General features: G+C 46.6%; 1 protein-coding gene and 1 pseudogene across 5 annotated transcripts; one reads left to right on the top strand and one right to left on the bottom strand.

The window, feature by feature from the left end:
• Positions 1-83,240: 83,240 nt before the first annotated feature.
• ZFYVE27 (zinc finger FYVE-type containing 27) lies at positions 83,241-228,185 on the top strand. 5 transcript variants are annotated; one of them, XM_063962315.1, is made up of 13 exons: positions 83,247-83,389; positions 92,364-92,555; positions 95,610-95,680; positions 99,511-99,697; positions 115,462-115,557; positions 130,776-130,888; positions 170,495-170,634; positions 172,284-172,328; positions 182,578-182,649; positions 198,046-198,190; positions 222,815-222,861; positions 223,071-223,152; positions 223,691-228,185. In XM_063962315.1, the coding sequence occupies exons 2-13, from the start codon at positions 92,365-92,367 to the stop codon at positions 223,753-223,755; spliced, it is 1,254 nt and encodes a 417-aa protein (XP_063818385.1). In that variant the 5' UTR covers positions 83,247-83,389; position 92,364; the 3' UTR covers positions 223,756-228,185. The 5 variants fall into 5 exon arrangements, with proteins under 5 accessions (XP_063818388.1, XP_063818385.1, XP_063818386.1 ...); XM_063962316.1 differs by having other exon boundaries at positions 92,309-92,555; XM_063962317.1 differs by lacking the exon at positions 172,284-172,328 and having other exon boundaries at positions 83,249-83,389.
• A 54,041-nt stretch (positions 228,186-282,226) lies between these two features.
• Positions 282,227-282,345, bottom strand: LOC134894849 (5S ribosomal RNA; annotated as a pseudogene).
• Between the last annotated feature and the right edge of the window lie 6,013 nt (positions 282,346-288,358).

The raw sequence follows: 288,358 nt of genomic DNA, 5'->3' as shown, positions 1-288,358 counted from the left end.
CTTACATACACAAAATGCCCACAGTAATAGTACAGCTTATAGACAGAATGCCCACAGTAGTAGTGCCACTTACACATAATGGCCACAATAGTAGTGCTCCTTACACATAATGACCACAGTAGTGCTGCTTATATACATAATGCCCAAAGTAGTGCCCCTTATACACATTTCTGCCTCTGTTACTCCACCAACTCACTGCCTGTGTCCCTCCAGCAGCTCCATGCCCTGTATCCCTACAGCAGCTTCCCCACCTCTCTTGTCCCTTCAGCCAACTCTAATCTTGTCTTCTAGAAGCACAGAACCTGCTCCTCTTCATGGCTCTTCTTCACTTCAGCATCGGTGACAGCATGACATCACATACGCTGTGCCTGAAAAGAAAGCCACTGGGACCTGAGGAGGAGATGAATGCTGTCCAACAGACACAGTGTCTGGAGGTGTGGGCTGTAGATGGAGGAGGACCATGTAGCCATCAGGACCTGAGGAAGAGGCAGGTGGATGCAGCTCATCAGTAACACTAGCGCCGCCTGCATCATCTATTGATGTAGATGATGGGGTGGGCTTTTCTGTTGGAATTACTGTGCAGGGCAATGGAGGAGGTGGAACTAGTTCCCCCTACCATTACAGGTGGTGGAACTCAGTTCTACCTCATTCCCCCCCACTTTTACCCCTGGAAAAGGGGACCGACCTGCACCAGGGACAAGGTGAGTGTATAGAGTGAGTGTAAGTGTGCGGGGGAGGACTTTTTCATTGGCTGTGTGTGTACTATCTTTATTTTAATATTTATTTTACAGTGGGATAATATAGTAGGTCCCAGTGAACCCTTAATGCCTGGTCTTGCTGAGATTTGTGGTTCTCCAAGTGCCAGCAAGTGGGGCAAGCTTTGCTGGGACCTGTAGTCCTACTGTAAATGACATTACTTTAAATCTAACTTTCACTGAATGTTATCATCTTCGCACCCACTGTCCATGGGTGTGGGCGATAGCCCCGGGCTTCAGCCTAGGCCTGGGGTACACTGAAAAGGGGGTACCTCTTTATTTTAGGGGTTCCCACTTACCCAAGAATCCCCGGCCTGGGCTGATAAGTTGGGGTGATTAATGCTTTCCTGAGCTGACTCCGTCACCCAGTGTGTCCCCTGGCTGTGGTATTTTACCCCCCTCCCACCCCTGCTACTGGAGCCCGGTGCTGGATCTAAAAATACTGGTGCACCTACGCATTTCTCCACCCATATTTTTTTAACCAGGGCCAGCTCACAGAGCCTGGGGCTGGTTATGCTTGTTGGGGTGGACACAACGCATTTTTTTCTGATTTTAAACTCTATCTTTACTTTTACACACAGAGAGCAGTGCACAAGTCTCACTGATCTGTGCCAGGGAGACACTGCTCACAGGCAGGCCTATACAATTTGGGCACAAACAAGACTGAACACTCACCCTTTAAGACACGTCTGAATACGATTGCATACAATCTGTCAAACAAGATTCTTAGTAAATTTGAGTGTTTGATCTTGGAAAACTGCCATGTATCTCAACGATGCCAATAGTACTTAAGCTAGGACCAAACATGATTCTTAGTAAATTTACCCCCTGGAAGTGGGAAACACTCACACCCCTTTTCCACCAAAATCCTTTGTCCTGCCCAGGTTCTCGAATACGGTTCCAGCCTGTGTCAGAGCTGGCACAGACCTCTTTTACACTGCACCTTGGACCCAGGTTATTCTTGGGGGTTATGGATCAATGGTTCGACCTGAATAAGGTTGACAGTCAATAGGTCAACCACAATTGGTCTACACCGACATGGTCGACATGGGAAAAATGTCGACACAGGTCGATGCATGAAAAGGTCAACATAAGATTTTTTTAAATGTTTTTGGTGTCTTTTTTTGCATAAACATGACCAGGAACCCCAGTTATTGCACCGCGTCCCCTTGCATGGCTTGTTTTGCTTGTTTATGGTTACTATTCCCATTCGTGGTCCACGTGGATGGTAAAGTATAAAAAAGTTAAAAAGAAAAATAAACTGAAAAAAAGGTCAACCTTTTCATGTGTCATCCTGTCCAGTGTTGACCTTTTGACCAATAGCAGTCGACCTATGACTGTCAACTTAAGTACTGTCGACCTACCATCCAGATACTATTCCTGGGTTGGCCCCATTCACACTGAACCTGTATCTGCCCTACAACACTTGTGTAGGTCATTGGAAATGGATGGTGTTAGGCTCACAAAGATGAGGTCATAAAGAGTGGGTGTTGACTACTGACTGCATTGCATCAATCATGGTTATGGTGGAGTAACCACTGTGTAGCCCACAGTTCCTGAGTATTTGGGATTACTGATATTTGGCACAGCAAATGATAGCATGACTCAGCTTGTGACACTGAGTTATTTCAGCAGGAGGAGGGTGCAATTTCATCTGAGAGAGCTAACACTCAGTGCCAATATTTGGGCAGGAGGATATCTTTGATATCGTCCACCATTTCATCAATGGAACACTTCCGGTTATCGCATGCAACATTTAATGATCTGCTGGAACTACTCACCCCAGCACTTATTAAACAGACCACAAACTACCACAAATCCACGGAGGTTAGTAGGAAACTGGCGATTGGGTTGTGGTGGTATGCTACCCCAGGAGAATACCACACAATCTCCTGCTTGTTCAGAGTTGGGATAGTCACAGTGTGCAAAATAGTGTACCACGTTACACAGGCAATGCTGGAAACCCTCTAACATCGGTTCATCTCCTTGCCTCAAGGTAAGTGCCTAGATGACATTATCACAGGTTTCCTGAGGCGTGGGTATCCGCAGTCCCTATCACTGCCCCCAGAGGTAACTACTACAACCGCAGAGGCTTGCATTCCATCATCCTGCAGGCAGTAGTGCATCACAAATTAAAGATGTGCCGTTCAGTTCTCCAGAAATTGATTTTTATCAATATTTAACCAAACCAAAAATGGAATCCGTACGGTGGAGGTGGTCAAGTCCGCTGTGCACCATCCGCAACAGTGCTGGCCAGAAAGCAGCTGCACAGGGCTGGCGCAATGCAGTATGTGGAATAAGAATTGCAGGGGAGCACTAAAGGCCTGCATGTGTATCCAACCAACAGAGTCACCTCCAGTGAAGTCAGAGAGTGCTGCCATTCTGAGAAAGATCTGGACACCCCGACATGTCGGCCACCACCTAGAGGAGCTTGGCTGCCACAACCAGCACCATGTGGCCACACCTCTCTAATTTCAACCCCCTCCCCCCAAAGCTCTCTTAAAATCACCTTCCGGTCTCCAATTGATCACCTGTGTCTTGAACACTGCACACTCCTGCACGGTATGTTTGACCAGAGCTCCAGGAGCTGCACATCTAGTCTCTTTGCCTGCTAGCATAACTCACTGGTCTACGGACCACCGTTGCTTTGTCCACATGATGGTGGATTCTGACACCACTTCTACACATTGCGTTGGGATCTCTAAGACAGAACACAGTAATTGCTATTGTCTCCTTATTTATTGTGGACATGTCAAACAAATCTTATTGACTTTTTTTACTGGGTGACTAAAGTAATAGATAAGGGGGAAGGGGAGTGTAGATATGCCTTATCTAGACGTTAGTAAGACTTTTGACACAGTCCCACATCGCAGACTGTTAAATAAACTTGAAAGCATTAATTGGATACTAAGCAACCAACCAGATTCCAGGTATTATCTTCTAGAAGGTGCTAGATAAATGAGAAGTAGAATCTGAATGGTTGCTATAGGCAACATCCCATCTTAAATAGAACTCCCATTTTAGTAAATGTACCCTTAAGATGGTTGAATGGATAAGATCTTGGTTGCATGATAGGAAATAGAGAGTTGTAGTAGATGCAGCATTCGCAGGAGAGAAAGGTTATTAGTGGGGTACCCCAGTGATCTGTGCTTGGACCAGTGCGATGACATTGCAAATGGTATTGAAGGGAAAGTATGGCAGTCCTTCGGTATCATGCCTGATGAAACTGAGTCGTAGAAAATCAAATATAAAGGCTTTGCTACTGTAGTTCTAAATTAAGCTCCAATTAAGAACCCTTGGGTGAAGCCCATCTGGGCCAGGAGATTTATCTTAATTTTACTTAGCCTCTCCCGGACTACTTCCTCATTTAACCAAGTACTTAGCATTGGGATGGGGGTTAGGTTTAGGCACTTAACCGGGTAGGTTATGGTTAGGCGCTAATGTGGAGGTTAGGATTAGGCTGCGGTAAGGAAGTGGGGGTTAGGAGAGTAGGGGAGTGAGTTACAATGCTTAACTCCCCCCTGTCGGGATCTTCAGCATCAGGATGCCGGCGCCGTATTCTGACCGTCGGCATCACGTCCGCCAGGATCTCATACCCAACCCAAATGTAAGCATGCATTTCACAAGATTTTAGTGTTGGTGGTGATTGCTACACTGTGATCTGTATACCTTGCAAGTCTGTCCAGAGTGACACATAATAGATATCATTACATTTGGGAGAAGAGGTAAATGCTGGCTGCTCCCAGGAGAGACCGACCTGCTGGAACAGCTCTCAGAGAAATGGGAAATATATTCTACAAACGGTTTGATATTTTAAAGGGGAAAACAGTAAAGGATTTCTTTTCAACAAAAATAATAAAACAACAACAAAATATTAGCATCATCTTTTCAAGAAGTTCCCGAAAGGTTTATTTTGAATTATTTAGGATATATGCATTTATAATGAATGAAAAAGAGTGACTGTATCATCGTGCTAATAAAAAATGCAGAGCCTTGATACAAGTCTGTATTTGTCATCTGCTGCAATTACATGATTAAATGATCCCCTGCATGAGTGTGATATCCTGATGAACAATGCTGTAGTAAAACCTTGAGGCAGCACATTTAGAGATTAGGGGGGTAATTCCAAGTTGATCGCAGCAGGAAATTTTTTAGCAGTTGGCCAAAACCATGTGCAGTGCAGGGGGGGCAGATTTAACATGTGCAGAGAGAGTTAGATTTGGGTGTGGTGTGTTCAATCTGCAATCTAATACCCCTTTTCCACCTACGAGCACGGGTCGCAGCCGGGAGCCTGACACGGGAGCTGCCCCCTGCTGCGACCCGTGCTCGGCCCCTTTCCCATCAGCAGTCACAACCCGGCATATGCCGGGTTGGTGACGCTTCTAGTGACGCGGCAGGGGCGGCGCAGGGAGATCACATGATCTCCCAGCGCCGCCCTTCCATACAGTGTAAACGGGAGCCGTGTCGCATCGACACGGCTCCCGTTTACACTACAACCCTACCCGAATCATTCCCGTGTCCTACCCAGGTAGATAGCCTGGTAGCATTCACGGGTCACTTGATCCGGGTTTACCCTTTTCCACTTGCAAAAAACACAGGTAAATGCGCGCCCCCGTGCATTTACCCGTGTTTTTTGAGCTAGTGGAAAAGGGGTATAAATTGCAGTGTAAAAATAAAGCAGCCAGTATTTACCCTGCACAGAAACAAAATAACCCACCCAAATATAACTCTCTCTGCACATGTTACATCTGCCCGCCTGCACTGCACATGGTTTTGCCCAATTGCTAACAAATTTGCTGCTGCGATCAACTCTGAATTACCCCCAATGTTTTCAACCATCGATATTATCGACCAACGATATTATTGATGGTCGATTTTTACTACACACTGGATGATATCGATGGTCAATTTGGATGAGAGTACATAAATCTATATAGTCCAAATTGACTGGCATGTATCTAAGATGATCGATCAATGATGAACGATTGCGGGCACGCGCATCGTTCATTGTTAAGGTATCCACACTAGAGATGAGCGCCTGAAATTTTTCGGGTTTTGTGTTTTGGTTTTGGGTTCGGTTCCGCGGCCGTGTTTTGGGTTCGAACGCGTTTTGGCAAAACCTCACCGAATTTTTTTTGTCGGATTCGGGTGTGTTTTGGATTCGGGTGTTTTTTTCAAAAAACACTAAAAAACAGCTTAAATCATAGAATTTGGGGGTCATTTTGATCCCAAAGTATTATTAACCTCAAAAACCATAATTTACACTCATTTTCAGTCTATTCTGAATACCTCACACCTCACAATATTATTTTTAGTCCTAAAATTTGCACCGAGGTCGCTGTGTGAGTAAGATAAGCGACCCTAGTGGCTGACACAAACACCGGGCCCATCTAGGAGTGGCACTGCAGTGTCACGCAGGATGTCCCTTCCAAAAAACCCTCCCCAAACAGCACATGACGCAAAGAAAAAAAGAGGCGCAATGAGGTAGCTGTGTGAGTAAGATTAGCGACCCTAGTGGCCGACACAAACACCGGGCCCATCTAGGAGTGGCACTGCAGTGTCACGCAGGATGGCCCTTCCAAAAAACCCTCCCCAAACAGCACATGACGCAAAGAAAAAAAGAGGCGCAATGAGGTAGCTGTGTGAGTAAGATTAGCGACCCTAGTGGCCGACACAAACACCGGGCCCATCTAGGAGTGGCACTGCAGTGTCACGCAGGATGTCCCTTCCAAAAAACCCTCCCCAAACAGCACATGACGCAAAGAAAAAAAGAGGCGCAATGAGGTAGCTGTGTGAGTAAGATTAGCGACCCTAGTGGCCGACACAAACACCGGGCCCATCTAGGAGTGGCACTGCAGTGTCACGCAGGATGTCCCTTCCAAAAAACCCTCCCCAAACAGCACATGACGCAAAGAAAAAAAGAGGCGCAATGAGGTAGCTGACTGTGTGAGTAAGATTAGCGACCCTAGTGGCCGACACAAACACCGGGCCCATTTAGGAGTGGCACTGCAGTGTCACGCAGGATGTTCCTTCCAAAAAACCCTCCCCAATCAGCACATGATGCAAAGAAAAAGAAAAGAAAAAAGAGGTGCAAGATGGAATTGTCCTTGGGCCCTCCCACCCACCCTTATGTTGTATAAACAAAACAGGACATGCACACTTTAACCAACCCATCATTTCAGTGACAGGGTCTGCCACACGACTGTGACTGATATGACGGATTGGTTTGGACCCCCCCAAAAAAGAAGCAATTAATCTCTCCTTGCACAAACTGGCTCTACAGAGGCAAGATGTCCACCTCATCATCACCCTCCGATATATCACCGTGTACATCCCCCTCCTCACAGATTATCAATTCGTCCCCACTGGAATCCACCATCTCAGCTCCCTGTGTACTTTGTGGAGGCAATTGCTGCTGGTCAATGTCTCCGCGGAGGAATTGATTATAATTCATTTTAATGAACATCATCTTCTCCACATTTTCTGGATGTAACCTCGTACGCCGATTGCTGACAAGGTGAGCGGCGGCACTAAACACTCTTTCGGAGTACACACTTGTGGGAGGGCAACTTAGGTAGAATAAAGCCAGTTTGTGCAAGGGCCTCCAAATTGCCTCTTTTTCCTGCCAGTATAAGTACGGACTGTGTGACGTGCCTACTTGGATGCGGTCACTCATATAATCCTCCACCATTCTATCAATGTTGAGAGAATCATATGCAGTGACAGTAGACGACATGTCCGTAATCGTTGTCAGGTCCTTCAGTCCGGACCAGATGTCAGCATCAGCAGTCGCTCCAGACTGCCCTGCATCACCGCCAGCGGGTGGGCTCGGAATTCTGAGCCTTTTCCTCGCACCCCCAGTTGCGGGAGAATGTGAAGGAGGAGATGTTGACAGGTCGCGTTCCGCTTGACTTGACAATTTTGTCACCAGCAGGTCTTTCAACCCCAGCAGACTTGTGTTGATAAAGAGATGTCGTAGTAGTATGTATGTATAAAGAAGAAAAAAAAACCACGGTTAGGTGGTATATACAATTATGGACGGGCTGCCGAGTGCCGACACAGAGGTAGCCACAGCCGTGAACTACCGCACTGTACTGTGTCTGCTGCTAATATATAGACTGGTTGATAAAGAGATAGTATACTCGTAACTAGTATGTATGTATAAAGAAAGAAAGAAAAACCACGGTTAGGTGGTATATACAATTATGGACGGGCTGCCGAGTGCTGACACAGAGGTAGCCACAGCCGTGAACTACCGCACTGTACTGTGTCTGCTGCTAATATAGACTGGTTGATAAAGAGATAGTATACTCGTAACTAGTATGTATGTATAAAGAAAGAAAAAAAAACCACGGTTAGGTGGTATATACTAGAGATGAGCGGGTTCGGTTTCTCTGAAACCGAACCCGCACGAACTTCATGTTTTTTTCACGGGTCCGAGCAGACTCGGATCCTCCCGCCTTGCTCGGTTAACCCGAGCGCGCCCGAACGTCATCATGACGCTGTCGGATTCTCGCGAGACTCGGATTCTATATAAGGAGCCGCGCGTCGCCGCCATTTTCACACGTGCATTGAGATTGATAGGGAGAGGACGTGGCTGGCGTCCTCTCCATTAGAAATTAGATTAGAAGAGAGAGAGAGATTGTGCAGAGTCAGACAGAGTTTACCACAGTGACCAGTGCAGTTGTTGTTAGTTAACTTTTATTTATTTTAATATAATATATCCGTTCTCTGCTATATCCGTTCTCTGCCTGAAAAAAAACGATACACAGCAGCAGCCAGTCACACAGTGTGACTCAGTCTGTGTGCACTCAGCTCAGCCCAGTGTGCTGCACATCAATGTATAAAAGGCAAAGCTTATAATAATTGTGGGGGAGACTGGGGAGCACTGCAGGTTGTTATAGCAGGAGCCCCCAGGAGTACATAATATTATATTAATTTAAAATTAAACAGTGCACACTTTTGCTGCAGGAGTGCCACTGCCAGTGTGACTAGTGGTGACCAGTGCCTGACCACCAGTATAGTAGTATATTGTTGTATGTATTGTATACTATCTCTTTATCAACCAGTCTATATTAGCAGCAGACACAGTACAGTGCGGTAGTTCACGGCTGTGGCTACCTCTGTGTCGGCAGTCGGAACTCGGCAGGCAGTCCGTCCATCCATAATTGTATTACAATATATACCACCTAACCGTGGTATTTTTTTTTCTTTCTTTATACCGTCGTCATAGTGTCATACTAGTTGTTACGAGTATACTACTATCTCTTTATCAACCAGTGTACAGTGCGGTAGTTCACGGCTGTGGCTACCTCTGTGTCGGCAGTCGGCAGGCAGTCCGTCCATCCATAATTGTATTATTATTATAATATATACCACCTAACCGTGGTTTTTTTTTCATTCTTTATACCGTCATAGTGTCATACTAGTTGTTACGAGTATACTACTATCTCTTTATCAACCAGTGTACAGTGCGGTAGTTCACGGCTGTGGCTACCTCTGTGTCGGCAGTCGGCAGGCAGTCCGTCCATCCATAATTGTATTATTATTATAATATATACCACCTAACCGTGGTTTTTTTTTCATTCTTTATACCGTCGTCATAGTGTCATACTAGTTGTTACGAGTATACTACTATCTCTTTATCAACCAGTGTACAGTGCGGTAGTTCACGGCTGTGGCTACCTCTGTGTCGGCAGTCGGCAGGCAGTCCGTCCATCCATAATTGTATTATTATTATAATATATACCACCTAACCGTGGTTTTTTTTTCATTCTTTATACCGTCGTCATAGTGTCATACTAGTTGTTACGAGTATACTACTATCTCTTTATCAACCAGTGTACAGTGCGGTAGTTCACGGCTGTGGCTACCTCTGTGTCGGCAGTCGGCAGGCAGTCCGTCCATCCATAATTGTATTATTATTATAATATATACCACCTAACCGTGGTATTTTTTTTTCTTTCTTTATACCGTCGTCATAGTGTCATACTAGTTGTTACGAGTATACTACTATCTCTTTATCAACCAGTGTACAGTGCGGTAGTTCACGGCTGTGGCTACCTCTGTGTCGGCAGTCGGCAGGCAGTCCGTCCATCCATAATTGTATTATTATTATAATATATACCACCTAACCGTGGTTTTTTTTTCATTCTTTATACCGTCGTCATAGTGTCATACTAGTTGTTACGAGTATACTACTATCTCTTTATCAACCAGTGTACAGTGCGGTAGTTCACGGCTGTGGCTACCTCTGTGTCGGCAGTCGGCAGGCAGTCCGTCCATCCATAATTGTATTATTATTATAATATATACCACCTAACCGTGGTTTTTTTTTCATTCTTTATACCGTCGTCATAGTGTCATACTAGTTGTTACGAGTATACTACTATCTCTTTATCAACCAGTGTACAGTGCGGTAGTTCACGGCTGTGGCTACCTCTGTGTCGGCAGTCGGCAGGCAGTCCGTCCATCCATAATTGTATTATTATTATAATATATACCACCTAACCGTGGTTTTTTTTTCATTCTTTATACCGTCGTCATAGTGTCATACTAGTTGTTACGAGTATACTACTATCTCTTTATCAACCAGTGTACAGTGCGGTAGTTCACGGCTGTGGCTACCTCTGTGTCGGCAGTCGGCAGGCAGTCCGTCCATCCATAATTGTATTATTATTATAATATATACCACCTAACTGTGGTATTTTTTTTTCTTTCTTTATACCGTCGTCATAGTGTCATACTAGTTGTTACGAGTATACTACTATCTCTTTATCAACCAGTGTACAGTGCGGTAGTTCACGGCTGTGGCTACCTCTGTGTCGGCAGTCGGCAGGCAGTCCGTCCATCCATAATTGTATTATTATTATAATATATACCACCTAACCGTGGTTTTTTTTTCATTCTTTATACCGTCGTCATAGTGTCATACTAGTTGTTACGAGTATACTACTATCTCTTTATCAACCAGTGTACAGTGCGGTAGTTCACGGCTGTGGCTACCTCTGTGTCGGCAGTCGGCAGGCAGTCCGTCCATCCATAATTGTATTATTATTATAATATATACCACCTAACCGTGGTTTTTTTATACCACCTAACCGTGGCAGTCCGTCCATAATTGTATACTAGTATCCAATCCATCCATCTCCATTGTTTACCTGAGGTGCCTTTTAGTTCTGCCTATAAAATATGGAGAACAAAAAAGTTGAGGTTCCAAAATTAGGGAAAGATCAAGATCCACTTCCACCTCGTGCTGAAGCTGCTGCCACTAGTCATGGCCGAGACGATGAAATGCCAGCAACGTCGTCTGCCAAGGCCGATGCCCAATGTCATAGTACAGAGCATGTCAAATCCAAAACACCAAATATCAGAAAAAAAAGGACTCCAAAACCTAAAATAAAATTGTCGGAGGAGAAGCGTAAACTTGCCAATATGCCATTTACCACACGGAGTGGCAAGGAACGGCTGAGGCCCTGGCCTATGTTCATGGCTAGTGGTTCAGCTTCACATGAGGATGGAAGCACTCAGCCTCTCGCTAGAAAACTGAAAAGACTCAAGCTGGCAAAAGCACCGCAAAGAACTGTGCGTTCTTTGAAATCCCAAATCCACAAGGAGAGTCCAATTGTGTCGTTTGCGATGCCTGACCTTCCCAACACTGGACGTGAAGAGCATGCGCCTTCCACTATTTGCATGCCCCCTGCAAGTGCTGGAAGGAGCACCTGCAGTCCAGTTCCTGATAGTCAGATTGAAGATGTCAGTGTTGAAGTACACCAGGATGAGGAGGATATGGGTGTTGCTGGCGCTGGGGAGGAAATTGACCAGGAGGATTCTGATGGTGAGGTGGTTTGTTTAAGTCAGGCACCCGGGGAGACACCTGTTGTCCGTGGGAGGAATATGGCCGTTGACATGCCAGGTGAAAATACCAAAAAAATCAGCTCTTCGGTGTGGAGGTATTTCACCAGAAATGCGGACAACAGGTGTCAAGCCGTGTGTTCCCTTTGTCAAGCTGTAATAAGTAGGGGTAAGGACGTTAACCACCTCGGAACATCCTCCCTTATACGTCACCTGCAGCGCATTCATAATAAGTCAGTGACAAGTTCAAAAACTTTGGGTGACAGCGGAAGCAGTCCACTGACCAGTAAATCCCTTCCTCTTGTAACCAAGCTCACGCAAACCACCCCACCAACTCCCTCAGTGTCAATTTCCTCCTTCCCCAGGAATGCCAATAGTCCTGCAGGCCATGTCACTGGCAAGTCTGACGAGTCCTCTCCTGCCTGGGATTCCTCCGATGCATCCTTGCGTGTAACGCCTACTGCTGCTGGCGCTGCTGTTGTTGCCGCTGGGAGTCGATGGTCATCCCAGAGGGGAAGTCGTAAGCCCACTTGTACTACTTCCAGTAAGCAATTGACTGTTCAACAGTCCTTTGCGAGGAAGATGAAATATCACAGCAGTCATCCTACTGCAAAGCGGATAACTGAGTCCTTGACAACTATGTTGGTGTTAGACGTGCGTCCGGTATCCGCCGTTAGTTCACAGGGAACTAGACAATTTATTGAGGCAGTGTGCCCCCGTTACCAAATACCATCTAGGTTCCACTTCTCTAGGCAGGCGATACCGAGAATGTACACGGACGTCAGAAAAAGACTCACCAGTGTCCTAAAAAATGCAGTTGTACCCAATGTCCACTTAACCACGAACATGTGGACAAGTGGAGCAGGGCAGGGTCAGGACTATATGACTGTGACAGCCCACTGGGTAGATGTATGGACTCCCGCCGCAAGAACAGCAGCGGCGGCACCAGTAGCAGCATCTCGCAAACGCCAACTCTTTCCTAGGCAGGCTACGCTTTGTATCACCGCTTTCCAGAATACGCACACAGCTGAAAACCTCTTACGGCAACTGAGGAAGATCATCGCGGAATGGCTTACCCCAATTGGACTCTCCTGTGGATTTGTGGCATCGGACAACGCCAGCAATATTGTGTGTGCATTAAATATGGGCAAATTCCAGCACGTCCCATGTTTTGCACATACCTTGAATTTGGTGGTGCAGAATTTTTTAAAAAACGACAGGGGCGTGCAAGAGATGCTGTCGGTGGCCAGAAAAATTGCGGGACACTTTCGGCGTACAGGCACCACGTACAGAAGACTGGAGCACCACCAAAAACTACTGAACCTGCCCTGCCATCATCTGAAGCAAGAAGTGGTAACGAGGTGGAATTCAACCCTCTATATGCTTCAGAGGTTGGAGGAGCAGCAAAAGGCCATTCAAGCCTATACAATTGAGCACGATATAGGAGATGGAATGCACCTGTCTCAAGTGCAGTGGAGAATGATTTCAACGTTGTGCAAGGTTCATGCCCTTTGAACTTGCCACACGTGAAGTCAGTTCAGACACTGCCAGCCTGAGTCAGGTCATTCCCCTCATCAGGCTTTTGCAGAAGAAGCTGGAGGCATTGAAGAAGGAGCTAACACGGAGCGATTCCGCTAGGCATGTGGGACTTGTGGATGCAGCCCTTAATTCGCTTAACAAGGATTCACGGGTGGTCAATCTGTTGAAATCAGAGCACTACATTTTGGCCACCGTGCTCGATCCTAGATTTAAAGCCTACCTTGGATCTCTCTTTCCGGCAGACACAGGTCTGCTGGGGTTGAAAGACCTGCTGGTGACAAAATTGTCAAGTCAAGCGGAACGCGACCTGTCAACATCTCCTCCTTCACATTCTCCCGCAACTGGGGGTGCGAGGAAAAGGCTCAGAATTCCGAGCCCACCCGCTGGCGGTGATGCAGGGCAGTCTGGAGCGACTGCTGATGCTGACATCTGGTCCGGACTGAAGGACCTGACAACGATTACGGACATGTCGTCTACTGTCACTGCATATGATTCTCTCAACATTGATAGAATGGTGGAGGATTATATGAGTGACCGCATCCAAGTAGGCACGTCACACAGTCCGTACTTATACTGGCAGGAAAAAGAGGCAATTTGGAGGCCCTTGCACAAACTGGCTTTATTCTACCTAAGTTGCCCTCCCACAAGTGTGTACTCCGAAAGAGTGTTTAGTGCCGCCGCTCACCTTGTCAGCAATCGGCGTACGAGGTTACATCCAGAAAATGTGGAGAAGATGATGTTCATTAAAATGAATTATAATCAATTCCTCCGCGGAGACATTGACCAGCAGCAATTGCCTCCACAAAGTACACAGGGAGCTGAGATGGTGGATTCCAGTGGGGACGAATTGATAATCTGTGAGGAGGGGGATGTACACGGTGATATATCGGAGGGTGAAGATGAGGTGGACATCTTGCCTCTGTAGAGCCAGTTTGTGCAAGGAGAGATTAATTGCTTCTTTTTTGGGGGGGGGGTCCAAACCAACCCGTCATATCAGTCACAGTCGTGTGGCAGACCCTGTCACTGAAATGATGGGTTGGTTAAAGTGTGCATGTCCTGTTTTGTTTATACAACATAAGGGTGGGTGGGAGGGCCCAAGGATAATTCCATCTTGCACCTCTTTTTTCTTTTCTTTTTCTTTGCATCATGTGCTGATTGGGGAGGGTTTTTTGGAAGGGACATCCTGCGTGACACTGCAGTGCCACTCCTAGATGGGCCCGGTGTTTGTGTCGGCCACTAGGGTCGCTAATCTTACTCACACAGCTACCTCATTGCGCCTCTTTTTTTCTTTGCGTCATGTGCTGTTTGGGGAGGGTTTTTTGGAAGGGACATCCTGCGTGACACTGCAGTGCCACTCCTAGATGTGCCCGGTGTTTGTGTCGGCCACTAGGGTCGCTAATCTTACTCACACAGTCAGCTACCTCATTGCGCCTCTTTTTTTCTTTGCGTCATGTGCTGTTTGGGGAGGGTTTTTTGGAAGGGCCATCCTGCGTGACACTGCAGTGCCACTCCTAGATGGGCCCGGTGTTTGTGTCGGCCACTAGGGTCGCTAATCTTACTCACACAGCTACCTCATTGCGCCTCTTTTTTTCTTTGCGTCATGTGCTGTTTGGGGAGGGTTTTTTGGAAGGGACATCCTGCGTGACACTGCAGTGCCACTCCTAGATGGGCCCGGTGTTTGTGTCGGCCACTAGGGTCGCTTATCTTTCTCACACAGCTACCTCATTGCGCCTCTTTTTTTCTTTGCGTCATGTGCTGTTTGGGGAGGGTTTTTTGGAAGGGACATCCTGCGTGACACTGCAGTGCCACTCCTAGATGGGCCCGGTGTTTGTGTCGGCCACTAGGGTCGCTTATCTTTCTCACACAGTCAGCTACCTCATTGCGCCTCTTTTTTTCTTTGCGTCATGTGCTGTTTGGGGAGGGTTTTTTGGAAGGGACATCCTGCGTGACACTGCAGTGCCACTCCTAGATGGGCCCGGTGTTTGTGTCGGCCACTAGGGTCGCTTATCTTTCTCACACAGTCAGCTACCTCATTGCGCCTCTTTTTTTCTTTGCGTCATGTGCTGTTTGGGGAGGGTTTTTTGGAAGGGACATCCTGCGTGACACTGCAGTGCCACTCCTAGATGGGCCCGGTGTTTGTGTCGGCCACTAGGGTCGCTTATCTTTCTCACACAGTCAGCTACCTCATTGCGCCTCTTTTTTTCTTTGCGTCATGTGCTGTTTGGGGAGGGTTTTTTGGAAGGGACATCCTGCGTGACACTGCAGTGCCACTCCTAGATGGGCCCGGTGTTTGTGTCGGCCACTAGGGTCGCTAATCTTACTCACACAGCTACCTCATTGCGCCTCTTTTTTTCTTTGCGTCATGTGCTGTTTGGGGAGGGTTTTTTGGAAGGGACATCCTGCGTGACACTGCAGTGCCACTCCTAGATGGGCCCGGTGTTTGTGTCGGCCACTAGGGTCGCTTATCTTACTCACACAGCGACCTCGGTGCAAATTTTAGGACTAAAAATAATATTGTGAGGTGTGATGTGTTCAGAATAGGCTGAAAATGAGTGTAAATTATGTTTTTTGAGGTTAATAATACTTTGGGATCAAAATTACCCCCAAATTCTATGATTTAAGCTGTTTTTTAGGGTTTTTTGAAAAAAACACCCGAATCCAAAACACACCCGAATCCGACAAAAAAAATTCGGTGAGGTTTTGCCAAAACGCGGTCGAACCCAAAACACGGCCGCGGAACCGAACCCAAAACCAAAACACAAAACCCGAAAAATTTCCGGCGCTCATCTCTAGTATATACAATTATGGACGGGCTGCCGAGTGCCGACACAGAGGTAGCCACAGCCGTGAGCTACCGCACTGTACTGTGTCTGCTGCTAATATAGACTGGTTGATAAAGAGATAGTATACTCGTAACTAGTATGTATGTATAAAGAAAGAAAAAAAAAACACGGTTAGGTGGTATATACAATTATGGACGGGCTGCCGAGTGCCGACACAGAGGTAGCCACAGCCGTGAACTACCGCACTGTACTGTGTCTGCTGCTAATATAGACTGGTTGATAAAGAGATAGTATACTCGTAACTAGTATGACTATAAAGAAAGAAAAAAAAACCACGGTTAGGTGGTATATACAATTATGGACGGGCTGCCGAGTGCCGACACAGAGGTAGCCACAGCCGTGAACTACCGCACTGTACTGTGTCTGCTGCTAATATATAGACTGGTTGATAAAGAGATAGTATACTCGTAACTAGTATGTATGTATAAAGAAAGAAAGAAAAACCACGGTTAGGTGGTATATACAATTATGGACGGGCTGCCGAGTGCCGACACAGAGGTAGCCACAGCCGTGAACTACCGCACTGTACTGTGTCTGCTGCTAATATAGACTGGTTGATAAAGAGATAGTATACTCGTAACTAGTATGTATGTATAAAGAAAGAAAAAAAAACCACGGTTAGGTGGTATATACAATTATGGACGGGCTGCCGAGTGCCGACACAGAGGTAGCCACAGCCGTGAACTACCGCACTGTACTGTGTCTGCTGCTAATATATAGACTGGTTGATAAAGAGATAGTATACTCGTAACTAGTATGTATGTATAAAGAAAGAAAAAAAAACCACGGTTAGGTGGTATATACAATTATGGACGGGCTGCCGAGTGCCGACACAGAGGTAGCCACAGCCGTGAACTACCGCACTGTACTGTGTCTGCTGCTAATATATAGACTGGTTGATAAAGAGATAGTATACTCGTAACTAGTATGTATGTATAAAGGAAGAAAAAAAAACCACGGTTAGGTGGTATATACAATTATGGACGGGCTGCCGAGTGCCGACACAGAGGTAGCCACAGCCGTGAACTACCGCACTGTACTGTGTCTGCTGCTAATATATAGACTGGTTGATAAAGAGATAGTATACTCGTAACTAGTATGTATGTATAAAGAAAGAAAAAAAAACCACGGTTAGGTGGTATATACAATTATGGACGGGCTGCCTAGTGCCGACACAGAGGTAGCCACAGCCGTGAACTACCGCACTGTACTGTGTCTGCTGCTAATATATAGACTGGTTGATAAAGAGATAGTATACTCGTAACTAGTATGTATGTATAAAGAAAGAAAAAAAAACCACGGTTAGGTGGTATATACAATTATGGACGGGCTGCCGAGTGCCGACACAGAGGTAGCCACAGCCGTGAACTACCGCACTGTACTGTGTCTGCTGCTAATATATAGACTGGTTGATAAAGAGATAGTATACTCGTAACTAGTATGTATGTATAAAGAAAGAAAAAAAAACCACGGTTAGGTGGTATATACAATTATGGACGGGCTGCCGAGTGCCGACACAGAGGTAGCCACAGCCGTGAACTACCGCACTGTACTGTGTCTGCTGCTAATATAGACTGGTTGATAAAGAGATAGTATACTCGTAACTAGTATGTATGTATAAAGAAAGAAAAAAAAACCACGGTTAGGTGGTATATACAATTATGGACGGGCTGCCGAGTGCCGACACAGAGGTAGCCACAGCCGTGAACTACCGCACTGTACTGTGTCTGCTGCTAATATAGACTGGTTGATAAAGAGATAGTATACTCGTAACTAGTATGACTATAAAGAAAGAAAAAAAAACCACGGTTAGGTGGTATATACAATTATGGACGGGCTGCCGAGTGCCGACACAGAGGTAGCCACAGCCGTGAACTACCGCACTGTACTGTGTCTGCTGCTAATATAGACTGGTTGATAAAGAGATAGTATACTACTAATATTATATATACTGGTGGTCAGGTCACTGGTCACTAGTCACACTGGCAGTGGCACTCCTGCAGCAAAAGTGTGCACTGTTTAATTTTAATATAATATTATGTACTCCTGGCTCCTGCTATAACCTATAACTGGCACTGCAGTGCTCCCCAGTCTCCCCCACAATTATAAGCTGTGTGAGCTGAGCACAGTCAGATATATATATACATTGATGCAGCACACTGGGCTGAGCAGTGCACACAGATATGGTATGTGACTGAGTCACTGTGTGTATCGTTTTTTTCAGGCAGAGAACGGATATATTAAATAAAACAAACAACTGCACTGTCTGGTGGTCACTGTGGTCGTCAGTCACTAAACTCTGCACTCTCTTCTACAGTATCACAGCCTCAGGTCAATCTCTCTCTCTCTCTCTCAACCCTAATCTAAATGGAGAGGACGCCAGCCACGTCCTCTCCCTATCAATCTCAATGCACGTGTGAAAATGGCGGCGACGCGCGGCTCCTTATATAGAATCCGAGTCTCGCGAGAATCCGACAGCGTCATGATGACGTTCGGGCGCGCTCGGGTTAACCGAGCAAGGCGGGAGGATCCGAGTCTGCTCGGACCCGTGAAAAAAACATGAAGTTCGTGCGGGTTCGGATTCAGAGAAACCGAACCCGCTCATCTCTAATCCACACTGAAAGATATGAACGATTTACCATTCATTTATGAACGATATTGTTCATATCTTCCAAGATATCGCCAGTGTGTAGGCCCCTTGAGTTTAGCCATGCCTCCCAACATGATAAGAAAGGCTTTTCAGCACAGGTGATGGCAATCATAGATTAAGAGGGAAGTCCAGGAACAGAGCATTTTGTTCCTCCTGGAGAGGGTCATGTTCGTAGGCATGGTTTAGCACATCTTTAAGATCTTTTAGTATCCTTGGATGTATCCCATCTGGCCCCATTGATGTATCCACTTTCAGTTCTGTTAGGACCCTATACTCTGTAAATGTACTTTATTAGATAGATAGATAGATAGATAGATAGATAGATAGATAGATAGATAGATAGATAGATAGATAGATAGATAGATAGATAGATAGATAGATAGATGTGATGTTAGTGTATTAGAATGCTTAATATTTGTAGACACTCCCTTACTAATAGGTGTAAGCCTAAATCTTCAGTGATGGTCCCTGGGACCAGGGGGATGCTGGGAAGTGGGTGGTCCAGTGTGCAGTGTGCCTAGAGTTGGTGATGAAATAAAACAGCACAGCAGTGAACTCACATGTCTCTGTGTCCTGATGACTGGATTTACAAACATATGAACAAAACATGGTGTCAGAAGAAGTTTAACTTGGAAGCTAGTGCTCTCAGAGTGTGAAAGAATCTTGCAGAAGTCTGTAAGGCTGTGATGATTAAATCACCCATGACTTTATTCCGACGAACTTAACATTTATAACTAGCTAGCTTATCACTAAGAAATAAACACACGGACACCAACTGCTAGATTTAAAAGGTCAAACAGATATTTATTGTTTGGTGACCTGTCGTTTAAACTAAGAATATTGGAGGATGGCAAGAAAAAGGCGCTACCAACTCACCAGCACCAGTCAACTATAATAAACCATAAAATAGGAGGGGCCTCACAACCGCCTCCTTAACATACCCTGCACTGCGCAGGCTCACCCCCCTTACTTTAGCAGAGCCGTGGACGAACCCGCAAGGGAACATCCGTAGTCCACCCGCAAGGGGAGGGCATACTCGCTGTTCATTCAAAAGGGGGTGCCCCACAGTGACCACTTATGTAACTATTTGACCGCTGGCTGGTAGCGACTTTCCGCCCATCTGGCTATCAAAGCCTGCTGAGAAATGAAATTAGAGGCCCGAAAAGCGAGCCTCAAGCAACCTTATAGGGAGGGTGGGAGGGCATCCAAGAAAAACTGGCAAGAGGAAGATGGCTGCCAAAACCCTGAACTATATACCCCTGTGCATACTCCTCCTACCTATCCCTAATAGGCACCCATCTGTCACCTGACCACCACTGTCAATCACTAAGGCTAGCCCTGCCTATCCTCAACACATGTCAGAAAAATTCAGGGAGTTTATGTGGTTTCGAGCCTATGCGGATCTCTGCCTGCTTAAATCACCCATGACTTTATTCCGACGAACTTAACATTTATAACTAGCTAGCTTATCACTAAGAAATAAACACACGGACACCAACTGCTAGATTTAAAAGGTCAAACAGATATTTATTGTTTGGTGACCTGTCGTTTAAACTAAGAATATTGGAGGATGGCAAGAAAAAGGCGCTACCAACTCACCAGCACCAGTCAACTATAATAAACCATAAAATAGGAGGGGCCTCACAACCGCCTCCTTAACATAACCTGCACTGCGCAGGCTCACCCCCCTTACTTTAGCAGAGCCGTGGACGAACCCGCAAGGGAACATCCGTAGTCCACCCGCAAGGGGAGGGCATACTCGCTGTTCATTCAAAAGGGGGTGCCCCACAGTGACCACTTATGTAACTATTTGACCGCTGGCTTGTAGCGACTTTCCGCCACAACAAGGATTTTAACAGAAAACCGCAGACCGCCATCCACCAACAACAGGAGAAGAGATTCAACCGGACAGTACTCTAAAAATACTGTCCAAGAACACACCAATACCCGCAGGGGAAAGGTGAATACCATCTTCCCTATAAAACTGCACATTGTGCAGCACCAAAAACGGATGCCTAACCACTAAACCTCCTATCGCCTGCACGTATACTGACACTGCGGAATTAACTTTCTTCCTAGCTTTTTCTATAGCGGAGAAACGAATGGCAGCCCGCCAATGGAAACGGGGCACTATGTCGGACCACACCACTATCACCCGTGGCCAAGATGCCCGTAACGCTACTAGGTCCGCTTTGATACTCAAGATGAGATCAATGCCTTTGACCCTCCCCATATCATTCCCCCCGAGGTGAATGACAACCCAGCCGGGCCGCCCCCACCTCCGCTCATGGCGAAACAGCAAGCGAAGTAAACCCATCCAACGTAAACCTCTAACTCCTAACCATCTAACTACCTTGTCCCCAAATAATTCGCCCGTTCGTCCTGCCATTGGATGCCTCTCCGCCCAAAAATTAAAAGAATGGCCAATGAGCCAAATCTGATCCGAGATGTCCAAAGTAGCTGCAAAAAGAAAATTCCTTACCGTCAGACATTATAAAGATCAAAAACAAATTAACTTAAACATGCAAGTAAGAACCCGAGTGAAGGAGAAAACTCAAAAAACCTCCCGTGAACCGTGTGTGAATGCCAATTGTAATTCGGTCCCCTCGGAGGAAAATTTAAAAATTCACTTCACACCCTCCATTTCTGAACGCTTGCCGTTCAAAAACCGACGAGTAAAACACGTTTCCAGGTTCGCGCAACAGGCGCAATAACAACAATACTTAACAGATCCTTATACTAGGCGCAAGCCTAGCCAAATGAATACCGGTTGCCCAAACCCAAACGGTATCCCGCCCGCAGGGGCAAGACCCACTCACCAGGGAGGGCCTTAGTCAACGATTCTCCACAGGAAGGGCGGCACCAATAGACCCCCAACCTCCGCATCGGGTACCAGCTCCCTAAACTTGTCGAACTCAAAACGCGACAGTGCGTCAGCAATTCTGTTGTCAACCCCTGGGACATGCGCAGCCGTGAAATGAATGTTATGCCTCAAGCACTTGAGCACAAGATAACGCAACAAGCGCAGAGCCTCAGGAGAGGACGAGCGCTGATTATTAACGGCGTGCACGACGCCCAGATTGTCGCAGCGAAATACAATACTCCGATCCGACAAGCTGGGTGTCCACAACTCAACTGCCACTATCAAGGGGAATAACTCCAGCAGGAGCAAGTTCTTTGTAAACCCTCGAGTCACCCATGCTGCGGGCCAAGGCGCGGCGCACCACTGTGTTCTGAAAAAAGCCCCAAAGCCCGAACCACCAGCGGCGTCGGTGAAAAGTTGTAACGCAGCGTTGGAACAGCGTTTCGCTGGCCACAACACCTCCCGGTTAAAAGAAACCAAGAAAGTGGACCAGGTTCTCAAGTCCTCCCTGACCTCGCGCGAAATGTAAACCGTATGATGAGGTTTCCGTACCCCCGCCATGGATCTCTCAAGTTTACGGCAGAAAACCCGGCCCATGGGTATGATCCTGCACGCAAAATTAAATGACCCGAGCAACGACTGAACCCGTTGTAGTCTGACCCTGCGCGAGAGGAGGCACTGCTCTATGAGACCCAACAACTTGAGTACCTTATCGGCCGGAAGCCGATTTCAATGCCCAAATAACTGAGGCACGCCGTGGGCCCCTCGGTCTTATCCGAGGCCACAGGAACGCCCAGGCGGCCGAATAAACTCTGAGCTAAACCCAGTACATCCCCGCACACCGACCCCACCCTTGGACCCACAAAGAGAAAATCGTCTAGGTAGTGGGCGACCCCCGGGTGGCCGGAGGCCGACACTACGCACCAATGCAAACATGAGCTGAATTTCTCAAAATAGGCACAAGAAATGGAACACCCCATGGGCAAGCACCTATCTACATAATACCCACCCCCTAACCTGAAACCAAGGAAACGCAGGAAGTCGGGGTGGATGGGCAGGAGGCGGAAAGCGGACTCAATGTCCAGCTTGGCCATGAGGGTGCCGGGACCCGCCCTTTGGACTAACCGCAGTGCCTCATCGAACGATTGATATCGCACCCTGCAAGCTTCCTCCGGGATGGAGTCGTTGACCGAGCCGCCACGGGGGTGTGACAAATGCTGGATGAGGCGGAATTTACCCTGAGCTTTCTTGGGGACCACCCCTAACGGTGAAATGCACAGCCGGGGCAGTGGGGGGGACGGGAAAGGGCCGCACATGCGCCCCAAATCAATTTCCGCCCGAACCTTACGGACGACCACGGAGGGGAAATCCCGTGCGGATTTTAAATTGCGCCTGGAGACCACGAGGACGGAATCCGGGATGGGAAGCCTGAAACCGCTACGAAAACCTTCCAACAAAAATAACCCCGAAGTGACGTCGGGGTAACTGCCCAACCATTTAGCCAATTCGGGGACGTTGATGGGGGAAAACGCCTTACTTTCCACTTCCGGGCACCTCGGCAGCATCAGAGGGCCTGGACCCGGAAGGGGACTGGCAATCTTTGGCCGGGTGCCCCCCGCCGCACGCCTTGCAGGAGTGGCGAAAACGGCAGTTGGCCCCCCGGGAACACTTGCCCTCGTTGAAGGCAAAGCATTTCCCTTTATTCCCCGTGGGCGGGCTCGGCCGGACATTTAAACCTGGCTTACCGCCCTGGGCTTCATAAAGGGTGCTTATTCTGATGAGTGACCTCTAACCAAACTTCCACGTCCTTGAAACCCAAGGGTAGTGTCGGGTTACCGTCTTGGTTACGACGGAATTTCTCATCGTAATCCCTCCACGCGTAACCCTTGGATGTCAAGTACATTTCATGCACCAGGTACAAATACTTGACCGTGTTGTGATATTCCTTAGGCCTCGTCTCGGCGTAGCATGCAGTGAACACTAAAAACCCCCAGAGCCACTGGTGAAAATTGCGAAATGCATTCTCGCCAATGCCACCAACCTTCTTGGCCTTATCGAAAGCCTTCCGCATGTCATCCGTAAGGGTGAACATGTCGACGTATTTACCTTTCTTAATCTTCTCCCTCATCCGTTTACGTAAACCCCTGGTGACCGCAGTGTTAGCGCAGTGCACCATTTCCGTAAAGCGCGGAGGGTTCGGCGTGGCTGCCGCAGCTGCGCCCTTAGCCTTCCTCTCTTTCTTGTGCAAGCGATGCGCAATGAGCCTAGCTAACTTACGCGGGCGCCTGGGGGACCCGGAAGACCTAGTATCAGAAGAGGAGCTGGAAGAAGAGCTATCAGAAGAAGGATTAAATGTCTCACCCGTTCCATGAGGACCGCCCGCGTCAACTGCTGCGATGGCGGGGCCGGATGGAACCTCTTCAGGGACCCGAGATCCCCCCATCTCCACATGTTCAGCCTGCATCGCCGCTCCTGTCTGTGCCTCGCTGGATGTTGCTGTCGTCGTGGCCCCCGACAATCCGGCCGGGGGAGAGACCCCCCTCGCCGTACCTGCACCTGTTGGGGAAACAGAAGGGGGGGGAGGGGAGGCACAAAAGCAGCCACCTCCGGGGGGGGAACCGGAGGTAGCGGGGGAGGGGGAGCCGCAAGTGGGGGCCGCGAACCGAGTGCGGGCAAGCCCGATGTCGCGACGCCCGCCATTTCAAACGCTGCGCCAGACGCTGGAGGCACTGTGCCCGGGGAAGTAAAACCAGCGTGCCAAGTGGACGGAGCCTGTGAAAACGGCGACGCCCAGTAAGGAGTCTGGCCGGGGGCCCCTGGGGTAAAACCACTGGAGTAAGAACCCCCCCATTGCGCAAAACCCGGACCACTTGGCGTGGGCCAGGAGGTCACCGATCCCTGCGCGTGTGTAAACGCCGCCGGCAAATAAGTGGACGAAAAGGGGGCAGGAACCCCGCGGAATGCGGATGCCGCCCCGGAAGTCATGACCGGGAGCTGCAATGACCCCGACCAGGCCACTGACACCGAAGCCGCCGGAAGGAAACCCGCGGGCGAAGCCGTATACGTGCCGCCCCGGTACGCGAATGGAGCGGCCAAGGAACTTGGTCCCGGCCCCATCTGGTGCACCAGGAGCTGGCCAGCAGACAGCGTCGGCTCGCTGGGCCACAGGCCACTCACAGGCGGCAGCAGTATCTGGGACACCGGGAGCGCACCGGGGTAAATCCCAGCTGTCTGCCCGCTGACGCCCGACACCCCGCTGCCCACCCCGATATTGGCACCTATGGAAACGGTGGGGGGAAACAGAGCCTGCGCATGCTCAAACGCAGGCCCCGCACCCCCCGTTGTCCCTGGACCAGAAGGCACTACATCCTGCACCAGCCAGGCACCCGCAGGGGAGCTGGCCGGTGAAAGACCCCTCATTCCCCTCCTCACCGCTGATTCACGGCACCCACCCGCCGGGTCACGTTACCCCCCAATCGCGGCCGTGTGGAGAGGCGTACTAACGCCTGTGGAGGCCGGAGCCCCGGCGCGCGCGGCTCTGCCGCTGCGCCGGGCTCCGGGAACGGCTGACGCTGGGGAAGCACCGCCGCCCGTGGAGAGCAGGACCCTGTCTCCGGCGGGCGGCGAAGCGGAGGGGGGGACCGCGCACACCCGCGGCCGGCGATAGCCCGCTGCCGCGAGCGGTCGGGAGGCCTCAGCCAGGCGGCGGGGGGGGGGGGGGGCGCTGATCTTCTGGGACGGGGCATGCTGCAGCAGAACAGTGTGGATAACACCTAAAGCGCACACTGACTGTAATATAAAGGGAGGGAGCAGTAGTATATGCAGTATTGAAAAGAGGGGAAATAACTGACCAAATGCTGACAGTATGCCTTACCCTCATCCAAGAAAAACTGGCAAGAGGAAGATGGCTGCCAAAACCCTGAACTATATACCCCTGTGCATACTCCTCCTACCTATCCCTAATAGGCACCCATCTGTCACCTGACCACCACTGTCAATCACTAAGGCTAGCCCTGCCTATCCTCAACACATGTCAGAAAAATTCAGGGAGTTTATGTGGCTTCGAGCCTATGCGGATCTCTGCCTGCTCAGTGTCTGCAAAGCCTGCCGTGTGCTTCTCTCTTCAAACAGTGAGTAACCATGGATAAACTGGCTCCTCCAACAGGCATGCTGATGTCTGGTAATTTGTCTGAAATCTGGAAAAGATTTAAGCAAAGGTTTAATATATATCTTGCTGCATGTGGAGCTGATACAGAGGCTGACAAAACTAAGGCATCCATTTTCCTTTACGTGATAGGAGAGGATGTGCTGGACAGTTATAATAGTTTTCAGTTGGCTGAGGGGCAGAATATGGTGCTATCTTCTATAATGCAAAAGTTTGAAGATTACTTTGTGCCAAGGAAAAATGTGACATATGAAAGATATAAGTTTTTCACATGTGATCAGAAGTTTGTAGATGGATTTGATCAGTATGTTACAGAGCTGCAATCACTCAGTAAAACCTGTGAGTTTGGTGATTTAAAGGATTCACTGATTAGAGATCGTATTGTCTGTGGAATACCTGATAATGGACTCAGAGAGAGACTGCTGAGAGAGCAAGACCTAACACTAGAAAAGGCAGTGACTATGTGTAGATTTGCAGAAATAACTAGATTTCAAGCCAAAAAGTTACACAAGGACGCTGATGCTGCTGTATATGTATTGCAGAACACAGAGCAAAGCAAACCTCCATTCTCAAGAATGAAGCAGTCTAAGCCACGGTCTAATAAGGAAACGTGTAGTAGACGTGGAAATGCTCAAAATCCTAAAATGTGCCCTGCTTATGGTAAAACCTGCATGAAATGTGGTAGACTTAATCACTTTGCCAAATGCTGTAAAATTAAAAGTAAAACAACCAAAGTGCATGCTGTTAAACAAACAGCTGAATTCTTTGTGGATTGCATAGAACTTTGCAGTGCAGATAAAAAAGAATGGATTGTCCCTTTAACTGTAAATGAGATTGTCATTCCCTTTAAGCTTGATACTGGCGCGCAGGTGAATTTAATATTGTTTCAAGACTATAAGACTTTTAGAGTAAAACCTAAAATTCATCCAGCCAAAGTGGAAGTTACAGGGTACACTGGGGAGGAAATTCCTGTGAAAGGTACATGCTTAGTGACACTGAAATATAAGGGACAACAGTTTAAAACATCTTTACTGATTGTGGATAAAAATGTGCAACCGATTCTAGGATTAAGTTCCTGTGAGAAACTAAGCTTGCTAAAGAAAGTTTTTATGGTGACATCACAAGTAGAAGATGACTGCAAATCAATGTTTACAGAATAAAGAGACTTGTTTGAAGGTCTAGGTTGTTTGCCTGGAGAGCATAAAATAAATATAGACACGCAAGTTTCTTCAGTGATACACCCCTATAGAAAAGTGCCGTTTGCGCTGAGAGAAAAACTGAAACAAGAGTTAAATCACATGGAAGCCTTGGGTGTGATACAGAAAGTTGATGAGCCTACTGAATGGGTAAGCTCCTTAGTAATTGTTGAAAAGAAAAATGGACAACTCAGAATATGTCTAGACCCCAGAGATTTAAACAAAGCTATTAAACGAGAACATTTCAAACTACCAACCAGAGATGAAATCATGTCGCAATTTGCGGGTGCAAAATGGTTCAGTAAATTGGATGCATCTTCAGGATTCTGGCAAATGAAGCTAGATGAGGCCAGCTCAAAGCTTTGTACATTTAATACACCAGAAGGTCGATACAGATTTCTTCGACTACCATATGGAATATTGTCTGCTCCAGAAGTATATCACAAAAAGATACACATGATTTTTGAACATATTCCAGGTGTTGAAACAATGATGGATGACATTATTGTCTGGGGATCTACAAAGGAAGAACATGATTCTAGATTGGGGCAAGTAATGGAACTTGTAAAGAAAGTGAATCTAAAGCTAAACAAGGACAAATGTGAATTTGGCATGAATACACTTACCTTTATGGGCGACGTGGTCTTGGATCAAGGTGTAAAACCAGACCCAAGCAAAATATCAGCCATAGTGAACATGGAACGTCCTAACAACAAAGACGACGTCAGAAGATTCCTAGGAAAGATTACTTACTTAGGAAAGTTTATTTCTCAACTCTCTGAATGAACAGCCTCTCTTAGATGGTTGTTGGACAAAGATAACGAGTGGATGTGGTCACATGAACAAGAAGAAATTTGGCAAAACTTGAAACAGATCATTACAGAGCAACCAGTGGTAAAATTCTTTGATCCTGCGAAAAGAATAAGAATTTCAGCAGATGCTTCGCAATTTGGCCTAGGCTCAGTGCTGTTACAAGAACATGAGGATACATGGCAACCAGTAATCTATGCATCAAGAGCACTGACAAGTGCTGAAACAAGGTATGCTCAGATAGAAAAAGAAATTCTAGCGATCACATATGCATGTGTTAGGGTCTCCTGCCCTGTGCTGCCACGTCGTCATGGCAACCGGGAGACAAGTGCTAGTGGAGTAACCTGAGCGCAGCTGATACTCCGGTTCGGGTCTTTTGCTGTGCAGTGGTTATAGGCTCTGTGCACGGCAGGGGATCCGGTGCTGGTTTTTGTGCTCACAGTCTGTGAGGTCTGAGTGGGGCGTGGACAGCACCTGCTTTATAAGGCCTCTTTTCAGGGTACGCAGATGCTGCTGAATCTTTGTTGTTTAGTCAGTTCATGAACGTTAGCCAGTACTGTGTAGCTTTGTATTTGTTTGTTGCTTACTGCAAATAGGCCTGGGAATTTGGTATTACACTCTGCCAATCCAGAGCTAGCAGTAAGACTGGAGTCAGTCGTTTAGCTTGCTGGGGTTCTGTTTCTACTCTGTGAACTTAGCAAGTTTGCGGCTGTATTCTAAGACTTGCCTGTCTAATCCTGTCTCACTGTGCTAGGTGTCAGGGGTCAGTTTAGTGGCAGTAAGCTAAAACCTGTGCACTGCAAGTGAGAATTAGGATTGTGGAGATTCTCCTTGTGTCTATCATTCCATCTCTGACCAAGGAGTTTACTGCCACACCCGTTGGTAACCCTTTAGGGTTTTGCTGTTGCCCTTAGCAACAGCATTTCGGGTACTCTATGTATTAAAACACAACATCTTGCTTTTTCCATCTTAGCAGTTCTAATACAAGGGAGATACCCAGTTCCTTAGCCTCTGGGCTTCTCTGTTCACTTTGTGTGTATTTTGTTACCCTATCACCTTCTGTGTACGTTATGTCATATCCCCCAGTTTGTCTGTGAGTCCATCTGTTTTGCATAACAGTTCAAACACCAGTACATTCCTGCAGACACTGGAGTGCATAACAGTTCTGACACCAGTACTTTCCTGCTGGCACTGGTGTGCATAACATATTCAGCAGCCTAATACTCCTGTTGAAATTTTGTGGGAATATGGAGCATACCCCTCAAAATACGTTGCAACAGGTGGTCGATCAGGTGCAGGTCCTGACTCGACAATTTAATGATTTGTCCATTAAAATGCACACCTCCCAGGCTGCTGGCGGAGCTCCCGCAGCAGCAGCACCTGCAGGGGTTAAGGAGCCGAAAGTAAATCTCCCGGATCGTTTTTCTGGAGATCGCTCGCAGTTCTTTTGTTTCAAGGAGAGCTGCAAGCTATACTTCCGGCTTAGGCCTCAGTCTTCTGGGTCGGAGATTCAGCGGGTGGGCATAGTGATTTCCTTGCTACAAGGAGATCCACAGATCTGGGCATATGGGTTGCAGCCTGACTGTCCGTCGCTTAAAAGTGTTGATGCTTTTTTTACGGCACTGGGCATGTTGTATGATGACCCTGACAAGACGGCCTCAGCCGAGGCTCAGATTTCGATCCTTAAGCAAGGGCGAAGGCCAGTTGAGGTTTACTGTACGGAGTTTCGGAGGTTGGCCCATGATACCCAGTGGAATGACCCAGCCCTGAGACACCAGTACCGAAGAGGTCTTTCTAACCAGATAAAGGACCAACTGGTACAATATCCCTTGCCTGATAGCTTGGATCAGCTCATGCAGTTATCCATCCGGGTGGATAGACGGCTGAGAGAGCGTAGGCTTGAAAGGGAGACTGAGATTTCCTTCCTTCCCAAGGGAACCTCAGACTCTGAGGAATTTTCTGAGGAGCCTATGCAGATTGGGGCTACCCGCCTCTCCTCGCGTGAGAAGACGCGGAGGAGACAGCAGGGGTTGTGTTTGTACTGTGGGAATAAAGGTCATGTGGTAGTATCATGCCCAGAAAAGCCGGAAAACTTCAGGGCCTGAGGGTGATGGGAAATATCCTGTCAGGCCAGAAGTCAGAATTTCCCAAGAAGACTTTTATCATTCCGGTGACCTTGAAGATCCTCGGTCAAACTGTCAAGACTGAGGCCTTTGTGGACAGTGGGGCCGACGGGGTTTTTATGGACCGCCAATTCGCCCTGAAACACTCTGTTCCCTTAGTACCCTTGGCATCGGAAATTGAGATTTGTGGGTTAAACGGGGAACCATTATCCCAAGGTAAAATTACCTCTTGCACTAGCCAGATTTCTTTGTTTATTGGAGCCACACACTCTGAAAAATTGTCCTTTTATGTGACTGTCTGTACTTTTGCCCCATTGGTGTTGGGGTTACCCTGGTTAAGGGCCCACAATCCTCAATTTGACTGGGTCTCTGGGGAGATTCTTAGTTGGGGTACTGATTGTTTCAGGAGTTGCTTGAGCCTTCCAGTCAGGCTCTCGCAGCTAAGTTTGCCAGGATTGCCAGGGTGTTATGCAGATTTTGCGGACGTGTTCTCCAAAAAAGTTGCAGAGGTACTACCTCCCCATCGCCCCTATGACTGTGCCATTGATTTGTTGCCAAATGCTAAGCTTCCCAAGAGCAGGTTGTACTCCCTGTCACGTCCTGAGACTCAGGCTATGGCAGAGTACATTCAGGAGAACTTGGCTAAGGGATTTATCAGACCTTCACAGTCTCCAGTTGGGTCGGGGTTCTTCTTCGTGGGTAAAAAGGACGGTTCGTTGCGACCCTGCATCGACTTCAGGGAATTGAACCGTATCACGATTAAAAACTCATACCCACTGCCTCTCATTTCGGTCTTGTTTGACCAGCTTCGTACTGCCACCATTTTTTCTAAGATTGACCTACGCGGTGCGTACAATCTAATCCGAATAAGAGAGGGGGATGAATGGAAGACTGCCTTTAATACCCACTCAGGGCATTATGAATATTTGGTGATGCCTTTTGGGCTCTGTAATGCCCCGGCAGTCTTCCAGGATTTCATGAATGATGTGCTCAGGGAATATTTGGATAGATTCTTAGTTGTATACTTAGATGACATCCTAATCTTCTCCCATTCCCTGGAGGAACATCGGAAGCATGTACGTTTAGTCCTCCAGAAACTCAGAGACCACCGGCTTGGGGCGAAGCTGGAGAAGTGCGAATTTGAAGTTCAGCAAATCGCATTTCTAGGATATATTATCTCCCCAGAAGGTTTCCAAATGGAGGGTTCCAAGGTACAGGCAGTCCTGGATTGGGTGCAGCCCACTAGTTTGAAGGCGCTTCAGCGTTTCCTGGGCTTTGCGAATTTTTATAGACTATTTATCGCTGGATTTTCGTCTATAGTGGCGCCCTTGGTGGCATTCACTAAGAAAGGGGCGGATGTTGCTCACTGGTCTTGTGAGGCTAAAGCGGCTTTTGCCCGTCTCAAAAGGGCATTTGTTTCGGCCAAGGTGCTGCGACACCCAGATCCAGAGCGTCCTTTTGTGGTGGAGGTGGATGCCTCTGAGATGGGTATTGGGGCAGTGCTTTCTCAGATGGGAGTGTCTGATAATCGCCTTCATCCCTGTGCTTACTTTTCCCGTAAATTTTCGCCTGCCGAGATGAATTATGACGTGGGTAACCGGGAATTGTTGGCTATTAAGGATGCACTCGAGGAGTGGAGACACTGGCTTGAGGGGGCTAAGTTTGTGGTCTCAATTCTCACTGACCATAAGAATCTGGCATATTTAGAGTCAGCGAAGCGTCTCAATGCCAGGCAGGCACGATGGGCTTTGTTTTTTGCTCGCTTTAATTTTTTGATAACATATCGCCCTGGGTCAAAAAACATCAAGGCTGATGCGCTCTCGCGGAGTTTTGCTCCAATCCAGGAGACCACCGAGGAGCCGTTGCCCATTGTTTCCCCATCATGTATTAAAGTGGGCATTACCCAGGACCTCTTATCATTAGTCCTTAGAGCACAGGAGCAGGCTCCTCCAGACCTTCCGGTAGGTCTTTTGTTTGTGCCTCCTAGGTTAAGACAGCGAGTGTTCCTGGAATTCCATGCCAAGAAGTCGGCAGGTCACCCGGGTATTGCCAGAACTCGGGAGTTGCTATCTAGGGCGGTGTGGTGGCCCTCGGTGGCTAAGGATGTGGATCAGTGGGTTCGGGCATGTGACATCTGTGCCCGAAATAAGACTCCTAGAGGGGTTCCTGTTGGCCCATTACATCCACTCTCTATCCCATCTAAGCCATGGACCCACATTTCAATGGATTTTGTGGTGGACTTGCCCAAATCCTCGGGGATGACAGCCATCTGGGTTGTCGTTGACAGGTTTTCGAAGATGGCGCACTTCGTTCCACTGGTTGGGCTGCCATCAGCCAGACGCCTGTCTGAATTATTTATGCTGCATGTTGTGCGTCTCCACGGGTTGCCACTTGATGTGGTCTCTGACCGTGGATCCCAGTTTGTGGCCAAATTCTGGAGGGCATTTTGTTCCGATCTCCAGATTTCTGTCAGCTTGTCGTCAGGCTACCATCCGCAGTCTAATGGGCAGACTGAAAGGGTGAACCAGTCCTTGGAGCAGTTCCTCAGGTGTTATGTCTCCAAGTGTCAGACTGACTGGGTTGCTCATCTGTCCATGGCGGAGTTTGCCTATAACAACGCGGCTCACTCTGCTACAGGGATCTCTCCCTTCCTTTGTGTGTATGGGCATCATCCTAAGGCCAATTCTTTTGACCCCGTGGACTCCACGCCTGGTGGTTCCTCTGTGGTTTCGGTCCATAGAGGTATTTGGCGGAAAGTGAAGAAAGCCCTTGTGTCTGTGTCATTAGTGACCAAAAGGGTTTTTGATAAGCGGAAAAGACCCTGCAGCTTCAAATTAGGAGACTTCGTCTGGTTGTCTACCAAGAATTTGAAGTTGAGACAGCCATCTCATAAGTTAGGGCCCCGGTTCATCGGCCCTTATAAGATCACCAGGGTTATCAATCCGGTGGCATTTCAGTTAGATCTGCCCCGTTCTTTGGGTATCAATAAAACATTTCATTGTTCCCTTTTAAAACGGGCGATTAGTAATCCTTCTACCAGTGGAAGACCTTCCCCTCTTCTGATACGTGGCCAGAGGGAGTTTGTTGTTGAAAGGATTCTTGACTCCAAGGTGGTTCGGGGTCGGCTGTCATTTTTGGTGCACTGGAAGGGGTATGGCCCGGAGGAGCGGTCGTGGGTGCGCAGTTGTGATCTTCATGCCCCCAGACTGATACGCTCTTTCTTCTCGCAGTTCCCCGATAAACCCGGTGGTAGGGGTTCTTTGACCCCTCGTCAGAGGGGGGGTACTGTTAGGGTCTCCTTCCCTGTGCTGCCACGTCGTCATGGCAACCGGGAGACAAGTGCTAGTGGAGTAACCTGAGCGCAGCTGATACTCCGGTTCGGGTCTTTTGCTGTGCAGTGGTTATAGGCTCTGTGCACGGCAGGGGATCCGGTGCTGGTTTTTGTGCTCACAGTCTGTGAGGTCTGAGTGGGGCGTGGACAGCACCTGCTTTATAAGGCCTCTTTTCAGGGTAAGCAGATGCTGCTGAATCTTTGTTGTTTAGTCAGTTCATGAACGTTAGCCAGTACTGTGTAGCTTTGTATTTGTTTGTTGCTTACTGCAAATAGGCCTGGGAATTTGGTATTACACTCTGCCAATCCAGACCTAGCAGTAAGACTGGAGTCAGTCGTTTAGCTTGCTGGGGTTCTGTTTCTACTCTGTGAACTTAGCAAGTTTGCGGCTGTATTCTAAGACTTGCCTGTCTAATCCTGTCTCACTGTGCTAGGTGTCAGGGGTCAGTTTAGTGGCAGTAAGCTAAAACCTGTGCACTGCAAGTGAGAATTAGGATTGTGGAGATTCTCCTTGTGTCTATCATTCCATCTCTGACCAAGGAGTTTACTGCCACACCCGTTGGTAACCCTTTAGGGTTTTGCTGTTGCCCTTAGCAACAGCATTTCGGGTACTCTATGTATTAAAACACAACGTCTTGCTTTTTCCATCTTAGCAGTTCTAATACAAGGGAGATACCCAGTTCCTTAGCCTCTGGGCTTCTCTGTTCACTTTGTGTGTATTTTGTTACCCTATCACCTTCTGTGTATCCCCCAGTTTGTCTGTGAGTCCATCTGTTTTGCATAACAGTTCAAACACCAGTACATTCCTGCAGACACTGGAGTGCATAACAGTTCTGACACCAGTACTTTCCTGCTGGCACTGGTGTGCATAACAGCATGTGAGCGATTTCATCAGTTTGTGCATGGTCAAACATTTACAGTGGAAACTGACCACAAGCCATTGGTAGCTATCATGACTAAATCATTACATGACTGTCCCATGAGAATTCAATGAATTCTTATCAGACTACAGAAATATGATGTACACTTGCTGTACTGTCCCGGCAAATACATGTACATTGCTGATACACTTTCTCATGCTGTGGACAAAAGTGAAGGTTCCAAAAGTCTGATGGATGAAGAGATAGAAGCCTATGTTAATTTGATCGTAGCTTCTCTACCAGTGTCTCTTGCAAGACAAGAACAGATTAGGAAAGAAACTGAGACAGATGACACAATGAAAGTGTTGAAAGATATCATTCTGAAAGGTTGGCCAGCAGAAAACCATGCATGCCCGCTGTCTATCCATGATTATTGGATGTACCGCAGTGACCTTACAGTTGTCGATGCTATTATTTACAAAGGCAATAGGTTTGTAATACCTGCACGACTAAGAAAAACTATGCTGTGCAAGATTCATGAAGGCCACTTAGGAGAAGAAAAATGTAAGCGGAGAGCGCGTGAAGTTATGTATTGGCCAAGAATGAACCAAGACATAGCACAGACTACAGCTACATGTGAATTACGTCTTACGTATAGACCAAAACAACAAGTCGAGCCACTGAGTCCTCACGCAGTGCCAGAGAGACCGTACCAGAAAGTTGGCGCAGATTTGTTTGATTGTAATGGGAAAACGTACATTGTCGTGACTGATTATTACTCTAACTACCCTGAGGTGAAGACACTACATACAACTACTAGTAAAGCCGTAATCAATTGCATGAAGTCAATCTTTGCAAGGCATGGTGTTCCTATGGAAGTGTTCACTGACAATGGTCCTCAGTTTTCCAGTGCTGAAGTTAGACAATTTGCTGATGAGTGGGAATTTGTCCATACTACGTCAAGTCCCCACTATCCACGCTCAAATGGGTTGGTGGAAAGTTCAGTAAAAACTGTAAAGAGTCTCATGAAAAAAGCTCAAGAAGGTAAAGAAGATTTCTACAAAAGTCTTTTAATCTACCGCAGTACACCTTTACAGAATGGACTTTCTCCTGCACAAATGCTGATGGGAAGGAGGATTAGAGCAAATCTCCTGATACATGATGAACTGCTTGATACACATAACTCAGCGTTGGTCAGACTGAGTAAGGAACGTCATCAGGCGAAACAGAAACTGTTCCATGACAGGCGAGCAAAAAGCTTATCTGATATAAAATCGGGTGACCAAGTCCGTCTCAGAGATCACGAGAAAGGTATTTGGGTGCAGAAAGGTATTGTGCAAGCACAAGTAGCACCAAGATCTTATACTATACGTACAGAGCGTGGAATGGAAGTAAGAAGAAATTGGGTGGATTTAAGATCTCAACCTAACCATAATGAAGACAACATGACTGAAGAATACTCTTCATCTGAGATGTATGATGATCCTGATAATGGTGAACAAACCACGATTCTAGAAAGGTCCAACATGGTCGATGAAACACAGAAGTAGTTACGCCACTGATCTCGGGGCGTTATACACAGGTGCAGCAGTATAAACTCCTGGAAATTTGGTGAGTTTTGATCAGAGATGTGTGGAAAAGTTAGCCAGGTGAGGCACTGCCTCACCTGCCATAGACTTTACTCCAGAGTTTTGGCTATAAAAATGATTATAATAATACAAAGAAGATATTTCAAACATATTCTTTGTATGTTTCATATACTTTATACCAGCAGTGGCCAACCCGTGGCTCTCTTGAGCCACATGTGGCTCTTTCTTTATTCAAATGTGGCCCCCGACACTCAAAGTCACGTGACTATAAAAGATTTGGAAACTGCTGCACTGCAGCCAGACATGCAGCAGCACTATGGGAACTGAGGGAGCCACCGTCAAACAGAGGACACATAAGGGGCTGCTACAATGGCACAAGTTGGGGTGCAACTGTAGTGACATACTGTATGAAGGTGTGCTAGAGTGACACAAGAGGGATGCTGGCTGGAGTGACACGAGGGTGCTGGATGGAGTGGCACATGGGGGTGCTGGATGGAGTGACACATGGGGGAGCTAAAGTGTATTATGTGAATCTGGCATTTTCAATATATTTTATGTGGATCCGGCTTTAAAATGTATTTTATGTGGCTCTGGCTTTTTCAATGCATTTTATACCATGGGCATGGCCTAGCAGGCACAAGGCCACACCCCATTTTTGCACACGTGCCTTTGACTCAATGTCGGCTCTTTGAGGTACCTAACAAGATTTTTTGGCTCTTTGTCTCTGACTGGTTGGTCACCCCTGCTTTATACAATCAAAACTCTGGTACAAATGTAAGTATGACAGGAAAGGCTCTGCCTCACCTGCCTCACCCCACCGCACACGTCACTGCCGCACACCCCGCACCCACTTTTTTCAATACATACCCTTTTGGATTTCCGCATTGCAGCAGCAGCACTGCAGAAATCATGGAGAAAATAGCGTGGCGGACATTTTCCCGGTGTTTCGCGCATGCGCAGTTGGAAAATCACTAGGAAAATGGTCACCATGCCATTTTCCCGGAGACCTGCGCATGCAGACTATACTCTGGGACATCGCTAGGGTCCCTTAGTGACTCTAGTGCCCAGAGTCAAGAGCACTGCCAGCTAGAGAGGAGGAGGGTCCAAGAAGGAAACTGCGCACAGGCCTCCTCTCTGAAGACATACCTGGATAGATAGATAGATAGATAGATAGATAGATAGATAGATAGATAGATAGATAGATAGATAGATAGATAGATAGATAGATAGATAGATATGTGGGCGGTTCCAGAGTTTGATGGGCTTGCCTGGAGAGATGAGTTGTTGTGGAGCGCTTGGGGGCTTGGAGACTAGAGCTTAAATAAATAAAATCCGGAACCTTGTTTCTGAGAATCCAAACCCAGTGGAGCACTTTCAATGCTTCATTAAACTAATGAATTTCCATTGTTATACTGTGGTGATATCACCAGACTTTCTGGAGCCCCAAACCCAGGGGGAGCAAGGAGCTCTTGGCCCCCGTCTAACTTTCACTCACCAACCCCTTTTTCTGCTGCTGGGTACACTGGGCTCCACAGGGAATGATATTGGGTGTAGAGTAGGATCTTGATCCGAGGCACCAACAGGCTCAAAGCTTTGACCTTCTTCCCAGAATGCCTAGCGCCGCCTCCTCTAAAACTCCGCCTCCGTGCACAGGAACTCAGTTTTGTAGTTGGTGCCATGCAGTAAGCAGGCATACAACAGGGGGGCTGCTCTAGCAGCCCTGAGAAGAAGCTTTTAATGAAAAATAAAGACTTCAAGGGCTGCAGCAGAGACACTGACTGTGTTAGATGTCAGTCAGACATCTCCTGCTGCAGCTCCATCACCTTCCCCAGCGGCGCTGTATACTCCCGCACCCTAGTTGCCGGGTGCTTACAGCGGAGGCTCCGGTTTCTTCCAGATAGTCACACACACACACTACTGCTGTTCTCCTGGATCGTGTGGCCACACTCAGGGAAGAGGTAAGTGGGTCCCCTCAGCGGGACCCGCTGTAAATCGCGATCCCGCACGGCCATTGGGAGTCAGGCCACGCGCGCTGGCGTGGACACTGTGGCAGTACAGGGACCCCACTAGACCACCAGGGCAAGGGCACAGGTCGGTTTCCTCTCATAAACCGTTTTTATAAGCCCACAGTACCCGGTGGTGAAGTCCAGCAGGGGGATAAGGCTTTGACCTGTAGCACCTCCCCCAGCCCCAGGGCGCCATTTAGAGTAAATGTTCCCGCCTTGGCGCTGCATCTCTCTCTCTCTCTCTCTCCCTCACTCCCTGTCAGTGTCTGGGCGCCATTAGGACAAGCTGAGCTGATCCCGGGACTGTTTGGGCAAATCCTCCTCTGTAAAGCTGTGTATGTCAGCGCTGTGCATTTTACAGGACACCAAAGTATTCTACATGTCTGCTGACAGTGTTAGTTAAGAAAGAGTGCATTTAGTCAGGGTTATATAGTACAAGTACTCTGTGATATACATCCAGTCTTTACTGTGCATTGTTATATCTATTGAGCGTATAGCTATACTTACTGTAGTACTACTTTGTATTGCTAGTCCATTGCAGTTTTATTGCATGTCATAATTTCTGCATTGTGTAATGTGACTATGTGTGTGTGCATATAGCTGCTGTGGGACCTCCATTTCGTGTATCTCACTCAGATTGCTATCCCTATTTTCTATAACCTGAGGGGGGTAAGTGCGTCAGGTTTATCATTTAATATAGGTAGTTCACAGGATATACTCAGTGTGTATTTTTCTCTGTAATTTTTAGTCACCATATACCTCTTGAATTCCCTGTTTGTGCTGTTACACTGCACAGGTGGTTCTTGTCAGGTATTGTGCTGCTGATATTGTACTGGGTTGCCCTGCATTGAGCTTTCGAATATGTCAGCTACAAGGGGCAACAGAGCTGGGACTGATCCCACATTGTGTGGTGGTGACGCTGCAGACGCATTTGAGGAAAATATAGCAGCTGAGGGTTCTGGTTCTGGTGGCTCCTTACCCCCCAGTGGGATCGTAGCAATGGGGGTTCAAAATGACCAGCCTTGGGCTACTTTCTCCACACTATTGAATACGCTGGTAACTAGATTAACGCCCCCTATGGGACCTACTGTGCCGGTACAACTGCTTATGGTCCCCGTGGTTAACCCGGCATGGGCAGATCAACTGTCTGCTCAGTTACAGCAATTGAACCAATCACTGACTACTCAGAAGTCTAACCCTCGCCCACCTAAGACCAAGGGGTACTCTAAGTGGGCCATTACTTCCTCACAATCCACCAACGTCCCAGACACCTCGTCTGATGAGGATGGCATTTATACTGACCCCACAGATTCTGATCCTGACGCTTCTGATGGGGAATCTGCTTCACAGGTGGATGCTCCTGACTTGTTGGAGGCTATCAGGCTCATTCTTCAAATTACTGATGACCCGGAGCCTGATGCTGCCCCTAAGAAATGGGACAGATTTAAATGTCAGAAAGTGGTTAAACAAGTTTTACCTCATTCTGACCATTTAGTTGACATACGTCAGGAGTCCAGGGAAAATCCAGGAAAGAAATTCACGCCTCACAAGAAGATGCTGGCTCGCTATCCCCTCGCTGCGGAGCCAAGTAAAAATTGGGAAACACACCCGCCAGTAGATTCGCAGGTGGCGCGGCTGGTGGTATCCTCAGCTCTGCCAGTAACTACCATCACGTCTCTGAATAGAACCGACGGATAAGCGTGTGGAGGGTTGTTTAAAGGCGATTTACACCCTAGCAGGTGCTGCGCATCGACCCACCATTGCAGCGACATGGGCTGCGGAGGCTATTGTAGCATGGGCTCAGTAGTTGGAAGCTGAGATTTCTTCCAACGCTTCTGATCATGCTAGACAATGCTTATCATATACTGTCACAGCTTCTCATTACATTAAAGAGGCGGCTTCTGATGCCGGTATTCTGGCGGCCAAGGCTTCTACTACGTCCATACTGGCTCACCGGATTCTATGGTTGCGGTCCTGCTCTGTGGATCTGGACTCTAAGAAAACCCTGGAAGTATTCCTTTTTAAGGGAGACATCCTTTTTGGAGAAGATCTCAACAAGATAGTGGCTGACTTAGCTTCTGCTAAAACAGCTTGTCTACCTAGTACTGTTCCTTCTGTACCGAAGGCTAAGAGTACTTCCTTTCATCCTTCAGGGAAAGCAAAGGGTCAGGCGTACCCGAAACAGGCTCGCACTTCCAAACCCAATAAGCCCAAACCCAAACGGGCCTGGGCTACCCGTCAGCTTGCTTCCAAGACTGACAAGCCTGCCGCATGACGGGGCGGGCCTCCCTCTGGGGGATCCCAGGGTGGGGGGCTGACTTCTAGGGTATACCCAGGAATGGTTGAAGACCACCTCCGATGCCTGGGATGGGAAGTCGTCACTCGAGGTTACGCCGTATCCTTAAAAAATCATCCCCCTCATCGATTTTGCCTGACAGACGTCCCTTCGGATCAGGTGAAGGCAAAAACTCTTCATTCGGTGGTACAGTCCCTCCTGGACACAGGAGTGATAGTACAGGTGCCTGTACCTCAGAGAGGCAAGGGGTACTATTCACCACTCGTTCCTAGTCCCGAAACCGAATGGGTCCTCCTGGCCCATTCTCAACCTCAAGTCCTTGAACAAATTTGTGAGTCTCCAAGTTTCGTATGGAAACTCTTTGCTCTATTGTTCTGGCATTGGAACCTGGGGATTATATGGTCTCCCTGGACGTACAGGATGCTTACCTGCATATTCCCATTGCAATGTCGCATCAGCAATTCCTGAGGTTTGCGGTTGGCAACCTCCATTATCAATTTCGGGCATTACCTTTTGGTTTGACCACGGCTCCATGAGTCTTCGCCAAGGTCATGGTGGTAATGACGGAGGTACTCCGTCAAGGGGTCAGGATCCTACCGTACTTGGATGACTTGTTGATCCTGGCAAATTCCTCAGAAGTTCTCCTACGCCATCTGGATCTGACCATCCAGTTTCTGCAAGCCCACGGGTGGCTCATCAACTGGAAGAAATCTTCCCTGGTCCCTGCTCAGAGCATGGTGCACCTGGGGCGTTGTTGGACAATCACAACCAGCAGTTGTTCTTGTCTCAGGAGAAAGTCCTGAAGCTTCAGGACAGGATTCGATGCTTCCTATCTCGTCTGCAAGTGTCGATACATTCGTCAATGAAAGTGCTAGGTCTCATGGTGTCGGCTTTCGACATGGTGGAGTACACTCAATTCCATTCCCACCCTCTGTAGAAGCTGATTCTTGCCAAATGGAACGGCCTGCCTCACCGGATCAGGTCTCAAATTATCTCATTGTCTCCGGAGGTCCATCTGTCACTGAGCTGGTGGCTTCAGGACCAATGATTGAGCAGGGGTCGTCCCTTCTGGATCTCCAACTGGGTCCTTCTGACTACGGATGCCAGTCTGAGAGGTTGGGGCGCGGTGTTGGAGCAACACTCCCTTCAGGGTCGGTGGACCAAGGAGGAGTCTTTCCTCCCGATAAACATTCTGGAATTGCCGGCGGTGTTCAACTCATTGAACTTGGCCCAGCATTTAATACAGAACAGACCTGTTCAAGTACAGTCATACAATTCCACCACGGTGGCTTACATCAATCATCAAGGTGGCACTCGAAGCCGCATGGCAATGAGGGAAGTATCACGGATTCTTCAGTGGGCGGAATGCCATTTGCCAGCCATATCATCAGTATTCATTCTGGGGGTCCTAAACTGGGAAGCGGCCTTTCTCAGTCATCAGGACGTACATGCCGGAGAGTGGAGCCTCCATCCAGAGGTGTTTCAACTCCTCGTGGACAGGTGGGGCCTTCCAGATGTTGGCCTGATGGCGTCTCGACACAATCACAAGGTTCCGGTCTTTGGAGCAAGGACAAGGGATCCTCAAGCAGAGTTCGTGGACAGACTGGCAATTCCATGGAACTTTCAGCTGCCATACGTGTTCCCTCCGGTGTCACTCCTGCCCAGAGTAATAAGGAAGATCAAGCAAGAAGGAGGAATCCTACTGCTGATCGCTCCTGCGTGGCCCAGACGGCATTGGTTCTCAGACCTTCAGGGTCTCTCGATAGAGCGTCCCCTTCTACTTCCACAGCACCCAGATCTTCTTGTTCAGGGCCCCTGTGAATATCAGGATTTAGTCCGGTTGGCTTTGACGGCGTGGCTCTTGAAGCTTCCGTCTTGAGGGCCAAAGGATTTTCTGAGGCGGTCATTCAAACCATGTTGAAGGCCCGGAAACCGGCTTCTGCTCAGATTTACCATAGGGTCTGGAATTCTTACTTTGCTTGGTGTGCATCTAACAATCATGACGCTTACAAGTTTAGTACGGCCAAACTTTTGGCCTTTCTACAACAGGGCCTGGACTTTGGCCTTCATCTGGCCTTCATCAAGGTTCATATTTCTGCCTTGTCAGTTTGGTTCCAGAGAAAAATTTCGACTTTACCTGATGTACATACGTTTACTCAGGGTGTGTTGCGGATTCAACCTCCCTACGTCCCGCCTGTGGCCCCTTGGGACGTGTCGTGGTTTTGGAGGCGTTGCAAGGGTCTCCGTTTGAGCCTCTTGAATCTGCGGACCTTAAGTGGCTTTCTCTTAAGGTATTGTTTCTGCTGGCTATTGCCTCTGCTAGACGGGTGTCGGATTTGGGTGCCTTGTCTTGTAGGTCACCATTTCTGATTTTGCACGGTGATCGGGCGGTTCTTAGAACACGTCTCGGGTATTTACCTAAGGTGGTGTCTTCTTTCCACCTTAATCAGGAGATGGTGGTTCCAGCCTTTGTCTCCCCTGATTTGTCTTCCAAAGAGCGGTCTTAGGATGTGGTACGGGCTCTCCGTATCTACGTGAACAGAACTGCCTCCATCAGGAAGTCGGATTCTCTCTTTGTTCTGTTTGGTTTTCACAAACGTGGATGGCCTGTTCACAAGCAGACCTTGGCCAGATGGATTAGAATGGTGATTGCACATGCTTATGTACAGGCTGGCCTTCCAGCTCCTGCCACCATAAAGGCCCATTCTACTCTGTCGGTTGGATCTTCTTGGGCGGCCCGCCGTGGTGCGACCCTTGAACAATTGTGCAAGGCGGCTACGTGGTCCTCAGTGAACACGTTCATAGGGTTCTATGCCTTCGATACTTCCGCCTCCCAGGATGCTTCCTTTGGACGCCGGGTTCATGGATGTCACGTGTTTTGGACAGCCAGTAAGAAAATCCGAATAAAACCGAACTGACGTTAATTCTTGCGTTAAATCCGTACCACCGCTCATCTCTAGTAAATACTGGCTGCTTTATTTTTACACTGCAATTTAGATTTCAGTTTGTACACACCCAGGGCCGGCGACAGGGGGGATCAAAGGGCACACCTGTATCGGGCCCGAAGGATCAGAGGGGCCCCAAGGATATGATGCTTAGTGCCCAGCAGGGATGTGAGTAGTCTTGCCCAATCAAGGCAGTGAGCTGCAGGCGGTGTGGGCGCAGCCCCAGAGTGACAGGAGCCTCTCACACACAGTGATTCCGCTGGCCAGGATTCTCATGCCCTGCGCCGGCCTCTTCTGGTGGGGTGTGAGGGCCGCATGGTACCTGCTGTGCGGTGTTCGGTTCTGGCTATTGGGCAGTGCAGCGCAGGTGAGTCTCTCCCCAGTGCAAGAGTGGGTTGGTGAGGGGACACAGGGCTTTGGGATGGGGTGGGGGAGCTAGAAATGCAGCATGGAGTCATTGGGGAGAGGCAGACTGTGGTGTGTGTGTGGGGGAGGAAGGAGATATATACATATTTATAAAGTGTGTATATATAGATAGATAGATAGATAGATAGATAGATAGATAAAATTCAGAGGGGGCACTCTCCAGACTTTTCAATATCAAATGTTCATTTATTGATAATGTACTTTACATAGTCAGCATAATGACGGGGTAGTCCTCTAGCGCTTTCGGCCCAGCATGGGCCTTCCTCAGGAGGCACTGCACATCAGTATCAGCTTCAAACAAAATAGAACAGGAATCCAGACATCCAGCAGTAACGCTGGTCATGTCTGAATGGCTCTATATACCCTCAACAATTCAAACTGGCGCCAACAAACTTATGACATCATCACTCTGAGACAGATAAATTACTCTGTTGCTCAACTAACTAACTACCATCGTTCAGTCAACTAATACATCAGTCACAAACCTAAAGCACATGTACCTAGATCCTCTTACATCGAATATGAGACACTGGGTCTAAAGCAGCCCATCTCCAGCAGCCGCCGCGTCCCGGCGCAAGGCACTTCCGGTCCGTGGAACGCATGCGTCACTCGACCGGAAATGAACAAGTGCCGCATGGAACGCAAACAGGAAGAGAGGCGCTGATCATTCTCCACCACAGAGCACATTTCAGAAACACCATCCAGTGTAGCATATCTTCACCAAATGTCCTCAAATACGTTGGCAATCCCCTCCAAGCAATAAAATAATGCTAGGAGAGAAGGTCAACCTCAAAATGGTACCATACAAATAGACTAAAGCGCAGGGCAACGGAGCCAGACAGTGCAATAAAAACATTCCCCCTAACTAATTAAATCCTCGGTGTGCACAGATTGGGAGATGATGCACTGCACCATATAAATCACATATTTCTAGAATAGTGTATTCAACTCTAATTAAGCAGGTTCATCATCTCACCCTATGCACCATGAGGATAACAACAATTAATCTAAAATTCAAACCACACATATATCAAATTATATACATATAAAAAAAGAGAAAAAAGAAACAAAAAAAGCATATCAGGTGCATCGGGCAAAATCTATATCCCATGAATCAAGAGGTAGTATATCAACGTAGAAAGAAATTTAAAGGGTTTGACTCATTCAGACCATTTGGTGCCACTGAGCCCAATCTGTGTATCCATCTTGCTTCTAGTTTTTTTAGAAGGAGTGAACGGTCTCCCCCTCTATTCGGTACAGGAACCCAATCAATTATCCTGCATTTTAGGGATGCCACTTGATGTCCCGCGTTTAAGAAGTGAATTGGTTAAGCATGCAAAGAAAAGGCTGTGTCAAATGCCTAGGCTGTGTGACATGTCGCTCTATGTTGGTCGGTGAGAAATTTCCACACCCTTTAAGTGGACAGCCTATTACAATTCAATACTGATTGCATTGTCGGATGGACCATGCCATCTATATGCTTTTATGCCCATGTGGCCTTCCATATGTGGGGATGACCACCTGCTCGTTTAGGGAACGGATGGCAAACCACTGTAGTTCAATTCATCAAGCACGCCAAACAGGTCGTACAGATAAACCGGTGGCCCAGCACTTCTTAAACGTGGGACATCAAGTGGCATCCCTAAAATGCAGGATAATTGATTGGGTTCCTGTACCGAATAGAGGGGGAGACCGTTCACTCCTTCTAAAAAAACTAGAAGCAAGATGGATACACAGATTGGGCTCAGTGGCACCAAATGGTCTGAATGAGTCAAACCCTTTAAATTTCTTTCTACGTTGATATACTACCTCTTGATTCATGGGATATAGATTTTGCCCGATGCACCTGATATGCTTTTTTTGTTTCTTTTTTCTCTTTTTTTATATGTATATAATTTGATATATGTGTGGTTTGAATTTTAGATTAATTGTTGTTATCCTCATGGTGCATAGGGTGAGATGATGAACCTGCTTAATTAGAGTTGAATACACTATTCTAGAAATATGTGATTTATATGGTGCAGTGCATCATCTCCCAATCTGTGCACACCGAGGATTTAATTAGTTAGGGGGAATGTTTTTATTGCACTGTCTGGCTCCGTTGCCCTGCGCTTTAGTCTATTTGTACGGTACCATTTTGAGGTTGACCTTCTCTCCTAGCATTATTTTATTGCTTGGAGGGGATTGCCAACGTATTTGAGGACATTTGGTGAAGATATGCTACACTGGATGGTGTTTCTGAAATGTGCTCTGTGGTGGAGAATGATCAGCGCCTCTCTTCCTGTTTGCGTTCCATGCGGCGCTTGTTCATTTCCGGTCGAGTGACGCATGCGTTCCACGGACCGGAAGTGCCTCGCGCCGGGACGCGGCGGCTGCTGGAGATGGGCTGCTTCAGACCCAGTGTCTCATATTCGATGTAAGAGGATCTAGGTACATGTGCTTTAGGTTTGTGACTGATGTATTAGTTGACTGAACGATGGTAGTTAGTTAGTTGAGCAACAGAGTAATTTATCTGTCTCAGAGTGATGATGTCATAAGTTCGTTGGCGCCAGTTTGAATTGTTGAGGGTATATAGAGCCATTCAGACATGACCAGCGTTACTGCTGGATGTCTGGATTCCTGTTCTATTTTGTTTGAAGCTGATACTGATGGGCAGTGCCTCCTGAGGAAGGCCCATGCTGGGCCGAAAGCGCTAGAGGACTACCCTGTCATTATGCTGACTATGTAAAGTATATTATCAATAAATGAACATTTGATATTGAAAAGTCTGGAGAGTGCCCCCTCTGAATTTTATCTACAATTTTAAAACCTCGGTATTTGAGTGGACACCCCAGCATTTGTTCATCATGAAGATGTGAGTGCTACCGTCTTGTTTCTATATATATATATATATATATATGTATATATATATAGTCAAAGTCGAAAAAATATTGTAATGCATATGCCTTGTACTAACCCCATGCACATGCCCGCTGCGCGTGCACTCGGTCTGCCGTGCGCGCACATATCCGCAATTTGCGTAACGGAGCTTTTCACGGCCATGCGCCTAAGCGCGTGGTATGCGCATTTACGGTAGAGTTTGTGAGCGCATAGAGGGTTTTTAGAACATTACATATTTAACCCAAATAGTGTACATTTTAGATATAATTCCCCTAGACCGCATCAGCGAGTATTAATAGTTTAAACAGTTCCAGGACTAAGGGATTCGCCTTTGCATGATAGGAAGGGTCAGATAAAGGTTGGAAGGTGATGTCTAGTATCCAGTAGAGATGTGCACTTGAAATTTTTCGGGTTTTGTGTTTTGGTTTTGGGTTCGGTTCCGCGGCCGTGTTTTGGGTTCGACCGCGTTTTGGCAAAACCTCACCGAATTTTTTTTGTCGGATTCGGGTGTGTTTTGGATTCGGGTGTTTTTTTCAAAAAACACTAAAAAACAGCTTAAATCATAGAATTTGGGGGTCATTTTGATCCCAAAGTATTATTAACCTCAAAAACCATAATTTCCACTCATTTTCAGTCTATTCTGAATACCTCACACCTCACAATATTATTTTTAGTCCTAAAATTTGCACCGAGGTCGCTGGATGACTAAGCTAAGCGACCCTAGTGGCCGACACAAACACCGGGCCCATCTAGGAGTGGCACTGCAGTGTCTCGCAGGATGGCCCTTCCAAAAAACACTCCCCAAACAGCACATGACGCAAAGAAAAAAAGAGGCGCAATGAGGTAGCTGTGTGAGTAAGATAAGCGACCCTAGTGGCCGACACAAACACCGGGCCCATCTAGGAGTGGCACTGCAGTGTCACGCAGGATGGCCCTTCCAAAAAACACTCCCCAAACAGCACATGACGCAAAGAAAAAAAGAGGCGCAATGAGGTAGCTGTGTGAGTAAGATAAGCGACCCTAGTGGCCGACACAAACACCTGGCCCATCTAGGAGTGGCACTGCAGTGTCACGCAGGATGGCCCTTCCAAAAAACACTCCCCAAACAGCACATGACGCAAAGAAAAAAAGAGGCGCAATGAGGTAGCTGTGTGAGTAAGATAAGCGACCCTAGTAGCCGACACAAACACCGGGCCCATCTAGGAGTGGCACTGCAGTGTCACGCAGGATGGCCCTTCCAAAAAACACTCCCCAAACAGCACATGACGCAAAGAAAAAAAGAGGAGCAATGAGGTAGCTGTGTGAGTAAGATAAGCGACCCTAGTGGCCGACACAAACACCGGGCCCATCTAGGAGTGGCACTGCAGTGTCACGCAGGATGGTCCTTCCAAAAAACACTCCCCAAACAGCACATGACGCAAAGAAAAAAAGAGGCGCAATGAGGTAGCTGTGTGAGTAAGATAAGCAACCCTAGTGGCCGACACAAACACCTGGCCCATCTAGGAGTGGCACTGCAGTGTCACGCAGGATGGCCCTTCCAAAAAACACTCCCCAAACAGCACATGACGCAAAGAAAAATTAAAGAAAAAAGAGGTGCAAGATGGAATTGTCCTTGGGCCCTCCCACCCACCCTTATGTTGTATAAACAGGACATGCACACTTTAACCAACCCATCATTTCAGTGACAGGGTCTGCCACACGACTGTGACTGAAATGACGGGTTGGTTTGGACCCCCACCAAAAAAGAAGCAATTAATCTCTCCTTGCACAAACTGGCTCTACAGAGGCAAGATGTCCACCTCATCATCATCCTCCGATATATCACCGTGTACATCCCCCTCCTCACAGATTATCAATTCGTCCCCACTGGAATCCACCATCTCAGCTCCTTGTGTACTTTGTGGAGGCAATTGCTGCTGGTCAATGTCTCCACGGAGGAATTGATTATAATTCATTTTAATGAACATCATCTTCTCCACATTTTCTGGAAGTAACCTCGTACGCCGATTGCTGACAAGGTGAGCGGCGGCACTAAACACTCTTTCGGAGTACACACTTGTGGGAGGGCAACTTAGGTAGAATAAAGCCAGTTTGTGCAAGGGCCTCCAAATTGCCTCTTTTTCCTGCCAGTATAAGTACGGACTGTGTGACGTGCCTACTTGGATGCGGTCACTCATATAATCCTCCACCATTCTTTCAATGGGGAGAGAATCATATGCAGTGACAGTAGACAACATGTCCGTAATCGTTGACAGGTCCTTCAGTCCGGACCAGATGTCAGCATCAGCAGTCGCTCCAGACTGCCCTGCATCACCGCCAGCGGGTGGGCTCGGAATTCTGAGCCTTTTCCTCGCACCCCCAGTTGCGGGAGAATGTGAAGGAGGAGATGTTGACAGGTCGCGTTCCGCTTGACTTGACAATTTTCTCACCAGCAGGTCTTTGAACCCCAGCAGACTTGTGTCTGCCGGAAAGAGAGATCCAAGGTAGGTTTTAAATCTAGGATCGAGCATGGTGGCCAAAATGTAGTGCTCTGATTTCAACAGATTGACCACCCGTGAATCCTTGTTAAGCGAATTAAGGGCTCCATCCACAAGTCCCACATGCCTAGCGGAATCGCTCCGTGTTAGCTCCTCCTTCAGTGTCTCCAGCTTCTTCTGCAAAAGCCTGATGAGGGGAATGACCTGACTCAGGCTGGCAGTGTCTGAACTGACTTCACGTGTGGCAAGTTCAAAGGGCAGCAGAACCTTGCACAACGTTGAAATCATTCTCCACTGCGCTTGAGACAGGTGCATTCCACCTCCTATATCGTGCTGAATTGTATAGGCTTGAATGGCCTTTTGCTGCTCCTCCAACCTCTGAAGCATATATAGGGTTGAATTCCACCTCGTTACCACTTCTTGCTTCAGATGATGGCAGGGCAGGTTCAGGCGTTTTTTGGTGTTGCTCCAGTCTTCTGTACGTGGTGCCTGTACGCCGAAAGTGTCCCGCAATTCTTCTGGCCACCGACAGCATCTCTTGCACGCCCCTGTCGTTTTTTTAAAAATTCTGCACCACCAAATTCAAGGTATGTGCAAAGCATGGGACGTGCTGGAATTTGCCCAGATTTAATGCACACACAATATTGCTGGCGTTGTCCGATGCCACAAATCCACAGGAGAGTCCAATTGGGGTAAGCCATTCCGCGATGATCTTCCTCAGTTGCCGTAAGAGGTTTTCAGCTGTGTGCGTATTCTGGAAACCGGTGATACAAAGCGTAGCCTGCCTAGGAAAGAGTTGGCGTTTGCGAGATGCTGCTACTGGTGCCGCCGCTGCTGTTCTTGCGGCGGGAGTCCATACATCTACCCAGTGGGCTGTCACAGTCATATAGTCCTGACCCTGCCCTGCTCCACTTGTCCACATGTCCGTGGTTAAGTGGACATTGGGTACAGCTGCATTTTTTAGGACACTGGTGACTCTTTTTCTGAGGTCTGTGTACATTTTCGGTATCGCCTGCCTAGAGAAATGGAACCTAGATGGTATTTGGTACCGGGGACACAGTACCTCCAACAAGTCTCTAGTTGGCTCTGCAGTAATGATGGATACCGGAACCACGTTTCTCACCACCCAGGATGCCAAGGCCTCAGTTATCCGCTTTGCAGCAGGATGACTGCTGTGATATTTCATCTTCCTCGCAAAGGACTGTTGGACAGTCAATTGCTTGGTGGAAGTAGTAAAAGTGGTCTTACGATTTCCCCTCTGGGATGACCATCGACTCCCAGCAGCAACAACAGCAGCGCCAGCAGCAGTAGGCGTTACACGCAAGGATGCATCGGAGGAATCCCAGGCAGGAGAGGAATCGTCAGAATTGCCAGTGACATGGCCTGCAGGACTATTGGCATTCCTGGGGAAGGAGGAAATTGACACCGAGGGAGTTGGTGGGGTGGTTTGCGTGAGCTTGGTTACAAGAGGAAGGGATTTACTGGTCAGTGGACTGCTTCCGCTGTCGCCCAAAGTTTTTGAACTTGTCACTGACTTATTACGAATGCGCTGCAGGTGACGTATAAGGGAGGATGTTCCGAGGTGGTTAACGTCCTTACCCCTACTTATTACAGCTTGACAAAGGCAACACACGGCTTGACAAATGTTGTCCGCATTTCTGGTGAAATACTTCCACACCGAAGAGCTGATTTTTTTGGTATTTTCACCTCATCCTGGTGTACTTCAACACTGACATCTTCAATCTGACTATCAGGAACTGGACTGCGGGTGCTCCTTCCAGCACTTGCAGGGGGCGTGCAAATGGTGGAAGGCGCATGCTCTTCACGTCCAGTGTTGGGAAGGTCAGGCATCGCAACCGACACAATTGGACTCTCCTTGTGGATTTGGGATTTCGAAGAACGCACAGTTCTTTGCGGTGCTTTTGCCAGCTTGAGTCTTTTCAGTTTTCTAGCGAGAGGCTGAGTGCTTCCATCCTCATGTGAAGCTGAACCACTAGCCATGAACATAGGCCAGGGCCTCAGCCGTTCCTTGCCACTCCGTGTGGTAAATGGCATATTGGCAAGTTTACGCTTCTCCTCTGACAATTTTATTTTAGATTTTGGAGTCCTTTTTTTACTGATATTTGGTGTTTTGGATTTTACATGCTCTGTACTATGACATTGGGCATCGGCCTTGGCAGACGACGTTGCTGGCATTTCATCGTCTCGGCCATGACTAGTGGCAGCAGCTTCAGCACGAGGTGGAAGTGGATCTTGATCTTTTCCTAATTTTGGAACCTCAACATTTTTGTTCTCCATATTTTAATAGGCACAACTAAAAGACACAGAGGTAGCTACAGCCGTGGACTACCGTACTGTGTCTGCTGCTAATATAGACTGGATGATAATGAGATGAAATCAATATATATTATATCACACTAGTACTGCAGCCGGACAGGTAGATATATTTATTATGTAATGACTGATGACGGACCTGCTGGACACTGTCAGCTCAGCAGCACCGCAGACTGCTACAGTAAGCTACTATAGTAGTATGTATAAAGAAGAAAAAAAAAAAAAAACCACGGGTAGGTGGTATACAATTATGGATGGACGAGCGACTGCCGACACAGAGGTAGCTACAGCCGTGGACTACCGTACTGTGTCTGCTGCTAATATAGACTGGATGATAATGAGATGAAATCAATATATATATATAATATCACTAGTACTGCAGCCGGACAGGTAGATATATTTATTATGTAATGACTGATGACGGACCTGCTGGACACTGTCAGCTCAGCAGCACCGCAGACTGCTACAGTAAGCTACTATAGTAGTATGTATAAAGAAGAAAGAAAAAAAAAACCACGGGTAGGTGGTATACAATTATGGATGGACGAGCGACTGCCGACACGGAGGTAGCTACAGCCGTGGACTACCGTACTGTGTCTGCTGCTAATATAGACTGGATGATAATGAGATGAAATCAATATATATTATATCACACTAGTACTGCAGCCGGACAGGTAGATATATTTATTATGTAATGACTGATGACGGACCTGCTGGACACTGTCAGCTCAGCAGCACCGCAGACTGCTACAGTAAGCTACTATAGTAGTATGTATAAAGAAGAAAGAAAAAGAAAAACACGGGTAGGTGGTATACAATTATGGATGGACGAGCGACTGCCGACACAGAGGTAGCTACAGCCGTGGACTACCGTACTGTGTCTGCTGCTAATATAGACTGGATGATAATGAGATGAAATCAATATATATATATATAATATCACACTAGTACTGCAGCCGGACAGGTAGATATATTTATTATGTAATGACTGATGACGGACCTGCTGGACACTGTCAGCTCAGCAGCACCGCAGACTGCTACAGTAAGCTACTATAGTAGTATGTATAAAGAAGAAAGAAAAAAAAAAAAAAACACGGGTAGGTGGTATACAATTATGGATGGACGAGCGACTGCCGACACAGAGGTAGCTACAGCCGTGGACTACCGTACTGTGTCTGCTGCTAATATAGACTGGATGATAATGAGATGAAATCAATATATATATATATAATATCACTAATACTGCAGCCGGACAGGTATATATATTTATTATGTAATGACTGATGACGGACCTGCTGGACACTGTCAGCTCAGCAGCACCGCAGACTGCTACAGTAAGCTACTATAGTAGTATGTATAAAGAAGAAGAAAGAAAAAAAAAAAACGGGTAGGTGGTATACAATATTATATATATATTATATACAATTTTATATATATATATTATATATATTAAACTGGTGGTGATTATTAAACTGGTGGTCAGGTCACTGGTCACACTATCAGCAACTTGCAAGTAGTACTCCTAAGCAGACAATCACAATATATATTATACTGGTGGTCAGTGTGGTCACAATGGCAGTGTGGCACTCTGGCAGCAAAAGTGTGCACTGTACGTTATATGTACTCCTGAGTCCTGCTCTCAGACTCTAACTGCTCCCCACTGTCAGTGTCTCCCCCACAAGTCAGATAATACAGTCACACTATCTATCACTTCAACAAGTAACTAGTCTAGTACTCCTCCTAATGCTCCCCAAAATTACTACTGTGTCTCTCTCTACTGTCTCACTCTCTTCTCTATAAACGGAGAGGACGCCAGCCACGTCCTCTCCCTATGAATCTCAATGCACGTGTGAAAATGGCGGCGACGCGCGGCTCCTTATATAGAATCCGAGTCTCGCGATAGAATCCGAGCCTCGCGAGAATCCGACAGCGGGATGATGACTTTCGGGTTAACCGAGCAAGGCGGGAAGATCCGAGTCGCTCGGCCCCGTGTAAAGAAAAATGAAGTTCGGGCGGGTTCGGATTCCGAGGAACCGAACCCGCTCATCTCTAGTATCCAGCTGTAGGGTATTTTGAGGGTAAGATTCCGGTGTTGGTTAGAGAAAGATCGCTTGTTCCTGCGTATAGTTATGTGCAAAAGTAGAATATGAACATTAACTGTGTTTACTGTATATTATGTATGCGGGGGGAATCCAGAGGAGACCACCCACAAGAGCAGTTGAGAAAGACATAGCCCACCTTTTCAAATCAACCTATGACCTCTCCCATAATGAAAAGGTACATCTCTGTGTCCAATAGACAAAGGGATTACAGTGACCATTGTATTGTTTTGGATGAAGTGAATAAAGAGAGCTTGCAGCAGGCTTGGACACACAAGACTCTGATCGCTTTCTTTCTGACTAGCGGAGGACCGGCCGGGTTGCGCTTGCGAACATTCTCACGTATGTACATTCTCTGTTATCATTATTCTGTTTAGATTTATCTTGTTAGCCTGTAGTGTATGATTTGTACTGTTTACCTTTTGGAACAATCCACAGTGGCCTTAGAACCCTGTGGTTTCAACTACAAATCAGTGTTGTGTCTTCACTTTTCTGCTAGGGTTTAAAGCGTATAACATTACCAAACTGTATAAGGTTTTAAAAGTGTATTGATAAGGTGTAACATCATTGCAGTGCTTTGCTGCATAAGGTTTAAGGTGTAACATCATTGCAGTGCTTTGCTGCATAAGGTTTAAGGTGTAACATCATTGCAGAGCTTTGCTGCATAAGGTTTAAAGTGTAATCATATCATTGCATTGCATAACTGTATAAGGTTTTAAGGTGTATTAATTGGGTGCGAACGCACTGCGTGTGCTTTGTACCCGCAGTGCGGCGTTTGTACTGTCAAAGTCAGAAAAATGTCTCAATGCACGTTGCCATATTTGCACCGCACACTGGTCCGTGCTGCGCATGCGTACGCTCTCCCGTGGAAGCGCATACCCGCAATAGCGTGCACTCGCACGCGCAGTATGCGCATTTACGGTAGAGTTTATGTGATCGTAGCGTGCGACTCATTAGTTACAAATGTTCACAATTAATGTAGTTTATAGATCATGATCCCTTTGATAGTTTCTGTAAGTTTGGTTAAAGTATAATGTCCCAGAGCTGAGGAATCCCTCTTTGCATCGTACGAAGGGTTTAACAGGAATCATACTGCAGTGTTTGGTACCCATCGGAAGAGTATTTAATTAGCAATATTCCGGTGTTGGTTTGGAGCGTATTAATCGCTCGTGCGAATAGTTATGGACATAAGAAGTTTATGTCCATTTCTATGATTTGCACATACTCAGGTATGCGGCGGGAAACCCAGTTTCCCACCCACCTGAGCTGTTGGAAATCGTCACAGCCCACCTGTATGAATCACCCTATGACCTTTTGTTATGATGCAGGGCCGAATTCCTTCGGCCAATGGACAATGGGATTGTAGGACCAGGAGATTGCATTGTGTGTGGAGCATAAATAGGCAGGCCGACCACATCCAGCTCTCACTCTCTCATCAACGGTTATCTGCTGATAATCGGGAGCTGGATATCGAGGCGCTGGCGATCATACCCTTTGTGCGTAAGTTCTCTCCATAATCATTGTCTTTCTGCGAGCCAATCTCTCTCTCTCTCTCTCAATCTCTCTCTCTCTCTCTCTCTATCTCTCTCTCTCCTCTTTTTCTCTTAAATACCTTATAGTATTATAGTATTGTATCGTATTGCATTTAGGTCAGTGTAGTATTGTCTTTTTGTATTTATTGTTTAGTTCTGTGGTTAGGAAGTCTCTGTTATATTGTAGTGTATCATATGTACTGTTATCCCCTTTTACAAGTATATTAGACATAATACAGTTAATAGGCCTTGGAAACCTAAACCAGTATCTGTGTATTTACTATAGTGTTAAGTGTTCACTTGAGCGTCGGTGACGCTCAAACAGCTTTGTAGATAGTCAGGTTACACAAGGTTGCATTTACACCCTGTACTCACATTAAGGTATTCTGTGTGTTTCATCGGTATAAGGTTTAACATAAAGGTATAGTGTTGTGAGCGTCTGCACCGCTGGTGACCTCCTCGTGGTCTCTAGCGTATGCTACGTTACAGCGAATCTTTCCCCTAGACATAACCAATAACGTGTCCTGTGATCACTGGGCCGTGAGCGAACGTGACGCTTGAGCGTCTCGCCTACGGCTGAGCGTTCGTTACGCAAATAGCGTATCATTACGGTATTTCTTAAGTAAACAGCGTACAGTGTTCTTAGCTTCATAAGGGTTGTTTATACGACAAAGGAATTTAGCATTGTCAATTGCGGGCTCGTCCGGTCCTTTTCACATCTGCACTAGGTAGATCAGCAGACATTATCCCCCAGCAAAAGGGTGGGAGGTTATCTCGCAGTTGCTGACGGGATAAGCGTCTGCTTCGCTTAGACAAAGAGTGCTGAAGGAACCCGGTAACCGGAAGTAAGAACAAAACGCTTGTGTCTTTTAAAACTGTTTATTTTTCTTTTGTCTTGCGTACGCATACATTTATCTGCATTTCTTTTTCAAATTTCGTATATCACTATTCCTGTTTGCCAATTTTTTTATAGTTGATAGAAAGTGCTAAAAAGAGATTTGCTGTTATTTAAAAGTAGAGGTAATAGTTAAAGTATAGAACAAACACACGGTTTGTCTGAGATACAAGGCAGTCAGTGTGGATTGCGGTAGATGATCAGGGATCATCTACATTGATAAATAAATATATTGTGTTACGGTGGATCCTTTGCATTGCGTACACGTGTCGCTAACAAAGACTAGCGTACGCAATCCAAAAGGCAGACGCACGCAGCGTTCATTACGCAACGTAGCGTCTGGTTACGCCCACGTAGCCCAAGTCACGAAAAGCGATAATTAGCGCAAAGCGATAATTAGCGCAAAAGCGATAGATAACGCGAAGCGGTAAATAACGCAAATCTGTTTTTAGAAAATCTGAAATTTAGTTTAACAGATCCTGCTCCTAATTGGTAACACTTTTGGCCTGAAGACAATTTCTGCGCAGAAATAGATATAGAAACAAAAGTGTACATGTGTTGAGTGAGTGTGTTTTGTATACAAAAGTTTATATAACTTTAAGGTGGAACCAAAAGGAAAGTCGGGTACTCGTCAAGGAACATACGTGTAAGTGACATATACGGTGGCCAGGGAGGCATCCCTGGTTAAATAATATTTGAGCATTAGAGTATAGCGGACCATAAGGTAACAAGACCAGGAGGTCATAAGGAACAAGACCAGGAGGTCGTAAGGTAAAAGGTCCGCTATAAAAGTCCAGTGGCACAACGCCTGGGGTGTTGGTGCAGAACCCATATAGGCCATAAGCTCTTGCTGAAGGAATCGCGGCCGGAAACATCGATTCCATTGGTCTTTCAGTACATGACAAGTAGTGCTCGTGTACTGAACGATTGGACCGCACGTAATTGTGTGCAGTAGTTAGTAATCTGACCTAAATACCATTAGAGTAAAGTGGTCACAAACGCTATTTGTACATTCTGACGTGATTTGTGTAATTTTTTATTTTTGGAAGGGAAGTTCGCTGGTCACTCAGGAACTATCTAACAACCCCAACTTTACTGGAAAGAGTAAGTGTCCTGCGGGTAACCCTCATATGTTCCAGTAAACTGAAGGTTCCATAGGGGCCCTGTATCGAGTACGCTGGCATCATAACGGTGTTTACAGGTCGTATTGGTCGAGGTGGGCGAGTGAGTGGGGTACTCGGTAAACCGCCACCGCCGGCCTACTGTGGAGTAATTTGGTTGTCTGTAAAGGCTTGCTGAAAACCTTGATACAGAAAATCCAAGGAGGACTAAGCAACACCTACAGACTATGGGGGCCAGTTGCTCAGGTAGGGGGCGATCAACCCTGGTTCAGGTTGATTCTGTGAACCGACCAGTTGGGTCGGCACGATATGTAATGTGTGAAAAATATGGAATTCACACCGAATCTTTATGTGATGAATGGGAGAGAATGACTGTACAAGACAGGGACAAGTTCCCAAGAATAGGTAGCTTCAGTCCAGAGGTGTTACAAAATTTAAGGAGGAGGATATGTCTCGTAAAATCAGCAAAGAGACGAATTCAGCATCATGATTATTTACAGTTATGGCACCAGGAAGGTGAGATACAGAGAGGTTTGGCTCTGGCGGCGGGATCTGGGGCAGTCAGGAAGTTGATTGCCACAGCTCCTCCCCCACCATACATTGCAGGAGAGAAGTTGATTGCGGAGAGAAACGCACAGGGTTGTAAAACACAAACTCTTAGTAACACTGTAAATGTTAATGATGTTAACCAAATAACTCATGCAAGTATTAACCCGTGCAAGATGTACCCTGTTTTGAACCTTCCTCAGGAGTGTGATCAAGAAGACGATTCAGCAACAATTTCAGCTCTCTCTCTTGCAGCCACCATAGCAGAGACCACAGTAGGCACAGCGACACCCACGAGATTAGTGAAAGCCCCTAGCGGAGGGATAGGTGAGGTCGTGTCAACGGGTAAGTACGGCACCATGCACTACACTGAAACAATTGTACCACAACAAGCTGTAGAATCTACACAGGAAGAGGCTGTTAGAATTGCTCCTGTAAGGGTAATAGCAGTTCCCAATGGAAAAACAGATGTGTCTGGCGCCACTCCCATAAGGAACATTGCCATGTACACTCCATTTTCCAGAATGGAATTAAGAACAATAGTGTCCGAATTTCCTGACCCCAGGAAGGATTTAGTTGCTAGCCAAAAATACATCAGGGATTTAGGTAACACGGTAGAACCCAACAACAAGGATTGGCAGATACTGCTAAGAGCTTGTTTACCTTCCAATGTTGATGCAACTCAGTTTTTAGCTGATTGTGCATTGGATAAAGATGTACCGCTTACAGACGTGTACAATAAGGATAATGTAAAAAGGATAAATTTACAGCTAAAAGAGTATTTCCCAGCCGTTGTTAAATGGAATAAAATATTTTCCATTAAGCAAAAGGAGTCCGAAACGGCAATAGAATATTTTCACCGGGCACTATTAGAAATGGCAAAGTACACTGGTATAGAAGACATAAAGACCAACCCAAACCATCGAGAAGTAGCAGTATCTGTACTGATGGATGGTTTGAAAGAAACATTAAAAGCTAGGGTACAGACCACGCAGCCATGTTGGCGAGGTCTGTCAGTGTCCACCTTGAGAGAGGCTGCTATTGATCACGACAGAAATATCACTAGGCACAGGGAGTCGCAAAGTGATAAGTTGATGTCCGTAAGTATACAGGCGCTGACCACAAGGCAGCCTGCGTATGTACCACCGAATCCTGTGGGTAAGGCAAGTGTAATAACATGTTTTTCTTGTAACAAACCAGGACATTTTGCACGAGACTGTAGAGTAAGAAATGTACAAAGATCTTTTCAACCCCCTAGACAACAACACCACACACGACATTGGGAGCAGGGTCCACAGAGGCGGAGTTTTGAGCCACATACAGGGGAAACAAAAAGATATCCCCCAAACAGAGATTGGCATGCCTCTGGTAGTTCCCAGCTAACTCCCTCACAAGTAGTTGCTGCCAGCGGGATTCAGGGAGGTCAGCATACCCAATAGGGGTGTGGCCATACCTGTAATCTGCAACCAGTTAAATTGATTGCCAGTCTTGGAAGCGAACCAGAGATTGCAATCAATGTAGCCGGTAAAACTTTAAACTTTCTTGTAGACACAGGGGCGGCCAAGTCAGTGATCAATTCGACAGTGGGCATGAGAACCACTGGTAGGACAGTTCCAGCCATAGGAGTAACAGGAGTAGTCCAGCACTACCCTGTTAGCAAACCAGCCGAGATTACAATAGGGCCTTTGCATACCAAGCATTCCTTTTTGCTGGCTGCATCGGCACCGACCAATCTCCTGGGAAGAGACTTACTATGTAAAATGGGTTGCGTCATTTATTGTACTCCTGAAGGTGTATTCTTGGACATCCCTGAGAATCACGCTCAGGAAGTACGAGACATGTTAGACTCCCCATCAAAATTAATGTCACATTCCATTATGACAAATAGGAATCCATCCCAAGTAGAAGAGATGACATCTCAGATACCAGAGTCGCTTTGGACAAAAGATGGACAGGACACTGGATTAATGGCAAATGTAGCTCCAGTAGTAGTACAAGTAAAAGATGGTAGGATAGCTCCAAAAATCCCACAGTATCCTCTGAAGCCAGAGGTGGAGTTAGGAGTTTTCCCGGTAATAGAGTGCTTGCTACAACAGGGCATTCTAGTAAGAACGTCCAGCACAGCAAATAGTCCCATCTTCCCTGTTAAAAAGAGTGGGGGGAGGGGTTACAGGCTAGTGCAGGATCTAAGGGGGATTAACAAAATAGTTGAGAGTCAGTTCCCCGTAGTGCCTAATCCAGCTGTCATCCTAATGCAAATTCCTCCCACTGCCAAATTTTTCACTGTTATTGACCTCTGCTCCGCTTTCTTTTCGGTACCTCTGCACCCTGACAGCCAATATTTGTTTGCATTCACATACAGAGGAGTCCAATACACGTGGACTCGGTTACCCCAAGGTTTCATAGATAGTCCAAGTATATTTTCTCAGGCTTTGCATGATTGTTTACAGTCTTTCCAACCGGAAAGTGGATCAGTGTTGATACAGTACGTGGATGATCTACTGCTGTGTTCTGATTCATTGGAGGCATCCCTGAAGGATACGAAACAGCTCCTGTTTCATCTTTCAGACACAGGTCACAAGGTCTCCAAAGACAAGTTGCAATTATGCCAAGCTAAGGTAAAATACTTGGGACACTGTCTAACACAAGGACTGAGACACCTGACCGCTGATAGAATCCAAGCCATTAGAGACATGACACTGCCACAAACCCAGCAACAGATCAGGACGTTTTTAGGAATGTGTGGGTATTGCCGTAATTGGATCCCAGGGTTTTCCATATTGGCGCTACCTTTGCAGGAAATGGTCTCTTCAAACAAACCTGATCGGATTTCGCATACAGACGAATCTGAAACAGCATTTGAGAGACTCAAACAGTGCCTAACGCAGGCACCAGCACTAGGTATGCCAGACTATGGGAAACCCTTTGAACTATACGGAACAGAAAGTGCTGGGTGCGCAGCAGGTGTACTAACACAAAAACACGGTGATGCCAGCAGGCCAATTGCATACTACAGCGCTCAGCTAGACACGGTAGCGCGATCCCTCCCCACATGCTTGCGTAGCGTTGCGGCGATAGCATTGCTAGTGACGAAAAGCGAAGATGTCGTGCTAGGCCACAACCTCACAATCCATACACCACATGCGGTATCGGCCTTATTGAATTCTGCCCAAACCAGACATGTCTCATCAGCAAGGTTTACGAGATGGGAATTGGCATTAATGGCCCCAGTAAACATCACCATAAGGAGATGCAGCGCATTAAACCCTGCAACATTTCTCCCAGGTGTGCCTGGACAGGCACAAAGGGTGGGAGGTGAGAGTGATGGGGAAGGAGGATTTAATGCAAAGGAAGATACACATGATTGTATGGAATATTTGACCCAAAATTTTACCGCAAGGCCTGACATCAGTGACAATCCACTAGAAGATGCAGAACTCACGTTCTACACGGACGGTAGTTGTCACAGACAGTCAGACTCGGGAGACTTGTGTACTGGATACGCAGTCGTAGATGACCAAGACACCATAGAAGCGGAACCGCTAGGCCCACCTCACTCAGCCCAGGTTGCTGAACTGGTCGCCCTAACCAGAGCATGTGAATTGGCTAAGGGTAAGTCTGCCAATATCTACACCGATTCTAGATACGCGTTCGGGGTAGTCCATGATTTCGGAGCGCTATGGCGTCTCAGAAATTTCATGACGGCAGCTGGTACACCGATAGCGCATGCAGCTCACATAAAAAGGCTTCTAACAGCGATACAGGAACCCGACAGAGTGGCTGTTATCAAATGTAAAGCACATACATATAGTCAAGACCCAGTATCCCTCGGTAACAGCCGAGCAGACGAAGCTGCAAAGCTTGCAGCTGCTACCCCCATACGGACAGACACCACACAACTGATGGTATTTAATACCATCAACACACAAAAATTGTGTGAAATGCAGAATTTGTGTTCCACTCAGGAGAAGGCAGTCTGGAAGGCAAAGGGATATGGCCAGGAGTCCTCAGGGCTCTGGACGGATGGACATGGTAAACCAGTGGCCCCCAGGGCATACCTTCCGTGTCTGGCTGAAGCAGCTCACGGGCTGACTCATCTAGGCAAGGAGGGGATGTGCAAGTTGGTAAGAGCATACTGGTGCGCCCCAGGATTCTCCTCTCATGCTAGTAAAAGAGCAATGTCATGCCTTACCTGTCTGAGAAAGAATATTGGAAAAGCAATACCAACAGAACCATCCCATATCCCACCTGCCGGCGGCCCTTTCCAAGTAATACAAATTGACTTCATTCAATTACCCCCATGTAGAAATTTGAAATATGTACTTGTTTGTATAGATGTTTTCTCGAATTGGGTCGAAGCTTTTCCAACAGCTACAAATACCGCTATGTTTACAGCTAAGAAAATTGTGCAGGAATTTGTATGTAGATATGGTATCCCTAGAATCATTGAAAGTGATAGGGGTACCCATTTTACAGGTGATGTCTTTCAAGGAATGTGTAAGTTGATGGGAATTGATAGTAAGCTGCACACTCCGTACCGTCCACAGGCGAGCGCGAAGGTCGAAAGAGTGAACAGCACTATTAAAAATAAATTGAGTAAAGTAATGGCAGAGACAGGATTGACGTGGCCAGAAGCTTTACCCATTGTTTTGTATAGCATCAGAACCACTCCCAGGTCCCCTCTTAATCTGTCCCCTTTTGAAATCTTGTTTGGTCGACAACCGCATGTCATGATTAACCCTCAGGATGATTTGAAATGTAACAATGAAGTAACTGTAAAGTACTTGATTAACATGAGTAAACAGTTGAGGAATCAAAATGATAATCTGAAGTTGGTGATTCCTGATTTACCAGATAGTAATTGTCATGACATTGAACCTGGGGATTATGTAATGATACGAAATTTTCTACGCTCAGGTTGTCTTATTGATAGATGGGAAGGACCATACCAGGTCTTATTGACTAGCACCACAGCATTGAAGGTTGCTGAGAGAGAGACTTGGGTCCATTCATCCCACTGCAAGAAGGTTGCTGATCCAGAGAAGTCCCGTGATAAGGAACAGACGGTAGAGGTTGTATCACTAGAGTGTCTGTTCCAGGAGGACTGAGGCGGCACCTGAGCCTTGAAGACCGAAAGCAGCTGTCGACTCCCCTCTCCCTTTTATTGTTTTCTCCACTTCCCATCCCCTCTCCCTTAAAATTTCTTTTTCCCCCTTCTCATTCTTCTCTATTTCCTCCTCAAAGATGGACTTGCCCCAAGAGACTGTGGTCCGGATTTTGATGTTAACCATGATGTTGACCAGAGCAGTCTGTTCCGGCGAGAGTACCATAGAGGTCGAAAGAGGTTCTGGAATGGGTTCCGATTATGATGATGGAGGTGTAGTTTTCCAAGATCAACCAAGCCAACAAGCAAAGGCGAGTATCAGAAAACGATCCGATAGAAGAAATTGTGATGGATTGTTAGCTGAGGAAAATTGTATCTGTAGGCTATGTGATAATCTGGTTGAAGATGGATGCATAAAGAAATGCCAATCTAGTTTTAATATCCATATAGACCGGCATCCATTGAGTGACTATCACTCCTTAGTGGGTAACGTGTTAAACCAAACAGATTGTTGGGTATGCTCTCAAGTACCTCAGGGTCACAGTAAATCAGGGCTAGTACCATTTCCTTTAACGTTAGGGGAGGTACTTGAGCTAAGTGGTGGGAGACCGGTGGACCGGAGGTTTAACATCTCCAGCCCTCCTAGTTTGAAGCTCCACCAATACCATGTGGATAGGTCCCTCATATGTTTTAACATCTCCAATCCCAGAAAACCGGGAAATTGGGAAGTGTCATGGAGCAACCTTACCATGACCTTTTCACACAGAGCAGATAGAATGCCTACAGATACAGAGCTCGTACGCCACATAGCCAGTAGAGGAAAATCATTCCGGTATCGATATACCTTAGGAAATAGGATTACTAGAGTTGGAGAGGTATCACCAGGATACTGTGCACATATCGTACAAACTGATACGTGCATTAGACAGATGGAAGAATTAGGGTCAGGAGATTTCACCTGGAAGGTTTGTAACATGGTCATGTCCTTCTCCGTCCCCTATGTTCTCCCCGATGATGCATATTTCATATGCGGGAGAAAGGCGTACAAGTGGCTTGCCCCAAACTCTGAAGGATTGTGTTATATTGGAAAAGTATTGCCTGAAGTGATGACTGTTACACATGACAAAATGAAGGACATACACCGTGGTGCCCAAACTCCTTATACTCACACTCACTACGAGCACCTTGTTAAAAGACAACTGTCAGAAAGGTTAGAGCATCCGGCCTCTGATCTTATCCATGAATCCACCGGGATTCAGGTTCTGGTAGCGTTAGATTTCACTCGTACCGCTCGGGGAGTGATGAATTATAGATACATTTCCGCACTCGCCAATTTGTTAGATAATATCACTGAAATGTATGATGACACGTTTAGATACACTGGAAGGGAACTTCAAGCTTACAAAACAGAACTAGTTCAGCATAGGATGATTCTTAATTATCTTACAGCAGTAACAGGCGGATATTGTGTTACATTGGCAACACAGTACGGCATAAAGTGTTGCACGTTTATCACAAATAGCACCGAGGATCCGGTAGAGGTCATAGACCAAAAGATGGACGATATTCTGCAATTAAAGTGGGAATTTCGTCGAAAACACAATCTCACCCTTGCTGCTGTAGGTAATGAGCTGACTGGTTGGGTGTCATGGTTGAACCCGCGAAATTGGTTCTCCGGTTTAGGAGACTGGGCTCAAGGAGTCATAATGGATGTTGGAAAGTTTCTCCTATGTATTTTGGGTGTCGTTATATCTATTGGATTGATATTTAGATGCGGGCAGGCTTTGATGAGGTGCAAGCAAAGTACGAAAGTGATGAGCTTAAGGAGTGAGGAAACTGTAATTAACCTGGATTTGATTTATGACCCAATGCTAGAAACCATGACGTAATGATGTAATGAGTATACGGTCCGTCTTTCACCCATTTCTATGTTTTCCTCCGAGGTACAAAGACCCACGTAGACGAAGGATTTGATGAGCCAAGGGGCCGACAACGGAAAGATGGAAAGAAGAAGAGCAGTCGACCTGATATACAAGATTTTGATGGACAATGCCATGGGTACCCCAGTTTCCCTAGGAACTTTAAAATCACGATAGCCCAACATTTTTTGTAAATCCATGGACGTTGTTTGCTTTACTCACGATTTATGAGCAAAAGCACAAAGAAGAAGACTCCAATCAACCGACACCAATCAAGACCTCAATCGACGAATGTACATTTCCCTGACATAGAATACCATTGCATTTTTCATAAGTGTTCTCTATCTTCATCTCTACAACCCTCAGGTAATGACACACATAGACGATAGGGAATTCAGGCACAGATATCAGCAACCACATACCTCCCCCATTCATGTATCATCAACTAAAATGTGCATCCCCATTTTGTTACAACTACAGCCGAAATGAGCTCGGTAAAGTTTGACAGCCCATCCACAGACCTGTACCACAGGATAAGAAGGAATTCAAATGTATACTTCGCAATACCTCGAAGCTTGATCTACCACACGTACGGCACGATGATACATGACCCTCCAAACATGGACTCATACACACATGCTCCTGCTTTCTCACTAGGTCATACCCTCTTCACACCTTCTCCTCTCTCCTCCCCTACCCAACCATGGAAATCAATTAACCCCTGACTTACATTTTTCTCCTTAAATGTTTTGTGGCAGTTATTATTGACTGCCAAAGGGTGGACTGTCAAAGTCAGAAAAATGTCTCAATGCACGTTGCCATATTTGCACCGCACACTGGTCCGTGCTGCGCATGCGTACGCTCTCCCGTGGAAGCGCATACCCGCAATAGCGTGCACTCGCACGCGCAGTATGCGCATTTACGGTAGAGTTTATGTGATCGTAGCGTGCGACTCATTAGTTACAAATGTTCACAATTAATGTAGTTTATAGATCATGATCCCTTTGATAGTTTCTGTAAGTTTGGTTAAAGTATAATGTCCCAGAGCTGAGGAATCCCTCTTTGCATCGTACGAAGGGTTTAACAGGAATCATACTGCAGTGTTTGGTACCCATCGGAAGAGTATTTAATTAGCAATATTCCGGTGTTGGTTTGGAGCGTATTAATCGCTCGTGCGAATAGTTATGGACATAAGAAGTTTATGTCCATTTCTATGATTTGCACATACTCAGGTATGCGGCGGGAAACCCAGTTTCCCACCCACCTGAGCTGTTGGAAATCGTCACAGCCCACCTGTATGAATCACCCTATGACCTTTTGTTATGATGCAGGGCCGAATTCCTTCGGCCAATGGACAATGGGATTGTAGGACCAGGAGATTGCATTGTGTGTGGAGCATAAATAGGCAGGCCGACCACATCCAGCTCTCACTCTCTCATCAACGGTTATCTGCTGATAATCGGGAGCTGGATATCGAGGCGCTGGCGATCATACCCTTTGTGCGTAAGTTCTCTCCATAATCATTGTCTTTCTGCGAGCCAATCTCTCTCTCTCTCTCTCAATCTCTCTCTCTCTCTCTCTCTATCTCTCTCTCTCCTCTTTTTCTCTTAAATACCTTATAGTATTATAGTATTGTATCGTATTGCATTTAGGTCAGTGTAGTATTGTCTTTTTGTATTTATTGTTTAGTTCTGTGGTTAGGAAGTCTCTGTTATATTGTAGTGTATCATATGTACTGTTATCCCCTTTTACAAGTATATTAGACATAATACAGTTAATAGGCCTTGGAAACCTAAACCAGTATCTGTGTATTTACTATAGTGTTAAGTGTTCACTTGAGCGTCGGTGACGCTCAAACAGCTTTGTAGATAGTCAGGTTACACAAGGTTGCATTTACACCCTGTACTCACATTAAGGTATTCTGTGTGTTTCATCGGTATAAGGTTTAACATAAAGGTATAGTGTTGTGAGCGTCTGCACCGCTGGTGACCTCCTCGTGGTCTCTAGCGTATGCTACGTTACAGCGAATCTTTCCCCTAGACATAACCAATAACGTGTCCTGTGATCACTGGGCCGTGAGCGAACGTGACGCTTGAGCGTCTCGCCTACGGCTGAGCGATCGTTACGCAAATAGCGTATCATTACGGTATTTCTTAAGTAAACAGCGTACAGTGTTCTTAGCTTCATAAGGGTTGTTTATACGACAAAGGAATTTAGCATTGTCAGTACGCTAAGTGCGTACACGGTACGGGACTCTGTGCGCAAATAGCGTACAAAGTACGTAGCGTGAGCTAGCGACCGCAGCAGCTCCATGGTAAAGGTGTGTTTAAAGGTATAGCTTTATGGTTTAAGATAATATCGACATTATTAATTGGGAGCTCGTCCAGTTCTTTCTCATACCCACAGCCTAGCAGCGTATAGCAGACTTTATCTATCAGCAAAGGGGCGGGAAGGTATCCCACACAAACCTTCTCCTGGTTGGTGGATACACTAGTGCTGATAAGATGTTATGTACACCAGTGCCTGCAGGAAAGTACTGGTGTCAGAACTGTTATGCACAACAAATGGACTCACAGACTGGGGAATATGACATAACGTACACAGAAGGTGATAGGGTAACAAAATACACACAAAGTGAACAGAGAAGCCCAGAGGCTAAGGAACTGGGTATCTCCCTTGTATTAGAAATGCTCAGATGGGAAAAGCAAGATGTTGTGTTTTAATACATAGAGAACCCGAAATGCTGTTGCTAAGGGCAACAGCAAAACCCTAAAGGGTTACCAACGGGTGTGGCAGTAAACTCCTTGGTCAGAGATGGAATGATAGACACAAGGAGAGTCTCCACAATCCTAATTCTCACTTGCAGTGCACAGGTTCAGTTTACTGCCACTAAACTGACCCCTGACACCTAGCACAGTGAGACAGGATTAGACAGGCAAGTCTTAGAATACAGGCGCAAACTTGCTAAGTTCACAGAGTAGTAACAGAACCCCAGCAAGCTAAACGACTGACTCCAGTCTTACTGCTAGGTCTGGATTGGCAGAGTGTAATACCAAATTCCCAGGCCTATTTGCAGTAAGCAACAAACAAATACAAAGCTACACAGTACTGGCTAACTTTCAGGAACTGACTAACCAACAAAGATTCAGCAGCATCTGCTTAACCTGGAAAGAGGCCTTATAAAGCAGGTGCTGTCCACGCCCCACTCAGACCTCACAGACTGTGAGCACAAAAACCAGCACCGGATCCCCTGTCGTGCACAGAGCCTATAACCACTGCACAGCAAAAGACCCGAACCGGAGTATCAGCTGCGCTCAGGTTACTCCGCTAGTACTTGTCTCCCGGTTGCCATGACGACGTGGCAGCACAGGGCAGGAGACCCTAACAGTACCCCCCCTCTGACGAGGGGTCAAAGAACCCCTACCACCGGGTTTATCGGGGAACTGCGAGAAGAAAGAGCGTATCAGTCTGGGGGCATGAAGATCACAACTGCGCACCCACGACCGCTCCTCCGGGCCATACCCCTTCCAGTGCACCAAAAATGACAGCCGACCCCGAACCACCTTGGAGTCAAGAATCCTTTCAACAACAAACTCCCTCTGGCCACGTATCAGAAGAGGGGAAGGTCTTCCACTGGAAGAAGGATTACTAATCGCCCGTTTTAAAAGGGAACAATGAAATGTTTTATTGATACCCAAAGAACGGGGCAGATCTAACTGAAATGCCACCGGATTGATAACCCTGGTGATCTTATAAGGGCCGATGAACCGGGGGCCTAACTTATGAGATGGCTGTCTCAACTTCAAATTCTTGGTAGACAACCAGACGAAGTCTCCTAATTTGAAGCTGCAGGGTCTTTTCCGCTTATCAAAAACCCTTTTGGTCACTAATGACACAGACACAAGGGCTTTCTTCACTTTCCGCCAAATACCTCTAAGGACCGAAACCACAGAGGAACCACCAGGCGTGGAGTCCAGGGGGTCAAAAGAATTGGCCTTAGGATGATGCCCATACACACAAAGGAAGGGAGAGATCCCTGTAGCAGAGTGAGCCGCGTTGTTATAGGCAAACTCCGCCATGGACAGATGAGCAACCCAGTCAGTCTGGCACTTGGAGACATAACACCTGAGGAACTGCTCCAAGGACTGGTTCACCCTTTCAGTCTGCCCATTAGACTGCGGATGGTAGCCTGACGACAAGCTGACAGAAATCTGGAGATCGGAACAAAATGCCCTCCAGAATTTGGCCACAAACTGGGATCCGCGGTCAGAGACCACATCAAGTGGCAACCCGTGGAGACGCACAACATGCAGCATAAATAATTCAGACAGGCGTCTGGCCGATGGCAGCCCAACCAGTGGAACGAAGTGCGCCATCTTCGAAAACCTGTCAACGACAACCCAGATGGCTGTCATCCCCGAGGATTTGGGCAAGTCCACCACAAAATCCATTGAAATGTGGGTCCATGGCTTAGATGGGATAGAGAGTGGATGTAATGGGCCAACAGGAACCCCTCTAGGAGTCTTATTTCGGGCACAGATGTCACATGCCCGAACCCACTGATCCACATCCTTAGCCACCGAGGGCCACCACACCGCCCTAGATAGCAACTCCCGAGTTCTGGCAATACCCGGGTGACCTGCCGACTTCTTGGCATGGAATTCCAGGAACACTCGCTGTCTTAACCTAGGAGGCACAAACAAAAGACCTACCGGAAGGTCTGGAGGAGCCTGCTCCTGTACTCTAAGGACTAATGATAAGAGGTCCTGGGTAATGCCCACTTTAATACATGATGGGGAAACAATGGGCAACGGCTCCTCGGTGGTCTCCTGGATTGGAGCAAAACTCCGCGAGAGCGCATCAGCCTTGATGTTTTTTGACCCAGGGCGATATGTTATCAAAAAATTAAAGCGAGCAAAAAACAAAGCCCATCGTGCCTGCCTGGCATTGAGACGCTTCGCTGACTCTAAATATGCCAGATTCTTATGGTCAGTGAGAATTGAGACCACAAACTTTGCCCCCTCAAGCCAGTGTCTCCACTCCTCGAGTGCATCCTTAATAGCCAACAATTCCCGGTTACCCACGTCATAATTCATCTCGGCAGGCGAAAATTTACGGAAAAAGTAAGCACAGGGATGAAGGCGATTATCAGACACTCCCATCTGAGAAAGCACTGCCCCAATACCCATCTCAGAGGCATCCACCTCCACCACAAAAGGACGCTCTGGATCTGGGTGTCGCAGCACCTTGGCCGAGACAAATGCCCTTTTGAGACGGGCAAAAGCCGCTTTAGCCTCACAAGACCAGTGAGCAACATCCGCCCCTTTCTTAGTGAGTGCCACCAAGGGCGCCACTATAGACGAAAATCCAGCGATAAATCGTCTATAAAAATTCGCAATGCCCAGGAAACGCTGAAGCGCCTTCAAACTAGTGGGTTGCACCCAATCCAGGACTGCCTGTACCTTGGAACCCTCCATTTGGAAACCTTCTGGGGAGATAATATATCCTAGAAATGCGATTTGCTGAACTTCAAATTCGCACTTCTCCAGCTTCGCCCCAAGCCGGTGGTCTCTGAGTTTCTGGAGGACTAAGCGTACATGCTTCCGATGTTCCTCCAGGGAATGGGAGAAGATTAGGATGTCATCTAAGTATACAACTAAGAATCTATCCAAATATTCCCTGAGCACATCATTCATGAAATCCTGGAAGACTGCCGGGGCATTACAGAGCCCAAAAGGCATCACCAAATATTCATAATGCCCTGAGTGGGTATTAAAGGCAGTCTTCCATTCATCCCCCTCTCTTATTCGGATTAGATTGTACGCACCGCGTAGGTCAATCTTAGAAAAAATGGTGGCAGTACGCAGCTGGTCAAACAAGACCGAAATGAGAGGCAGTGGGTATGAGTTTTTAATCGTGATACGGTTCAATTCCCTGAAGTCGATGCAGGGTCGCAACGAACCGTCCTTTTTACCCACGAAGAAGAACCCCGACCCAACTGGAGACTGTGAAGGTCTGATAAATCCCTTAGCCAAGTTCTCCTGAATGTACTCTGCCATAGCCTGAGTCTCAGGACGTGACAGGGAGTACAACCTGCTCTTGGGAAGCTTAGCATTTGGCAACAAATCAATGGCACAGTCATAGGGGCGATGGGGAGGTAGTACCTCTGCAACTTTTTTGGAGAACACGTCCGCAAAATCTGCATAACACCCTGGCAATCCTGGCAAACTTAGCTGCGAGAGCCTGACTGGAAGGCTCAAGCAACTCCTGAAACAATCAGTACCCCAACTAAGAATCTCCCCAGAGACCCAGTCAAATTGAGGATTGTGGGCCCTTAACCAGGGTAACCCCAACACCAATGGGGCAAAAGTACAGACAGTCACATAAAAGGACAATTTTTCAGAGTGTGTGGCTCCAATAAACAAAGAAATCTGGCTAGTGCAAGAGGTAATTTTACCTTGGGATAATGGTTCCCCGTTTAACCCACAAATCTCAATTTCCGATGCCAAGGGTACTAAGGGAACAGAGTGTTTCAGGGCGAATTGGCGGTCCATAAAAACCCCGTCGGCCCCACTGTCCACAAAGGCCTCAGTCTTGACAGTTTGACCGAGGATCTTCAAGGTCACCGGAATGATAAAAGTCTTCTTGGGAAATTCTGACTTCTGGCCTGACAGGATATTTCCCATCACCCTCAGGCCCTGAAGTTTTCCGGCTTTTCTGGGCATGATACTACCACATGACCTTTATTCCCACAGTACAAACACAACCCCTGCTGTCTCCTCCGCGTCTTCTCACGCAAGGAGAGGCGGGTAGCCCCAATCTGCATAGGCTCCTCGGAAAATTCCTCAGAGTCTGAGGTTCCCTTGGGAAGGAAGGAAATCTCAGTCTCCCTTTCAAGCCTACGCTCTCTCAGCCGTCTATCCACCCGGATGGATAACTGCATGAGCTGATCCAAGCTATCAGGCAAGGGATATTGTACCAGTTGGTCCTTTATCTGGTTAGAAAGACCTCTTCGGTACTGGTGTCTCAGGGCTGGGTCATTCCACTGGGTATCATGGGCCAACCTCCGAAACTCCGTACAGTAAACCTCAACTGGCCTTCGCCCTTGCTTAAGGATCGAAATCTGAGCCTCGGCTGAGGCCGTCTTGTCAGGGTCATCATACAACATGCCCAGTGCCGTAAAAAAAGCATCAACACTTTTAAGCGACGGACAGTCAGGCTGCAACCCATATGCCCAGACCTGTGGGTCTCCTTGTAGCAAGGAAATCACTATGCCCACCCGCTGAATCTCCGACCCAGAAGACTGAGGCCTAAGCCGGAAGTATAGCTTGCAGCTCTCCTTGAAACAAAAGAACTGCGAGCGATCTCCAGAAAAACGATCCGGGAGATTTACTTTCGGCTCCTTAACCCCTGCAGGTGCTGCTGCTGCGGGAGCTCCGCCAGCAGCCTGGGAGGTGTGCATTTTAATGGACAGATCATTAAATTGTCGAGTCAGGACCTGCACCTGATCGTTAAAAGTTAATAGTAAGATGAATACTTGATGTAAGAAGTACACACAGATAAAAACAAAGTTTTTTTTTTCCTTCTACCTCTAGGATTCAGTTAACTCTACTTGCTGTAAGATAGCCATTGAAATGCAAATTAACCTGTGTAACTGCTTTTTCCTAACAGTGAAAAAAAAAACCCACCTTTACAGGCAACCAATAGCACATAGCATTCATATGCAAATTAGAAGCACTTAATGGGTAAATGAGTCTCAGGAGACAAGTGAATGGTACATATATATATATATAATATTATAATTATGTGTATATTTATATCAGTGTATGTTCTGCAAGATAGCTATCCAATCTGAATCATACCATTTGAATTATTGATTACTAGATTCATTTTGACCTGTACTGAAAAATTTGTTGCTATTTAGTTAAAATATAGAGTTAATATTTAAGGGAGTAAGTGTAAGACGCACACACAGCCTGGCCTTGTTGTAAAGGTTGATACAGAGGAAACTGTGTGTAGTGTTAAGTGAGCGATTATAGTTAAATATCGCTTACATTTATAGAAGTGTGGGATTTGTAGTACTGCGGACGTACGGCCTTTGTACACGTGTCTCGGACAAAACACGGGACTGCGTACGGAACGTAAAGGTCTACGCACGTGGCGTGTTTACGCAACATGCGTAAAGATACGACCGCTAAGTACAAATCACACAATAGCATTGTTTTAGTTTAGGCTACCGTCTCGGTAGCCACGCGATATTAGCACAAATTGATCAGTTTCCAATATTTAGTTTAAATACCTTCTTTACTGTATCACCTCTGGAACTAAGACTGTTTTATCTGAATGAAAGTTAATTTTCTGTACAGAAAAACCAAAGTGTATATGAGTGAACGAGCGTGAGTGTGCAAACAATAAAGGTTTTGTGGACCCAGGGAATTCGGGATTCCGTAGGAGACCACACCAGGTGAGTGAACACTTGGTGGCGTGAGAGTGGCTTGCTCACGTTAACATTGATTAAGGTATAAAGGTGCAAGTAGTAGATACAGCAGACCAAGAGGTCAGCGAAGTCAGAAAACCGCTGACAAAGTCACGCGAAGCTCTGAATACCGCGTCCTAAAAGGTCAGCGAGGTTTTGTGTGGAGAGCGCAGCCCAGGGGGTTGGCGTAGTACCCGTATAGGCCCGTTCAGAAACGCTCCGGCTGAGGTTTCGCAGCCTGAAAAACTATTCCATTGGTCGTACAGCGGATAAGTAACAGTTACCTATACGCTGTGCGATTGTACCGCGCGTTCGTGGGTGCAATACTTAGGTCACCGCGATACCCTTTTATGCGCAACGTGATTTGTGTAACAATTTTTTTTTGTTTTAAGGGAGTTTCGCTGGTCACTCAGGAAATCTCCAACGACCAATATTTACTGGAAAGGGTAAGTCACTCCCACACACTCTCAGTAAATAGAGGTTACACAGGGGCCCTAGGTTGGGTACGACCGGCACTGACGACAGTGTTTAGGTGTATTGGCCAATGTGGGCGTGAGTGGGTGAGAGCGCTCGGAGAACTTTCACCGTTGCCTTATCACTGAGTATTTTGGTTTTTTGTAGGAATTTGCTGAGAAGGCAATACCTGCAAAAGATGGGGGCCAGTTGCTCAAATAAGGGACGATCAACCAGGGTTCAGGTTGATATTCCGCGGCCCAAGGGGTCGGCGAGGTACATAATGTGTGAGAAATATGGATCACACACAGAGGTTTTATGCAATGAATGGGAACATATGACTGCGGAAGATAGGGAACCATTCCCTAAGGTAGGCAGTTTTAGTACAGAGGTGTTGCAGAATTTAAGGATTAGGATATGTCTGTTAAAATCCCGAAAAGAAAGGATCAGACACTCAAACTGTTTACATTTCTGGCAACGAGAGAGTGATATGCAAAGGGATCTAGCTCACGCAGCTGGTTCCAACCCTGGCAGGAAACTGATTGCAACTGCACCACCACCACCACCGTATATTACAGGGGAGAAAGTGGCTACAGACAATGACATACTGATATATGCTAAGAGTAAAATTGATAAATATAGTAATGATAATAAGAATGAACTTAATAAATGTATTAATGCTAACCCGTGCAAGTTGTATCCCATCTTAAACTTCCCTCAGGAATACGAGCAAGAAGATGAACCCAGCACGATATCGGCACTTTCTCCAGCAGCCACCATACAGGACACCCAGGTGGGCACGGCCCAACCGGTAAGAGCAGTAGTAAAGCCCCCTAGCGGAGGGATAAGTAAGGTCGTGTCCACAGGTAAGTACGGTACAGTACATTATGCAGAGACAATTACACCTCACATTGTAGAAGCAACCCAGAACGATGTAATTAAACTAAATCCTGTCAGGGTGATCGCAGTCCCCAATGGGAAGACTGACGCTCAGGGAATCATTCCCGTCAGGAACATTGCTATGCATTGTCCCTGGTCCCGGACAGAATTGAGCACAATTATGTCTGAATTTCCCGATCCCAGAAAAGATCTAGCCGCATGTCAGAGGTTTATTAGAGAACTAGGTAACGCCACCGAACCCACAAACAAAGATTGGCGGACAGTGCTACGGGCATGTTTGCCCTCCAATATTGACCCTGTGAAATTCATTGCTGATTGTAAATTAGACGCAGAGGTACCTCTCACTGATGAGTACACTCAGGAGAATGTACGACAGATCAATCTGCAGTTAGGAGTATATTTCCCTACTGTTGTCAAGTGGAATAAAATCTTTTCCATAAGACAAAAAGAAGGTGAAGCTGCTTCTGAATATTCCCATCGAGCACTGCAGGAAATGGCTAAATACACTGGGGTCGAGGACATTAAGGAAAATGTACATCATAGAGAGGTAGCTGTGTCCGTATTAATGGATGGCTTGAAAGAAACGTTGAGAACAAGGGTACAAACCACTCAACCTAACTGGAGAGGTATCTCGGTGGCTGCATTAAGAGAGTCCGCTATCGAGCACGATCGGAACATCATTAAGCACAGGGAGTCACAGGGGGATAAGCTGATGACCGTAAGTATCAAAGCCCTGACAACGAAGCCACATCAGCCAAAACCCCAGACCCCTGATGGTAAGTCGTATGTAGTAAAATGTTATAACTGTCAAAGGGAAGGACATTACGCACGAAACTGTAATTATAAAAGCAACGTATATAGACCCCCTAGACAAGAATACAAGCAAAGTTATGATACACGTAATTGGGATCAGGGATCACATAGGAAAAATTTTGGGCCACACCTGTAGTCTGCAGCCAGTGAAGTTGATTGCTAGCCTTGGTAGTGAACCTGAGGTCACAGTTGATGTAGTTGGTAGATCATTTCTTGTAGATACAGGGGCGGCCAGGTAAACTCTGTGATTTATCTTTAAAAGTTTCCTCTTCATCTCTGACGTTCACCGACAGATTTACAGCTCAAACGTCACATATCTACTCGGTCTTTTCAGAGGTCTGCCCAACCCCAGTATATCTCACCAGCATCATTGTGCCTGGCCATGCACAGAGGGTGGAGAGTGGAAATACTGGTGAAGGGAGACTGTGCAGAGATACCGATGGACATGTTGGTTTGACAGCCTGATGGTGAACGCAAATCTGACAAAAATTTTTTTTTTTCTTATTACTCTCTCTCTCTTTTTTTCATTTTCCACGGATGGTTTATTTCACACAACAGTTAAACACATTGTAATGCAGGATTTATGTTCCCTACAGAAATGTCGCGGACTCGGAAAGAATAGCGTATCACTGGAGTGTCTGTTCCGGGAAGACTGAGAGGCAGCACTGTTGAGACGGTATCTGAGCACGGAGAACTACAAGACCAGAGGCGGTTGTCGTACCAAATTTCTTTTTCCTTTTTATTATTTTCTCCATCTCCCATTACCCTCCCTCCCCCCCTTCCTTGCTCCTTTTTCTCTCCCCTTAACAAGATGGACTTACCCCAAGAGACTGCATTCCGGGTTTTCCTGTTGACCCTGTTGTTGACCAGAGCAGTCTGTTTCGGTGAGAGTACCAGAGAGGTCGAGAAAGGATCTGGAATGGGTTCTGATGACAAGGACGGATTTGTAGAATTCCAAGAGCAACACATCCACCGAGCAAAGGCGAGTATTAGAAAACGATCTGGTAGTCAAGAAACTAGGAGACACTGTGAAGGGTTATTGGCTGAGGAAAATTGTATCTGTAGAAATTGTGAAAACATAGTTGAGGACGGGTGCATCCAGAGATATCAGTCCAGCCTTAATATCAACATGGACCGTCATCCATTGAGTGATTATCACTCATTAGTGGGTAAGGTTTTAAACCAAACAGAATGCTGGGTGTGCTCACAAGTACCTCAAGGTCAGAGCAAGTCAGGACTAGTACCGTATCCTTTAACAATAGATGAAGTACTTGAATTACGGGGTGGGAGACCGGTGGACAAGAAATTTAATATTTCTAGGCCCCCTAGTTTCAAGCTCCACCAATATCATGTGGATAGATCCTTAGTGTGTTTCAACATTTCCAATTCCCGAAAGCCGGGAAATTGGGAAGTGACATGGAATAACCAAACCATGGCATTTTCACACAGAGCCGACAGAATGCCCGTAGACTCAGAACTTATACGCCAAATAGCCGACGGTAGAAGGTATTTTCGGTACAGGTATACTCTAGGAAGTAGGACCATGCGGGTTGGAGAAGTATCACCAGGGTACTGTGCGCATATCATACAGCCTGATACGTGTACTGAACAGATGAGAGAGTTAGGGATAGGATTTTTCACTTGGAAGGTTTGCAATATGGTAATGTCATATTCTGTCCCATATGTTCTCCCCGATGATGCATATTTCATATGCGGGAGGAAGGCGTATAAGTGGCTTGCCCCAAACTCAGAGGGATCGTGTTACATTGGAAGAGTGTTGCCAGAAGTTATGACCATAACCCATAATAAGATGAAGGACGTTCACCGCAATGCTCAAGCTCCTTACACTCACTATGAACACATCGTTAAGAGACACCTTATAGATAGGACAGAGCACGCAGCCTCTGATTTGATCCACGAATCCACCGGGATTCAATTCCTACTCGCGTTAGATATCACCCGTACCGCCAGAGGAATTATAAATTATAGGTATATTCATGCGCTAGCAAACCTGATAGATAATATCACCGAGATGTATGATGACACCTTCAGGTATACAGGGAGGGAGTTGCAAGCTTACAAAACGGAACTGATCCAGCACAGGATGGTTCTAAATTATATCACAGCGGTGACAGGCGGGTACTGTGTCACCTTGGCAACTCAGTATGGTGTGAAGTGCTGCACGTACATTACAAACAGCACTGATGACCCAACCGAGGTCATAGATCAAAAGATGGATGATATCTTGCAGTTGAAGTGGGAGTTCCGAAGGAGACACAACCTTACCCTTACTGCTGTGAGTAATGAACTGACCGGCTGGGTATCATGGTTGAACCAACGCAATTGGTTCTCAGGTTTAGGAGAATGGGCTCAAAATGTTATCGTGAGTGTAGGAAAGTTTCTCCTTTGTATCCTGGGAGTTGTCATAATGATTGGTTTGATATTTAGATGTGTTCGAATTTTAACGCAGGGCGCAAGCACGGTACCAAAGTGATGAGTTTGAGGAGCGGGGGCATTGTTACAACAACTGATTTAATTTATGACCCATCAATAGAGACAATGTTGTGATAAGACGTGATTCCACGGTCCGTTTCTTTCACCCGTTTCTCCTTTGTTTTCCCTCAAACAAAAATACATCCATTCGGAAAAGACTTTGATTAACAATACATCCATCCAGAAAAGACTTTGATTAACACTTTCAGCAAAGATACACCCATCCGGACAAGACTTCAACCAACACCCAAGAACGATTGCACAAATGTTATGTGAATGTATTTGTGATACGTGTCTTATCTTCATCTCTACAACGTTCAGGTAGTGTCACACATAGTCGATAAGTAATACCCATATATTAGCATTCACATATGTTCCCCCCCTCCATGTATCATCAACTAAATGTGCACCCCATTTGTTGGAACAAGAAGCCGAAAAGAGCTCGGTAGTGTTTGTTGGCCCACTTACAGACCCTTAATACGGGATGAGAAGGATTTAATGTATACTTCGCAATACCTCGAAGCTTATCTAGAACATATACGGCATGATGATACATGCCCCTCAGACATGTATTTCATACACACATGCTTTTGCTATCCCACTAGGTCATACATTTCCCGCCTACTCCTCCTACCATCCAATTATTTTATAGATATTGTATTGTATATATATTTTTCTGTTTAAGGTTTAGATAGTGGCAGTTATTGTTGACTGCCAAAGGGAGGACTGTCAAAGTCAAAAAATATTGTAATGCATATGCCTTGTACTAACCCCATGCACATGCCCGCTGCGCGTGCACTCGGTCTGCCGTGCGTGCACATATCCGCAATTTGCGTAACGGAGCTTTTCACGGCCATGCTCCTCAGCGCGTGGTATGCGCATTTACGGTAGAGTTTGTGAGCGCATAGAGGGTTATTAGAACATTACATATTTAACCCAAATAGTGTACATTTTAGATATAATTCCCCTAGACCGCATCAGCGAGTATTAATAGTTTAAACAGTTCCAGGACTAAGGGATTCGCCTTTGCATGATAGGAAGGGTCAGATAAAGGTTGGAAGGTGATGTCTAGTATCCAGCTGTAGGGTATTTTGAGGGTAACATTCCAGTGTTGGTTAGAGAAAGATCGCTTGTTCCTGCGTATAGTTATGTGCAAAAGTAGAATATGAACATTAACTGTGTTTACTGTATATTATGTATGCGGGGGGAATCCAGAGGAGACCACCCACAAGAGCAGTTGAGAAAGACATAGCCCACCTTTTCAAATCAACCTATGACCTCTCCCGTAATGAAAAGGTACATTTCTGTGTCCAATAGACAAAGGGATTACAGTGACCATTGTATTGTTTTGGATGAAGTGAATAAAGAGAACTTGCAGCAGGCTTGGACACACAAGACTCTGAACGCTTTCTATCTGACTAACGGAGGACCGGCCGGGTTGCGCTTGTGAACATTCTCACGTATGTACATTCTCTGTAGCCATTATTCTGTTTAGATTTATCTTGTTAGCCTGTAGTGTATGATTTGTACTGTTTACCTTTTGGAACAATCCACAGTGGCCTTAGAACCCTGTGGTTTCAACTACAAATCAGTGTTGTGTCTTCACTTTCCTGCTAGGGTTTAAAGCGTATAACATTACCAAACTGTATAAGGTTTTAAAAGTGTATTGATAAGGTGTAACATCATTGCAGTGCTTTGCTGCATAAGGTTTAAGGTGTAACATCATTGCAGAGCTTTGCTGCATAAGGTTTAAAGTGTAATCATATCATTGCATTGCATAACTGTATAAGGTTTTAAGGTGTCTTAATTGGGTGCGAACGCACTGCGTGTGCTTTGTACCCGCAGTGTGGCGTTTGTACGCTAAGTGCGTACACGGTACGGGACTCTGTGCGCAAATAGCGTACGAAGTACGTAGCGTGAGCTAGCGACCGCAGCAGCTCCATGGTAAAGGTGTGTTTAAAGGTATAGCTTTATGGTTTAAGATAATATCGACATTATTAATATATACACTGCTCAAAAAAATAAAGGGAACACTAAAATAACACATCCTAGATCTGAATGAATGAAATATTCTTATTAAATACTTTGTTTACATAGCTGAATGTGCTGACAACAAAATCACACAATAATTATCAATGGAAATCAAATTTATAAACCCATGGAGGTCTGGATTTGGAGTCACACTCAAAATTAAAGTGGAAAAACACACTACAGGCTGATCCAACTTTGATGTAATGTCCTTAAAACAAGTCAAAATGAGTCTCAGTAGTGTGTGTGGCCTCCACGTGCCTGTATGACCTCCCTACAACGCCTGGGCATGCTCCTGATGAGGTGGTGGATGGTCTCCTGAGGGATCTCCTCCCAGACCTGGACTAAAGCATTCGCCAACTCCTGGACAGTCTGTGGTGCAACGTAGCGTTGGTGGATGGAGCGAAACATGATATCCCAGATGTGCTCAATTGGATTCAGGTCTGGGGAACGGGCAGGCCAGTCCATAGCATGAATGCCTTCGTCTTGTAGTAGGAACTGCTGACACACTCCAGCCACATGAGGTCTAGCATTGTCTTGCATAAGGAGGAACCCAGGGCCAACCGCACCAGCATATGGTCTCACAAGGGGTCTGAGGATCTCATCTCGGTACCTAATGGCAGTCAGGCTACCTCTGGCAAGCACATGGAGGGCTGTGCGGCCCCCCAAAGAAATGCCACCCCACACCATTACTGACCCACTGCCAAACCGGTCATGCTGGAGGATGTTGCAGGCAGCAGAACATTCTCCTTGGCGTCACGTCTGTCACATGTGCTCAGTGAGAACCTGCTTTCATCTGTGAAGAGCACAGGGCACCAGTGGCGAATTTGCCAATCTCGGTGTTCTCTGGCAAATGCCAAACGTCCTGCACGGTGTTGGGCTGTAAGCACAACCCCCACCTGTGGACGTCGGGCCCTCATATCACCCTCATGGAGTCTGTTTCTGATCGTTTGAGTAGACACATGCACATTTGTGGCTTGCTGGAGGTCATTTTGCAGGGCTCTGGCAGTGCTCCTCCTGTTCCTCCTTGCACAAAGGCGGAGGTTGTTGCCCTCCTACGGCCTCCTCCACGTCTCCTGATGTACTGGCCTGTCTCCTGGTAGCGCCTCCATGCTCTGGACACTACGCTGACAGACACAGCAAACCTTCTTGCCACAGCTCGCATTGATGTGCCATCCTGGATGAGCTGCACTACGTGAGCCACTTGTGTGGGTTGTAGACTCCGTCTCATGCTACCACTAGAGTGAAAGCACCGCCAGCTTTCAAAAGTGACCAAAACATCAGCCAGAAAGCATAGGAGCAGAGAAGTGGTCTGTGGTCACCACCTGCAGAACAACTCCTTTATTGGGGGTGTCTTGCTAATTGCCTATAATTCCCACCTGTTGTCTATTCCATTTGCACAACAGCATGTGAAATTGATTGTCAATCAGTGTTGCTTCCTAAGTGGACAGTTCGATTTCACAGAAGTATGATTGACTTGGAGTTACATTGTGTTGTTTAAGTGTTCCCTTGATTTTTTTGAGCAGTGTATATACTTTATGGAAACCTGGATGGCACTCATGGAGACTCACAGCTTGTATAAAGAAATAACTCAGAGGCTAAAAGCTCAAGTCAACGTTTCGGAGCGTTGCTCCTTTATCAAGACAAACATAAAGGAATAACGCTCCGAAACGTTGAGCTCATAGCCTCTGAGTTATTTCTTTATACAAGTTGTGAGTCTCCATGAGTGCCATCCCGGTTTCCATACAGCACATCATTATTACATGAGGAGGAGCACCGGAGTAAGTTGTTTCCTACAGGCTTTTTGAGTGCCAATCTCTCTGCACTCGTTACACCTGCGCATCTCCAGTTTTGCTGCGGATTGGTCAGTGTCAGACCGAAAAACTGCACTGCAGACTGGTCCCCGCCCACTTAGTTAACCCTGACAGCGATTAAGAAAGAGGCTGGTACACAGTGCCTCTGGACAATGGGTGCGATTGCAAGGGGGTTGGTGGACACTCTAGTGTTGTTAATGTGTATGGTACTATTTACATGCAGTATATGGTTAAAATGTATATACTGTATGTAAAAAGGGGTTGGGTTCGGAATGTGGTCATTCGGGATGCTGGCGGTCAAAATACCGACCTCAGCATCCCGATGTGGACTACCATTATGGTTCTGTCCATGGACTCAAGAATCCTAGGAACCTGAGTAATAATATATGTGACCATTAGGTAACGTTATTATCACCAATGGTTTTATTACAATTTGAATAACTAGTAATTATATGAGTACATTTTGCGTGCATATATGTATAGTATTACTACTGCACTGGATAGTAGACAACTTTTAAAATAAAAATCTATCTTTATATATGTTTATATTGCATTCATTGTCAAGTTTATTCAGCCATATAACTACTGATTTAAACTGCAGAACCAATCCCCTTCGGGGTTTTTCCCCCTCACAATTATGTTGACATTCTGACTGCGTACAGAAGTAATGTATTGAAATTCTCCCCTAGTATCTATTGCAGGGCAGTTACTAGCGGTGTGCAATCGGTGCCGCCAGGGCTCTGTGGGCAGCACTGTCGCTCAGTGTCGGACTGGCTGACCGGGGAACCGCTTTCGGTCCATCCATGCCGGGAAAATATTTAGAAGTACCTGCAGAGATGGACTGGAAGCGGGTCCCCAGTCAGCCAGTCCGGAGGAGCCGTCGCTGCCCCGCGGCTCTTATTTCTGGTCGGCTTGGTGACTGGAATGGTGCCCTGCAGCCAGGATCTCTGGTCAGCACTGCCCTCCCCTGCACAACGTAATGATGTCATGTGCGCAGTGGGCAGGGCCACACATGGCGCACTTGAGCCCTGATCCTTTGCTTCAAGCACATCCATACCCTTTTATTCACCCTTGCACAGTGAATCTCTGCCCAATTTTACCTTCCTTCCCACATCCCAACCCTTGTATTTCCCCAGTGCCCCTACCGCCTGGCTCCCTGTGCTTTTACGAGCAGGGCCCTCTCGGAGTTCTAATATTTCTTCCCTCCCCCCAATGTTCACTATGTCAGCCAGCTTGTTTAGGTCACTATTATTTATTACATGACAGCACTGTACGCCCACATTTGCTAAGTTTCCATATTATTCCAACTTTTGTAACTATGTGTTTGTACTATCTCTATTTATTATGTGGCAGTTTTATGCTTCCAGTTATTACTATACATATTTGTTTAGACCTAAATTTGGTTTACCCTGTTTCATATCTTTGCTCTGTATGGGGCAGCAGAATTTGTATTGCCTTATAAATAGGCATAACGTACTATCCCTTTAAACCGGGAGACTTATATATTATTACTTATGAATTACACAGGTTCAGTTTCTGTGGCTGGCTTAATTTAAGCTGCATTTCACCTGCTTTTAATCAGCCATACAACTAAAGTGTTGGTTTATGACTGTCTAAAGAACGTTAGCCGTTAAAATGTTTTTGTTTTTCCCCCCAATATTTCAAAATGAATAACATCATTATATTTATTTACCTTACTTTTTTATTATTTAAAAATAATAATAATAATAATAATAATAATAGCAAAATAATAATACAAATAAAATAATAATAATAATAGCAAAATAATAATACAAATAAAATAATAATAATTCTAATAAATAATAATAATAATAATAATAATAATAATAATAATAATACTACTACACTATGACAAGTCTGAGGTATGTGACAGTAAGAATAGCACTGACGTATACTGTAAATGAGACCCATGATCCGTCTGGCGCATTCCAGTTCCTACTTTTGTTCATCTCCCGTCCTGTGTGCTGTATTCCTCTACAGTCAGTGTCAGGACTGGATTCTTGGACCTGGAGTGAGCTGCAGCTCTTACTGCCTCCCGGCTACAGCATACAGCAGTGTCAGAGTTAATGCCATTGGCCCCGCCCACCCGATGAGTCAGAGGTTCTCTGTGCTGCTGTCACGCAGGGGCTCCTGCATCACCCTCCTCTGTGACGTCACAATGACTGTACACAGGAAGAAGCCACAGAATAGGAACTAGGAGAGGGAGGATAATAATGTGCATGTGAGAGGGAAGGTAAGGCAGCATGTGTGCAGGTAGTGTACGTATATGTGCCGGGCTCTGGTGCCTCCTCTGGGCATCAGCTGTGGGAAACAGCACTCATACAATTGTGTGTCTGTAACCCTTCCATCATGTCTTCTGAGCAGGTCCTGGCTGTGTCCTTCCCTGCTGCTGCTACTACATTGTATCTGCTGCTGTGTGTTACATGACTGTGTCAGCTGCTGCTGCTGCTGTTGTGTGTGACACTGTGTCAGCTGCTGCTGTGTTATACATGATTGTGTCAGCTGCTGCTGCTGTGGGTTACATGACTTTGTCAGCTGCTGCTGTGTGTTACACTGTGTCAGCTGCTGCTGTGTTTTACATGATTGTCAGCTGCTGCTGCTGCTGTGTGTTACACTGTGGCAGCTGCTGCTGTGTGTTACACTGTGTCAGCTGCTGCTGTGTGTTACACTGTGTCAGCTGCTGCTGTGTGTTACACTGGCAGCTGCTGCTGTGTGTTACACTGTGGCAGCTGCGATGGATTTTACAAAGCATCCATTCGCACAGTCGATCGCAAGGAGATTGACAGGAAGAAGGCGTTTGTGGGTGTCAACTGACCGTTTTCAGGGAGTGGTTGGAAAAACGCAGGTGTGTCCCAGCGTTTGCAGGGCGGGTGTCTGACGTCAATTCTGGGACCGGACAGGGTGAAGTGATTGCAGCAACTGAGTAAGTTCAGACCTACTCAGAAACTGCACAAAACATTTTTGTACCGCTCGGCTGCACAAGCGATCGCACACTTGCAAAGCGAAAATATTCTCCCCCGTAAGCGGCGACTATCTGTTCTCAGTGCTGCAAAAAATAGCCAGCGTGCGATCAGGTCGGAATGACCCCCTGTGTCAACGGCTGCTGCTGTGTGTTACACTGTGTCAGCTGCTGTAGGTTACACTGTGTCAACTGCTGCTGCTGTGGGTTACACTGTGTCTGCCGCTGCTGTGGGTTACACTGTGTCTGCCGCTGCTGTGGGTTACACTGTGTCTGCCGCTGCTGTGGGTTACACTGTGTCTGCCGCTGCTGTGGGTTACACTGTGTCTGCCGCTGCTGCTGCTGTGGGTTACACTGTGTCTGCCGCTGCTGCTGCTGTGGGTTACACTGTGTCTGCCGCTACTGTGGGTTACACTGTGTCTGCCGCTGCTGCGGGTTACACTGTGTCTGCCGCTGCTGCTGCTGTGGGTTACACTGTGTCTGCTGCTGCTGCTGTGGGTTACACTGTGTCTGCCGCTGCTGTGGGTTACACTGTGTCTGCCGCTGCTGCTGCTGTGGGTTACACTGTGTCTGCCGCTACTGTGGGTTACACTGTGTCTGCCGCTACTGCGGGTTACACTGTGTCTGCCGCTGCTGCTGCTGTGGGTTACACTGTGTCTGCCGCTGCTGCTGTGGGTTACACTGTGTCTGCCGCTGCTGCTGCTGTGGGTTACACTGTGTCTGCTGCTGCTGCTGTGGGTTACACTGTGTCAGCTGCTGTGGGTAACACTGTGTCTGCCGCTGCTGCTGCTGTGGGTTACACTGTGTCTGCCGCTGCTGCGGGTTACACTGTGTCTGCCGCTGCTGCTGCTGTGGGTTACACTGTGTCTGCCGCTGCTGCTGTGGGTTACACTGTGTCTGCTGCTGCTGCTGTGGGTTACACTGTGTCAGCTGCTGTGGGTAACACTGTGTCTGCCGCTGCTGCTGCTGTGGGTTACACTGTGTTAGCCGCTGCTGTGTGTGTTAGGGAGGCAAACACGAGACCACCTGTCAGGATCCCGGCGGACACAATGCCGACGTGGGAATCCCGACAGGCGGTGAAATGCCCCTGCCGGAATACCGGCACCACAGGCTTTTTTCCTCTGTGGGTGTCCACAACACCTATAGAGGGAAAATATAACCTGTCTGTAGCGTGGCGAGCGCAGCGAGCCTGTAAGGGGCTTTCTGGCAGTCGGCATCCTGCATGCCGGTAAATAGTATGTATTCCGTGTGTTGCACTGTGTCAGCCGCTCCGGCGTGTTGGTACACTGTGTCAGCCGCTCCGGCGTGTTGGTACACTGTGTCAGCCGCTCCGGCGTGTTGGTACACTGTGTCAGCCGCTGCTGCGTGTGCTACACTGTGTCAGCCGCTGCTGCGTGTGCTACACTGTGGCTGCTGCTGTGTGTTACACTGTGTCTGCCGCTGGTGCTGCTGTGTGTTACACTGTGGCTGCCGCTGCTGTGTGTTACACTGTGGCTGCCGCTGCTGCTGTGTGTTACACCGTGGCTGCCGCTGCTGCTGTGTGTTTCACCGTGTCTGCCACTGCTGCTGTGTGTTCCACAGTGTCTGCTGCTGCCGTTGCTGTGTGTTACACTGTGTCTGCCGCTGTGTGTTACACTGTGTCTGCCGCTGCTGCTGTGTGTTACACTATGTCTGCTGCCGCTGCTGTGTATTACACTGTGTCTGCCGCTGCTGCTGCTGTGTGTTACACTGTGTTTGCTGTTGTGTTACTTTGTGTCTGCTGCTGTGTTTTATACACTGTCTGCTGCTGTGTGTTACACTGTGTCTGCCACTGCTGCTGTGTTACACTGTGTCTGCTGCTGTGTGTTACACTGTGTCTGCTGCTGCTGTGTGTTACACTGTGTCTGCCGCTGCTGCCGCTGCTGTGTTACACTGTGTCTGCCGCTGCTGCCGCTGCTGTGTTACACTGTGTCTGTTGCTGCTGCTGCTGTGTGTTACACTGTGTCTGTTGCTGCTGCTGCTGTGTGTTACACTGTGTCTGCCGCTGCTGCTGTTGCTGTATTACACTGTCTGTCGCTGCTGCTGCTGTGTGTTACACTGTGTCTGCCGCTGCTGCTGTTGCTGTGTTACACTGTGTCTGCCGCTGCTGCTGTTGCTGTGTTACACTGTGTCTGTCGCTGCTGCTGCTGTGTGTTACACTGTGTCTGTCGCTGCTGCTGCTGTGTGTTACACTGTGTCTGCCGCTGCTGCTGTTGCTGTGTTACACTGTGTCTGTCGCTGCTGCTGCTGTGTGTTACACTGTGTCTGCCGCTGCTGCTGTTGCTGTGTTACACTGTGTCTGCTGCTGTTGCTGTGTTACACTGTGTCTGTTGCTGCTGCTGCTGTGTGTTACACTGTGTCTGTTGCTGCTGTTGCTGTGTTACACTGTGTCTGTTGCTGCTGTTGCTGTGTTACACTGTGTCTGTCGCTGCTGCTGTTGCTGTGTTACACTGTGTCTGTCGCTGCTGCTGTTGCTGTATTACACTGTGTCTGCCGCTGCTGCTGTTGCTGTGTTACACTGTGTCTGCTGCTGTTGCTGTATTACACTGTGTCTGTCGCTGCTGCTGCTGTGTTACACTGTGTCTGTCGCTGCTGCTGTGTGTTACACTGTGTCTGCCGCTGCTGCTGCTGCTGTGTGTTACACTGTGTCTGCCGCTGCTGCTGTTGCTGTGTTACACTGTGTCTGTCGCTGCTGCTGCTGTGTGTTACACTGTGTCTGCCGCTGCTGCTGTTGCTGTGTTACACTGTGTCTGTCGCTGCTGCTGCTGTGTGTTACACTGTGTCTGCCGCTGCTGCTGTTGCTGTGTTACACTGTGTCTGTCGCTGCTGCTGCTGTGTGTTACACTGTGTCTGCTGCTGTTGCTGTGTTACACTGTGTCTGCCGCTGCTGCTGTGTTACACTGTGTCTGTCGCTGCTGCTGTTGCTGTGTTACACTGTGTCTGTCGCTGCTGCTGCTGTGTGTTACACTGTGTCTGCTGCTGTTGCTGTGTTACACTGTGTCTGCCGCTGCTGCTGTGTTACACTGTGTCTGTCGCTGCTGCTGTTGCTGTGTTACACTGTGTCTGCTGCTGTTGCTGTGTTACACTGTGTCTGTCGCTGCTGCTGCTGTGTGTTACACTGTGTCTGCCGCTGCTGCTGTTGCTGTATTACACTGTGTCTGCCGCTGCTGCTGTTGCTGTGTTACACTGTGGCTGCTGCTGTTGCTGTGTTACACTGTGTCTGTTGCTGCTGCTGCTGTGTGTTACACTGTGTCTGCCGCTGCTGCTGTTGCTGTATTACACTGTGTCTGCCGCTGCTGCTGTTGCTGTATTACACTGTGTCTGCCGCTGCTGCTGTTGCTGTGTTACACTGTGTCTGCCGCTGCTGCTGTTGCTGTATTACACTGTCTGCCGCTGCTGCTGTTGCTGTGTTACACTTTGTCTGCTGCTGTTGCTGTGTTACACTGTGTCTGTTGCTGCTGCTGCTGTGTGTTACACTGTGTCTGCCGCTGCTGCTGTTGCTGTATTACACTGTGTCTGCCGCTGCTGCTGTTGCTGTGTTACACTTTGTCTGCTGCTGTTGCTGTGTTACACTGTGTCTGTTGCTGCTGCTGCTGTGTGTTACACTGTGTCTGCCGCTGCTGCTGTTGCTGTATTACACTGTCTGCCGCTGCTGCTGTTGCTGTGTTACACTTTGTCTGCTGCTGTTGCTGTATTACACTGTGTCTGCCGCTGCTGCTGTTGCTGTGTTACACTTTGTCTGCTGCTGTTGCTGTATTACACTGTGGCTGCCGCTGCTGCTGTTGCTGTGTTACACTTTGTCTGCTGCTGTTGCTGTGTTACACTGTGTCTGTCGCTGCTGTTGCTGTGTTACACTGTGTCTGCCGCTGCTGCTGTTGCTGTATTACACTGTGGCTGCCGCTGCTGCTGTTGCTGTGTTACACTTTGTCTGCTGCTGTTGCTGTGTTACACTGTGTCTGTCGCTGCTGTTGCTGTGTTACACTGTGTCTGTCGCTGCTGCTGTTGCTGTATTACACTGTGGCTGCCGCTGCTGCTGTTGCTGTATTACACTGTGGCTGCCGCTGCTGGTTTGTGTTACTCATTGTGTGCCTGCTTCAGGGCAGGTACTGCAGGTTATCTGGCTTGATATAACCTCTGGACAGACAGTGTGGACAGCCTCCGCTGATGCAGAGTTTTGTGTCAGGACTCCCAGTCCCTACTCTTATTACATGACAGCCTCTGTCTCCAAAGGTTCTGAATGTAAACTGTGTTTTCTGATGGTGCAACATGACCTGGATATAATGTTTATGGCAAATGTACTATTTAGTTGTGGATTGAGCACGCAGCCTTTAACTACCAATATATCTATCTTAAGGCCCATACACACGGTGACATTCGGGCTATGCCTGATTCTCACTATGCGACAGGGGCTAGGTCGGCATCGCAAGCACATAATGAGTGTGCTTGTGATACTTACTATGTGCGATTTTGGCTAAGTGTCAATTTTGACTATCTCTTCTATAGAGATAGTCAAAATTGACTTGCCTGCACAGTCTATCTAGTCTTGCGATTCCGACCGCGCATCGGCATTGAATCGGGATCGCAAGGTGACTTTCACCTTGCGATCTGCACTAACTTTTCTTACGATTTTGACTATATAGTCAAAATCGTAAGAAAATATCTCACCGTGTGTAGACACAATAGGTAACACAGTTCACCCAGTGTGAGTGAAATACTCAATGACAACGCTGTCCTTCAATCACCCTGCTCTAGGACATATTGTAATATGCTCAGTATTGCACATGTCTATTTTGTGTGTTTTTGTTGTTGTTGTGTTTAATAATAATAATAAATATTATTATTATTATTATTATTATTATTATTATTATTATTATTATTAAGATAATTATGTTTAGAGTCAGGAATTATGGAATGTGCTGTGTTCTGTAATTATATTCCCCCTGGTATCCATAATGTTTGAATGTATCTGACCTTCACAATTGCAAGAAAGTTATATTAACTGATAACCCAATAGCAACGCTAAATGGCTGTCTAGCTGAGCTCCAGGAGTGGATGAGTGCCAGTTGGCTGCGACTGAACCTGGATAAAACAGAAGTCCTTATGATAGGACCGCAACATCAAAGGACAAGACTGCAGCATAGCCAACTGTGGCTGGCTTGTCTCTCCGGCCACACCAACCAACTGGACTTACACTCGGGGATTCAGAATTACAAACCACTGATCGTGTGCGGAATCTTGGCGTTGTCCTGGATGGTGGCTTGACACTTAAACATCAGATATGAGCCACAATCAAATCCTCATTCTTTCACCTGAGGAACATAGCCAGAATCAAGCACTTAATTCCCTCAGGTGATCTGCCAAAAGTCATACATGCATTTGTATCCTCTCGATTAGACTACTGCACAGGTTCTCAAACTCGGTCCTCAGGACCCCACACGGTGCATGTTTTACAGGTCCTCACAGAATCAAAAGTGAAATAATTAGCTCCACCTGTGGACCTTCTTAAAATGTGTCAGTGAGTAATTAATACACCTGCGCACCTGCTGGGTTACCTGCAAAACATGCACTGTGTGGGGTCCTGAGGACAGAGTTTGAGAACCCCTGGATTACTGTAATGCCCTCTACCTTGGTCTCCCAGCAAAAGAATTGCACCGCTTACAGCTGGTGCAAAACACAGCTGCCAGGCTATTAACCAACCAGCCCCGTTCTAGCCACATAACACCCATCCTCTACTCCCTTCACTGGCTGCCTGTAAGATGGCGAATCATCTTCAAGATTGGCTTACTGAGTTTCAAAGCATTACATGACCAGGGCCCAAGGTACCTAAAGCAGCTACTGACCCTATACTGCCCCACTCGATTACTGCGATCTGTAGATGAAGGACTTTTAGCAGTACCTAGAATCTACCGTAATTCATCTTGGGGTCGAGCTTTTAGTCATGTGGCTCTGACTCTATAGAACTCACTTCCCCGCACAGTGCGAGAGGCCCCAACTATAGAATCCTTCAAAAGTAGGCTCAAGACTTTCCTTTTTACTCAACCATTCCCATAATTGTCCCTTTAGTATCTCCATGCTTCTGTATTTTATGAAAATCTGTTCTGTACTTCATTATTTTCTGTACTATATTATGCTATGTATCTGTTAAGCGCCTTGAGTCCTATTGGGGAAAGAGCGCTATATAAATAAAATGATTAATATTATTATCATTATTATTAATTATTATTAACTGTTGTTAGTTGTTGTTGTGATGTTCGGTGTGAATTTTTTACCGTTAAAAAAACAAACAAAACAAACCAAACACCTCACTACTGTTATTTCTGTCATTTAACTAACAGCTACACGTCAGATAAAAATGTAGGGACAAAACAGCAGTGCTGCCATGTGGTCTAGATAACTAGAACTTCTTGTTTTATAATGCACCTAAATGTACCATACTGAGGGTTTTGCAATGAAAACCAATGTTTGTCCTCTAGTCGGGAATGTTTGGAATCCCGCTGACAAACAATGAGGAGGTGTTTCTGAGTCTTCAGCGTGTGAGTCTGCCCTGCTGTAATTACTACACTGTGACACCGTGCACTTTCCTTATGTTGTGTGTCATTTCTAAACCCTTTCCACAAACGCTTTTTTTCTGTTTCAGACCCAGCACTTTATTTCCCAACCACTAAAGGGAAATGTGCTCTAGAAAGAGGTACTTTCTAATAAATGTCTAATGTGCAGACGTTCCCTTACATAATCACGGAAGTTATTCTTTAAAGTGATTATTTGTGTAACTAAGGGCCCGAATCTGACCCGATCGTAGGTGTTCTAAAAATAGAACATCTATGATCAGTTTCTCTGACATGTGGGGGCATGCCCAGTACAGGGCTACTCCGCCCTGCATGTCAGGCCCTATTCCCCCCCCCCCGCATCGGACGGCGGCGATGCTTTAGAACTCGACAAGTAACTCCCTGCTTGTGCAGCCTAGCTGTGCTGGGAGGCGGCTGCCCGCCACGTTCTGGGTCGCAGCGGCCGCAACCAGCCCCCGCAACGGTCCGCACAAGCCTGCATTGTCCGGACCGCGCCCCACCAACGGCGTTCTAATGCCATTGGCACGCACCCTCCCACACCATGACCACCTCTGCCTGTCAATCAGGCAGAGGCGATCGTAGCAGTGAGATGCTTTCGCATCTCACTGGGTGCGCAGTGCGCCCGCTCCCCAAAGGGCATCAGGCTACGCGCGATTGGGTCTGAATTAGGCCCTAAATCCATTAGATCCGTAATTCCCAAACTCTATAATTAATGCACCCCAACAGTCCAGGTTTTAAGGATAGCCATGGTCAAGCACAGATGGTTAAATCTGGTTGACTGAGGTACTAATTAAGTTACCTCTGCCTATGCATGGTTATTCTTAAAACCTGGAGTGTTACAGTATCTTGAGGGCCTAACTTGGGGGAAGATTTACTAAGCCTTGAAGAGAGAGAAACTACCAACCAATCAGCTCCTGTCATTTTTCAAAAACAGCCTGCAACATGGCTGTTAGATGCTGATTGGCTGGTACTTTATCTCTCTCCACTTTATTACTCCCCAATGCTTAGTACGTATTCCCCTTGGTCCTCAAGACACACAGCCTGTCGTCGCCCCCCCCCCCCCTCCCCCCCAACCTCCAACCTCCAAACAGAAGAACAAATTGGCAAGTCGACCTGCGACTTTCTTCTGTCTGAAAGGGTAAAACTGGGTGGCAATTCCCGGGACTTTGGATTTTTGACCTGGGATGACCCTACAAATTAACGAGTCAGAAACTCAGTCTGAAAGGAATAGAATAGGTGCAGGTGGATTTGATCGCACAGAGAGACAGCTGGGATGTCACAGTCATGTACACATTCCTTCCATGTGCTTCTCACACAAGTCATTATGCCTCTGGTCCATCCCACATACTTGCTGACTGGCTAATAAAAACATAACTCGTTTATCAAGAGCTCTCATCTACTATTGCTGTTCACTTTCGGTATGACCTTTGAACATGTAACTTGACATATAGACTTCCTGGTAATGTATATGCAAGTACCCTACCACCAAAACGGAATTGCGTCCCCTTCCAGCAATGTTTTGGAGACTCATGAGGCGTTTGGCAAAGAAGAGGTCTTATTCTAGAATAAATTTAAAGTAATTCCCTTTTTTTTCCCCCCTCTTCACCAGGATGTTTTTGTGTGTCCCACATTTCCTGCTGCAACTTTTTTGTTCTCCGTTCCAGCATGCAGGACAAAGAGAGAGATGCAGCTTTCAGCGGATGGTCTGAGGGTGGTCCCACCATGGCTGAATCTCACCCAGATTCTCCCACCAGCAAGTCTTTCGACTTGTTCAACTTGGTCGTCTCCTACAAGAGGATAGAAATTTATCTGGAGCCAATCAGAGACTGCTGGGATGGAATTAAATACCTCTTGAGGTAAATACCCTACAGATTATTGACTTGTTGTAGACTTAAGTGTATCATTGAATGCACTATTCCACCATAGAGACTTCTGATAACGTTGACACTGTCAGAAATTAGAGGAGATGCATCAAACCTTCAAGAGAAATAAAGTAGAGAAGCTTCACAAAGCACACAATGAGCTACATGCTTTCATTTATCTAGCACAAAATATGAAGTGACAGTTGGAAGCTACGGACAACTTCACTTTATCGCTCTGCAAGGTTTGATGCATTTTCCCCATTGTCTTTATAATCATAAACAACTTGTTTTGCGTCTTTTTCCCTCGGGGTTTTACATTGTGTCACGCACATTTCACAGTAGTGCTCACTGTATTTTAGTCCCACTTTCTCTGTTTTTATTTCTTTCAAAGTGATTAATGGTATATGCAGTCGTATATTAAATTGCCAGTGATATTGACAGAGACATTCAGCAGCCGATTCAATTAAGTGTGAGGTCCTGTTGTATCCTCGTGCGATGTGTCTTTGTGGGTTGTTAGTGGTAGTGAAGATTGTTTTACGTTATTTTTGTGATGCGATCAAAAAGGTGACCCGATTGGGAACCTCTGCTGTAGATAAAATCTGTATGAATGGTGCGTTTTGATGTCATCTGGAACGTGTGTATATAATAGTGCTCCTATTGCCATTTGTTACGGAAGTTAGAAGTCACTATGAATTTATGTGACTTGCGTATGAGGACTGGCCTTGCACCCTTGTGCCTTTATATGGTTATGGTTCTCCCTCTGTGGTATATAATGCACATGAATTAATTTAATATACGCTAAGGATATACCAGATATTGCAGTGGAACTACAGAGACTTTTTGATATGTTGTAGGGCAGGTGTAGGCAGTGTGGCAGATGCAAGCTGCTGTGGAACTACACATCCCAGCATGCTGTTAGGGTATGCTAAAACTGTGGCAGGACATGTTGGGATATGTAGTTCCAAAGCAGTTGGAGCGTCACTATGCCTGTTGTAGGGGAAAGCAAACTATACTGTATTGCCTGTACTTGTTAGAATAGACCAGTATAATTTGAATAATCTAAAGTTGCTCCCTGACCGCTGCTGAGTGCTGGAATGTCTGTCATTATAGTAGTTGTATTCCATGAAAGTGAATTCCTCATCCTTAGGGGCAGATGTATCAAAGCTTGGGGAGAGATAAAGTACCAACCAATCAGCTTCTAAATGTCATGTTACAGGCTGTATTTGAGAAATGACAGGAGCTGATTGGTTGGTACTTTATCGCTCTCCAAGCTATGATAAATCACCCCCTTAGTCGCTGACTTGAACGAATTGACAGCTGTGGAAGTGCTAATGTGTGCGGCAGACCTATTTTTTAATAGTGTCTTTGCTTATTTATATACAGTATCAAACTTACATTAAAAAAGTTATGAGTTTTTGTTTTTTTGTCATCGTGTATGAGACCACAAAACTCCCTTTGAAAAGATCTGATTGCTCTAGATCACAGTCCAAATGCGGCTGCAAAACTTGTCTGAAGGAGCCGTGAACCTTTAGCCCTTCCTGTACAAAAATAAAAAGTTTTTTTTTTCTTCCCGTTCCACTGTGACAATAAATCGGCCCTTACTCCCTCTCCAGTGAGAACGCCAGCTGGTCCCAACAAGACCATCATTGGCTGCTCTGATGAGTAAGCAAGTGCACTCTAGGACGACCAGGTTCCACTGCCACTTCCTCAACCGCTCTTGGGCCGTAACAGAACACTATATACATTCAGGGGGAAAAGTATAAACTTTCTAAAGAGTGGAGACGTCACCCATATCAACCAATCAGCGTGTGGTTTGCATTTATCAAGAGTACATTCCATACAATGATAGGTAGAAGCTGACTGGTTGGCAACTTTTCCACTTCTCCACTCTTTAGGAGGTTTTACACATGACCTCTCCACCTTAGTCAGAGGTGGTTATTAAATCCTACAGTAGACCATCAGAGGAGTCCTGTAATATATAGGGTGCGTTCCCTGGCACCCCCCCTGCTGGACTACACGTACCGTCAGACAGACTTCTCTGCACTTACAATCTACTTTCCAGCTGAAGGTTGGGAGGGGCTCAAAGAACTTTTTGGGGAGAGTTAAGGTGGGTACTCACTAGAGCGATGGGGATTCGTTCCGACGTCGGAAAGAATCCCGGTCAGCCCTAGATTGTGTGTACACACTGGGGCGATGCTAGTGGAGGTCGGAACAAACATGTTCCGTTCTTCATTAGCATAATACAGGAGGCTAGCGACAACACTTGGTTTTGTGTTCAGCACATAGAACCAAGCGTCCATCGCTAGCGTCCGTGGGTACGAGCAATCCCCCGTACACACTGAGTAATGTAGGTAATATGTCGTTACGAAATGGCATATTGTGCCGACATTGCTGTAGTGTGTACCCAGCTTAACCGGCCAGTTAAGTCATTGTTGAATACAACAAAAATAAATTGTTTCATTTTACAGAAATGTATTGTTATTGCTGTATAATTGTATTATGGAGCTGTAAGGCAGAGACAGTCTCATCTGTCAGCAACCACTATGTAAACGGGGGTCATTAATGGGGGTAATTACCAACAGAAATATTTTATTTATAAAGGATGATGCTTCATAATTTATGTGATCTCAACGACGTGGGTTGTTCAGATGCTTTCCGTCGCGTGGCGTGTCTGCCTGTGATAAGTTTCTACCGGGATAACGTTGCATATTGTATAAAGTTTAATCCAATTTATGGCCAATGTTAGAGATAAGACGGAGATTAAACAGGTTCTGTATTGCTGCAGCCTTTTCATCAAAGAACAATAGCTGTAGTCAGTGATGTGTGCGTACATGCGCACCTGTCTCCCCACGCACAGGGAAGGCTCTCCATCTGTTGTGGGACTACAAGTCCCAGCAAGTCGTGACACATGTTGCCTAACTGATACAGAGAAAGGATCTGCCCTTTTGAAAAAATGTGTATCTGTGTGTATGTTTTGCAGAATATTCATTGGAATACAGTGATCGTAATATTTAATAATAAGGCAATAATTCTGTTTTGTACCCGCAGGTGGGAAACGCCAATCTTTTCACTAGTCACATGTTTCATCGTAAATATTCTGTTGCTCACTTTAAATGAAGGTAAGTAGATCACTAGGATAGGTTGGTATTGATAGTAGTTTGTGGCTGATGGTTTGAATGTTGCGTTGTGGAAGGATTGTTACAGGGAAATGTGCAATTTTTATTTTTCTGGGACAATTTGTGGACGTGGGGGTCCGTCATGTGTAGGTGACGGGGGAAGGGGGTGTTAATATGATTGGCTGACATACTCCCCAGCTCAGAAGTATAAGGACAGGTGCAGGCAGTGGTCAGTATATAACACACTGTTCCTAGCAGAAATTATATTTCAGCACAAAGTTACTTTTTAATCTATTTTTTAAAATTTTTGTTATGTGTTTAAGTTTATTACAGCTTTAAATAATACTGCTGGGTACATATGCTAAAGTGAGTGTACAAATTAAAATAAAGGGCCTTTTGTTACACTTTATAAGGTATTATAGGGTGGAGTTTATTTGCTCACCTCGTGTGTGCAGAGGATATTAACAAAGCACTGGCAATAATTTACCTGGGTTATTAAAGAGACGCGTTGTGTCCGGGGTGACGGGGTTGGGGTGAGTTGTTATGTTAGATGTGGCAGGTGGGTGTAGCCGTAGATGGGTAGCCTGTCACGTGTGGGTGGTGTGCGACAGATGTCTGCTTAATGACAATGATGTATATATGGTAAAATGTAAACCTAGGCTCATATCTGATGTGTGATGATCACCTGTTGTGTGGCGGAGAATAGCCTTTTATGCTATGTACATCTGGTCATTTTTTTTGTTTTTTTTTTTACCTTTTCAGTATTGCTGATATATCTATAATGGGTGCTGGGCGTACTTGGCAACTCTCCCTGAAGAGTCTAGCAATCTCCCTGATTACACTTTACCCCCATTTATGGGGTATATTCAATTATACCCCTTTCACACTGGAAATGCCGGATCCCACCCGGGAATTGGAAACGGGTCCTTCCCGGGTGGGATCCGGCATTGGCGGCTGCTGCAGGCTTCCCCGATCCGGCGATATGCCGGGCGGGTTTCCATAGCAATGGGGGGCGGAGCCGGCGGTGGGGGCGGAGGTGGACGTGGCGCTGGGAGATGCGATCATCTCCGCGCCGCCTCTCCCTTCTGCAGTAAACGGGTCCCGGGTTGCATCGACCCGGGAGCCCGTTTACGCTGCCATTGACCCGGTATTCAACCTGGGCATAACACTGCTTTATTCCCGGGTTGAATTGCTGTGTCAGACGACCCGTGATTTCGGCTATGCCCCTTTCACATTGCACGTCGACCCGGCAATATGCCGGGTCGATTCCGGGTTATTTGTGCGGAGTGAAAGGGGTATTACAGTCAGAATGGATCTGTCAGGACCTATTCAATGAACAGCCAAATCCTACAGGATTTGGCCGTTCCCGACAATCTCAATCCGACTTTAAAAACAGTTGGATTGAGATGAGGGAGCTGAGAGGAGCAGACGGGGGAGAGCAGGAACCCAGCGGCTGCAGCAGCGGATCAGGAGGATGGGGCACCGAGCGGCGGCGGTGCCCCATCCTCCTGATCCGCTGCTGCAGCCGCTGGGTTCCTGCTCTCCCCCGTCTCCTCCTCTCAGCTCCCTCATCTAAATCCAACTTTTTTTAAAGTCGGATTGAGATTGTCGGAAAGGGGGCCAAAAGCTGTCGGATTTGGCCCCGTTTCCAAAAGCAGCACGCGGATCGGCAGCTATTCCGCTGATTCATGTGCTTTCTGACAGCTTCCCGACAAGTCGGATTTCCCGACTTGTCTGAAAAACTGAGCCCGCATTGAATAGGTCGGAACCCCTTCCAACCTATTCCAGTCGGAAACTGCCGTCTTTCTGACAAGACTGCAGTTTCCGACTCTAATTGAATACACCCCTATCTCTGTTCTATACGTGTAAAAAAAGAAAAAGAAAAAAAAGAAACCTGAGATATACACGTACGAATGGGAACATCGTGACGTCTCCCAGCTTTGGTTTTTTAAGGCACTATGGGGAACATTTACTAAGCAGTGATAAGATTGGAGAAGTGAGCCAGTGGAGAAATTTCCCCATCAACCAATCGGCAGCTCTGTATCATTTTATAGTATGCAAATTATAGATGTTACTTCAGTGCTGATTGGTTGCCATGGGCAACTTCTCCACTGGCTCACTTCTCCACTTTCATCACTGCTTAGTAAATGTACCCCTATGATCCCTATGGCTATATGCGTTATCAAATAAGGTTTCTCATTGCAACAACTGCCACATTTATACATGACATAATATCCCTGCATTGGGGTTTGTTTGGATATAGGTCACTTCTATGACCCGCCGCATGGAGAGAGCAGTATACATCCAATTTACCTCCATGGTCCTAGGTATTGCTATCACAATCTCCCAGAAATCCAGTGATGACCTCTGAAAGAAACAAAGCCTATGCAACATATTCCCAAAGAATCTCTAGGCAGATAGTTCCGACCAGAGAGGGCATGTATCTTTGTAAGGTGGGGTGGTAGCGATGCATGGAGAATGGGGGACCATTTTACAGTGGCGAGGGGTCTCTGCGCACAGCTCACCTGGGCGTTCATACACTCTGAGCAGCATGGATAATAACAGCGTTGTCCCACAAGCGAGTGAATCTGCATTTTTTTTTTTTTTAGAATCTTTCCCTGTTTTTTTTTTTTTTTAGGAGGGGGTGGGCATTCAGCATGGGTGGTGTAATGGTAAGCATTACTGCTTCACTGTACTGAGGTCTCGGGTTCGATTCCCGCCACAGCCCATACATCTTTGTAGAGTTTGTATGTTCTCCCCATGCTTGGGTGAGTGACCCCCAGGTGCTCCGGTTTTCTCCCACAATCAAAAATGATACTGGTAGGTTAATGGGCTCTCAAAACAATTAACCCTACTGTGTAAGTGTGTGCATGTGATGAGGAATATAGATGGTAAGCTCCGCACACATTGCACCCCTTACCGCCATTGTAAAGCAGGGGAGCTGGGCTAAGTTGACGCAATTCACAGTAAATCATGTTATGTGCCACCCGGACCACTCATTACACAGTGGGCGGTGCTGGAGGGAGGTGGGCAGCTCTGGGAGACTTGAATATTCTTCCGGGTAACCAAGAGCACCACCCGAGATTCCACAGCCCCCCGGCCATTCCGGGAGAGTAACCAGGTATGAGCTAGGGTCTTAACTACTCTCTGTAAATAACGGATTGGTTTAAATACCCCGCGATCAGTGATAAATATATATATGTGACATTGAAGAACAAGAACCAATCACTGTCCTGATACAGTATGTCATTCCAGATTCATCTAAATCCATGCAGTAAAACTATTGGCACTATAAGCATTCCGATTTCAGTCTTTATTTTACTCCCTCCACCCCATATAAATAATATGTGTGACTGCTGTCAAGTGAGCGACTCAAAAGAAAGATAATGATTTCATATTAACGGGGAGATCCTGAAGAGGGCATGTGAAGTTGCCTATAGCATCCAATCAGCTGCTAGCTATCATTTTATAGAATGTACTTGATGAATGCTAGCTGGATTCTGATTGGTTGTTATAAGCCACTTCTCTACTCGTCCTCTTTAGAAGATCTGATACATCTCCCTGTAACTTGCAGAAACTCAGAGGGGTCTATTCATGAAGCAGTGAAAAGAGTGGAGAAGTGAGCCAGTGGAGAAGTTGCCCGTGGCAACCAATCAGCTGCACCGTACAATTGTATAGTATGCAAATTATAAATGTTACTTTAATGCTGATTGGTTGCCATGGGCAATTTCTCCACTGGCTCACTTCTCCACTGAGTGAGTTTGTCTGCTAGAGAGTGTTGCCCGAGTGTTAGGTGGAAGCTACTTGTCAGTAATTCTCATTTCCTCCCACAGTGGCATGGTTCTCTGTGGGAGCCCTGGCTGTCTCCATACCTGCCCTCTTCGGTTACCTCCAGCAGATGTCGCACACTCCTATCCCTGAGCCGGAGCTAGCCAGGAGGAAATACTACAGCGTGCGGCGAGAGGAGCTGCAGAAAGTGAGACTTACGCGTCAGGAAGCCGTGGCGGAGTTTAAGAGCTTGTAAGTACGTTCTCATAGCTGGCACCTTACCAGTGGCTAATGGTGAACCTCCCACTGGGCATGTTGTACCAAACAGTAAAGGGATACACACTGGAGGACTTTTATGACAACCAACCAATCAGATTGCTCTTTTATAGAAATTAAACACACATTTTCTAACCACATTTTATTAAAGTGCAACAGAACTGACTATAAGGCAACAGCACCGCATCCTAATCTTATTGCATGTTTGTATAACATACCAGAGGATATACAGGGGCAGGTGGAGTGCCTTGAGAATGACCTCTGGATATTACTGTGAACTGTCCACTAGTCACAATATTATGGGGGAGATGTATGAAACTTTGGAGAGAGATAAACTACCAACCAATCCACTGCTAACTGTCATTTTTCAAACACAATCTATAACACGGCAGAAGCTGATTGGATCGTACTTTAACTCCCTCCACTTTATCTTTCTCCAAGGTTTGACACATGTTCCCAAAATTTGGGAGAGTACTGTACCTCGCCTAATGAGATACCATACCCTGCCTAATTGGGTGTGTCTAGTAATCTAACTGGGGTATTACAGTATGTAGAGTACTAGCTTTACTAACTGCTTTTTCTTTCTGTGTTTTTTATTTTTTTTATATTTTATGGATGACAAAGGGTAAGAGATAGGTGGCATTATATTGCTGGAAGTTGACAGCTGCGTTTTTTTAAAATGGGAATTTTGCGTTTTTTGGAGGTCTGACCCATCAAAAGAGTCATTAGAAACTATTATTGCCAACTGACCGGTTTCTCAATGTTTTGGTTTTAAAGGGCACTTGTACTTTAGCCCTGCACACTGGTGTACTTTGAGGGGATTGCAAATGCCTCAAATTTCCCAAAGCCAAGATATGATGAGCAAAAGATTTTAAGAATGTATATTAGTAGCAGTACTGCTTATATTACCACCATAGCATCCCTTATACGCTATATATGTGTGTGTGTGTGTGTGTGTGTGTGTGTGTGTGTGTGTGTGTGTGTGTGTGTGTGTGTGTGTGTGTGTGTGTGTGTGTGTGTGTGTGTGTGTGTGTGTGTGTGTGTGTGGCAAGCCAGCCCTATGCATAGGCCATTAGGCAAATGCCTAGAGGGTGCCATTGCTCTAGGGGTGGTGCCCAGAACAATTTGACCGGAGAAGCTCCATGCTTTGTCACAATGCCAAGTAAAGCACTGACTGTATATCCACTGCTGGGAGAGATCACGCCCGCTGGCGGCTCCTTTGTGTGTGTGTGTCTCCACCACGTCTGCACCAGTGAGGAGACGTATGGAGGAGAGCAGGAGACCATGTGACCTTCTCCCTGCAGAAGGTCCACGTCTGAGCCAGCAGCATGTGATGAGACAGGGGACATTGGGGCAGATGTATTAAACTGGAGAAGGCATAAGGAAGTGATAAACCAGTGATAAATGCAAGGTGATTAACACACCAACCAATCAGCTCCCATATGTAAATTAACAGTTAGGAGCTGATTGGCTGGTGCATTATCACCTTGCACTTAACACTGCTTTATCACTTCCTTATGCCTTCTCCAGATTAATACATCTACCCCATTAATTTGTGGCCTAATCCTGTGAACTGGGTGGTGCATCAACTTGTGGCATAATAATGGCAAAAGATGCGGGATCAGCATTAGACCTTGAGCACTGTACTAACCCTTGGCAGCCAGATTTGATGGCAGGGAACTTGCAGTAGAAATGCTAAATTTCTCCATTAAAAAAACAAACAAACAAAACGCTCCATGATAAATATGTTACACCTGATATTCCTGCATGAGAAGAAGCTGACAGAAATGTACCCAATGTGCAGTGGTGCCGAGAGGGTGGGGGTGGGTACTAATTACATGGGCCTGGCTTGTGGGAGGAGTTCGATGGGGTCCTGACTCATGCCAGGGTCAGCTGCTAAGGAGGCCATTGTTCCCCTGTGAGGCCACCGGTGCCCCCTGTACAGCAGTGGGAAGGAGTGGACGTGAGGGCGATGGGGGGTGTGCACTCAGGAGGAATGTTCTCCTCATAGGTGCCGGCCGCTGTGGGTGTGGCTAAGTGATCTGCAGGGTACACCTACTTGGAGATACCTCCTCTTGAGTGCGCACACCCTCGCCCTCAAGTCCTCTACTCCACGCTGTCCTGTGGGTCCAGCAGCTGCTGAGCAGGACAGATGTCCCCTTATGTGGTCGCCACTTCCCCCCTGTACAGTGCGGTAACCCACATACTATTTTATCTTGCTTATCATGAGGTTCTGTGGCCATGCCAACCCTATGCCCCTTTCTTCCCTTCAGTATACCCGGTCTGCTCTCTACAGCCTACCAATATTTGTGTAGCTCAGGCAATCTATACTTTTCTTCTCCTGTTACAGCATCTGCTGCTGCTTCTGGTAGGAGCTTCTCTAAACTCTGACCTTCCTGGGATCTGCTGTGGCGTTAGAAGGACTTTCCATTATTAGCGTTAGTCATGTGACCTCCGCACAGCTGTCATACGATGATGTAATAGGTGACTTTGCTGCAAGAAGGTCCAGATGGATAAGGCTCTAGAACCAGGCTACATTTAATCAGTATTAAGTATTGCACACTAGTTTTCAGTTTGGTTTGTATTGTGCAGAATACCCTTATTCATATTGCAGAGTTCCTTTTATAGTATATTTAGTTCAGTGTGTCAGTGTTAATTTTGACAAGGATTTTCAATTTAGTTTTAGTTAAAATTGTTGTTGGTTTAAAGTCACATTTTCTCTAACGTCCTAAGTGGATGCTGGGGACTCCGTAAGGACCATGGGGAATAGCGGCTCCGCAGGAGACGGGCACATCTAAAGAAAGCTTTAGGACTATCTGGTGTGCACTGGCTCCTCCCCCTATGACCCTCCTCCAAGCCTCAGTTAGATCTCTGTGCCCGAACGAGAAGGGTGCACACTAGGGGCTCTCCTGAGCTTCTTAGTGAAAGTTTTAGTTTAGGTTTTTTATTTTCAGTGAGACCTGCTGGCAACAGGCTCACTGCATCGAGGGACTAAGGGGAGAAGAAGCGAACTCACCTGCGTGCAGAGTGGATTGGGCTTCTTAGGCTACTGGACATTAGCTCCAGAGGGACGATCACAGGCCCAGCCATGGATGGGTCCCAGAGCCGCGCCGCCGGCCCCCTTACAGAGCCAGAAGACAGAAGAGGTCCGGAAAATCGGCGGCAGAAGACATCCTGTCTTCACCAAGGTAGCGCACAGCACTGCAGCTGTGCGCCATTGCTCCTCAGCACACTTCACACTTCGGTCACTGAGGGTGCAGGGCGCTAGGGGGGGGCGCCCTGAGCAGCAATAAAAACACCTTGGCTGGCGAAAATACATCACATATAGCCCCCAGGGCTATATGGATGAATTTTAACCCCTGCCAGAATCCATAAAAAAGCAGGAGAAAAGTCCGCGGAAAAGGGGCGGAGCCTATCTCCTCAGCACACTGGCGCCATTTTCCCTCACAGCTCAGTTGGAGGGAAGCTCCCCTGGCTCTCCCCTGCAGTCACTACACTACAGAAAGGGTTAAAAAAGAGAGGGGGGCACTAATTAGGCGCAGTATTAACAATACAGCAGCTATAAGGGGAAAAACACTTATATAAGGTTATCCCTGTATATATATATATAGCGCTTTGGTGTGTGCTGGCAAACTCTCCCTCTGTCTCCCCAAAGGGCTAGTGGGGTCCTGTCCTCTATCAGAGCATTCCCTGTGTGTGTGTGCTGTATGTCGGTACGTTTGTGTCGACATGTATGAGGAGAAAAATGATGTGGAGACGGAGCAGATTGCCTGTAATAGTGATGTCACCCCCTAGGGGGTCGACACCTGAGTGGATGAACTGTTGGAAGGAATTACGTGACAGTGTCAGCGCTGTATAAAAGACAGTGGTTGACATGAGACAGCCGGCTACTCAGCTTGTGCCTGTCCAGACGTCTCATAGGCCGTCAGGGGCTCTAAAGCGGCCGTTACCTCAGATGGCAGATATAGACGCCGACACGGATACTGACTCCAGTGTCGACGGTGAAGAGACAAATGTGACTTCCAGTAGGGCCACACGTTACATGATTGAGGCAATGAAAAATGTTTTACACATTTCTGATAATACGAGTACCACCAAAAAGGGGTATTATGTTCGGTGAGGAAAAACTACCTGTAGTTTTCCTGAATCTGAGAAATTAAATGAGGTGTGTGATGATGCGTGGTTTTCCCCCGATAACAACTGATAATTTCTAAAATGTTATTGGCATTATATCCTTTCCCGCCAGAGGTTAGGGTGCGTTGGGAAACACCCCCTAGGGTGGATAAAGCGCTCACACGCTTGTAAGGGCTCTACCCTCTCCTGAGATGGCCGCCCTTAAGGATCCTGCTGATAGAAAGCAGGAGGGTATCCTAAAATGTATTTACACACAAACTGGTGTTATACTGCGACCAGCAATCGCCTCAGCCTGGATGTGCAGTGCTGGGTTGGCGTGGTCGGATTCCCTGACTGAAAATATTGATACCCTAGATAGGGACAGTATATTTTTGCCTATAGAGCATTTAAAAGATGCATTTCTATATATGCGTGATGCACAGCGGAATATTTGCCGACTGGCATCAAGTCTAAGTGCGTTGTCCATTTCTACCAGTAGAGGGTTATGGACACGTCAGTGGTCAGGTGATGCGTATTCCAAACGGCATTTGGAAGTATTGCCTTAATAAGGGGAGGAGTTATTTGGGGTCGGTCTTTCAGACCTGGTGGCCACGGCAACAGCTGGGAAATCCACGTTTGTACCCCAGGTCGCCTCTCAACATGAGAAGACGCCGTATTATCAGGCGCAGTCTTTTCGTGGACAAGCGGGCAAAATGTTCCTCATTTCTGCCCCGTGACAGAGGGAGAGGAAAAAGGCTGCAGAAATCAGCCAGTTCCCAGGAACAGAAACCCTCTCCCGCCTCTGCCAAGCCCTCAGTATGACGCTGGGGCTTTACAAGCAGAATCAGGCACGGTGGGGGGCCCGTCTCAATTAATTTCAGCGCGCAGTGGGCTCACTCGCAAGTAGACCCCTGGATCCTTCAGGTGATATCTCAGGGGTACAAATTAGAATTCGAGACGTCTCCCCCTCGCCGTTTTCCTAAAGTCGGCTTTACCGATGTCTCCTTCTGACAGGGAGACAGTTTTGGAAGCCATTCACAAGCTGTATTCCCAGCAGGTGATAATCAAGGTACCCCTCCTGCAACAGGGAACGGGGTATTATTCCACACTGTTGTGGTACTGAAGCCGGACAGCTCGGTGAGACCGATTCTAAATCTAAAATCTTTGAACACTTACATACAGAGGTTCAAATTCAAGATTGAGTCACTCAGAGCAGTGATTGCGAACCTGGAAGAAGGGGACTACATGATGTCTCGGGACATCAAGGATGCCTACCTTCATGTCAAAATTTACCCTTCTCACCAAGGGTACCTCAGGTTTATGGTACAGAACTGTCACTATCAGTTCAGACGCTGCCGTATGGATGGTCCACGGCACCCCGGGTCTTTACCAAGGTAATGGCCGAAATGATGATATTCCTTCGAAGGAAGGGAATTTTAGTTATCCCTTACTTGGACGATTCCCTGATAAGGGTAAGATCCAGGGAACAGTTGGAGGTCGGTGTAGCACTATCTCAGGTAGTGTTGCGGCAGCACGATTGGATTCTCAATATTCCAAAATCGCAGCTGGTTCCGACGACTTGTCTTCTGTTCCTAGGGATGATCCTGGACACAGTCCAGAAAAAGGTGTTTCTCCCGGAGGGGAAAGACAGGGAGTTATCCGAGCTAGTCAGGAACCTCCTAAAACCGAGCCAAGTCTCAGTGCATCAATGCACAAGGGTTCTGGGTAAAATGGTGGCTTCCTACGAAGCAATCCCATTTGGCAGATTCCACGCAAGAACTTTCCAGTGGGACCTGCTGGACAAATGGTCCGGGTCGCATCTTCAGATGCATCAGCGGATAACCCTGTCACCAAGGACAAGGGTGTCCCTCCTGTGGTGGTTGCAGAGTGCTCATCTTCTAGAGGGCCGCAGATTCGGCATTCAGGACTGGGTCCTGGTGACCACGGATGCCAGCCTGCGAGGCTGGGGAGCAGTCACACAGGGAAGGAATATCCAGGGCTTATGGTCAAGCCTGGAGACATCACTTCACATAAATATCCTGAAGCTAAGGGCCATTTACAATGCTCTAAGCTTAGCAAGACCTCTGCTTCAAGGTCAGCCGGTGTTGATCCAGTCGGACAACATCACGGCAGTCACCCACGTAAACAGACAGGGTGGCACAAGAAGCAGGAGGGCAATGGCAGAAGCTGCAAGGATTCTTCGCTGGGCGGAAAATCATGTGATAGCACTGTCAGCAGTATTCATTCCGGGAGTGGACAACTGGGAAGCAGACTTCCTCAGCACGACCTCCACCCGGGAGAGTGGGGACTTCACCCAGAAGTCTTCCACATGATTATAAACCGTTGGGAAAAACTCGACAGGTATTGTGCCAGGTCAAGGGACCCTCAGGCAATAGCTGTAGACGCTCTGGTAACACCGTGGGTGTACCAGTCAGTGTATGTGTTCCCTCCTCTGCCTCTCATACCCAAGGTACTGAGATTGATAAGATGGAGAGGAGTAAGCACTATATTCGTGGCTCCGGATTGGCCAAGAAGGACTTGGTAACCGGAACTTCAAGAGATGCTCACGGAGGATCCTTGGCCTCTACCTCTAAGAAGGGACCTGCTCCAACAAGGACCCTGTCTGTTCCAAGACTTACCGCGGCTGCGTTTGACGGCATGGCGGTTGAACGCCGGATCCTGAAGGAAAAAAGGCATTCCGGATGAAGTCATCCCTATCCTGATCAAAGCCAGGAAGGATGTAACCGCAAAACATTATCACCGCATTTGGCGAAAATATGTTGCGTGGTGCGAGGCCAGTAAGGCCCGACGGAGGAAATTCAACTGGGTCGATTCCTACATTTCCTGCAAACAGGAGTGTCTATGGGCCTGAAATTGGGGTCCATTAAGGTTCAAATTTCGGCCCTGTCAATTTTCTTCCAAAAAGAACTAGCTTCAGTCCCTGAAGTTCAGACGTTTGTAAAAGGGGTACTGCATATACAGCCTCCTTTTGTGCCTCCAGTGGCACTTTGGGATCTCAATGTAGTTTTTTGGGTTCCAAAAGTCACATTGGTTTGAACCACTTAAATCTGTGGAGTTAAAATATCTCGCATGGAAAGTGGTCATGCTGTTGGCCCTGGCGTGGGCCAGGCGCGTGTCAGAATTGGCGGCTTTATCCTGTAAAAGCCCTTATCTGATTTTCCATTCGGACAGGGCGGAATTGAGGACTCGTCCTCAGTTTCTCCCTAAGGTGGTTTCAGCGTTTCACCTGAACCAACCTATTGTGGTGCCTGCGGCTACTAGGGACTTGGAGGACTCCAAGTTGCTAGACGTTGTCAGGGCCCTGAAAATATATGTTTCCAGGACGGCTGGAGTCAGAAAATCTGACTCGCTGTTTATCCTGTATGCACCCAACAAGCTGGGTGCTCCTGCTTCTAAGCAGACTATTGCTCGTTGGATTTGTAGTACAATTCAGCTTGCACATTCTGTGGCAGGCCTGCCACAGCCAAAAATCTGTAAATGCCCACTCCACAAGGAAGGTGGGCTCATCTTGGGCGGCTGCCCGAGGGGTCTCGGCTTTACAACTTTGCCGAGCAGCTACTTGGTCAGGAGCAAATACGTTTGTAAAATTCTACAAAATTGATACCCTGGCTGAGGAGGACCTGGAGTTCTCTCAATTGGTGCTGCAGAGTCATCCGCACTCTCCCGCCCGTTTGGGAGCTTTGGTATAATCCCCATGGTCCTTACGGAGTCCCCAGCATCCACTTAGGACGTTAGAGAAAATAAGAATTTACTTACCGATAATTCTATTTCTCGTAGTCCGTAGTGGATGCTGGGCGCCCATCCCAAGTGCGGATTGTCTGCAATACTGGTACATAGTTATTGTTACCAAAAAATCGGGTTATTGCTGTAGTGAGCCATCTTTTCTAGAGGCTCCTCTGTTATCATGCTGTTAACTGGGTTCAGATCACAAGTTGTACAGTGTGATTGGTGTGGCTGGCATGAGTCTTACCCGGGATTCAAAATCCTTCCTTATTGTGTACGCTCGTCCGGGCACAGTATCCTAACTGAGGCTTGGAGGAGGGTCATAGGGGGAGGAGCCAGTGCACACCAGATAGTCCTAAAGCTTTCTTTAGATGTGCCCAGTCTCCTGCGGAGCCGCTATTCCCCATGGTCCTTACGGAGTCCCCAGCATCCACTACGGACTACGAGAAATAGAATTATCGGTAAGTAAATTCTTATTTTTTCTTCTTCTTTTCTTTCTCTTACGTCCTAGAGGATACTGGGGTCTACATTAGTACCATGGGGTATAGACGTGTCCACTAGGAGCCATGGGCACTTTAAGACTTTGATAGCGTGGACTGGCTCCTCCCTCTATGCCCCTCCTACCAGACTCAGTTTAGAAAATGTCCCTGGAGGAGTCACGCTTAGGGAAGCTCCTGAAGAGTTTTCTGCATTTATTTCTATGTTTGTTATTTTCAGGCAGGGCTGGTTGGCACCAGACTGTCTGCTTCGTGGGACTTAGGGGGAGGGGAACGGTCCAACTTCCCATAGGGTTAATGGTCCCGTTCCCCGCTGACAGGACACTGCGCTCCTGAGGGAACTATTCGCAAGCCCCACCACGGCAAGCGTACATTCCCGCTGCACGCTACCACCCCTAACAGAACCAGAAGTGAGAAGAGTGGTGAGTAGAAAGCCGGCGTCCAGGTTAGTGGGTCGCCGGCGGTAATGGCGGCATAAGGGTATGGAGATGCAGCACTGACAGGCAGGCTGCGGCTCCAGGTTTCAGAGGCATACTATGTGTGTTCCGCTGTGAGGGGCGAGCTGAAGCCTTAAAATACAGAATACCCACACTGGCAGCAGCTTACAGGGGTTCTAACCCACTGTAAAGCACATTATAAACCTCAACCAGTATTAAAAAAATGGGAAGACCGCGCGCCATTAAGGGGGCGGGGCTTCACTATGAGCGGATCCAGCAGCTCACCAGCGCCATTTTTCCCTCTGCAGCTCTCACTGAACAGATTGCTAGAGAAGCGCAGCTCCTCCACAAGGACTCAAGATTACCTCAGCGGGACCAGGGGTCATAGAAAGGGGGGGAGCAGTATAAGAGCACTGATACCCTATTAAGGGTACTTAGTCTGCGACCCAGCTAGGCTTAAGCTTTAGCAAGAAGGGCGCTGTGTGGCTGGCTCCATTTTACTCTGTGTCTCCCTAGAAGGGCTCTGTTTGGGTTAACTGGGCTTAACCTTTTCTCGTGTGTGTGTGTGTGTACCTCACATTACTATGTCTAAGGAGTGCGTTTCATGCACGGCAGAGTGTTTTTCTTCCCCAGGGGGATCACTATAATGTACTCGGGAAAGTACTCATTCTCAGGCTAGTGGATCCGAACCAGCATGGTTGGATTCTCTAAAAGGGATGATTTCGAATATTTCTAATAAATTATCCCAGAATGAGAAAGAGACGCAGTACTTAAGACAGTCTGTGGATGACCTGATTAATAGAGATTCAGGCACCACACCAGCGCCTCAGACCCCTACCACTTGTCCACAAAAGCGTACACTGGCCCAGATCCTGCAGACTGACACTCGTGACGACATGTCAGATGCAGAGGAGGGTGAGGTGGACTCAGTGGGGGAGGGGATGCAGCTCTGTCACAGGGGGTACAGGCTCTGATAGAAGCTATTAGAGATGGTCTGTAAATTCCTGATAAGGTGACAGGGGAGGATCAGGTGTCTTATTTTAATGTAAAACTGTAGTCCTCTGCTACTTGTCCTGCATCAAAAGAGTTGAATTCTCTGTTTGAGGAAACCTGGGTTAATTCTGATAAAAAAGTTTGGGATCCCTAAGAGATTACTCACATCCTTCCCTTTCCCTCAGGATGATAGAAAAAAAATGGGAAAACCCACCGATTATTGACGCATCGGTATCTAAGTTGTCATGTAAGATAGTCTTACCTGTTCCTGGGGCAGCATCCTTAAAGGACACGGCTGACTGCAAAATTGAGAACATTCTCAAATCCACACACAAGTACATAGCTGCTGGGGTGGCCCAGAGACCCACTAATGCTTGTGCATGGATCACTATTGCAAAATGGTCAGGTAATCTAATTGTCGAGTTAGATTCCTTATCCAAGGGGGTGATAGTTTTACTCCTACAGCATATACAGGATTCTATAAATTTTATGGTAGAGGCCATAAAAGAAATAGGATTGCTCAATGCACACAACACCGCCATGGCAGTGTCAGCACGCAGGGGCCTACGGCTATGCCAGTGGACTGCGGATACGGATTCCAGGAAAGGCGTGGAAAACCTATCATTTACAGGTGAGGCCTTGTTTGGAGCTGAACTGGATTTGTGGATTTCCAAGGCTACGGCGGGTAAGTCTACATACCTTCCTTCCGCAGCTCCCCCAGCTAGGAAAACCTACTCCGCTCCAACGCTGCAGTCCTTTCGGACAGCAAAATTTAAAAATAAAACCAGAGGTTCTTTTACTGCCTTCAAAGGCAATAGAGGTAAACCTAGAAGACTAGCAACTGCAGGTTCACAGGAACAGAACCCCGGTTCTGCTTCCTCTAAGCCTTCAGCATGACGGTGGACCACACTGGCTGGAAGACAGGCAGGTGGGAGCTCGATTAAGATATTTCAGTCACATATGGGCAACGTCATGCCAGGATCCCTGGTTCAAATATCTTATCGCCCAGGGCTACAGACTGGAGTTTCAGGAACTCCCACGTCACAGATTCTTCAAATCAGGCTTACCAGCTTCTCAAGAAGCAAGTACGACGTTACAGGCAGCAATTCAAAAACTGGTACAGACTCTGCTTATTGTTCCAGGGTTAATATTCCAACCTGTTTGTGGTACTGAAACTGGACGGGTCGGTAAGGCCCATTTTAAACCTCAAGTCATTGATCCCCGTACTTACGGGTATTTAAGTTCAAGATGGAGTCTCTGAGAGTGGTGATCTCGGGTCTGGAGGAGGGGGAATTCTTGGTGTCTCTGGATCAAGGATGCGTACCTTCATATTCCGAATTGGCCACGAACAAGGAGTGAACATAATACCGTACCTGGACGATCTGCTGATAAAAGCGTCATCCAGGGAGAGGTTGATGGACAACATTGCCCTATCAACCCAACTACTCCAGGATCACGGGTGGATTCTGAACCTACCAAAATCTTATCTGAAACCAACACGGAGGCTTCTGTTCTTGGGAATGATACTGGATACGGAGGTACAGACGGTATTCCTTCCTTTAGACAAGGCATTGGTAATCCAGTCGATGGTACTCTAAAACCAACCCGGATATCTGTGCATCTATGCATTAGTCTCCTGGGGAAGATGGTAGCCTCTTACAAGGCTCTACAATACGAAAGATTTCACGCAAAGCCCTTCCAGCTGGATCTGTTGGACAAGTGGTCCGGATCACATCTTCACATGCACCAGAGAATCCGTCTGTCGCCAAAAGCCAGGATTTCTCTTCTGTGGTGGCTTCAGACTTCTCACCTGACCGAGGGCCGAAGGTTCGGGATTCAAAATTGGATTATGCTAACCACAGACGCAAGCCTCAGAGGTTAGGGAGCAGTCACCCAAGGGGAACAGTTCCAAGGAAAATGGTCAAGTCAGGAGACCATCCTTCCAATCAACATTTTGGAACTAAGGGCCATATACAACGCCCTTCTACGGGCATCACATCTTTTTCAATATCACGCCATTCAGATTCAGTAAGACAATGTGATGGCGGTAATCTACATAAACCGACAGGGAGGAACGAAGAGCAGAGCAGCAATGTTAGAGGTGTCAAGGATTCTCCTCTGGGCGGAAAGACACGCTGTGGCATTGTCAGCGATCTTCATTCCAGGAGTAGACAACTGGGAAGCAGACTTTCTCAGCAGACACGACCTCCACCCAGTAGAGCGGGGCCTTCACCCGGAGGTGTTCGGGTGCTTGACACGTCGGTGGGGAATGCCACAAATCGACATGATGGCATCTTGTCTCAACAAGAAGCTCAAGCGGTATTGTTCCAGGTCGAGAGACCCACAAGCAGTGGCGGTGGATGCTCTGGTGACTCTTTGGGTCTACCAGATGGTGTACGTGTTTCCTCCACTTCCATTGATCCCAAAAATTCTCAAAAGAATAAAAAGGGAAAAGGTTCAAGCAATTCTCATTGCTCCGGACTGGCCAAGAAAGGCCTGGTACGTGGATCTACCGGAGATGCTCCTAGAGGACCCGTGGTCTCTACCTCTTCGTGAGGATCTTCTCCAACAGGGGCCGTTCATCTATCAAGACTTACCACTGCTACGTTTGACAGCATGGAGGTTGAGCGTCAAATTCTAGCCTGGAGAGGGATCCCGGATAGGGTTATTCCAACCTTGATCCAAACCATAAAGGCGGTAACGTCTAAACATTACCACTGTATTTGAAAAAAATACGCCTCTTGGTGTGAGCACAGGAAATTTCCTGTGGTTGATTTTCAATTGGGACGTTTCCTCCTTTTTCTGCAGTTGGGTGTGGATGTGGGCCTACGTTTTTGGGCTCCTTTTTAAAAGTCCAGATTTCGCCTTATCCATTTTCTTCCACAAACAATTGGCTTCTCTCCCTCTGGTTCAGACATTTTTGAAAGGTGTTCTGCACATCCAACCACCCTTTGTTCCTCCTACCGCACCTTGGGATCTCAGCGTGGTGTTGCAGTTCCTGCAATCGGAATGGTTTGAGCCTTTACAGGAGGTTTACGTAAAGTTTCTTACGTTGACGACCGTCACACTGTTGGCCTTGGCTTCAGCAAGACGTGTGACGGAGCTGGGAGCGTTGTCTCATCAGAGCCCCTATTCGATTTTTCATGAAGATAGAGCTGAACTCAGAACTTATCAGCAATTTCTTCCTAAGGTAGTTTCTGCGTTTCATATCAACCAACCTATTGTGGTTCCGGTGGTTACCGACACCTCTGCTACTTCAGTGTCCTTGGATGTTGTGAGGGCTTTGAAGATCTATGTGAAGCGGACAGCTCGTCACGGAAAATCTGACTCGCTGTTTGTTGTCTATGATACCAATAAAATTGGGTGTCCTGCTTCAAAGCAGACAATTGCACGTTGGATCAGGCTTACTATCCAGCATGCTTATTCTACAGCAGGCTTGCCAGTTCCAAGATCTGTACAGGCCCACTCTACTAGGTCGGTGGGTTCTTCCTGTGCGGCTGCTTGAGGTGTCTCGGCTTTACAGCTCTGCCGAGCAGCTACTTGATCAGGTTCGAACACGTTTGCTAAGTTCTACAAGTTCGATACTTTGGCCTCTGAGGACCTTCAGTTTGGTAAATTTGTTCTGCAGGAAACTCGGCACTCTCCCACCCAGTTTGGGAGCTTTGGTACATCCCCATGGTACTAATGTGGACCCCAGTATGCTCTAGGACGTAGGCGAAAATAGCATTTTAATTACCTACCGGTAAATCCTTTTCTCTTGGTCCATAGAGGATACTGGACGCCCGCCCAGTGCTTCGTACTTCCTGCACAGTTACTTGGTTAAGTATTGTTGGTTCAGCTGTTGCTGTTCCTGGTTTGAAGTTTGGTTAGCTTGGCTTTCCTCTAGTTGTGTGTGCTGGTTCGGAATCTCACCACTATCTTTTCTATCCTTCTCTCAAAGTATGTCCGTCTCCTCGGGCACAGTTTCCTAGACTGAGTCTGGTAGGAGGGGCATAGAGGAAGGAGCCAGCCCACAATATCAAAGTCTTAAAGTGCCAGTGGCTCCTAGTGGACCCATCTATACCCCATGATACTAATGTGGACCCCAGTATCCGCTACGGACTACAAGAAAAGGATTTACCGGTAGGTAATTAAAATCCTATTTTCTTCATTTTAGACCAGTTTTAGGGGGTTATTCAGGTCGCATTGCGGCGCCAATGTACACGGGCAGGCTGTGGCTGCAGGGGGTCATCCACAGTTGCGACCGCAATTATATTGAATAACCCCCTTCGTCAGTGAATCTCCGTTTTCATTTTAATCTTATTTTAGTCCATGTTTTAGTAATAACTTTTGCAAACAGTTTAATGATACCGTAAAGGATTTTGCTGAAGAACAGTTCTTTGAAGTTCCCATAATAAGTTTGCTTACCTTTTAGCTATGTGTTTAGTCTAGGCTCAGTAGGCTGAGAATGTGTTACATACGGAGTCTGACTTACCGCAGTACTCCCATATATCATATGCAAATGAATGCCTTAACCCATATCAAAGGTGATGTATTGCTGAACTGAATAACCTACATTAAATATATGCAGTGTTCTATACTTTGTTAAATATGTCCACAATGCTAGATCCCGCTCAGAGGCCTGAAGAAGCCACTTCTTGACCTGTATCAGGCCCTGTCTACACGATGTAGGTGGAGCTTTAGTTGTCTGTAATGTAATACAGCAGGAATGACCTTTGATATATCTGCAGTCTATCACCGAACAAGGTAGTTAACCTTTTATTGTTCACACTATACCTCCAAATTGACAGTGACCACCACATGTTTAGTTACCCTACAGATGGGCCCTCATGTTATTGCTGCAGTCGTGCTAAACAGCTCCCCTCAACGTGCCAGGTCCCATGTGACTCTTTTAGCACGGGAATTTTTTTTGCCAGGAGACTCTGCTGATTAATGCGATACGTGACACTTGTAGATCTGTGTGCGACTGAGTCTCTGAATTTGTATGCAAAGGGCTATGATGCAGTGGCTGCGGCTCAAGGTCCGTTGTGCTTGATATACGGGCTCAGCCACACACCGATATACAAGTGTCACATATCGCATTACTCAGCACAGTCTCCGGGTGCGTCCTAGCCTGACAGTAGCAGAGTTGCACAGGACCTAGCAGTTCGCTTGCACCAGGTATCTCGCACTGCATGGCGTATTGAGGCTAGAGGACACATCTGTACATGCCCCATACTTACAGTATAATGCACTTATGTGCTAAGTGGTGTTGGGTAATAACAGTCTGACATACAGAGTAATGGGGCCCATATATCGTCGGCAGCCAGTTCTGTGTTTTGCAGATGATTTTATACTGTTCACCGATTGCCGATTCCGACCAAAATAGTATCAGAATCCGGGTGTCAAAGATGTTGGATTTTGCAGACCAATCGGGTCTGTAGATTTCTAGCGTATGGTAACAATCAGCCATTTTTGCAGACCGTTTCAATGGGATGCAGTCATATGACCGGCACTCGGGATCCCGGCGGTCACCATGCCGACGCCGGAATCCCGACCGATCAGAATGCCGCCCGATGGAATGCCGACACACAGGGTCTATTCCCACTCATGGGTGTCCAAGACACCCATAGAACGGGAATAGATCCTGTGGCGAGCGCAACGAGCCACCGAGCCCGCAGGGGCCTCTGTTGCATTTGTTTCCTCCCGCCGGCATTCTGCTGCCGGGATCCTGCAGTCGGTATACTGACCACCGGAATCCCAGGCGCCGGCAATACGTTACCAACCCGTTTCAATGGTTGAACAATCTTTTCTTTACATGTGACTAGTAAAATGACATCTCCTGCTGATAAAAGGGCCCCGTAATAAGAGACGTGTGTTATCATTGCTGGATATCATGTAATGTGTTTATTTACCTAATATACCATTGTTTAGCTGTAACCCTGCTAATCCCTGACTTTTCCCATTGGTTTCACAGTTTAATTCACCTGGAGATGATACTTAATCTGATCTGCGGCACCTGCGAGAAGGTCCATCAGGTCCTGTACTGGCAGGACCCCTCGGCCTCCTTCCAGTAAGTAGCAGATCACTTCACAAAGAGCTGGGGTTTAGCTATTTTCTTTTATCTTTTATAATCGATTTCTTTGTTTTGTTTTTCTTTGTCTTTTTTTTTATAACTTGTAGCCTCTTTCACTACATCACTATACATCAATAATTCAAAGGACAAAGATCATGCTTGCACAATAAAGTTAGACAAAGGGCTGCTCTTGTTTACAGGCTACAGGGGAAAACAATACGAGACTGCTTTGAAAAGACAATGAAATGAGAAATGGGAAAATAGTCTAGAAATGCTGGACCCCTAATTAGAAAGGGGACGACGACGACATGCCATGTTGGAAAGTCCAGGCTGCAACATATTGGGGGCACAAGTCATCTCTATGGCAGGCCTGGGCTCTGGTATATTGGGGCAGATGTATTAACCTGGAAAAGGCATAAGGAAGTGAGAAGCCAGTGATAAACGCACCAGCCAATCAGCTCCAATATGTAAATTAACAGTTAGGAGTTGATTGGCTGGTGCATTATCACCTTTCATTTATCACTTCCTTGTGCCTTTTCCAGGTTAATACATCTGCCCCTTTGTACCTGTCCCCCTTTTGGTACCACAGGCTTGGCATAAGTAACTAGGGGATCTATTTACCCAAGCCTTGGAAAAAGAAAAAGTGGAGTGAGATAAAATACTAGCCAATCAGCTCCTAGCTGCCATGTTACAGGCTGTGTTTGAAAAATGACAGGAGCTGATTGGCTGGGACTTTATCTCCATCTTATCTATCTTAAAGGTTTAGTAAATAGACTTCTAAGTAGATTATGGTAAAGTATGTTTGGTTAGGAAGGCATATACAGTGACTAACTGTGATGTTCGCTGAATAGTATTGTATGCTTAACACTGGGTGGCTAAGGTGAAGGTACAGTATATATAAACCAGTCCTCCCACATTTTGCAGAAGCTCTGTTTATCCAACAGAAAACGTAAAATCTATTCATTAAGTATCCAGTTTAATCTGTTTTGTAACTATTTACATATCAGATGCGTCTATCACCAGCGTTAGCAATTGTGAGTTAAGCAGCCAGAAATGTGAAAGAAACGGATTAGCAACTTGTGCAGATAAAGTTTACGGTGAGAGATTACATAAATCCTATACAGTATACTCCAGATGATGCAAATGATCAGTCAGTCTCATAAAATATGAATGGCTGCCTTATTCTGTTACATGGCAGGAAAGCAAGACTGCAATGATGGTACAAGCCACCGTTTTTATTTAACCTGTAAACTTCATTTGTTGGACTAACGCATGCAGTGCTTAATGTGATCTGTGGCGCACCTAAGGGGGGAACACAGGGAGCGATGTTCAGCTAATTTCTAAGCAATCTGACTAGATTGCTTAGAATATCGCACCGTGTGTAGGGGTGCCAGCGACAGAGATGCGCAATCCCACGCATCGCTATAGCCGGTGCTAGATTGGCCCGCTGGGTGAAATGAGTGGCCCTCCCGTGTCCGTCCTTCCCTTGCTCAGCACATCGCGCTGTGCTGAGTGGGGGGAGAGGTGTGCTGCGCGGTCTGTGCTAGACTGCTCCGTACACATCTCTGGGGAAGTCTCCATGTCAGTACGGCATCCAATGAGCCAAAGTCCTTTTCATGTACCACGGCTAATGGACTTGCCCGAGGCTATCCTATTAGCCCCGATGCCGGAACTTATTGGGGATTTGGTTTCGCCTGCCTCAAACCTAATCCTTGCTAAGTAAGCATTTTTCCCATGATCGTAGCTGCAGAAACACGTAGGGGTATATTCAGTTAGTCGGAAACTGCTGTCTTGTCGGAAAGGCGGCAGTTTCCGACTGGAATAGGTTGGAAGGGGTTCCGACCTATTCAATCCGGGCTCAGTTTTTCTGACAAGTCAGGAAATCTGACTTGTTGGAATGCTGTCGGAAAGCACGTGGATCGGCGGAATAACCACCGATCCGCGTGTTGCTGTCAGAAATGCGGCTGAATCCAACAGGTTTTGGCCCAGTTTCCGACAATGTCAATCCGACTTTGTAAAAAGTCGGATTGACATGTCTCGAACGGCCAAATCCTTCTGGATTTGCCCGCTCTATTGAATAACCCCTGTCGGATCCTTTCCGACAAATGCATGTCGGAAAGGATCTGACATTAATTGAATGTACCCCACAGCTTTTTGCGGATCCCATGTGTTTTTGCCCCCCAAACAAGAGTTATAATTGGATAGCCCAATAATGATCAGTGGGTAAAAATCGCTGAAAAATGACGGCGGATAATAGGATACCCCCTTAGGGTGAGTTATGTTCACCACTTGGTGACTGCAGCACAGCTGTCACTGCAGCCACCAGTTCTACACATTGGAGATTAGCAAGCACAATGTACTGACATAGATGGAACGTGTCCTATTGTTTTAGGGCCCTGCCCATCCTGCCGTTCCCTGACATTATTAATGTTCTTTGTGGTGATCACTGATCCTTATCTGCACTGACGTTTGAGCTCCATTCACCAAGTAACAATGTCATCTCGGCTGAATGTACTAGTGGAGCTTATTTGTGCTCATATTTAAAGAAAAGTTATTTTCAGAATTTTTACATTTGTGTATTCAGTTGAGTATATTCACAAAATTATAGTAAAACGCACCAGTGATACAGCAATCCCGTGTTTCACATGTTTCTAATGAGAAATGCCATCTCGACGAATTTACTAAAAAAAAAAAATTGTAAAGAAGTACTCGAGGGAGCCCTGTGATAATAACACTATCTCAAGATAGTGTTATCAGGGCTTTCCTCTGGTTCCCTTACCCCTTCACAGGCTGTCAGTGAAGGCTGTGCTTGAATCTGACCCCTGTGATCAGCCATGTGACAGACACACAGGATGATCACTGTGTAAAAAAAATAAATAAAAAAAAATAGCCCCGAGCAGTATTCTGCATGCAGGTCTTCTTTCAAAATAAATACTCAGAAATTAATAATCTGCACTAGGAGATGATGCACTTTTTTTCCTATTAATTTTTTAGCCGTGTTGCTTTAAATGCTTCCACTGTGTAAGAGTAGTATGGTAGGACAACCAGACCTACCAAAAAAGAAAAAAAAAAAAAAAACTAACACCACATTAAACGAGGTGATCCATTTTTTTATTTTTTTATTTGACAAAATATGGGAAGATCTGGGCATAAGTTCCCCCTCAGCAAAAGTTTTTTTTTTTTTTTTATGTATTGTTTTGGTTATTTTCTGGTGACCACCAGACAATAACTACTAAAGGGGCACATCGTTTGAAAGAGAGGGTCGGTAGGGGGGAGATCAGGCACATTGTGCACCCCCCTTCCCCCATCTTTGTACAAGGTAATTTTTTGACGGTAACATTGTCGGGTGACCATATCTTTAAAAGAAGATGCCTCTGAATTTATGTACATCTATGTCCACTTACATCTAGCCTCCATGCACATTAAACAGCCCTTTTGTCGCGCCATGCTGTGGCATGACTTGTTAGCGCCAAGCGTCTTTACGTGCGCCTTTTTCCATTAAAATGCGTCTTATTCGCAAAACGATGTGAATAGGCTGCACAAGCAGCTTCTGCTGACTAATATGATATTCAGCATGCCTATGTACTGTGTGTGACCGTAGCTGTATCTGCATATGAAATGGTACATTACAGTCAGTGGTTAAAGTGGGCCGGAACGGGGCGGAACTGCGTTCCGTCACCTCTAATTGCAGGCGGAACCAGTTCCGCCTCCGCCCGGCCACAGCATCATGTCCCTGTTCCATAGTAAAGGTGGCAGCGGCCGCCAGCCAATCATGGCTCGCGGACCGGCTGCAGCACCAATCAGAAGAAGATGAGGCTTTTTTGGCGTGAGCCAATCACGGCTCGCAGACCGCCAGCCAATGAGAAGCTGCCAAGTGGCAGCTTCTCATTAGCTGGCGGTCCAGGAGCCGTGAATGGCGCACAGCCGGCGCCAGGTTCAAAGTGCCGTCTCTCCCCCCCTCCGCCGCTGCCACAGCCGCCAGAGTGTGACTGAGCCGCGGTTTGTAACGCCCGATCCCCCCCCCCCCCCCGCAGCCGCCGGAGTTAACTGTTCCATAGTAAAGGTGGCAGCGGCCGCCAGCCAATCACGGCTCGCGGACCGGCTGCAGCACCAATCAGAAGAAGATGAGGCTTTTTTTTAAATCTGGCGTGAGCCAATCACGGCTCGCAGACCGCCAGCCAATGAGAAGCTGCCAAGTGGCAGCTTCTCATTAGCTGGCGGTCCAGGAGCCGTGAATGACGCACAGCCGGCGCCAGGTTCAAAGTGCCGTCTCTCCCCCCCTCCGCCGCTGCCACAGCCGCCAGAGTGTGACTGAGCCGCGGGTTGTAACGCCCAATCCCACCCCCCCACCCCCCGCAGCCGCCGGAGTTAACTGTTAACTGACGTTGAGCAGCGGCCAGTAATGCCCATGCCCACTCCCCATCTCCCTGCCAGCGCAGCAGCTTAAATTCCACCCTACCCCTAAGCTTAGTGACCCGCGGCCTGTAATGCCCTCCCCACCTCCACCGGAGCACTGTCTGCAAGTGAATGATGGTCCGAGGCCCTATCCTAACCGTGGCACACCCCTGGGCGTCTGGCAGGAGAGTCAACTCGCCCTCCACATGAAGACCTCCAGGTAACTGCTGCCACAATTCACAGCTCTGGGTGCCCAGTCTTTCTGCTGCTGATATTCTCTCTCTCTCTCCATGTTTCTCTCTCTCTCTCTCTGTCACTCTATTTTGCTATGTCTCCCCCTCATCTCCCTCTTTTGCCATGTCTCTCTCTCTCTCTTGCAATGTCTCTCTCTCCATGTCTCTCTCACCCTCTCTTGCCATGTCACTCTTTTTGTCTTTTTTTGCACTTTCAAGACTCTGAGAGAGAGAGAGAGAGAGAGAGTGTGTGTGTGTGTGTGTGCGCGCTGGAAGGGGCTCTACCTGTCGTACTGTGTAAAAGGGGAAGCTGTCTGCCGTACTGTGTAAAAGGGGGCTTCGCCTCCCGTACTGTGTAAAAGGGGGACTCTGCTATTGTGTGTGTAAAGGGCATTAGTATGTGGGGCGGACAATGTGAATAAGATTGTGCTACTGTGAAGCATTATTTTGAATTGGTGTTACTTTTGTGTGGCCACGCCCCTTCTGTGTGAGGCCACACCCCTTTCTGCGGCATTGCGGGTGAGGTGAGTTCCCCCACCTCTCCAGGACCACTTTAAGCCCTGATTACAGTTATTTCCTAGGAACACACTGTAGCGTAGCATTTTGTATGCAGATACAGCCGCAGACGCACACAGAATACAGGCATGCCGCATATTATTTTAATCAGCAGAGTCTGATTGTGCGTCGTATTCTCATAGCAATGCGAATAAGATGCATTTTCGGTAAAAAAGCAGGACCTGTCAGGTCACTCACGCCAGGAATCTCCTGCTGTGTTGTGAGGCAAGATGTACAGTGTGAGGATACATCTGTATGCCAGGTTGATGAGAGATCTTCCCCCATCCCTAGACTCAGAAGCGTCACTTACCTCCTTGACACCTGGTGCGGCGGTGAGACAAAGGGCGCTGCTGAAAGGGGTGGATTTTCACTCAGGGGGCAGGCTTCACTGCCCAGCGCCCTTGTTAGCTGCTCGGGGGTCCGAAAAAGGGCGGGGCTTTGTGGTAAGGGCGGTGCTCCAATGGGGGCGGGGCTTCGTGTCCCAACCGACACCCGTCACTTGTGGGGTTCGTGAGGTGTGCGCTGCCTCCCGGAGAGTGCTCTGCCTGCAGTTCTGGCTCCTGTCACTGAGCAGGAGCCGGCATTTTGGTGTCACCCCTCGGCGGGTGACACCCAGGAGCGGGCCGCACCCCCCCCTTGTGACGCCACTGCCTAGATTCCATTATAGTTTTATAGGGCAGTGCTTATTGCAGGTGATCACATTCACCAGGAAGACCAGACTCCCCTCTTATAGGTTTAAGGAACTTTATGCCCCCCCCTAATGGTCCCTCATAGTAAAATGGGTGCCATAACCAGATATTCACTATCATTGTATAACTTGCACTAGGCCATTGGCTGGATAGTTTCACTTTCTTAGTCATTTCTCTATGGTAATGAGTTTTGCCTTAGAATATTACCTACCATGGTCCATTGGCCACTGCCGGCAATACGTTGACCATTTACACGTTCCTGGAGTTTAAACAATGCAGAAAAAAAAAAGCCCAGGTTCTGCAAGAATGAAAAGACCATTGTCTTGCAGCAGGCCTGGGACGACCTGCAGGATTGTATGGGATGCTGGACCCCAGGTGTGTAATAGTTTATGGAATGCCATTTAAGACATTTTCAGACTTCGTCATTTTTCCTTCTAATAAGAGCAAATATGGGGTGGAATGAAGTTACTAACAACTAGAGAAAATTAAAATAAACCCTGCTGATAAGTAGTATCATACTGAGGTAATACTCTCTCCAGAGGCCAGGACAATTAGTGGCCAACGATTCCCTGGCCGGGAGAGCTGTCCAGTTCTGGCCTTGTAACCTGACCAGGGCCTTATTGCCCCAGCCTCAGAATATTGTTACTCATCTATATTAATCTAAGCCACACTGGACTAGAGGGAGACTTATGAAACCTTGGAGAGAGATAAAGTACCAACCAATCCACTCCTAACTGCCATGTTACAGGCTGTATTTAAAAAAAAAAAAGTCAGGAGCCGGTTGGTTGGTACTTTATCTCTCTCCAGAATTTGATACATCTCTTCCCTGAGTGCGCCCGGACAACAGGTCCTCTCCACAGCACGCCCCAGTCTGTTGGTAGCTTGATCAATCACGGTAGCCAGTAATGGCGACTTTGCCAAATCCCCACTCTGAGCGGTCTGCCCGTCGTAATTTCCAGGCATTGCTAGTAGAATACCGCCAAGATCCGTCATTGTGCTTTCAGGGCTGTGAAGAGTATCATCCACTTAATGTATAATTTAATTTAATACAACATTACTCTGTACCGCTCCTAAAGGGTTAACGGTGCTAGAGGACACTCTAGGAGAAGAGTTGCAGTGAGGGGATGGGACAGCGAGTCATATACCTCAAATGTCAGGCCTGAATCTATATGCAGAGCCGATTACAGGAATCTCTTACCCTCTGTCCCTATCAAAGCGTCTTCCAATACTTCCAGCACAGACGTTTGCTTCTTAATGTGCATTAATCATTTTCCCTCTGAGACGTTAGAGAACACTGAGAACATTAACCTCCATAATCAATAGGCAGCAGAATAACTTGGGCTGCAGACGTGTGGTGGAAAACTATTCTAAATAAACTATATTACTGCTTAAACACAGATTTACCGACGGGTATTTACCCATATTCATAGCTGCAGCTCTGCACCAGAAACAAACCCCACACCATTCATATTTGTAACTAGAACACATTATTATTATATAGTGAGACTGGAGTGATCAGTGTAAAGTGTCTTTCCATCAAGTCTTTATGTAATCGACAGCTGTACACAAAGTAGCTAATCATCTATACAGGTTAAGTATCCCTTATCCAAAATGCTTGGGACCAGAGGTATTTTGGATATCGGATTTTTCCGTATTTTGGAATAATTGCATAACATAATGAGATATCATGGTGATGGGACCCAAGTCTAAGCACAGAATGCATTTATGTTACATATACACCTTATACACAAAGCCTGAAGGTAATTTTAGCCAATATTTTTTATAACTTTGTGCATTAAACAAAGTGTGTCTACATTCACACAATTCATTTATGTTTCATATACACCTTATATACACAGCCTGAAGGGCATTTAATACAATATTATTAATAACTTTGTGTATTAAACAAAGTTTGTGTACATTGAGCCATCAAAAAACAAAGGTTTCACTTTCTCACTCTCACTCAAAAAAGTCCGTATTTCGGAATATTCCGTATTTCGGAATATTTGGATATGGGATACTCAACCTGTATCAGGGCAGGTAACACCTAATTTGATACTTTCTCTTTCAGGAGAGGGATAAATGTGACCGTACGTGTAGAGAGCACCCCCTTGTGGTGTTATGCTGCAGTACGGTGATACATGTGACAGCACTTAATTCCCTCAGATGATCTGCCAAAAGTCACCCATGCATTTGTATCATCTCGATTAGACTACTGTAATGCCCTCTACCTTGGTCTCCCAGCAAAAGAATTGCAGCGCTTACAGCTGTGTCAAAACACAGCGGCCAGGCTATTAACCAACCAGCCCCGTTCTAGCCACATAACACCCATCCTCTACTCCCTTCACTGGCTGCCTGTACGATGGCGAATCATCTTCAAGATTGGCTTACTGAGTTTCAAAGCCCTACATGACCAGGGCCCAAGGTACCTGAAGCAGCTTCTGACCCCATACTGCCCCACTCGATTAATGCGATCTGTGGATGAAGGACTTTTAGCAGTACCTAGAATCTCCTGTAACTCATCTGGGGGTCGAGCTTTTAGTCATGCGGCTCCGACTCTATGGAACTCACTTCCCCGCACAGTGCGAGAGGCCCCAACTATAGAATCCTTCAAAAGTAGACTCAAGACTTTCCTGTTTTCTCTGACGTCCTAGTGGATGCTGGGAACTCCGTAAGGACCATGGGGAATAGACGGCTCCGCAGGAGATTGGGCACATCTAAAGAAAGAATTAGGACTACCTGGTGTGCACTGGCTCCTCCCCCTATGACCCTCCTCCAAGCCTCAGTTAGATTTCTGTGCCCGGCTGAGCTGGATGCACACTAGGGGCTCTCCTGAGCTCCTAGAAAGAAAGTATAATTAGGTTTTTTATTTTACAGTGAGACCTGCTGGCAACAGGCTCACTGCACCGAGGGACTAAGGGGAGAAGAAGCGAACCTACCTAAGTGGTGGTAGCTTGGGCTTCTTAGGCTACTGGACACCATTAGCTCCAGAGGGATCGCACACAGGACCCGACCTCGTTGTCCGTTCCCGGAGCCGCGCCGCCGTCCCCCTTACAGAGCCAGAAGCAAGAAGGTCCGGAAAATCGGTGGCTGAAGACTTCTGTCTTCTCCAAGGTAGCGCACAGCACTGCAGCTGTGCGCCATTGCTCCTCATGCACACCACACACTGCGGTCACTGGTGGGTGCAGGGCGCTGGGGGGGGGGGGCGCCCTTAGCAGCAATAAATAACATCTTGGCTGGCAAACTGACACCATATATAGCCCCAGAGGCTATATAGGTGTATATTAACCCCTGCCAGAAATCTTAAAATTGCGGGAGAAAGCCCGCCGAAAAAGGGGCGGAGCCATCTCCCTCAGCACACTGGCGCCATTTTCCCTCACAGCTCCGCTGGAAGGATCGCTCCCTGGCTCTCCCCTGCAGTCCTGCACTACAGAAAGGGTAAAAAAGAGAGGGGGGGAACAAATTTAAGCGCAGTATAATATATATGCAGCTATAACGGGAAAACACACTTTATAGGTGATATCCCTGTGGTATATAGCGCTCTGGTGTGTGCTGGCATACTCTCCCTCTGTCTCCCCAAAGGGCTTTGTGGGGTTCTGTCCTCTGACAGAGCATTCCCTGTGTGTGTGCTGTGTGTCGGTTCCGCTGTGTCGACATGTATGATGAGGAAAATGATGTGGAGGCAGAGCAAATGCCTGTAAGTGTGTTGTCACCCCCTGAAGGGTCGACACCTGTGTGGATGGACTTATGGAAGGAATTACGTGACAGTGTCAGCTCCTTACATAAAAGGTTTGACGACATAGGACAGCCGGCTACTCAGCTTGTGACTGTTCCAGCGTCTCAAATATCATCAGGGGCTTTAAAACGCCCGCTACCTCAGATGGCAGACACAGATGTCGACACGGATACCGACTCCAGTGTCGACGACGATGAGACTAATGTACCCTCCAATAGGTCCACCCGTTACATGATTGAGGCAATGAAAAATGTATTACACATTTCTGATAGTACCCCAGGTACCACAAAAGAGGGTATTATGTTCGGTGAGAAAAAACTCCCAGTAGTTTTTCCTGCATCTGAGGAATTAAATGAAGTGTGTGCGGAAGCCTGGACTTCCCCCGATAAGAAATTGATAATTTCTAAACGGTTATTGGCAGCGTACCCTTTCCCGCCAGAGGATAGGTCACGTTGGGAAACATCCCCTAGGGTAGATAAAGCGCTTACACGTTTATCAAAACAGGTGGCACTACCGTCTCCGGATACGGCCGCCCTAAAGGATCCTGCCGATAGAAAGCAGGAAGCTACCCTAAAAGCTATATATACACACACGGCCATTATATTGCGACCAGCAATTGCATCAGCATGGATGTGGAGTGCTGCTGCCGCGTGGTCAGATTCCCTGTTGGATAATATTGATACCCTGGATAGGGACAATATTTTGCTGACAGTAGAGCATATAAAAGACGCTGTCTTATACATGCGTGATGCACAGAGGGATATTTGCCGGCTGGCATCAAAAATAAGTGCAATGTCCGTTGCCGCCAGAAGGGGGTTATGGACTCGGCAGTGGTCAGGTGATGCCGATTCAAAAAGACACATGGAAGTTTTGCCTTATAAGGGGGTGGAACTGTTTGGGGATGGTCTTTCAGACCTCGTTTCCACAGCTACGGCTGGGAAATCGTAATTTTTGCCACAAGCTACCCCACAGCAAAAGAAAGCACCGTATTATCAAGTACAGTCCTTTCGGCCCCAAAAACACAAGAGGGCTCGAGGCGCGTCCTTTCTGCCGAGAGGCAAAGGTAGAGGGAAAAAGCTGCAGCATACAGCCAGTTCCCAAGAGAAAAAGTCCTCCCCCGCATCCGGTAAGTCCACAGCATGACGCTGGGGCTTCACAGGCGGATCCGGGTACGGTGGGGGCCCGTCTCAGAAATTTCAGCACACCGTGGGCGCTCTCACAGGTGGATCCCTGGACCCTTCAAGTAGTATCTCAGGGGTACAGGCTGGAATTCGAGACGTCCCCCCCCCCCCCGCCGTTTTCTAAAATCTGCCTTACCAGCAACTCCCTCTGCCAGGGACGCGGTGTTGGTGGCTATCCAAAAACTGTATTCACAGCAAGTGATTGTCAAGGTACCCCTCCTTCAGCAAGGAAAGGGTTACTATTCCACAATGTTTGTGGTACCGAAAGCGGACGGTTCGGTGAGACCCATCTTAAATTTAAAAGCCTTGAACACTTATATCAAAAGGTTCAAGTTCAAGATGGAATCGCTCAGGGCGGTTATTGCGAGCCTGGACGAGGGGGATTACATGGTCTCCCTGGACATCAAGGATGCGTACCTACATGTCCCCATTTACCCTCCTCACCAGGAGTACCTCAGATTTGTGGTACAGGACTGTCACTATCAGTTCCAGACGCTGCCGTTTGGGTTATCCACGGCACCGAGGGTCTTTACCAAGGTAATGGCCGAAATGATGATACTCCTTCGCAAGAAGGGAGTTTTAATTATCCCGTACTTGGACGATCTCCTGATAAAGGCGAGGTCCAAAGAACAGTTGGTAGTGGGGGTAGCACTTTCTCGGGAAGTGCTACAACAGCACGGCTGGATTCTCAATATTCCAAAGTCACAGCTGGTCCCGACGACACATCTTCTGTTCCTGGGAATGATTCTGGACACAGACCAGAAAAAAGTGTTTCTTCCAGTGGAAAAAGCCGAGGAGTTGTCATCTCTAGTCAGAGACCTCCTAAAACCGGGACAGGTGTCGGTACATCAATGCACACGAGTCCTGGGAAAAATGGTAGCTTCGTACGAAGCAATTCCATTCGGAAGGTTCCACGCAAGGACTTTCCAGTGGGACCTGTTGGACAAATGGTCCGGGTCCCATCTCCAGATGCAACAGCGGATAACCCTGTCGGCAAGGACCAGGGTGTCGCTGCTGTGGTGGCTGCAGAGGGCTCATCTACTAGAGGGCCGCAGATTCGGAATACAGGACTGGGTCCTGGTGACCACGGGTGCCAGCCTTCGGGGCTGGGGGGCAGTCACACAGGGAAGAAATTTCCAAGGACTGTGGTCAGATCAGGAGATTTCGCTTCACATAAATATTCTGGAGCTAAGGGCCATCTACAATGCCCTAAGCCAAGCAAGGCCCCTGCTTCAGAACCAGTCGGTACTGATCCAATCAGACAACATCACGGCGGTCGCCCATGTAAACAGACAGGGCGGCACAAGAAGCAGGAGGGCAATGGCAGAAGCCACAAGGATTCTCCGATGGGCGGAAAATCATGTGTTAGCACTGACAGCAGTGTTCATTCCGGGAGTGGACAACTGGGAAGCAGACTTCCTCAGCAGGCACGACCTCCACCCGGGAGAATGGGGACTTCATCCAGAAGTCTTCCAAATGCTGGTAAACCGGTGGGAAAGACCACAGGTGGACATGATGGCGTCCCGCCTCAACAAAAAGCTTAAAAAAATATTGCGCCAGGTCAAGGGACCCTCAGGCGATCGCTGTGGACGCTCTAGTAACACCGTGGGTGTACCAGTCGGTTTATGTGTTTCCTCCTCTGCCTCTCATTCCCAAGGTACTGAGAATAATACGAAGGCGAGGAGTGAAAACTATACTCGTGATTCCGGATTGGCCAAGAAGAGCTTGGTACCCGGAATTTCAAGAGATGCTTTCAGAGGACCCTTGGCCTCTGCCGCTCAGACAGGACCTGCTGCAGCAGGGGCCCTGTCTGTTCCAAGACTTACCGCGGCTGCGTTTGACGGCATGGCGGTTGAACACCGGATCCTGAAGGAAAAGGGTATTCCGGAGGAAGTCATTCCTACCCTGATCAAAGCCAGGAAGGATGTCACCACAAACCATTATCACCGCATTTGGCGAAAATATGTTGCTTGGTGTGAGGCCAGGAAGGCCCCAACGGAGGAATTTCAACTGGGTCGATTCCTGCATTTCATGCAAACAGGGGTGACGTTGGGCCTCAAATTGGGGTCCATTAAGGTCCAGATTTCGGCCCTGTCGATTTTCTTCCAGAAAGAACTGGCTTCCCTGCCTGAAGTTCAGACTTTTGTCAAGGGAGTTCTGCATATTCAGCCTCCTTTTGTGCCCCCAGTGGCACCTTGGGATCTCAATGTGGTTTTGGAGTTCCTGAAATCACATTGGTTTGAACCACTTAAGACTGTGGATTTGAAATATCTCACGTGGAAAGTGGTCATGCTGTTGGCCCTGGCTTCGGCCAGGCGTGTGTCAGAATTGGCGGCTTTGTCCTATAAAAGCCCTTATCTGATTTTTCATATGGATAGGGCAGAATTGAGGACTCGTCCTCAGTTTCTCCCGAAGGTGGTATCAGCGTTTCACTTGAACCAGCCTATTGTGGTGCCTGCGGCTACTGGGAACTTGGAGGATTCCAAGTTACTGGACGTAGTCAGGGCCCTAAAAATTTATGTTTCCAGGACGGCTGGAGTCAGGAAAACTGACTCGCTGTTTATCCTGTATGCACCCAACAAACTGGGTGCTCCTGCTTCTAAGCAGACTATTGCGCGCTGGATTTATAGCACTATTCAGCTGGCGCATTCTGCGGTAGGACTACCGCAGCCTAAATCTGTAAAAGCCCATTCCACAAGGAAGGTGGGCTCATCTTGGGCGGCTGCCCGAGGGGTCTCGGCTTTACAACTTTGCCGAGCTGCTACTTGGTCAGGGGCAAACACGTTTGCAAAATTCTACAAATTTGATACCCTGGCTGAGGAGGACCTGGAGTTCTCTCATTCGGTGTTGCAGAGTCGTCCGCACTCTCCCGCCCGTTTGGGAGCTTTGGTATAATCCCCATGGTCCTTACGGAGTTCCCAGCATCCACTAGGACGTCAGAGAAAATAAGAATTTACTCACCGGTAATTCTATTTCTCGTAGTCCGTAGTGGATGCTGGGCGCCCATCCCAAGTGCGGATTGTCTGCAATACTTGTAAATAGTTATTGTTACACAAATCGGGTTATTATTGCGAGCCATCTGTTCAGAGGCTCCTTTTGTTATCGTACTGTTAACCGGGGTTCCTATCACGAGTTATACAGTGGGATTGGTGTGGCTGGTATGAGTCTTACCCGGGATTCAAAATCCTTCCTTATTGTGTCAGCTCTTCCGGGCACAGTGTCCTAACTGAGGCTTGGAGGAGGGTCATAGGGGGAGGAGCCAGTGCACACCAGATAGTCCTAATTCTTTCTTTAGATGTGCCCAGTCTCCTGCGGAGCCGTCTATTCCCCATGGTCCTTACGGAGTTCCCAGCATCCACTACGGACTACGAGAAATAGAATTACCGGTGAGTAAATTCTTATTTACTCAAGCATTCCCATAAATGTCCCTTTAGTATCTCCATGCTTCTGTATTTTATGAAAAGCTGTTCTGTACTTCATTATTTTCTGTACCATATTATGCTATGTATCTGTTAAGCGTTTTGAGTCCTTTTGGAGAAAGAGCGCTATATAAATAAAATTATTATTATTATTATTTTCTATATAGCGCACCCCCTTGTGGTGCTATGCTGCAGGACGTGGGATACATGTGACAGTACCTGTATAGAGCTCCCCCTTGTGGTGCTATGCTGCACTACGTGGGATACATGTGACAGTGAGCACCCCCTTGTAGTGGTATGCTGCAGGACGGGGATAAATGTGACAGTACCTCTATAGAGCACCCCCTTGTGGTGTTATGCTGTAGGACGGGGATAAATGTGACAATACCTGTATACAGCCATGGCCAAAAGTTTTGAGAATGACACAAGTATTTGTTTTCACAAAGTTTGGTGCTTCCGTGCTTTTAGACTTTTTTGTCAGATGTTACTGTGGTATACTGAAGTAAAATTACAAGAATTTCATAAGTGTCAAAAGCTTTTATTGACCATTACATTAAGTTTATGAAAAGAGTCAATACTTGCAGTGTTGACCCTTCTTTTTCAAGACCTCTGCAATTCGCCCTGGCATGCTGTCAATCAACTTCTGGGCCACATACTGACTGATGGCTGCCTATTCTTGCCTAATCAATACTTGCAGTTTGTCAGAATTTGTGGGTTTTTGTTATTCAGGGGCAGATTTATTAAGCCTGGTGAAGTGATAAAGTGGAAGGTGATAACGCACCAGCCAATCAGCTCCTAGCTTCCATGTTACAGGCTGGGGTTGAAAAATAACAGGTGTATTACATCAGGTTGGTATCTGGCCTGGTTTACTACATCAGTATCTATAGTACTTTCCTGGTGAGAGGGGTATATACAATTCTTCTTTGCTGTGTAAGAATTCTGTTATGAGGTTTTCGGATCTTTCAGTGAAGAATAATCTGTATCCTGTCCCCTTTTCTCTCCATCAGGTTGTACGGGTTACTGCTGGGCTCTATTTGCACCCTCTATCTCATGCCCCTGTGTTGGGTTCTGGCTATTATAAACAGCACCTTGTTCCTGCGAAACGCTGACTTCTACAGAGGTAAGACGTTCTATCATGCTAATGTTACCAGTTTTATGGTCTGTTAAAGGGCAAGAACATAATAAACCATGGATGTGATTTCCAACTATCTATTAGGGGCTCGGTCTCTCCTCTCTCTAATAACCTTATATATTACATTGCAACACTGTATAATGTTCTGTGCTGCTCTGTCAGGCATTACAGGGAACGACGGGAAGAACCGCCCAGTTCACCATTTGTTTTGAGCCTCACAATGCTCCGACTGGATCAGGGCGATAGCTAACATGAGGCACATACACGACCGTTACTATTGGGTTTGTATAATAGGTCTAAATGTCTAGGCAGACAGTGAATTGGTCGACATGCACTAGGTTGACAGATGAAAGGTTAGGTTTATCAGGGCAATTCTTGTCTATTCCATGTTATATGACCACCGTCAGTAGTAACATGTACCCTTGCAGGCACGCTACACTTTGGGCAAGATTACTATTCCCAATAGATGTCCACGTGGATAGTAAATCAAGTGAATGTTGGAAAAACATGTGAACCCCACCCTCAAAAATTTTTTTAAAAAAAATGCGCCAACCATTTGTGTGTCAACCAATGTCATGTTCACCTTTTGTATCTGTCAACCTAAGATATGTTAACCATATGTTGTCTGCCTATTGACTGTGTCTACCTAGACGTTGTAGATCTATCATCCGGAACCCATTACTATGAGCTTGTGCGACGTGTCAAATAAACACATGGAACGTGGGGCGTGCAGGGCTTAGTACAACATGCACAATGGGTAGGGAAGAGAGCTAGCGGGTAACCAGTGGGCAGTAGAGAGCAGTCTCTATGGAAACTAAGTAAGGTTCCCCTTAATGTGCCATGTGTATGACCTGCTGTATGGTATAAACGGGAACGGAGCGGTGTCTAAAGTGTTTGTTGAAGTTCCCCTTCAGTTTCCAAGGGTGGGTGCCCCATAGATACAAAGGGGTAAATTTACTAAGATGTGAGTTCTGTTTAAGATGGGATGTTGGCCATAGCAACCAATCAAATTCCACGTCTTATCTTCGAGAAAGTGCTAGATAAATGAGATGTAGAATCCGATTGGTTGCTATGGACAACATCCCATCTTAAATAGAACTCCCGTCTTAGTAAATTTACCCCAAAGAATCTGATCATTTCACCCATCTGCCTGTAGCCATTATTGACCTTGTAGAAGGAAGTCTTCTCCCCTGATGATAGTACTGTGTGGTGTAGGCCATCCTGCATAAACCAGCACTGACCATGTTCTTGTATGGATGTCTCCTTCACTCTGCATACTAAGCCCCTGGGCCCGTGTAATTACTATACACTCTCCTTCCTTCCCTTCTCAGTGCCCTTGCTTGGCAGTTATCTGTTTGGGATGGACTTCATAGTTTGGTGATTTATGGGGACAGAGAATAATGTTCTCCAGAGCTTAGCAGTAAGCGGGCGTTCACTGGTTCAGCATGTAGCATCATAAATAAAAATCCTTTATCATCTTCTGCCTTTCTAAACCTGTGATGCGATCCACCACCATTCGTGTATGTATTGTAAAATGTAGTGGCCAAACATTAATGCACTGAATACAGTAAGTAGTTATGCAAGAACTAGTGGTTTATATTGATTGAAACTCTTGTGTGTTTGTCATTAACCCATTGGACAGGGCAGTGCCTTGTAGAGAGGAACTCTGGTGAGGCTCAGACTACTACTGTACTACTACTTTTAAAACGCGGAACTTCGTGGTTACAGATTGAATGTTTTTTTACGTACTTGATTATTTCAAGGATTGGCCAGATGACAATAATGATGGTGCAGTTGGGAAGCTTATCATATATAGTATTACAATATGTGATCTTGAGCATGTGTTCTCCTACAGACCTGGGTACTTGTGTGTACAGTTATAAACCATGTTGCTTGTTCTTGCAGAACACAGGTGCATGCCATCATACACGTGGCAGACGCCTGCTGTTTCCCCGCTTGACATAAATGCTATAAAGATGTGAGCACAAGTCTCCTTCATATACTGTACGTGACTGCACTGGTGAAATACTGGAAAAGAGTTGCCTGCCTGGAGTCAAAGGGGGTGATGTTTCAAACCCTCAAAAGACTACAAACGGCGATGTTGCCGAAAGCATACTTACCAACTGTCCCAATTTTGTCAGTACGGTAATTTTTTGGGACTCAGTGCGGGAAGGGCAGGGGTGTGTGTTGTAATGATTGCGGCATTTTCAGCGAAGACACTCCCCCTGGCACGAGGCCATACCCCCTTTTTGGAAGTACATGCCTTTGGTGCTCAACAGAGTTCCAATTTCTATTTGCGAGAAGTTGGGAGGTATACAAAGCAGCCAACCAGATTCTAGCTATCATTCATCTAGTGGTTCTCAACCTCGGTCCTCAAGTACCCCTAACAGTTCATGTTTTCCAGGTCATCTAGCAGTTGCACAGGTGTATTCATTACTCACTGACACATTTTAAAAGACCCACAGGTGGAGCAAATTATTTCACTTGCAATCCTGTGAGGAGACCTGGAAAACATGAACTGTTGGGGTTACTTGAGGACTGCGGTTGAGAACCACTGATCTAGAACATTCTATATAAAATGAGAGCTACAATCTGGTTGCTGTGGGCAACTTTGCCACCTGCCCTATTTTGAAGTTTTGATAAATCTCCCCCTCCAAAATTTCTAGCAACTCTAGCCATGGCCAAAAGTTTTGAGAATGGCACGAGTATTGGTTTTCACAAAGTCTGCTGCCTCAGTTTTTATGATGACAATTTGCACATACTCCAGAATGTCATGAAGAGTGGTCCGATGAATTGCAATTAACTGCAAAGTCCCTCTTTGCCATGACAATGTACTAATCCCAAAAAACTACATTTGCACTGCACAAAAGGACAGCATGCCAGTGATTCTCTCGTTAACACAGGTGAGAGTGTTGACGAGGACAAAGCTGGAGATCACTCTTTCACGATGATTGAGTTAGAATAACAGTCTGGAAGCTTTAAAAGGAGGGTGGTGCTTGAAATCATTGTTCTTCCTCTGTTAACCATGGTTACCTGCAAGGAAACATGTGGACTCATCATTGCTTTGCGCAAAAAGGGCTTCACAGGTAAGGATATTGCAGCTAGTAAGATTGCACCTAAATCAACCATTTATCGGATCATCAAGAACTTCAAGGAGAGAGGTTCAGTAGTTGTGAAGAAGGCTTCAGGGCATCCAAGAACATCCAGCAAGCACTAGGACCACCTTCTAAAGTTGATTCAGCTGTAGGATCGGCACACCACCAGAGTAGAGCTTGCTCAGGAATGGCAGCAGGCAGGTGTGAGTGTATCTGCACACACAGTGAGGCGAAGACTTTTGGAGGATGGCCTGGTGTCAAGAAGGGCAGCAAAGAAGCCACTTCTCTCCAGGAAAAACATCAGGGACAGACTGATATTCTGCAAAAGGTACAGGGCTTGGACTGCTGAGGATTGGGGTAAAGTTATTCATGTGTGGGGTGGCTTCTCAGCCAAGGGAGTGGCTAATTAAACATTTTGCCTAAGAACACAGCCATGAATAAAGAATGGTACCAAAACCTCCTCCAAGAGCAGCTTCTCCCAACCATCCAAGAACAGTTTGGTGACAAACAATGCCTTTTCCAGCATGATTGAGCACCTTGCCATAAGGCAAACGTGATAAGTGGCTCAGGGAACAAAATAACAAAATTTTGGGTTCATAGCCAGGAAACTCCGCAGACCTTAATACAATTGAGAACTTGTGGTCAATCATCAAGAGGCGGGTGGACCAACAAAACCCACAAATTCTGACAAACTGCAAGCATTGAGTAGACAAGAATGGGCGGCCATCAGTCAGTATGTGGTCCAGAAGTTGATTGACAGCATGCCAGAGCGAATTGCAAAGGTCTTCAAAAAGAAGGGTCAACACTGCAAATATAGACTCTCTGCATAAACTTAATGTAATTGTCAATAAACTCCTTTGGCACTTGCTTATAATTATACTTCGGTACACCATAGTAACATCTGACAAAAAGGTCTAAAAACACTGAAGCACCAAACTTTGTGAAACCCAATACTTGTGTCATTTTCAAAACTTTTGGCCATGGCCATTTAATTAATGATAGGTATTTGGCCACTCGCTTTTATGGAGGAAATACTGGTTTAAATTGACGAGAAAGTATAAATTGGCAGTAGTTTAAAGCACACAAGAGGTGAGATGCATTAGGTAAATGCGTGTTGCTGGCATTACTGTGAGCACTAGGGGGCAGTGTGTCTCACAGATTTGGTATTCCATTTAATAGTTCTCAAGCGCAGACTTATAATCATTATAGATTGTATTATGTATTTTGAAAGTAATAAGGAAGATGAATGGTCTGTTTTTTTTATCACTATGTAGATGTATAATTCCTCACTATGTAGATGTATAATTCCTCAATCAATACGAAGCAATCCATTCTGCTAGATTTCATTTGAAATGCAATGTATTCATTAGATCGGTTTTAACTAATTTAATTAGCAATTACAAGTTTCTAATATCTTTTAATTATCTCGTACCCATCAGTTGGCAGCAATATGAATGACAGTCATAGTCCATTACGCTAGGTGACCGGCCAAAGTGTTTCTCTTAACCCTTTGTGAAGTCTATTGAATGTGGATAGAAGATGTATGCAGTCGCCCTCTAGTGCTGGATTATATATAATGTAATAACTTACTCTCCCATAGTTGTCATGTTTGCCACCCTTATTAGTAATCACTCCTGCATATGAAGGGAATCCGGTCTGAAGGTCGACAGGGTTTCTAGGTCGACAGGTCAAAAGGTCGACACGAGTTTAAAAAAAAAAAAAAAAATCTTTTTTTGAACTTTTTCATACTTAACAATCCACGTGGATTACGATTGGAACGGTAATCTGTGCCAAGCGAAGCACCTTGCCCGAAGCATGGCGAGCGAAGCGAGCCATACGAGGGGACACGGTGCACTAATTGGGGTTCCCGGTCACTCTACGAAGAAAACGACACCAAAAAAAAACCTCATATCGACCTTTTGACCTGTCGACCTAGCACATGTCGACCTAAGAACCCTGTCGACCTTCCATCCCTGTCGACTTAGAGACTGCCGATTTGATGATCCACACCCGTATGAAGATATAGCGGATTTGTATGCTACTATAAACGTATTCTCTTATATTAAGATCCATCTGGAGACGACCTAGGTGTGGGGTACGGATGTTGTGCTTTAGATAATGTCTACAATAAGGATATGTCCGCCCAGTGCCATAACAGGGTAGCAGTGTGCCCTGTGCCAGCCCCTCTGCCCAGTGCCATAACAGGGTAGCAGTGTGCCCTGTGCCAGCCCCGCCCCCTAACCTTTGATGTAATGATGTCACAACTAGTGGTCAGGGACCTTGCCGCTACACAGTCTGTGGTGCACTAAGGTGTACAGTAGCTGGATTCATCTGTATGTGGCACTGCTGTCACCCCAGCCCTGGCTATGAGTTGTGTACGGCACACTTGTAGATCTTTATATCACACCACTGGCCAAGATCCAACCAACACCGACTGAAAAGATGATGGAAATACTTGTGATTGGCATCTGTCATTTTATGTTGTGAACTAAAAAGTTGCAGATAATGTTTCACAATGTACTTTCAGCAAGTGGAATTTTTCTTTACATATTCGGCGGGAGGGACACTTTATCCTTTGTCAGATTTCATGCTTGGTTCTCTCCCATCTCAGGGGAGGGAAGTACACCGCTGTGTGTTCATTGGTTGTCGATCAGTCAAACTCTCTCATTTGCTACCTTCTCTTGAGGTGTGTGTGTGTGTGTGTGTGTGTGTGTGTGTGTGTGTGTGTGTGTGTGTGTGTGTGTGTGTGTGTGTGAACGACACTTGTTGTTTCCAGCCACATCAATGTTGCAACATTTTAACTGTCACCAAGAGAGAGAGAGTGATTAATTCAATATGTTAAACCTGTGCAAAGCGTATGATAAACTAGAACTGACAGCCGGCTTTAATTGCCCAAGTACACAACAGATTATTTCTCTGTGCCCCATGAGCTTCCGTTGGGACAAAAGTGCTTATAAAGAGACCGCCGAGCGGAGAGTTACATACAACGAGGCCTGGGATATCGCATCATTTCACATATCTCTGACCGGTAAAATTAAAAAAAGAAAGAAATCTGGAAAAATGCATATTTATGTAGGCCTATCAATATTTTATTTGATTTTCGTTACCATTGACAAGTTTGTGCCACGTTGCAGAATGAAAACTTTCTATGTGAATTCATAAGGGTCACGCAGAGCTGAATGAAATCGGGGCGGACTTGCTTAAGCGAAGTGTCCGCAGAAAAGCCCAATTTGCCACGTTATATGAAACATCCACATGTATTAATGCCGTTACCGTGGAGAAAATCACTTTTTCCTCTCTACGGTATCTGCAAACATGTGTCATGATTTTGCGGTCACCATACAGTATGGCAGCTGAGATCCATCTGCTATTACTTAAAAAACATTTTTTCACATATCCGCAGTTTTACGGTCCAGCTATACTTGACTGCTGGGAATAGCGGTGGCATTACGGCGTCCTGCGCATGGGATCCCTTGATGTTTGTGAGATCTCCCTCATGCCCATTGGCGGGGCCATTTCTAGAGTGGTGCTGAAGGTGCGCCGCCCACAGCACAGAAACCTTGTGGGCAGAACTGGCCGCCAGAGCAATCTATAAGTGCCTGTGCCCTCATTATAAAACACCACAAAATCTTCTTAACCTCTGCACAGCCACCCGCAACCGCCGCCACACCGTCAGGACCAGGAACACTGCCGACACTGAGAGAAGTACTGAAGCAACAGCTCCCTCACAACCTGGCGGCTTCCTCCAATCAAGATGCTAGAGTTTCAGTGATCTGAGGAGTACAGCAATGAGCCGCCATGGCAGGGGATATCCCTCCCCCCCAAGTGGGAGATGTGTAGGAGCAGGGAGTAATATGCAGAGCGGGGGGCACCCTCACCTGATAAGCTTGGAGGTACATGCCGAGGGAGAAAGAGACAGAGAGAAGCACATAACCTGTGTAAGGGGATCTACTACTGTGTGTAAGGGGCTCTACTACCCTGTGGGCACATATCGTGTATAAGGGATACTACCGTGTTGCATATTGTGTATAAGGGGTACTACTGTGTAGTGTAATGTGAATAAGAGGCTCTAGTTTGTGGCATAATGTATATAAGGACACTACTATGCGGTGTAATGTGAGTAAGGGGCACTGTGGCGTAATTTGAATTGAGGGTACTTTTGTGTGGCCACACCCTTCCCCAGGAGACCATGTGGCTTTTCCGAGGGAGAATGCTGTCCCTATTTAAAGTATGGGTGGTGGGGAGGCACCAAAGCTCTTTCTGGTACAGTGAACCAAAATGGGGGGAATTTAATTGTTTAAAAAGTCATTAGGGTGTCTGTTTTTTCCTATCTAATAGACAGGAAAAAAACAGACACCCAATTGACTTTTCAAACAATTGAATACAGCCCAATGTCTAGTTACGGCACTACCTATAAGAGTAGGGAGCTTTCTCTACCCCCACTCAAAAAATGGAGCTGCTGATACATCCCATCACTATTGCTCCTGCTTCACTTGGCCTCGGGGCCATCTCCAGACCTACTAGCACCCTGAGCGAGAAATTTTGACACGCCCCCTACCCCTGTAATGCACGCGCCGAAGGAGCGCGCACTCCTGAGAAAGTGGACGTCGCCTAGCAACTTTATATTATCAAACTCTAAATATATATTTATTTTCACACCCCCTCTACACACACAATTAGCAGCCTTACATATAATGCCCACAGTAGTGTTCCTTACATATAATGTCCCCAGTATAGTGTCAGATACACAAAACATTCCAGTAGAGTGCCAGATATATATATGCCCCCAATAGTGCAGTGCCAGATACACATTATATGCCCCCAGCAGTGCCATGAGAGATACACATTTTATGCCCCCAGCAGTGTTGCCAGATACACATTATATGCCCCCAGCAGTGCTGCCAGATACACATTATATGCCCCCAGCAGTGCTGCCAGATACACATTATATGCCCCCAGCAGTGCCATGCCGGGCACACATTATATGCCCCCAGCAGTGCCATGCCGGGCACACATTATATGCCCCCAGCAGTGCCATGCCGGGTACACATTATATGCCCCCAGCAGTGCCATGAGAGATACACATTATATGCCCCCAGCAGTGCTGCCAGATACACATTATATGCCCCCAGCAGTGCTGCCAGATACACATTATATGCCCCCAGCAGTGCTGCCAGATGCACATTATATGCCCCCAGCAGTGCTGCCAGATGCACATTATATGCCCCCAGCAGTGCTGCCAGATACACATTATATACCCCCAGCAGTGCTGCCAGATACACATTATATGCCCACAGCAGTGCTGCCAGATACACATTATATACCCACAGCAGTGCTGCCACATACAAATGATATGCCCCCAGCAGTGCTGCCAGATACACAACTGCCCCAACAGTGCTGCCAGATACACATTATATACCCCCAGCAGTGCTGCCAGATACACATTATATACCCCCAGCAGTGCTGCCAGATACACATTTTATGCCCCCAGCAGTGCTGCCAGATACACAACTGCCCCCACAGTTCTGCCAGATACACATTATATACCCCCAGCAGTGCTGCCAGATACACATTATATGCCTCAGCAGTGCTGCCAGATACACAACTGCCCCCACAGTGCTGCCAGATACACATTATATACCCCCAGCAGTGCTGCCAGATACACATTATATGCCCCCAGCAGTGCTGCCAGATACACATTATATGCCCCCAGCAGTGCTGCCAGATACACATTATATACCCCCAGCAGTGCTGCCACATACAAATGTTATGCCTCCAGCAGTGCTGCCAAATACACAACTGCCCCCACAGTGCTGCCAGATACACATATACCCCCAGCAGTGCTGCCAGGTACACATTATATGCACCCAGCAGTGCTGCCAGATACACATTATATGCCCCCAGCAGTGCTGCCAGATGCACATTATATACCCCCAGCAGTGCTGACAGATACACATTATATGCCCCCAGCAGTGCTGACAGATACACATTTTTTGCCCCCAGCAGTGCCATGCCAGATACACACTTTACGCCCCCAGCAGTGCTGCCAGATACACAACTGCCCCCACAGTGCTGCCAGATACACATTATATACCCCCAGCAGTGCTGCCAGATACACATTATATGCCTCAGCAGTGCTGCCAGATACACATTTTATGCCCCCACAGTGCTGCCAGATACATAAATGCCTCCAGCAGTGCTGGCAAATACATAAATGCCCACACAGTGCTGCCAGATGCACAAATGCCCCCAGTGCCAGATAACTGTATCCAAGTGCGGCGGGGATGGGCGGTGCACAGTGTGCTGAATGCTGAGGTCTGGGAGCTTCGCTTCCGGCACCTCACCTACATGCAGGCAGCAGAAACAAGAGCTACGGCAGCAGGGACAAGCGTCCCGAGCTGCTGCATTATACCGGTCCCGCTATCAACCCCGGACCGGACTCGCCCACCGCGATCTCTGCGGTGCTGCTCTCTCCGGTGCCGGTCATCTCAAGTAAGGTGCTGGTCCTTGAGCCAATCAGAGCTCGTGGCCCGGCAGCCAATCAGGAGCCGCCACTACCGATCCGCGAGCTCTGATTGGCTGACGTCCGGCACCATATTTGAATTGGCCGGCCGCCCTTAAATAGTCGAACGTGCCTGGTGCCGGCCCTGCTTAGCCTCACAATAAGTGTCACATTAATGCATCTCCCTCTCAACTCATAAACTTGCCTGCGTGCAGAGCTGTATGCGCCTTTCACATAGACTGACTGTCTCTGCACCCTTGATGATGCAAGTCTTCTTTACTGGTGCACGCTTACACCAGCGGTTGTATTTGTGCACAGTACGAAAACACACCATATACGCTCTGCAAACAGGCATGCATTCAGCTCTACCTCAGCATCCAAGTCTCAACCTTTGAGCTATACCTTAAGCTGGGTACACACTTAGCAATGTGCACCCAGCTCGACATCGCCGCCAGCGGGACCCGACAAGTGGCAAGTGCATACACACTGCCTTGTATTACTTAACCATTTTTGATGTCATCAAATCCCACGGTTTTCTGCCACCCTGATATCTATTTCAGTGTCGTCTGCTGATGCAGCTATGTTTATGTACCCTGCACTCTTCCTATATTGGCTTCAACCATAAGTCACTGTTTTCTTACTTTGCTTATTTGTTTATGTACTCTGTAATTGGGTGCTGCGGATCCCTTGTGCCGCCATATAAATAAAGGATAATAATATGATGCTTTTAGAGGGGAGGTGCACTGCTAATGTAGTAGTTACACTTTTGTCAAGTTCTAATTGTCTGACTTTCTCTTTGCAGTACACAATGTAATATAAAAAGTAACCACTAGATGGCAGGGTTGTTATTCAGCTGTCTTTTGGTTAAAGATAACAAAAGATTTTGGTTTCTCAGTCTAGTTGCATTATCCCTTTTTATAATAATTGTCTTACATGAACATCAGAATTTGCTGTGTGCAGGACCTCCGCAGCATTGCAGAGGGGCAGGATGTAAGATTCCAACTTGGGGGTCTGCGTGTGAGTGCAAGACATACAGGGGGACGGGGGGAGCTCAATCCCTTATATCTTACTGTGTCAGCGTGGAAAGTCGCTGATTGCACTTGATGTATACAAAATGAGAAAAGTTTACAGACCAAAGTGGTCAATTTTCTTCTTTCTGCAAATTTGATCCAGACGAATGCTTGTTTAAACCTTTAAACTTTAAATCCCTGGGCTGCAGTGCGTTGACGGTGGTTAATCGGTGGCTGCTCACAAAAAGAAAACAATTGGTAAATACCAGCTTTTGTTTGCAGTTATTGCTTTGACAGTCGTAATCTGCGTGAGCTGTGCGTTGGGTTTGCTCGCCCTTCTCGAATACCAGAAAAAGGGATAGAGATGGCATTTGTGATCCTTCATGTTCAGCCTCCCCGTACACTTGTACTAGTGGGGTTTTGTTTAAACAACAGTTGAACACTGACAAATCTCTTTAGCACTTAGCGTCTCACCCCCCCCCCCCCCTTTTATTCATCCCTCACCCGCCTCCTGTCTCTCCAAGCATAAAGAAGAGACAGATGTTTGCATTTGGAAGCTGGAGCACAAATTGCATCCATTTAAATTCTGGCACCGTGTAGTCCCCGGGCCGGACGCGTTTCTGTCCAGTGCAAAGAGAGGGATGTGTGTTGCAGAGCTGCGGTGAGGTCTGTCCATGCTGCTTGGATCATTTCTGGAATGGCAGCGGAGTGTCAGACTTTGGATGGAGTCTCAGCCCGGAGACTAGAGTGATGTTCATGTGTGCTTGTAATTACGGATGTTTCGCCTGGTTCCATCTGGCCAACGCTTAAACGGTTGATGGGACCTTGAGCAATTTGTACAAATGTCCTTTTAATGCGGACGAGCGCATTAAGGACAGGCTGGAACACGGACAATTATGTTTACCGTGTATATTTATGCATCTTACAAAATTCCCCCATCAGAATCTGGTGATGCTGCAGAGATCTTGTGGCCGTGTTCTATTGCGGCGGAAAAAATTGATCTATAGAAAATGCCTGGACCTATATAATCTATGGTTACACTAATTAAACTGCTAATTAATGGCAACCATTGAGGTATTATTATATTGAGCAGAAGCAGGTTCAAAAAGGCAAACGTTTTATAGATAAGTTATACTCCGCAGTCTACAACTATAATAATGCCCGGTATTGCCTGCTCTGCGTACTATTATAGCATGAAACCTCCTATCTTGGCCTAGGTGTAACTATATACCTACCATAGGCTAGAATTGTAGCAGTATTAAACGTAACTATGGGCATAGGCTGTCTGACCATAATATGAAGGTAGAGAAACACATACTGTACAGTAATGGAACAAATCCCTTTAAAGCAGTGTTTTGCCAATAACCTGGTTGTAAATGAGGATTCATCATCTAAATAAAGACTGTGCAGACTGTGCCCCATTGCCAGACATAGGGGGAGATGTATCAAACTTCAGATATAATACCAACCAATCAGCATCTGTCATTTTTCAAACACTGGGGCAGATTTATTAAGCCTGGAAGTGATAAAGTGGAAGGTGATAACGCACCAGCCAATCAGCTTCTAGCTTCCATGTTACAGGCTGGGTTTAAAAAAAAAAGACAGGAGCTGACTGGCTGGTGCGCTATCACTTTCCACTTTATCACTTCACCAGGCTTAATAAATCTGCCAGTCAGGGTTTTATTCAGTGATTGAAATAGGGGCCTCACCGCTTGCTGATTCCTAATTAGCGCATGCGGAGAACGGGCCTTGCGATGTCGCCCCTAGTTCCTCTCTACCATTGACTGACTGACAGGCAGCAGCACTGAGGGGGTGGGGAAGGAGGGGAGACAGGGGGAGGCGGGGTGGGGGTGTTGCCCCCCGTTCCCTGGGAGGGGAGAGACAAGGACCTGTGCGTCACCACGCAGAATTCCAGGCCTCGTAAGACCCCCCCCCCTTGTTGGTCAGCTGCGCAGTTTATTCAGTTGGCTGCCGGCGTGGACTTTGCGACCGATGGTTGCGATGTTGGATCCCAGCTTGTGGCATCTGTTGCTGGGCTCGCAGCTACACACAGGAGGTGTCTCTTCTACTGAGAGGTTTCCTGTATGTTCCGCCTTCAAATCGGACAGTAATTCAAAGCCGCTTACAAGTTAGGAGCTGATTGGTTGGTACCCATATTTTGTTCATATAATTACCCCCTTAAACTAACAGCCATATACAGTACTGTTCACAGCTATGGTGAGTTGTCAGTCACCTGCTGGCCATATATTGCACAGAGATATACCGTTGGGAGGTTTAACGCAACGCAGGACAAGTCTTCCAATAGTCTCGGCAATTGGGACATTTGTGACTGTCAGGACGCGAGCCAGTCCCTATAAAGCGGGGACACATGGGAGGTATAGTATATAGAAGGATTTCCTGTGCCCTTTATCCAGTCCTGCAGCACTTGCCTTACTCCCAACACCAGCTGTGACAAAGATGTGTTCTAGTTGGCAGTGGCTGCATATGATCCCACCTTGTCACCAGGGCTGTCATTAGGGGTGTGCCGGCGGTGCTGTTGCTGCCCCACATCCTTGCCTTTGGCTGGCAGAGTGCCTGGAATGGTGTCCTGCAGCCCGATCGTCCTTTACACACTCCAAACAGGCACCCTGCAGCCTGTGCAGCCCCTCGGAGCATCCTCAGGACGCTGTGGACAGCGCTACACTTGCTGGTGCTGCTGGACCCACTCCCTCTACTCATGACATCATGATGTTGGGCGCTTAGGGGACAGCCCGCACAGGGTGCACATAGGGTCTGATTCTGAGTCTCGCATAGACACGGATGTATTTGCCACGGCTGTTTCCATAATACTGAGGCGCTCACGTGCAGCATCTTGCGGCGGTGCATTCCCAATTCCCATCTCTGCGTGTCTTTGGGCGTGCCATAGGGCGCATCATTGAAACTTGCACCAGTCCTATGGCAAGCGCAGTTTCTCCGTCTGAACATGGCCTCCCGTGCGAGTGACCTAGCGCCTTTGGACGCAGCGGCATACAGCGACTCGCCCACATCTGCTTAGCCGCCGCCCTATTACCGCCCAGGAACACCCACTGAATTCCACAGGCCGTGCGCCCCAGTGTGTTCTGCGTTTCTAAGTGCTAACAATCTTTACGCAATTGCTGTGTGACTCCGATGCATGCACCAACTGCGCACGGCACCGACACTACATGTGACTCAGAAGCAGGCCCGTACTCGCAGCCCACTTGCCCATGCCACAAACCATTTCCTTTAGGTGCAACAAACGCCTTTGTTGTTGGGCATCATTTACACTGCTGCAATGTCTCAAATACCGCAGAAACAATTCCCCCTGCCCCATGTCCTATATGCAAATAAATAAACCTGCGTAAACACTCTCAGAACCCCGTTCTATGGTATTTACACCTGACCACCCACAGACACACCTTCCCCAGGCCTGCGTGTGTTGGCATTTGCATAACCACACCATGACTGTACTTTGCATACAGTAGAATGTCCCAATACCCATCCAGACAGAGGCATAGTGGCAGAACGGTGGGAAGCCACATTGGCACATAGGCTCTGTTCCGGACATGCATGGAACTTATACCGTGGCAGTAGGCGCAGTGTTCCCTCTGGGTAAGCTGCGTATAGTTTATGAACTTTTCCTACAGTTGTTGAAACCTGTTGCAAAAGTAGCACAAAGGGGGATGTGACTACAGTTTCTATAATGTGCAGTGTTTTATTTTCTAACAGTCCTTTATATATAGCTCACACATACTGTATTATGCAGTGCAGTATAGAGAATATTTAATACATTCACATCAGTTCCTGCCCCCGAGGAGCTTACAATCTATGTCCCCTATTACATGGACACACACACGGGTGTGGATCATCGGATCGACCCTAAGTAGGTCGACAGTCATTAGATCGACCACTATTGGTCGACAGTAAGTAGGTCGGCACGGAAAAGGTCAACATGGAAAAAGGTCGACATGCGGTTTTTGGGGTTTTTTGGTGTCGTTTTCTTCGCAGAGTGACCGGGAACCCCAATTTGTGCACCGCATCCAGTCACCATGCTTCAGGCAAGGTACCTTGCTGCGCTTGGCACAGGATACTATTCCCAATCGTAGTCCATGTGTATCGTAAAGTATGAAAAAGTTCAAAAATACGATTTAAAATAAAAACACCTCATGTTGACCTTTTTATGTGTCGACCTAATTACCGTCGGCCTAACGACTGTCAACTTCAGTGAGGTTGACGGGATACACACACACGTAAAAAAAAATTGTGTCAACAGCCAATTATTCTACGAGAGTGTTTTTGGCGTATGGGAGGAAACTGGAGCACCCATGTAAACACTGGTAGAACATGCAAACTCCACACATATTGCCCATGCTTGGGAATTGAACTCGGGATCTCCGTACTGTGAAACAGTAATGCTAACCACTACACCAGCCGTGCTGCTCAAATTAAGTTTTGCAGTTAGTGGTTCTTTAATAAAGAATGACCTTCTTGTAGCATACAGTACCTGCTATTGACCAATTGGAAGCCGTAGGGAGATGGTTTATAGAAATGTGTGTCTCATGGTGCAAAGCAGCCTGTTCTCTATAGAGACCTGTGGTTGTAACACAAGAAAAGAAACCATTCTGGCAGCTGTCGGGAAGTAATTAGAGGCGCACCTTTATAATGCGTTATCACCGCTCACAATAAAAGTAGGAACCTAACTAAGTAAAGGCAAATTACCCCAGCAGAATGTGGGCTTTGGGATTGGAATATGTCATACTAATTTAATAGGGCCAGATAGGAAGATATTTTGAAGTCTGAGTCATGTTAAAGCTTTGTACGAATTTAGCAGGGAGATAAGGATGCTGAAGAATGTTACCGCATTGTGTTGCCAGGTTCTTAAATGCCTATTGGCAGAGTCTTGTGCTGGATATAGATCAATTGGACAACGCAAAATAAAAAAAAGTACTTTTTAAAAGTGGGGATTTATTTAATCCATTTTGTGGAAAGCAGTTGAGGGGGCTGTAAGTGGGTTGGTGTCCGTGGGATGGTGGGGTGAGCACATTGTGCCTGGCTGCGGAGCTGCGGAAAGTCCGTTTCAGCAATAAAGGGAATGAACATTATCAAATAGGTTAAATGTAGTATGTTTGGGGGGGGTGATGTTTGTTTTAAACGGTGGATTTGATTTATATGAACTACTTTTTGTTTCTGTAATTTAATAAACTAATGCATAGTCTTAAATGTTTTTAGGTTTTAGGACTAGGACACCTTCGGGAGTCTGGGCCAGTGGCGGCTACTAATTTTTTTAAGGTAGGGGGGCTGCTACTACCCAATGGCGGTGAGGAGAGTCCGGTGTCCCAGGTCCCGGCACCTGGCAATGGATCTGATAGGTGTCGGGTCCCGACGCATGTGCACAAGCGGCGGCTTGTGCACATCCGCTTTCTGTGGACTGCATCGGCTGCAGCCCATAGACGCCGGCTAGGGAGTGGCTTACTACAGGAAGCCTGCTTTCCAGTGGCGTATCTATAATGGGTGCAGTGTGTGCGGTACACATGGCCCCCCCGGGTTTCAGGTGGGCACACACCCTGCACCCATTTTTTAAATACCTCCCCGGAGTTCCCCGCCGGCAGTAGCAGCGCCACTTTTTGGGACCGTTCTGTGCGTACGTGGTCTGCAGACCACACTCGTGTGTTGGCCATTACAGGGGAGTGCCCCACTCATGGTAATGTATGCAGAATGTAGCCCTTATGCTACAGCGGCTTATACCATCTTCCTACAGGCCCGCCATCCGGGTGGTACTGAGGACACAGCTGTCCCGGGTCCAGCCTCTCTAACAGAGAGGGGAGGGCCCAGGCCACTCATGCCGCCAAGAAGTTTTTTTTTTCGTGGGGGGGGGCTGCCTATTTTGTCCTTAAACGCTGGGACAATTCTAATTTGGGACACTGAGGATCATTCCAAGTTGATCGATCGCTAGCAGTTTTTAGCAGCCGTGCAAACGCTATGCCGCCGCCCACTGGGAGTGTATTTTAGCTTAGCAGAAGTGTGAACGCATGTGCAGCCGAGCTCTGCAAAAACAGTTTGTGCCGTTTCAGAGTAGCTCTGAACCTACTCAGCGCTTACGATCATTTTAGTTTATTCGTGTCCGGATTTGACGTCATACACCCGCCCAGCCACACCTGCGTTTTTTCAAACACTCCCTGAAAACGGTCAGTTGACACCCAAAAACGCCCCCTTCCTGTCAATCTTGCGGCCGCCAGTGCGAAGGAAAATTTAGCTAGAACTTGTGCACAACCACAAAGAGCTTTGTACCCGTACGTCGCGTGTGCGCATTGCTGGGCATACGCATGCTTATAAATGCCGTTTTTTCACCTGAACGCTGCGCTGCGAAAATTGGCAGCTACCGATCAACTCGGAATGACCCCCATTATGCCTATAGACCAGTGTTTCTTAAACCCTGCCCTCATGGAAACAGTGCATGTTTTCCAGATCATCTAGCTGGAGCACCGGTGTGTTAATGGATCCACATGTTGCGCTTATACCTGAGAAAACCTTGAACATAGGCACTTTGAGAGTTCCATGAGGACAGTGCTTGAAAATCACTGAAGCGGCAATAGCATTGCGTAGCAGTAAACCTCTGGGTGTATAATAGAGCAGCAGAAAGTGTAGATTAGCTCTTCATGAACAAAAGCTCATTCATCCAGTTCTGCAAAATTGTTATCACTTGGATGTGTTTAAATTAGAGATGAGCGGTTTGGTGTTGCTGAAAACCAGAGATGCTCCAACTTGGAGTTTCCGAGGAGAACAGAGTTCCAGGTCTGATCTTTCTATTGAGTTTGCATCTCAAAACAAGGCAAAACTTAATTTTCCCAGAAATCTTGTATCTGGCGGGTTTTGGATTGCATATAAAAATCCCTCCCTCCTGATAAGGTGCATTATGCACTGGAGCGTGGAGGGAGAGGGTGTGGGCTGTAGTTCTTCTTCAATTGATGCCATTATATTTGTGGGTGACAAAGGTAACTGCATGCATCTTTGTCACCATTTATGTTTGTCAGACACTAGTAGCAACTGCTGTCCAGTGCAAAGTGCAATCATGCTGCTGTCACTGTGTGTCAGACACTAGTAGCAACTGCTATCCAGTGCAAAGTGCAGACAGGCTGCTGTCACTGTGGGTCAGACACTAGTAGCAACTGCTATCCAGTGCAAAGTGCAGACAGGCTGCTGTTACTGTGGGTCAGACACTACTAGCAACTGCTATCCAGTGCAAAGTGCAGACAGGCTGCTGTCACTGTGTGTCAGACACTAGTAGCAACTGCTATCCAGTGCAAAGGGCAGACAGGCTGCTGTCACTGTGTGTTTGTCAGACACTAGTAGCAACTGCAGTCTAATGCAAACTGCTGTCATTAGACCTTATTCAGAAGGATTGCAGATTCTGCTTTTTAGCAGAATCTGCAATCCTTTCAGCCGCATGCTGGGGGCTGCCCATCGCAGGACAAGGCCGCCAAACATGCTAACCCACTGCCCACCCACTGCGATCACGCTGTAATTGCGATCGCGCCGCACTTATAGCATGGTCGCAGAAACTGTGGATGCCTCCTGCCGGAGCAGCCTGGCTGCTACAGCAGGAGTCCCGCTGACATTTTTTTGATCGGAGCGGCTGCATGTGACAACATACAGCCCCCCCCCCCCCAAAACGCAGCTGACACTTCCCTGGTGCCGTCCCGAAAATGCTTGGTTGCCGCCCCGCGAATGCCCCTGCCTGTGTTTGCGATACAACCTGAATCAGCCCCATTGTGCGTTTTGTCAGACACTAGTAGCAACTATTATCCAGTGCAAAGTGCAGACAGGCTGCTGTCACTGTGCGTTTGTCAGACACTAGTAGCACCTGCAGTCTCTTGTGTAAGTTTGATAGAAGAACAGTGAGCTTGCACTTGTTTTTTCACAAGGATATCTCTCTATACTGCAGTGTACGAGGTGCGGCTATTAAATAACGAGACTGTAATTGTAAAAATTAAACCATACTGAGTGAGTTAAAAGGGAGTGGGGGAACACTGACCATGGAGTATCCCAAAATGGTTTTGCAGGCGTCACCCGGTAGCATCTAGTTTCCCTTCGTGGAGAGGACCTTTCCCATAAGCCCCTGGGTCCATGTCACAAACTATTTGGAATAGTAACCTGTGGCGAGCGAAGCGGAGCGAGACACCAAGCCCGAAGCGTGGCGAGCGTCCAATGGTGCATAGAAAAAACAAAATAACCTCAAACGAACGGAGAAAACAATTAGGTGCTGTAAGGGCGGAAATGATCTACTGCCCTCTCGTGCTATCACTTTGTCACTTCCTGGTCCTGATCACGAAGGGAACATGGACACAACCGGCATCACCCCTCTCTCACAGACAGTTTGCTGTCACACAGCGTTTGTGTTTTTCCCGTGCATCGTAAAAATGCTTCGTTCAAAAGTAGAGCGACGTGTTAACCTCCAAATTTTGAAGTTGAACAAAACGCCCTTCCGAATCTCTCCGTATGTTAACCGAGGCTCGCCGGGCAGATTATGGGTCAGGGGCATGTGTGTGTATGAGTGCTGCTGCAGCTGGCGGTGAATTTCGTCACAGAAGGGGAGCAAGAAGAAGACTAGCACTAGTTCCACACAACAATTGTGAAACAATCATTTGCAGGAAGGAACCAATTATGACAGCTGCCGTCCTGTTGCAGAACGGATCACTGAAGCCATGTCGGCCATGTTAGCATTAGATCTGCCTCCAATATCCGCCATCGAGCATCTGGTTGTAGACAATTAGTTGAGATCATGTGTCCACGCTGGTTAATTCCTTCTCTTTTCTCTTTTACCAGAACAGCAATTCCTCCCTTGTACCGGGAGGGTAGACAAGGTTATTCTTTGCCTAGAAAATGCCATTGTATTGACTGTATACTTTAACCACAGATATGTGGAGAAGAGGTAATGGTCAAACTAAAGATTACATGACTGTGACAGCTCACTGGGTGGGTGTATCACCTTCAACAGCAGTGTCTAACATACAATGCCAGCTCATTCATAGGTGGGCTGCTCTCTCTGTATCACTGGCCTCACTAAGAAGCATACCAGTGTGAAAAAAACACCTCAAGGATGTGATAGCAAGATGGCTTACCCCGCTAAGACTCTCCTCCGGATTTGTCACTTGCGGTAACGCAACAAACATTGTACAGGCATTATGACTGGGTGAATGTCAATACCTTGTATAACCTGCATCACATTTGAGAAATATACCTCACTGACTGTTAGAGGGCCACTTTGCCAGCATCCCCCCCCCATACACACCGCTGGTACAATGGAGCTACACAACTACTGAACCTGCTGATTCCAGCCACAGGTGCACCTTCATCAGAGGTGCCTGGCCTCAGGGCAGTAGAGGGCCTGGCTGGGCCCAGGTACTTTTCAGGGGTGTGTGGCCTAATCACAGGAGGTGTGGCCTTGCACACTTAGAGAAATAGTACTTTAATAGCCTCCCTGGCGTGTGCTGGGCTGAGGAGAAGAGGTGCAGCTGCTGCAGCCAGGAAAGGAATGGGGGAAGGGGGGGGACTTGAGCTCCCTGCTAGGCACCTCCAGCCTGCCTGTGCCCGAGTAATTAGGACCTTCAATTCCCCCCAGCACCACTGCCTGGCCTCACATAACCAGAGCAGGGCACTCACATGGCTGTCTCTCTGCTGACCCCCGCTGCACCTGTAGTTCTTAGACTATTCCCAGCCATACACCGCTGGTACAGGGGGCCACACGGACGCATTAGCAGCAGATATCTGCTACATTTATACTGTAGCCTGCTGCCTTCAGTAGTGTGAGCCTCTGTGGAGTTCATCCAGCACACAGACCACAATCAGCTCATGTAATTAGCTGGCGAGATACACATTCCAGCTGAACACGGAGCACAAGTCTGAGATTCATTACTACAGATACTGGGATTCATTCAAGTGGAGCTGCCCATGGCACGTATTGCAACCTGCAACGTTGTATCCTGCGCACTTGCTGTACTAAAGCCAGGGCAGGTGCAGTATAACACATTACAGCATTGTATCCTGCACACTTGCTGTACTAAAGCCAGGGCAGGTGCAGTATAACAAATGACAGCATTGTATCCTGCGCACTTGCTGTACTAAAGCCAGGGCAGGTGCAGTATAACACATTACAGCATTGTATCCTGTGCACTTGCTGTACTAAAGCCAGGGCAGGTACAGTATAACACATTACAGCATTGTATCCTGAGCACTTGCTGTACTAAAGCCAGGGCAGGTGCAGTATAACACATTACAGCATTGTATCCTGAGCACTTGCTGTACTAAAGCCAGGGCAGGTACAGTATAACACATTACAGCATTGTATCCTGAGCACTTGCTGTACTAAAGCCAGGGCAGGTGCAGTATAACACATTACAGCATTGTATCCTGAGCACTTGCTGTACTAAAGCCAGGGCAGGTACAGTATAACACATTACAGCATTGTATCCTGCGCACTTGCTGTACTAAAGCCAGGGCAGGTACAGTATAACACATTACAGCATTGTATCCTGCGCACTTGCTGTACTAAAGCCAGGGCAGGTACAGTATAACACATTACAACATTGTATTCTGAGCACTTGCTGTACTAAAGCCAGGGCAGGTACAGTATAACACATTACAGCATTGTATCCAAAGCACTTGCTGTACTAAAGCCAGGGCAGGTACAGTATAACACATTACAGCATTGTATCCTGCGCACTTGCTGTACTAAAGCCAGGGCAGGTACAGTATAACACATTACAACATTGTATTCTGAGCACTTGCTGTACTAAAGCCAGGGCAGGTGCAGTATAACACATTACAGCATTGTATCCTGAGCACTTGCTGTACTAAAGCCAGGGCAGGTACAGTATAACACATTACAGCATTGTATCCTGAGCACTTGCTGTACTAAAGCCAGGGCAGGTGAAGTATAACAAATTACAGCATTGTATCCGGTGCACTTGCTGTACTAAAGCCAGGGCAGGTACAGTATAACACATTACAGCATTGTATCCTGAGCACTTGCTGTACTAAAGCCAGGGCAGGTGCAGTATAACACATTACAATATTGTATCCTGCGCACTTGCTGTACTAAAGCCAGGGCAGGTGCAGTATAACACATTACAGCATTGTATCCTGAGCACTTGCTGTACTAAAGCCAGGGCAGGTGCAGTATAACACATTACAATATTGTATCCTGCGCACTTGCTGTACTAAAGCCAGGGCAGGTGCAGTATAACACATTACAATATTGTATCCTGCGCACTTGCTGTACTAAAGCCAGGGCAGGTGCAGTATAACACATTACAGCATTGTATCCTGAGCACTTGCTGTACTAAAGCCAGGGCAGGTACAGTATAACACATTACAGCATTGTATCCTGAGCACTTGCTGTACTAAAGCCAGGGCAGGTGCAGTATAACAAATTACAGCATTGTATCCTGTGCACTTGCTGTACTAAAGCCAGGGCAGGTACAGTATAACACATTACAATATTGTATCCTGCGCACTTGCTGTACTAAAGCCAGGGCAGGTACAGTATAACACATTACAATATTGTATCCTGCGCACTTGCTGTACTAAAGCCAGGGCAGGTGCAGTATAACACATTACAGCATTGTATCCTGAGCACTTGCTGTACTAAAGCCCGGGCAGGTACAGTATAACACATTACAGCATTGTATCCTGAGCACTTGCTGTACTAAAGCCAGGGCAGGTACAGTATAACACATTACAGCATTGTATCCTGCGCACTTGCTGTACTAAAGCCAGGGCAGGTACAGTATAACACATTACAGCATTGTATCCTGAGCACTTGCTGTACTAAAGCCAGGGCAGGTGCAGTATAACACATTACAACATTGTATCCTGAGCACTTGCTGTACTAAAGCCAGGGCAGGTACAGTATAACACATTACAGCATTGTATCCTGCGCACTTGCTGTACTAAAGCCAGGGCAGGTACAGTATAACACATTACAGCATTGTATCCTGTGCACTTGCTGTACTAAAGCCAGGGCAGGTGCAGTATAACACATTACAGCATTGTATCCTGAGCACTTGCTGTACTAAAGCCAGGGCAGGTACAGTATAACACATTACAGCATTGTATCCTGAGCACTTGCTGTACTAAAGCCAGGGCAGGTGCAGTATAACACATTACAGCATTGTATCCTGAGCACTTGCTGTACTAAAGCCAGGGCAGGTACAGTATAACACATTACAGCATTGTATCCTGCGCACTTGCTGTACTAAAGCCAGGGCAGGTGCAGTATAACACATTACAACATTGTATCCTGAGCACTTGCTGTACTAAAGCCAGGGCAGGTACAGTATAACACATTACAACATTGTATCCTGAGCACTTGCTGTACTAAAGCCAGGGCAGGTACAGTATAACACATTACAGCATTGTATCCTGCGCACTTGCTGTACTAAAGCCAGGGCAGGTACAGTATAACACATTACAGCATTGTATCCTGAGCACTTGCTGTACTAAAGCCAGGGCAGGTGCAGTATAACACATTACAGCATTGTATCCTGAGCACTTGCTGTACTAAAGCCAGGGCAGGTGCAGTATAACACATTACAGCATTGTATCCTGCGCACTTGCTGTACTAAAGCCAGGGCAGGTGCAGTATAACACATTACAGCATTGTATCCTGAGCACTTGCTGTACTAAAGCCAGGGCAGGTGCAGTATAACACATTACAGCATTGTATCCTGAGCACTTGCTGTACTAAAGCCAGGGCAGGTGCCGTATAACACATTACAACATTGTATCCTGAGCACTTGCTGTACTAAAGCCAGGGCAGGTGCCGTATAACACATTACAGCATTGTATCCTGAGCACTTGCTGTACTAAAGCCAGGGCAGGTACAGTATAACACATTACAATATTGTATCCTGAGCACTTGCTGTACTAAAGCCAGGGCAGGTACAGTATAACACATTACAGCATTGTATCCTGAGCACTTGCTGTACTAAAGCCAGGGCAGGTGCAGTATAACACATTACAACATTGTATCCTGAGCACTTGCTGTACTAAAGCCAGGGCAGGTACAGTATAACACATTACAGCATTGTATCCTGAGCACTTGCTGTACTAAAGCCAGGGCAGGTACAGTATAACACATTACAGCATTGTATCCTGAGCACTTGCTGTACTAAAGCCAGGGCAGGTGCAGTATAACACATTACAGCATTGTATCCTGCGCACTTGCTGTACTAAAGCCAGGGCAGGTGCAGTATAACACATTACAGCATTGTATCCTGAGCACTTGCTGTACTAAAGCCAGGGCAGGTACAGTATAACACATTACAATATTGTATCCTGAGCACTTGCTGTACTAAAGCCAGGGCAGGTACAGTATAACACATTACAGCATTGTATCCTGAGCACTTGCTGTACTAAAGCCAGGGCAGGTGCCGTATAACACATTACAACATTGTACCCTGAGCACTTGCTGTACTAAAGCCAGGGCAGGTACAGTATAACACATTACAGCATTGTATCCTGAGCACTTGCTGTACTAAAGCCAGGGCAGGTGCAGTATAACACATTACAGCATTGTATCCTGCGCACTTGCTGTACTAAAGCCAGGGCAGGTGCAGTATAACACATTACAATATTGTATCCTGCGCACTTGCTGTACTGAAGCCAGGGCAGGTGCAGTATAACACATTACAATATTGTATCCTGCGCACTTGCTGTACTAAAGCCAGGGCAGGTACAGTATAACACATTACAACATTGTTTCACTATTGCGCATGCACAGATCTCCGGGAAAATGGTGCAGCGGCCATTTTCCCTGAGATTTCTCTACTGCGCATGTGCAGAACTCTGTAAAAATGGCCGCTGAGACAATTTCATGGTGTTTTAACAGCGCTGCGGATGCCGACGCTGGACTCCAGAGGGGTGAGTATTTTAAAAATGGGTGCAGCGTGTGCTGTAGGGGCCCAATCTGGACTCGGGGGCCCGTGTGCACCGCACACACTGCACCCATTATAGAAACTCCAGTGCCCTTAATGAGGTGTTGATTGGGCAGCCAGGTTTTTCATCAGTGAATTTCAACACGTACTATGGGCCTAATTCAGACCTGATCGCAGCAGCAAATTTGTTAGCTTATGGGCAAAACCACGTGCACTGCAGGGGGGGCAGATATAACATGTGCAGAGAGAGAGTTAGATTTGGGTGGGTTATATTGTTTCTGTGCAGGGTAAATACTGGCTGCTTTATTTTTACACTGCAAATTAGATTTCAGGTTGAACACACCCCACCCAAATCTAACTCTCTCTGCACATGTTACATCTGCCTCCCATATGGGGGGTAATTCAGATCTGATCGTAGATGCGCTAAATTTAGCACAACTACGATCATTTACTCTGACATTTGGGGGGACGCCCAGCACGGAGCTAGTCTGACCCACACCCCCCCCTCGCACAGGTACAAAAGCATTGCATGGCGGCGATGCTTTTGTACCTGGCGAGTATCCCCCCAGCCAGTGCAGCTCCTGCACGCTGGCAGGCAGCTACTCGCTGCATCCCGGGTTGCAGCGGCTGCACGTGACGTCACGCAGCCGCTGCAACCCGCCTCCCCAGTGGTCCGGACACGCCTGCGTTGTCTGTACCGCACCCTGCCAACTGCGTCCTAATGCCGTTGGCACGCCCCCCTCCCGTCCCGCGACCGTCTCTGCTTGTCAGTCATCTCACTGGGCTCTCGGGGTGCGTGGTCGCACTCCACAAAAAATTCAGACTGCGATCGCTGCAGTGATGCAGTCTGAGTTACCCCCAAGGTTTTGCCCATTAGCTAACAATTTGTTGCTGCGATCAGATCTGAATTATGCCCCTTTCACATCACACAAATAACCCGGTATCGACACGGCATATAGTGTGAAAGGTCCTTTGCTGAATTAGCGGGTCGCCTGACCCGGTAATTCAACCCGGTAAAAAAGAAGGGTTATTACCGGGTTGAATACCAGGTCAGATGCAGTGTGAATGGGAGCCGTTCCGATGCGACACAGCTCCCATTCACAGCATAAGCAGAGGCGGCGCAGGAGATGAGCTCATCTCCCGGCGCCGCCTCCACCCCCCGCCCCTGCTGCTGCTGCGCCCCCCGCAGCTATGGCAACCGACCCGGTATATTGCCGGGTCGGAAAGCCAGCAAAGGTGCGCAAATGCCGGATCCCACCCGGTAAGGACACGTTTCTATTACCAGGTGGGATCCGGCATTTGCGATCTGAAACCAGCATTAGGCTCTATGTTTTGTGCACACAATAAACTTGGTGGTTCAGAATTTCTTTAAAAAAGACCAGTGCATGCAGGAGATGCCGGCTGTTACCTGTAAAATGTGCATTTTTGATATTCAGCAACAGCATGTTGATGAGTGCTGAGTTTGCAGTTGGAAGTTTGGTTTATTTTTTGTTCCCCATGTTTCTTATTTACTCTTCCTAATAGTAGTAGTAGTGGTGGTAGTTGTAATACAATGTAATTATCAATTTCTGCTTTGTATTTTCTACAATTGTCAATTTCTAGTGTCCTGAGGCCTGTAATTTTCTGGTTGGATTCAGTGTGTTTGTAAAACTCATATTTGGATGCTTGTGTTTTTAATATTTTTTTTCCATGTTTCCAGTTTCCTTTTCCTTTTAATATACAGTATGCTTTACCTTTTACTAAGTACTTAGTGCTCCACTTCCAATTAGTTGAGTTGACCTATGATTTGCTGTTTAAAGAAGTGTGTTAGTAATACATTTTGTACTAGGCTTTTACTTGTAGCCTACTCATTCTTGGTTAATGAAAACATTCTAAAGGGACTTATAGTTTATTAAACTACCACTGCTGTGTAACCTGTATTTCATAGATGTGTTTCATTATTTTAAACAGTCATGTGTTTGTGCTGCTGCTTTGTTGCTTAGTTTAGACAGCCAGCTGGCTGCAGACCTTTGGCCAACATTGGTGAAAACAATACTGCGAGCTGTGAGGTGGTAAATATTGACTAGAAAAAAATGTTCTTGGTGTTAATAATGCTGTAGGAATAAAACCAGGTCAAAATGACATTATTTTAGCTGTTTTTATAAATTTTTAAAGTAATACAAAACAAAATACATTGGGGGTCATTCCGACCCGATCGCACGGTGCAGTTGTTCGCAGCGGTGCGATCGGGTCAGAACTGCGCATGCTCCGGCCCATGCCAGATGGCCAAAGGTCGTTATTGCCTAGCGATCGCCTCTGGCTGATTAACGGGCAAAGGCGGTCGCTGGGCGGGAGGGGGCTGGACGGCAGCGTTAAGCTGCCGTTTAGGGGGTGCGGTCCGGCCAACGCAGGCGATGCCTTTGCATTTCTGCGGGACGGGGGGGGGGGGGGGGCGGCACTGACCTGTGGGGTGGACTAGCCCTGTGCTGGGCTACCCCCCGCATGTCTGAGTGCCTGATCGTAGCTGTGCTCAATTTAGCGTAGCTACGATCAACTCAGAATGACCCCCATAGTTTCTGAGATTGAAAAAATAGGATGCCGGTAAATCCTTTTCTCGTAGTCCGTAGAGGATGCTGGGGTCCATTTTAGTACCATGGGGTATAGACTGTTCCGCAGGAGCCTTCGGCACTTTAAGACTTCAACAGTGGGAATTGGCTCCTCCCTCTATGCCCCTCCTCCAGGCCTCAGTATAGGAACTGTGCCCGAGGAGACGGACATCCTCGAGAGAGGAATTACTATTAAACTTGTGGCGAGATTCACACCAGCTCACACCATCCATAAACAACATGTCGGCTAACATGGCCTTTAACATAAGTCATGCCAACCAGCATGCATAACGCAACAGCTGTTAACAACTGAACACATGAAACAAAGTGCAAAAAGATAAACGTAATTAGCAGGAAAAATGAGCACTGGGTGGGCGCCCAGCATCCTATACGGACTATGAGAAAAGGATTTACCGGCAGGTAATTAAAATCCTATTTTCTCTTACGTCCTAGAGGATGCTGGGGTCCATTTTAGTACCATGGGGATATACCAAATCTCCCAGTACGGACGGGAAAGTGCTAATGTTCCTGCAGAACTGACTGACAAAATTGAAGGTCGTCAGCAGCCAAGGTGTCAAACTTATAAAATTTATCAAATGTGTTTGCACCCAACCAAGTAGCAGCTCGGCAGATTTGCAAAGCCTAACCCCCCCCGGGCAGCCGCCCAGGACGAACCCACTTTCCTTGTAGAGTGGTCTTTTACCGAAGTCGGTAACAGCAATCCTGCCGTGGAATGAGCATGCTGAATGGTACCTCTGATCCAGCGCGCAATAGTCTGCTTAGAAGCAGGACCCCCAATCTTGTAGGGGGCATAGAGGACAAACAGAGATTCTGTTTTCCTTATCTGAGCCGTTCTTGCAACATAAGTCCTCAGCGCTCTGACGACATCCAAAGACCTTGAGACGGCTGAGGTGTCAGAAGCTACTGGCACCACCATTGGTTGGTTGATATGAAAAGAAGACGTAACCTTCGGAAGAAAGTGCTGACGTGTTCTCAGTTTAACTCCACCTCTTGCAGAGGCTCAAAACAGTCCGATTTAAGGAACTGCAACACCACATTAAGATCCCATGGCGCGCCGCAGGAGGCACAAAGGGAGGTTGGATGCGCAGAACCCCTTTCACAAACGTCTGGACCTCAGGAAGAGAAGTCAATTGTTTCTGAAAGAAAACTAACAAGGCCGAAATCTGAACCTTGATAGATCCTAATCTCAATCTAGCATCCACACCTGCCTCTAGAAATAGGAGAAGTCGTCCTAATTGAAACTCTACCGCAGGAGACTTCTTGGTTACACACCAAGATACATATTTTCTCCAAATACGATGGTAATGTTTGGACGTTACCCCTTTCCTGGCCAGAATAAGTGTGGGAATGACTTCATTGGGAATACCCTTACGGGCTAGGATCTGGCGTTCAACAGCCATGCCGTCAAACGCAACCGCGGTAAGTCCTGATAAACTAACGGCCCCTGCTGAAACAGGTCCTCGCGAAGAGGAAGAGGCTGAGGATCTTCCATTTATAATTCTTGAAGATCTGGATACCAAGCCCTCCTTGGTCAGTCCGGAGCAATGAGTATTGCACAAACTCCTGTTCTTCTGATGATCTTGAGAACTTTTGGAGTAAGTGGAAGTGGAGGGAACAGATACACCGACCGAAACACCCACTGGGTCACCAGTGCATCTATCGCTATTGCTTGTGGGTCTCTTGACCTGGAACATTATTTCTGAAGCTTCTTGTTGCGGCGTGATGCCATCGTATCCACTTGAGGAACACCCCATCAACTTGCCACCTCTGCAAAGACTTCTTGGTGGAGGCCCCATTCTCCTGGATGGAGATAGTGTCTGCTGAGGAAGTCTGCTTCCCAGTTGTCCACTCCCGGAATGAAAATTGCAGACAGAGCTTTTGCAGGTCTTTCTGCCCAGAGGAGCATCTTTGTCACCTCTGCCATTGTTGCTCTGCTTTTTGTTCCGCCTCGACAGTTTATGTAAGCTACTGCCGTTACATTGTATGACTGGATCTGTATGGGACGACCTTGAAGAAGGTGTGCCGTTTTATGATGACTGTTGTACACAGCTCTCAACTCCAGAATGTTTATGTGAAGGCGAGTTTCTTAACTTGACCCTCTTCCTTGGAAGCTTTCGCCTTGCGTGACTGCTCCCCATCCTCGGAGACTTGCATCCGTGGTCACCAGGATCCAGTCCTGAATCCCGAACCTGCATCCCTCCAGGAGGTGAGAAATTTGTAGCCACCACAGGAGCGAAAATTCTGGCTTTTGCTGACAAGATTATCCTTTGATGCATGTGGAGATGCGACCCTGACCACTTGTCCAGTAGGTCCCACTGGAAGACCCTGGCATGGAAACGGCCATATTGTAGCGCCTCGTAAGCTGCTACCATTTTCCCCAACAGGCGAATGCACTGATGAATTGATACTGTTCTCAAACGTTGTTTGACCATGCTCTGGATGTCCTGAGCCTTTTCCATCGATAGAAATACTCTCTGTATCTCGGTGTCCAGTATCATTCCCAAAAATGATAATTTCATTGTCGGTTCGAACTGCGATTTTGGAAAGTTGATGATCCAACCGTGCTGTTGAAGCACCTTCGGGGACAATGCTATGTTCTGGAGTAGCTTGTCCATGGATCTCGCTTTTATGAGGAGATCGTCCAATTATGGAATTATGTTGACTCCTTGTTTGCGAAGGAGAACCATCATCTCCGCCATCATTCATATTCTCGGAGCCGTGAAGAGCCCGAACGGTAATGTCTGGAATTGGTAGTGGCAATCCTGAACCGCAAACCTCAGGTTTGCTTGATGTGGCGGGTAAATGGGAACATGCAAGTAAGCATCCTTGATGTCCACCAACACCAGAAATTCCTTTTCTTCCAAGCTGGAAATCACCGCTCTCAAGGAATCCATCTTGAATTTGAACCTTTTCAAATAAAGACTCGGAGATTTTAGGTTTAAAATCGGTCTGACCGAGCCATCCGGCTTCGGCACCACAAACAGGCTTGAATAAAAACCTTGGTTTCTTTGTTCGGCAGGAACCAAGGCAATTATTTTGTCTTGACCTAATTTGTGTATTTCGTTTAGGACATTTGTGCCGTCCTGAGCAGAAACTGGCAAGGCTGATTTGAAAAAATCGGCATGGGGGAAGGTCCTGAAATTCCAACCTGTAGTCTTGGGATACTATCTGTAATATCCAAGGATCCAGGTCTGAGTAAAGCCAGACCTGGCTGAAATATAAAAGACATGCCCCCACCCGATCGCACTCCTGCAGAGGAGCCCCAGCGTCATGCTGTGGCTTTTGCAGAAGTAGTTGCTGACTTCTGCTCCTGGGAGCCTGACGGTGTTGTAGATTGTCTACCTTTTCCTCTCCCTTTTCCTGTGACAAAAGGGGTACTCTTAGCCTTTTTGTACTTGTTGGGCTGAAAGGACTGCAAAGTATGAGAATGATATACTTTTTTTTTTCTTCTTTTTTTTTAGCCGCTGTAGCTGCCGACGGCAGAAATGCTGACTTGCCAGATGTAGTAGTTGATATTTTGTCATCTAGTTTCCAAAGAGATCCTCACCATTGTGGGGGAGCGCCCCAATATTTCTTTTGGATTCAGCGTCAGCATTTCATTGGCGGATCCAGAACACCCTCCGGCTGAAATCGCCATAGTAGAGGCCCTTGAGCCCAGTAAGCCTATGTCCTTCATAGCCTCAACCAAGTAACCTGCAGAATCTTTGATATGACCTAGAATTTGCATCATATCATCTTTATCGACCGTGTCAATATTAACAATTAAATTATCTGCCCACTTTTCCACTGCGTTACCTACCCACGCAGAAGCAATCGCGGGCCTGAGTAACGTACCCGTAGCAACATAGATGGACTTTAAAGTCGTCTCTAATTTGCGGTCAGCAGGTTCTTTTAATGAAGCTGACCCTGGGCAGGTAAAATGATTTTCTTTGACAACCTAGAGACTGAGGTGTCTATCATTGGGGGTGACTCCCACTTACGCCCATCCTCTTCAGGGAAAGGGTACGCTATCCTTAGACGGAGGAAAAGTCACCACCTGTTTTTTATTTAATTTAAAATAATCTTTTTCCTCAGGTGGATGTGTTGTGTCAGGAAATTCCAACACCTATTTTTTTATAGTGACCATCATACATTGAATGTTCTTAGCCAGTTTGGGATCTACCCCCCTCAAATCTCCAGTGTCGACTTCAGTGTCGGAATCTGTGTCAGTGTCCCTTTGCATAATTTGGGTCAGAGACCATTTCTGGGAACAGGAGGGGTCCCAAGTTGGTGACGTGGAGGAATCAGCAAACAGAGCATCCTCCACAGACTGTCTTGCTTTGTCTGTTGTTCAGACTCAGAGAATTTACATATTACTCTGCAGCTATCAGACCCACACAGGCTCAGAACACTCTTGTGCCTCCAAAATGGTTTCCTCTGGGGAAGAAGAGGGGATTGCCAGTCCACACCACTCGCCCTATATGTATTACATACAATGAATATACATATATACCAAAACAGCGCTTTTTATCCAATGTGAAGCCCACAGACTTCAATAAATTATGTGCTCCCCTCCCCTTCTATAACACCCTGGTACTTGTATCAGCGATGTGTGAGGAGAAGCAGCCTGTAGGATCAGCGCTCCGGCGTCTCTGTGAGGGGAAAATGGCGCCAAATGAGTGTTACAAGCAATTCTGAGGCGAAGCCCCGCCCCCTTTAATGGCGTGGTTCAGCCACAGTATTATTTATACTGGCGGGGGTAGTGTACATCAACCGCTCACATGTATGTACATTTTGCCAGTGAGAGTAAGGATTTATCATGTCCCTCAGAGCGCGCCCCCCCCCCCCCCCCCGCGCCCTGCACCCTGTGCTGAGAGACATGTTGCTGCGCAGCGTCCCGCTCTGCGCTGGTACCTTTATGCCGCCATGATGACCGGAGTGCCCCTGTCTGCAGGTCTCCGGTTAATACTCACCAGCCTTCTGACTTCTGGCTCTGTTAGGGGGTGGCGGGCAGTGCTGTGGGAGTGAGCAGCAGCCAGGCAAGGGCTGTGTTCAGTACCCTTCAGGAGCTAATCGTGTACTGTCAGCGGAAGCAGAGCCATTAAACTAACTGAGAAATTGGTTCCTACTCCCCCCCCCCCCCCCCCCCCTAAGTCCCACGAAGCAGGGAAGCTGCTGCCAGCAGGTTCCCTGTCAAATAAAAAACCTACCAAAGTCTTTTTCAGTCAAACTCAGTAGAGCTTCACTGATGTGCAGCCAGTCTCCCGGGCACATTTTCTAAACTGAGGTCTGGAGGAGGGGCATAGAGGGAGGAGCCAGTTCACACTGTTGAAAAGTCTTAAAGTGCCGAAGGCTCCTGCGGAACAGTCTATACCCCATGGTACTAAAATGGACTCCAGCATCCTCTAGGACGTAAGAGAAAAGACAATTTGTCCATCGAGTTCAACACATTAGTGATCTCCTACACTGTAATATTTTTAAGACTAATTTTAACTGTGGTGAATGCTTAGCCATTATGTCACTTCTTCTTTTTTATTTTATTACTATAGTGCATGATTTACCCACCATAACCCTGTATATCCTTTTCTATTAGGAATTTCTCTAGCCCATTCTTAAAAGTAGTGACCGAGTCCGCCATTATTACTTTCTCAGGCAAGGAATTCCAAATACTTATTGTCCTTACTGTGAAGAAACCTTTCCGTCTCAGTGTGCGAAATCTCCCCTCTAACCTAAGCGAGTGTCCATGTGTTCTTTGTGATGATTTTACCAAAAACAAATCCCCTACTAGCTCTTTGTATTAACCCCTTATATATTTGTAAATGTTAATAATGTCCACTCTTAATCTCCTTTTTTCTAGTGTAAACATGCCTAGCCTAGCCTAGCAAGCCTTTCCTTATAATCTAGCATCTCCATCCCCTTAATCAATTTGGTCGGCCGTCTCTGAACCTTTTCTAGTTCCAGGATATTCTTTTTGTAGTATGGTGCTCATAGTTGTTCACCGTATTCGAGATGTGGCCTCACTAGTGATTTAAATAGTGGGAGTATAACACTCTCAACCCTTGCATCAATTCCCAGCTTTATGCATGCTAATACCAGTTTGCCTTCTTTGCTGCATTCCTACTTTGGGTACTACCGCTAAGTTTGTTATCTATGTGAACATCTAAATCTTTTTCCAGTACTGAATGCCCTAGTTTTTCCCCATTTAGTATGTACTGTAGTAGTGTTTCTGTTCTTGCTACCAAAGTGCATTACCTTATACACTGCTCAAAAAAATAAAGGGAACACTAAAATTTGACATCCTAGATCTGAATTAATGAAATATTCTTATTAAATACTTTGTTCTTTACATAGTTGAATGTGCTGACAACAAAATCACACAAAAATTATAAATGGAAATCAAATTTATTAACCCTTGGAGGTCTGGATTTGGAGTCACCCTCAAAATTAAAGTGGAAAAACACACTACGGGCTGATCCAACTTTGATGTAATGTCCTTAAAACAAGTCAAAATGAGGCTCAGTAGTGTGTGTGGCCTCCACGTGCCTATATGACCTCCCTACAACCCACACAAGTGGCTCAGGTAGTGCAGCTCATCCAGGATGGCACATCAGTGCGAGCTGTTGCAAGAAGGTTTGCTGTGTCTGTCAGCGTAGTGTCCAGAGCATGGAGGCGCTACCAGGAGACAGGCCAGTACATCAGGAGACGTGGAGGAGGCCGTAGGAGGGCAACAACCCAGCAGCAGGACCGCTACCTCCGCCTTTGAGCAAGGAGGAACAGGAGGAGCACTGCCAGAGCCTTGCAAAATGACCTCCAGCAAGCCACAAATGTGCATGTGTCTACTCAAACTATCAGAAACAGACTCCATGAGGGTGGTATGAGGGCCCAACGTCCACAGGTGGGGGTTGTGCTTACAGCCCAACACCGTGCAGGACGTTTGGCATTTGCCAGAGAACACCAAGACTGGCAAATTCGCCACTGGCACCCTGTGCTCTTCACAGATGAAAGCAGGTTCTCACTGAGCACATGTGACAGACTTGACAGAGTCTGGAGATGCCAAGGAGAACGTTCTGCTGCCTGCAACATCCTCCAGCATGACCGGTTTGGCAGTGGGTCAGTAATGGTGTGGGGTGGCATTTCTTTGGGGGGCCGCACAGCCCTCCATATGCTCGCCAGAGGTAGCCTGACTGCAATAAGGTACCGAGATGAAATCATCAGACCCCTTGTGAGACCATATGCTGGTGCGGTTGGCCCTGGGTTCCTCCTAATGCAAGACAATGCTAGACCTCGTGGCTGGAGTGTGTCAGCAATTCCTGCAAGATGAAGGCATTGATGCTATGGACTGGCCCGCCCGTTCCCCAGACCTGAATCCAATTGAGCGCATCTGGGACATCATGTCTCGCTCCATCCACCAACGCCACGTTGCACCACAGACTGTCCAGGAGTTGGCGGATGCTTTAGTCCAGGTCTGGGAGGAGATCTCTCAGGAGACCATCTCAGGAGGCCACACACACTACTGAGCCTCATTTTGACTTGTTTTAAGGACATTACATCAAAGTTGGATCAGCCTGTAGTGTGTTTTTCCACTTTAATTTTGAGGGTGACTCCAAATCCAGACCTCCATGGGTTAATAAATTTGATTTCCATTGATAATTTTTGTGTGATTTTGTTGTCAGCACATTCAACTATGTAAAGAACAAAGTATTTAATAAGAATATTTCATTCATTCAGATCTAGGATGTGTTATTTTAGTGTTCCCTTTATTTTTTTGAGCAGTGTATTTGTCTATATTGAACCTCATTCTCCATTTTGCTGCCCATGTTTCCAGTTTAAATAAGTCGTTCTGAAGCGACTCATTATCCCCCTCTGAATTTATAACCTTGCACAGTTTGGTATCATTTGCAAAAATTTTAACTGTACTCTTTAGACCTACTTCTAGATCATTTATGAAGATGTTGAACAATAGTGGTTCAAGTACAGACCTTTGTGGCACACCACTTAGCACTTCAGTCCAATTTGAAAACATTCCATTTACCACCACACGCTGCTTCCTTTTGTCCAACCAATTACTAACCCAAGTGCATATTTTGCTCCCTAGCCCAAGTTCTCTTAATTTGTATATAAGTCTCATGTGAGGTACTGTATCGAAAGTTTTAGCAAAGTCTAAAGAGATGACATCCACATCTTTACCCTGATCTAGGTTCACACTAACTGTTTCATAGAAGCCTATTAAGTACGTTTGACATGATCTATCCTTCACAAATCTGTTTTGGTTCCTATTAATAACCTTATTGGTTTCAAGGAACTCTTGAATTCTATCCCTTAAAATACCTTCCTGTACTTTCCCCACTATAGATGTAAGACTTACTGGTCTATAATTACCCAGTTCAGATTTACTTCCCTTTTTAAATATCGGCGCTACTGCCGCTATACACCAGTCTTTGGGGACCATGTCTGATGAAATTGAGTCATTGATAATCAGATATAGGGGTCTTGCTAATTCGGAGTGTAGCTCCATGAGAACCCTGGGGTGAATTCCATCGGGACCTGGTGAATTATTTATCTTAATATTTTTTAATCAGTCACAGACTACTTCCTCACTTAAATAAGCATTAAGCAGTGGGATATTATCGTTGCTGAGGTTATGCATCAATCTCGCCATCTGGTCCTCTCTTGTGAATACAGATGGGAAAAACCCATTTAAAACCGGGTCAACATGGGTCGCTGTGCAGTGTGAACGGGCCACTGACAAATTCCTGGATCGCCTGACCGGGTAACTCAACCCGTAAATAAAGAAGGGTTATTCCAGGGTCAGGCACTGTGTGAACGGGTTACCCAGGTCGATGCGACCCGGTACCTGTTCACAGCATACGGAGAGGCGGCGCGGAGATGATCTCATCCAGCGCCGCCTCCTATGCTGGCTCCGTCCCCGCCTCCAATGGCAACTTGACCCGGCATATTGCCATGTTGGGAAGCCAGTCTGAAAGGGTCCAATGCCGGGTCGCAACCGGGAAGGACCCGTTTCAATTCCTGGGTGCGACCTGGAAATTGCAATCTGGATGGTGTATATGTAATGAATACACCAGTGCACCTGCTAGGTGATCTAGAAAACATGAACTGTTGGGGGTCCTTGAGGACCGAGTTTGGGAACCACTGCACTAGACATTTATTTTTTTTATGTAGAAAAGATGGCGATGCTTCAATATAAAACGCTTCAATAGTGCAATGATTCTTCATCGTGTCCTCCATTGTGGTCAACAAGAGTTTACAAGTGAAGAGCATAGTCTTTATCAGAACCTACATGAAATAAAAAAAAAATTAACCTGTTCTCCACAGACATGAGTTCAGGTTGCACAAATGTTATGTCTGAAAAGAAAATGAATAATTAGTAGCCAGTAGAATGCCTTTCCTATGCTCAATCCTATTACTGCTTATGCGCAGTTCCATTAGCCCATCTAATTGTCTAAATACTGGACCTGCTTAGAAAGTGTACCTGGTGCACCTAGTTTTATCCAGCATACTTACACAACTGGCATTAAATACGGACCACTGGTCCCAGAAAGAGTGTAAGGAGCCCATTTATCTTATGCACACTTTTGTTTTTTTTGTTTTTTTGTTTTTTACTTCCACAATAACACCAACCCCCGTTTCAGAAGATTATACTTGCCTTTTTGTCAGTCATCCCATGATGTCTGGATAATGATGGTTCTGAGTGAAAGTAGCAAAGTACAGTAACACTATTGACTTTTTGGCATATGCATCAACAGTGGCAGTGAGTAGAACACCTGCGTACTGTATGGATTTTAAAACACAAACCTTGTTCTCAAAGTATTATCGTTGAACTCTGTGTTACACATTGTCATTGATAACAGGAAGTATTGTGCCTTGAGGTGTACTAGGTTTCTATACAGCGAAATTCACTTGCTTAGTAATTCCTTCATTCACTAATATCTCCTTATTGTCTGACTGACAACTATTCGCTCACACACTGTGGGGTAAATGCAAACCGCTGTTTTCGAGAGATATCCTGCAAATATTTTATAAATAGGGGTCTACTCATAACGAAAACGAAAAATGAATTGATACTTATCAGTATACATTGCATCGGTTAGATCCGATGTATAGCTGTTGTAAGTAGCAATTCATGTATATTCACGTTTCCGGCAAAGCGATACGGTGTCCCGGTCTCCAGCGATACCTTCTGCTCCGGAGGTCCCCCTCTGCGTTCTTGAAGTCAGCCAGCGGGTCCTTCTGCGCCCTCCACCGCCGGCTGACCTCCCGGAAGGCCACAGTGGCTGATGGGAAGTCATGGGGGCGGAGCCAACGCCAGGTTCTGACAGAGATCAGGAAGCATTGAGCTTCCCTGCAGTTAGTTACCATACCGCAGTTCAGGTTACGCCATCCTACGATGGTGAACCTAAACTCCATGGAGAAGGGGAAAGTACTAAAGTTTGGTGATGCGATTCAGGCATGGAGCAGGGGTTCAGCTGGGGAAGTCAGGGGCTTCTCCACAGTAACCTGCTCCATGAATAGCAGGAAGCGGAGAAAAGCCCTGGTTAACGCCAAACGGGGCTTTTCTCTGCTTTGTGAATAGACTCCTTAGGCTCTTTTCATGTACAAAATAAATGGCTACCGGAAAATATCACTATACATCGCTTCATATCGATGTGATCTATAGTAATATTTTGTAGCCATTCAGGATACTTACCTTATCGGTGGCGATCTCTGATAATCAGACCCTTCATGATCCCTGCAAGCATCAAGTAGTGCGAGTCTGGGAACTCATCTTCGCACTGCGCATACACCAGTAGTGCTTTACGATCCAGCATCTATCCACGTCACAGGGCGGGTGCTGGACACAAGGTACTGAGAAAGAGCAGGGAACTTCACTGCTCCTCTCCCCCTACTATGGTTTGTGGTACGCTTCAGCTCATTTACCCATCTACTGATTGTGAAAAGAAATGGAGAAGCAAAAAGGAAAGCATGGCATTTCCATTCCTCTCTGTATCACTTCTTTACAGTATAGTGCATTAGTGTACGGGAAAGTGATTCTACCATCTTGATATTCTCCAGGTAAACTCCTTCCTTGAGTCGGAGGAAGGCATGAAAAGCCGGGTTATCAAGTGTAACAAGGATTTTCAACTCTTTATGAATAGAGCCCTAAGTAATAACAGTCCCGGGACTGTCATAAATAAAGGTGTCACACAGTAGCGGACCTTGCTACAGGCACGCAGGATTTTTGCCTGGGGCTCCGCCTTCCAGAGGGCGCCGCCGCCGTCACAAGATCCGCTACTGGTGGTGCCCCCCCCCCCCCCTGGTGCTATGCGGTGCTGACTGTGCGGTGTGCGATGAAGTCATCGCGGACCGCACTGCATTGCGGGAGCGGTACATACACACTAGAGGTCATGATTGACCTCTAGTGTCTATGCGGTGCTATGGGAGAGACGTCATGACGTCTCTCCCATAGATCAGAGGAGCGGCGCCGGCGGCCAGAGACTGAGGGCAGCAGCGGTCGGGAATCAGGAGTGGGGATTGTAAGTATTATTTTTATTTTATTTTTTGTAAGCGGTGCAACTCTACTGGGGGCAATACTGAGGGCACAAACTAGGGGGCACAACTCTACTGGGGGCAGTGCTACTGGGGGTACAAACTAGGGGGCATAACTGACCGCACCCCTTCATGAAGCCACGCCCCTAGTTTTTCGCCCGAGGCGCCACAAGGGCTAGATCTGGCCCTGGTGCCACATTTGCTATGCAGCAAGAGGGTGCAAAAAGTCACCATCTTCTATGGGAAGGGAGTCCTATTGTTGGCCTGTGGTGCACAATTAGGCATACAGTTGCTTTGTAATTCATGTCCCCTTGCATGAATATAAAGGATCCGCATCTTGCCCACTGTCATTGCACCACACTGTAGTCATCCATATTATCTACATCGGATATCATCCAAGGCCAGTGAACTGTTGCATGTCTCTGAATGATCCCAGAACACGTGAAGTGAGACGTGGTCTGAGCTTTTGGCTGTGGGCTAAGTCACGAAGCCTGCACAATGTGGCCCAGAAGAGCAGCATGACGTCATCATGATATCACAATGCAGCTGAAAAAGTCCCTAAATTTGCCTGGGGCATGTACAGTGCTGACTGGCTGCTAAGAAGAGCAGTGGGTCAGTGCAGTATGTGGCTGGCATTGGGCATGATAGGACTTGCCAAGGGGGGTATTACTGGTAACAGGTGGCTGGCAGGTGGGAGGGTATTTCTGCAATGTGTGGTTTGCAATGAGCAATATTTTTCTGCAGTACTTATCTGGTGATGGTGACAACTTACTGGGTATGAGAATGGTGGTCATTTGTGGGGTAGGTCATTGTTGGGTTCCATGTGCTTTGTTATGCTGTGCTTATATGTGTCTTTTGAAAGATGTGGTTGTTTTGTTTCTTTATCTGTTTTTTGCATATATATCACATTCCGATTTGGTGTTTTAGTTGTTGCGGAATGCAGAGCTGCTCTGCAGCAGCGAAGCCGATGCGAAAGCGTTCCGGTAGCACCAGCGCAAACAGAACAAGAGCAGGAAAATATTCCAGTCGTGGATCGCGCTCCCACTCCCGTCCCCATCAACCCGGACGTGAGTAATTGCACAGATCTCTATTGCAGTAATAAAACATCTGTTACCAGGTTTATGTGACACTAATAAATCTTTTAGTATACAAGTCAGGTTAAATGGTCACATTCAGAAAAGGTTCTATTTAAATTCATGGGTCATCATTATATTTTGTACTCAAAACCGTCGGGCTCTCATTACGAAATGTAATTTGTTGACTAGTGTATGACTTCTTGCAACTTTTGCTAACAACTTCCTCCTTTATTTGTGCTTCTTTCTGTGCTTTTCAGTCATGTCATTATATACCAGAAGTATAATTATTTATCCATTGCCTTCGGCTTACAGCACAAAGCGGTCTTCTGACTACACTTATGGCTGTTGGCACATAAGGAGACGTGAAAGATGAAGCCGTATGCTTAGTAAAACTTGTAAGATGGCATCTACAAACTAAGCAGCGAAAGTCGTCTGAAGGTGGAAAACCCTTTAACCCTCCCATTTAGAGGGGTACATTTACTAAGATGGGAGTTCTATTTAAGATGGGATGTTGTCCATAGCAACCAGTCAGATTCTACTTCTCATTTATCTAGCACCTTCTAGAAGATAATACCTGGAATCTGATTGGTTGCTATAGGCAACATCCCATCTTAAATAGAACTCCCATCTCAGTAAATTTACCCAATTGAGTCCGTTGTTTTTGAGGCATTACACAAAAATAAAACATACTAGGGGTCTATTCATGAAGCAGTGAAAAGAGTGGAGAAGTGAGCCTGTGGAGAAGTTGCTCATGGCAACCAATCAACTGCTCCATACAATCGTATAGTATGCAAATTATAAATGTTATGTCAATGCTGATTGGTTGCCATGGGCAACTTCTCCAGTGGCTCACTTTTCCACATTTTTCACTGCTTCATGAATAGACCACTAGGTCTTAGCGAGCATTCTCCTTTTTCTATGTAATTTGTTATATAATATCTCATCCGTCTGTGTGATCTAAGCCATGTGACAGCACAATGTTTGCATTAAGAAGGCTAAAAAAAACGTGCATTTCATTAGGCCAAAAATAATACGAAAAACTGTAGTTATCAAACCATTAGTTTTAATCTCCTTTTGATCTTTCACAGGCTCCATAATTCATCTTGAGGGCCGTACAAATACCTATAAATATATTATTTTAATTTTTTTGCTTACATCTGATGGTCATTATTATACCATTTCATTTATTTGCTACATTATTTCGCACATTCCTTTAACTATTCCCTGGACAATGCCCATAGTCACTTGACTACCCATATGGTAACTTGGAAATACATCCTGAAATCCCACTGAGTTATATTCCTGTTCCGATGCTGGATGGAATTTCCCTAATCCATCGCAGCCTGGCAGAGCCTGCGAGTTTTGTCCAATCTTGGCCCCAGGCCCGTCCTTCCTCTGTGGGCCCGAGTCATTTGCTTTTGTTTATTTTCATGATGAATGTGTTTTTGGAAAAGTTATTCCCCTTTTGCATAGCTGTAATTCAATTTCTCCCGTCTTCTACTTTGGTTGCTGAACTGTATGAATTCTTACCCTGCTGGTTTCCGAACTCATAACTACTCTCCCCCGACTTTCTTGCTTCCAAAAAAAAAAAATTGTAATGTCTCGCTCTCTGTTTCCTCCTTCGTTTTCTGTCTCTTCAGTTCTCCTCCTGCTTGGACAGCTCCGAATTTACAAGCCATAAACTGGTAGGATTTCATAGAGTAACGTCTCACTTGGTGTTGGAAACGTGTTTAATTTTACTCCCAATAGCCCTGGAAAAAGTCACGCCAATAACGCAGCGAGAAGTTTGCAGATGTCAGGGAAATAGAATGGCCGGGATGAGCGAGGGAGATGCAGTTTTTGTAATTTTTTTTTTTTATTGTACTGTTGGACGCCATATGTTCATAGTTTGAAGTATTAAACATGTTTCTATGTCCGTGCAGTGTAGCAATAGGGGGTCATTCCAAGTTGATCGTAGCTGTGCTAAATTTAGCACAGCTACGATCATCTTACCTGACATGCGGGGGGACGCCCAGCACAGGGCTAGTCCGCCCCAGATGTCAGTGCCGGCCCCCCTGCAGAAGTGCAAAGGCATCGCACAGAGTAGCTCCCGGCCAGCGCAGCTTTAGCGTGCTGGCCGGGAGCTACTCCCCGGCCCGCAACGGCTGCGTGTGACGTCACGCAGCCGCTGCGGGCCGCCCCCCGTTCGGTCCGGCCACGCCTGCGTTGGCTGGACTGCGCCTACGAAACGGCGGCCAAACGCTGCCGTTCCACCCCCTCCCGCCCAGCGATCGCCTCTGCCTGTCAATCCGGAAGAGGCGATCGCAGCCCTGCAACGGCCTACGGCCGTCTGGCATGCGCAGAGACCCGTTCGCTCGGCTGTGAAAAACAGCAGCGAGTGAACAGTTCAGAATGACCCCCATATTTATCTTATTTAGACTAGACTGTCTATATAAAACCTATTTATGTAAAGGGAAATTGACAGTCCAGTATATTCAGGAGTGTATATAATAAGGTCATTTTAAAGTAGTTCTCTGCTTGTAAAAAATAAAATAAAAAAAATCTGTATTATTGCTACATCTTTCATTAATTTGGGGGCTCCCTACCCTGTCCACTGCCATTAACGAAAGTCATCCAGATCCCCCTCTTCCCGATCATTGCCACCACTATACTGTAGGTTTCAAATAAATTGCGCAGACAGAGAGTCCATTCTAGATAAGCATATACACTTACCGATCGGCCGCTCAATATGTTGGTCCTCGTCGTACAGCTGGGCGGGTATTTGGATTTGCCCATCCAGCTGTGACATCAGCCCCTGCAGTAAGTGTACAGATGGACCGCACACACACACAGCCGGATGCTTCAATGTATCTTAAGATATATTGGCCATTGGCTGTGCTGCACATCCGACGTAATAGGTCTTTGAACGACGTCGTCGCTTGAGCCCAGTATGAGCTATTATTTATTTATTTATTTATCATCTATAAGAAGTCGTGTACCCGGCATTGGATTACTAGTGGACACAGGACTTGACGTAAGAGTGTCCGCATACATGTTTGCTGCAGTTACGCCAAACAGCCACTCTTGGCACGCCAGGTTCCATGAGAGTCGGGCGTCTTTTTTTTTTTTCTTTTCTTTTTGTGTGTGAGAATGAGTCTCTGAATCTGCATACAAAGTGCTACCATGCAGCGGTCGTGGCATTTTTCCGTGCCAAATTCCATTGTATATCTGCGAGTATCTGTATATTTAGTACAAGTGTTGCAATTAGGGATGTGCGCCGGGCCATTTTTACTGGATTTGAATTTGGTTCTGACTCGTCGGCTGGATTTTTTTTTTTTTAAATTGACATAAAAAGCCAAAATCACTCAATTTGGGCCTTTTTATGTTCCTAGCACATTATTAACCTCAATTACATTAATTTCCACTCAATTTTGAGCACCTCACAGCTCACAATATATTGTTTCCACCAATATTGGCCAAAGACTGGCTGTCTAAACTGCGGTATACAGTGCGGGTCAGATACAGTGTGGGTTGCATACAGTGCGGGATACAGGACAGGTTGGATACAGTGCAAGTTGGATACATTGCGGGATATATTACTGGTTGGATACAGTGCGGGTTGGAATCAGTGCAGGCTGGATACAGTGCGGGTCAGAATCGGTGCAGGCTGGATACAGTGTGGGTTGGAATCAGTGCAGGTTGGATACAGTGTGGGATACACTGCAGGTCGGATACAGTGCGGAATACACTGCAGGTCAGATATAGTGTGGTCATTTATTTAAAAAAAAAATTAAAAATGGTTTATTACATTTAAAAACATTGTAAATAATTTGCTATGTATGTTGTGGAGGGCAGCACGCCCATCTGTAGAACTTGACCACTTATGTCGATATAAGTAATTTTGGGGTTATACAAAATATCGAATCATTTATACTGGTGCAGAAGATGTGCTTTCCTTTCACTAATTTCCCTTTGTATTGAAAACAGATATAGTGTTGGTTGGATACTGTGTGGGTCGGATACAGTTTGGGTTGGATACAGTGCGCGATACAGTTCGGGTCAGATACAGTGATGGATGAATACAGTGCTGGCTGAATACAGTGCGAGATACAGGACAGGATGGATACAGTGCGGGTCGATTATAGTGCGGGTTGGATACAGTGTGGGATGGATATAGTGCGGGATACAGTGTGGGTCAGATACAATGCAGGATACAGTGCAGGGTGGATACACCAATAGTGCACTTACTGTAATGGGATACCAGCGATGTTCTCAGTGCCGGAGTGTCGGCAGTGAAGGGGTGCTTGCAGAGTTCTCAGAGTGGGGTTGCCAGCTGTGTCAGTACTGCTGGGGTGCTGGCAGTGTCGGCAGTGATGGCGGTATCCTCAGTGCAGAGTTACTGCTGGTGTCGGTACTGCTGGTTGTGTCAGCAGTGCAGGGCTGTCAGGGGTGTCTTCACTGCAGGGGTGCTGGCAATGTCGGCAGTGCTGACAGTGTCCTCAGTGTGGGGTTGCCGGCGGTGTCCGTACAGCTGGGGTGCTGACAGGTGTCGGCAGTGATAGTGGTGTCCTCAGTGTGGGGGTGCCGGCAGTGTCCTCAGTGTGGTGTTGATGGTGGAGTCGGTACTGCTGGTTGTGTTGTCAGTGTGAGGGTGCCAGGGGTGTTCTCACTGCAGGGGTGTCGGCATTAATGGTAGTATCCTCAGTGCTGGGTTGCCCGTGCTGGTGGTGTCAGCAGTACAGGAGTGTCTGCGCTGTTCTCAGTGTTGGTGTGTCAGCAGTGTCTGCATTACTGGAGTGCCGGCGATGTCCTCAGTGCAAGGGTGGTCATCAGCGCGGGAGTGCCGGTGGTGTCCTTAGTGTGGGAGTAGCGGCAGTGTGGGGGTGTCAGCAGTGCGGACGGCAGTGTCTGCAGTGTGGGCCGCCATGTATTTCCATTAAAGTCTATGGGGATATGCTGATTGGCTGAGAGCTGTGACAGACGGCTCTCTCAGCCAATCAGAGTTCAGCATATTAACTTAATGGGACTTTAAAACTGGCGCCTCAGCCGAAACCGTGAGATCCGACCGCAAGATCTCGTGGTTTCTCCTCGGGTCGGGATCCGAGGCAGCTGGGGTAGATCTGAGCCCCGGCTTGACTGCCTCGGATCCTGGAAGTTGGGAGCGGTTCAGAACCGCTCATCTCTAGTTGCAATTAATCAGCACAGTCTCCTGGTGTGTCCTAGACGCATCGTGTTCCCGGTCTGCTCATTCCAGCTAGGCATCTCACGCTGTGTAGTTTATTGAGGCTATATGTATGAGGACACATCTGTAGTCCTAGGAAAAGGGAATAAAGGGTCCCTCGTGCAATGTTATTTATACCGTTAGAAGCAGAATTTTATTTATTTGCGTCGTGATATTACCATTTAGGCGCTGACGCGAAATGGGCGTAACATTTTTTTGGGGGGGCTTATTAAATCCCACCACCCAAGAGTCTCTGCTATTGTTTCATGACAACCCTTGGCCGTATGTTTATTTATTGAGATACTTGCAAAAATTATTCAAATAAGAAAACTACTTTCCCGCTACCCATTTCTATATGATTTCTGTTCTGTTAATGCTGGTTTTCCCTATTACCTAGAAGAGGAAATAAAGATGTGAATATGTATGCCCTACAGCAGTGACATGCGGTGAGGTCTTTGGCTGAAGAGATATATATATATATATATATATATATATATATATATATATTATCCATCGGCCCCCCTCTCTCACCTGAGATGTGTAGGCGGCGCTGCTGCTGGCTGGGAGAGCGGAGGAGGAGGAACGAGAGGGGAGATTGTTGGCCACTGCCGCCGCATGCACTCCTGGTCTGGGCTTCCCGGGGCTGCCATTGCTGTAGTGACCCGGGACAGCTCAAACAGTAACTGCCGGGTCCCGACGCCGTTTCTCTGCGCCGCGTATGTGTGATTGGACCAGCGGATCCAGCACTGGATCCTCTGTCCAATCACATGTGCCTTGCTGGCAGGTGCGTGCTTTCCCTGCCAGCGAGGCACTTGTACAAGTGCCATTTTCTCCTCTTTTTCTAATGGGCTTTTGCAGCCCAGCGCTTGCTCCCGCCCCCCCGCTTTGTCCTAGTTCCCACTGTCTACGGGAGGCACTTGCTATCAGTGCCTCCCAAACTAATTAAATGGACTTAAATGATTAGAATAATATAAGGGATGCGGTCAAGATGCCGCCGGCCGGAATCCCGGCGGTCGAAATACTGACACCCATAGAGGGAGAATATAATAGTGTGCCGAGCGTAGCGAGGCACCGTGCCCGCAGTGTGGCGAGCGAAGCGAGCCCGCAAGGGGCTGCGTTCTGCTCGCCACCCCTGTCGGGATTCCGGCGTCGGTATTTCGACCGCCGGGATTCCGGCCGGCGGCATTTAGTACTGATCCCTAATATAAAGAGGATACATATGACACAGAATATGTGTCTTATGTATCTTCTTTGTATTATTTTTTATCATTAATGATGAGGAGGCATTGCCACCCCTGACTGCACCTCCATGCCCTACAGAGCCCCCTCCCGTTCTCCCATTTTCCTCAGACCTTCTCTTCACATGCTGTCAGAGTCAGACCATCTTACTTACCCTTTATAATGCTCAACTGACACAAGTAAATAAAAGAAGGAAATTCAATGCAGAGAAACATTCTCACTAAATTTTAAAGAGCACGTCTGGAATTGTTACAAATAGCACCAGATTTAGTCAGAAAACATCATGCAGTCACAGTTATGGTACATACACACTGAGCTATTTTCCTGTGCCCAGCGATGGATACTGGGTGGGGGGGGGGGGCGGAAGCACTTTCCACAGTAGGAGACTGTGGAAAATGCTTCACTCGGCTGTTCAAACAGCCCGACGGATGACAGCGATGGTGCGGGAGCGCGCATCAGTGCTTATCGCCCGGCCATACACACTGGGCGAGTTTGAGATCAAAGTAGCTCAAAATGGCAAAAGTGAGCCACTTAGAGCTCAAAATCGTCCAGTGTGTATGGGCCTTTACTGTAATAAAATATCCTCAACATGTTTCAATGGGGTTCCACTCATTTAAACTGCATTTCACCAATATTTAGCTACGCTGAACTAAATGCTGTGATTTGTGATACTCCTTTTTCACCAAAATACCAGGTCTGGATTATTCCTGGGTTGGCCCCGTTTACATTGAACCCGTGCCTGACCTGGAGGACACTCACAGACACACCCATGAGGTGGACCTCTGCATACACTGCCAATCAGCTGCTTTTAAGCATAACCAGGATCATGCCTTTTACACCTTACCATTACCCAGGTCCTTCCTGGTTTCGACCCTTAAAGGAACTGGGCGGCACCGGGCAGGTGTGGTCCGGGAAATTTGAATGCTTTCCCGTGGCCAGGTGGAGATTCGGGAGCCTGTCAGCCATTCCAGGAGAATATACAAGTATGGATCACAGCTGACAGATTTGCCAACAACTAGACAAAATCCGACACCCAAACGGATCCTGATAACACCACATGTGGAGCGTACACACTACACAATTATTGCTTTGTGTCAAATAATCACCTGGACTTCAAATGGCGGAGGCTACATTTTTATATGCAGGATCGGTCCAATCTCCGTACGCATTACAAATTCTGAACTATGCCTTCCATACGAGACCAACTCGGCACGTGCAGCACCCCCTATGTTGGTGACAGATCCGACGGGTTATCAACCAATCACCATGCCCTGGTACAGCATACATTGCTCAGGCCAACGTCCAAATATCTGACAGGTCGTCCTGAGATTGTATAGTGCGTACCCAGCAACTTGCCATTATAAGACTAAAGCAATCAAATTCAAAAATAAAAATCTTTAAAATCCCGTTTTGAAAAGTGCTTTTTTTGTGGTGGATATTTGCAATAGTTTAATACATATTGTAAAATAGAAATTTTTCACGAAAAATGTCATTTTTGCTACATTTTCTTGAATATAGCCTGCGCCTTTTGTTCCTCCTGCCTACAGGCAAGTAAAACAAAATCCCCAATAGTGCTGGCTATCGGGATAATTGTATTACCCCCTGGGATCAATTAGCCGCGTCTCATTAAATCCCCCCTACACTATGGGGGTCATTCCGACCCATTCGCACACAGCAGTTCTTCGCTGCGGTGCGAACAGGTCGGAAATGCGCATGCATGGCGGACGCATTGCGCACACGCAACGACGCCGCCAGCGACAAATGTGATCACAGCGGCGATCGCAAGAAGATGGACAGGCGGGAGGCGTTCCGGGGCAGATACTCACCGTTTTTCAGGCGTGGTGAGTCCAACGTAGGCGTGTCGAGGCGTTTAGTGGGCGGATGTCTGACGTCAGGATCGAGACCTTCATCGCTGGATCCCTCGCACAGGGTAAGTTACTTTTACCCTGGTCTTGTTTTGCAGGAAACTTTTTTAGCATTGCAGGGCTGCACATGCTAAAATACACTCCCCCATAGGCGGAGATTAGTTGATCGCACCAGCAGCAAAAAGTTGCTTGGTGCGATCAGCTCGGAATGAGGGCCCATGTTTGTAATTCAGTCATCTACATGTGTTTGAAATAGGAGGCACTCGATATCCCGGCTGTCGTGACACCGGCGCTTTGCATACCGGCGCTGAGATCCTGACCGTCGGGATGCCGACAACTATTCTCCCTCTTGGGGTGTCCACGACTCCCCTGGAGGGAGAATAAATAGCGTGGCACGCATTGCGCGCCACCGTGCCCGCAACGTGGCGAGCACTTCGAGCCCGCAAGAGGCTCTTTTGCGCTCACACTGCTGCCAGCATTCGGGATCCCGACGCCGGTATGCTGTTGTACACCTGTTGAAATAGCTTACTAATCCAATAATGATAGTAGCCGGTTTTGGGGGTCATTTCCATTATTTCCTATTTTAATTGTTTTCTTTCTTTTCTTTCTTTCTTTCTTTTCTTTTTTTTATGCAACATCAATTTGATTTAGATTTTAAAGCTAATGGCATGATTATAATACAGAGAGATATGGCATGTATGCTGTAATTTGGACTGCAGAGGTTTATGGTAATGCATAGAAAGTTGTTTAACATGTTAAATAGTCATTAGCGGAGATAAGGTTAATTAGCTGAGCTACTTCCACCTCACTCCAATCTCCTTTGCTGTCTCCAGCAAACCTTTTTTTCTACTTGAGTGCTTGTTACGTGCAAGGTTGTCAAAGCCCCTCCCACTTGAGATTTTTATTCATCTGTTATTCTTTTTATATTGGCTTAATCCTTTTTTTTTATTTATTTTTTTAAACTCTATATTTCTCACAACCCTAAAGCAGAAACATGTTCTCCAATGAAGAGAATTGATGGAGTGCAATCTAACCGTGCATAAGCTGTTAAGTGACTATAAATCCATGTTTTCTAGCTATTATAGTTTCTTCTTAAAACGTCCAGAAAAAGCTTTCTTATAGAACTCGCTTTAGTCAATGCAGCCAAGTTTTGTTTTGCTGATGATGTATTTTTGAACAGATTAAATGAAAGTCTAGACTTTATAATGAAATGGAAGTTCTAGCCTTTTATCCATGAATGATGACTTAGTGCCTCACTGTGACTTTATAAAGGAATGGGCTTAAATAGAATATATACCACTTTGTCCTGACTTCAATGAAGATTTAAATGGCAGCAGAATGACTCAGTCTTCCTGTCCAGAGTGTTAAACATTGGGTTTTATTGAACGGTAATGGGACAATCGGAAAATAAATCATTACATTGTTGCCGGTGATCTGGGAGAAAATGCATTATGCAAGCTCTTTTCATACAGTAAAATCCTGCGTGTAATTGTGTGTGTGGGTTACACAATGAACCTGCTATTTGCTGCAGAGTTCTGACTTGCTGTGCCACTGCATTGAATTGGTTTTGTGAAACTCGATTCTAAGTGATCTTAGAGGGCAGAGGCAAACATATGAAATCTCCAAGCAGGAAATACAGTATGTCCCGAGAACTGTGTCGTTGCAATGTATTAGGATGACCCGGTCACCCTTTTTTACTTAAGGGACAGTTTATGGGTGGGTGTGATTACTAAGGAGCTTGCCTGCTGTGGCTCCTGAGTCCTCGGCATAAACTAGTCTTTTCCATTATCTGCATAACATTACTTTGGATAATCGGAAACCACAGAAACACCATATTTACTAAAGTGCGGGTTTATAAAAGTGGATCCCTTGTCGATGGCACCCAAACAGACTCTAGCTGATTTTCTCATTCCTCCCAACTAGGGAGGCCAATCACGGGCCGATTTTTTTCAATGCTGGGAATTGGGATTGAAAAACAATCAATCCCTGAATTTCCGGGATTGGGTTGTCAATGTACCACCTGCCCAGCCACCACCACAGCCCACCATAATTTACCATTCTCTATTCAGGTAGGTGGAAGGGTGGGTCCATTTACGGAGGTCTGCAGTGCTGTGCTGTAAGGTGTGGGCAGTCCGGGCGGCGCACGCGGCGGACGTGAGGCTGCGCAGCGTGACCTCTGACATCATGTTACACTACGCAGTGCACAAAGCCTGGAGTCAGAGTGAGTTCGGAGGAGGGAGCCGGGCAGCATCTGAACCTTATGAAGAGGCTCAACTCTGCCCGTCATTGAAAATAAAAGGGGGCTGGCTAATCCAGAAATCTCCGGGATTGGAAGCTCCAATCTCGGGATTGTATCCTGGACAATTTTAGGCCTAAATCCCGGGATCCTGCTGATCCCGGAATTGGCCACAGTACTCCCTACATTGTGATAGTTTAATTAGGGACTCTAGGCACGTGCGTCAGCAAAGGGGTCATGACCTTGGGGGAAATGGGTGTGGCCTTGTGTCATGCCTCCATTTCCATCACTATGGGGGCGTAGCCATCACTCCCCGAAATGCTGGGCTGCGCCCAGGCTCTCCTGCGCTGTGATCAGATTCTGTGCGCATGCAAACTCCATCAACTTGCCCACTGTCCTGCTTTGCAGAGCAGTGGTGACGATGCTCCAGCCTGTGGCAAGAGGGTTGGACAGTGGGACAGTCCCAAAAAAGCTGGACTGTCTGTCTGAGGCAGTCGGGAGGTATGATTTTCTAGAAGGTACTAGATAAGTGATAAGTAGAATCTGATTGGTAGCTATGCAAAATAGCTCCAGAATTTTAAACCAGCACTTCAGTAAATAGGAGCAGATTTACTTAGCCTTAGAAAGTGATGAAGTGGAGAGAGATAAACTACCAACCAATCGGCTCCTGTCATTTTTCAAACACCACATGTAACATGGCTGTTAGGAGCTGATTGGTTAGTAGTTTATCTCTTTCCAAGGCTTAGTACATATCCCCCTTTATGTCCATTGTCTCCTACGGTTAAATGCACTTATGTCCATGTCTGTGTTGCCCAAAAATGTGGAAAGAATCTGAGTTTGGACGGTATCCGGTCTCTAGGTCGACAGTGTCTAGGTCGACCACTATTGGTCGACAGTAACTAGGTCGACAGGGTTTCTAGGGCGACATGGTCTCTAGGCCGACAGGTCAAAAGGTCGAGTTTTCCACATTTTTTTTCTTTTTTTTAACTTTCATACTTTACGATCCACGTGGACTACGGTTGGGACGGTAACCTGTGCCGTGCACATCGGTAGCGGAGCGAGGCACCTTGCCCGAAGCAGGTTGCGCGAAGCGAGCCATGCGAGGGGACACGGTGCACTAATTGGGGTTCCCGGTCACTGTACGGTGAAAACGACACCAAAAAAGATTTAAAAACTCATGTCGACCTAGAGACCCTGTCGACCTAGAATCCCTGTCGACCTAGTTACTGTCGACCAATAGTGGTCGACCTAGACACTGTCGACCTTCAATACCACACCCGTTTGGACAACCAACAAAATAAGTATTTGAATAAAAACAGACTTTCTCTTAACATGCATTCTCTGTAGATTTGTTAAAATATTAGGTGGATGACAAAGTGCTTTGTGTGTGACAGGATCTCTCTCCGGGAAGTGTGGAGGAAGCGGAGGAGGCCGAGCCTGATGAGGAATTTAAAGACGCTATAGAGGTGGGTGAAATGTTAAACATTTATGTTACTCCGATGGGTGATTACTGAGCGCAGGCCATGAAGTGGGTGGTTGTGTTTTTTTTAATCCACTCGGAGTAGTTTATGACAAAACTTTTTAAAGCGCTACAGTGTATAACTTGGCACAGCGTTGTGTAAACTTGTCCCCACGCTTAGCAGCGATGGATCCTTAAAAATTAGGATTTTCTTCCTCCGTGTCGCACAACGAAGCAAATATTTATATTACGTCTGAGGTCTGCGTCTAAGCACGGCCTATAAAGTGGGTGATGACTGGTACGGAAGCTCCTGTAATGGGGGCAGTGATCCACGTGCCGTATGTCAGTTAAAGGGAGACATTTACAAAAACTGTCACAAAGAAAAAAGTTGTTGTAACTCAGCACAAGGCGATTGCAAATCTCACTGACTGCTGCGTGTCGCAACAGCTTTTATCTGGCTGTACAAGTTGTCGTGAATGACTCAGTACTGTACTGGAAATGTCCTGTTATACCCCTTTCACACCGCACAAATAAATACAGAAGGAGCCCTGCTCATCTATCCCATTAATAGGACTAACTGAGCCAGGGCAGTCGGACTTAATCCCCTGCTGTAATTACTTAATCCCCTGCTGTATTGTTCTCTCTTTATTGTATTGCAGCTGAGAACAATAGAGGAAAGGCAAATGCTAATAAACCATGGTGCACCTAGGCGCAGCAGAGAAGGCTAGATAAGTGAGGCTCCATCTGTGTATTGCTGGGTCGACGTGGGTCTAGATGCAGTGTGTAAGGGGTATGTTCCGATTTTCCGAGTTGTCTGACCCGGTATTTCAACCTGGGAATAAAGCAGGGTTATTACCGGGTCAGGTGCAGTGTGAACGGGTTGCCGGGTCAATGCGACCTGGAACCCGTTCACTTTATAGGTAGAGGCGGCGTTTGGAGATGATCTGATCTCCAGGAGCTGCCTCCGCACAGGTCACCGCGCACGTCACCAACCCGGCATTTTGATGGGTTGGTGCTGCCAGTCTGAAAGGGGTCTTAAGCGGGTTGCACCCGGGAAGGACCCATGTACAAGTTCCAGGTGCGACCCACTTTAGCTATCAGAGGGCCTTATTCAGGTTGGTTAGCAAACCAAACAAGTTAGCAATTGGGCAAAACCATATGCACTGCAGGTGGGGCAGATGTAACATGTGCAGAGAGAGTTAGATTTGGGTGGGGTGTATTCAAACTGAAATCTAAATGGCAGTGTAAAAATAAAGCAGCCAGTATTTACCCTGCACAGAAACAAAATAACCCACCCAAATCTAACTCTCTCTGCACAGGTTATATCTGCCCCACCTGCAGTGCACATGGTTTTACCCATTAGTGTGCTTTTTTGGGTTTGCTAAGATACCTGTTTAACCCCCTGAAATCGGAATATTCTCATGACACACTGCAGGATTTGTTGTCCAGCTGAGGTACATGAGATTTCTCTGCATGACCGTCGTTAGATGAATTGTGTAGTGGCATCTTTCCATATGATGTGCTCCTCTTTAGATGGGACACTGCGATGTATGATGCTGTTCAGTAATCCGGTACGATAAAGCATGTCCTCATACTGCGGAACATGTAGCGTGTACGAGGACACAATATTACATCGTGTTGGTCTGTAGGGAGATCGTTGGGTCATCCAAGTGTGTGCCCAGCCTGAGTCCTGAGCCCCATTGTTATAGCCTGTGATTCTGGAGACTGCAGCAGCTAGATTTAAAACAATTGGGTTTAAGTAGAGAGGTGCGCATTTACCCCCATGTTTTTATATTATAATTCATCATCGTGTTTTGGTTTTGGAAAAACCACCCTCAAGTGTTTTGGTTTTGATTCGCATTTCGGTCCGGGTTAACAGCGTTAAAAAAAAAAAAAAAAAAAAAAATTATAATCATCGATACAAATCGATAAAAACAGCTAAAATCATGTAATTTTTGCAATCCTGAAGTCGAAATTTGAATTTAAAATCAGAATTCTGTACTGCGGGAAGAGTCAAACTGGGACTTGGTTCGGATCCACAAAGTTTGTGTGGACTCGGATTTCTGGAAACTCTGCACATCTCTATTTCTAAGGCAAAACCAAGTAATTTGTGCCTTTTTTAAAATGAATTCCCACTTTAAAACTTGCTGCTATGGGTCTGACTCCAAGTTGAATGCAAATCAGCTGCATGTGCAAGAGTCCGCAGAAGCCAAATTTACTACCTTTAGGGCCACCGAGAGCAGCCACGGGCCCAGGTTCCAAATGGGGGGGGGGGGGGGGGGGTGGCAGGGCTGCATCCCCTCAAAAAAAATTAAAAATTATTTTACTGGCGCCACTCCGGTCCGCCGGCAGCTGCACAGGTGGCCATTTGTCCCCGACTAGCAGCTGACCCGGGCCCTGCCAACATGCTTGGGCCCAGGTAACTGGCATCCCATCTCTGCATGCCCACCCCAAATCAGCCCTGAAGTCAGGCTACATGCTCATGACATTCCCATGTGACGGATCTGTTCCGTGTACTGTATACATGCGGTAACAGCCTGGTTACCACCCAGAAAGGCCCTTTTCATGGACGGAGAGAAATGAACATGCCCGGAATGAGCTGTCGGTGCTCTTATACCCCGCTGAGCTGCGAATGCATGGTGCGGCACGTGTTCAGTCTGTGATTGCTTTCTTCGGCACATACGCAGTCTAACTCATACCAGTGTCTATTAATGGCAGGCTAATACATTGGGGCCAAGGTGTGTCCTGAAAGGTGCCAACTGGTACCAATGGTACTGCAACTGTTGCCAATCACGGCCATACACATCTAGCAGATCTCTCTATCTGTATTATGACTTCTTTTATGCCCTTCCCGTAAAATGTTGGTTACATCCGTTATACAGAACAAATTACTATAATAACCAGGAGGTGGGATATTTGCCTCTGTATTGCCCCAGGTAGTGCTGTAAACAGACACCACAATGTACAGCAGGAGTACGGTGGAGCCATGACGCCAGGGAAGTATTGGTACTTAATTGTCTTCTCTTTGTCCATGCTGCTTGAGAAAGGAGCAACAACTGATGACCCTGGTGAGTGCAGGCAGCGTGATGCAGGGAAGGTGGAAGTGGCAACTGCTGATAATCCAGCTTCTATTGCGGCTTCTGCCAGGCTTAGCTGCATGTTCCGCTGATGACTATTCTTCAGGCTCCATCACAGAACAGGTGGCAGATGGGCACTTCATGTTGCTGCCACATGTAGCACTAGCATGTGTCCAGTACTAGCCAGTATGGAGCTGCAACCTCCTCAATGCTGAGTTCAAGAAGTTCAGCTGGAATCATTTGTTACTTGGGATCTCCTGACCCAGTGGATTCCTCGAAGGACCCAACTGCCCCGCGTTACCACTGCTCCTACCGTTGCTGCTAGGCAAGCATGTTGTTGATGTGAACCAGGGGGATTTGTGGTTTATTTAATGAATTGTGTCTTATTAGTAAATCAGTGGAAAGATGAGGTCCTCGGTGAACCCACTGGTTAGGGGGGGGGGGAAATGCCAAACCTCAGGTATGCAGGATAAATTGCTGGGCTCCACCCAACACCGAATATGCATGCTGAACCTCATATTGCAAAGTAAAGTAAATTATACTTGAGAGACATGGAAGGAAATGTATCAAATCTTTTAAAGAGGTAGAAAGTTGCCCGTAGTAACCAATCAGGTTCTACTTAACATTTATCAAGTACATGCTATAAGATGAGAACTAGAATCTGGTTGGTTACCATGGACAACCTCTTCTCTTGTCCATCTATAGAAGATTTGATACATTTTCCCCAGGCCATTTTCTCTGACGTCCTAGTGGATGCTGGGGACTCCGTAAGGACCATGGGGAATAGACGGCTCCGCAGGAGACTGGGCACACTAAAAGAAAGATTTGGTACTACCTGGTGTGCACTGGCTCCTCCCTCTATGCCCCTCCTCCAGACCTCAGTTAGATTTCTGTGCCCGGCCGAGCTGGATGCACACTAGGGGCTCTCCTGAGCTCCTAGAAAGAAAGTATATATTAGGTTTTTTATTTTACAGTGAGACCTGCTGGCAACAGGCTCACTGCAACGAGGGACTAAGGGGAGAGGAAGCGAACCTACCTGCTTGCAGCTAGCTTGGGCTTCTTAGGCTACTGGACACCATTAGCTCCAGAGGGATCGACCGCAGGACCCGTCCTTGGTGTTCGTTCCCGGAGCCGCGCCGCCGTCCCCCTTACAGAGCCAGAAGCAAGAAGATGGTCCGGAAAATCGGCGGCAGAAGACTTCAGTCTTCACCAAGGTAGCGCACAGCACTGCAGCTGTGCGCCATTGCTCCTCATACACACTTCACACTCCGGTCACTGAGGGTGCAGGGCGCTGGGGGGGGGGCGCCCTGAGCAGCAATAATATCACCTTGGCTGGCAAAATAACCACAATATATAGCCCCAGAGGCTATATATGTGGTAATTACCCCTGCCAGAATACAGAAAAAAGCGGGAGAAAAGTCCGCCGAAAAAGGGGCGGAGCCATCTCCCTCAGCACACTGGCGCCATTTCTCTATCGTCCTAGTGGATGCTGGGGTTCCTGAAAGGACCATGGGGGGATAGCGGCTCCGCAGGAGACAGGGCACAAAAAGTAAAGCTTTAGGATCAGGTGGTGTGCACTGGCTCCTCCCCCTATGACCCTCCTCCAAGCCTCAGTTAGATTTTTGTGCCCGGCCGAGAAGGGTGCAATCTAGGTGGCTCTCCTAAAGAGCTGCTTAGAAAAGTTTAGCTTAGGTTTTTTATTTTACAGTGAGTCCTGCTGGCAACAGGATCACTGCAACGAGGGACTTAGGGGAGAAGAAGTGAACTCACCTGCGTGCAGGATGGATTGGCTTCTTGGCTACTGGACATTAGCTCCAGAGGGACGATCACAGGTACAGCCTGGATGGTCACCGGAGCCTCGCCGCCGGCCCCCTTGCAGATGCTGAAACGAGAAGAGGTCCAGAATCGGCGGCAGAAGACTCCTCAGTCTTCTTAAGGTAGCGCACAGCACTGCAGCTGTGCGCCATTTTCCTCTCAGCACACTTCACACGGCAGTCACTGAGGGTGCAGGGCGCTGGGAGGGGGGCGCCCTGGGAGGCAAATGAAAACCTTTTTTGGCTAAAAAATACCTCACATATAGCCTCCGGGGGCTATATGGAGATATTTAACCCCTGCCAGAATCCGTTAAGAGCGGGAGACGAGGCCGCCGAAAAAGGGGCGGGGCCTATCTCCTCAGCACACAGCGCCATTTTCCCTCACAGAAAGGCTGGAGGGAAGGCTCCCAGGCTCTCCCCTGCACTGCACTACAGAAACAGGGTTAAAACAGAGAGGGGGGGCACTAATTTGGCGTTAGAAATATATAAAAAAGATGCTATAAGGGAAAACACTTATATAAGGTTGTCCCTATATAATTATAGCGTTTTTGGTGTGTGCTGGCAAACTCTCCCTCTGTCTCTCCAAAGGGCTAGTAGGTCCTGTCCTCTATCAGAGCATTCCCTGTGTGTGTGCTGTGTGTCGGTACGTGTGTGTCGACATGTATGAGGACGATGTTGGTGAGGAGGCGGAGCAATTGCCTGTAATGGTGATGTCACTCTCTAGGGAGTCGACACCGGAATGGATGGCTTATTAGGGAATTACGTGATAATGTCAACACGCGCCAAGGTCGGTTGACGACATGAGACGGCCGACAAACAATTAGTACCGGTCCAGACGTCTCAAAAACACCGTCAGGGGTTTTAAAAAACGTATTCCTTATTAGGGCCACACGTTAAGGGCAATGAAGGAGGTGTTACATATTTCTGATACTACAAGTACCACAAAAGAGGGTATTATGTGGGATGTGAAAAAACTACCGTAGTTTTTCCTGAATCAGATAAATTAAATGAAGTGTGTGATGATGCGTGGGTTCCCCCCGATAGAAAATATGGGCGGTATACCCTTTCCCGCCAGAAGTTAGGGCGCGTTGGGAAACACCCCTTAGGGTGGATAAGGCGCTCACACGCTTATCAGAACAAGTGGCGGTACCGTCTATAGATAGGGCCGTCCTCAAGGAGCCAGCTGACAGGAGGCTGGAAAAATATCATAAAAAGTATATACACACATACTGGTGTTATACTGCGACCAGCGATCGCCTCAGCCTGGATGTGCAGAGCTGGGGTGGCTTAGTCGGATTCCCTGACTAAAAATATTGATACCCTTGACAGGGACAGTATTTTATTGACTATAGAGCATTTAAAGGATGTATTTCTATATATGCGAGATGCACAGAGGGATATTTGCACTCTGGCATCAAGAGTAAGTGCGATGTCCATATCTGCCAGAAGATGTTTATGGACACGACAGTGGTCAGGTGATGCAGATTCCAAACGGCACAAAGGTGTATTGCCGTATAAAGGAAGAGGAGTTATTTGGGGTCGGTCCATCGGACCTGGTGGCCACGGCAACTGCTGGAAAATCCACCGTTTTTACTTTTTACCCTAAGTCACATCTCTGCAGAAAAAGACACCGTCTTTTCAGCTTCAGTCCTTTCGTCCCTATAAGAGTCATATCTGCCCAGGGATAGAGGAAAGGGAAGAAGACTGCAGCAGGCAGCCCATTCCCAGGAACAGAAGCGTTCCAACCCTTCTGACAAGCTCTCAGCATGACGCTGAGACCGTACAGGACCCCTGGATCCTACAAGTAGTATCCCAGGGGTACAGTTTGGAATGTCGAGACGTTTCCCCTGCGCAGGCTCCTGAAGGCTGCTTTACCAAGGTCTCCCTCCGACAAGGAGGCAGTATGGGAAAAAATTCACGAGCTGTATTCCCAGCAGGTGATAATTAAATTACCCCTCCTATAACAAGAAAAGGGGTATTATTCCACACTATATTGTGGTACTGAAGCCAGAAGGCTAGGTGAGACCTATTCTAAATCTAAAAAAATTTGAACACTTACAAAGGTTCAAATCAAGATGGAGTCACTCAGAGCAGTGATAACGAACCGGGAAGAAGGGGACTATCTGGTGTCCCGAGACATCAGGGATGCTTACCTCCATGTCCCAAATTTGCCCTTATCACTAAGGGTACCTCAGGTTCGTGGTACAGAACTGTCACTATCAGTTTCAGACGCTGCCGTTTGGATTGTCTACGGTACCCCGGGTCTTTACCAAGGTAATGGCCGAAATGATGGTTCTTCTTCGAAGAAAAGGCGTCTTAATTATCCCTTACTTGGACGATCTCCTGATAAGGGCAAAGTCCAGGGAACAGTTGGAGGTCGGAGTAGCACTATCTCGGATACTGTTACAACAGCAGGGGTGGATTCTAAAGATTCCAAAATCGCAGCTGATCCCGACAACAAGTCTCCTGTGCTTAGGGATGATTCTGGACACAGTCCAGAAAAAGGTGTTTCTCCCGGAAGAGAAAGCCAGGGAGTTATCCGAGCTAGTCAGGAACCTCCTAAAATCAGTGCATCATTGCACAAGGGCCATGGTAAAAAAAAATGGTGACTTCCTTCGAAGCAATTCCAGTCGGCAGATTTCATGCAAGAACTTTTCAGTGGGATCTGCTGGACAAATGGTCCGGATCGCATCTTCAGATGCATCAGCGGATAACCCTATATCCAAGGACAAGGGTGTCTCTCCTGTGGTGGTTACAGAGTGCTCATCTTCTAGAGGGCCGCAGATTCGGCATTCAGTTTTGGATGTTGGTGACCACGGAGGCCAGCCCGAGAGGCTGGGGAGCAGTCACACAAGGAAAAAATTTCCAGGAAGTGTGATCAAGTCTGGAGATTTTTCTCCACATAAATATAGCTAAGGGTAAATTTATAATGCTCTAAGCTTAGCAAGACCTCTGCTTCAAGGTCAGCCGGTATTGATCCAGTGGGATAAAACATCACGGCAGTCGCCCACGTAAATAGACAGGGCGGCACAAGAAGCAGGAGGGCAGTGGCAAAAACTGCAAGGACTTTTCGCTGGGCGGAAAATCATGTGATAGCACTGTCAGCAGTGTTTCATTCCGGGAATGGAAACTGGGAAGCAGACTTCCTCAGTAGGCACGACCTCCACCCGGCAGAGTGGGAACTTCATGGGGAAGTTTTCCACATAATTGTAAACCGTTGGGAATTACCAAAGGTGGACATGATGGCGTCCCGTCTGAACAAAAAACGGGACAGGTATTGCGCCAGGTTAAGAGACCCTCAGGCAATAGCTGTGGACGTTCTGGTAACACCGTGGGTGTACCAGTCGGTGTATGTGTTCCATCCTCTGCTTTTCATACCTAAGGTACTGAGAATTATAAGACGTAGAGGAGTAAGAACTATACTCATGGCTCCGGATTGGCCAAGAAGGACTTGGTACCCGGAACTTCAAGAGATGCTCACAGAGGACTTATGGCCTCTGCCGCTAAGAAGGGACTTGTTTCAGCAAGTACCATGTCTGTTCCAAGACTTACCGCAGCTGCGTTTGACGGCATGGCGGTGGAACGCCGGATCCTAAGGGAAAAGGCATTCAGGAAGAGGTCATTCCTACCCTGGTCAAAGCCAGAAAGGAGGTGACCGCACAACATTATCACCACATGTGGCGAAAATATGTTGCGTGGTGTGAGGCCAGGAAGGCCCCACGAAGAAATTTCAACTCGGTCGATTCCTGCATTTCTTGCAAACAGGAGTGTCTATGAGCCTCAAATTGGGGTCCATTAAGGTTCAAATTTCGGCCCTGTCGATTTTTCTTCCAGAAAGAAGTGGCTTCAGTTCCTGAAGTCCAGAAGTTTGTCAAGGGAGTATTGCATATATAACCCCCTTTTGTGCCTCCAGTGGCACTGTGGAATCTCAACGTAGTTCTGGGATTCCTCAAAACACATTGGTTTAAAACCAGTCAAATCTGTGGATTTGAAGCATCTCACATGAAAAGTGAACATGCTCTTGGACCTGGCCTGGACCAGGCGAGTGTCAAATTGGTGGTTTTTTTCTCAAAAAAGCCCATATCTGTTTGTCCATTCGGACAGGGCAGAGCTGCGGACTCGTCCCCAGTTCTCTCCCTAAGGTGGTGTCAGTGTTTCACCTGAACCAGCTTATTGTGGTGTCTTGCGCCTACTAGGGACTTGGAGGACTCCAAGTTGCTAGATGTGGTCAGGGCCCTGAAAATATAGGTTCCAGGACGGCTGGAGTCAGGAAAACTGACTTGCTGTTATCCTGTATGCACCCAACAAACTGGGTGCTCTTGTTTTTAAGCAGACTTTTGCTAGTTGGATGTGTAATACAATTCAGCTTGCACATTCTGTGGCAGGCCTGCCACAGCCAAAATATGTAAATGCCCATTCCACAAGGAAGGTGGGCTCATCTTGGGCGGCTGCCCGAGGGGTCTCGGCTTTACAACTTTGCAGAGCGGTTATTTAGTCAGGGGCAAACACGTTTGTAAAATCCTACAAATTTGATACCCTGGCTAAGGAGGACCTGGAGTTCTCTCATTCGGTGCTGCAGAGTCATCCGCACTCTCCCGCCCGTTTGGGAGCTTTGGTATAATCCCCATGGTCCTTTCAGGAACCCCAGCATCCACTAGGACGATAGAGAAAATAAGAATTTACTTACCGATAATTCTATTTCTCGGAGTCCGTAGTGGATGCTGGGCGCCCATCCCAAGTGCGGATTATCTGCATTACTTGTACATAGTTACAAAAATCGGGTTATTATTGTTGTGAGCCATCTTTTCAGAGGCTCCGCTGTTATCATACTGTTAACTGGGTTCAGATCACAGGTTGTACAGTGTGATTGGTGTGGCTGGTATGAGTCTTACCCGGGATTCATAAATCCTTCCTTATTGTGTACGCTCGTCCGGGCACAGTACCTAACTGAGGCTTGGAGGAGGGTCATAGGGGGAGGAGCCAGTGCACACCACCTGATCCTAAAGCTTTACTTTTTGTGCCCTGTCTCCTGCGGAGCCGCTATCCCCCCATGGTCCTTTCAGGAACCCCAGCATCCACTACGGACTCCGAGAAATAGAATTATCGGTAAGTAAATTCTTATTTTCTCCCTCACAGTTCCGCTGGAAGGAAGCTCCCTGACTCTCCCCTGCAGTCTACACTACAGAAAAGGGTAAAAAAGAGAGGGGGGCACAGATTTGAGGCGCAGTAAATATTATAGCAGCTCTAGGGGACATAATTCAGTTAGTCCCTGCATTATATAGCGCTCTGGTGTGTGCTGGCATACTCTCTCTCTGTCTCCCCAAAGGGCTTTTGTGGGGTCCTGTCTCCTTTAAGAGCATTCCCTGTGTGTGTGTGCGGTGTGTCGGTACGGCTGTGTCGACATGTTTGATGAGGAGACTTTATGTGGAGGCGGAGCAGATGCCTATAAATGTGATGTCACCCCCTGCGGGGCAGACACCTGAGTGGATGGACTTATGAAAGGAATTACGTGCAAGTGTCGACTCCTTACATAAAAAATTTGACGACATGCCAAATGCGGGACAGCCGGCTTCTCAGCTCGTGCCTGCCCAGGCAATTCAAAGGCCATCAGGGGCTCTAAAACGCCCACTACCTCAGATGGCAAACACAGATGTCGACACGGATACTGATACCAGTGTCGACGACGATGAGTCAAATTTAATGTCCACTAGGGCCATTCGTGGCATGATTGAGGCAATGAAAGAGGTTTTACACCTTTCTGATATAAACCCAGGTACCTCAAAAAAGGGTATTATGTTTGGGGAGAAAAAACTACCAATAGTTTTTCCCCCATCTGAAGAAGTAAATGAAGTGTGTGAAGAAGCGTGGGCTTTCCCTGATAAGAAATTGGTGATTTCAAAAAAATTACTAATGGCGTTCCCTTTCTCGCCAGAGGATAGGTCACGTTGGGAAACTCCCCCTAGGGTGGATAAAGCGCTCACACGTTTGTCTAAAAAGGTGGCACTACCGTCTCCGGATACGGCCGCCCTAAAGGAACCTGCTGATAGAAAGCAGGAGGCTATCCTAAAGTCTATATATACACACACTGGTGTTATACTGAGACCAGCTATTGCTTCAGCGTGGATGTGCAGTGCTGCTGCTGCTTGGTCAGATTCCCTGTCAGAAAATATTGACACCCTGGACAGGGACACTATATTGCTAACCGCAGAGCATATAAAAGACTCAGTCTTGTACATGAGAGATGCACAGAGGGAGATCTGCCGGCTGGCATCTAGAATAAGTGCATTGTCCATTTCTGCTAGGAGAGGTTTATGGACTCTGCAGTGGACAGGGGATGCAGATTCTAAAAGGCACATGGAAGTTTTGCCTTATAAGGGTGAGGAGTTATTCGGGGATGGTCTCTCAGACCTTGTTTCCACAGCAACAGCTGGGAAGTCAGCATTTTTACCCCATGTCCCCTCACAGCCTAAGAAAGCGTCGTACTATCAGGTACAGTCCTTTCGACCCCAGAAAAACAGGCGGGGAAAAGGCGGGTCCTTTCTGTCTAGAGGCAGAGGAAGGGGAAAAAAGCTGCACCACGCAGCAGGTTCCCAGGAACAAAAGTCCTCCCCCGCTTCTTCCAAATCCGCCGCATGACGGTGGGGCTCCACAGGCGGAGCCAGGTACGGTGGGGGGCCGCCTCAAAAATTTCAGCGATCAGTGGGTTCGCTCACGGGTGGATCCCTGGATCCTTCAAGTAGTATCTCAGGGGTACAAGCTGGAATTCGAGGCGCCTCCCCCCCGCCGTTTCCTCAAATCGGCCTTACCGACAATTCCCTCGGGCAGGGAGGCTGTACTAGAGGCAATTCACAAGCTGTATTCCCAGCAGGTGATAGTCAAAGTACCCCTACTTCAACAAGGACGGGGTTACTATTCCACACTGTTTGTGGTACCGAAACCGGACGGTTCGGTGAGACCCATTTTAAATTTGAAATCCTTGAACACATACATAAAAAAATCAAAGTTCAAGATGGAATCGCTCAGGGCGGTTATTGCAAGCCTGGACGAGGGGGATTACATGGTATCCCTGGACATCAAGGATGCTTACCTGCATGTCCCAATTTACCTTCCTCAACAGGAGTACCTCAGATTTGTGGTACAGGATTGCCATTACCAATTCCAGACACTACCGTTTGGACTGTCCACGGCACCGAGGGTGTTTACCAAGGTAATGGCAGAAATGATGATACTCCTTCGAAAAAAGAGAGTTTTAATTATCCCGTACTTGGACGATCTCCTAATAAAGGCGAGGTCCAGGGAGCAGTTACTGGTCGGAGTAGCACTATCTCGGGAAGTGCTACAACAGCATGGCTGGATTCTAAACATTCCAAAGTCACAACTGGTTCCTTCCACACGCTTACTGTTCCTAGGGATGATTCTGGACACAGAACAGAAAAAAGTGTTTCTCCCGCAGGAGAAAGCCAAGGAGCTGTCATCTCTAGTCAGAGACCTCCTAAAACCAAAACGGGTATCGGTGCATCACTGCACACGAGTCCTGGGAAAAATGGTGGCTTCGTACGAAGCAATTCCATTCGGCAGGTTCCATGCAAGGACCTTCCAGTGGGACCTCTTGGACAAGTGGTCGGGATCGCATCTTTAGATGCATCAACTGATAACCCTGTCTCCAAAGACCAGGGTGTCTCTACTGTGGTGGCTGCAGAGTGCTCATCTTATAGTGGGCCACAGATTCGGCATACAGGACTGGGTCCTGGTGACCACGGATGCCAGCCTTCGGGGCTGGGGCGCAGTCACACAGGGAAGAAATTTCCAGGGACTTTGGTCAAGTCAGGAGTCGTCCCTACACATAAACATTCTGGAACTGAGGGCCATTTACAATGCCCTAAGTCAGGCAAGGCCCTTGCTTCAAAACCAGCCGGTTCTGATTCAATCAGACAACATCACGGCAGTCGCCCACGTAAACCGACAGGGCGGCACAAGAAGCAGGGTGGCCATGGCAGAAGCCACAAGGATTCTCCGATGGGCGGAAAATCACGTACTAGCACTGTCAGCAGTGTTCATTCCGGGAGTGGACAACTGGGAAGCAGACTTCCTCAGCAGACACGACCTACACCCGGGAGAGTGGGGACTTCATCCAGAAGTCTTCCTACTGTTGGTAAACCGCTGGGAAAGGCAACAGGTGGACATGATGGCGTCCCGCCTCAACAAGAAGCTAAAGAGATATTGCGCCAGGTCAAGGGACCCTCTGGCGATAGCTGTGGACGCTCTAGTGACACCGTGGGTGTACCAGTCGGTCTATGTGTTCCCTCCTCTGCCCCTCATACCAAAGGTACTGAGAATAATAAGAAGGCGAGGAGTAAGAACGATACTCGTGGTTCCGGATTGGGCAAGAAGAGCTTGGTACCCGGAACTTCAAGAAATGTTATCAGAGGACCCATGGCCTCTACCGCTCAGACAGGATCTGCTACAGCAGGGGCCCTGTCTGTTCCAAGACTTACCGCGGCTGCGTTTGACGGCATGGCGGTTGAATTCCGGATCCTAAAGGAAAAGGGCATTCCGGAGGAAGTCATTCCTACGCTGATAAAAGCCAGGAAAGAAGTAACCGCAAACCATTATCACCGCATTTGGCGAAAATATGTTGCGTGGTGTGAGGCCAGGAAGGCCCCTACAGAGGAATTTCAGCTGGGTCGTTTTCTGCACTTCCTACAGTCAGGAGTGACTATGGGCCTAAAATTGGGTTCCATTAAGGTCCAGATTTCGGCTCTGTCGATTTTCTTCCAGAAAGAACTGGCTTCGCTGCCTGAAGTTCAGACTTTTGTAAAGGGAGTGCTTCATATTCAGCCCCCTTTTGTGCCTCCTGTGGCACCTTGGGATCTCAATGTGGTGTTGAGTTTCCTAAAATCACATTGGTTTGAACCACTTAAAACCGTGGATCTCAAATATCTCACGTGGAAAGTGGTCATGTTATTGGCCTTGGCTTCGGCCAGGCGTGTGTCAGAATTGGCGGCTTTGTCATGTAAAAGCCCTTATCTGATTTCCATATGGATAGGGCAGAATTGAGGACTCGTCCCCAGTTTCTCCCTAAGGTGGTATCAGCTTTTCACTTGAACCAACCTATTGTGGTGCCTGCGGCTACTAAGGACTTGGAGGATTCCAAGTTACTGGACGTAGTCAGGGCCTTGAAAATGTATGTTTCCAGGACGGCTGGAGTCAGGAAAACTGACTCGCTTTTTATCCTGTATGCACCCAACAAAATAGGTGCTCCTGCTTCTAAGCAGACTATTGCTCGCTGGATTTGTAGCACAATTCAGCTGGCGCATTCTGCGGCTGGATTGCCGCATCCTAAATCAGTGAAAGCCCATTCCACGAGGAAGGTGGGCTCATCTTGGGCGGCTGCCCGAGGGGTCTCGGCTTTACAACTTTGCCGAGCTGCTACTTGGTCAGGGGCAAACACGTTTGCTAAATTCTACAAATTTGATACCCTGGCTGAGGAGGACCTTGAGTTCTCTCATTCGGTGCTGCAGAGTCATCCGCACTCTCCCGCCCGTTTGGGAGCTTTGGCATAATCCCCATGGTCCTTACGGAGTCCCCAGCATCCACTAGGACGTCAGAGAAAATAAGAATTTACTCACCGGTAATTCTATTTCTCGTAGTCCGTAGTGGATGCTGGGCGCCCATCCCAAGTGCGGATTGTCTGCAATACTTGTATATAGTTATTGCCTAACTAAAGGGTTATTGTTGAGCCATCTGTTGAGAGGCTCAGTTGTATTTCATACTGTTAACTGGGTTAAATATCACGAGTTATACGGTGTGATTGGTGTGGCTGGTATGAGTCTTACCCGGGATTCAAAATCCTTCCTTATTGTGTCAGCTCTTCCGGGCACAGTATCCTAACTGAGGTCTGGAGGAGGGGCATAGAGGGAGGAGCCAGTGCACACCAGGTAGTACCAAATCTTTCTTTTAGTGTGCCCAGTCTCCTGCGGAGCCGTCTATTCCCCATGGTCCTTACGGAGTCCCCAGCATCCACTACGGACTACGAGAAATAGAATTACCGGTGAGTAAATTCTTATTATTTCTTTTATGGCTTTCTAACCTTATACAAGTGACGGCTGATTTCCCGATCGCTCAGTGCCAGTTGTGTTCGGAACAGAAGTAGTGCAGTCCCCCATACCCTCCGTACCCCGTCACCAGCTATTGGTGTGGCCATCATTACCGTAATACTCTTGGTTGCACATGAGGACCGCTGAGGGTAGAATTTGCCTTTTATATAAGATTAGTTCAGATGCTATAATGCAGCTAGGAGTTGAATATAGATTGGACTTTTCAACTTCACCGCCTAGGAGGAGGAATGATCCCATCTGTGCTACATTTGGCTGCAGTTCTTCCAGTGTCATTCTCCGTCATGCCACATTCTCAAGTGCATGGAACAAAAAGTCACGTAAAGGGATGACATAAGCATCTGTTGATATTCTGTCGCCATCCTGACTATGGGGTTTGCATTGCTCTACTTGTTAGGAGGATGACGACGTTTCCCAGTGCCCGTCCGATTACGAGCTGAATCTCCAGGACAACGGATTCATCAGCAGAAATGATGCGATTAAAAACAAAGTATCCAAACTGACTGAGCGGCTACGCAAGCGATACCCCGCCAATAACTTGGGTACGTACCCTCTCTTTACTTAGGGGTCTAGGTGCTACGACTTGGAGGCCCAGATTTATCAAGCTTTGGAGAGTGATAAATTGCACGGTGATAAAGTACCAACCAATCAGCTCCTAACTGTCATTTTTTTGCCTGTAACATGGCAGTTTGGAGCTGGTTTGTTGGTACTTTATCACCGAGCAGTTTATCACTCTCCAAGGCTTGATAAATCTGTGCCAGAGAGAGATAAATTGGATGGAGATAAAGTACCAGCCAATCAGCTCCTAACTGCCATGTTACAGGCTGGGTTTGAAAAATGACAGGAGCTGATTGGTTGGTACTATGGGGGGAGTAAGTACTAAGACTTGGAAAGAGATAAAGTGGAGAGAGATAAAGTACCAGCCAACCAGCTCCTAACTGTCGTTTTTCAAACACAGCCTGTAACATGGCAGTTAGGAGCTGATTGGCTGGCGCGTTATCTCCATTCACTTTCTCTTTCTCCAAGGCTTTGTACATAGACCACTGTATTCCTAATAATGCCGATTGGTTAATCTATAGAACATGCACGTTTCTATCTCTTAGAAAATTGCATTGGATAAAATAACATCGAATTGCACGGAACTTGCCCTGTTTCTGAGCCCTAGAAGGCTTTTTTTTTTTTTTTTTTAACAAACGCACCTTTGTTTGGAGGAAAGAGATTTGTTCTGCTCGGTTACCGCTATGTAAAACATGGTACATGGTATGTACATACTTTGTCATCTCTTGAGATATGTAACGCTACACCGCATGTGAAATAATTCAGTCGCAGACAAACATTCTTTTCACTCTAGCTGACTGCGGATTAAGAGTTAAATTTCGGATTAGCGTGCTAACTGGAAACATGAGCCGGCCGGTGTGCATTTCCATGTTGGTCGGAGAAAATAATGTAAAATAAACACGGAGCGAGCTGGTTCGGCGAACATTGAAAATAATTGGGAGCAGCGTCGATGCTGGATTAACCCATTACCGTCCCCAAATCTGTTGTTGAGTAGCCGATTTGGTCATGCCGTCTGTCAGTAGCAGTTGAATTCAGTTTCACCCATAAAGAGGCGCTAAAACGTTCTCGCCTAGGAAAAAAAAATCCCTGTTTTTAAAACCAGTAATCCCGCAACCGTTCGATATAGATGTTGTTTCCGGCATAAATCCGACATACTATCTTGAGATCAGAGTTTCCCAAATCCACTATTACAGTCCAGGATTTGAGGCTATCCATGTTTGTGTCCAGATTAAGTCACCTGTGGTCAAGCATGGATTTCCTGGCCTGAGTTTATGTGGGGCCAGGGCACACACAGTAAGGCTATGAATGCTGAGAAGAGCAGAGTAGAATCCTCTGTAAAGGAGGTCAGGATTTCCGAGACCTTCCCAAGTGTTTGCCCGTGTTCCGTATTGGAGTATCTGTACCATAAAATGATAATGTCCTACATACCACCTTCTTTTGTTTGTCTCATGAGACAGGGGGTTTGGCAAATGGTCAAGACACAAAATACATACAGTAACAGTATAACAGCTTATGATACAAGTCTTCCATTCATGCTACAACACATGGGACCGGATGTAATGGATTTGGAGATGGCCGGAGCTCAAAGACTCCCGCTGAACTCGTACATTTTTTTAAAGCAGCAAACGTTTACAAGGCAAAACCAGTTTGCTTTTGCCTTGTAAACGTTTGCTGCTTTAAAAAAACGTACGAGTTCTGCGGGAGTTCCCGGGATTGGCTTTTAACTATGTGGCCGCCCCCTCGCCCTGCCCGCCCCGCACACATAACTCACCATATACCATGGGCGGGCGGGTGGGGAACATCCTCCGCTCTCTCCTGGCGGCTCCCAGCGGTGTGTGACGGTGCAACGTGACCTCATGATTGGGGAGCCGGAAGAAGGAAGCCGGGCAGCGTCTGAGGGTCCTGTGTTCGCTCAGCACTGATCCCTCAATCCCCGGGATTGAAGCTTCGAATCCCGGGATTGAATCCTGGACGTTTTTGGCCCTAAGTCCCGGGATCTCCCCGATCCCGGGATTGGCCACCATACTTGCCATTGATTTCTTCTCATTATGGTTATTTATTTAAGAGATGCATCTGATACACTTGAAATTCACATCTACTGCACCGAATGACCATGAATGGATTTCACAGAAGCACAAATAATCTGTGCAGATCAGTGGAGTTTGGGCCTCATTCATGTTTGTACACAACTGCAGTTTTCTATGCTATGGAGCGGATAATGTTAGCAATGAGAAGAGACGCCCACCGGACAATCGCACACTCACCTTTGCAGCCTATACGCAAAAACGAGGAACATTGAGGTTAGCGGTAGACTTATGGCTGCGCAGACTGGCCGCGGCAGTAGCGACGCTGGTGCCATGTTTCTCTAGATCTGAAAACAGATACATGTCCCAAAAACGGCCGTGCCACGCCTGCATTTATACCACCACTCCCCATTAACTGTCCCAAAGGGGTGTAGTTGTGTGACTGGTGGTCAGAAGACCACCGGTCACAATACCGACGGTGGGATTCGCCCCCTCACAATCCCAACAGTCGGTATGCCGACTAACAGGGACCATTCCCACTTGTCAGTGTCCACAACACCCATAGCACTGAGTCCGCAGGGGGCTTCGTTGCACTCACACAGACCCCCTTCCCCTAGCTGCCGGGCATTTAAAAGCTGGGATCCCAGCCAATTTTTAATTAGGCCCCTTGCTTGCTCTAGGTTCTAAGCAGATAATATCATGGTCCATGGAGAATCAGAGCCAGTCGCTCATTGGCAGAGGTAATCATTTAACGGTGACTCCTAATAAGGTCATTCACTCACTCCTGGTAAAATAGTGGTTTTCGAATGGCGATAATTGTCCCTCACAAATCTTTCGACCTGGATGTCACAGACAAACAGACGGGGGGGGGGGGGGTTGGAAATCCCACGCCTAAATTTCCCTTCAGCACACTAAAAATGACCTGTAACCATACCTGAACCTATCTGGTAATAGAATTCAGAGAATTAGTCACACATGTTTGCAAACACATGTTTAAGCTGCTGAGCCACTTTATGGCTTCTCCGATATCAGCAGTCCTAACACTACATAATAGCAGTGCCCACATAGGGCCATGTAATTTGTCACAGTAGGCCTCATGATAAAGGTTATTACTAAAACACATCCAGACAGAGAGCTATCTTACGCAGGAGCCACCCCCAGGATCTCCCATTGGCACTACAAGGAACAGCATGCCTTCCAAATACTGCTCCCATTCAATGCCTCTCGCACACAAGCAGACAAACAATGGTAGTTGCTCGGTCATTCCTGGAGATAATTATGTATCAGGTTCTGGAAAGGGGGAGGGGTCACAGACAAACAGACGGAGGGGGGGGGGGTTTGCAAACCCCACGCCTAAATTTAGGGGTGGGATTTGCAAATCCCCCTCCCTCTCGACCTGGTTGTGCTGTAAGGGGCTCCTGTCATTTTGGAGCTGCGTACATGTGGAGACCATTGGTGAAGCTCCCACCACATGCGATATGAGCGAAGTGTACAACCTCTGTGTTATGTTGCGGAATTCTAGCTTTAGCTTTTTATTCTCTTAAATTCCAGCCTAGTGCCTGTCCAGGAAACGTCTGCTGGCTGCATAATGTGTGACCTTCTGGATCTCTTATTCCTTACACCGAGCCAGAGATACTACGTAGAACACATGAGGATAGCATTACATCGCTATCCAGTTCATTGCAAGCTTCGCCTTAACAATCTGTCATCTCACATAATAAAATAAGGAACTTTGCATGGATGAAACAATGTAGTTACTTCTTCAAGTTAGATACTTTTTTGTTCTTCTAAACGGCATAGGGGTCTATTTACTAAGCCTTGGAGAGAGAGAAAGTGGACAGAGCTAAAGTACCAGCCAATCAGCCCCTAGCTGTCATTTTTCAAACCCAGACTGTGACATGGCAGTTAGGAGCTGATTGGCTGGTACTTTATCTCCGTCTACTTGATCTCCATGTAAGGCTTAGTAAATATACCCCCAGGTAAGGCAAGGACCAGCAATCATGCGCTTCCTCCAGAAGCCACTGCTTGAGGAACACACGTCTTCATCCTGTTGCTCCACTACTCCCACTTGCTGTAACGTACTTTATAGCATGAGCGCAGGAGGAAGCGCGCAGTGATTAGTCTGGCTCATTGTGCATAGTAAGTATCGAGCTTCACTAGAAGGGAGAACGTAGCCTTTTACATCCCGCTGCTGGTAGGGATGGCATGAAACTACTGCTCAGCCAGCATCTTGGTGCAGTGGTTTCTTCAATCACGGCACCCCTGGGCCTTTCTTTTTGAGAAATTCAGCAAAAATGTCATTCTTGGGTTCAGTTATGTGGTGGTAGACAGGGTTGCAATTGTTTGTCCGTATTTTTTTTTTAATGATAGGCAAAACCAGTGCTGGGTTCTGCCAGTCACATTGACCATAAATAATTTGATTTGTTCCTGGACCATCAACCCATGGCACCCAGTTTGGGAACTACTGTCTTGGTGTATTAATCTAAGATATGTTCTAGACTTGCTAATGTCACATGAGGTAGAGGTTCCTCTGTGTAATGCCAGCAACTGTGTAGGGCATTTGTGGCTAAACAAAATATTTGTGCAGGAACAGGGGTACAGCCAGAGCTTTGTGGGCCCCATAGGAACATTTTGAAGGGGCCCCCGTCCCAATGCTTCTAGAAAGACACTTCTCTGCAGCAGTTGTTAATTTTATGCCCTTTAATAGTGCCCTAGTTGATTTTCTGAACCATAGTAGAGCCTTATTTAATGTTATGCCCCATACTAGTGCCCAAGTGTCTTTTATGAATCGCAGTAATGCTTAAGTTCACGCTATGTCACATTTCAGAGCTGCCAGTACACATTACGCCGCACAGTACTCCAAATTCACATTCTGATGTATAATGCTCCCTGTTCATATTGTGCCTCATTACAGTGCCACCAGTTCATATTATATAACATTAAAATGCCCTCAAGTTCATTTTATACCACACTACAAGGAGCAGGTCCAGGGACATACCTAGATATATTGCAGGCAACAAGGAAAAAGTTTGAAAGGACCCCTATGTACCACTTAATGACAAAAAAATGTATATAACACATGTAACTGTGATAGGGAACAGCTCTGGGCCCCATAGCAGCTACACTCCCTGCACCTATGGTAGCTACACCCTTGTATGTAACACATGTAACTGTGACAGGGAAGGTGGCCCCTCTCAGCTCTGGGCCCCATAGCAGCTGCACTCCCTGCACCTATGGTAGCTACACTCTGTATATAACACATGTAACTTTGACAAGGAAGGTGGCCCCTCTCAGCTCTGGGCCCCATAGCAGCTGCACTGCCTGCACCTATGGTAGCTACACCCTTGTATGTAACACATTTACTGTGACACGGAAGGTGGCCCCTCTCAGCTCTGGGCCCCATATCAGCTGTTCTCCCTGCACCTATGGTAGCTACACCCTTGTATGTAACACATGTAACTGTGACAGGGAAGGTGTCCCCTCTCAGCTCTGGGCCCCATAGCAGCTGCACTGCCTGCACCTATGGTAGCTACACCCTTGTATGTAACACATTTACTGTGACAGGGAAGGTGGCCCCTCTCAGCTCTGGGCCCCATATCAGCTGTTCTCCCTGCACCTATGGTAGCTACGCCCCTGTATATAACACATGTTACTGTGACAGGGAAGGTGGCCCCTCTCATCTTTGGGCCCCATAGCAGCTGCACTCCCTGCACCTGTGGTAGCTATGCCCTTGTGCGGGAACAGGAGTACAGTCTTTCATCTATGTATAATACCCCTTAGTGGAATCACCAGGGATCTTTCCCCTAATCCAGTGGTTCCCAAACTCTGTCCTCAAGACAACCTAATGGTCCAGGTTTTAAGGATAACCATGCTTGGGTGCAGGTGACCTAATCAGTCCATTTGATTTAACTATCTGTGCTTAGCCATAGATATCCTTAAAACCTGGACTGTTAGAGTGCCTTGAGGAACGAATTTGGGAAACACTGCCCTAATCCCTACAGTGATCCTAGTGGATCAAAGTCCTCCACTCTCCATTGTCTGCTCTACACACCCCTAAGTTGTTGCCGGGCAGAAGCTGTTGCTGGCCAGAGGGGGACACTTCTGTTGAGTGGCGCCAAACTCTCTGGTGGCAGGCTGACCGGGTCACCCAAAGTTCAACGAAACACTACCACAGGGTTCTAATGGAGGCAGTGGGCAGTACTTAAAAATGGGAGACATATGTATATGAGAGTCTAATAGCACTACTAGTTCATCCCCCCTTACACAGATCCCCTGCCTATAGAGAAAGTGCCCTACTGTATGGGGTACCACATATGTGCTAATAAGCTACTACCTAAGTTTAAATGTAAAACTCCAATTTCCATACAATACACAGCTAATCAACTGGTTAGCATTATCATGAGTTTAGTTCCTAGTCTTGGCCAGTCTGTACATTCTCTGTAAAGCGCTGTGTAATACATGGGATGCGTTCGGCATCCCGACTGTTGGGATACCAGCGGTCATGTGGCGCCAGAATCCCGACACCACTCTGGAGAACAGCACTGGAATACCAACATCCCAAAGAGTGAGTATCTGGGTATGGGTTAGGGTTAGGACCCACGGGGGAAGAGGGTATGGTTAGGGTTAGGCACTAGGGGGGTAGGGTTAGGCACTAAGGGGATGGTTAGCCATAGCTGCCACCCCTGAAGGTTTAGCCATAGCTGCCACCCCAGGAAGGTTGGGATGGGGGAGGGGTAGAATACTTGCTGTGTCCGGTGTCGGGATCATCAGTGTTGGCAGGGGCGTTTTAAGAGAGGAGGAGGCCCGTGTGCAGCCTTCTGCTTCAGGGGCCCCCTCCTCTCTGACTGATGAACAGGTATTTTAATACTTACCTCTCCTGGGTCCCCCGGCGGTGCCATCCCTTTCCGCAGCGCAATAGAGTCTGAGAACAGACTCTATTGCGCATGCGCAAACCTCCGGGAACACGGCACGGCGGCCATTTTCCCGAAGATTTTGCTAATGCGCATGCGCGAAACTCCGGAAAAATGGCCGCCGTGCCATCTTTCCGGAGTTTTCAGCAAGCGCAATAGTTTGTTCCCACTAGTGTTCAAACTCTATTACGCTGCTGAGAAGGGATGGCTCCGACGGGGGACTCCAGAGAGGCAAGTATTAAACAAATGGGTGCGGGGTGGGCCCCCCAGGACCTAGGGGCCCGTGTGCCTCGCATACACTGCACCCATTATAGATACGCCAATGAGTGTTGGGGTGCCACTGTCGGTCATACATACCCAATCCATACATATATAATATATAAACTCTATAAATAGCTGTTAATAAATATTCTAAATCTGAATGAAGTCCAGAAATACTGCAGATAAAAGATTTCAAATTCATGCTTTTTAAGTGCAGGATTAATTTCTGCAGCATAGCGAAGCGCAGACATGTGTCCAGCGTTGTAGATTCCATACAATTCATCTCACATGGTGGCAGCTCTTTTGTTTATTTCATTTAGCACAATAGTCATTGCAACAACATCAGTTTTTCCTGCTATGGACTTAAACAGTTTTTAACTGACACAATTTCCCAAGAACCGTTGTTTTCTTTGCATGTTACTAGTAACACAGGAGAGGAACGCACCCCTTTCCTCCCCCCTGAGTCGCTCAGTGCGCCCCAGCCAGGAGCTTTGTGGGTATTAGCTCCAACGCCTTTCTGCTTATTTTCTGTGCTGTAGCAGACCTACCACATAGCAGGAAGGCGAAGCACAATATCAGATGATCAGTCTTTTTGAATAAAATGTGTTTTGGTTGTTACATTGTTTATGCAGCAGAAATATTTAGAATAATCATCACATGAAAACTGCCTTTACAGGCAAATTAATTCCTGTTCCGGATCTCCTCGGACCGCAATTCGGGAAAATTTTTTGTTCTGGGGGGGAAAAAAAGGCAGAAGTCTGGGACAGTAACTTTGTAACATCTCCGGTAGAACCCATTCTTGAGTCCAGAGAAATAGTGATATAAGTATTTTAACTCCTAGCACTATACAGTATAGTATACTGCGAATTACAGATATTACACTGCTGGGAGATGTTTCATACCTTCTCAAGTGGAGAAGTTGCCCATAGCAACCAATTTGTATCCAGCTATCCTTTCTCAGGTACATTCTATGCAATGAGCTAAAAGCTTCTCTACCGATCTCCTGTATTTATTCACCAGTTTCAATAACACAATGATGTATTTTTTTCTAGGTAGTAATTTCACTTGTGCTATGAATGGAAACTTTGCTGCTTTGCACGCTTAAAACAAACACACAAAAGATCCCTGGCTTTGCATTTTGCGTTATCTATATGGGGAGTTGCTACAAAGGGGATCTAGCCTTTATGTTGGCATGCATTAGGTCGCTGGGTCGACATGAGTTTGTCACTTTTTGTTTTTCTTTTTACCCTTTTTTTTTTTTTACCTTTTTTTTAACCTTTTTTGTAACTTTTTTTACTTTTTTTTTACTCTTTTTTTTAAACTTTTTCATACTTTACGATCCACGTGGACTACGATTGGGAATAGTAACCCTTGCCCGAAGCATGGCGAGCGGACACTGTGCACTAAATGGGATTCCAGGTCATTTTACGAAGAAAACGACACCAACTTTAAAAAAAAAAACCTTCTGTATACATTTTTCCATGTCAACCTTGTTCATGTCGACCTAATGAACGTGTCGACCTACTTCAGGCGTCGACCTAGTTACTGTCGACCCTATGATCCACACCCCTGCAAGTACCTCGGTCTGTCCGTAGTCCAGGCAAGCAGAAAGGGGCACCCACGCCTACAATATGCCACGATCACGCCTCTTTCAGCAGGCAGTGCAGCATATAAAGCTCTGATAATCCCAATAGGACATGGCTTCGCCCCAACATGCTTGGCCCTGCCTCAAGTACCATGGTCCATTAGATGTCCCTTCGGCTCTAGATAAGAGCTTTCCTATCTGGCAGGTCAGATTATGTCATTGTATAGCAGGGGGGCCTATGATGATGCATTTCAGAATCGTTTCATCAGCCTCTCCGGATCACCCACTTTCAAAGACGGCTCATGGGGGGTGCGGGAGGCTGTACGCTACTCCTTGGAACAATGCAGTTCTCTTGCCATTTGTTATACAGACAGCCAGTAAATGAGAACAGTAGAGGTGAGTAGCTATAAGTGCAGGTATAGTGATGGCAAATGCACTACAAGCCAGTGTGTCCTTAGTGCTGCTGATAGACTGTATAATCTGTGTTCTTAACCAGTAATTATAGGGGGAATTCAATTGCCGGTGAAGGGTGCGAATTGCTGTTGCTATGGCATTTAAACACCGACAATGGCACTCCATCTTGCACCCTTCCCCCGGCCAATTCGCACCCTGTTTTGTACAAAAGTGCTTGCTACCCTGTGGGGTAGCGAACACTTTTGTGTGAGATCCCGCTGCCTTAAAGTGAGGCAAGTGTTGTGTAAATTCAGCTGAACGAGATCATCACCGGCATTTGAATTCCCCCTTAAATATCTACAATTTATGACCAGTCATTAGTATAATACCCCTTTTCCACTAGCTCAAAAAACCCGAGTTTTTGCACAGGGGCGCTCATCTACCTGGGTTTTTTGCTAGTGGAAACTGCTCCCTCTGAAAATTCCCGGGTCAAGTGACCCGGGAATCCTACCTGGGTAGCTACCTGAGTTGGACCCGGGAATGACTCGGGTAAGGGTGTAGTGTAAACGGGTTACCCGGGTCATCCGACCCGGGACCCGTTTACAGCATGTCAGAGCACATTCCTCCCTGACCGCAGTGTCCCTCAGGCGGTCGGGAGGTTGGGTGGATACAGCACATGCTGTCAGTGCTGCTGTCTGCATAGCGCTGGCCGGGAAAGCATGTGCCGGAGGCCTTGGGGCAGCCCAGCAGCTTACAGAGTTCTGAGCTTGCCCCCCCCACATGATGGAGGGCAGCATCGCATTGGGGGCATGGCCTAACAGGACCGTGGCCATGCCCCGGGGGTCCTGATCTGCCGGTTTTCCTGGCGCTTGGAGATGACGTCATCTCCAAGTGCCGGGCAGAAGACACTGCACCTGGGTGCAGTGTAAACGGTGCCGACCCGGGATATTCCCGGGTCGGCACCGTTGTGGAAAAGGTGTCCGTCTCGGGTCTGACCTGGCTTGGAACCTTGTTCCAAATCCCGGGTCAGATCTGAGACTTCTAGTGGAAAAGGGGTATTACTTGTTGTCATTAGGAAGTTTGTACGTTTTATGAGCAGCATCAGTGTAAGCCTGTGACATTGTGACTCTCTGTATTTATTGTCCTGCTCACAACGTCTGTCATTAGTTATTACGCAGCTGATCACCACCTCCGAGCAGGGCTGAAGGAATTCAGGCCAAGCGCAGATGTGCGAGAACAATTCCTCAGTTCTTAGCTGTGTCCAAACCCCACACTCTAAGAGAAAGTTACATAACCCATGTTTCCTGTCCATTCATTATGCTCGCGGGTCCGGGGGGGATTGCGTTCAGAGACTGTGTTTATACTTCGCCCCTTAGCTGCAGAAGTTATATTGTGCGTCGCCTGGAGACAGGAAGTTCATTTACACTTTAGCCATGTGTGGCACATTCTTCCCTCTGCCTGTTAGTTACATAATGACGAGTAGTGCATGTTACATACACCACATATTTCTCGCTAGAAGACTGTTTGAGAGATAACGAAGACCCCCATGCGTTCTGGTCTTCCCAATGGAAATCCTTTAACAAAAGGATGCTTATTTTACTGTAATTCAGCCTGACACACCTGCATTAACCGGATTAATGGGGATAACGGATAAAGGGGGTCATTCCAAGTTGATCGCGCGCTAGCTAGTTTTAGCAGCCGTGCAAACGCTATGCCGCCGCCCACTGTGGAGCAGAAGTGCGAACGCATGTGCAGCCGAGCTCTACAAAAACAGTTTGTGCAGTTTCAGAGTAGCTTGCGATCACTTCAGCCTATTCGTGTCCGGATTTGACGTCATACACCCGTCCAGCGAACGCCCAGCCACGTCTGCGTTTTTTCAGACACGCCTGCATTTTTGCAAACACTCCCTGTAAACGGTCAGTTGACATCCAGAAACGCCCCCTTCCTGTCAATCTTCTTGCGGCCGCCAGTGCGAAGGAAAACTTCGCTAGAACCTGAGCACAACCACAAAGAGCTTTGTACCCGTACGTCGCGCGTGTGCATTGCACACGGGATGGAGCACTCCCGGTGGGACTAGGCGATCTGGCGCCTAGCCCCGCTACGGGAGGGCACAGAGACGCTCCCATTAAAGTGAATGGATGCGCCCAGGCACAGACGGAGCCACGATTAGCGTGGCTCCATATGTAGGTTAGGTATGTTTACACTTGAAAAGAGGCGCCTGAGAGGAGACATTATTAATATTTATAAATATATAAAGGGACAATACATGGAGCTAACAGGAGACTGTTTATTTAGAGATCTCTACACAGGACACAGGAGAGAAAATGTCATACCCAGTGAAGGAAAGGGTTACTCACAGTATGGGCAGTAAGGATTTGGAACTCTCTGCCAGAGAAGGTAGTAATGGTGGACTCTGTCAATATGTTTAAAAATGGGTTAGATAAATTTCTAACTGAAAAAATATATCCAAAGATATAGCATTTAAAATGAATGTATTTTAGAAAAAGTATGCATTCTAGTTGTCAGCTAGACTAAAAACGGTCTTCACTTCAGTCATTATGGGTGAATATGTGGTTATATAGAGAACAATATAGCATCAAAAATAAAGGTTGAACTCGATGGACAACTTGTCTTTTTTCAACCTCATTAACTATATTACTATATTTATGTGTTTAGTCTTCTGACTTTACACTACCATACGAAGAGGGAGATTGGAGAGAGAGAGATTAATAACTAATCAGCTTCTTTCACTTTACAGGATTTGTTTGAAGAACGACAGGAGCTTATTGGTACTTTATCTGTCTCCGTGCTTTGATAAATCTCCCCTAAGTTACATATTCACACAGCAGTAAAGTTTTCTCTTACTTATTCATAGAGCACTGCTGATCTTGTCACCAAAAAGCATCGAACTCCGCATCCAGCTGAAGCTTTTGCCGCTGTATTGTGCATATGCAAAGTATTATATCATACTGGAGGTCATTGCTTTACCATCACATTAAGGGACACAGGGGGTCATTCTGACCTGACCGAACGCTGCCGTTTTTTGCAGCGCAGCGATGAGGTCACTACTGCATATGCAGACGCATGCATATGCAGGCGCGTCGTACGGGTACAAAGCGGATCGTTGCTGTGCGATGGATTAAACGAAGAATTCATTCGCACAGCCGATCACAAGGAGATTGACAGGAAGAAGGCGTTTGTGAGTGTTCAGACCTACTCGGAAACTGCACAAACTGTTTTTGTAGTGTTCGGCTGCACATGCGATCGCTCACTTGCAAAGCTAAAAAACACTCTCCTGTGGGCCGCGACTATGCGTTCGTACGGCTGATAAAAACAGCTAGCGAGCGATCAACTCTGAATGACCCCCAGAGAAAGCAATAGGCGGGGATCTAGCGGCTGCCCCTGGAGATGGAGGATGCGGAATGTATGGTTACTATGTAAAGCAGCTGTGATATGGAGAGTGTGTGAGAGCAGATATAAATCCTACACTGACGTGCCCTGTGATTTTTCTCATTATACACTACTAACAGACCTGAAATATATTTTTCTTTGTACTCGACAGGCAATATTTCAGGCAGATACATTTAATATAAACGGTTTTATTTCTCATTGTTCACAATGGTATAATCCCTGTGCATTTGTAGCGTTTGCAGGCCGCGTTTCTGCAAACACAGACTGAGGTGCAAGTAATAGGTGACCGCATACAACCTACCCCCCTCCCCAATCCCAGCCAGACTGCCCCCCTTTCCTCTGTGTGACGGCTGTCTAGGTGGGGACCCGCACTATATATTTCCAGCAGAGCTGTAACGCTGACACATTTGTGAGCCGCATATAAACAGCTTTACCAGAATTATGTGATCTAATGCGCTTGTATCATGGAGCGAATGCAGCCCTAGAGACCGGCAGGGCTGAACCTTGCCCCGCGGCTGCAGAGTGATCTTTGATGGCCCGAAAACTCTTCTGTAAAACATACTATCTCGGCGGTGACAGACTTTGCTGCTTTTTATTAATGTTCCAGGGAATTGCGGCTTGTACTGTGGTAATGAGTTTTATACATGCAGACAAGAACTGCTGATATGAAGAAAAGAGGCTTTGAAGGCGGCCGGTGGTGCATATTACAGCTGCTATCATCATCTCCCTATAATGCTGTATGGATATGAATAAGTGATATTGCCATTATTTCTAAGTGCTGCGTTACAAACCGTACAAAATAGATGTGTGTCTACTTTCTTCTCTCCCCTGTGATCTTGGGGCTAGCACAGGCTGAGATTGAAAATTATAAAGGTGATGGAAATGAGACCTCCGTATCCCTAATCACACCGAAAACGAGTTTACTATTACAGTATTTCGTTGAGGTTGCGTTGCATAAAGAAACCCATACTGTAGGCTTCTTCAGGGCTGCCTACAAGGTTCTAGCGAGCTTGATACATACACTTTGCAGCCCCATAGCTTTCTATGGGGACTGCAGTGCCGGCGGTCCACAGCAGATATCTCCGATACTTGCCAAAGAGCACTTTATGCATTTGGAGAATGCGTCATACCTTGACCAGTTTTTGGAGGTCTGCACACATTTTTGAGGTTGAAATGTCTTCCCCCTAGAGCAGAGGTTCCCAAACGCGGTCCTCAAGGCACCCCAACAGTCCAGGCTTTAGGTATATCCATGGCTCAGCACAGATGGTTAAATCAAATTGACTAAGGTGCTAATTAAGTCACCTGTGGCCAAGCATGGATACATTTAAAACCTGGACCGTTGGTGTGCCTTGAGGACCACGTTTGGGAACTTCTGCCCTAGAGAGACCTGTGAGAGAGAGTTATGGAGAAATTGCCCAAAGCGATCAGCTTCTATCTGTCATTTATTTAGCGCAGTCTATGAAAGACAGAAATGCTCATTGGGTGCTATGGGGAAATTCTATATTTAAGCTCTCTCAAAGATTTGATACATTTCCCCCCTTCGTCCTCAGTCTCATGTTCTTTTTCTATCACGTCAATGCTGACAGGAACGGGACATATTCTGCTGGTGACTTGGAGAGTGGGAGGGCCATTGACCATTTCCAATTTATCAGAAGCACACAGTCGTTCCTTATGCGTGTCCATTCAATACCTGACCATTCTTCCAGAAGTGGTGGGAGACCCACGATTTTCGGGTGGTGCCCCGTACCCCAAGAACAGTAGGCGGATATTCCATATCCTGTGAGCATGGAGTATTTCGTATCCTGCCTGCTGCCTAGTGAAGTGGGCAGGATGGAGAGATATTTTAAGGAATCGCAGCACCACACGGAGGGACTGGGCTAAATGATGCAAATTGTCATATTATCTCTGCCCCCGATCCGCGGACCAGCAGCCAGCATCATTTTGTTGTGATGGGGTGGAGCCTAATGACGTGAGAGCCTGGCCCCACCCCCCGAAGTGGCCAGCAGCATCTCCTCTCCAGACTTCTCCCAGAGAGAAGATGCAGAAAGTCGCTAAGTATGGTCCATACATAGGTGACTGGTAGAGGCTAGATCCAAGTGGCCTAAGGGACCTTTTCCGTCAGGGGGAGGAGCCACGGCATAAGGGGGAGGAGCTACGCCAGCGGTACAGTTGGTCTAGTATCCACACCACCAACTATTACCTTTAGTAATTAGGTGGCGAGCGAAGCGAGCCACCGTGCCCGAAGCGTGGCGAGCGAAGCGAGCCCGCGAGGGTACTTTTCGGGTACCTTGTTCGGCCGCAGCTCCTTCCCCTGGTGACGGGTCTCCTCCCCTAGGTACGTCAGAAGGTCCCTTCTCCCACTCCAATATAGAACCAACCATAGGTGACTGGTAGTTCTCCCAATCCTCAGATTTACCTCAGAGAGTGGCACCAGAACAGTAAAACTGCAATACAGTTCTTATTAATGGCTGCTTTGTAAGGAACATGGTAAGAAATGTAGCAAAGAGCACATCAAAGGGCAGGGAGTAAAGGATTTTTTTCGGTTATATATCTAGTTTGTCAAACCCAGGTTTGGCGTTATCTCCATATGCATTAAAGTGGTCCGCAGTGGATATCTGAGATACAGTATTCGTGGTAGCCTGCCAACTCTGCAGTCCCTATAGAATGCTAGGTGGCTGCGATGTGCCGGTATGCATAAAGCTCCAGAAAAGTGAAACTTTCTGGAGCTTATTCCCGATTAGCAATGCAATCTATAGATGGCGTAGCCTTTAGAATCCTGTGTCATACCTGCCTCCTCTCCCGGAACGGCCAGGAGGCTCCTTAAAATTGTGTGGTGCCCCTGGCCGCCCAGAAAGGCGGGTAAGTCTCCCACACCTTCATCCAACTCAGACATGTCAAACATGCGGCCTAAACGCACATTTTTTGCGGCCCGACAGTGTGGGCCCAAATGTACATATAATGTGGCCCATCCTGCAGGTGTGGAGGTACGCTCTGGTACGGCGTACTGCTAAGAATCTGCCCCGCTGGAATTTCATTCCCCTGGAGCTTAATAGTAATGGCCGCTAATAGCGGCTGTAATGATTAGCGGCCATTACTATGAAGCTCCGCCGCCGAGCACCATGGTCTTGCTCAGCGACACCTCCCCCCTTTCCAGGGCGGCTAGGAGCGTGGTGATATCATTGCGCTCCCGCAGATGGCTCAAAGAGGAACCTGGGGGCTGGGCGGCAGGTGCACTCTCCTCCTACTCAGCTCCTTCCTGCTCCACAAAACAGTTCTGGTGATAGAGGCTGCTCATTACAAAGCAACTACCCCAGGTTTGAGTACTTTGTTATGCTACTATATTATATATATATATATATATATATATATATATATATATATATAATGTTATTTTTCTTTCGTAAAGTCATGCTGTCCTTACACATATATACTGGAGATATACAGATGTCTATGATTGGTGTAGCCACTCTGGGCCTAATTCAGATCTGATCACAGATCCCTCTCTATCCCTTGAAAATGTGGCATGGCCAGATGCCCTCCATCACAGTGAAGTACAAAACAGCAAAAGCAGGGTCATGGGTCTTAATAGACTGTACTGTGACCAGTGATGCAAACACTCACAGGGGGCTTTTAAAATTGTATATAAGACTTTTAATTTTCTTGCGGCCCGAACACTCTTATGGCGTGTACACACGGTGCGATGTGCTGTACAGCCTGAAATTGGGGGTAATTCCAAGTTGATCGCAGCAGGAATTTTGTTAGCAGTTGGTCAAAACCATGTGCACTGCAGGGGAGGCAGATTTAACATGTGCAGAGAGAGTTAGATTTGGGTATGGTGTGTTCAATCTGCAATCTAATTTGCAGTGTAAAAATAAAGCAGCCAATATTTACCCTGCACAGAAATAAAATTACCCATCCAAATCTAACTCTCTCTGCACATGTTATATCTGCCTCCCCTGCAGTGCACATGGTTTTTGCCCAACTGCTAAAAAATTTCCTGCTGCGATCAACTTGGAATTACCCCCATTGGGCCTAATTCAGAGTTGATCGCAGCAGCAAATTTGTTAGCAGTAGGTCAAAACCATGTGCACTGCAGGGGGGGGGGGGGGGGGGGCAGATATAACATGTGCAGAGAGAGTTAGATTTGGGTGGGGTGTGTTCAAACTGAAATCTAAATTGCAGTGTAAAAATAAAGCAGCCAGTATTTACCCTGCACAGAAACAAAATAACCCACCCAAATCTAACTCTCTCTGCACATGTTATATCTGCCACCCCTGCAGCACACATGGTTTTGTCCAATTGCTAACAAATTTGCTGCTGTTCTCAACTCTGAATTACCCCCATTGACTATTTGATTGGGCTGGAGCCCAGCCCCACCGATATAATCAATGTTGGACTGCCTGCACAGTCTCTCTTTCCTTGCAATGCCGATCCCGCGGGGGTAGTCCCTCTTTATCAGGCGGTGAAGTTGGGAGGTATGATTTAAGCACGTTGCGAGCACCAGACAAGCCAGAGAAGCTGGCAATTTGTAATTAATGAATAAACAAATAAATTGATCTCTGTATCGGATCCACTAGATCAGCACAGAGCAGATTTCTGAAATATCATGAGACTTACGTGCGCACATATCGGCCATATGTATACAGGAGTGCCGACTTCCCGAGTTTACCCTAGCAACCCTTTGCTTCGGTCCATCGCGTTCACTTGAATTCCCCCCCTATGACTTTTAAGAGATAGAGCAGTATGAATGGATTGCTTTCCTGTATTTTTAACAGGTGCAATTAGTGTGAAATTAATGGTTCCTGTAAACATGATGTATTCAATCAAAAGTGCAAATTAGCTGCACCCGTTTAAATAATACAGCTGGGAAAACAGGTGATCTCTGCAAATTATCGTCACTTTTGGATTCGCAAAGCAAATGCTGCCTTTTGCATAGGAAGCATTGAGCTACGAGGACATCTGGAAAACATGTCTGCTGTTTCACAGGCGTGATGCGAAGACACGTGTTTGGCTGTTTCATAACAGCTCATAACACCGAATTCTTCACATTTGTTCAGATCATAAGCATTAAAGGCAAGCGTATAAAGATTATATACAGCCACAAACTGTTTACTATAGTCATAAATATTATTTTTTTTATTATTTATATGCAAACTGCAAACATATGCTGTTTATTGTTTTATGTCCAAATGTTTCCCTGTTTTTCTTAATTTTACTAGGGAACGCAATAGGATAACATTCTCTGAGATCAAAGCATTGCTCCAGACATCTAAATACAATCCAGCAATGTCACCAGGTGCAGATATTTCAGTATTTATGCATATTTTTTGCTGCCTTTTCTTTTGGTTCTATTAGTTGGGCAGCTCTGGGGATGGAACGTAGTCTGTATTTACAACCTCCCGAGAGTTAGAGCCAAAACGAAATCCAAAATTAAGTAAGTTTGCAACATTTTCGGTTTCCAAGGCAAGTCATAAACTGACCACCTGTGGCTTCCATCCAGCTCCTTAATTTGCTGTTTTGGCCCGAATCGCGCAGCGTGATGCCGCAGAACAGTAAATCAAAATACTGTAATAGTAAAACATGAAAATTTATAGATCCAAACAATTTTACAACATACCAATTGCTGGAGGGGGTAGTGAGATTACAGGTATGAGTGATGCGTACAGGCAGCAGCTGACGGTTCTGCCATCCCTGAACACATGCTCACAGTTGTTCTGCTGTGTATAATGGGAAAAATATGTTTCCAGGGTATTTGATGCATTAGTACACTAATATAAACTTCAAGATCAACTCTAATCCAATCACTGGACCCCTGTTCTGCTCGAGGTATGGACGGTGATTTTATGATCAACGGTGTATTTCAAAGTAAGTTTATCAGTCAAACTTTTAACTTCTGAAACTAAAGCAAGCTTACAGTGAAAGGCAGCAAACGACTTGGACCTTCCCCGCACATTAGAGGCCCTGGCTAAAACGACAAGCTGGTTCTCTTCGAAAGACTCCAGTCCTATGTTGAGGCAGATTTACAGTAATTGGAATTAAGGAGGGAAATGCAATTTAGATTTCAATTTGTCTCTATTACCAGCATTGCAGCTGCCAGAAATAATAACCATTATTGTTTTATGAGACATGATGAGGAACGCTTAAAGCATGATAATTGCCGGTAGTTTTGATCTTCTTGTACATTGTTATAATTGGTATAGCTGACATTTTATCACTAATGGAGTGGCAGCCCACCTTAATGATTGTCATTGCTCAGACAGCAGTGGTGCTGAGAGGGGGGGGGGGGGGGGGGGGAGGGTACTAATTACCCAAACTCACGTCTGATGGAGGGGTCCAGTGGGGGGCCCCTGGCCTCCTCCCCCTTACCTGGCAGCTGCAGTTTTCTGCTCGGCAAAGCACGCTCTGCTGTGTGCTGGGCTGCTGTGTGGCCAGGGAGGTGCTTAAAATACAATTAGGCCACACCCCCTGAAAAGTACCTGGGTCCAGTCAGGCTCTCTACTGCACATGCTTACTTACTGGGGAAGGGGGGACGTTGAAATGTAGCTTAAGGCCATAAGGGCCTGTTGGCGCAATTGTGTACACCTGCAGAATGGGAGAACGATGCATATATACTCCTGGGGAAGCTGTATTATTTATGGTTGATTTAGCGGCAGATGAAGCATACCTGTTAAATGCACCGTAATGTCCGGGAGACTCTAGAATCTTGGAGGCTCTCCTGGACTCTAGTAAGAGTAGGTGAGCATCCTGGAATCCTCTGCTGTCACCCGCTGGCGTGATTTGTGCTGAAACATGCCATGATAGCCGCCCCCCCCCACACACACACACACACACACACACACACTTTATCAAGCCGGGAATGGTGGTTTTGTAAAACTGGGGGGGGGGGATCACAAAAAGACACGGTCGTAGTGCCACAACCTTGGACCCTACCGGAAACCCCTGCTGAGAAGTCTGCTAGTAGGAGGTGCAGATAGCCAAGTAGCGTATGTGATGGTTGCTTGTGATTGGCTCTTTGCGAGTACTCTGCTGCCACCGATTGGTGAATCATTGCATGACCATTGATTACGCTTAGGTGAACGTCTTCAAGCAGCTATATTTTTTGTTTATTTTTTGCTTTTGCATTATTGCAAGTTGTTTCTGCTGCTTTTAAGGGGCATATTGATCAACAGGGCCAGTATTGCTCCGGTGAGTGCACAGCTGACTGTGCATGCATGACCACAGTGCAGAAGTGGCGAGGAGATCCTCTCTGATCCTTCTTCATAAACCTGAAACTGTTTCCCATAGGAAGAAGTAGGGCTTCGGTAAGCAAGTCAGTGTCTCCAGGCAAACTCTGGAAACTTTCACTTCCCTGAGTTTGCTGAATACTAGACGGCCCAATTGGGCACCTAATAAAGAATGGACCTTTACTTAAAACATGTCGAAACTAGCATTTCCACATGCTAGTTCTGCTTGTAATGCATAGGCAAGCGCAGAAGGGAGGATGGGTGTCCGGTTACCTGGAAACCCCCCTCCACAGCCGCATCATGATCACAATAGCAATAGTTTATAATACAATTTTATTAGAGCTGCATGTTTTGAAGATCTCTTCAATATCACAAATGAAATAATTAGCACCACCTGAGGCTCTTTTTAAAAATGTATCAGCCAGTAATGAATACACCTGTGCACCAGGTAGGAGATCCAGGTAGGAGATATGCATTATTAGGGGTGCCTGCAATTATACAATTATTAAGGCTGCATAACTACACTATCCAGTGCATAAGGAGACCAATGGGTACATACTGTATATGTCCAGGGTAGTGCTAGGTGCTTCTGACATTCCCCCCCAGACTCCCGGACTTGCTCCAATGCTCTATAATGGTGCCCACACATCTGAGATAAAATTATTCAGCTCAGACAGGAGAGCACATTGAACAATGAGCCCAATTCAGTAAGGATTGCAAATTCTGCTAATTATCAGAATTTGCAATCCTCTTGTTCGCATGCTGACTGCCGCCTCCCCCCTTCATCAAGCAGAAGTTGCGATCGCGATAACAGAAGTTAAGGCTGCCTCCTGCCGGCGCAGCTTAGCTGCGCTCACAGGACAGGAGGCCCGCCGCCATGTTTCTGATCACGGCGACTACGTGTGACATCACGCAGCCACCACGATCTTGCCCACACCACGCCCCCCGTTTCACCGACGACGCCCCCGTTTGGCCACCCCCACAACACTCCATCTCCGCCTAGATAAACAAGAGTTGCCGCCCCACCCCCCACCCCGTGACCGCCTCTGTCTTATCGACAGGCAGAGGCGATTGCATTTTCTGCGGCCTTACCTGCAGAAAATATGGGTGGATGCGCAGGACGGGTGCTGCACATGCGCCTACATCTTTTTAGTGATTTTTGCGGTTGGTTTGCATTTTACGATCCAACCTGAATTAGGCCCAGTGTGCATTCACTGACTACACACAGCGGAGACGGACATTATAAGGGTTACGTCTATAGCCATTAGAATGCAGCTTATGAGTTACAGTAATTAAGAGCCAGTGATGTCACTAAGACATGGGTCAGGAAGTGACATCACTGGTTCCTACTTCCTAGTGGGTTGATAGGTTGCATTTTCTTGTTTGTTGGAGACGCTTGCACTTTAAGGGTTGTGCTGTTGGCCTGTTAGAGACTTGCACTTTAAGGGTTGTGCTGTTGGCCTGTTAGAGACTTGCACTTTAAGGGTTGTGCTGTTGGCCTATTAGAGACTTGCACTTTAAGGGTTGTGCTGTTGGCCTGTTAGAGACTTGCACTTAAAAGGGTTGTGCTGTTGGCCTGTTAGAGACTTGCACTTTAAGGGTTGTGCTGTTGGCCTATTAGAGACTTGCACTTTAAGGGTTGTGCTGTTGGCCTGTTAGAGACTTGCACTTTAAGGGTTGTGCTGTTGGCCTGTTAGAGACTTGCACTTTAAGGGTTGTGCTGTTGCCTGATCATAAAATAAATCTAAACTTACCACTGTAAAGTGTGTTTTTATTAGTGAATTTTCTAGTTCGCTATTTAAGTGCGTGTTTCCTGACACCTAAAATAACACAATACGCTCTCCATTAAGGCACTGTGTGGATTTAACCCGAAGTGTGTTGCGGACCTGTCATTGGTTTACATCAGCCTCCATACTGCTAGTATTCAGAATGTTTGCCTATTTTGTAAGAACATTGTAGGTCCGTCCCCTGATGTCTATCCTATATTACTATGGCTGTGCATGCACTCGTAGAGCTTTCGCTTTCTGTAAAAATAAATACTAATAAAATAAAAACCTACTATTCTGTATAGCAGCCTGCTGAATATCTGCCTCTCTGTAGCGCACATACAGTATAATGCCAAGGCTTGTCAAACTGTCTATGACCGTGTGAAAAATGCCAGAAAAGGTGACAAATACAATAACTGGCACATTCCTTTAAGGTCAGACGTCTACACAGATTTTCTATTTATTTATTTATTGGCGTTCTCCATGATACAGAGGTACAGTATAGCTATTATGGGTCTGACTCTGAGTCGCCCGCCTGCAGTGTGTTAGGACAGTGGTTTTCCATCATTGTGCGTATTCAGGCATACCATCGAATCTTGCGCCGGCCTTATGGCAAGTGCAGTTCTCCTTCTGTGTCTACTTTCCCTCCCCTGTTACCATCCACTAAAATTTTCAGACTGTGTGACCAATTCTGTACTGCGTCCCTGTGTGCAGACAGTCGGGGCGCATGTGATGTACAACCAGGGCCGGCTCCAGGCCTACTAGCACCCTGAGCGAGAAAATTTCAAAGCTCCCCCTCCCATACTCTATGCGCACGCTCCTGGAAAAGTGGGTGGCCTCCTGGAAAAGTGGGCGGGCCTCGCAACTTCATATTATCAAACTATAAATAAATATATTTTCACACCCTCTCTACGCACACAATTAGCAGCCTTACACATAACAGCTACAGTAGTGTTCCTTACACACAATGTCTCCAGTATAGTGCCAGCTACACATAATGTCTACAGTAGTGCAGTGCCAGATAGTCATGACATGCCCCCCAGCAGTGCCAGCTACACATGACATGCCCCGCAGCAGTGCCAGCTACACATGACATGCCCCCCAGCACGTTAGACACTTTGCGCCAGGTATTGCATTGAGACACGGGAACACTACATGATATGCCCCCCAGCCGTGCCAGCTACACATGACATGCCCCCCAGCCATGCCAGATAGACATGATATACCCCCCAGCAGTGCCAGATAGACATGACATGCCCCACTGCAGTGCCAGCTACACATGATATGCCCCCCAGCAGTGCCAGCTACACATGATATGCCCCCCAGCAGTGCCAGCTACACATGATATGCCCCCCAGCAGTGCCAGCTACACATGATAGTGTTCACTCTAGGATTTTTTTAGGGCAGGGTGCTGATCACGTGGAGGGCACATTTTGCATTTGGGAGGGCACATATTTAAGTTACAAGGGCAAAATTATCTACATACTGTAATGCTTGTTGCTCCGTTCGAAATTATGGACCTTGTGCGCCTTTGGCGCGCATCAAAAATTTAGGAGCGTTGCTTCGTGGGGAAGGGGCGCAGCCACATAATAGTGGCAATTCGCATTACACCACACAGTAGTGCAGCTAATACACATTGCACCAGGTAGAACCTCCTATACACATTGCACCAGGTAGAACCTCCTATACACATTGCACCAGGTAAAACACTGCGACAGGCAGAGCACGTTAGACACTTTGCGCCAGGTATTGCACTGAGACACGGGAACACTACATGATATGCCCCCCAGCCGTGCCAGCTACACATGACATGCCCCCCAGCCATGCCAGATGCACATGACATGCACCCCCACCCGTGCCAGATGCACATGACATGCCCCCCAGCAGTGCCAAATGCACATGACATGCACCCCAGCAGTGCCAGATACATAAATGCCCTCCACAGTGCCAGATACATTAATGCCCCCACAGTCCCAGATAGACAAATGACCACACAGTACAGTGCCAGAAATGCCCCCACAGTGCCAGATACATTAATGCCCCCTCACAGTGCCAGATAAATGCCCCCACAGTGCCAGATAACTGCACAGCCCGAATCTCACCGTGTGTATGGGCCATAAAATTGGATTTCCTATCTTTGACCTTAAGGGGGGTACACACGGAGAGATCAGTGCTTAAATTCTAAGCAATTTGAGTAGATTGCTTAGAAGTTAAGCACGGATCTCTCCATGTGTATGCCCCACAGCGAAAGCGATGCACGGCCCTGAGCGTCGCTATAGCTGGTGCTAGATTGGCACAATCTAGCACATGGCTCATTTCACGAATGGGTGAAATGAGCGCCCCCCCTGCTCAGCACACATTGCGCTGTGCTGCGCGGGGGGAGTGACGTGTGCTTAGCGGCGGTCACTGATCAGCATACATCTCTCCCCGTGTGTACTGGCCTTTACAGTATCCTTAATTGACAAGTTTGTGAATTTTGGCTAGAACGGCTGGAGTTTAAGGCAATTAACCATTACACTGCTCTCTGTACACCTCACTAGTCTACATCTGTCTGGTTCTCTTTACGGGTTCAGTATGAAATACCGGCGGCCCGGGTGCCGGGCGTCAGTATACTGACCGTGGCATCCCGGTCACCAGTATGCTGGCAGTGGGGCAAGTGTTGGTAAGGCCCTTGCGGAGCTCCCTGCTCTTCCCACGCTGTGGGCACGGTGGCTCGCCACAGGTTATAGGGTGTTGTGGCGGCGGCAGCATTTCACCGCTAGCTTGGATTCCGGCGTCGGCATTGTGATCTCCGGGATCCCGGCTAGCGGTATTGTATCCGCTTCCCCTCTGTACATTGGAAACAAACTGTCTTGTGCATACACACTAACCAGTCATCCGCCCAGTATGTCTGGCCAGCAGGCTCATTTGAATAACAACACAGGCATAACCTAGAACCTCCGCAGTGTAGAGAACTGTGCCCTGTATCAATTAGACTCATTCCTATCCATTTCATTTACTTATTGCATTTTCTGTATTTTGTATCCACTTTCCAGGTACATGTAGTGGATGCAATGCAACCTTTTCGGTACTGAAAAAGAGGGTATGTGTAATTTTTATCCAATGAATGCATTATTGTGCTGTGACCATTCAGAACTAGAACTAAAAGATACATTCGTTATTATTGTCTGTATCTCTGTATTGTTCACTATATAACTTTTTATTGAATTCATAAAACCTGCAGTTTATCAATATCGCCGTTTTCATTAAAGTTGAAACTGACCCCAGTTCTCCCACCTCTCTGTATTTCAGCGAAGCTGCAGTAACTGCGGGAATAGCTTCTGTTCCAGGTGCTGCTCTTATAAAGTCCTAAAATCCGTTATGGGTGCCACAGGTGGGTACTACCAACCATATAGTTTCTCCTTTTACTTTGTAATTACAGCCTCTGCTTGCAGTCTAGAGGGGATGTTGGTGGACCCCACAAGGGCGAGAGGGGGGGGGGGGGGCAGACCTGTTGGATGCAGGGAGGGGGGTACGTAGGCTTCAGTGAAAAGATGAGTTTCAAGAACCCGTCTAAAGGTTGGGAGACTGGATGCAATGATAGCACACGGAAAGGCGTTCCAAAGGTCAGGAGAAATCCTGCAGCCAGACATGCGCTGGTGAGAAGGTGGGGGCGCATTGAAACTACACAAGTGCCCCCCCCCCCCCCCCCCCCCCCCTTGAACCGCCTCTACAACTTGTATATATCAGATGAGCGACTTCTGAAATGTGCTTCCCGTAAAGTCACCAGGAGCGTCTGATAAAAACACCATGTGGGTTTTGTTTAAAAGCAAACAGCTCTTTCTATTACTATAACAATGTTACAATCTTCTGTTAGTGTGATGTGCAGGATACAGTACTATCACTATATACGTTTATTTATTTCATTCCAGCACCTGATGCACAGAGAGAAACTGTATTTGTTTGTGCACCCTGCAACCAGGCATTAAGCAAATAAGTCTGGAATACTCTCTATGGACTTGGAAAGCGTCAAACGAAACTTTTTCCTCGATCCGAAGACCGTTCTAGAACTACTGTAACTGTAACATGGCCTCCCTGGTGTGAGTGTGGTAGCCCAATGCCTGCCCGCATCATAAGTAGCTGTAACATTACATGTTTTGTACACAGTCCGTATATCTATATAGGTGTATATACCATATGCCAAGAAGTCACAGCCATTTTCTAAAAAAAAAAAAAGAAAAAGAAAAAAAAACTTTTGAAGGTTCCTTTAATTAGACCTAAGATTATTACATTTTAGTACTTGAAACAACCATTGTTACGGTTTTTTAGTGGCACATTCCCGGGGAGTGAGGACACATGGCTTTGTGGCGCTTTTATTTGCATCCCCGACTTAAATTTATCAGCGAATTAGAGGAGTGGGATTATTCGTAGGACCTCGAAGAGGTAATGACCGATAGGCCTTTATTGTCCAGATGCATCAATCAAGTCTAGTGACGAGTTCTCTCCTGCAGCTGGTGGAGCACTAGAGACTACAGCTGGGCGCAATGAACTGTGTCGTACTGTGGCCTCGTCTGTACACTTAGAACAGTCTAGTCGGTGAGTAGCTGTTATGCAGAAAGATTCTAGACGGCTGAGACTGCGGCCTGTAATTTTTTAGGAGGCTCTCACCTGTCTGGCGTCTGCTGTACAGGAAGATGCACTGTTTTTTTGGGCACAATTTTTTTTCTGTCTCTGTCTTCTATGTTGTGTTGTTTATACAACTTTTATTGATATTTTATAGGGTGACTCTTGCTAAATGTTTTATTGTTACCCATCATCTTCATGTTAGTAGAATCACATGACGTTCCATCCCCACCAGTGCTGCAATGTGTCTTCTACGTTCTCTCAAAATGCGGAGGAAAGAAGACTTTCGTAAAGATTGTGGTTCTGCTACTTTTATAACTTTTTATCCTTTTTTTCCTCCCCAATGTATGTTATCGGTGTGTTGTCTTTCGGCAAGGTTTTCTTTCTACAGCTATAATTACCAAGTCTTCTCCCTCAACCGTCAAATAGTGAAAGATGTTGGGCTATGTGCAATGGTTGCTGGGGAAAAAAAACCCTGAATACTACATTATCTTCAATGGGCAGTTAGGATTATTAGATATATTAAACCCTAATGTATATATTAAATGCCACAACACTCCCCTCGATGACTGGTTGGTGTGTTGGCTTGTTGTGTGTGCCAAAAATAGGCATAACACATGAATATCCGAGCACAAAGTCCTACACTGGATATTAGTAGTTTCTCAAAGAACACAAGGAATCATTCGTACTGTAGATTAGGTACGTCTGTATCTTCAGAAGCAAGTGCTCATTACTTTCTTGTGTTTGCATACTGTATATATGTTTGTTTCTACACACATGAAAATATACATGAACACGGCGGTTGCTAGGCTGCACGTGTTTATCCAAACAGCACCCGCATTAAGTCAATCGTTCTCACAGCTCTTCTACTAGACTGTTTCCATAACTACATTTTTCAGAATAAAGTAGTTTTAGTGTTAACGAACAATCCATATATTCACTGCTCTACGGCGCTCGTTCAGACCTGATCGCTGCTGTGCGTTTTTGACGCCCGATGGCTGCCTTAGCCCTGCGTTCGCCTCTGCCTGATTGACAGGTAGAGGCGGTTGCTGGGCGATGCGGCGGCGTTTGGCCACCATTAAGGGGGCGCGGTCCGGGCAACACAGGCGTGCCTGGACCATGGGGCAGGGCGGGCCGCGGCGGCTGTGTGACATCATATGCAGCTGCTGCGACTCGGGCAGCGACGAATAGCTCCCTGCCCCAGCACAGGAGCTGCGCTGGTTGGGAGCTACTCTTCCAGTACAAAAGCATCACCGCTGTGCAATGCTTTTGTACTTGTGCGGGGACTGATCTTAAGACTGATCGTAGATGTGCTAAATTTAGCACATCCACGATCAGGTCTGAATTACCTTCCATCATGAACGGTCTCTCCTCGTAATCTGCTCCTGTTCGTCCCACGTATTTGCCTATTGCTGCTAAATTTTGATAACCAGAGAAAAGGCATCTTCCTCATGGAGTTATACAGCAAAGTTAACCGAATTATGAAAATAAGTGACAAGACTTGGAGTCTTGGTGTAAAGAGGTCAGTTTGTAAGATTAGGCTTAATTATCTTGCGCCGCTCTCTTTACATAGAAAAGGAAAGTGTTGTAATCATTGTTTGCTCTCTCTCTCTCTCTCTCTCTCTCTCTCTCATACTCTGGAAATTATGTTTAAAAATGAAATATTAGAAGGAAAAACCCATTGTTCATGATTACACTTTAAAGCAGTTCTTTGAGTGCGAGATCTCATTAAATTAAGGTCCTTAGCTTTTTCTTATCTGGACCAGAAGTTGTGATTACATGACTCTGAATACAATTAAATGAAGAACAAATAATGTCTAACACTAGAGCTTAGAGAGGATACTAAAAAATGCTGTATTGCCTGGCAGTAGATAAAATGGGGAGATGTTTCAAGCCTTGGAGAGAGTCATTTATCTAGAACAGTCTGCGTAAAGACAGTTCAAAGCTTATTGGTTGTTCTGGGTAGCTTCTCCATTTTCATCTCTCTCAAAAGTTTGATACCTCTCCCCAAAAAGCCTTGGAAGGCCGCCAAATCTAGAGGATATGAAGGCTGCAGGCCTTTGGTAATAAGAGAGTGTTTATCATCTTATGGCAATGTGTTTTTTGTTTTCTAATGTTGACAGTCAATGCGGTCCTTCAAAGTTTTTTGATGGACCCTAGCATTAGTGAGAAAAGTCAAAGTCTATTCATGAAGCAGTGAAAATTGCGGAGAAGTAAGCCAGTGGAGAAGTTGCCCATGGCAACCAATCAGTGTTGAACTAACATTTATAAATTGCATTCTATAAAATGATACGTAGCAGCCGATTGGTTGCCATAAGAAACTTCTCCACTAGCCCCCTTCTCCACACTTTTCACTGCTTCATGAATAGACCCCTTAGTTTCTTGTCTAAGGGGGTAATTCAGACCTGATTGTAGCAGCAAATTTGTTAGCAGTTGGGCAAAACCATGGTGGTCATTCCAAGTTGATCGCTCGTTATATTTTTTTCGCAACGGAGCGATTAGTCGCTAATGCGCATGCGCAATGTCCGCAGTGCGACTGCGCCAAGTAAATTTGCTATTAAGTTAGGTATTTTACTCACGGCATTACGAGGTTTTTTCTTCGTTGTGGTGATCGTAGTGTGATTGACAGGAAGTGGGTGTTTCTGGGCGGAAACTGGCCGTTTTATGGGTGTGTGCGAAAAAATGCTGCCGTTTCTGGGAAAAACGCGGGAGTGTCTGAAGAAACGGGGGAGTGTCTGGGTGAACGCTGGGTGTGTTTGTGACGTCAAACCAGGAACGAAACTGACTGAACTGATCGCAGTGGCAGAGTAAGTCTCGAGCTACTCAGAAACTGCTAAGAAGTGTCTATTCGCAAATCTGCTCATCTTTCGTTCACAAATCTACTATGCTAAGATTCACTCCCAGTAGGCGGCGGCTTAGCGTGTGCAAAGCTGCTAAAAGCAGCTTGCGAGCGAACAACTCGGAATGAGGGCCCATGTGCACTGCAGGGTGGACAGATATAACGTGCAGAGAGAGTTAGATTTGGGTGGGGTGTGTTCAAACTGAAATCTAAATTGCAGTGTAAAAATAAAGCAGCCAGTATTTACCCTGCACAGAAACAAAATACACACCCAAATCTAAGTCTCTCTGCACATGTTATATCTGCCCCCCCCTGCAGTGCACATGGGGGGTCATTCCGAGTTTTGCTGCTCGTGCGATCAACTAGACGCCGCCTATGGGGGAGTGTATTTCTGCATAGCAGGGCTGCGAAAGCTTGTGCAGCCCTGCTATGCTAAAAACGTTTCTAGCAAAACAAGACCAGCCCTGGACATACTTACCATTTGCGACGGATCCAGCGATGCAGGTCCCGGATTTGATGTCATCCGCCCTCAAAACGCATGGACAGGCCTGCGTTCGCTGGACCACTCCCGGAAAAAGGTCAGTTGATGCCCCGACACGCGTTCCTCCTGTCAATCTTCTTGCGGTCGCCGCTGCGACCGCTTTCCTCATTCCCCGCTTCGTTGCCCGGCGACAGCCGTTGCCGGGCAATGATGCACGTGTACAATGCGCGGCATGCGCAGTTCCGACCCGATCGCACCGCTGCGAAGAAGTGCAGCGTGCGATCGGGTCGGAATGACCCCCATGGTTTTGCCCAACTGCTAACAAATTTGCTGCTACAATCAGGTCTGAATTACCCCCTATATTTCCCCCTGCCCGAACAAAACCTGGCCCAAAAACTTGTATTTGGATAATTGAGTAATATTGAGTGAACATTTTTTTTATTTTTTTTTGGCGGGTGTTATTTTGGGATCAGTACTAAATGCCGCCGGCCGGAATCCCGGCGGTCGAAATACCGACGCCGGAATCCCGACCCCACAATCCCGACAGGGGTGGCGAGCGGAACGCAGCCCCTTGTGGGCTCGCTTCACTCGCCACGCTGCGGGCACACTATTATATTCTCCCTCTATGGGTGTCGTAGACACCCACGGAGGGAGAATATGTCGGGATTGTGGCGGTCGGGATTCCGGCGTCGGTATTTCGGCCGCCGGGATTCCGGCTGGCGGCATCTTGACCGCATCCCGTTATTTTAACAGAAATCCATAAGGTTTTCCATTTTTAATACAAAGAACCAGATGTACATTGTGCATACTGTAGACCCAGACATCTCTCTCTTCCACACTGTATGAGTTTTTCTGTTCAATTTGTTATATTTGTTCTAATGGTCCCTAATGAGCATCTCTAAAGGAATTTGATGTGTGTTCTTATTTATTATATTTATTGCGTAGTAATTGTCTCAGTGTGGCAGATGAGTGGGTCAGGCGGTCCATTTTGCGGAAACAAAAAATGTTATTACTGTATGACTGTTTTTGTTTAAGTTTTATTCCTACCTTAACGTGGGCATTACTCACAGAAATAAAGAGGTAAATCCATTTATTTCCTTCAGATTTGCGCGGCAGTGGAAATTTGTGGCAAAGAAGACAAGAGAGAGGGGGGTATTAATCTGAAAATATGTTTACTGTAAGTAAATGGTTCTCACGCACAACGCTTACCAGAACCTCTTAATCAGACCCTGTTTTGAGGATTTCCATATACCATCAACCATAAAATAATAGATGCTTGACTAGTAATGACCATGTGAATTTCCATACGTCTCTCACCCACCCGCAGTAGAATGCTGGACCTGCTGTACAGTATATTATACTGTACTACTCTGCTGGTGTGTCCGCTGTCCGGGAGACTCATGCATTTTTGAGGGTTCTCTCCCACTTCGGTGGGAGAAGAGCAACCTCCTGCATCCAGGTGCTTCATACCACGATTTATTGCAACTTGCATCATTGTGTCTGAGCAATTCCACAAATCGCGGAATTGTACAGCGAAGTGGGGTTCCAGTGACACCCCTCTACCTCTGCCCCAGTTCTCCCTCTCTTCCAAGTTAATTATTAAACTAGACAAATACAACCTACCCTGTAGAGAAAAGAAGGAAGCCTACGAACTCGTTACTAACAAGTGACATCTGTGCAGACTCGCCACTATTGGTTCAGCTCACGTGACGGCTGCTTTCTCTGCGGGAGGGGTTTTGTACGCTTTAATCGGCATAGGATTACATTATAGACCATGTACAGAAGCATTCGCTACTTTTAACGCAGTTCACTTGGTTATTGCTCTTGTGAAACATCTGGGCAAGATGGCCATTTGCGGACCACTGGTTGATATTTAAAGGGCAATTTCATTTTATGAAAAGTGGTTTTAAAAACTATTTTCCCGCTCTTTTTACAAGAAGGGTTATCCCTTCGTCTGCACCAGTACTACAACCAGGGGGAGCACAGTGTTCCACTTCCTTTGACTTCATTTAGCTGTGCTGTGTTGGGCATTTCAACGTACAAGTACAGTAACAGTTCAAGTGGTTAAAAGCTGAAAACACTTCTTAAAACGGTTTAGAAGTCCTATATGCAATGCTGTTTTCACCCAACGTGACAGCGATATTAATGAGAGCGACATGTCTCATATTTGTCATAAAAAATGGTCAGAGTTTAGTTCTTACTGCCGGTGACATCACAAGAGGGAAACGGTCAGTGTTTGGTTCTTACTAGCGATGACATCACTGGAGGGGACAGTGGAATGGTCAGTATTTGGTTGTTACTAGCGATTACATCACTGGAGGGGACAGTGGAATGGGTGTGGCCAGTGGTGACTTTCTGCAAAACTGTGTACAGTGGGCAGAGAGTGGAAAAGTGTGGACATGCCCATCGAAGTTAATATTGGGGGGCTGCCTGCATTCCATAATGTGCACAATTTCCCGTGTCAGGGTTAAGCCTAAAACAAAAATCTGATATTTAACAAATATGGCCCTTAAAACGCAGAACCAGGTTTTGGCTAACTCGCCCCAATCTCGCAGGTGCCTGCAACTAGTAGGCTATTACATTTACCAATAACGTGTTCATTTCCGATAATTGATGAATTAACTGGACCTCGCCTGGCTTTCCGTTGTGTTGACTAAGATGTAATGTACACTTGATGCCTATGTAATCGTTTTGTTGTGTCTGCCTGTGTCTGTGGTAGCTGGAGGAGATTCTACCCTGCATTCATTGGCTACGACATTACTACACAGCAGTGAATGTCATTTCAGATGTACTATAAGACTCCATTCATTACTCTCTATCTGTCACTGTAATATTACCCGTCTGTGGCTAGTCTAACTGGACATAACCCATGTGTCTCTCAAGAGTTCTACAGTTTTGTTGTTTTGTTTTGTTTTTCCTGCCGAGCTAACTGCATATTTTGTTGTTTCTATATTGCCCTGCTTTCAATGGGAATATGTACAAATAAATATATATATTATAGAAGTCACTGGTGTATCTCTCTTTACGCATATTTGCTATGGCAGCCTTGAGTCGGTCATCGAAACTCCTGTCGGACCAGTGCGTAAACAGCACACAAAGCTCCTCTTTCAGGGATTAATAAGTTATATTGGGATGCAGCCACCATGGCAGTATTCAGAATGTTGACAATTATGTTGACACATTCACAAAGCCGACTTTCTGCAGGGAGCAGAGGGTTAGGTTTGGGTGCAGGACCAGAGGGTTAAGGTTTGGGGTTAGCGTTACTGTGAAAACCGCTCCATCACAGCTGGAAATCGCCATCACCTGACGGCCGATCCCTGAAGACACCACCAGAGTTGTCGGAGATTCACTACCAGGTAAGTCAGCACTGCACTGGGGCACACTGTTTGTCAACATTGTGTTTATGTCGACATTTCATATGTGTCGGCATGGTAAATGTCAATAAAATATTGTATTTTCTCTAGCAATCCATAAGGGACATTGGGGGAATCTAGTACGATGGGGTATAGACGGGGTCCAAAGGAGCCAGTGCACTTTAAATTTCTTTAACTGGGTGTGCTGGCTCCTCCTCTCTATGCCCCATCCCACAGGCAGTTATAGGTAAAAACAGTGCCCGAAGGAGAAAGGACATACTGTATATGAGAGAAAGAAATATGATAACAGAAAAGGTGTTGAGATTTACAGACCAGCACACCACTAACATACAACAACCAGCAACAGCTGAACAGGTAACCACAAAAAGAGAACCTGCAGAAAACTCAACGCACTGAGACGGGGCCCAATATCCCTTATGGACTACGAGAAAAGGATTTACCGGTAGGTATTTAAAATTCTCTAGCATCCATAAGGGATATTGGGGGAATCTAGTACGATGGGGACGTACACAAAGCTTCCAGAACGGGCGGAGACTGCTGCAGTACCGCCTGCCCAAACTGGGAATCCTCTTTGGCCAGGGTATCAAATTTGTAGAACTCCACAAAAGTGTTCTTCCCCGACCAGGTAGCAGCTCGGCATAGTTGCAAGGCCGAGACTCCAGGGGCAGCCTCCCAGGAAGAACCCACAGACCGTGTAGAGTGGGCCTTCAGAGACTGTGGAACAGGTAAGGCTGCCGACAAATAGGCCTGTTGGATAGTAAGCCTAATCCAACGGGCAATGGACTACTTAGAAGCAGGGCAACCCTTTTTCTGCGCATCATAGAGCACGAACAAGGAATCCGTCTTTCAACAACATACACAGACAGTGGATAATGCAAGCCTGCCCTACTGTATGTGAGAGGAGACTCAGTGGTAGAGAGGACACAGCACACCCTGAGCTGCACTGCCCCAGTGAGGCTGTCAGCGCTCCTAAAACACAGTAGACACTAATAATTTGTGTCCTAAATAGGATAAGGATAATGGGGGTCATTCCGAGTTGATCGTAGCTGTGCTAAATTTAACACGGCTACGATCGTGAACTCAGACATGCGAGGGGACACCCAGCACAGGGCTAGTCCGCCCCGCGTGTCAGTGCCGGCGCCCCCGCACAAATACAAACACATCGCACAGAGGTGATGCCTTTGTATTTGAGGAGTAACTCCCGGCCAGCGCAGCTCCTGCGACTGGCCGGGAGTTGCTCGTCGAAACCATGTGTAAAATAGCAACAGCAGACGTTGATGCCCCATACACAAGTGCACATGCCTATTCTCAGTGTCCAGTCTGTACCTTCCTCTTCGGTTTGCCCTGGGTCACTGATGACTGGCACTCTGTACCCATGTAAAGCCCCCGATCAATCAGCCATTTTGTCTAGCAGCTCCCCTAATTTTCCCCAATCACAAAAAACAGCATTCCATACCTGTGTAGTATAGTGCGGAATACTTTGGGATACAGTGTGGGTAAAGTGCTGGTTGGATACAAAGTGGGTCGGATACAATGAAGATTACAGTGTGGGTCAGATACAGTGCAGGTGGACACAAGGCAGGTCGGTTAGGGTGTAGGTGGAATTCATTGCGGGTTGTATATAGGGGGTAATTCCAAGTTGATCGCAGCAGGAAATTTTTTAGCAATTGGGCAAAACCATGTGCACTGCAAGGGGGGCAGATATAACATTTGCAGAGAGAGTTAGATTTGAGTGGGTTATTTTGTTTCTGTGCAGGGTAAATACTGGCTGCTTTATTTTTACACTGCAACTTAGATTTCAGTTTGAACACGCCACACCCAAATCTAACTTTCTCTGCACATGTTATATCTGCCCCTCCTGCAGTGCACATGGTTTTGCCCAACTGCTAAAAAATTTCCTGCTGCGATCAACTTGGAATTACCCCCATAATGCAGATCGCACACAGTGCGGGTCGGATACAGTGCAGGTCGGAGTGCGGGTTGGATATAGTGCGCGTTGGCTACAGCGCAAGGTCGGATACAGTGCAGGTCAGAGTGTGGGTTGGATATTGTGTAGGCTACAGTGCAAGTTGGATACAGTACGTGTCGCATACAGTGAGTGTTGGCCACTGTGCAAGGTCAGATACAGTGTGCCTCGGATACAGTGTAGGTCAGATACCGTACAGGTCGCATACAGTTTTATATATTGTGGGTCAGATACAGCGTGGGCCGGATAAAGTGCAGGTTACAGTGTGGATCAAATACAGTGCGGGTTGGATACAGCGCAGGTCATACATAGTATGGGTTGGATACAGTGCAGGTCAAATACAGTGTGGATTGGCTAAAGTATAGGTCAAATACAATGCAGGTCGGATGCAGTGTAAGTTGGATACAGTGCAGGTTAGATACACCAATAGTGTACTTACTGTGACAGAGGGTGCTCAGTGCAGAGTTGTCAGCGGTGTCTTCAGTGTGGTGGTGCCAGCAGTGTCGGCAGTGCAGGGGTGCCAGTGGTGTCCTTAAAGCGGTAGTGTTGGCAGTGCAGGGGTGTCAGTGGTTTGCTCAGTGTGGTGGTGCCAGCAGTGCAGGGTGTCAGCAGTGCAAGGGTGCCAGCGGTGTCCCCAGTGCGGTGGTACAGGGGTGTCAGCCGTGTCCTCAGTGCGATGGTGGCGGCAGTGCAAGCTGCCAGCGGTGTCCTCAGTGTGGTTGCGCCGGCAGTGTCAGCGGTGCAAGGGTGCAAGCAGTGTCAGCAGTGCAGGGGTGTCAGCGGTGTACTCAATGCTGTAGTGTAGGGGGTGCCAGCGGTGGTGCAGGGGTGTCAGCCGTGTCCTCAGTGCGATGGTGGCGGCAGTGCAGGCTGCCAGCGGTGTCCTCAGTGTGGTTGCGCCGGCAGTGTCAGCAGTGCAAGGGTGCGAGCAGTGTCAGCAGTGCAGGGGTGTCAGCGGTGTACTCAATGCTGTAGTGTAGGGGGTGCCAGCGGTGACCTCAGTGTGGTGGTGCCAACAGTGTCAGCAGTGCAAGGGTGCCAGCGGTGTCCTCAGTGCAGTGGTGCAGGGGTGTCTGCTGTGTCCTCAGTGCGATGGTGCCGGCAGTGCAGGGTGCCAGCAGTGTCCTCAGTGTGGTTGTGCTGGCAGTGTCAGCAGTGCAAGGGTGCGAGCAGTGTCAGCAATGCAGGGGTGTCAGCGGTGTACTCAGTGCTGTAGTGTCAGTAGTGCAGGGGGTGCCAGCGGTGACCTCAGTGCGGTGGTGCCGACAGTGTCAGCGGCGCAAGGGTGCCAGCGGTGTCCTCAGTGTGGTGATGCCAGCGGTGTCCTCAGTGCAGTGGTGGCGGCAATGTCGGCAGTGCAAGGGTGCCAGCGGTGTTCTCAGTGTGGTGGCGCCTACAGTGTCGGCAGTGCAGGGGTGCCTGCAGTGATGGCAATTATGGGAGTGCCGGAGGTGTCTTCACTGCAGGAGTGCTGGCAATGTCTCCAGTGCAGGGATGTCGGCAGTGCGGGCGGTGGTGCTTTTAGTGCTGTGGGGGCATCCATCTTGGCCATTGTAGATTATGGGGACACGCTGATTGGCTGAGAGCCGTGACATATGGCTCTCTCAGCCAATCAGCGGTCTTCCATAGGTTACTATGGAGACCAGTGTCCGAGGCAAAACCTCAGGATCCGACAGCGGGATCCTGAGGTTTTGCCTCGATTGGGGATCCTGGGCAGGCAGGGAGATCCGAGCTGTGGCTCGGATTGCCCCGGACCCCCTAGGTTCGAGGGGGTTCGGTTTTCTGAGAACCAAACTCGCTCATACCTACTGATTTAGAACCAAAACCAAAACACTGGGTCTGAACATGTCTCTAGATGGAAGGTGTTGGTTAGGGCCTGAATTGGTTTCTTGAGGTCATGTGGAGCCAGTGTAGGATAGGCAGAGCTGTGTGTGGAACAGCAAGAGAAGATCAGTCTTACCACAGGTAAATAATTATACCAGGCAGGCGCTCAAAACCACAGAGGCAACCTTAATAAAAATACATTTTTAATAACCAAAAATAACAACGTTAGATATAAATAAAATAAAAAAAAACAATTGAATCTCAATTGGTGAGCTGAATAATATATAACTGCAATGAATATACATAAATGAATAAATAAATAGCATGAATAAAGGGAATCCCTGGAAGTCCCAGAAGGCTACACCTGGTCACATCAAATAATCAATCCTAGTTACCACTGAAGATAATGGGGGTCATTCCGAGTTGATCGCTGGCTAGTTTTAGCAGCCGTGCAAACGCTATGCTGCCGCCTATTGGGGAGTGTATTTTAGCTTAGCAGAAGTGCAAACGCATGTGCAGCCGAGCTCTGCAAAAACAGTTTGTGCAGTTTCTGAGTAGCTCGGAACCTACTCAGCTCTTGCGATCACTTCAGCCTATTTGTGTCCGAATTTGACATCATACACCCGCCCAGCGAACGCCCAACCACGCCTGCGTTTTTGCAAACACTCCCTGAAAACGGTCAGTTGACACCCAGAAATGCCCCCTTCCTGTCAATCTTCTTGCGGCCATCAGTGCGACTGGAAACTTCGCTAGAACCTGTGCAAAACCACAACAGGCTTTGTACCCGTATGACGCGCGTGCGCATTACGGGGCATACGCATGCACAGAAATGCCGATTCTTAGCCTGATCGCTGAGCTGCGAACAACGGCAGCTAGCGGTCAACTCGGAATGACCCCTAATGTTAGGTGGAGACTCTCAGAAATGTTCAGTCAGTCTCTGACACCTTAGTCCAGGTGGGTGGCCCATGAAAAGAGGTATGAATCCTCCGGCCAGGTACTATGGGTAATTACAGTGCGCACTGTAGACTGTGTATGCTGATACTGTAGAGTATGTCCATTCACAATAAAAGCCGCTGGTGATGCAATGTCACTGGACGTGGCCTCTGTGAGGTCTAGCTGCAGAAGATCACTACACAAAGCCGCTGTTAGCTGTGCGGTGGGCACGCCGATTTATGACGCTGGTAGACCGGTGTGTGCAATCACTGAACACGGATTCTGCGAGCCGGTGTCTGGCTACTGAAGGATCACTGGACGGAGCCGCTGTTGGCAGGTGTGATGGTATCAATAGCACAGTGAAAATGTATGATGCCGAATGAGAACACCGTCAGTCTCAATACAGTGGTAGCAGCAACACAGTGGAAATTAGAGTGAGCCAAATGAATGCCCAGTTGGAAAAGGGGCAATGGGCTTCTCCTAAGCGCAAAGGTGGTCCCAGGGGTCCTTTCTCCGTGTCCTCAATGCGTTTCTCCGCACCCAGGGCGGCTTTCTCAATAGGCAGAGTGTGAATGCTGAGCCTCTCTCATGATCCTTTTATCCTGTTTTTACAGCAATCATCATAGACAGGTGTATCAAACTGGATCAGAGCTCAGGTGTGGAGGGATCATTCCTCTTGTGCTCACTCTTATAACACAATATAACCCCCCCACACACACACACACACACACACACACACACACACACTATATAGGTTCACAATTGAGTTGTTCTGGTACACAATTAAAAAAAAAATATTTAAACATAATACTAAAAACATAGAATGCGGACAGAATAACTGAAAATATAAACAAACAATAATATACTAAATCAAAAAGATATACTGTATATCCATTCTCAGAGCGTAGAGACAAGTGTTAGAAGGGCACTAAAGCTAATGTGGGAAAGGTAATTATCATACCACACTATTAACTAAAAAGATCTAATCGTATTATCCATTCAATGAACAATAACAACAATGTTTGCTCTTCCTCATAAATAAATACATATGTTGCAACTTCTGTTCTTAGCATTACCAAGCAGAATAGATACAGTCTGTCCACTCTGCTCAATTGATAAGTAACCAAGTATATCCTAACCAATTCGACCCACCATTCTGGGACCCACTCGTGTGACCTAAACACTAGTGGCATACCCCTAGCAGTATAGGGGTCATGCCATGTTTGATCCCTCGTGGACCGGCAGCTGCAGCTCCTGATTGGCTGCCGGTCCGCGAGCTCTGATTGGCTCATGAACCGATGCCTCATTTCAGAGACATGTCGCCAGGGACACAGGAGAGGCACATGATGCGATAAGCGGGGGAGCATGTGTACCTGGCACTGGGGGCATATGTGTACCTGGCACTGGGGGGGGGGCATATGTGCCACTGGGGGCATATTTGGCACTGGGGGGAATATGTGTATCAGGTACTGTAGGGGCACATGTGTTTCTGGCACTATGGGGGCATATCTGCCACTGGGGGCATATGTGCATCTGGCACTGCACAACTGGGGGTATATGTGTATCTGGCACTCCACTATTAGGGGCATATGTGTATCTGGCACTATTGTGGGCATATGTGTATCTGGCACTGCGCTATTGGGGTCATTGGTGTATCTGGCCCCCCATATGTATATCACTCCTCTATTTTCATTGGCCACACCCCCATGTGGCATGTGGCCACAACCATTTTTGGCACGCGCCTTCGGCGCATGCACACCAGTGCCACTAAGAGATCTTTTCTACTTGCCCCACTGCCCAGACTAACCATGTTAGTGCATCATGACATCCGGAAAAATAATTTATTACCCTCCTAACACAGCGTTTCTGCCCCAGCACATGGAATCACCACTCTTTGGGCCTAATTCAGGCCTGATTGCTGTTGTGCGAAATCGCAAAGCGGACGATTATCGAATGACTGCGCATGCATACAGATCGTAATGCGCAGGCACGAGGCCAAACTGCAAAAAAATCCTGCGTGTTTTTTGATCGGTAGGTGATCGCAGGCTGATTGACAGGAAGAGGACGTTTGGGGGTGGTAACTGCCCGTTTTCTGGGAGTGTCAGGAAAAACGCAGGCGTGCCCAAGCGTTTTCAGGGAGGGTGCGTGACGTCAGCTCCGGCCCTCAGACCCAGCCCTCTCCACAGACTCCTACCACCACTTTGGGCTGCTTCAGAAATTTCCTGGGACGCAATAATAATACTGCGGGTTAATATTGTTCTCTTACATGTGTACATTTTCTGTTGTGTAGATACAGGTTGAGTATCCCATATCCAAATATTCCGAAATACGGAATTTTTTGAGTGAGTGAGATAATGAAACCTTTGTTTTCTGATGGCTCGATGTACACAAACTTTGTTTAATGCACAAAGTTATAAAAAATATTGGTTAAAATGACCTTCAGGCTGTGTGTATAAGGTGTATATGTAACATAAATGCATTCTGTGCTTAGATTTAGGTCCCATCGCCATGATATCTCATTATAGTATGCAATTATTCCAGAATACAGAAAAATCCGATATCCAAAATACTTCTGGTCCCAAGCGTTTTGGATAAGGGATACTCAACCTGTATTATACAGGAGCAAAGCACTTAATGTCTGGCAATATCTACTCATTTTAGCCAACACAGTAAATGCCTGGATAACTCTCCTCTGTTAGTAACACCAGAAGACAATGTAAATACTGTTAGGTGTCAGTGAGAGGGAGTAGCCGCGAAGTATTTCAGACAGACACTAATTATGTGATATTTAGGCATCTTCTTCTGTGTGTCATACCTGTGTGGCTGACACAGGAGCCAAGAGAAACAGCTGGGCCGATAAGTTTAGCAAGCGTTTGGTCTTTTCTCAATCACTATAGTTTGATTAGAGGAACAGCTTTTACAGAATGGACTCATTGTGGGGCTGCTTGTGAGTCAGACGCATGTCACAGATCCCAGTGGTGATTTGTTACATGGAGCTGGGGGAGGCAGAGCCTCACCTGTCATGCTCCCCATCAGACTGCACAATTTTGATTGTGTGACCACCATCTGCCTCTGCTCCAAGGCAGCGCCCCTAGAATCGTGGGGCCCTGGACAGCTGCCCAGTGTGTCTATACTTTAATATGGCCCTGGCTTTAGCCCTATGGAATCTTGCATTAGCGTAAGTTAGCAAATCAGGCTTCCACTGTTGGCCGCAACTACAGCGACTTCCGCATGTGACTTAGAATCAGCAAACAACAAGTATAGCGGGCAAAGTCATCACATCACAGATAGAACATATAGGGGAATACAGATGGGTCCATGTTTATCTTGACATTTAATAGGATTAACTGAGACTGGGCAGTCAGACTTAATCCCCTACTGTAATGATTTAGGGGAACATTTACTAAGTAGTGATAAGAGCGGAGAAGTGAGCCAGTGGAGAAATTTCCCCATCAACCAATCAGCAGCTCTGTATCATTTTATAGTATTCAAATTATAGATGTTAATTCAGTGCTGATTGGTTGCCATGGACAACTTCTCCGCTCTTATGACTGCTTAGTAAATGTAGCCCTTAATCCCCTGCTGTATTGTTCCTTGTATTGTATTGCAGCTGAGAACAATAGATGAAGGGTTTATGTTAATAAACCATGTTGTGCCTAGGCGCAGCAAACTAGCCAAGATAACTGTGGACCCATCTGTATGTATTAAACCTGGAGAAGTGATAAAGCAGTGATATGTGCAAGGTGATAATGCACCAGCCAATCAGCTCCTAACTGTTAAAGCACCAGCCAATCAGCTCCGATATGTAAATTAACAGTTAGGAGCTGACTGTCTGGTGCGTTATCATTTTGCACTTATCACTGCTTTATCACTTCTCCAGGTTTAATACATCTGCCCCACTGTCCACTATTTGCCCTTAAGAAAACTGCAGCTACCACTCATCGCTCCCGTATGTCTACAGAGGAGAAATTCATCAGAGATGATTAAAAGAATAAACTGCTTAGTGCAATGTGTCTATTAAACTGATTGAATGAGCTACAACTGCTTCACAAATAGCGTCCGCCTTTCCCGGAAATACAGCATTCACTAGTACTCAGACACCCCCTGGACTTGATCCCAGTAGTATTAGGTCTACTCTGTTAGGAGACAGAGAACAAATAGAAGCAAACTGACCAACGAGACAGAAGAAAACACAATGGGGTATATTATTAACTAAGCTCCCGATTTTGACCGATTTTGTTTTTTTTCTTCAAAGTGTCATCTCGGGAATTTACTAAACTCAAATCACGGCAGTGATGAGGGCATTCGTATTTTTATTACGGCTGTGTAGTAAAATTACGAATGAATACACCATCGGTCAAACGCGGCTGTTTAGATATAGAACTCAGTCATTTACTAAGCATTCGTATTTGAAATCTCTACCGTGAAAATGGAATTGTGGCCGGCAAAAATTACTAATCGTACAAAAAGCCTAAAAAAAAGTAGACCTGCTTTTGAGAAGCGTGTTTACATGTGTTGTCAATTCTACATTAGTCACACCTGACTTTTTGGACCTTTAAAAGGGGCCCCAACACATTTTTCACCACTCTCAATCTGAAATGGCTGCTACTGTGTGTAGTACTGCTGTCTTGTTTGCTGGGGGATACCTGACACTGCTCCATGAGGCTACAATAAACCCTGGCCAGGAAAATCAACAGGGTCAGCAGGTTGTACATGCTCCGCATAGGCTGGCCATGGCTTGTTTTTTAAGTGGGCGTTTAAACGATAACAAAATTGCTGATGACCATGTTATACAGATGCTCAGACTAAATGTAAATAATATTTTCCCTCTGTATGACCTTGTCAAACTGAACCTAGACCCTGAGACAGCACGCTCTCGCTCTGTCTCAGGCCTGCACAAACTCCTGCCTGTGTTGCACTTTATGGCTACTGGCAGCTTCCAGCCTGTGACTGGCGATGTAATTAGTATCTCACAGGCCACCTTCTAGAAATATGTAATTCAGGTGAGTTAAAACATACATACACGTCTATGTCTAAGTGGTGCTTCTGTAATGTAATAGAAAACAGTATTGTATTGATTACAGGTCATGACACTCACCTTTAATTTTTGAATGGCCACTCAGTTTTTGGATGTCTTGGGTGGCTACATAGATGCCTCTCTCTGCTTCCCTACCCAGGAGTCGCAGTGGTATGCAGTCAGGGTAGCTTTATCTGATCTTGCGGCCATGGACAATGTGCTGGGTCACATAGATTAGACACATGTTGAGCTGAGGACACCTAGGGGCAGGCAATATATTTCTAACAATCCACATCTGGCCCAAGACACTAATGTGCATGTGGTTTGTGGAGCTAATTAAACAATACACATATTGCGTGTTCACAATTTATTAATTTTAACACAAATTTTTGTGACAAATTAAGAAGAAAAACATTGTAATGGTCAACATATTCTGACCAACCATTATTATTTGGGTTTTTTTGTGTGCTGGGTGCCGAGGATTGTGCTGGCTCGTTGGTGCGGGTTCCACTTGAGCGTCGGACTGGGGAAAGAACTGGGGTGTGGCTTGGTGTCGTTGTCCCCGAGCTAGATGTGGCATGGTGTGATGCCAACACACTAAGGCTTTGACTTAGATTGTTCAAGCTTGCTGTGAGCTGAGTATTAGCGGCAGTGTTGTTAGCTATCATGCGTGATAGGTTGTCGTTGATCATTTGGTTGTGTTTATGATCTGGATAAGTGATTGTTGCTGCCGCTGCTGATCATCCAAGATGCGTTGTAGGTTTGTTTGCATTTGGCTGTTGTCTGCCCTCATCTGCTCCATGGAGTTAGCGATTCTGCCCACCTGCACTATAAGTCTGCCTGAGTTGCGACTCAGTCTAGGCAAATGATGGGGCAGACTTGACAGGTATTGGCTGTGGGTGGTGAGGCACGCGTAGTGTTGCGCCTGTTGTGACGCCCAACGGCTCCAAAACTCAGGGCCCATTTGTGTGTCAACTTGTGTTGTGCTCAATTGGGGGCTGTGGGATGTTTGGGGTGGTTGGGGTATGTCCTGCGGCGTGGTTGGCTGAGTAGGATCGATGGGCTGCAGGTGGAGTGTGAAGGTCTCCTGGTCACGTTCCTGCTGGTCATCCTCGGTGATGATGGCTGGGTCTGTATGGGGTTGAAGACAGCCACTATTTAGTAAATATGTAGCATTGGTCTTACTATAGCTTTACGTCAACATGCATTACTTCTTAATATTAATGTTGTAATTGCTAAATAGATTGTGGCATAAACTTAACTATGTTGCTCACCTTTTGTTATAAATATGTGGCTTCTAACGTTCACTACTCAGTTGTTTAAATTTTTTGGGAATAGTAGGATTCAGAGCCATAATTACTGTTTAAACACGAAGAACTCTAACAAATACAAAGTACTACATTTACATATTGGGTATGAAGCTTCCTTTGGAACAACACACACAATACAATAAATGTGTTGACCAATACACTCATACATTGTTCAAGGCAGTCAGTGGTCTTGCAAAAACATTAACAAATATAGTGGTCTAAAATGTACACATTAACAATGGATGAAAAAGTATTAAGGTGCCCTATGTTTAGAAGTGGTGTTGTTGGCCATGCAAAACAATTGGATGAGACTTAACAGTTATGTTGATTTTTTACTCCAAAAATTATGTTACAAAAATGTGTTGATATGGCCAACATTACATCTGACAATTATCCATCTAAAATTACCTTAACACCATCTGCTTGTTGTTGTTGATTATTGCAAGGATGACTGGTCATTAGTGTATTTTTATTTTCTATGTACTAACAGTGGGGCAGATGTATAAACCTGGAGAAGGCATAAGGAAGTGAAAAACCAGTGATATGTGCAAGGTGATAAAGGCACAAGGCAAACAGATCCAATATGTACATTACCAGTTGTGTTTATTTTGTACTGCTGCCTTTATCACCTTGCACATATCAGTGTTTTTTCACTTCATTATGCCTTCTCCAGGTTAATAAATCTACACCACTGTTTGTTTACTTATTTACACGTAAATGTTATGTTTAATCACCAGACAACTGAGGGGATTGTGGATCCTCACTTTGGGGGCTGGCCAAAAGAGCTAGTGGTGGCACGGCCGACACTGCGGAGATGCGCCGTTGGGGTGGTGATGCTGGTGCTGGAGCTGGAGCCTCAAGACGGCGTCTCTTGGGTGGCCTCGTAGCCACAGTAACCGAGCCCTGTGATGGTCGCCTTAGTGTAGGTGGATTTGCCGAAGAAGAACCTATGTGATAAGATAATCATTAACATGTTGTGTTTCTATGTGTTTGCAGAATATGTGTTTACAGTTAAATCTTACCGGCATTGCCACCATCTGCATCTCTTGGCAGTGTTGGCTGTGGCCTGGCTGTGCTGCTTCTCTGGCGTACTGTAGAAATATGAGGAATGTCCTTATGAACATACTATTTTGGTGATATGTTTATGCACATTCCTTATTGTGATGTAAACATATGTGGTACCTGATGAGAATTAAACTAAACGATGCTTATGCTTTTCTGCCTGACTTCATTGGGTGTGTATTCTTTAAATTAGCAAAAATTAGGCAAAAAAAACCATACACAAAGGCACATAATGCAAACAATTATACTACTTAAAACCAAAACATCGTAGCTTGACACAACCACAATATTGCAAGCTAAGGTCCCAATTTTTGATACTAATAATAAAACACTAGACAAAAATATCTGCAAAAAATTGGAAACATCACAACCAAATATGCATTAAAAAACACATCAAGCACACAAAGGGCAACCCAGAACAACACACAATAACCATAAATGCTATGAAATGTATTTACAAAAAACCTTTGTAAAAAAAAACTTCTTTAAAATACACCAACAAACATTTACTTTTGACATAAAACACCAGAAAAACTCCAAGGCAACCAGAAAAAAATTAAAATAAATTATAAAAATTTTTTTTTTTTTGAGAATAACAGTACATCAGGCCTGCCCAACCTGTGGCTCTCCAGATGTAGTGAAACTACACATCCCAGCATGCCCTGCCACAGTTTTAGCATTCCCTAATAGCAAAACTGTGGCAAGGCATGATGGGACTTGTAGTTTGACAACAGCTGGAGATCCACAGGTTGGCCAGGCCTGCACTACATCACCAACACATTAGAAGAATGAACAAACTGACAACCACAATTAGCTAGAAGACATTTCAGACAACTAAGGACAAAGCACACGTTTAAATTGTTAAAAAAATAACACAAATAACTCACCATCCTGCCTTGGCCGATCCGAATTCCGGACATGAGTGGCACCAACCACTTCTGGCGGAATGAGTGCACGCACAGGCTCCTCCCAATCACGGTAAGATGCACGGAAGGGGTGTCCACCCCCAGTTTGGCGGGCCGATTTAGCCTCCTTGGCCATCTTCGCCTTGACACGGCGCTTTATGTCGTAGAAACGCTTACGACACGTGTCCTCGGTCCGCCTCACCACACCCTCACTATTCACAGCCGCAATGACCTTCCCCCACAGAACACTCTTCCTGCGTGACGACACCTTTGCAGCATCATGGCCAAACAACTGCCAATGATGCCTCATCAGCTCCCGCACCAAAGCCATATTTTCAGCGTAGCTAAATTTGACATTGCGGCCAGTCTTTGTAGTGGTGCGTGGCTGCGGAGCCACAACACCATCACTATCACTGGAGGCCGCAGCAACAACCTGCCCCTCATCCTCACTAACCTCCTCCGCCTCACTAACCTCCTCCATCTCATTCACCTCCTCCACCTCACTCACCTCCTCCACCTCACTCACCTCCTCCCTCTCACTCACCTCCTCCACCTCACTCACCTCCTCCACCACACTCACCTCCTCCACCACACTCACCTCCTCCACCACACTCACCTCTGACTGGGACATAATCAGGACAAACAACAAATAACACTGAGGAAAAAAAAACAGTAAACACACTCCACCACTACCACTACACACCACACACCAAACACACACACACACACACACACACACACACACTCACTCACTCACAAACAATGACAATAGACGTGAAATAAAAAACAATGACAAAAAACTAGACAGACTTTTAAATAACTACACAACAAGTATGACAAGACTACTTACACACACCCACACACACACACACACACACACACACACACACACACACACACACACACACACACACACACAGTACAGCACATCAACAATCACAAAGAACCTCCTCAAAACCACCAAAAACTCCAAACTACTCACCAACTCCTAACACACCTTCCTCTCACCTCTCCACTAGCTAAACCCACGAGGTTCGGACGGTTTGTGGCGTTTTTATAGTAATATGCACAGACACTCCTCCATCACGAATCAAACCAATCACGGACGAGTGACAAAAACGAAACTTAGGAAAAAAACGCGTCCGTGAACGGACAAACACTGCCGTAACCGAAATGTTACGCAGTCGTAAGAAAACCTCATAACACGGCCGCAAAACCACTAAATCGGCCGCATTCTACCTTACAAAACCACGAATTACATCGACATCGGAAAATACGAATAATAAAAATACGACAGCTTAGTAAATGAGGCGTAACCAATTCAAAAAGTTGCACATTTACACATTCGATGTCATTCGTGATGAATCTCACTCCAAATCGGTACAAATACGAATTTTAGTAAATATACCCCAATGAGAATAGTCAGGGACAGGCCGAGGGCAAAAGGAATTTAGAATAGAGAATGGACAATTGACAGGCACAGGTCCGGGCAGGCTGAAGACTGGAGCAATGGTCAAAAAATACAGCCAGCACATATATTACATACATGATAACATGTATGTTTATATGTGCTAAGCGGTTCTCCCCTTCACTATATGGTGGTACTGCAGCTGCACAAGACTAACTAGACCTCAACACCGGCAAGATGAGTATGCCACCGAATGGTATGTATTTATGTACTTACTGGCCAATCAGCTCCTGGGTACTAATCATGTGAGCAACACATGACTGCAAGTGCTGCTGATCAGCTGTGATACATGAGCAATAAGGAGACTAGCAAGGCTAATGAAACAGCTGCAGGAGGATTCCTATCAGCTCAGGAAGGCAAGGTCACACATATGGTTGCCTAGCAACCTCAGTACACAAACCAACACTATAATATTTGCTGGTGATAATTTTACTTTATTGATAACTATTTACCAGCCCGTCAAAATGACGGAACAGCATAACAGTAAGCGCCAGCGACTGTGTGCGTCCGAAGGGAGACATGCGCGCAAAACACTTGAATTACCCGCATGGAGGTGAGGAGCAGCGTTAGCCTTTTGATATATAGGATATACATAACTGGACCTTATGATTATATATATATATATATATATATATATATATATATACATACATACATACATACATATACACACACACACACATATATACACAAACACTATACATATATATATATATATATTAGAGATGAGCGCCTGAAATTTTTCGGGTTTTGTGTTTTGGTTTTGGGTTCGGTTCCGCGGCCGTGTTTTGGGTTCGAACGCGTTTTGGCAAAACCTCACCGAATTTTTTTTGTCGGATTCGGGTGTGTTTTGGATTCGGGTGTTTTTTTCAAAAAACACTAAAAAACAGCTTAAATCATAGAATTTGGGGGTCATTTTGATCCCAAAGTATTATTAACCTCAAAAACCATAATTTACACTCATTTTCAGTCTATTCTGAATACCTCACACCTCACAATATTATTTTTAGTCCTAAAATTTGCACCGAGGTCGCTGTGTGAGTAAGATAAGCGACCCTAGTGGCCGACACAAACACCGGGCCCATCTAGGAGTGGCACTGCAGTGTCACGCAGGATGTCCCTTCCAAAAAACCCTCCCCAAACAGCACATGACGCAAAGAAAAAAAGAGGCGCAATGAGGTAGCTGTGTGAGTAAGATTAGCGACCCTAGTGGCCGACACAAACACCGGGCCCATCTAGGAGTGGCACTGCAGTGTCACGCAGGATGGCCCTTCCAAAAAGCCCTCCCCAAACAGCACATGACGCAAAGAAAAAAAGAGGCGCAATGAGGTAGCTGTGTGAGTAAGATTAGCGACCCTAGTGGCCGACACAAACACCGGGCCCATCTAGGAGTGGCACTGCAGTGTCACGCAGGATGTCCCTTCCAAAAAACCCTCCCCAAACAGCACATGACGCAAAGAAAAAAAGAGGCGCAATGAGGTAGCTGTGTGAGTAAGATTAGCGACCCTAGTGGCCGACACAAACGCCGGGCCCATCTAGGAGTGGCACTGCAGTGTCACGCAGGATGTCCCTTCCAAAAAACCCTCCCCAAACAGCACATGACGCAAAGAAAAAAAGAGGCGCAATGAGGTAGCTGACTGTGTGAGTAAGATTAGCGACCCTAGTGGCCGACACAAACACCGGGCCCATCTAGGAGTGGCACTGCAGTGTCACGCAGGATGTCCCTTCCAAAAAACCCTCCCCAATCAGCACATGATGCAAAGAAAAAGAAAAGAAAAAAGAGGTGCAAGATGGAATTGTCCTTGGGCCCTCCCACCCACCCTTATGTTGTATAAACAAAACAGGACATGCACACTTTAACCAACCCATCATTTCAGTGACAGGGTCTGCCACACGACTGTGACTGATATGACGGGTTGGTTTGGACCCCCACCAAAAAAGAAGCAATTAATCTCTCCTTGCACAAACTGGCTCTACAGAGGCAAGATGTCCACCTCATCTTCACCCTCCGATATATCACCGTGTACATCCCCCTCCTCACAGATTATCAATTCGTCCCCACTGGAATCCACCATCTCAGCTCCCTGTGTACTTTGTGGAGGCAATTGCTGCTGGTCAATGTCTCCGCGGAGGAATTGATTATAATTCATTTTAATGAACATCATCTTCTCCACATTTTCTGGATGTAACCTCGTACGCCGATTGCTGACAAGGTGAGCGGCGGCACTAAACACTCTTTCGGAGTACACACTTGTGGGAGGGCAACTTAGGTAGAATAAAGCCAGTTTGTGCAAGGGCCTCCAAATTGCCTCTTTTTCCTGCCAGTATAAGTACGGACTGTGTGACGTGCCTACTTGGATGCGGTCACTCATATAATCCTCCACCATTCTATCAATGTTGAGAGAATCATATGCAGTGACAGTAGACGACATGTCCGTAATCGTTGTCAGGTCCTTCAGTCCGGACCAGATGTCAGCATCAGCAGTCGCTCCAGACTGCCCTGCATCACCGCCAGCGGGTGGGCTCGGAATTCTGAGCCTTTTCCTCGCACCCCCAGTTGCGGGAGAATGTGAAGGAGGAGATGTTGACAGGTCGCGTTCCGCTTGACTTGACAATTTTGTCACCAGCAGGTCTTTCAACCCCAGCAGACTTGTGTCTGCCGGAAAGAGAGATCCAAGGTAGGCTTTAAATCTAGGATCGAGCACGGTGGCCAAAATGTAGTGCTCTGATTTCAACAGATTGACCACCCGTGAATCCTTGTTAAGCGAATTAAGGGCTGCATCCACAAGTCCCACATGCCTAGCGGAATCGCTCCCTTTTAGCTCCTTCTTCAATGCCTCCAGCTTCTTCTGCAAAAGCCTGATGAGGGGAATGACCTGACTCAGGCTGGCAGTGTCTGAACTGACTTCACGTGTGGCAAGTTCAAAGGGCATCAGAACCTTGCACAACGTTGAAATCATTCTCCACTGCACTTGAGACAGGTGCATTCCACCTCCTATATCGTGCTCAATTGTATAGGCTTGAATGGCCTTTTGCTGCTCCTCCAACCTCTGAAGCATATAGAGGGTTGAATTCCACCTCGTTACCACTTCTTGCTTCAGATGATGGCAGGGCAGGTTCAGTAGTTTTTGGTGGTGCTCCAGTCTTCTGTACGTGGTGCCTGTACGCCGAAAGTGTCCCGCAATTTTTCTGGCCACCGACAGCATCTCTTGCACGCCCCTGTCGTTTTTTAAAAAATTCTGCACCACCAAATTCAAGGTATGTGCAAAACATGGGACGTGCTGGAATTTGCCCATATTTAATGCACACACAATATTGCTGGCGTTGTCCGATGCCACAAATCCACAGTAGAGTCCAATTGGGGTAAGCCATTCCGCGATGATCTTCCTCAGTTGCCGTAAGAGGTTTTCAGCTGTGTGCGTATTCTGGAAAGCGGTGATACAAAGCGTAGCCTGCCTAGGAAAGAGTTGGCGTTTGCGAGATGCTGCTACTGGTGCCGCCGCTGCTGTTCTTGCGGCGGGAGTCCATACATCTACCCAGTGGGCTGTCACAGTCATATAGTCCTGACCCTGCCCTGCTCCACTTGTCCACATGTCCGTGGTTAAGTGGACATTGGGTACAACTGCATTTTTTAGGACACTGGTGAGTCTTTTTCTGACGTCCGTGTACATTCTCGGTATCGCCTGCCTAGAGAAGTGGAACCTAGATGGTATTTGGTAACGGGGGCACACTGCCTCAATAAATTGTCTAGTTCCCTGTGAACTAACGGCGGATACCGGACGCACGTCTAACACCAACATAGTTGTCAAGGCCTCAGTTATCCGCTTTGCAGTAGGATGACTGCTGTGATATTTCATCTTCCTCGCAAAGGACTGTTGAACAGTCAATTGCTTACTGGAAGTAGTACAAGTGGGCTTACGACTTCCCCTCTGGGATGACCATCGACTCCCAGCGGCAACAACAGCAGCGCCAGCAGCAGTAGGCGTTACACGCAAGGATGCATCGGAGGAATCCCAGGCAGGAGAGGACTCGTCAGAATTGCCAGTGACATGGCCTGCAGGACTATTGGCATTCCTGGGGAAGGAGGAAATTGACACTGAGGGAGTTGGTGGGGTGGTTTGCGTGAGCTTGGTTACAAGAGGAAGGGATTTACTGGTCAGTGGACTGCTTCCGCTGTCACCCAAAGTTTTTGAACTTGTCACTGACTTATTATGAATGCGCTGCAGGTGACGTATAAGGGAGGATGTTCCGAGGTGGTTAACGTCCTTACCCCTACTTATTACAGCTTGACAAAGGGAACACACGGCTTGACACCTGTTGTCCGCATTTCTGGTGAAATACCTCCACACCGAAGAGCTGATTTTTTTGGTATTTTCACCTGGCATGTCAACGGCCATATTCCTCCCACGAACAACAGGTGTCTCCCCGGGTGCCTGACTTAAACAAACCACCTCACCATCAGAATCCTCCTGGTCAATTTCCTCCCCAGCGCCAGCAACACCCATATCCTCCTCATCCTGGTGTACTTCAACACTGACATCTTCAATCTGACTATCAGGAACTGGACTGCGGGTGCTCCTTCCAGCACTTGCAGGGGGCGTGCAAATGGTGGAAGGCGCATGCTCTTCACGTCCAGTGTTGGGAAGGTCAGGCATCGCAACCGACACAATTGGACTCTCCTTGTGGATTTGGGATTTCGAAGAATGCACAGTTCTTTGCTGTGCTGCTTTTGCCAGCTTGAGTCTTTTCATTTTTCTAGCGAGAGGCTGAGTGCTTCCATCCTCATGTGAAGCTGAACCACTAGCCATGAACATAGGCCAGGGCCTCAGCCGTTCCTTGCCACTCCGTGTGGTAAATGGCATATTGGCAAGTTTACGCTTCTCCTCCGACAATTTTATTTTAGGTTTTGGAGTCCTTTTTTTTCTGATATTTGGTGTTTTGGATTTGACATGCTCTGTACTATGGGCATCGGCCTTGGCAGACGACGTTGCTGGCATTTCATCGTCTCGGCCATGACTAGTGGCAGCAGCTTCAGCACGAGGTGGAAGTGGATCTTGATCTTTCCCTAATTTTGGAACCTCAACATTTTTGTTCTCCATATTTTAATAGGCACAACTAAAAGGCACCTCAGGTAAACAATGGAGATGGATACTAGTATACAATTATGGACTGCCTGCCGACTGCAGACACAGAGGTAGCCACAGCCGTGAACTACCGTACTGTACTGTGTCTGCAGCTAATATAGACTGGTTGATAAAGAGAAGATGTCTATGTAACTATGTATGTATAAAGAAGACTGAAAAAAATCCACGGTTAGGTGGTATACAATTATGGACGGACTGCCTGCCGAGTGCAGACACAGAGGTAGCCACAGCCGTGAACTACCGTACTGTACTGTGTCTGCAGCTAATATAGACTGGTTGATAAAGAGAAGATGTCTATGTAACTATGTATGTATAAAGAAGAATGAAAAAAAATCCACGGTTAGGTGGTATACAATTATGGACGGACTGCCTGCCGAGTGCAGACACAGAGGTAGCCACAGCCGTGAACTACCGTACTGTACTGTGTCTGCAGCTAATATAGACTGGTTGATAAAGAGAAGATGTCTATGTAACTATGTATGTATAAAGAAGAATGAAAAAAAACCACGGTTAGGTGGTATACAATTATGGACGGACTGCCTGCCGAGTGCAGACACAGAGGTAGCCACAGCCGTGAACTACCGTACTGTACTGTGTCTGCAGCTAATATAGACTGGTTGATAAAGAGAAGATGTCTATGTAACTATGTATGTATAAAGAAGAATGAAAAAAATCCACGGTTAGGTGGTATTACAATTATGGACGGACTGCCTGCCGAGTGCAGAGACACAGAGGTAGCCACAGCCGTGAACTACCGTACTGTGTCTGCTGCGACTGGATGATAAATGATATAAAAAATATATATATATCACTACTGCAGCCGGACAGGTATATATTATATATTATATAATGACGGACCTGCTGGACACTGTCTGTCAGCAGAATGAGTTTTATTTTTATAGAATAAAAAAAAACACACAAGTGAAGTCACACGACGAGTGTTTAACTTTTTCAGGCAATCACAATATAAGTATACTACTAACTATACTGGTGGTCAGTGTGGTCAGGTCACTGGTCAGTCACACTGGCAGTGGCACTCCTGCAGCAAAAGTGTGCACTGTTTAATTTTAATATAATATGTACTCCTGGCTCCTGCTATAACCTATAACTGGCACTGCAGTAGTGCTCCCCAGTCTCCCCCACAATTATAAGCTGTGTGAGCTGAGCAGTCAGACAGATATATAATATATATAGATGATGCAGCACACTGGCCTGAGCCTGAGCAGTGCACACAGATATGGTATGTGACTGACTGAGTCACTGTGTGTATCGCTTTTTTCAGGCAGAGAACGGATATATTAAATAAACTGCACTGTGTGTCTGGTGGTCACTCACTATATAATATATTATGTACTCCTGGCTCCTGCTATAACCTATAACTGGCACTGCAGTAGTGCTCCCCAGTCTCCCCCACAATTATAAGCTGTGTGAGCTGAGCAGTCAGACAGATATATATAATATTATATATAGATAATAGATGATGCAGCACACTGGCCTGAGCCTGAGCAGTGCACACAGATATGGTATGTGACTGACTGAGTCACTGTGTGTATCGCTTTTTTCAGGCAGAGAACGGATATATTAAATAAACTGCACTGTGTGTCTGGTGGTCACTCACTATATAATATATTATGTACTCCTGGCTCCTGCTATAACCTATAACTGGCACTGCAGTAGTGCTCCCCAGTCTCCCCCACAATTATAAGCTGTGTGAGCTGAGCAGTCAGACAGATATATATAATATTATATATAGATAATAGATGATGCAGCACACTGGCCTGAGCCTGAGCAGTGCACACAGATATGGTATGTGACTGACTGAGTCACTGTGTGTATCGCTTTTTTCAGGCAGAGAACGGATATATTAAATAAACTGCACTGTGTGTCTGGTGGTCACTCACTATATAATATATTATGTACTCCTGGCTCCTGCTATAACCTATAACTGGCACTGCAGTAGTGCTCCCCAGTCTCCCCCACAATTATAAGCTGTGTGAGCTGAGCAGTCAGACAGATATATATAATATTATATATAGATAATAGATGATGCAGCACACTGGCCTGAGCCTGAGCAGTGCACACAGATATGGTATGTGACTGACTGAGTCACTGTGTGTATCGCTTTTTTCAGGCAGAGAACGGATATATTAAATAAACTGCACTGTGTGTCTGGTGGTCACTCACTATATAATATATTATGTACTCCTGGCTCCTGCTATAACCTATAACTGGCACTGCAGTAGTGCTCCCCAGTCTCCCCCACAATTATAAGCTGTGTGAGCTGAGCAGTCAGACAGATATATATAATATTATATATAGATAATAGATGATGCAGCACACTGGCCTGAGCCTGAGCAGTGCACACAGATATGGTATGTGACTGACTGAGTCACTGTGTGTATCGCTTTTTTCAGGCAGAGAACGGATATATTAAATAAACTGCACTGTGTGTCTGGTGGTCACTCACTATATAATATATTATGTACTCCTGGCTCCTGCTATAACCTATAACTGGCACTGCAGTAGTGCTCCCCAGTCTCCCCCACAATTATAAGCTGTGTGAGCTGAGCAGTCAGACAGATATATATAATATTATATATAGATAATAGATGATGCAGCACACTGGCCTGAGCCTGAGCAGTGCACACAGATATGGTATGTGACTGAGTCACTGTGTGCTGTGTATCGCTTTTTTCAGGCAGAGAACGGATTATAAAGTAAACTGCACTGTCCTCACTAGTAAACTCTCTCCACTCAGTCTCTACACTTCTACAGTAACAGTACTCCTCCTAGTCAGCTCCAGTAAATCTCTCTCAGTCTCTTATAATCTAAATGGAGAGGACGCCAGCCACGTCCTCTCCCTATCAATCTCAATGCACGTGTGAAAATGGCGGCGACGCGCGGCTCCTTATATAGAATCCGAGTCTCGCGATAGAATCCGAGCCTCGCGAGAATCCGACAGCGTCATGATGACGTTCGGGCGCGCTCGGGTTAACCGAGCAAGGCGGGAAGATCCGAGTCGCTCGGACCCGTGAAAAAAAACATGAAGTTCTGGCGGGTTCGGATTCAGAGAAACCGAACCCGCTCATCTCTAATATATATGTATAATTTAATCGCTGTATCTCTGTGACTTTGTCAAGGCTGCCGCTTTGTGAACCTAGAACACACTTGCCCATTTCCCTCGTTTGTCCTGGAAATCTTTAAAAAAACAACTTAGCGATACCTGACATCACAGCAGCGGACGTGAAAGGGACTGTGGTGTGACTGCACATGGCTTGTGTCTGCGCTCCGGGAACAGGTGTCGTCAGTATGCTCATACAGTAACTTCATTTCATTGAAAAAATCTAAGTTCCAATGAGTTAAAGCCTTAGATCCACAGTAGCTCATTGTCAGCCCATTTACTGATGCCAGATATTTACAATGAATGTATCTATCCACTATCTGATTCCGTCTTAGCTGCACCCAATGCCACTTCAGTTGTGGGGCGTAAAGGCTGACAGCCACCAAATTAGGCTCACCCTTTCCATGAGAACTAACAGGCATGCCCGTGACGTGTTGACAGGTGGGACAATGTTCTGCCTTGTTTTCCCTCTTTCCCTTCCCTGCTCACAAGGCCTGAATACGAGGAACAGCTGGGACTATGAATGGCACACACGTGTTAGTGATTAGCACGCTCCTACAGTATGGGGAGCAGCACTGGTCAGGAAACACGCTGCATTTCCAAGGCCAGTTCAGGTGGGATTCCAGCAGCGGCTGCTACGAGCTAGATGCCGTTAACAGCGACTTACCTGCAGTGACTTACAGTACCTGCAGCAACTCTGGAAATGCTCATTTGCTTAATTTAATGGCGCAGATGTATTAACCTGGAGAAGGCATAAGGAAGTGATAAACCAGTGATATGTGCAAGGTGATAAACACACCAGCCAATCAGCTCCAATATGTAAATTAACAGTTAGGATCTGATTGGCTGCTGCCTTTATCACCTTGCACATATCACTGGTTTATCACTTCAGTATGCCTTCTCCAGGTTAATACATCTGCCCCAATGACTGTTCCAAGATGATTCAACTTTTGTTGTGGTTGCAAACTGGTGTCTTCCAAACAGACCAAATAAGCGGAACACATGAACGTTCATCTGGTTATTTCACGCTCATATTGAAGACTACAGTATTAGAAGACTTTTTTTTTTCCAGCAAATTAACTGATTTCAAATTAAATAGAGCTAAAAAGCAGAAAATGTATTTGTGGGTTTATTAATTAACCTTTACGTTGTGCCCCTAAAAATGAACATTCCATATTGGTGCATATTACTGCTCCTCTTCTCCATATGGGGCTACCCCGCTACTAAACAGTGGGGTTTCTTGGTCTCATCAACAGTAAAACGCTAGGCTGTTACAAGGGTGTGCGAGAGGTTCCGTCGCACAAAACACAGAGCTCTGGGGGCAACACCCTACTTCTGCCTAGTAATGTGCATGGAATGGCACCCTGCAGCCAGAATCACTACTGCCGCCCTAGACATCATATGCTCAGGGGTTGGCACTGGGCACACTTCCACCCTTTTACGCCACTGGTGAGAAGTACTGGAAATATGTGCAGGCATGATAGCAGGCTACTAACAGGTCCAAGCTACAAAACACTCTAGAATTTAAAAAATATATATATATTGTATTAAATTGCAGTCCCTACTGGGAATAATTGGGACTGCATTCTAAAGCGTTTTTTTTGCCTAATGCAGGCGATATCTCTGGCATCTTCTGTACTAGGATGTTGTTAAATAGTCCTCATGCCTAAATCATGCAAAAACTACCATTTCTGCATGATTAAAAATGTAAGTAAGCCCCAAAGAAGTTGCAGAAGGTCTACATAACACCCTAGAGGGGAATGATAAACTGGTAATGTAGACACAAATATATTTAGTACAGAGGTGTTATTTTACCTTTTAAACTTAGAAGAAGTTATGTAATTCTGCCCAGATGGTATCCAATGTGAGTAGATCAGAATAGGGGTGCCCTCTCCTGGGGAAGATAGGCACCTCCAAACACGCAGCAGCCAGGAAAACAGCACACCAGTCCAAGGTTTTTGTGCAATCTAGCCGTGACTAGTTTTATTGGGCAGTACAAATACAAAACATAAAAATAAATCCTAGACCATATAGGCACTAACTAAACACCATAGATTCCCTCTGGTAGGACCTAATGCCCCTACCACAAACACAGGCATATGCACAGTACTTACAGTCAGTAAATCACAGTGTCTCATAACAGGCCTGCTGCCTGTTTCCCAGGTAGAAAGACCCTGAGCCAAGCCCTGACACATCTTATATCAGCCTCTTACAGGTGCAGGCACTAATTAGCTTGCTCTCAGGCTGAAGGCCTAAAAAAACAAAATAACCTTTATGAGTAGAGCCCTCTCTTCTCTCTCACACCCATACCCCCAGGACCCATTATCCGGCTTTTATTAAAAGCCCAAACTCTAATCAAGTCTGTTTAGCAAAACAGACATTTCTTGGGGGTTTAAATCACATAGGTCAAAAACCTGGGATAAACATATTTTTCCCATTTATCACTTTACCAGTGCTTTTATCACACCAAGTATTAAAGAACTAAGGGGTAAATTTATCAAAGCCTGTAGAGATACAGTGTAGAAAGATAAAGTACCAACCACTCAACTCAGCTTTGAACTTTAATTTTTCAAACACAGCCTGTAAAATTACAGAAGCTGATTGGTTGGTATTTTATCTGATAAAGCTGAATATTTATCGTATATAAAACACCTTAAGAGGTCTAAGAACACTGTACGCTATCTACGTAAGAAGTACCGTAAGGGTACGCAAGTTGTGTAGCGATCGCTCAACCGTAGTCGAGACGCTCAAGCGTCACGTTCGCTTACGGCCCAGTGATCACAGGCAGGCACGCTATTGGCTGCCGACTAACGTGATGATTCGCTATAGCGTAGCGTACGCTCGGGACCACGAGGAGATCACCAGCGGTGCAGACGCTTACAACGTTAAACCTTTATATCTATACCTTTAACGATGAGATACACAGTATACCTTAGTGTAGAGACAGAGTGTAAGTGCAACCTGGTGTAACCTGATTAACTACAAAGCTGCTTGAGCGTCACCGACGCTCAGAGAATACTTAACCCTTATAAAGAATACACAGATACCTGGGCTTAGGGTCCGAAACCTATTATATGTATTATAACTATTATACTTGCAAAAGGAATCACAGTACAAATGATACACTACAATATAACATAAACCAACTAACCAGATAAACTACACAGGAAATACAATACAATACAATTAAAGGAAAATACGAGAGAAAGAGTAGAGAGAGAGAGAGAGAGATGGCTCACAGTAAGACAATATGATTACGGAGAAAACTTACGCACAAGGGGAAACGATCGCATGCGCCTCGATATCCAGCTCCCGATTATCAGCAATGAGAACCGTTGAAGAGAGTGAAGTTGGATATGGTCGGCCTGCCTATTTATGCCCCACACATAATACAATTCAATGGTCCCTACAATCTCATTGTTCATTGGACATAGGAATTCGGCTTCGCATTATAACAAAAGGTCATAGGTTGATTCATACAGGTGGGCTGTGACTATTTCCAACTGCTCAGGTGGGAGGGAAACTGGGTTTCCCGCCGCATGATTAAGTATGAACAAATAATAGTAAATGTTCATAAACTTCTTATGTCCATAACTATTCGCACGAGTGATTGATCTGCTTCAAACCAACACCGGAATATTTCTAATTAAATATTCTTCCGATGGATACTAAACACCACTGTATTACTCCTGTCTGACCCTTCGTATCAAACAAAGAGGGATTCCTCTGTTCATAAACATTCTATATTAACCAAACTTTCAGAATCTATCAAAGGGACCATGATCTACAAAATACATTATTACTGAAAATATGTTACGATTGAGTCGCACGCTACAACCACATAAACTCTACCGTAAATACGCATACCATGCGCCTGCGGGTGCCCACGACTGTGAGTATGCGCACGTACGGGAGAGCGTACGCATGCGCAGCATGGACCTGTGTGAGGTGCAAATATGGTAGTGTGCATAGAGATATTTTTCTGACTTTGACAGTCCACCCTTTGGCAGTCAATAATAACTGCCACTTCCTGAAAACATTTCAAAAGGAGAAAAATATATGTTAGGGGTTAATTCATTTCCATGGTTGGGTAAGGGAGGAGAGAGGAGTAGGTGTGAAGAGGGTATGACCTAGTGAGATAGCTGAAGCATGTGTGTATGAATCCGTGTTTGGGGGGTCATGTATCATCGTGCCGTACGTGTTGTAAATCAAGCTTCGAGGTATTGCGAAGTATACATTTGAATTCCTTCTTATCCCGTGGTACGGGTCTGTGGATGGGCTGTCAAACTTTACCGAGCTCTTTTCGGATTTTGAACAAAATGGGGAGCACATTTTAGTTGATGATACATGAATGGGGGAATATGTGATTGCTGATATCTGTGCCTGTATTCCCTATACTATGTGTGTCATTACCTGAGGGTTGTAGAAATGAAGAAAAGACATAATTACGGTAAATGCGGTGGTATTCTATGTCAGGTTAATGTACATCTGTCGGTTGAAGTTTTGTTCGGTATCAGTTGAAAGTCGTCTTCTTTGCGCTGTTTTGCTCATTAGGCGTGAGCAATAAGCTTTGTCAATGCCATTAGATTTACAAAAAATGTTGGGCTAGCGTAATTTTAAGAATTCTAGGGAAACGGGGGATCCATGGCAAAGTTCATCAAGTGTCCATATCTCAAGTGGTCAAAACTTCTTCTTTGGTCTATCCGTTGTCTGTATAGCGTCTCGTCAACTTCCTCGTCCAAGGGGGTCTTTTTATCTTGGAGAAAAGCAGAAAACAAGTGAAAGAAACGGACCGTAGAAATCGCATTTTCATCACATCATTGTTTCTATCATTGGGTCATAAATCAAATCCAGGTTAATTACAGTTTCCTCACTCCTTAAACTCATTACCTTAGTACGACGATTGCACCTCATTAAAGCCTGACCGCATCTAAATATCAAACCGATCGTTATGATAACACCTAAGATACATAGGAGAAACTTCCCAACATCCATTATGACTCCTTGAGCCCAGTCTCCCAAACCGGAGAACCAATTTCGCGGGTTCAACCATGACACCCAACCAGTCAGCTCATTACCTACAGCAGCAAGAGTGAGATTGTGTTTTCGGCGAAATTCCCACTTCAATTGGAGAATATCGTCCATCTTTTGGTCTATGACCTCGACCGGATCCTCGGTGCTATTTGTGATATACGTGCAACATTTCACGCCGTACTGTGTTGCCAATGTAACACAATATCCGCCTGTCACTGCTGTGAGGTAATTAAGAACCATTCTATGCTGTACCAGTTCTGTTTTATAAGCTTGAAGTTCTCTTCCAGTGTATCTAAACGTGTCATCATACATTTCAGTGATATTATCTAACAAATTTGCGAGCGCCGATATGTATTTATAGTTTAGCACTCCTCTAGCGGTGCGGGTGAAATCTAACGCGATTAAGAATTGAATCCCGGTGGATTCACTTATCAGATCAGAGGCCGGATGCTCTGTCTTCTCTATCAGGTGCCTTTTAACAACGTGCTCGTAATGGGTGTGAGTATAAGGAGCTTGGGCACCACGGTGTATGTCTTTCATTTTGTCATGTGTTACAGTCATTACTTCAGGCAATACTTTTCCAATATAACACAATCCTTCAGAGTTTGGGGCAAGCCACTTGTACGCCTTTCTCCCGCATATGAAATATGCATCATCGGGGAGAACATATGGGACGGAGAAGGACATAACCATATTACACACCTTCCAGGTGAAATCTCCTAACCCTAATTCTTCCATCTGCTTAATACACGTATCAGGTTGTACGATATGTGCACAGTATCCTGGTGATACTTCTCCAACTCTCGTAATCCTATTTCCTAAGGTGTACCTATACCGGAAAGATTTTCCTCTACTGGCTATGTGGCGTACAAGCTCTGTATCTGTAGGCATTCTATCTGCTCTATGCGAAAAGGTCATGGTGTGGTTACTCCATGACACTTCCCAATTTCCCGGCTTTCTGGGATTGGAGATGTTGAAACATAATAGGGACCTATCCACATGGTATTGGTGGAGCTTCAAACTAGGAGGGCTGGAGATATTGAACCTCCTGTCCACCGGTCTCCCACCATTTAACTCAAGTACCTCCCCTATCGTTAAAGGAAATGGCACTAGCCCTGATTTGCTATGACCTTGAGGTACTTGAGAGCATACCCAACAATCTGTTTTGTTTAACACATTACCCACTAAGGAGTGATAGTCACTCAATGGATGCCGGTCCATATGGATATTAAAACTGGATTGGCATTTCTTAATGCACCCATCTTCAATGACATTGTTACAGAGCCTACAGATACAGTTTTCTTCAGCTAACAACCCGTCACAATTCCTTCTATGGTCAATGCTATCGGATCGTTTTCTGATACTCGCCTTTGCTTGTTGGTTAGGTTGATCCTGGAAAACTACGCCTCCATCTTTATCATCAGAACCCATTCCAGAACCTCTATCGACCTCCATGGTACTCTCGCCGGAACAGACTGCTCTGGTCAACATCATGGTCAACAGGAAAATCCGGATCACAGTCTCTTGGGGCAAGTCCATCTTATAGGAGGAAATGGAGAAGAATGAGAAGGAGGAAAAAGAAATTTGAGGGAGAGGGGATGGGAAGTGGAGAAAAACAATAAAAGGGAGTGGGGAGTCGACAACAGCTCTCGGTCTTCAAGGCTCAGGTGCCGCCTCAGTCCTCCTGGAACAGACACTCCAGTGATACAACCTCTACCGTCTGTTCCTTATCACGGGACTTCTCTGGATCAGCAACCTTCTTGCAGTGGGATGAATGGACCCAAGTCTCTCTCTCAGCAACCTTCAGTGCTGTAGTGCTAGTCAATAAGACCTGGTATGGTCCTTCCCATCTGTCAATAAGGCAACCTGAGCGTAGAAAATTTCGTATCATTACATAATCCCCAGGTTCAATGTCATGACAATTACTATCTGGTAGATCAGGAATCACCAACTTCAGACTATCATTTTGATTCCTTAACTGTTTACTCATGTTAATCAAGTACTTTACAGTTACTTCATTGTTACATTTCAAATCATCCTGAGGGTTAATCATGACATGCGGTTGTCGACCAAACAAGATTTAAAAAGGGGACAGATTAAGAGGGGACCTGGGAGTGGTTCTGATACTGTACAATACAATGGGTAAAGCTTCTGGCCATGTCAATCCTGTCTCTGCCATCACTTTACTCAATTTATTTTTAATAGTGCTGTTCACTCTTTCGACCTTCGCACTCGCCTGTGGACGGTACGGAGTGTGCAGCTTGCTATCAATTCCCATCAACTTACACATTCCTTGAAAGACATCACCTGTAAAATGGGTACCCCTATCACTTTCGATTATTCTAGGGATACCATATCTACATACAAATTCCTGCACAATTTTCTTAGCAGTAAACATAGCGGTATTTGTAGCTGCAGGAAATGCTTCGACCCAATTTGAGAAAACATCTATACAAACAAGTACATATTTCAAATTCCGACAAGGGGGTAATTGTATAAAGTCAATTTGTATTACCTGGAAAGGGCCGCCGGCAGGTGGGATATGGGATGGTTCTGTAGGTATTGCCTTTCCAATATTCTTTCTCAAACAGGTAAGGCATGACATTGCTCTTTTACTTGCATGAGAGGAGAATCCTGGGGCGCACCAATAGGCTCTTACCAATTTGCACATTCCCTCCTTGCCTAGATGAGTCAGCCCGTGAGCTGCTTCAGCCAGACATGGAAGATATGCTCTGGGGGCCACTGGTTTACCATGTCCATCCGTCCAGAGTCCTGAGGACTCCTGGCCACATCCCTTTGCCTTCCAGACTGCCTTTTCCTGTGTGGAACACAAATTTTGCATTTCACACAACTTCTGTGTGTTAATGGTATTAAATACCATCAATTGTGTGGTGTCTGTCTGTATGGGGGTAGCAGCTGCTAACTTAGCAGCTTCGTCTGCTCGGCTGTTATCAAGTGATACCGGGTCTTGGCTATATGTGTGTGCTTTACATTTGATAACAGCCACTCTGTCGGGTTCCTGTATCGCTGTTAGAAGCCTTTTTATGTGAACTGCATGCGCTACCGGTGTACCAGCTGCCGTCATGAAATTTCTGAGGCGCCATAGGGCTCCGAAATCATGGACTACCCCGAATGCGTATCTAGAATCGGTGTAGATATTGGCTGACTTACCCTTAGCCAATTCACATGCTCTGGTTAGGGCGACCAGTTCAGCAACCTGGGCTGAGTGAGGTGGGCCTAGCGGTTCCGCTTCTATGGTGTCTTGGTCATCTACGACTGCGTATCCAGTACACAAGTCTCCCGAGTCTGACTGTCTATGACAACTACCGTCCGTGTAGAACGTGAGTTCTGCATCTTCCAGTGGGTTGTCACTGATGTCAGGCCTTGCGGTAAAATTTTGGGTCAAATATTCCATACAATCATGTGTATCTTCCTTTGTATTAAATCCTCCTTCCCCATCACTCTCACCTTCCACCCTTTGTGCCTGACCAGGCACACCTGGGAGATACGTTGCAGGATTTAATGCACTGCATCTCCTTATGGTGATGTTTACGGGGGCCATTAGTGCCAATTCCCATCTTGTAAATCTCGCTGATGAGACGTGTCTGGTTAGGGCAGAATTCAATAAGGCTGATACTGCATGTGGCGTATGGATTGTGAGGTTGTGGCTTAGCACGACATCTTCGCTTTTTGTCACTAGCAATGCTATCGCAGCAACGCTTCGCAAGCATGTGGGGAGGGATCGCGCTACCGTGTCTAGCTGAGCGCTGTAGTATGCAACTGGCCTGCTGGCATCACCGTGTTTTTGGGTTAGTACACCTGCCGCGCAACCAGCACTTTCTGTTCCGTATAGTTCAAAGGGTTTCCCATAGTCTGGCATACCTAGTGCTGGTGCCTGCATTAGGCACTGTTTGAGTCTCTCAAATGCTGTTTCGGACTCGTCTGTATGCGAAATCCTATCAGGTTTGTTTGAGGAGACCATTTCCTGCAAAGGTAACGCCAAAATGGAAAACCCTGGGATCCAATTACGGCAATACCCACACATTCCTAAAAACGTTGTGATCTGTTGCTGGGTTTGTGGCAGAGTCATGTCTCTAATTGCTTGGATTCTATCAGCGGTCAGGTGTCTCAGTCCTTGTGTTAGACAGTGTCCCAAATATTTTACCTTAGTTTGGCATAATTGTAACTTGTCTTTGGACACCTTGTGTCCTGTGTCTGAAAGATGAAACAGGAGCTGTTTCGTATCCTTCAGAGATGCTTCCAGTGAATCTGAACACAGTAATAAATCGTCCACATACTGTATCAATACTGATCCACTGTCTGGTTGGAAAGACTGTAAACAATCATGCAAAGCCTGAGAAAATATACTTGGACTATCTATGAAACCTTGGGGTAATCGAGTCCACGTGTATTGGACTCCTCTGTATGTGAATGCAAACAAATATTGGCTGTCAGGGTGCAGAGGTACCAAAAAGAAAGCGGAGCAGAGGTCAATAACAGTGAAAAATTTGGCAGTGGGAGGGATTTGCATTAGGATGACAGCTGGATTTGGCACTACGGGGAACTGACTCTCAACTATTTTGTTAATCCCCCTTAGATCCTGCACTAGTCTGTAACCCCTCCCCCCACTCTTTTTCACAGGGAAGATGGGACTATTAGCAGTGCTGGACGTTCTTACCAGAATGCCCTGTTGTAGCAAGCGCTCTATTACTGGGTAAACTCCTAACTCCACCTCTGGCTTCAGAGGGTACTGTGGGATTTTTGGAGCTATCCTACCATCTTTTATTTGTACAACTACTGGAGCTACGTTTGCTATTAATCCAGTGTCTTGTCCGTCTTTTGTCCAAAGTGACTCTGGTATCTGAGATGTCATCTCTTCTATTTGGGATGGATTCCTATTTGTCATAATGGTATGTGACTAATTTTGATGGGGAGTCTAACATGTCTCGCACTTCCTGAGCGTGTTTCTCAGGTATGTCCAAGAATACACCTTCAGGAGTACAATAAATGACGCACCCCATTTTACACAGTAAGTCTCTTCCCAGGAGATTGGTTGGTGCCGATGCAGCCAGCAAAAAGGAATGCTTGGTATGCAAAGGCCCTATTGTAATCTCGGCTGGTTTGCTAACAGGGTAGTGCTGGACTACTCCTGTTACTCCCATGGCTGGAATTGTCCTACCAGTGGTTCTCATGCCCACTGTCGAATTTATCACTGACTTGGCCGCCCCTGTGTCTACAAGAAAGTTTAAAGTTTTACCAGCTACATTAATTGCGATCTCGGGTTCACTTCCAAGATTGGCAATTAATTTTACTGGCTGCAGATTACAGGTATGGCCACACCCCTATTGGGTATGGTGACCTCCCTGAATCCCGCTGGCAGCAACTACTTGTGAGGGAGATAGTTGGGAACTACCAGAGGCATGCCAGTCTCTGTTTGGGGGATATCTTTTTGTTTCCCCTGTATGTGGCTCATAACTCCGTTTCTGCGGACCTTGCTCCCAATGTCGTGTGTCGTGTCGTTGTCTAGGGGTTTGGTATGAGTTTCGTGGATTCTTTACTCTACAATCTCGTGCCATGTGTCCCTGTTTGTGACAAGAATAACAAGTAACCATACTTGACTTACCCACAGGATTTGGTGATACAAACAAAGGCTGCCTTGTGGTCAGAGCCTGTATACTTACTGACATTAATTTGTCACCTTGTTGTTCTTTGTGTCTGGTGATGTTTCTGTCGTGATCAATAGCAGCCTCTCTCAAAGTAGCCACAGACAGACCTCGCCAACATGGTTGCGTGGTCTGTACCCTAGTCTTCAATGACTCTTTTAAACCATCCATCAGTACCGATACTGCTACTTCCCGATGGTTTGTGTCTGTTTTAATGTCCTCTATGCCTGTGTATTTTGCCATTTCTAATAATGCTCTGTGAAAATACTCTGCAGCTGTCTCTGACTCCTTCTGTTTAATGGAGAATATCTTATTCCATTTAGCTACTGCTGGGAAATACTCTTTTAGCTGCAAGTTTATTCTTTTCACATTATCTTGGTTGTACACATCTGTAAGAGGTACATCATGACCTAGTCCGCAATCAGCTAAAAATTGAGTTGCGTCGACATTTGAGGGTAAACATGCTCTCAGCAATATCTGCCAGTCTTTATTGTTGGGCTCTACAGTGTTACCTAAGTCTCTGATGTATTTTTGACTGGCAACTAAGTCTTTTCTAGGGTCAGGAAATTCAGACACTATGGTCCTTAATTCCATTCGGGAAAATGGAGTGTACATGGCAATGTTCCTAATGGGAGTGGCTCCTGATGCGTCTGTTTTCCCATTTGGCACTGCTATTACTCTGACAGGTGTAATTCTAACAACCTCATTCTGTGTAGATTCTACAGGCTGTGGTGAAATAGTTTCAGCATAATGCATGGTGCCGTACTTACCAGTTGATACGACCTCACCTATCCCTCCGCTAGGGGCCTTTACTAATCTCGTGGGTGGAGCTGTGCCTACTGTGGTCTCTGCTATGGTGGCTGCTAGAGAGAGCGCTGAAATCGTTGCCGATTCGTCCTCTTGATCACACTCCTGAGGAAAGTTCAAAACAGGGTACAACTTGCACGGGTTAATACTTGCATGGGTTAATGGGTTAACATTATCATTAACATTTACACAGTTACTAAGTGATTTTGTGTTACACCTTAGTGCGTCTTTCTCCGCAATCAACTTCTCTCCTGATATGTATGGTGGCGGCGGGGCCGTGGCAATCAGTTTTCTGTTAGAGCCAGATCCCGCCGCCTGAGCCAAACCTCTCTGTATCTCACCTTCCTGTTGCCACAACTGTAAATAATCATAATGCTGGATTCGTCTCTTTGTTGATTTTATGAGACATATCCTCCTCCTTAAATTTTGTAACACTTCTGAGCTGAAGCTCCCTATTCTTGGGAATTTCTCCCCGTCATGTACAGTCATTCTCTCCCATTCATCACATAAAGTTTCTGTGTGACTTCCATATTTCTCACACATTATATACCTGGCCGACCCAATTGGCCGGACCACTGAATCAACCCGAACCGAGGTTGATCGCCCCCTACCTGAACAAGTGGCCCCCATAGTTCGAAAGTGTTGCTTTATTTAGCCAACCCTTACGAAAAACCAAATGCCAACAATAGGCTGACGGTGGCGGTTTACCGAGTACCCCACTCACTCGCCCACGCCGACCAATACGACCTGATCACACCGATATGGTGCTGGCGTACTCGACCTAGGGCCCCTGCGACCTGAACCTCTATTTACTGGAACCTGCGAGGGTTATCCGAAGAACACTTACTCTTTCCAGTAACTATTGGTTGTTGGATAGTTCCTGAGTGAGCAGCGAACTTCCCTTAAAATAAAAAAATTACACAAATCACGTTAGAGTGTACAGATAGCGTTTGTGACCCCTTTACTCTAATGGTATTAGGTCAGATTACTAACTACTGCACACACTTACGTGCGGTCCAGTCGTTCAGTACACAAACAACTAAGCTTATGTACGGAAAGACCAATGGAATCGAAACTTACGACTGCGAATTCCTTCAGCCAGAGCTTATATGGCCTATATGGGTGTTGCACCAACCCTTTTCGGTGTTGTGCCTGTGAACTGTATAGCGGACTTCCTTGTCGGCTGTACCTGGACCTCCTGGTCTGTTATGACCTCCTGGTCTTGTTACAGTATGACCTCCTGGTCTGCTATACTCTAATGCTCAAAATTGTATATTTAACCAGAGATGCCTCCCTAGCCACCGTGCACGTCACTTACACGCATGTACCTCACGAGTACTCGACTTTTCTTGTGGTTCAACCTTTAAAAATTGTAAAAACACTCACTCATCACATGTACACTTTTGTTTCTATTTCTATTTCTGCGCAGAAATTTTTTCTTTAGCCCAGCTGTGTTACCAATTAGGAGCAGGATCTGTTAATTTACATTTTGGATTTCCAAAAATAGACTTGCGTTATTTCTCGCCTCGCGTTATTTATCGCTTTGCGTTATTTATCAACTTATCGTGACTTGAGCTACGTGGGCGTAACCGGACGCTCCGTTGCGTAACGTACGCTGCGTGCGTCGGCCTTTGGATTGCGTACGCAAGTCTTTGTTAGAGACACGTATACGCAAAGCAAAGATCCACCGTAACACAATTTATACTTTTATCAATGTAGATGATCCTTGATCATCTACCACACAAACACACTGACTTCGCCTTATCTCCCAGGCGAAACTGTGTGTTTGTCTATCTTTTAACTATATTACTCTTAAACTATGAAATAACGGCAAATCTCTTTTAGCACTTCTATCAACTATAAAACTGGCAGACAGGAGAGTGATATACGAAAATGAAAAAGAAATGCAGATATATATATGTGTGTGCGTGCGTGTGTACGCAAGACAGAAAAATAAACAGTTTTTAAAAAAAAAACACTAGCGTTTTGTTCTTACCTCCGGTTCCCGGATTCCTTCAGCACTCTTTTATCTAAGCGAAGCAGACGCTTATCCCGTCAGCACTACGAGACAACCTCCCGCCCTTTGCTGAGGGATAATGTCTGCTGATCTACCTAGTGCAGATATGTGAAGGACAGGACGAGCCGCCAATTGATAAAGCTGAATATTTATCGTATATAAAACACCTTAAGAGGTCTAAGAACACTGTACGCTATCTACGTAAGAAGTACCGTAAGGGTACGCAAGTTGTGTAGCGATCGCTCAACCGTAGTCGAGACGCTCAAGCGTCACGTTCGCTTACGGCCCAGTGATCACAGGCAGGCACGCTATTGGCTGCCGACTAACGTGATGATTCGCTATAGCGTAGCGTACGCTCGGGACCACGAGGAGATCACCAGCGGTGCAGACGCTTACAACGTTAAACCTTTATATCTATACCTTTAACGATGAGATACACAGTATACCTTAGTGTAGAGACAGAGTGTAAGTGCAACCTGGTGTAACCTGATTAACTACAAAGCTGCTTGAGCGTCACCGACGCTCAGAGAATACTTAACCCTTATAAAGAATACACAGATACCTGGGCTTAGGGTCCGAAACCTATTATATGTATTATAACTATTATACTTGCAAAAGGAATCACAGTACAAATGATACACTACAATATAACATAAACCAACTAACCAGATAAACTACACAGGAAATACAATACAATACAATTAAAGGAAAATACGAGAGAAAGAGTAGAGAGAGAGAGAGAGAGAGATGGCTCACAGTAAGACAATATGATTACGGAGAAAACTTACGCACAAGGGGAAACGATCGCATGCGCCTCGATATCCAGCTCCCGATTATCAGCAATGAGAACCGTTGAAGAGAGTGAAGTTGGATATGGTCGGCCTGCCTATTTATGCCCCACACATAATACAATTCAATGGTCCCTACAATCTCATTGTTCATTGGACATAGGAATTCGGCTTCGCATTATAACAAAAGGTCATAGGTTGATTCATACAGGTGGGCTGTGACTATTTCCAACTGCTCAGGTGGGAGGGAAACTGGGTTTCCCGCCGCATGATTAAGTATGAACAAATAATAGTAAATGTTCATAAACTTCTTATGTCCATAACTATTCGCACGAGCGATTGATCTGCTTCAAACCAACACCGGAATATTTCTAATTAAATATTCTTCCGATGGATACTAAACACCACTGTATTACTCCTGTCTGACCCTTCGTATCAAACAAAGAGGGATTCCTCTGTTCATAAACATTCTATATTAACCAAACTTTCAGAATCTATCAAAGGGACCATGATCTACAAAATACATTATTACTGAAAATATGTTACGATTGAGTCGCACGCTACAACCACATAAACTCTACCGTAAATACGCATACCATGCGCCTGCGGGTGCCCGCGACTGTGAGTATGCGCACGTACGGGAGAGCGTACGCATGCGCAGCATGGACCTGTGTGAGGTGCAAATATGGTAGTGTGCATAGAGATATTTTTCTGACTTTGACATATCTTTCTCCACCTTATCTCTCTTCACGCTTTGATAAATCATGGTGCTTGCAGCACCATTCTTCTGTCGCTACTGATGGGTATAAAAATTCCAGACAATAGGAGTATGGAAAATGTTGTTCTAGTACACATAGAAGTCAGTAGGGAAGCATATGTCGTCTTACACCAAGAGTAGGAGAAATTAATGGAATTTCTGCTATTTGGATGTACGATCTTAGGCAGCGTGACTTCATTGCTGGGAGGGGTTGGGTATTGGTTGACCGGTGTTTGGGGAGAGCCTGCCAAACATATTTAGTGTTTTAATTTTTTTTTAGTTTTTGTAACTGAATTGATAGATAAAAGTGGGTAACTGCAAATAGTTTATTTTTATTTAAAGAACACATTTCATATCGTATGCCACAATAAATTAATTTAGAAACGAACAATCTCTGGAATTAAATCCAATATAGTTCAGGGATAAAGATTTTTGGCTAAGGACCGGAAAGACAGTCTTGTAGTCACTTCTGTAAACTCAGAGGACAAGCTGGTGACCAGGAGAGCCTCAGGAACCAGTCTTGGGCCCTGTCTTGTTCAATGTGTTTATTAGTGATATTACTTGTGATATATAAGGGCAGTTATATCTTATTGCAGATTCGAAACCTGGTTGATAATCCAGATGTGGTACAACCAATGTGTACTGACTAAGAAAAATAAAGGAACCTTATATGTAATAAATATAAAATAAAGCTTGTAAGACACTAACATGTCATGGAAGATTATGGAATGGATGTTGATGTGGTGGGGGAAAGGCCTTTAAACTAGAGATGAGCGCCTGACATTTTTCGGGTTTTGTGTTTTGGTTTTGGGTTCGGTTCCGCGGCCGTGTTTTGGGTTCGAACGCGTTTTGGCAAAACCTCACCGAATTTTTTTTGTCGGATTCGGGTGTGTTTTGGATTCGGGTGTTTTTTTCCAAAAACACTAAAAAACAGCTTAAATCATAGAATTTGGGGGTCATTTTGATCCCAAAGTATTATTAACCTCAAAAACCATAATTTACACTCATTTTCAGTCTATTCTGAATACCTCACACCTCACAATATTATTTTTAGTCCTAAAATTTGCACCGAGGTCGCTGTGTGAGTAAGATAAGCGACCCTAGTGGCCGACACAAACACCGGGCCCATCTAGGAGTGGCACTGCAGTGTCACGCAGGATGTCCCTTCCAAAAAACCCTCCCCAAACAGCACATGACGCAAAGAAAAAAAGAGGCGCAATGAGGTAGCTGTGTGAGTAAGATTAGCGACCCTAGTGGCCGACACAAACACCGGGCCCATCTAGGAGTGGCACTGCAGTGTCACGCAGGATGGCCCTTCCAAAAAACCCTCCCCAAACAGCACATGACGCAAAGAAAAAAAGAGGCGCAATGAGGTAGCTGACTGTGTGAGTAAGATTAGCGACCCTAGTGGCCGACACAAACACCGGGCCCATCTAGGAGTGGCACTGCAGTGTCACGCAGGATGGCCCTTCCAAAAAACCCTCCCCAAACAGCACATGACGCAAAGAAAAAAAGAGGCGCAATGAGGTAGCTGACTGTGTGAGTAAGATTAGCGACCCTAGTGGCCGACACAAACACCGGGCCCATCTAGGAGTGGCACTGCAGTGTCACGCAGGATGTCCCTTCCAAAAAACCCTCCCCAAACAGCACATGACGCAAAGAAAAAAAGAGGCGCAATGAGGTAGCTGTGTGAGTAAGATTAGCGACCCTAGTGGCCGACACAAACACCGGGCCCATTTAGGAGTGGCACTGCAGTGTCACGCAGGATGTCCCTTCCAAAAAACCCTCCCCAATCAGCACATGATGCAAAGAAAAAGAAAAGAAAAAAGAGGTGCAAGATGGAATTATCCTTGGGCCCTCCCACCCACCCTTATGTTGTATAAACAAAACAGGACATGCACACTTTAACCAACCCATCATTTCAGTGACAGGGTCTGCCACACGACTGTGACTGATATGACGGGTTGGTTTGGACCCCCCCCAAAAAAGAAGCAATTAATCTCTCCTTGCACAAACTGGCTCTACAGAGGCAAGATGTCCACCTCATCTTCACCCTCCGATATATCACCGTGTACATCCCCCTCCTCACAGATTATCAATTCGTCCCCACTGGAATCCACCATCTCAGCTCCCTGTGTACTTTGTGGAGGCAATTGCTGCTGGTCAATGTCTCCGCGGAGGAATTGATTATAATTCATTTTAATGAACATCATCTTCTCCACATTTTCTGGATGTAACCTCGTACGCCGATTGCTGACAAGGTGAGCGGCGGCACTAAACACTCTTTCGGAGTACACACTTGTGGGAGGGCAACTTAGGTAGAATAAAGCCAGTTTGTGCAAGGGCCTCCAAATTGCCTCTTTTTCCTGCCAGTATAAGTACGGACTGTGTGACGTGCCTACTTGGATGCGGTCACTCATATAATCCTCCACCATTCTATCAATGTTGAGAGAATCATATGCAGTGACAGTAGACGACATGTCCGTAATCGTTGTCAGGTCCTTCAGTCCGGACCAGATGTCAGCATCAGCAGTCGCTCCAGACTGCCCTGCATCACCGCCAGCGGGTGGGCTCGGAATTCTGAGCCTTTTCCTCGCACCCCCAGTTGCGGGAGAATGTGAAGGAGGAGATGTTGACAGGTCGCGTTCCGCTTGACTTGACAATTTTGTCACCAGCAGGTCTTTCAACCCCAGCAGACCTGTGTCTGCCGGAAAGAGAGATCCAAGGTAGGCTTTAAATCTAGGATCGAGCACGGTGGCCAAAATGTAGTGCTCTGATTTCAACAGATTGACCACCCGTGAATCCTTGTTAAGCGAATTAAGGGCTGCATCCACAAGTCCCACATGCCTAGCGGAATCGCTCCCTTTTAGCTCCTTCTTCAATGCCTCCAGCTTCTTCTGCAAAAGCCTGATGAGGGGAATGACCTGACTCAGGCTGGCAGTGTCTGAACTGACTTCACGTGTGGCAAGTTCAAAGGGCATCAGAACCTTGCACAACGTTGAAATCATTCTCCACTGCACTTGAGACAGGTGCATTCCATCTCCTATATCGTGCTCAATTGTATAGGCTTGAATGGCCTTTTGCTGCTCCTCCAACCTCTGAAGCATATAGAGGGTTGAATTCCACCTCGTTACCACTTCTTGCTTCAGATGATGGCAGGGCAGGTTCAGTAGTTTTTGGTGGTGCTCCAGTCTTCTGTACGTGGTGCCTGTACGCCGAAAGTGTCCCGCAATTTTTCTGGCCACCGACAGCATCTCTTGCACGCCCCTGTCGTTTTTTAAAAAATTCTGCACCACCAAATTCAAGGTATGTGCAAAACATGGGACGTGCTGGAATTTGCCCATATTTAATGCACACACAATATTGCTGGCGTTGTCCGATGCCACAAATCCACAGGAGAGTCCAATTGGGGTAAGCCATTCCGCGATGATCTTCCTCAGTTGCCGTAAGAGGTTTTCAGCTGTGTGCGTATTCTGGAAAGCGGTGATACAAAGCGTAGCCTGCCTAGGAAAGAGTTGGCGTTTGCGAGATGCTGCTACTGGTGCCGCCGCTGCTGTTCTTGCGGCGGGAGTCCATACATCTACCCAGTGGGCTGTCACAGTCATATAGTCCTGACCCTGCCCTAAGTGGACATTGGGTACAACTGCATTTTTTAGGAGACTGGTGAGTCTTTTTCTGACGTCCGTGTACATTCTCGGTATCGCCTGCCTAGAGAAGTGGAACCTAGATGGTATTTGGTAACGGGGGCACACTGCCTCAATAAATTGTCTAGTTCCCTGTGAACTAACGGCGGATACCGGACGCACGTCTAACACCAACATAGTTGTCAAGGACTCAGTTATCCGCTTTGCAGTAGGATGACTGCTGTGATATTTCATCTTCCTCGCAAAGGACTGTTGAACAGTCAATTGCTTACTGGAAGTAGTACAAGTGGGCTTACGACTTCCCCTCTGGGATGACCATCGACTCCCAGCGGCAACAACAGCAGCGCCAGCAGCAGTAGGCGTTACACGCAAGGATGCATCGGAGGAATCCCAGGCAGGAGAGGACTCGTCAGACTTGCCAGTGACATGGCCTGCAGGACTATTGGCATTCCTGGGGAAGGAGGAAATTGACACTGAGGGAGTTGGTGGGGTGGTTTGCGTGAGCTTGGTTACAAGAGGAAGGGATTTACTGGTCAGTGGACTGCTTCCGCTGTCACCCAAAGTTTTTGAACTTGTCACTGACTTATTATGAATGCGCTGCAGGTGACGTATAAGGGAGGATGTTCCGAGGTGGTTAACGTCCTTACCCCTACTTATTACAGCTTGACAAAGGGAACACACGGCTTGACACCTGTTGTCCGCATTTCTGGTGAAATACCTCCACACCGAAGAGCTGATTTTTTTGGTATTTTCACCTGGCATGTCAACGGCCATATTCCTCCCACGGACAACAGGTGTCTCCCCGGGTGCCTGACTTAAACAAACCACCTCACCATCAGAATCCTCCTGGTCAATTTCCTCCCCAGCGCCAGCAACACCCATATCCTCCTCATCCTGGTGTACTTCAACACTGACATCTTCAATCTGACTATCAGGAACTGGACTGCGGGTGCTCCTTCCAGCACTTGCAGGGGGCGTGCAAATGGTGGAAGGCGCATGCTCTTCACGTCCAGTGTTGGGAAGGTCAGGCATCGCAACCGACACAATTGGACTCTCCTTGTGGATTTGGGATTTCAAAGAACGCACAGTTCTTTGCGGTGCTTTTGCCAGCTTGAGTCTTTTCAGTTTTCTAGCGAGAGGCTGAGTGCTTCCATCCTCATGTGAAGCTGAACCACTAGCCATGAACATAGGCCAGGGCCTCAGCCGTTCCTTGCCACTCCGTGTGGTAAATGGCATATTGGCAAGTTTACGCTTCTCCTCCGACAATTTTATTTTAGGTTTTGGAGTCCTTTTTTTACTGATATTTGGTGTTTTGGTTTTGACATGCTCTGTACTATGCCATTGGGCATCGGCCTTGGCAGACGACGTTGCTGGCATTTCATCGTCTCGGCCATGACTAGTGGCAGCAGCTTCAGCACGAGGTGGAAGTGGATCTTGATCTTTCCCTAATTTTGGAACCTCAACATTTTTGTTCTCCATATTTTAATAGGCACAACTAAAAGGCACCTCAGGTAAACAATGCAGATGGATGGATTGGATACTAGTATACAATTATGGACGGGCTGCCGAGTGCCGACACAGAGGTAGCCACAGCCGTGAACTACCGCACTGTACTGTGTCTGCTGCTAATATATAGACTGGTTGATAAAGAGATAGTATACTCGTAACTAGTATGTATGTATAAAGAAAGAAAAAAAAACCACAGTTAGGTCACTGGTATATACAATTATGGACGGGCTGCCGAGTGCCGACACAGAGGTAGCCACAGCCGTGAACTACCGCACTGTACTGTGTCTGCTGCTAATATATAGACTGGTTGATAAAGAGATAGTATACTCGTAACTAGTATGTATGTATAAAGAAAGAAAAAAAAACCACGGTTAGGTCACTGGTATATACAATTATGGACGGGCTGCCGAGTGCCGACACAGAGGTAGCCACAGCCGTGAACTACCGCACTGTACTGTGTCTGCTGCTAATATATAGACTGGTTGATAAAGAGATAGTATACTCGTAACTAGTATGTATGTATAAAGAAAGAAAAAAAAACCACGGTTAGGTCACTGGTATATACAATTATGGACGGGCTGCCGAGTGCCGACACAGAGGTAGCCACAGCCGTGAACTACCGCACTGTACTGTGTCTGCTGCTAATATATAGACTGGTTGATAAAGAGATAGTATACTCGTAACTAGTATGTATGTATAAAGAAAGAAAAAAAAACCACGGTTAGGTCACTGGTATATACAATTATGGACGGGCTGCGGAGTGCCGACACAGAGGTAGCCACAGCCGTGAACTACCGCACTGTACTGTGTCTGCTGCTAATATATAGACTGGTTGATAAAGAGATAGTATACTCGTAACTAGTATGTATGTATAAAGAAAGAAAAAAAAACCACGGTTAGGTCACTGGTATATACAATTATGGACGGGCTGCCGAGTGCCGACACAGAGGTAGCCACAGCCGTGAACTACCGCACTGTACTGTGTCTGCTGCTAATATATAGACTGGTTGATAAAGAGATAGTATACTCGTAACTAGTATGTATGTATAAAGAAAGAAAAAAAAACCACGGTTAGGTCACTGGTATATACAATTATGGACGGGCTGCCGAGTGCCGACACAGAGGTAGCCACAGCCGTGAACTACCGCACTGTACTGTGTCTGCTGCTAATATATAGACTGGTTGATAAAGAGATAGTATACTCGTAACTAGTATGTATGTATAAAGAAAGAAAAAAAAACCACGGTTAGGTCACTGGTATATACAATTATGGACGGGCTGCGGAGTGCCGACACAGAGGTAGCCACAGCCGTGAACTACCGCACTGTACTGTGTCTGCTGCTAATATATAGACTGGTTGATAAAGAGATAGTATACTCGTAACTAGTATGTATGTATAAAGAAAGAAAAAAAAACCACGGTTAGGTGGTATATACAATTATGGACGGGCTGCCGAGTGCCGACACAGAGGTAGCCACAGCCGTGAACTACCGCACTGTACTGTGTCTGCTGCTAATATATAGACTGGTTGATAAAGAGATAGTATACTCGTAACTAGTATGTATGTATAAAGAAAGAAAAAAAAACCACGGTTAGGTCACTGGTATATACAATTATGGACGGGCTGCCGAGTGCCGACACAGAGGTAGCCACAGCCGTGAACTACCGCACTGTACACTGGTTGATAAAGAGATAGTAGTATACTCGTAACAACTAGTATGACGACGGTATAAAGAATGAAAAAAAAACCACGGTTAGGTGGTATATAATACAATTATGGTTGGACGGACTGCCTGCCGAGTGCCGACACAGAGGTAGCCACAGCCGTGAACTACCGCACTGTACACTGGTTGATAAAGAGATAGTAGTATACTCGTAACAACTAGTATGACGACGGTATAAAGAACGAAAAAAAAAACACGGTTAGGTGGTATATATTATAATACAATTATGGATGGACGGACTGCCTGCCGAGTTCCGACACAGAGGTAGCCACAGCCGTGAACTACCGCACTGTACACTGGTTGATAAAGAGATAGTAGTATACTCGTAACAACTAGTATGACTATGACGACGGTATAAAGAAAGAAAAAAAAAACCACGGTTAGGTGGTATATAATACAATTATGGATGGACGGACTGCCTGCCGAGTGCCGACACAGAGGTAGCCACAGCCGTGAACTACCGCACTGTACTGTGTCTGCTGCTAATATAGACTGGTTGATAAAGAGATAGTATACAATACTACTAATATACTGGTGGTCAGGCACTGGTCACCACTAGTCACACTGGCAGTGGCACTCCTGCAGCAAAAGTGTGCACTGTTTAATTTTAATATAATATTATTTATCATGTACTCCTGGCTCCTGCTATAACAACCTGCAGTGCTCCCCAGTCTCCCCCACAATTATAAGCTTTATATACAATACATTGATGTGCAGCACACTGGGCTGAGCAGTGCACACAGACTGAGTCACTGTGTGACTGTGTATCGTTTTTTTCAGGCAGAGAACGGATATATTAAATAAAACAAACAACTGCACTGTCTCTGGTGGTCACTGGTCACTGTGGTCGTCAGTCACTAAACTCTGTCTGCACTCTGCACTCTCTTCTAATCTACAGTATCACAGCAATCTCTCTCTCTCTCTCTCTCCTAAATCTAATCTAAATGGAGAGGACGCCAGCCACGTCCTCTCCCTATCAATCTCAATGCACGTGTGAAAATGGCGGCGACGCGCGGCTCCTTATATAGAATCCGAGTCTCGCGATAGAATCCGAGCCTCGCGAGAATCCGACAGCGTCATGATGACGTTCGGGCGCGCTCGGGTTAACCGAGCAAGGCGGGAAGATCCGAGTCGCTCGGACCCGTGAAAAAAAAAGTGAAGTTCGTGCGGGTTCGGATTCAAAGAAACCGAACCCGCTCATCTCTACTTTAAACAGTTTCCCACTCTCCCAATTTCCAGAAGACTCCTGAATTTGCGGAAGTTCTCATGGTCTCTTACTCAGTGGCAAACGCAGGATTTCTATAGGGGGGGTTTCCAAATGCAATCCACAATCTCCCAATCTGCGGAACATAGGGGGTCATTCCGACCTGTTTGCACGCTGCCGTTTTTTGCAGTGCAGCATTCAGGTCACTACTGCGCATGCATATGCGCAGGTACGTCGTTCGGGTACAAAGCGGATCGTTGCTGAGTGATGGATTTAATTATAGAATCCATTCGCACGGCCGATCGCAAGGAGATTGACAGGAAGAGGGCGTTTATGGGTGTCAACTGACCGTTTTCTGGGAGTGGTTGGAAAAATGCAGGCGTGTCCAGGCGTTTGCGGGGCGGGTGTCTGACGTCAATTCCGGGACCGGACAGGCTGAAGTGATCGCAGCGGCTGAGTAAGTTCAGACCTACTAAGATGGTTTTGCAGAGCTCGGCTGCACAGGCTTTCGCACGCTTGCAAAGTGAAAATACACTCCCCTATAGGCGGCGACTATCTGATCGCAATTCTGCAAAAACTAGCTAGCTATCAACTCGGAATGACCCCCCCTTGAATCAAGTCTAGAGGAGCAGCAGAATCTAGTAATAACCCTGGACATTAATGTAAACAGTGGTCTTTTATACACGGGAAACTGTGAGGAATACAGTATTAATATTTATTACTATAGATGTTCTATAGTATAGGCTGTATCAAACATATTTAAATAATATAAGTAAATGGTCAAGAAATGGTTAAACATCCCATAATAAACAAATACATAAATATAGTAGAATCAGTAGTATTGTTATTATTATCCTTTATTTATATGGCGCCACAAGGGTTCCACGGCACCCAATTACAGAGTACATTTGCACATAATCAAAACAGGAAAACAGTAACTTACAGTTGAAGACAATATAGGACAAGTAGAGGGTAACTAAGCATAACTACACCAGTAAATGACACAGAGATAAGTTCCAGGTGGCCAAAAAACTGCGGGATCTGGGCAGTTGAGGATTATTAAAGTAAGAAAAGAATAAGCACATGAGGGAAGAGGGCCCTACTCGTGAGAGCTTACATTCTAAGGAAGTAAGTAAGTGCAGTACTGCACTTTCTAAGCACACATTCTCCCACCTCATGGTAAGGCTCCTTTCTCTTCTTCCTGGAAGCTACTCTCTAGTCCAGTGCACTGATTGAGCGTTCAGATCCACACACACAGCAAACTTGGTAGAAGAAGCTGCTACCACTGGACATTTGCAGCAGCTCTGTCCCTTAGACTGCATGATGTGGCAGCAGGTCTAGTCAAATTAAATACTATTGCTATTGTGCTCATAATTTCAGCCTCTTGCCAAGAGGAGGGGGGGGGGGGGGGGGTTCTGCAATTTGGTATGAACTGCTTCACTGTGGCTCCACCCTTGAGGTGTAATGCCACAGATCATATTGTCACAGTCACTCCCTGCCCCTCCCACATGGACTTCCCCTTGATGGATCATTGTAAGAAGGTCGGTAAAAGAAAGGAAGTCATATTGTCACAATCCCCCCCCCCTCCCCCCCCACCACCAACAACTGTCCCTGATTAGGCAAAACAGTTGGGAGCCGAGTCCCGATTTCAACTCTTTTCTGTCCTGTTGTCCCAGACAGTTGGGCGGTATCTCGCCTCCACTGCTGTGCATGATAATGAGCTGTGTATATAAGGCATGCCCTAGTGCTTCAGAAGTGCTATGTATGCCCCAGGGGTGTGTCCAAATACCCATCCCAATGTGACCACACCCCAGTCATGACATGGCAATGCCCGCTGTACCAATTCGTTGCTCACCATGTTGGGATGTAGGTACTGCAATGGTAAGACCCCACCTTGAGTACTGTGTATACTTCTACAGGCCCCATAATTAAAAACACATGAATAAAATAGAATTAAATCAACAAAGGTCTAACAAAATATGGTATGGGCTGAATAACCAAAGCCGCCGAGACACTGTACAGGTCTGGGTGTTTGTGGCATCACGGGGGTGCATAGTTACACCTCCCCCGCACTCCCAGGCAACTGCAAAGGTCCGGGAACCAGGTATTTTGGGCCTAATTCAGAGATAAACACAAATGTTGTCGCAACTCAGATTCAGTGCGCAATGTCTGTACGAAAATATGCAAATGTTGCAACCGCTGGGATTTGTATTGCGTCACCCACCAAAGTCGCCTGAGATCCGCCATTTGTGTATGAAGAACCAGACCTCGGACGCACATTGGTTGATATTTGAACTTCTGAATTACCCTTTGGCCACGCAGCATGTCCACACACTCACACTCACTCACTCACTCACTCACTCACTCACTGTGACCCTGTGCATAACATAGTAGGACAGGCACAAAGAGCAGAAAAAGTACACTTATACGAGAGAACAGGAGCAGAGGGGGAATGAGCGAAACAGTAAAATAAATCAGAAGTATTAATAATGCTAGGATACCAATATTAAAGCAACAGGTAGGATTACTAGAACAACAGGACACCCTTTAGAAAAATGAGAAGAGGAAGACGGAAGGTAATATAAGGAACATTTGTTTCACATAGTGAAGGATGATAGCCCCGTGGACCCCCGTGGACCCAGTCTCCCAGCAGTTGTTGTTAGGACTCATACAGTGTAATAATAATAATGAGAAAATACCAGGGACAAACATATGGCTATTGTTAAGCCTTAGACCTGAGATATAAAATAAAGTGTAGGCTCTTTTCTGCCGCCTCTTCTTAATACGCTGTGCTATATAAATGGGAAAGTAATTGTGTGAATTGCTGGAGACAGTGACGTTCCCCAAGATACTGATAAGGGTGAGAGGTAACATAAGAAATCACTTTCCCCTGTATAGAAAGTGAAGCATTCGGGAATCTGGGTCTCACAAAAGAAAGTAATAAAAAACAGACACAATTATTATAACGTGCGCCAGGTTCGCGGGAGTGGGGATTCAGCAGAAGACATCCCCGCTGACCTACGGAACACTCGGCTTTGGGTGGAATCGTCAGCTAGGTTCTTATGTCGTAGTATTGTTATAAGGCCGAGTAACATATTTTACCCAGTTAAGAGTTAATATTTAGTTTTAACAGCTGCACACAATGGCCCTCATTCCGAGTTGTTCGCTTGCTAGCTGCTTTTAGCAGCTTTGCACACGCTAAGCCGCCGCCTACTGGGAGCGAATCTTAGCTTAGCAAAATTGCGAACGAAAGATTCTCAAAATTGCGATTAGAAATTTCTAAGCAGTTTCTGAGTAGCTCGGGACTTACTCTGCCACTGCCATCAGTTCAGTCAGTTTCGTTCCTGGTTTGACGTCACAAACACACCCAGCGTTCGCCCAGACACTCCCCCGTTTCTCCAGGCACTCCCGCGTTTTTCCCAGAAACTGTAGCGTTTTTTCACACACTCCCATAAAACGGCCAGTTTCGGCCCAGAAACACCCACTTCCTGTCAATCACATTACGATCACCAGAACGAAGAAAAAACCTCGTAATGCCGTGAGTAAAATACCATACTTCTTTGCAAATTTACTTTGTCGCAGTGCGAACATTGCGCATTCGCAATTAGCGGAAAATTGCTGCGATGCGAATAAAATTACAGAGCGAACAACTCGGAATGAGGGCCAATGTCAGGGTACATCTGCACTTTACCAGTCGTTGGAGAAGAAGCATGGCTGCTGAACAAATTATTTAAACTGAAGTGAAGTAGGGATGTCCTTCGGATGGGAAGCATCCATCATTACACGCCTTGCCATGGCGTGCAAGCATCGTTTGTTAAACATTTCATGGTTTACCATCGATGGTATGCCAGCAGGCATGCGCTATGAAGAGATGTAGTCTGTGCTGGGTGGCCCCCAGCATGTGAGTATATGGGCACAGATTTTTCTGCGGAAGCAAAAACTGCGTTCATCCCTGAATGACTCCCTATGTGAGTTGAGTTTGGAGACAGGGCCGGCTCCAGGGTTTTGAGCGCCCCGGGCAGGCGATGGGGGCGTGGCTTCATACAGGGGGCGTTGTCACTTACGCCCCCTGTACAGTAGTAGCGCCGATGAAAGATGTGCAGTGCGCGATGACGTCATCGCGCACCGCACAGCAAAGGTCCTCTCCACGAAGGGGAACTAGACGCTTCGTGTCTAGTTCCCTTCGTGGAGAGGACCTTTGCTGTGCAGTGCGCGATGACGTCATCGCGCACCGCACAGTAAACGTCCTCTCCACGAAGGGAAACTAGACGCTACGCGTCTAGTTCCCTTCACGGCGGGGGACAGCGGCGGGGGACAAGGGGCAGCGGGGGGCGTACGGCACATCAGCAGCGGATCTTGCCGTAGTGCGGCGCCCTCCGGAAGGCGGCGCCCCGGGCAAAAGTCCTGCTTGCCCGTGGCAAGATCCGTTACTGTTTGGAGAGCCCAGGTAAACAGTACTCAACATCAGCCGCTATGGCGTGAGACACTAAGCAGAGGAGTAGAGTTTTAGAAAGACAGAGATCACGTACCCAAACGTTAAAGCCTTTAGGGGTTGATAGCAAGTTGCAATTTTTTGCTGCCCGTGCATTCAGATAGTCGCCGCCTATAGAGGAGTGTATTACAGCTTAGAAAGTGTGCGATCGCCTGTGCAGCGGAGCTGTGCCAAAAAGTTGTTTGCAGTTTCTGAGTAGCTCTGAACTTATGCAATGGGAGAGGACAGAAGGCTCTTGTGTGGGCGCACTCTTAAAATGAAAAAAATACTTGAAAGTATTAGAGAGAGTATTTTAAGATATAACTTTTATTATTAAGGTTAAAACAAGATAAACTTCCCACAAATCTTGTAAAATAACCGGAGATTATTGAGGAAAATAAAAAAATGAAAAAATGAATGTTCTGGTCTCTTAAGTCGTAAGAGTATGGAAAGGGTTGTAGACATGGAGTAGTCATACCCCCATTTCCCCTGACCAGTACAGTATTTCTGTATTAATGGAACCGGGGGTTTCTTAGTCACAACACAGTTTCAAAATAATTAGGCTACAACTAGCTGAAATGGTAATCAGTGGTCACCACTCAAGGAATTATACCCCTGAGTATTGTTAGCATGCCATAGCCCTAATTGCGGGCAGAAATTGTAAGCAAGAAGTTAAGGTCAGTTGATGTAGATATTGAGAGCAATAAAAGAAAGAGAAAGTAGAATTAGTGGTGATACTGCTGTTGGTGTGTGTTGGTCACATAAGAGAGGAAATTAATTCCTGACCTACTACACCAGGTATTCACAGGCAGTCACCTCTCCTGATACTAACCTGGCCCAACGCTGTTTGGCTTCCAAGATCGGACGAGATCGGGCACTGACAGCGTGGTATGGTCGTAGGGATTTTTTATTTTCCTCAATAATCTCCGGTTATTTTACAAGATTTGTGGGAAGTTTATCTTGTTTTAACCTTAATAATAAAAGTTATATCTTAAAATACTCTCTCTAATACTTTCAAGTATTTTTTTCATTTTAAGAGTGCGCCCACACAAGAGCCTTCTGTCCTCTCCCATTGCATAGTTTACGCACTTCTGGCTCTGGGTGCACCACCAACCAGGACTGTATATTACTGATAACATATATTGTTATCTCCCTACTTAGGTCAATACACTGTCCAATTTTGGTCTTTTTTCTGCTATTTTTCTAAATATTATATGGAATTTAAACCTGTGCCCGATCGCCCCCTTTCTACTTGCTAGCTCTGAACTTACTCAGCCGCTGCGATCACTTCAGTCTGTCCTGTCCCAGAATTGACGTCAGACACCCACCCTGCAAACGCCTGGACACGCCTGCGTTTTCATTAACACTCCCAGAAAACGGTCAGTTGCCACCCAGGAACGCCTTCCTGCTGTCAATCACCTTGTGGTCGCCCCTGCGATCCCGATCTTCGTTAGTTTCATCGCTGCCCGGCGTCCCCCGTTGCCGGGCAGCGAAGCGCCTGCACATTGTGACCGCATCGCACGCGCAGTTCGGATCCGATTGCACGGCTGCAAAAAACTGCAGTGTGCGATCAGGTCGGAATGATTCCCCCAAAAGACCTTACTGTCATAAGTGAGTGTTAGCTCCTGGGCCAAGTGTACTGGTTATACTGCAACATGCATATGTGTACAATTAGTTTGTGCTTCAATGTGATATTTGCTGTAAAAACAAGAACATTTAAATAAATACATATTTGGTATATGTGCTGCTGCAAATTTGCAATGACAGTGTGTATCCTGCTGATCATCTGATAGGAGACACCAGGGTAAATTTACTAAGGTGGGAATTTTTTAGAACTGCTGATGTTGCTCATAGCAACCAATCAGATTCTACTCAACATTTATCTAGCTGCTTCTAATAGATAATAGATAGACTCTGATTGGTTGCTATGAGCAACATCACCAGTTCTAAAAAAACTCCCGCCCCTCCATATTATGTACATGTTACATGGTGGAATAACAACCTCATATGTACAACAGAAAACAAATATACTTTGGACCGTGGGCCTAATTCAGACCTGATCGGTGCTGTGTGGTTTTACACAGCAGCGATCAGGTCTGAACTGCGCATACGCCAGCGCCGATGGCTGTCTCAACCCTGCGATCACCTCTGCCTTACTGACAGGCAGAGGCGTTCGCTGGGCGGGAGGGTGCTGGCGGTCCGTGGCGGCTGCGTGACGTCACACGCAGCCGATGTGACCCCAACAGCGACGGGTAGCTCCCTGCCAGCGTGCAGGAGCTGCGCTGGTGGGGAGCTACTCTTCAAGTACTTGTGCGGCGGGGCAGGGACTGACAAGCGGGGTGGACTAGCCCTGTGCTGGGCGTCCCCCCGCATGTCAGGGAAGCTGATGTGCTAAATTTAGCACATCTACGATCAGGTCTGAATCAGGCCCAGAGTCTGTGGAACAACACATGAAATAAGAAATGCATTATGTTATTTATATTACAGAAAGCGATTTAGAGAGCCTTAATACGGAACAGGATAAACATATTTCTAGGTGACATGTAAACAGAGGATAAAGTGTTGCTGTATACAGCAGTGTCACATTACTTCCAGTGTAAGCTGTTGCTGAAAACGGATTATCACTGGATATTGTAAAACGACATTATTGTACATGTAGTCCTCTACTATGCATTCTATTCATAATAATTGGGCACATTTCATCATTAAACAATCTATCTGAATAGTAAACACGTTTGCATGTAAAAAAGAGGTTTTTTTTTTAATAATATCTAGAATATAAGGTATTTTGCATTTTATTGGGCTCTTTGAGTATGTCACTCAGGGTTCAGCAACAGATATGTTGGGGCCCGGCACACACGAGATATTGGGGCCCAGTATCCCTCCCCTGTAAGTACAGGTAGATCGGTTATCAGATTATTCCCTGTGTCTCTCGAGCACATTCCCTGTGTGTCTCCAGGGATGGTATCAGGATCCTGGCACTTGGGATGTCGGCAGTCAGAATACCGACAGCGGCATCCCAACGCTCACGATACCTACACAGACTAGATAAGTATGGTACACCTAATCCTTAACCACCCTAACCCTCCTTTCCCGCAGCCTGACCCTAACCCTCCCCCAACAGCCTAACCCTCCCACCGAGCAGCCTGACCCTAACCCTCCCCCCACAGCCTAACCCTCCTTTCCCGCAGCCTGACCCTAACCCTCCCCCCACAGCCTAACCCTCCCACCAAGCAGCCTAACCCTAACCCTCCCCCCACAGCCTAACCCTCCCACCGAGCAGCCTAACCCTAACCCTCCCCCCACAGCCTAACCCTCCCCCCGCGCAGCCTAACCCTAACCCTCCCCCCACAGCCTAACCCTCCCACCGAGCAGCCTAACCCTAACCCTCCCCCCACAGCCTAACCCTCCCCCCGCGCAGCCTAACCCTAACCTTCCTCCCCAAAGCCTAAACCTTATCTTTTTCCCCTGCGGCTTACCTCTTTGCAGTCTCGGCAGACAATTGTTCAGGATCCCTGTTTCCAGACTCATCCTTGCCTGTATCTCACCAGCCTCATCCCCTTTTTGTCTCACCAGCCTCCTCCCTTTTGTGTTTTGATGCACCATCCCCCCTAATGTCTCTCGGCCTCACCTCCCGCTCTCTGCGTCTCTCAGTCTCACTCTCCCCTCTCCATGTCTCTCAGCCCCATCACCCATACCTCCCAACTTATTGTAGATTGCGGTTGGGACCATGCAGCGTACGGTCAAAAATGGAGCGTGACCTTGTGACAGGGGGTGTGGCTTAGTGGGAAATGCCATGCCCACGAGCCACACCCCTATTTTCTGTCACTGTGGAGGCATGCCCAGCACTTTGAGAACTACTGCCCATGCCTCCAGTCCCTCCATCCCTGGGAAAGACACTCTTCTGCTAACAGAGCAGTGAGTGAGAGGGGACCTCCCAACTACCCCTCAGCACTGGACAGTTCATCCCGCGGGTGGGGCAGTGGGAGTCACAGTTTTGGGAGGTACAGACTGTACCTCTCAGTCTCACCCCTCATGTCTTTCAGCCTTACTGGCCCCATGTCTCTCTCATAAATCTTAGGGCTGGTACAAGTGCTCAGGTACAGTGGCCCCGAGAGGGGAGGGGAAGTGTGTACTAATTACCCGGGCCCGAGGGTGGTGGAGTGCCCCCCTTGGATCTGTCCCTGAGGGACGAATGGTGCCCCCTTGTGCAGGCGCCTAAATATGCAGTATCTTAATTTGCATTTTTTAGGAGGAGTGGTCACACCTCCAGGATTAGGCCACACCCCCTCAGTACTCAGAGCAGACACACTTGGTGGCCACTTTTGTAGGTACACTTGTCCATGAATGCATATATGTGAATTACCCCCGATAGATGAGGTATTATGGCTGCGTCCCAGCATTGCGCTTTCCTACACATGCCCAAGCAAAGAAGGACCCCATGATACAGTAGGACAGCTGGAAGGCAGGAGACAGCTGTGCAGTGAGGTGCGGTGAGGTCAATGGCTGGGGAGGCTCTGGCTAGTATCACAGCCAGATTTACACATACTGTATATGAACCCGATGGTTCATGTTGGCATTATACACAAGAGCAGCAGTATATACTTTGTTACCCTATGTATAAAATTAGAGATGCGCGGTTCAGTTCCCCAGAAATCTGAATCCACGCAAACTTTGTGGCTCTGAACCGAACCTAAACCTGGTCTGGATCTCCTGAGAGCCGATCCAAACCAAATCACAGTTTGGATCTTCCTACGGTTCGGAATTCGGATTTTAAATCTGAATCTCGGGTTTTAGATTGCATGACATGAGTTTAGTTATTTTTATTGATCTTTATCAATAACTAACTTTTTTATTGATTTTTATCTGAACCAAAAACCGAAACTTAACCAAAACACTTGTGGGTGGTTTTGCCAAAATCAAAACACGACGATGAATTAGAACTAAAGCCAACACACAAGGGTCCACACACATCTCTATATAAAACAAATAATCACAATATTTTTCTTCTTACCAACTAATATCATGAAAACTATTTGTTGCAGATAGTTGTAGGCAAAAAATAAGACTGGCCACAAAAAGATGCTCAGAGAGCACTAGCCCCAGTATGTTCCCCTGCATGTTTGCTATCTTGATCATCAGCTTCTCCTTCATGTTGGTTACTGCTGGTTTGGTGCTGAGTAACTTCCTGGATAGCTCACCTGACACTGCAGCAAGCCATGCCACCACAGGGTGGCATATCTGATAGCTCCTCCACTTGTGTTTGTTTTTACAGTATTATTGGCCGCAGTGCAGCCCTGCCTCCAGCTCCACGCAGTTTCTGACTATCACAGTGGGGACGCTGAGCTTATAGTCCCTGTATTTCCAGCCGAGTGCTACAAATTTGGTGAGTTTTGAGCGTGAGGAGCCATCATGAAGTTGTGAGGTGGAGACATCAGGGTTAGACTATGGGGGGAGATTATGGATAGGGTTAGACTGATTTAGGGTTAGGCTGTGGCTGGAAATTAGGGTTAGGCTGCGGGTGGAGGTTAGGGATAGGCTGCGGGTGGAGGTTAGGGTTAGACAACTTTAGGCTTGCTCTATGGGGGGCAGGTTAAGGTTAAGCTGTGGGGGAGGTTATAGTTAGGTTGTGGGGGAAGGCTAGGGTTAGGCTGTGGGGGGAAGTTAGGGTTAGGCTGCAGGTGGGAGGGTTTTGGCTGTGGGGGGGGGAGGTTAGGCTACAGGCACAGGTAGAGTTAGGCTTTGGGGAAGGTTAGGGTTAGGCTACGGGGCGAGGTTAGGGTTAGGCTGTGGGGGAGGTTAGCGTTAGGCTGCAAGGGGATAATAGGGTTAGGCTGTGTGGGGAGGTTAGTTTTAGGCTAGGGGGAAAGTTAGGGTTAGGCTATGGGGTGGAGGTTAGGCTGTAGGGGGAGGCTAGAGTTAAGCTGCAGGCAGGGGGTTTAGGCTGCTTTAGGGATAGGCTACGGGAGGGAGGTTAGGGTTAGGCTGCAGGGGGAGGTTAGGGTTAGGCTACGGGGAGAGGTTAGGGTTAGGCTGCAGGGAGAGATTAGGGTTAGGCTATGGGGGGGAGGTTAGGCTGTGGGGGTGGTTAAGGTTGGGCTGTGGGGAGAGGCTACAGTTAGGCTGCAGGGGAGGTTAGGGTTAGGCGCTAGAGGGAGTGTTAGGGTTAGGGATAAGTGAGAAATGACTGAACATGACCCCCAAGTCCAAGAAGACGCTGCAGCAGCCATTAGGATGAGGTAAAGCACAGCTGGGCCACCAGTGACACTATATGTCGACATTCCAACATTTCACCACTCTCTGCATAGTTATACCCAACCCTCCTACGGTGCTGTAATTAACATGATTTTATTCTTGTATTTTTCATCAATACATACATACTGTATACATCCAGAATTTACTCTGAGGCTCAATCACTTAAATATAATGAATAATTCACTGATTTACATATCCTCACTATACAAAGCATAACTTTTTTTAGATCTCTGTAACGCTTCACAGAAACTTGTCATATTGGTAAACACGTTGCAATGTTTGTATCCACAATACTGCTGTATTCTTGTTATCTTGTTACGATTCCCGTATCCTCTACGTAATTGTTATTAAATACTTCTGAATTATGCTTATATGTGTTTACTTGCACTGATTCCTCTACATTCTGTGTCACAAAAAGCAATACACATTTTGTTCCGGTTCCTGCTACATTTTCTACTTTGCAGCTAAACTTTGGTGAAGAGCAATATGTCACCTTTTGATGAAATCATTAGTATACTGGCGGTAAAACACAGGCCGCACTGTCATTAGAGAGCGAAAGCAAACGAGACCTTGTCTTTCAGCAAGTCCTGACCCCCTGGTTTCTCACTGAAGTATTCAATAACCATCACGGCTATTGATGACAGATAATCGACATGTGTT

The sequence above is a fragment of the Pseudophryne corroboree genome, chromosome 3 (assembly GCF_028390025.1).
Source record: "Pseudophryne corroboree isolate aPseCor3 chromosome 3, aPseCor3.hap2, whole genome shotgun sequence".
NCBI classification, from domain to species: domain Eukaryota; kingdom Metazoa; phylum Chordata; class Amphibia; order Anura; family Myobatrachidae; genus Pseudophryne; species Pseudophryne corroboree.
The sequence above is the reverse complement of the archived record's forward strand: the minus strand, read 5'-3'. Positions and strand labels throughout refer to the sequence as shown.

Excerpts from the sequence above, each read along its gene's own strand:
- ZFYVE27 (XM_063962315.1), top strand. The coding sequence starts at position 92,365 with ATGCAGGACAAAGAGAGAGATGCAGCTTTCAGCGGATGGTCTGAGGGT. Across the intron at positions 95,681-99,510 it reads GTTGCTCACTTTAAATGAAG|TGGCATGGTTCTCTGTGGGA; the intron begins GTAAGTAGATCA and ends TTCCTCCCACAG. Across the intron at positions 115,558-130,775 it reads GACCCCTCGGCCTCCTTCCA|GTTGTACGGGTTACTGCTGG; the intron begins GTAAGTAGCAGA and ends TCTCTCCATCAG.